Source organism: Ambystoma mexicanum, chromosome 1q, assembly GCF_040938575.1.
Source record: "Ambystoma mexicanum isolate Mex_15411 chromosome 1q, UKY_AmexF1_1, whole genome shotgun sequence".
In the NCBI taxonomy this organism is placed as follows: Eukaryota; Metazoa; Chordata; class Amphibia; order Caudata; family Ambystomatidae; genus Ambystoma; species Ambystoma mexicanum.
The window spans coordinates 155,850,486-156,138,843 of record NC_090922.1 but is presented as its reverse complement, the minus strand read 5'-3'; the positions used below and the strand labels follow the sequence as shown (position 1 = coordinate 156,138,843).

The window sequence follows — 288,358 nt, the reverse complement described above, 5'->3', positions numbered from 1 at the left end:
TACGCTAAGGCAGAGAAGTGTTCTTTTCATCAGAAAAGAATGGAGTTTCTGGGCTATGTGATCAGTGGCACAGGTATCTTCATGGATCCAGCCAAGGTACAAGCCATTCAGAACTGGACTCGACCTTCCGATCTGAAGTCCCTTCAACGATTCTTGGGATTCGCCAATTTTTATCGGCAATTTATACCCCATTTTTCACAACTCACGGTTCCTTTGACTCAACTAACCAGCAGTAAAGTGCCATTTCTTTGAAATTCACAGGCCACCAAGGCTTTTGACACCTTGAAACAAGCCTTTAGTACAGCTCCCATTTTGCGTCATCCTAATGATGAGATGACGTACATCGTGGAGGCAGACGCCTCTGATTTTTCTATTGGTGCTGTTCTCCTGCAGAAGGAATCCGAAACTGATTTGGAACACCCTGTGGCATATTTCTCTCGCAAGCTCACTCCTAGTGAACGGAATTACGCAGTGATTGAAAAGGAATTGTTGGCCATAAAGGCTGCATTTGAAGAATGGAGGCATCATCTCATTGGGGGACGGCATTCGGTGGAAGTACGTACCGATCACCGTAATTTACAGTATTTGAAGTCTCTTCAGTGCCGAACCTCTCGTCAAGCCCGATGGGCCTTCTTTTTCTCTCACTGCGACTTTCATATTACGTACATCCCCAGTGCTCAGAACTTAAAGGCCGACGCCTTATCTCGGTCATTGGAAGAAGACGTGTGAAGTCAGTGCAGGGATGTGCCAATAATATCTCCAAAGCATTTTCTGTTCACACTTTCACCTCATCTTCAGAAGATTCTACAAGACACTATATCTGATCCAGCTCGGGAAGGTCTCATGAGGCACTCTCAGATCACTGAAAATAATGGGTTGCTTTTCTATCGGAACAGGTTATATATCCTCACGACCTCTCTTCGAACTCTTGTGCTTCATGGGTTTCACGACTCCCGAGTGGGTGGTCATCGTGGAGTGAGAGCCATCCGAGAATTGATATCCAGACAGTTCTGGTGGCCAGGATGGGCCGAAGAAGTTGACCGTTATGTTAAGAGCTGCCCTGTGTGTGCCCAGGTTAAGACTCCTAGGAAGAGACCCCTGGGATTGCTTCATCCCACGGAGATACCTCCTTACCCGTGGCACACCATTGCGGTTGATTTCATCGTTGAACTCCCTCCATCGGAAGGATATACCTGTATTATGGTTGTTGTGGACTGTTTTTCTAAGGCGGCCCATTTTGTTCCATTTTTTAGGATACCCACTGCTTCTCAGATGGCTTTGGCTTTTCTTCAGGAGGTGTACAGGTTACACAGATTACCAGAAAAGATCATATCCGACCGAGGATCTCAGTTCTTGTCATCTTTCTGGCGTCAATTGTGTGGTCATCTCGGCATTCATCGGGCTCTTAGTTCTGGTTATCATCCTCACACTAACGGCCAGACTGAAAGGACTAACCAGACTCTGGAACAGTACCTTCTGTGTTTTGCCAATGCCACCCAATCCAACTGGAAGACACATCTGATTTTGGCTGAAGTCTCCTATAACAACATGGTTCATTCTGCTACTGGCCTGAGTCCGTTCTTCTGCTTGTCTGGTCTGCATCCTAGACTGGTGCCCTTTTGTCCCGTACTACCCAGTGCGGTTCCTTCTGCTGATCAGCTTGTCACTTCCATCCAGGATCAACACTCCTTGGCACGCAGTACCTTAGCGGAGGCACAGGAACGTATGAAGCAACAGGCTGATAAAGGGAGGACCCCGGAACCCGCTTTCCAGGTGGGGGATTTGGTTTGGTTGTCCTCCAAGAATCTACCAGTACGTAATTTACCCACCAAATTGGCTCCCCGCTATTTTGGCCCGTTCAGGATTACTAGGCGTTTGTCCTCTGTAGCGTTTCGTTTACAGTTGCCTCAGTCCTGGCGGGTACACCCTGTTTTCCATGTTTCCCTGTTGAAGCCATACGTGGTTGACACTTTTGGGCGGTCTTCCCTTCGTCCTGCATCAGTTGTTGTCCGGGAGTCCCCAGAATTTGAGGTGCAGGAGATTTGCGATTCACGCATACGGCGGGGGGTTCTCCAGTACTTGGTGGACTGGAAGGGCTACCACGCCTGTGATCGCACTTGGGAACCACGTAGTTCTGTGCATGCTCCCCGCCAGGTTCGTGAATTCTATCGCTGCTTTCCTTGGAAACCTGGGGCACCTGGCCTTCCTGGGAGGAGACATAGTGTTACCACATCACTTACCAGGGGTAGGGGGCGCTCCATTTCACTTACCTGGGGTAGGGGGCGCACCCATGGGTCCTGGCGTGCCTCATCCTGGCGCTTCTATCCCCGATACCGGCTGGGGGGACCGCGGTCTTTTGCGGCACTCGGCGCTTCCGGGTTTCCCGTGTCTCGGGATTCAAGCATGCGCAGAAGGCCGCGTTTAGTCCTTCGCGCATGCGCGGTCCACGAGATGCTTGGGAAGCCGCAAGCTTGCTTCCCAAGCCTCGTTCTGGGCACGGTAGCACCCGGGGACAGCACGGCTTGCGTTCCAATCCTACCGGGTGCTGCCGACCCTATTTAAGGGACTGAGTCTTGAATCTCACCGCGTCTCAACGCAGTTTGTTTCTGGATCACGTTCCTCGCTCCCGCAGCCTCCCGCTGCCTTCCCTTCTTCCTAGTTTGGTTCCTTGTTCCTTCCAGTAGTCCCTCCTGCTCCCTAGGGTCTTGGTCCTTTTCTTCCTTGGGTTCCCCTGGTCTCCCTTGGGTTTCCCCTTAGGCTGCCTTGGGTCCAGTCCTTCCCTCTCAGCCATTGCTTCTGGACCAGTCTTTTGCCTGCTGCCTTCTCCTGGAGCCCTTCAGTCCTCTGCTGTGAACAATCATCCTCAGACTAGTCTTTGCCTGCTGCCTCTTCCTGAAGCCTTGCAGCTCTCAGCTGTGGACAATCATCCTCAGACTAGTCTTTGCCTGCTGCCTTTTCCTGGAGCCTTGCAGCTACTGCTGTGGACTATCATCCCTGCTCTACCATTGGCCCACAGCCATTTCTTGGAACATTGCAGTCCTCAACTGTGTACAATAGCCTCTAATCTCAGCCTATTTCTGGAGTCATCTAAGAAGTATTTCATCTGCGGACAGTCTACAAGACCCGCCTTCCCTGACAGTGCTTGCACTGTCCTGACGTCACGAAAATCAGGGAAGTGCGCATTCGTGGCGTTGGGAGCTGGTTCACCCCTGGCCCTGTTGGTACCAGGGAGAGGGTTGCACCGGTTTCTCGCATTACACCTTCTGCATTCATCAGACGGACAGCCTGGCGACCCCACCACGATCAACTACTGGAAGTTCAGGTATTCAGCGCCCACGAGACGCTTTCCTTAACACTGAGCACTGTTCTTGACAGTGAATAAAAGGTGGTGTTACAAGTTCCATACCGGCGTATAAGGTTACATAAATGCGCAGGTCGTAAAGCTTACATGGTTATACATGTGACATAGGATACATTGGTTGTAAGGTTGCATAGGTACGCAGATCGTAAAGGTTACATGTTAACCCAGGTGACATAAAATACATTGGTTGTATGGTTACATGAGTTTACTAGATTACAGAGTTTCATGTGAAAGACGACAAATACAGTAGTACTTTAAGTACTTAGGTCAGATGGTGCTACGTAGATTGTGGCTTAGTTGGGAAGTAAATTTGTGAGGATATCGTCCAGATAGACGATCATGTGAATCCCCATCTCATGTATGGCTGCTGCCACTGATCTCATGACCTTTGTGAAGGCCCAAATCTGGCAATTCCATAGGAAACTGAGGTATCTGCTTTGTTCCCTGGCTATTGGGCTGGTTAGGTAGGCATCTTTCAAATCCAACTTGATCAGCCAGTCCCCTTTCCGAGGGAATGTCTCGGAGGAGGTGAACACCTTCCATCTTGAAGTGTCTGTAGAACAACCAGTTGTTCAGCTCCTTCCGGTTGATCACTGGTCTCACTTTCTCCCACTTGTGCACCAGGAACATATTGCTCATAAAAACCGTGGACGCCCTGATGCTTCACTCTAGGGCACCTTTGCTCGCTAGGTGTGTCAACTCTTTCTCTAGAAGCTCTCTTTCTTTGCTTGTCCGTGTGAATTGCCTCGGCCTGATGTACTGAGGTCTAGCTGAAAACCTGAGACTGTCTACAGCAGCCACGAGTTTCTTGAAAGCATTCACCAATTTCTTAAGAATCACAGCATTTTGCCCTCCACGGGCGGGGTTAGGTAGATGCTCTAACATGCTTGTGATCCAGGGTGCCTGTAAAAACATCATCCTCTGCGTCCTCTGTTGCCGTGCCCTCACTCCTGGAAGAAAGCATCTTGTTGCTGGTGCTCCCAATAATGGGATCTTGGGTTGTGAGGCCTCCTCTGTGACTGGGAACGACCGGCACAGAGCCTCTACTGCGACCGGTCTCGGCAAAAACTCTTGATGGGAAAATCTTTTTGATGGGTATTTGCACTTTTACAAGGGCTGTATATGTGCCCACAAAACACCCAATCTCCTTTCAGAATGCTTCACCAAGTAGAAGTCTTTGCGCAGCCTCGCCGGCTTCATAGGACGCTAGGTCTTCCATCTTAGAGTCTTTCTTTAGCAGTAACCCTCTTCTCCTCTCAGAAGAATGGGCACAATCCCTAGGAGGCACACAGCTCCTTGTGCCCAATTTGCTAAGGTGTCCTGGTCCACCGGCTCGGTGGTATCTTTCTCTCTGTCTGCTAGATCCATAATCTTGGCTATGGGCCTGGCCATGTCTAATAACTTCTCTTGGCAGCCCTTCCAGGTGCGGTCCATGCCTTTCCTAAGGTCTCTGTAGGCTTTTGATATGAAAGTGATCATCTTCAGATCTAATTCTGGCATTTCTGCCACTTTCCTGGGTAATTCCAGTCTGGGACATTCTGACTACATCCTTAATCTCACTTCTTTCTCATTGACCTGCGTAATTGCTACTCTTGGTCACGGTAGCCAGTCATTTTACCTTGGATGTACTTTCGGCTCTGGGTCAAACATATATGTACATTCTTCTCTGGGCTCTTCAAAAATGCTTTCTTTGCATTGCCTCTTCCCACGCTTGGATTTCTGGGAGGCTATAGAGTCAGAAATCATCGACTTTGCCGGGGAGTCGTCATCTCCTATATTTTGCACCCCTGGGGAAGAGAGTAGGAGACTCTGCACCGTTGACTGCAAATTAAGGCGTCTTTTAGCTTTTTAAATGTGTCAACCGCATCAGGAGGCTTTCTGGTTTCCTCCTTATCATGACCCAGGGGAGTAGTAAATTGTTTTCGCTTACAGGTCTGTTCTCTCCCCTTCTCAACTGGCTTAGTGCTAGGCTGTACTGAGGACTTGCTTTTGACCTTTTCTGTATTTTGTTTCTTCAGACCGTCCCCAATTAAAGATTCAAAGGCATCTAGCCTATCCTGGAGAGGGTGCACCGCTTGTGATACTGCATTAACCAGGGAATCCCTTACAACGCTCTTAAAACTGAGCGTAAGCTCTGAGTCGTCGTCTGAATACTCTTGTTCTTGACTCCCCACTCTCCCGTTATCTGATTCCATTTTGTGCTTTTGTTCTCTGGTGCCTGATTGCCGGGTTGACACAGGCTGAATGGCACATCCTCAGAGAGTTGGGGGGATGCCCAATGGGGGTATCTGCAAGAACTCAATGTGCTCAGCCTTCTTGCAGGCTTTGAACCTTATGGGAGCTCTAGATATGAGCAGTAATATATGATTCTGCTGCTGTTCGTGTTCTTGGATAATGGTGCTTACACACTCTTGTCTGCAGCTTATTTCTTAAGCAGCTGGCTGCTCAGGGCAGCCTTTTTTCCCAAAATGATCATCTGCGCCCGTGGCCCATTGCTGGTCGCCGCCAGCCATTTAACTTTAGGCACCACTTCATAAGAAAGTCATGCATATCAGCTGCTAACTGGACCTGCTCCTGGCACTAGCGTATGCTCGCAGCTGTCCCACACCATCAGGTCCAAGTACCACTCCTCCTTTGGCAACTGCTCCCCTCTTTCAACTACCCTACAGATCGTCCTTCTGGAAAGGGGTCCCCTCTTAATCAGTGATTTTTACCTCTCATGCACAAGCCCACCTTACCAGTGCTGCTCTTACCAACCCCTCTGAACTGTTGCCACACTTAATCCCTTTTCCATCGAAACAACCCCCTGGTTTCATGATCCTGCGACACAAAATGACGAAATTAGTAGTTTAGACAGTACATGTCCAACATAAATGCTGCCTTTCCATCCTGCACTGCTCCCTTGTCTCTGGACCCTATGGATCGACCTTCCATCTGCATGTATTAACATGAATGTGTTCGCCCTATATTCCCAACGACCCTTAGATTTTGTATTGATCTATACGAATGTTTATGCATAGATATTCCCAAACAAACTGAATGAAAATCAAATATGCATATTCCTGTCATCCGTCAGCGTCCTGGTAGCCATTCGTATGAAGCTGCTAACTCGCTCCCATCTCACCGCAATCTTGAAGCAAGCCCCTTGATGCTCAGGCGCCGCAAAGCCTCAGTAAATGCTGCTCCTTGTTATGTATCTCCCTTGAAAACCGTCATACTGCTGTGCCTAGCACATACTCACTTACAAGTACCCAAATCTAACTTCCACATAAGACGCCAATTGATCAAATCATTCCACATGCATTAGCCTTCAACTACTGTATAGATCTCTGCATGTCGTCAACTCTAATGTCCAACTTCCGACCCACATATAACGGTGCTGCCATTTGCTGCATCCCAACAGTACACAGGGATACCCCCTTTAGTCACTCCAATGTCAGTGCGTCTTCCTCACTGTTGGTCCTACAACCCCTCCAGTAACACTTGGAGCTAGAACTTAATGCTGTGCACATCCAGCTTACACATAAGATGGAAAACTTTCAATTTGTCCCCCACTTCTTACCATTCAACTTTAAATGTTGTATAGCTCTGTCCTCATGTCACGTTTGACCCCCAGCTGGTGTAGGGAGCCCAAAGTGGATCCTGGTCGCTGTTGGTATGAGTACAACCAGGCTCCGCCAGTCTGCCAGCAGGAGCTAACGGCTCCCCGTTGCCCTTCTTTCCGAAACCTGCTCGCTCATGTTTGCAGTTAATGTCGGGTTATAACTCATCATCTCATGGTTGCAACCTGGCTAAACCATGAAAGGGGTAGCTTTTAAACCGCAGTGCAATGTACACACTGGCCCTACCTCTTCCACACGTTCCCTGTAAAAATTGCTTTCCTTCTTCCTTTCAAGCCCTGTCCCGATTCTCCAGAGATTGCAATGCCTACCCCCTGCAGCAGCGTGCGAACACATAGTAAGCATTAAAAACATGGTATACTATTATGCACTTCAACTCGCTGTAGTTATAGAGCATCACCAAACTTAAAGAATAAGAACAATTAAACATTGTACGCCTCCATTGGTCAGCCCTTTTCAACCCTAGAGCTCAGAATACAGTGGAGAACAAATGACACATTCAGGCACGTTGAACACAACTTGATGTTAACCACACTTCCAACAGCCTTACGTGATGCCACCACCTCCTTGTTGCTGCAGTCTTGAAAACGTACCAGAGTATTGCATGCTGGGGTCCCATGACATCTACCGCCAAGACAAACCAGCTTTTACCTGTGGCCGCACATAGCAGAAATCAGTGTTATTGTAATCCAATAATATCTCCCAACCGTTCGTACCCGCTGCTCAGCAGTCTGTGCACAAAAAACGATTCATATAACTAAATCCTTTTTCCGCACCAGTTTTCCAAATCGATGCCACTTCATGCCATTTTTGGCATAATAAATGGGCCCATTTATATGATCTCACTTCACCCATGTTAATTGTTTATTCGTGCAAAATATACTCACCTTGCCCAATCTGTGTAATCTAAGGGAAATAGTGCAAAATCAACGAATTTCCCTTTTAAAACAAAACAAGCCCTTCCCACAACCTACTTTAATGCACGTCATGGAGCACAACCGAGATCCAGCAAGTTGCCCAAACTTTAATCCGCCACAACACCCATGTTTACGGTCAACCCATTAGCTCAATGTGTTGCATATATTGCGTCTTAGCATCATCACAAAACCTTGATATCGTTTTACAGACACCCGTCTGGAAGATACTTCACTTAATAATTAACCGCCATGTCAAACGCTGAGCCTGCAGTACCCTTTCTTAGAAAGGGTAGTGATGTGAAGCATACCCTGGTACTGCATCGCCTTATGCGTCTCTATTGTGCTTCCTGTGTCTTAAACCCACCCATCTATATATCCTAAAGCTACAGTTAAATGTACCTGACCGTTACAAGTACCCTATTGCAAAGCTCATCCCATGATTTGACCAACCTACCCCGAATGAAATGGCAAATGGGAATGTTTGTGCCATTTGCACAGAAGCGTGGTAAAAGCCGTACGCCACATCAGAGCTTCAACAAAAACATAACTTATCCCTTCCCACGGTAAATATGATATTACTACCAATAACTCCTGCCAAGGCCGTGCATCAGCAGTGTGAGCAACAATTGTTGAGGATTGGCCCCATGTTCCCGTGGTTACCCGTCTGACTCCCCTTTACAACACAAGGCGCTTCCGGGGCAGCCCATATGCCGATAAAACTTTAAATAAATTAAGTCGCTAATACAAGCGTCCTCCATCATTGCAAATCCCTTTCTGAAAACTCCATACCTGGTGGGCTATGCACACTTTCCTCGACCTAATACCTCGCTTCAGCAATATAAAATATCGACGCACCTGCCCTCACACCTTCGAACATTCGTCGTTGAACTTATTCACTAGACACTTTCATGCCCCATCTTTATGCTTCCAAAATTGCAAGGCATACCCACTTCTGCCGCTTTGTGTGGCCCTGTACGCCCGCTTAATAACATGGCACATTATGCTAAACTAGCATCAGTGTATCTTAGCTTTACACACACCGAGAGGAGACTATGCCCTTCTTCTCAAAGTAGTAAATGCATGCCACACTAACACATTAATGTCTAAAACCAGAAATGCAATACTGTCTGCCCTCCAAAGCAAATGTATCATCTCGTCCTTTGTTCTTCTTGCAGCTAAGCAAACTCCTTTAAGTGTTAGGGGTTAATTTGCAACATATAGCAATACTTTCTTAGGCTTGCTCTATTTCCGGGTATGGAAGTTCTATACTTCCCGAGGGGACCTTCCAAGGAAATAAGCTTTCCTTCTATTGCTTTCCCCCGGCTCAGCCCTGCAATGAACCCTATCCTCACACCTCTGAAACGGGTCCAGCTGCGTCTTGGAGGTCACCATCTCTACAGGTAAGGAGGTGTGGTGAGGAGGCCTGCCTGCATTCAGGCACCCGTGTTGGGCTCCCCCCACCCCTTGACAGGGCCACAACACTGGCTTTGTTAGACCAGGCAAAGGGCATAACAGGACATGCTTTGTAGATTATCCTGGAAAATCATTGAGAACCTATGCCTTGAAGGGGAGGCTGGGAACTACAACTCCCAGCATGTTATACCAGCAGCCAACTTGGGGAGGGTCTGGCCTTTATAAAGCTAGCCATGCCCTACACGTGCCGCTTGCAGTGTACCCAGACATCCAGTGAAGCTTATGAGTTATACTGTAGCAGTTGAACAACCCAGACATTGCAGTGCCCGTTTTTATGCAATATGGTGATATGGACTTCACAACTACTCCATGCCAATTGTTGTACCCACTTTAGAATGTGGGTGGTGATTTTTGGCATGGACCATGTCCGAGTTCCACGCCCCTTTGATCACTCCCTCTGAATCAGACCCTAAGAGCCTATGAATATTTCACACACCAAGTTTATTTGTTCATTAACATTGTCATGTACATTGTAGCAGTTAACTACCGAAATATAAGATTCAAAAATGTCTTTTTGAATATGCACTGTTAAAATTTCATATTGAATAATTTTTCTAGGACCCCGCACAACCACCCCTATCCCCATTTTCACCATATTACGGACCCCCAATTCAATCCTGTCTGTGCTTATCCTTCATCACTATAATACCCAGCTCATACTTCCCTTCTTGATATTCTGTCGGCTTGGACTAGTGAACATTTTGTATAACTAAGCAAGCTGTATGCTGGGAAAGTTCCTATATCCCACATCACTATTGAAATATCTGTCCTCCCGAAGAATGATGTGGCCATTTTGGTTACTTCCATGGCATGGCACAGAGGCTTTCTATTATGCATCTTATATTTCTTTGTTGACTCCGAATTGCAGCAAGAATTTAGAACAGAATAAAATGGCAAATCCCACCCCCTTCCTTGTCCTGTGATCAGGGACTTCATTTGGGGGTCGCCATTTTTTTTTAAATAAACTGTCTGCGGGTTGCCCTTGTGCCCTTCGGCCACATGATTACATGGTCACATGCTTCAAAAACATGAGCGTTAAGGAGAAGACTGATTTCCGGCCCAGTGCGAGCAGCTCACCTCTTGCTTTCTGGTGCACGGTGAACCAGTATGGCTCACACCCTCACTTTCCATTGGAATCAGACTCTATGGCCTGCCATCACCCCATGGCTTGTTCTGAAGTTTGGACAAAGTTAACTATTCACTTGTGTGTGCTCAAAGTGTCAGGAGGCAGGCTCTTGTATAATAGAGCAGGGTTCATCTAAGAGGAGCGTCTGCGTGCCGGGACCCTCCGAATGCAGTGCACACTGTATAATATGGCACAGTGGAGGCCATTCTATGCCCATGAACAGCACTATTCATACCATACGGGTTTCCTGAAGATTTAACAACACTACAACTGCATGCAGATCAAAGTTAAGTCACTTGACAGGGATTAAAGAGCAAGAATGCACTAGCGATAATGGCCCTTTTTATTTAAGGGTGTTGCCAAGGATTGGATGGCCATGCATAGGTGGAGACTGAGCCCCTTGCTCCTTCAAGTGGGGATCCAATTAAATGAAAATCCAAAGGAGGTGGTTAATGGGGAGATGAGATTTCTTGAAAGGGTGGCGCCTCGGATAGGCTAGTTAGGCTAGGATGCATCAGTCCAAGTTCTGCTGTGGTGCCTCATTGGGAACTTGCTTGTTTTAAAATGAAGGTAGCTGAAAAACGATTATGCTGCTGCTGCTCCTGCTGGACATGTACACAGTGGAGTAACTTTGTTGAAAATATGGTGGAAGACATGACATATAACAGAAAGAGTCCCCTTCCAAATTAGGTGTACAAAATGGTGTGTCCTGAAAGTTGGGCGGACAAACACCCTTGTCCCCCTGTGGGATATTTCAACCCATGCCAATGCGCCACATTGCATCCCTTTTCCAATGGGGAAAGAAAACGGCCAAAAATAGAGGAAATAACCCCATGTGCGCGAAATCTGCAAAAATTGTGCATGGTCCATAAACCACCAAAAGAGTTGCACACCTTGCCACACACATACAGGCAAAGTTGGTGTAAAAACAGGAACAACTGCTGTAACCTGTCATCTGTCACATCAATGAATGCCACAGAAGTGGGCTAAAATAATAAAATTCCCTTAAATACAGCTTCCTAATCAATGGTAATCTTCAAAGTGGTGTTTTGGCGCTAAATTCAGTTATTTTCCCCAGTGATTTTATTGAAAGGAAAGTGTGCTGAAATCATCATTCTCCAGGCAGTCAGAGGAATCCGGGCCTCACTGACTGACAGCTGCATCAGAAAATTAGCTGTCAAACCCAGTTTCCTGATTAAAATTGCAAAATCCACTATTTTAAAGCATGTTGGTGAAGGGCCAATTCTCTTAAAATGTCCAAATCCCTTATTAACTGTGCTTGTATTTTAGTAGCGCAACTTAACCATAACATCCCTTTAACAAAGTTTTTTTACTGAATTTCATATGTTTTTAGTAGCACAACTTAACCATAATATCCCTGACTTTATATACATGTAACATACAACATACAACATACTGAACCCCTAGCTAGTGATTTCGATGTCCGCGGACATATCGAAAATCTGAGCGTGGTGAATGTAAATTTAAATAGTGTGCCCCACTAAGAGCCGTTTTTTGGGGGTTGTTTTGCAGATGCTTGACAGACACCTGGTATTTTGTATTTTTTATTTTTTTATTTTTCTTACTTTCCTCCTAAAATCTTCACATAACCTTCTCCAAAGCAACCCTTACATTCCAAAACAGAATGGCATTTCCCATAAAAGATAAGGAAATGCCATCTTCTTTAAAATAAACAGCATTACTGGAATCAATATTCTCATTATTACAGAAGAACATACCAGCTCTAAGCATGAAGGCACACATGCCTCGGTTGATTACACACCTAGCATTGTTTTGCTGAGGAAAAAAAACTGAACTATTGTCCCATATTGCCCTAGGTACTAATCCAGAAAAAATTACTTTGGCATTTGGAAGGATGTTCATTACTGCTTGAACCAAGTGTTCCAAATCTGCCAACAAAGTAGGGGCACTGACATAGCCCAAATGGAAAGCACCATAGTGCAAAACTACCACATGGGGACTGTTGATCCTGCCCATATCTTCACAAACTTGTACAATTCCCTGTACATTGCAGTCAGGCACAGTGCTCCACACCACCTCCACTCCTTTAACATCAACATTCTTTGTAACATGCCTGCATTGAGCATACTGTTGTAAACCATGCACAAACATATCTCCAAGCACCAACACCCTGACTTTCTCCACTTCTGCCATCTTCACTACACACAGTCTCTTTGAACACAAATCCACAACCTCAACATCTGATTGGCTGATCCCTACAGTCTTCTTTCCATGCTGGATTTGCTGGAAAACCCCGGATGTAGCACGCCCTGTCCGCAGACCGCATAACTCTTAGACAGCCCTTCTACCATTTCCACTTCATTCTCTGTGCCATTCCCTCATTGGATACAGCTAAGCAGGCACACAATATGGAGAACGTCCTCAGAACACCCCCATTTTGTTTATTTTCAAACATTTCAGGACACCGCGAGTGTTCTTAGAACACATTCAATTTGCCAGCGAACAATACGGACAACGTCCTCAGAACACCCCCATTTTCTTTATGTACGAACATTTCAGGACACTGCGAGTGTTCTTAGAACACTTTCAGCTTGACAACGAACAATACAGACAACATCTTCAGGACACCCCCTGCGAACATTCCAGGACCCCACGAGTCTTCTTAGAACACTTTCAACTTGACACCGAATCCATTCTGTTTATTTATGAATATTTCAGAACAGCCGTGTTGTCCGCAGAAAAATCGAACACAACAAAAGTGTCTAGCACATAAAAAAACAGAACATTGAACCTATCTCATACTCCCCCACCCTCCCCAAACACTCTTAGACACCAACACACTCCACTAAATACAATTTTTAATCCAAGTTTCACTGCGCTGTCTGCGGTCGTCCGCAAATGCAAGATGGCGGGCACCACAGAAAATCTGACGCACTTCACGGACCACGACGCTTTCGGGACCAAGCCCCCGCTCCTGCCGCAAATTTGGTGTAAATCCGTCCAGCGGTTTGGGCTGTAGGCGTGCGCAAAGTTTTTTCCCATTATGTCTATGGGAAAAAACTAAAGTTTTGGGATCCCCCTATAACTTTGCCCCCCCTGGACCAAACCTCTCCAAACTTTGCAAAGTAATTCAGAGTGGGCCATATACCTCATTTGCAAAGTTTGGTGAGGATTTGTCCAGAGAGAGCGAAGTTATAAGCCACCCAAAAAATGCTCTTCCTATGGAAACACCAACTTAACCATAACTACATGGACGCTACTGCGTCCATGTAATATATATATATATATATTAAACTTACGTGTGATTGAATATTAAATAAATAAAATAAATACATCTTTACCCTTGAAAACTAGCCTGATTCCTGGTTCAGTGTGACCAGGGAGGTATTTTGAGATGGGTGTGATATGAGTGGTATATCATTCAGAATATTGAACTTATAGACAAAAATAAAACAAGGGTTTCATTTGCGCACTACATGCTAGGCGAGACTTGGGTGTGTACCTGATTGAAATACCTTACAGCTTGAGGGCTCGTCCAGTATTCTGAATTGAGATACCACCCATGACAGTCTAACACAGCATACTAGCCTGCAGGGTACAGGCACCTTGCTGGGTTGGCGTACTGTGCTACACTGTACAAGCACCCCTCAAAAGAAATACTCCCAAAAATTGGGCCTGTTTGCAAAAATAAATTAACCCTGAGATAAGTCAGAAGGAAATTAATATTTCTGAAATGGCGAACCCAGTAGAGAGTGATATTGCTAGGGAACACTTTCTGCACAAACTGTTTGTCAGGGGTGAGTGGCACGAACAGGATGAACAGGTATGGCTACAGGAAATAAAACAACAAGTCACTGCAATAGACCTAGATACATGGCAGGACACGGGTCCATTACATCAAGTGCTTAGCGAACTGCACATGGCCCCAATAATAAAAGAAGAGCATTGTAAAATTGCCAAAATAGCGACCTACCTGTACCTCCACATAGGAGTAATACAGGAAAAGCATGCAGGCAACATAGATCTGGCAAAGAAGCAAGGGGAAACACTGCAGAAAATCAAAACTAATATGGGCAATTCAGAGCAAAGGCTTCAGAAGAGCCAAGAATCAGAAACAGGGGTTAGGCAGTATGTCACCAAACTGAAAGAGATCTGGCTCTCTTACAGCAAAAGAATGTAGAGCAAGATACCAAATTACAGACACTGCAAGATGAGTATCAGGAAAGGGTTGACTCTTTAAAACAGAGTCAACAGAAACTGGCGCATCAATTAAATTATAATAGAGTCTGCGCAGAACAGATAGTCACATTACAGAACCACATAGAATCCTTAAAAGAGGAAAATAATAAATGAATTATTAAAGACCTCCACTCTCAAGAGGAATTTGATGAGGAGCGCCAGAAATCTAGTGCATTTAAAAAACAGAGAGATGACCTGGCTGAACAGAGGGGCACTTTAAGTTAGGAGAGGGACGCCTTATTCCAGGAAGTCAGACAATTAAAAACTAAGTTAGAGGAAAGAAAGCTGCCCCTTCAGGAGTTTAGTGAAGTTAAAACTGAATATGAGAAGCTACTAGAGCACACCAGGTGGGTGGAAGATACTCGGGAAAAGAACACTCAGACCAATAATGACAAAACTCAGGAGGTGAGTCTCCTGCAGCAAAAATTGGCCCAGTATTTCCAATCCAGGCAGGAAGCACAGAGAGATTATGAGGCTCTCTGTGAAAAGAATGGTATGCTCCACAAACAGATAGCCATGCAAGAGCAAATCATTGAGACCAGTAAGGTCTTAATAGAGGAGCAAAGGTGTCTGATTTTGGCATGTCACCAGGGAATAGGGGCTAAAAGAGATGAGGTAGGAAGGGACAGAGAAACCCCTGAACATAATATCAGGACCCCTGTTATCAGGGACTTTATCCCTTTCAGTACCATGGACTCTGCTGCCCTCGAGTCCACTGGCTCATATGAAACAAGAGCCACGGGGATGGTAGACTTCAGTAGAATTAGTAACATGGGACTGACAGATCAGCGCCTCCCAGAAATGGATGGGTGGGCATCTCTGTACAGATTCCCAAATGTTAGGGCTAGCCTCTCTGATCAGGAAGACTCCAGTGAGGGGAGAATCAGGGACCCTGATCCTCAAAGATACTGCATACCAAAGGATCATTCTGTAAAAATGTGGTGGGGAACTCCATGAAACTAGGCCCACAAAGAGTATCTTAAAGACCTCTTCTCAGCTAGGGCAGTTGGGGGGTACTCAGCCAATCCTGGGAGCAAGGGAGAGTCAGAAAACTCTTCTGAGCACCACAGGTCTCAAGAAACTAGGCCCCCACGTTCTGCAAGCCATTCCCAAGCTTGCAGAATCTGGGAGAGCCTAGAGGATCAGATAGCCACCTCCTATAGCAGTGCCTCTGAGTCAGAGGATGAGTGGACAAGGGTGACTAAGATTAAAAAGGTCAACACAATTAAGTGGGCCCTACTGAAAGATCCAGTGAAACAGATCAAGGCCATTAGGAGCGTCATTACTCCCTATCATAAAAATGCCAAGTATTCAGTTTGGGAGCACCTCGAGTTATACGAGCAAATGATGGATACTTTCCATTTGAAAGATAGCCAGAGTTGCATTCAATATGTCAAATGGACATTTTCCCCTGAATACTCCAGCTTCATTGCGGGGCTGGAGGATCAGAACCACTCAAGATGGTCCACCTATATGGTGGCCATCTTAAAACATTTTTCCATACATAGGAACCTACAACCTGCAATGTGGGGAAGACCAGGCCCCACAAGAAATTGTGCAAGAATTAACACGTGCCTTCGCGTAAACCACCAGGAGGGTGCACACAGACAGTAGGGAATTCATTAATACCTCCTTTTATGCACTTCCTAAATACATCATGATCCAGCGACTTTCACGAGAAGAGATCACTAGACTGGGTAATTGAACAGGCGACTCGTAATTATGAAGTTCAGAAACCGGTAGGAAATAAAACTACTAATAAAAACTCCAAACCAGCCAACACCCCTGCTGCTGCTAAGGTGGCAGATGTGAAGGTTGCCCCCATTTTAGATGTGGAGATGGGGGGCCTAAAAATATTCCTGTGCAAAATCTTCCCAATCAAAGACCCAGAAGGCCCTCGGGCCAATCCCAGACAGGTAGCCAGGGAGGTAATCCCACAAATGGGACCCCTAATTCGCTTGATTATATAAGCCCCCGTTACAAGGACAACAGACCCATCCTGGGCTATGTGTGGACTCCCCCAGCCCAAGGGGGGAATCCAACCAGGTAGCTGCCAACCCAGGAAACTTCCCTCCTAACTTTCCCCAGGAGGGCAGTAATCCCCCAAATGCTGGGTTGAGCTTGTTTCCACGGTACCCACCAAACATCAACCCCCAAAACAACCATTCTTTCTTTCCCCACTTTCCTCGGCCCAGACAGCCCAATCCGGGAGAGAGGAGGCCAAGGGTCGAGGGTTACCAGAACTATCCCAACCAAGGGTATTATGGGAGAAGGGACAGTTACCTTTCACGTGATCCACCTACGATGGACCAAAGACCCCTGTACCAGCCAGAGAGGGTGTCCCAGCTGAAGCACCAGGTCCAGAACTTGTCACAGGATCTGTGTTGCATGTTGAGGGCTCAGCAGAACCCTCAGATGAACATGGCGGCCCAGAACCCCTCAAATCAATGGTCTGGTACTCCAAAGCAATGACGGGGAGAGCATCTGACAATCCACTGGTTCCAAGGAAGGAGGCACAGGGGCAAGGGGGGTGTAAAGCCTTGGAGGAAGCTACCTTCCCCACTTGTGAAAAGCCCCTGGAAAGTCAGGAACTGGAACCAGAATCTCCTGTCCCCGAAAGACTGCAACCTAAGGGACAGAGGGCGGGTAGGAGAAATAAAGGGCCTAAAAAGACCCATTTTGTGGAAGAGGTTAGAGTCTTCCAATTTGAATAGGAGGGGTCCTCAGAGGACTCTGGGAAAAGGATCTTCTCCTTCAGGGATGGGGGAACTCCTCCCAAATAAAAATGGGTCCCGAGAGATCCGAATCAAGACTGGGTAAATGTGGGGACTGAGTTAAAACCGCCCATCATTGAACCCCAGAATGATTGCTTGGAAAATCACCTTGCCCAAACCAATTCTGGTGACTGTCTCCAAAAAGGGGGGGCGGCCCAGAATCAGAACCAGGGGAGCCCAAACCTCCCCCAATATCCAACTGTCACCTTTTTCTTACAGGTTCCCAAGCTCCCAAACAGAATCTTGCCCAAACCATCCCTCTTTCAGAATCAAGAGTAAAGAAATTAACCCACCAATTGGCCCAAAATGCACATTATCTTTGCTCCCTTGAGGAGAAGGAGGGAAGATTTTATGCCCCGATCCAAATACAGGGGCAAAGTACATTTTTGGCACTGGTGGACACTGGATCCCAAGCCACCCTTCTGTCAAAGAGGGCCTTTGATCAGCTGAATTCAGGAAGGTGGGAGAGATACCAGATCCCTCTCACCCCTCTTCCTGGACAACTTCAGAACTTCGATGGGAATGAAATTCCTGTTGAGGGGACTGCAGATTTAGACATTAAAATTGGGCAAAACAAGGTAAAACACCTGGTCATATTTGTGACTCCGGAGGGTACACCATGTAAACTATTGAATGACATCCTGCGTAGATTGTCTCCCCTAATAAATTGTGTAAACAAGGTCCTCTGGAGCCAGACTAACCGACCAATAAAATAAAAACATAGCATCAACCATGTTAGTCTAAATGGCACATGCCACATGGTTGAACAAAAACCTGACCAAATTGAATTCCACTTTCAAAACAACAGAAGCCCTGACATGACAGTAATTGCAGTAGGACAACAAACTGGTGATGGGAAGTCCTCTCTATTTGTGAAAATCAACCTTCCTTCCAGTCTCAAGTGGCATTCCACACTGAAAGGAAATACTCTGAAATTCTATACCAATTCACAATCTGAAAATCCCACTTCTATAGTCCAAAATGATGAGAAACCAGCTCAAAGCTTGACTGACGTTCAGAAAATTGGAGAACAGTTGTTCATCACTGTTCAGTTAAATGAGGGGAAGGACTCTGTTCTCGCCCGAGTGTGCGTTAATAACGGTAAGAGCTTCCTCAGCGAGGCAATGTTCCGAAAACTCCAAAAAGATCGAGCCATTCCCACATTTAAATTGATAGACAAATGGGAAATGGACCTGGAAACTCCTAATTCCAAACATCTCCTGCCTAGCAGTTGTATGCTCAAAATGTCCATAGGCAACAAGAGCATAGTTCATAATTGTTTAATTGTTGGGTCTTGTGAGATGTCCCTGCTGCATTTTATTTAGGCAGTGACATTCTCAATCGCTTTGCCATTAGTTTGGACCTAATAAACTTCAAAGCCTGGTCCCGATTAGCGAGTAATCCCATGGACTTTGATGATCCAGAGAAAGCATTTCAGTAAGCTCAACTGCTGCCATATGCAGTTGAAGTTCAGATTGGAGAGGAAGACACCATCCCAGAATGGACCCCACAATTCTCACTTAAAGTAAAAATTAAAAGAGGACAGAAAATGCAAAATCCTGACGCATATGTTCACCTTAATGCCCATTTCCAACAGCAACGGTTGGGGTTAAACCCAACACCACTAGTCAATACAGAACACAACACCATTGCAATAGTGGTGGATAACAGCGACCTTAGGAGTATCACTCTGTGCGCAGGCACCATTATTGGAATGGCGGTTGATGACCAACATTTTCCCATAGATTTAGGTAATGAACTGGTAGGACCAATCCCCAATGACTGTTTTGACAGTGATAGCGACAATGACACAAAAATAGACAGGATCTTATCCCGGCATGGGGGTATTTCCTGATATACTCTTCCTGCCCTTATGGTAAGGAAGAGGTGACCTGTGACTTCAGGAGGAATGAGGTGATCTTTCAAGTCCACCAGAACTGCCTTCCCCACCTGATGCCATCAGTACTTTAACCAGGGACTTCTCCACACAGCTGGAGGAGGCCGCTGAGAAGCCAAACCAGAAGTCGCTCCGGAATCAGGCAAATGGTTAAAGAGAGAGTCAACCTAGCTGATTCCTGTGAGACTCTGGAGCAAAAGAAAAAATTTAAACAAGTTTTCTTAGATTTTCAAGATCTCTTTGTGGTGGACTCATATGACTGTGGTTGCACCAAAATCCATACAACAACAATTCCCACGGACCCTGCATGACTCCAGTGTTTGTGAAGCAATACCGCTTGCCTCTCGCATCCACGGAGTCCCTCACAGAAATAATTAAAAACCTTGAGTCCCGTTGGATAATTCGTCCAGGCCACAGCACCTTCAATAATCCAGTGCTGAGGATTTTGAAACCAAACGGTCAGTGGAGACTCTGTGCTGACCTAGGATCTAAACAAATGGGTCCATACTTCCTGATCTCCTCTTCCCTACATTGACCAAGGGCTGGCCCAGATCCAGGGGTCAAAGGTATACACTGCCATTGACATGACCAATGGGCACTGGACTGTATCTGTCAGTAGGGAGGACCAATACAAGAGGGCCTTTACCTTTGGGGCGCAGCAATACACTTGGACCCGAACTCTCTTCGGATACATCAACTCTGGAAATTAATTTTATATCTTTTTGCATAAGGCCATGCCCGACTTGGGTGAAAGGGGTAACCTGCCCTATGTAGATAATGTTCTAATCAAAAGCTCAACCGTGGAGGAACACATAGCAGAGATCCGTTATGTTCTGACCCAGTTGAGGGCTGCCGGAGCAAAACTCTCTTTCCAAAAGGAACAGTGGTGCAGGACCCGTGTCAACTTCTTGGGGCGTGAGATAACTCCTGAGGGTCTCTGTCCCCAGGAAAAGAAAGTAGAAGCACTCCAGAAACTAAAAGACTCCACAACTCTGCGTGAGCTAAGGAACCTCCCTGGACTGACTAATTAAAGTAGAAAGTTCATTGAGGATTACGCAGAGATCAAAAGACCCCTGATCAATCTGTTGAAGGGGGGTCAAGTGGGAGTGGGGTCCAGAACAAGCCGAGGCAGTAAGACAACTCAAAAGAAGCCTCTCACAAGCGCCTTGCCTAGCTTACCCTGTCAAAAACAAGGAGTTCTTCTTGGAGACAGGGTTCTCAAATACATGCTTGACAGCAGTATTATACCAAAAGCATGACATGCTCAATAAAGTCATCTCCTATGCGAGTAAGACTTTATCATCGGTGGAGGAAAAATTCAACGATTGTGAGAAGGCACTCCTGGAAAGGGTGTGGGCATTGAAGAATTACCACCCGTTCATCCAGGGGGAACACATCATAGTGGAGGCTTCACACCAACCTCTGCAATATCTTCAAAGTGACAGAATCCGGGCCGGAAATGTAAGTAATTCCCAAATTACTTCCTGGATTCTATCAATGCATGGCTTTCCTGTGGAGGTCAGATATGGCCAAAACAAGAAGAGCCCCCTTGCGCAAGGTCTGCCTGACTTGCATGATTGTGCCAGAGAAAACTGTCTCGAGGATGAAAGTCTTAAAATCAAGGACAACATGGAGGCATACCTTAATTCCCCACACAAGGTCTATGAAGAAGACAAGTGTGAGGGAATGCCCACTGTCTACGTGGACGGGTGCTCCTACCTTGTTGACAACAACGGGGAAAAGGAACTTGTGGCTGGCGTGGGGAATGCATGGATGAATGATGCCCCGGATCCCTCCCTGGGTACAAAATCGGACCCTGCAGTAGTCAGGTGGCAGAGCTGATGGCTGTGCATCAAGCCATCCTCACTGCTGTCCAACACCAACTCTATGAACTGGTCATAATCATTGATTCAGATTATGTACGGAAAGGGTTCGTGGAGCACCTGGTTAATTGGAAAACCAGAGGCATGCTATGTGCTAACAATAAGCCACTAAAACATGGAAAACTAATACAGACTATTGATGAGCTGTCAAGGGTCATTCTAAAGTAGAGGGACCAGACAAAACTGGAAATGACTTAGCTGATCAGCTGGCCAAAACTGGAGCCATCCAAGGGGATCTACTTGAGATGAAGCCCCTGTTGGGGGAGATCCAGGTCACTGCCATCACTAGGTCCCAGACAAATGCTCACAATGAACTCTCAATTGCCCAGTGGAGTAAGGAGACCCCAGATGCTGATTTAATTACGGCTCAAAAAGGGGATCCAATAATTGGTAAGTTTTATCAACACATTGAGGACCCTGAGAACTTTCCCCTGATGGATACTGATTGCATTGGGAAAGAGGACCTCAGAGTATTGATGAAATGTCCAAAAATGTTCTAAATCGAAGATGGTATGTTGGTGAGGAGATCCATATCTGGCCATGAACAGTGGGTGGTCCCTGTCTCATTTTGTAGCCTGATGCTAAGTCACGCCCATGATGCGGCCACAGCCAGTCATCGGGGGTTTCATATGACATTAGAAATCTTGCGAGAGGTTGCATACTGGCCACACATTGGGCAGGACCTCGACCAATGCTTGAAGGGGTGTCTTGTGTGTGCACAATTGCAGCCAACATCACTCACACACTGTGCTCCCCTCCAAAAGAGGGGGATGACACTGCCTTGGTCAGATTTGCAAGTCGATTTTATTGGGCCCGTGATTCACTCCTCTAGGCCGAACAAGTACATGTTGACCGTAAAATGCTTGTTTACTAAATGGTTGGAATGTCTCCCAGCCCCAAATTGCAAGCCAGAAACAGCAGCTGCCCTGATGATCAATCACATCTTCTCGCGTTTTGGACTACCCCAAAGGATTGAGTCAGACCGAGGTAGTCACTTCACCAGTGAAGTGATGACAAAGATGTGGGAGATACTTGGGTTAAAAAGGAAACTACACATTACATACCGCAGTCCTCTAGTGGTGTAGTTGAGAGGTACAATAAAACTATTGTGAGCATATTAAAAAAGTTTGTGGCTGATTCTGGGCCAAGTTGGGAAATTCGATTACTCCTTGTCCTGATGGCCATCAGATCTACCCCTTCTTTTGAAACAAAAATGTCTCCATTTGAGCTGATGACTGGACGGAGGATGGAGCTACCCCAGAATCTGCTCTACAGAACCCAAGAGCAGACCTTGATAAATGCCTCCACAACTCATGAGTATGTTGAGAATCTGAGAAAATACCTTCAACATGCTTTTGCGTATGCTCAGCGGAATCTAGAAAGATCTGCAGACAGTATGAAGACCCACTATGACCTTAAGACAACTAAAAAGGTATATCAAGTAGGAGACCGGGTCTACTTGTACAATTTCCAAAGGAACCAACCCAAAGAGTGCAAATTCCTCCCAAGTTGGCAGGGTCCTTTTGAAATTGTGGACAGAATCTCACCAGGGCAGTTTGACAGAGGGGGAAGACATGTGGGTCCACATAAACCAGCTAAAGAGTTGCCATCCCAGGCATAGTTTGCGGCAAATAGAGGAGCCGACCGGAAACCCAGAAGGGGAAAATCCGGAGACATAAAAAGAATTATCAAACGTTCATCGTGTACGTGCGAGGAGAGTCTTAAGTCTGTTATTAAATATAGGCGGGGAACATCGTAAATTGTAGTCAATGCATGCATTTGCACCACTATGCCCCTCAGAGTAGTAGTGGGGAAATGTCCATAACCGTGCTATGTTCTGTTTTCTAGCACTGGAACTAAGAACCACCTAATCACTCAGGAGGACTCCACGGGGAAGGAAAAAAAAAGTAACTAAGAACCCGGAGTGTCGGTCCACACTTCCAACCAGAACCATCCAGGAGAGCGTGTTACATCAATTGCTGACTGGAGAAACAACTGGATTTATTCACATGGACCGAAGGAAAAATAATCCCACATGCCCAACTCCCCCACGACTGGATGTCACGACCGAGTCAGGGGGTGGGATATTTCAACCCATGCCAATGCGCCACATTGTATCCCTTTCCCAATGGGGAAAGAAAACCACCAAAAATGGAGGAAATAACCCTGTGCGCGCCAAATCTGCAAAAATTACACATGGTCCATAAACCACCAAAAGAGCTGCACGCTTTGCCACACACAGACAGGCAAAGATGGTGTAAAAACAGGAATCTCTGCTGTCATCTGTCACATGAATCAATGCTAAGATCTGAAAATGCCATTAAATACAGCTTCCTAATCAATGGCAATCTTCAACGTGCTGTTTTGGCGCTAAATTCAGTTATTTTCCCCAGTGAATTATTGAAAGGAAAGTGTGCTGAAATCATGGATTCTCCAGGCAGTCAGAGGAATCCAGGCCTCACTGACTGACAGCTGCATCAGAAAATTAGCTGTCAAAACCAGTTTAAAAGTGTTTCTGTTTGCTGATTAAAATTGCAAAATCCACTATTTTAAAGCATGTTGGTGAAGTGCTAATTCTCTTAAAATGTCCAAATCCCTTATAAACTGTGCTTGTATTTTATATGTGAAGTGAAAAGACTTTAATGTATAGGAACCCAGTCTGGAGTGAATCAACTATTTAATTCTGATCTGACAGCCCAGCTGGGAAGATTCACATCTCAGCTTGACACTCAGTTGCTACAGGAAGGCTTAAGTGATGCTAATGGTTCCCGCATAATGAAAACAAAGAAAGCCATAGACATTTGTCTGCTGGCCGACCCAAGGACAAAGGAGGGGCAGGGCGTGGATGAGGTTTCTCAATAAAATTCAAAGGACTGGCCATTTGCTCACTTTGGAAGTAAAAAAAAAAATACCTGGACTGGATTTTGAATGGACATTGCTTATTTTTGCCTCAGAACTTTATGACATTATCATGGCAGCCAAAATAAGTAGACAAGTGAAAATACAAACTTATAAATCTGAACTCATGCTAGACAGTTGAAGATGTGGTAGGAGTTATTACTACATAAGGAACCAAAGATACACTAAAACACTGATGGTGGCAAAACTATTAATGTTGCAAGGTTAAAATTGTATGTATATGATCCACTCATCAGCGCCCAGAGGTGTATCGAATTAGAAATGATTAATCCTAACTATTATGGTGACAATTGATGAAAATCCGTAGAATGAGAAAGACAGCTCACACAAAGATGGGGATTGCATGTGGATGTAGACAATCAAATATGAAATATACGTGTCCAATTTTATTAGGGAACATAATGTTAGAAATGTACAGGTGTGCAAGAGTTATGTTTTGGTAAAAATCAAGGTTGGAGTTCCTAAATCCTGTCATAAGATGACAACTCTGTTTAGACTGCCAACCAGGACAAAGCACATGCCAGTAGCCACTCACAGACATGGGGGTGTGTTTTAAAGTTCTGTCCACACCATAAACTGGGGGATGGCATTTGTAATGTATAAATATAGAAGTTTCACTACACAAAAGACACACTGCTTTCAGAACACACTGCTTCCAGAACCCATCCAGATGTCCGTGCAGCACCTTATTCCAGAACTCTTCATCTTGTAGCTGACTCCATAACTCTTTGAAGATCCAGATTTCCTTGCAGAATCCAGACGTTAGCATTGCAGAACTCTTGTTAACTTAGACCCAATTGCAAATCTCCAGAACTTAAAAGAATAATTCTGATTCAGCTTGGCTTGCTACCATTAAAGCTTGCCCGCTGAAACTTGCATCCTGCTATCTGCTGTGTCCAGTAACCAGAAGGGGCCCTTCCAAATCCAGTCTGAGGTGCAGTCCAAAATTGACCAGAACCACGCCGCTGATCCAAATCCCTCCAAAGGTGCCGTGCTGCCGGTAGACCTGATCCACTCAATGACCAGAGCTGATGGTCCAATTTAATTATAAAGGACTGTAAGTATGATAGGAAGAACAGTAACCCATAACATATATGTGTATTGTATTAACCCTATCTCAACCCATCCCATCTTTAATTCAGAACCATAGTGTTGTTAGAATCCTTCTTGCGCTGATTTGCCTCATCTGTGTTACAAAACCATAATTCCTTAGTGATTTTGAATAACTAAAGTAAATCCCAGAAGAAATTGAGGACCCATCACATGAATGGTTGCGCTGGCCATGTAGCCGTGAAGATTCATGTGTGGGCGCTTCTTTTTCATAGTCATTAATCTAGTATAAGAAAACCTATCTGTCATTTTTAAATCGAATTTCTGTTTTCAACTTTGCGCCTATTTTGCAAAAACGCCTCTCACTAAAACCCCTATAACTTCTTCAGTTTTAAAGATAGAAATGCATTTTCAACTCTCACCTAAGACGCTTAGCTACATCCACAACTAAAAACCACATTGTGGAACAGTGTATTTGACCCATTTGTCTTCAATGTTGCATAGTAAAAGTTTGCCGCGAATTTGCAAAATTCAAAAGTTTACACGTGTCATTCTCCCATTTCAAGTGCTTCTTCCATCCCGTTCTGATCTAAAGTGTGTACTGTTGTTGATATTATAGCTTATGTGTGTTAGGACTTGTTTAGAGTTGCTTTCATTAGAATTTTCTCCATTTAAGCATCTTTGACCATTTTGCAGTATTTTACAAAGCAATTATCATCTGTCAGTTTAAAAGTGTCATTTGCCCAAAACGGTTTTTCTCTCTTGTTTGGGAGGGTTGGGTAGGGAAGATTGCCTATAAACTCTAGAACTTGTCTTTCATTCCTGAATACCTGCTGGTTACTCACATTGGTGTAAGATTGCTCATTTGTATTTAAGCAAAACTTTGCAGGGCGAATATTAACTTAAACGCTATCTGTGCACAAACCAACACTGTTCTTTTTCATGTGTTTCTATGCTGCATCATTATAAGTGAATTCAATTGCTTGACTTATATTCTGAATTGTATTGTCACCCCTTGGTGATTGCTGTCCCATATATATATATAAATATATATGGGATATATATATAAATATATATGGGATATATATATAAATATATAAATATATATGGGATATATATATATATATATTACATGGCCACGGTAGTGGCCATGTAGTTATGGTTAAGTTGCTGTTTCCACAGGAAGAGCACTTTTTGGGTGGCTTATAACTTCGCTCTCCCTGGACGGATCCTCACCAAACTTTGCAAAAAAAGTATTTGGGTCACTCTGAATTTTGCAAAGTTTGGTGAGGATTCGTCCAGGGGGGGCAAAGTTATAGGGGGGGTCCCAAAACTTTTTTTTTCCCATAGACTGAATGGGAAAAATGTTTTGCTCGCGCCTACAGCCCAAACCGCTGGACGGATTTCCACCAAATTTGGACCAGGAGCAGCGGCTTGGTCCCGAAAGTGTGCTTTTGCAAATTTGGTGAAAATCCGTCCAGTAGTTTTTTTTTAAATGACCAAAAAGTAGGTAAAAAAAAATTAGTGATATCTGTGTTCGGTTCGCGGACACACTTCCCTGTTCGCTCCGCGGACAGTGTCCTGATTGGCCAATCGTCTTGCATGATGTTCGCGGACATGCAACGTGTTCGCTGATTGGACGGCGTGGAGCGTGAAGCGCGTCAGATTTTTCGGTAGCGCCCGCCATCTTGGATTCGTGGACGTCCGCGGACAGCACGGTGAAACTTTGTTCAAAATGTGTATTTTGTAGAGTGTGTTGGTGTGTAGGAGTATTTGGGGAGGGTGGGAGTGTATGAGATAGGATTAAAGTTGTGTTTTTTATGTGTTAGACGTTCTTTTTGTGTTCGATTTGTTTGCGGACATCACGGGTGTTCTGAAATGTTCTAAATAAACTGACTGGGTGGTGTTCTAAGGACTCAATATGTGTCCGTTTTGTTCGCAAGCAAAGTGAAACTATTCTAAGAACACTCACGGTGTCCGGGGAGTGTTCGTAGGGGGTGTCTTGAGGACGCTGTCCGTATTGTTCTCTGTCAAGTTGAATGTGTTCTAAGAACACCTGCGGTGTCCTGAAATGTTCGCAAATAAACAAAATGGGGGTGTTCTGAAGACGTTTTTGAGAACACTCCCGGTGTCCTGAAATGTTCATAGGGGGTGTCCTGAGGACGCTTTCCGTATTGTTCTCTGTCAAGTTGAATGTGTTCTAAGAACACCCGCGGTGTCCTGAAATGTTCGCAAATAAACAAAATGGGGGTGTTCTGAAGACGTTTTTGAGAACACTCCCGGTGTCCTGAAATGTTCATAGGGGGTGTCCTGAGGACGCTTTCCGTATTGTTCTCTGTCAAGTTGAATGTGTTCTAAGAACACCCGCGGTGTCCTGAAATGTTCGCAAATAAACAAAATGGGGGTGTTCTGAAGACGTTTTTGAGAACACTCCCGGTGTCCTGAAATGTTCGTAGGGGGTGTCCTGAGGACGCTGTCCGTATTGTTCTCTGTCAAGTTTAATGTGTTCTAAGAACACCCGCGGTGTCCTGAAATGTTCGCAAATAAACAAAATGGGGGTGTTCTGAAGACGTTTTTGAGAACACTCCCGGTGTCCTGAAATGTTCGTAGGGGGTGTCCTGAGGACGCTGTCCGTATTGTTCTCTGTCAAGTTTAATGTGTTCTAAGAACACCCGCGGTGTCCTGAAATGTTTGCAAATAAACAAAATGGGGGTGTTCTGAAGACGCTTCTAAGAACACTCACGGTGTCCGGGGAGTGTTCGTAGGGGGTGTCTTGAGGACGCTGTCCGTATTGTTCTCTGTCAAGTTGAATGTGTTCTAAGAACACCTGCGGTGTCCTGAAATGTTCGCAAATAAACAAAATGGGGGTGTTCTGAAGACGTTTTTGAGAACACTCCCGGTGTCCTGAAATGTTCATAGGGGGTGTCCTGAGGACGCTTTCCGTATTGTTCTCTGTCAAGTTGAATGTGTTCTAAGAACACCCGCGGTGTCCTGAAATGTTCGCAAATAAACAAAATGGGGGTGTTCTGAAGACGTTTTTGAGAACACTCCCGGTGTCCTGAAATGTTCGTAGGGGGTGTCCTGAGGACGCTGTCCGTATTGTTCTCTGTCAAGTTTAATGTGTTCTAAGAACACCCGCGGTGTCCTGAAATGTTCGCAAATAAACAAAATGGGGGTGTTCTGAAGACGCTTCTAAGAACACTCGCGGTGTCCTGGAATGTTCGTAGGGGGTGTCCTGAGGACGCTGTCCGTATTGTTCTCTGTCAAGTTGAATGTGTTCTAAGAACACCCGCGGTGTCCTGAAATGTTCGCAAATAAACAAAATGGGGGTGTTCTGAAGACGCTTCTAAGAACACTTGCAGTGTCCGGGGAGTGTTCGTAGGGGGTGTCCTGAGGATGCTGTCCGTATTGTTCTCTGTCAAGTTGAATGTGTCCTAAGAACACTCGCGGTGTCCTGATTTGTTCGCAAATAAACAAGATGGTGGTGTTCTGAAGATGCTTCTAAGAACACTCCCGGTGTCCTGGAATGTTCGTAGGGAGTGTCCTGAGGACGCTGTCCGTATTGTTCTCTGTCAAGTTGAATGTGTTCTAAGAACACCAGCAGTGTCCTGAAATGTTCGCAAATAAACAAAATGGGGGTGTTCTGAAGACGCTTCTAAGAACACTCGCGGTGTCCGGGGAGTGTTCGTAGGGGGTGTCCTGAGGACGCTGTCCGTATTGTTCTCTGTCAAGTTGAATGTGTCCTAAGAACACTCGCGGCGTCCTGAAATGTTCGCAAATAAACAAAATGGGGGTGTTCTGAAGACGCTTCTAAGAACACTTGCGGTGTCCGGGGAGTGTTCGTAGGGGGTGTCCTGAGGACGCTGTCCGTATTGTTCTCTGTCAAGTTGAATGTGTCCTAAGAACACTCGCGGTGTCCAGAAATGTTCGCAAATAAACAAGATGGTGGTGTTCTGAAGATGCTTCTAAGAACACTCGCGGTGTCCGGGGAGTGTTCGTAGGGGGTGTCCTGAGGACGCTGTCCGTATTGTTCTCTGTCAAGTTGAATGTGTTCTAAGAACACCCGCGGTGTCCTGAAATGTTCGCAAATAAACAAAATGGGGGTGTTCTGAAGACGTTTTTGAGAACACTCCCGGTGTCCTGAAATGTTCATAGGGGGTGTCCTGAGGACGCTTTCCGTATTGTTCTCTGTCAAGTTGAATGTGTTCTAAGAACACCCGCGGTGTCCTGAAATGTTCGCAAATAAACAAAATGGGGGTGTTCTGAAGACGTTTTTGAGAACACTCCCGGTGTCCTGAAATGTTCATAGGGGGTGTCCTGAGGACGCTTTCCGTATTGTTCTCTGTCAAGTTGAATGTGTTCTAAGAACACCCGCGGTGTCCTGAAATGTTCGCAAATAAACAAAATGGGGGTGTTCTGAAGACGTTTTTGAGAACACTCCCGGTGTCCTGAAATGTTCGTAGGGGGTGTCCTGAGGACGCTGTCCGTATTGTTCTCTGTCAAGTTTAATGTGTTCTAAGAACACCCGCGGTGTCCTGAAATGTTCGCAAATAAACAAAATGGGGGTGTTCTGAAGACGTTTTTGAGAACACTCCCGGTGTCCTGAAATGTTCGTAGGGGGTGTCCTGAGGACGCTGTCCGTATTGTTCTCTGTCAAGTTTAATGTGTTCTAAGAACACCCGCGGTGTCCTGAAATGTTCGCAAATAAACAAAATGGGGGTGTTCTGAAGACGCTTCTAAGAACACTCACGGTGTCCGGGGAGTGTTCGTAGGGGGTGTCTTGAGGACGCTGTCCGTATTGTTCTCTGTCAAGTTGAATGTGTTCTAAGAACACCTGCGGTGTCCTGAAATGTTCGCAAATAAACAAAATGGGGGTGTTCTGAAGACGTTTTTGAGAACACTCCCGGTGTCCTGAAATGTTCATAGGGGGTGTCCTGAGGACGCTTTCCGTATTGTTCTCTGTCAAGTTGAATGTGTTCTAAGAACACCCGCGGTGTCCTGAAATGTTCGCAAATAAACAAAATGGGGGTGTTCTGAAGACGTTTTTGAGAACACTCCCGGTGTCCTGAAATGTTCGTAGGGGGTGTCCTGAGGACGCTGTCCGTATTGTTCTCTGTCAAGTTTAATGTGTTCTAAGAACACCCGCGGTGTCCTGAAATGTTCGCAAATAAACAAAATGGGGGTGTTCTGAAGACGTTTTTGAGAACACTCCCGGTGTCCTGAAATGTTCGTAGGGGGTGTCCTGAGGACGCTGTCCGTATTGTTCTCTGTCAAGTTTAATGTGTTCTAAGAACACCCGCGGTGTCCTGAAATGTTCGCAAATAAACAAAATGGGGGTGTTCTGAAGACGCTTCTAAGAACACTCACGGTGTCCGGGGAGTGTTCGTAGGGGGTGTCTTGAGGACGCTGTCCGTATTGTTCTCTGTCAAGTTGAATGTGTTCTAAGAACACCTGCGGTGTCCTGAAATGTTCGCAAATAAACAAAATGGGGGTGTTCTGAAGACGTTTTTGAGAACACTCCCGGTGTCCTGAAATGTTCATAGGGGGTGTCCTGAGGACGCTTTCCGTATTGTTCTCTGTCAAGTTGAATGTGTTCTAAGAACACCCGCGGTGTCCTGAAATGTTCGCAAATAAACAAAATGGGGGTGTTCTGAAGACGTTTTTGAGAACACTCCCGGTGTCCTGAAATGTTCGTAGGGGGTGTCCTGAGGACGCTGTCCGTATTGTTCTCTGTCAAGTTTAATGTGTTCTAAGAACACCCGCGGTGTCCTGAAATGTTCGCAAATAAACAAAATGGGGGTGTTCTGAAGACGCTTCTAAGAACACTCGCGGTGTCCTGGAATGTTCGTAGGGGGTGTCCTGAGGACGCTGTCCGTATTGTTCTCTGTCAAGTTGAATGTGTTCTAAGAACACCCGCGGTGTCCTGAAATGTTCGCAAATAAACAAAATGGGGGTGTTCTGAAGACGCTTCTAAGAACACTTGCAGTGTCCGGGGAGTGTTCGTAGGGGGTGTCCTGAGGATGCTGTCCGTATTGTTCTCTGTCAAGTTGAATGTGTCCTAAGAACACTCGCGGTGTCCTGAAATGTTCGCAAATAAACAAGATGGTGGTGTTCTGAAGATGCTTCTAAGAACACTCCCGGTGTCCTGGAATGTTCGTAGGGGGTGTCCTGAGGACGCTGTCCGTATTGTTCTCTGTCAAGTTGAATGTGTTCTAAGAACACCAGCAGTGTCCTGAAATGTTCGCAAATAAACAAAATGGGGGTGTTCTGAAGACGCTTCTAAGAACACTCGCGGTGTCCGGGGAGTGTTCGTAGGGGGTGTCCTGAGGACGCTGTCCGTATTGTTCTCTGTCAAGTTGAATGTGTCCTAAGAACACTCGCGGCGTCCTGAAATGTTCGCAAATAAACAAAATGGGGGTGTTCTGAAGACGCTTCTAAGAACACTTGCGGTGTCCGGGGAGTGTTCGTAGGGGGTGTCCTGAGGACGCTGTCCGTATTGTTCTCTGTCAAGTTGAATGTGTCCTAAGAACACTCGCGGTGTCCAGAAATGTTCGCAAATAAACAAGATGGTGGTGTTCTGAAGATGCTTCTAAGAACACTCGCGGTGTCCGGGGAGTGTTCGTAGGGGGTGTCCTGAGGACGCTGTCCGTATTGTTCTCTGTCAAGTTGAATGTGTTCTAAGAACACCCGCGGTGTCCTGAAATGTTCGCAAATAAACAAAATGGGGGTGTTCTGAAGACGTTTTTGAGAACACTCCCGGTGTCCTGGGATGTTCGTAGGGGGTGTCCTTAGGACGCTGTCCATATTGTTCGTTGTTAAGTTGAAAGTGTTCTAAGAACTATCGCGTTGTTCTGAAATGTTCGTAGGGGGTGTCCTGAAAACGGTGTCCGTATTGTTCGCTGGCAAGTTCAAAGTGTTCTAAGAACACTCACATTGTTCGCGGATATTAAAAGTTTCCCATAGATCATAGTTGAAATGTTTGACTCTATGGATGTGATATGCTGCGGTGGTTGTTGCCAGGGCATAGAGTCTTGGGTGCATGGCCATGTGTGAATCCAGTCAGCTTGCAGTTGTTTTTGGTACCATCTGCATTGTAACGTAGAAGCATTAGTATTACGTATTTACTATGTGTTTGTATTACTAATGTGGAGCGATTATCTGAATTGCAGGTAGAGCATAATCTACCATGGTTTGCATTTTGTACAAGTTGCTGAAATGGAATGGATTCACAATTTGGTATTGATATGTATATGAAGCGTTCATTGGGAATTTCCTCTTGTGTCACATTGTTGCACAGAGTGCATGTATGTTTCCACATGTATGAAATCTGGAAGATTTCATTTATAGGTATGTTTTTGTTTTCCAGTACTAATAGTAAGTACATTAGAAATTCTTGTGGATCTTCCTGTGAGTTTATAGTGAATTTCACCATTCCAGCACAGTAGTCCAATTGTCGTCTTATTCCAAAAACACTATATGTGTTGTCAGGATTGTTTGCTGCATTTCTGTGAAGTACTAACATTTGCAAACACAAAGGGTCTGTACTGTGTAAGTAAATGTTGTCAACAATTGGTGGTAATTGAAATAGAATATTCATTGCTACATTTGCATAGCACCTTACACCAACTATATTTGAGAATTTAAATGGTCCAGGTAGTTCTGTATCTAACTGCTTTTTTTGGAGTTTGTCTTCCTTTTTTAAAGAAGTACCTGGTTTACTTTCTCTAATTGATTCTTTTTTGTTTGTGGTACTTGATGAAGTATTAGTTTCTTTTACTCTCTTTGGAGGATTTGCAGTGATGTCCTGTTGCATGTCTGTTTGATTTAGTTTTCTTTTACAACGTTTTAGTTTTTGTGGAACAGAATATGTGTTTAGATGGGGAGTGTATAGTGAGCGAAGTCTATTATATTCTAAAATGCAAGGAATATCAGCGTTTACTTTACTTGCATCAAAGTTGATTAGAAATAGACCGTCAAGTGTACGTAAGCGTGATAGTGCTACGTAGCTCATGCCTTCTTTAAAGACTGTGTTACCAATATCTATCATTGCTTTGTCTAGGGTAAGACCTTGTGATTTATGAATCGTGACTGCGTATCCAAGAGTTAGAGAAAATTGTTCTCTGCGTACATACATATCTTTGAAGAGAAGGAATCTAGCTGTTGAGCGTCCTATCCGTTTTACTTCTGAAAGTTTGTCAAAGAGTATATTGACAAACTGAATTTTGTTGTCACGTGGGTATGTTTGAAAGCCAACAACTGTACCCAGTGCTCCATTAACTAGTCCTTGGTCCACGTCAAGGTTACGTTTAAGCATTCCTCTGCAATTTAAGGATAATTTTAACATCTTTTCTAAGCCCGCTGTGTTTGAGATTGATTTTTCTAAATTATTTAGTCTTGTTGTGGCTTGGTCACACATGGGTCATACCATGTACATCTAGTTTGTCTGTGGCGCTAATTTCCATTATTGGTTGCATTTCTTTACTTAACATTATTTAATTGAATTTGAGACAGCTTGCAAGAGTTGGCATTAAGGCCATACAATTGACATTTTTGTGGGCTAATTGTTCCATAACATATGTAGCACATGCATTATCGCCATAAAGTGCATTAATGTGCCGGGTTTTCAATGTTGCTTCTGCTTCTTTAGAAAGTATACCAACTCTCAAACTTTTTAAAATGTTGGCATAAGTTAGATCTGCAGATTGGCGCATGTTTTCTGTTAATTCTCTGTATTGGAAATGTTGCCAAAGGTTGACATTTCCAATGCTGCCAACAGTTTTACGGCAGAGTTTGTACCCTAATGTTTTAAAAATAGGTTCACCTTTTACTGGTGTTAATTGAAGCAGATCTCCAAAAACAATAATGTGTTTTCCTGCAAAGAGCTCTTCATAGTCTGTTTTGAGTACTTCTTGTAATCTGAGTTGAATCAAAGCTAACATCAGGTTGGAGACCATGCTCACTTCATCTATTAGTAGCATTTTCATTTGTTTCAATACTCTGCGTAATTCCATTGCAGCTTCTGCAGAAAGTTTGTAATAGTCTAATTTGTTCTGGTGTTCTACTGGTAATAGTAGTAATCGGTGTAATGTAACACCACCTATGTTGTAGGCAGCTAAACCTGTGGGGGCAGTGACAACAGCTGACAGTTTGTTGTTTGTCAATTGTTGAAGGAACTTACTAATGATTTTGATTAGGAATGTTTTGCCAGAACCAGCTGCACCACTGACGTGCAGTAGTATAGGTTTATAATTATGGCAGGAACATTCTTTATTTTCATGTTTTACACCATGTGCAATTTGTTTTGTTACTTCTTGAAAAATGCTACTTTGCTCATTGTTTAGTTTTGATTGTAGTATAGTTAAGTCTTCCTTATCTTCATACTGACACATGGTGTTTTCTACTTCTATCATAGCTAATTCTGCCTCATTTGTTATTAGTGGTTCTCACAGTGGTTCTTGGCTTCCTGTTACAGAAGGTTGACTACTGTCAGGAGTATCCTTATCTAGTTGGGCTTGGAGTTCTTCTTCATGTTGCTGTTCATTGTGCAACATTGTTTTGTACTGTGTAAAGTTTACATCAGTTATAGTGCTTTCATTTGCTTTGAAAGCATCCTCATATGAGTCATAGTTATCTAGTAATTGTTCTTCTTTTCTCCATGGTTTGAAGAGTTGTAGCAGGGACATGTAATATACTTCTTTATGTTGAGGAGTCTTCAATGACAATTTGATATGATTAATTAAATTTGGTTTAGTGAGTTTAACTTTGGGCTATTTGGTATAGACACATGTTTTCCAAAGTATTACTTCTGTTTGGGTAGTATGTGTCCAATACATTTTTTTTAAATGTCTTGGCTGTTGGGATCATGTTTGGCTATTGTTTCTATATCTTCATATGATTTTAGAACTCTTTTTCTAGATTTAGCTGGACCAAGACTTAGCCATACTATATTTTCAGATTTACCATACAATGAAGTACCAGTTAAACGATCAGCTGCTTCATAAGATCCACATTCTCTATGGGTGAGCATTTTTATGCCCAAGCTGTATAATTTCTGAGATACTGTTTTATCTGATGACAGGTCATTCCAGAGGTCTTGGAGCTCTGTCTTTTCTGCTTTAGTTAAGTATGCTGTGACATATCGTGCAACTGCAGTAGAATTGTCTGCAATGTACTGCACATCTATGTTTGCATTCCATAAGTGGGCAATGATTGCATTATAATCATTGATATATTTTTCTTCTTCTTTTCTTTTTATGTAATATGTATTTTTAGGTGACTTACCTTTAACACTATGTCTAACTGAAGACATGAGGTTGTTTACTTGACCTGTATTTGTAACTGGTCTAGGGAAACCAAATCGGCATTTGGTGTAGTATTTGCCTTTGTTTTTGTATTTGCGACGACAATATTTTCCACATTTGTGTCTTTGAAATTGTAAAATTTGTGCATGAAGATCACTATTTGTGGCTTCTGATGGAATTTCACAAGTGACATATTTTTCAATAAACTGTAAAACAGTGGCATCACTGTCTTGACCAAATTTAGGAGCATCTTTAATCCATAAAAGCATGTGGATATGTGGTGCTCCTCTGGCTTGGTATTCTTTTCTCCAAAAGAAGTGTTGCACTTCTCCAAGGGGAGGAACAGTTTTATTACAAATAAAATGTAGCATAGCAATGAAGCAATGGTGAAAATATCTTGAAACATTAACAGGATCCAAAGAACAAAGTTCTCCAGGTGTTAGAATATCTATGTTTGTTTTGTTTTTATTTGATATGCGTAGGAAATCATGTAAATCTTCCCATGCATATTCTGCACAACTTAATGTAACAAACCAAGTGGGTGGGCTAAGGTTTCTGATCATACAACGTACATCTCCATGACGTCGAAACCAGTACTCTTTAGTACCACGCATATTTGCTAATAGATTTGTAATATTTGATTGTATAACCTAATCCTTTTGTTGCACTTTCTCTAATAATTGTGTAGCTGTCATATTTTGAAAGTGTGATCCTGATTTTAATATGTGTGCAACTCCGTAACATAAAGTTGCTAGTCCACTTTCGAGGAGTAGGTGGAATATGTATTCCACATTTTGTCTAAATCTGGGATCTTCAGAATACATCCGTAATGAGCGGTATTCTGAAGCTGATATTTGAATAGGTCTATCATCATACCTTCCTCCTTTGCCAGTAGAAAAGAGTAGAGGAAAAGCACGTGCTTCTATACTTTTTTCCCATATACTGATTGGCGATCCTTTTGTTTGACGCATTTGGTAAGTTTCCAGTACATCTTGTACGGTGTCATTACAGTGCAAAGGATGAATTATATAATGGTCTAAAGTATTTGATATTGTAGCAGGATCTAGTAGCTCAAATTGACCAGCTTCTTGTGTTTCTTGAATTATTTCAGTTGTATCTTTCAAGTTTTCTTCAATATTAATTTCTTTGTAATATTCATTATTCTCTTTAAGATATTGGAAGGCTTGTCTAACTTTATATAAATCTACCAGCTGTTGCCATATTTTTTTGTCTTTTGTAGGTACTCCATTTACTAATATAATTAAAGATTGCTGCATTGGACGTTGCACTCCTAGAGTATGCACATTTTCTTTTAGATTTAATGGTAAATAAACTACTTTTCCACGAATGCCTTTTACCAATTCAGAGGGAGGTAATTTTGCTGTTTTTGGTTGAAGGCGTATTATTGCTTGAAATGGGTGTACTGTTTGAATTATGATGCTCTCATATAAATTAAGTTGGTGTAGAGGTTTTGGTACTGGGTATAATTCCAAATTATTTGTGATAGAACGTGAAGGAGTTTGGTTGTTGTCAAGTTTTGTAGTGCAATAACTGCAAAGTATTAAGGGCTCAGTTATTTCATATTTGTTTTCTGCTACAAGGTAGAGAGCTAATTCAAACCATTTAGAATCTTCATTGTCTTCTATTTTGTATGATAGGTCCACAGTTTTTGTGTTACTTTTATAAAAAATTCTACTGCAACATACACATACATGGTTTGGTACTTCAGCTGATGTACTTTTAAATTTTAGTATTTCTTTTTTGTATGTGTTTAGCAATAGGTTGCCATGTGTAGAATTGTTGCTTAATTGGTTTAAAGCTATTTCATTCTGTAAATGGCTTTCACTTCCAAAATATTTTTTCTGGATATAGTGAATTTCTTCAAGTAGGTCTTTTGCTGTACCATGTAGAAGGATGTTATTTAACTTTGCTAGTGCTAAAGCAGGACTTTTAGCATAGTACAGTTTATAGACTAGATTTCTTATAGTTGAATGATATGTTAATATCCTTTTGATATCATGGAAAGTGGTTTTACAAGTAGGTCCTGTAATGCAGGCCAATGATTGTCCTTGTAGTCCTGTGTATTTGCGCACTGGACAGGTATCTATATTTAGCAGTAATTTAATTTTGATTTTGTCTTTGCTTTTTACATATTTATTGAGGAATTGGCGTAAAGATTTGAAACATTGTTTGGGAATGTTACACATTGACGTGCATGGCCATTTGTACACTAGACGTTCTGATTCAGTTGAATGGAGGGGTAATTCTAAGTTTTCAGGGCATATTTTTGTAAGGAGTACTTCTTGTTCCATTATGGTATTATTCACTTTTCCATAACCTCGACCACTGCTATTTATGGCAATTGTATTTGTTTGCTTTTGTTTGTACGCTTCTTCATTAAAATATGGTTCTGTGCTCGTAGTGTGATTCCATTCACCTCCGCAGATACTTAAGAAGTTCTTTCTGTTGACATTTCGCTTATTGAGAAGTCTTTTTTGTAATTTAGTTATTAGTTTTGTTAGTGATTTCATTTTGTTTAACAGTAAAATAAATACATTTATTTTGAGAAGAATTGCACTGTCCATCAATGCTTTTAAGATTAATTTCCTACGATAGGTTTTAAGCTTTGAACCTGATTTCTCTCCTGTTTTTATAAGATTTTGAAGGACTTTGTGATGGTGTATTTTGGCTAAAATACTTTTCTTGGTATGCTTACTTTGCACTATATTAAAATTTGAAGAAGTAGTTGTATCTGTACTGATAGCTGATTTTCTGTTAATTGTTTTTTGGTTTGTTTTACATTTTGATAGAGGAAGCGAAGTTGTTGTACTTGAAACTTCTTGTGTTTCACTAAATGATTGTATTAGCTGTTTTGTTTCAACTTTATTTACAAATTCTGCTAGATATGGATGCTTATGTTGGACACGTTTGTTTTCATTTGCTCTACTTTTGCGTTGCTTTCTACGGACTTGACTTTTGGTAGGCATTCTTTAGGGTCTGTTGAAAAAAATAAAGAAAATATGGGTTGGGGTGTTCTGGAATGTATGTGTGCTGTGTGCATGAGTAAGATGATAAAGATGTATGTAATGGTGTGTGATTGTGCATTGGGAACTAAAACTAGTAGGGATAGGTATTCTTGAATTTATGTGTTACTAAACTGGGGTTCAGATGACAAAAAAAAGTAAGCTAGTGGTGTGGAAAAGTACAAATAGTAAATCTAATGTATACAATTAAAACAGTTGTTTGTTCTATAATATGAAAATTGTAGTGGTTCAGTTGGGTAATTTGTGTGTCCAAAAATAGAAATTTGTGGGCCATTCTGGCTGTAAATCGCTGTTTAAGACATGGAAATTTTTGGACAAAATGGTACAAAATCTCTATTTTTAGAAACCAAAATAGCTTGTATTAATGTTATAGTATATTTGATTAATAATACAAATATTATGGTGATATTTTACTTACTTTTCTTTTAAATTAACAGGTAACTTCTTAGTTTTTCTTTCTTCTTCGAATTCGGCTGCTTCTTTTCAGGAAACTGGTCTTCACTGCAATTGTAAAAGCTTCAAATTAGTAACTTTGTTTGTATATAGCACTGTTTTTAATTTAGATATTGATTTTTTTAATTGAAATCATCAGTGCCTTCTGTAAAACCATTAAACTAATTTATTTACATAAGATACATTGCATCAGTTCAGTACATATGATATGTTCTTAATGAACAAATTGTATTGAATGACTAACTGTAGCAAAAAAGAAATATCTTTACTATGTCTTGTGAAATTTATAATATATTAGTGAATACCACTATTTCTGTAAGTAAACTGTTCTAGGTAATAGCGCCTCAATGTCATGTCTAATTTAAAGTAATTAAGTAAATTAATAAATAAAAACAAAAAATATGAAATTGCATAAGTATTTTTATAAAGGTTTAAACATAGATTGTGTTTGCATGCAATTTTGTTTGAATATATGTAGTCTATATATTTCATTTAAAAAATGGTAGTTTAACATGATTTGAGTGTGTGTGTATAAAGAAAGTAAATAGTATAAAGGTTTATAAGTGATAGTTGATTTTAGGAAATTGAAAAAAGTACAGTAAATTCATTTTACAGATTTTACAAGGTAAAAGTCTGTTTGAAAATGTGTTCATCTACTATACAGAAAATATACATACCTGAAGTTTGTGTTCATGCATATGGATATGCCTGGAGCTGCAAGTAGAAATCTTGAAGACTTGTACAGTATTTCTGGTAGATGGTGCTTGCCAATGATATGACACTTGTACTCAGAGAGATTCAGAGTACATTTGCAGTGCTGATCTATGATGATGCAGTTAGATGTAGAGGTCTTGAATGTGATTGGTGCATGGTCATGTGATTTTTGAGGTACATCCAATGAGGGAATGGCAGAGAGAGTGTAGTGGAAATGGTAGAAGGGCTGTTCATGTTACGATATGTCCGCGGACATGGCGGTAGTTCGCGGACATCGGGAGTTACATCCGGGGATTTTTGGGTTCAGAAGTCATGCAAATGAGAATAAGCACTGAAAGGGATTGGTCAGGAAAGTTTGGTGGGTGTGTTGTGCCAGGAGGGATTTTCTCAGATACTCTTTTTGCTGAGAGAACAAAAGATAGCTATGGCTGTGTGTTTCAGAAAACAGATTGTTTGGATTTTAGGAGATTCGTGGATACATTGGTTGAAGGTGCATGCAGAAAGCTGTGGAGTAGCTGTAGATCTTGGATTCCCACATGTGGAAGTACACTGGCATGGAGTACGTGGAATGAAGTGGTTGGACTTGCAACCTCTCTGTGCTACTTTGGAGACAGAGCAACATCCAGACATAATTGTAATTCATTGTGGAGGGAACAGTTTAGGACATGTGATTGGAATTTATTTGCAATTTGCTATGAAAGAAGGACTTAGGAAGGTTATCGACATGTTTCCTAATTCTCAAGTGATATTTTCACGGATTGCGCAGAGACAAATGTGGCTTTGTTCTTCTTCATTTGGTCCACAAATGGAAAAAGCAAGGCGCAATGTTAATAAGGCTGTTTGTGCCTTTCTAAGAGATTTTGGCATGTCTTCTTTTCACAATGAAAATATTATGTTTTGTAGTATATACATTTTTCGCACAGATGGAGTCCATCTTACTTATGCTGGCAATCAGATTTTTCTGAGAAATGTACAAAATGCATTGCGACCTTTTTTGGAATTACAACAACGATTTTGAAGTAGATGTTAAGCATTTACAATTTTTGACTTACAAACACCACCCAAAGGCTCTTTTCAGAGCCACCACTTCTTTACAGAGAAAATTACAATGTTTGTGATGGAGTAGCAACACAATTTTTTTAATGTTCGCGAACTGTCCGCGGACTTCTAAAAAATACCAAGAGCCCTGCTTCATTTATTTTCACTTCTATTTTCTGAAAAGAGCCTTATTTTTTTTTTATTTTTGTAATTTTGTATTTTTTTTGGTTTTTCAGACACGACACACTAGGAGAGGAGGGTAAAGGAGGGTAAAGGGGGGGACACCAACCACAGGGATAAGAAAGGGCGAGCTGAGAGAGGAAGATGTAGAGTGGGTTTTATTTGGGTAGTGAGCAGGTCTTCTCGTGCTCTGAGACGATAGTCTCAAAAGCACTCCGAAGTCGCTCCCCGCTGCAGAGTACTGTGTCACAGTACATACATACAACTGTGACCCTCGAAAGGTAAGGGTCATCAGCATTCTGTATGGCCTGTGAGGCAGCTTGAGGAAGACGCTGTCCCACAGAGGTGGTCCTTGTGGTGACAGGATCAGAAACAGAGGATGAAGTAGAGGAAATCAACCTGCTACGTTCTTCGCAAGGTACAACCCTGCGAATAGCCCCAGAGTGAAATGACCTCAGGTGTCGCTTCATAGTAGTGGTCCCAAAGCTGTACTTACCGTGCTTCCCGCGACTGAGTATCATTTTGCACTCATTGCAGGTAACACGGTTCGCACGAGCCTTAGGAACATTACCATGAATGGTAAATAACCGCCACACCCAAGACTCACGCCTAGTGCGGGTAGTAGGGTTTTCCTCTACCTCATTCTCATCATCCTCTTCTTCCTCCTCCGCATCCTCACTCCTGTTCCCCTCTTCAGGCCCTTGGGGAGGTGGTGGTGGTGGAGGGGGTGGGGGTGGTGCTGAAGCAGGTGCAGCACCAAGTGGCAGTTCAGCAGCCAAGGATGCCATCTCGATGATGGTGTAGTCTGCAGGTGGCAGCAAAAATCACTGTGTTCTGAAGAATAGCCAGAAACACAATGGGAATAAGCTCTTGGGCGTGGTCTTTTATAGGGGTGCTTGTGCGCGGTTCGCGGACATGCGCACTGTCCGCGGACAGATCAAACACAAAAAAAGGATCGGAAAGTTTCAAAAGGTATATAGAAACTCAAGATTGCTTTGTGGGACTTGTGCCATGGTGAGATTTTATTGAAAAATATTATGGATTAACTGAAAATGTACTTTTAAATTTTTCGGGGACACGAACAGTGTCCGCATTTCAGGACACGCGATGAGCTTGGCGCGGTCATATGATCCGTTAGCGAACTAGTCCGCGAAGGAAGCGCCTGTCTGCAGGACACCAAGTGCACGGAGATTGGTTAGCGCATGCGCATTGATGTCCTATGGACACTGTTCGGGTTCTGAAGTAATTAAAAGTGCGTCACACGTGAAACGAACATTTCAAGACACCGCGTGTGTTCTTAGAACAGTTTAAACTTAGTAGCGAACAGTAGGGACAGATATAGTGTTCTTCAGGACACGTGTAATTTAGTTTATGTACGAACATTTCAGGACACCAATTGTGTTCTTAGAACAGTTTCAATTGGGTAGCGAACACTACGAACAGGTATAGTGTTCTTCAGGACACCTCCATTTTCGTTTATGTACGAACATTTCAGAACACCAATAGCGTTCTTAGAACAGTTTGAACTTGCTAGCGAACAGTACCGGACAGGTATAGTGTTCTTTAGGACACTTTAATTTTTGTTTGTTTACGAACAATTCAGGACACCTCGTGTGTTCTTAGTACAGTTTCATTTTGCTAGCGAACACTACGAACAGTTGTACTGTTGTTCAGGACACATCATTTTCGTTTATTTACGAACATTTCAGGACACCAATTGTGTTCTTAGGACAGTTTTAAGTTGATAGCGAACATTACGGACAGATGTAGTGTTCTTTAGAACACTTTAATTTTTGTTTCTTTAGGAACATTTCACGACACCACGTGTGTTCTTAGAACAGTTTCAACGTGCTAGCGAACAGTAGGAACAGGTGTGGTGTTCTTCAGGACACCTCCATTTTCGTTTATGTACGAACATTTCAGAACACTCGCACTGTCCGCGGACACTTTTATTGTTTTAAAAAAAAAAACGGAAACTATTCACAATACAATATAAAAATTAAACTTTATTTAACATATATTAATAATTTATGACAGAGAAAGTGAGGCAGAAAGAGAAACAAAAACAGGAGAATTTGGGGTTTCAACATGATTGGTATTAGGTGAAGAAGGGATGGAAATCTCATCAAAACGTTTTGGATTATGGAGAGGATTTGGGGATAATTGACTGGGATATGGTGAGGAGGGACAAGAACATGTGGGGCAATGGTACGAGGTTTTTGGTTTGAAATGATTTTCTACAAAAGTTTTTAAATTATTAAAATTAGCCAACATTACATCCATTTTTTCTTCTATATTGTGAAGACTGTTATTCATAACAGGTTTTTCTGAAGTTTTTTTCTATTTTGCTATGCTCTGTACAAAAAAATAATATATATGTTGAATGTATATAAAAAAATAATAAATAAATGGCTTATATTATAAAGTGTTTACCATTAGTTTCACTATCTTGTGACATTTCTTCATGTGGGAAATTGTCCTGTAGCCATTCCAGAGTACTAGACATTTCTGTGAGAAAAAAAAAAAAGATAATATATTTTTTAATCTAATACAGAAAGTTTATAAATATATGAGTAAAATGAAGTACACTTACTATTTCTGGTAAGATAAGTCCTATGTATTCAGTGGGTCTGGTCTTGTTCTCAGTTCTGTTGTGTCTGTGAGGTAATTATGTTGGAAGCCAATTAATCTTCTTGTGGTATATTCCATTTCAGAACATATTGTATTTAAATGAATGGTTAGTGTGTTACATATATGGGTTACATTTCTTATGTATTACTATATATAATGTGTTTGTGTGCTGCTTTTTGAATTTGTTAAATGTTCCTATATTATGATATTACAATCAAACATACCCCCCCACCCCCCCCCCCACAGTTTTTAGGTAGTGGTACTGTTCTCCGAACATGTCCGCGAACATTAAATAAGTTCGCGGACATCAAGTTCATAAGAAGAGATCTAGTCAGTTCCATATGACATGTATATAAAGTCAAAGTCATTATTGTTAAGTTGTGCTACTAAAGAACTATGAAATTCAGTGAAAAAACTTTGTTAAAGGGACGTTATGGTTAAGTTGCGCTACTAAAAACCTATGAAATTCAGTGAAAAAAACTTTGTTAAAGGGACGTTATGGTTAAGTTGCGCTACTAAAAACCTATGAAATTCAGTGAAAAAACTTTGTTAAAGGGACGTTATGGTTCCAAGTAAAACCGAAAAACCCTTGAAATTCGCCAGTTATGGTAAGCTAAGCAACCATAACTCGCGCCACCACCGTGCACTGCTAAGACTAACACCCAGGACATCAAAGATGACATCACAAATGTCATTGATGACATCACTAGTGACATCACATGTGTATGTACTTCTCATGAAATATGTGTATAAGGGATTCTTATTATGTTGCAAAAAAAGTGTCAAGAATCATTGCAAGAAATATACCCTAATAAGTGCATTGAACGATACATTGATATAAAGAGCATCCTATTATGGGGTTCTATCTAGTATACTAAGCTACTCATACAGAAACATAACATTGTGTGCAGCGTACAAGATGAAGGTATAATATTCGTAATGTTAATATGTTGAATAATGAAATGATAATTGTTTTCTTAATAGATTTTTGTGTACTGTGAAATATGTAATAAGTAGCTAATAAAACCCATGTATTACATAATTGCATTACTATATACAAAACACAAAGACACAAGAACACATACCAATATGGGTATATACAGGGAAAGTGAAGTTAGCAAAAAAGCACAAGTAGTAGCAGAAACAATTCATGTTTATTTGTTTGTTTTGTTTGTTTATTCATTTGTATTGCGCACCAGACCCGAGGGTATGAGGGCGCATGAGCAGCAGGTTATTCAAAGCTTGGTTACAAGTTGCTTATAGTTTACATTACATAATTACGGTGTGGCAATGAGGAACATGTGTGCAGTTTGGCAGGAGATAATGCAATACATATAATTAAAGAATTACAAAAATTTACAAGTTTAAAATTACAAATTTACAGATTTACTTAAGGCATGCAATGCGGAGAGCAACCGAGTGCTGTTAGAGGTATTAATGGTTTGTGTTCTTTAACCAATGGATGTAGTTGCACCTAAAAAGTGAGTAAGATTGGGGAGTTCTGAGTGATGGTGGTAAGGAGTTCCAGTGTTGAGGTGCTTTCACCTGGAAGCTGTTGCCACCCATTTTGGTACGTTTAAACCTGGGGACAGTGAGCAGATTAGCATTGGAGGATCTGGTGGGTCTGCTGGGGGTGTGTTTGCATAATCTGTCTGCCAGATAGCGTGGGGCAGCGTTATTCAGGCATTTGTGGGTGAGTGATGCTACTTTAAGCAGGATTCTGTCTGTTGTGCTGAGCCAGTTATGGGATTTCCTGATATTGGAAATGTGTTCCCTCCTGGGAATGTTGAGCGCTGCTCTAAGAGCGTTGTTTTGTAGCGTCTGAATTTTGTTGGTGATTTGCTTGGTGGCTCCTATATAAAGGGCGTTACAATTGTCCAGTTTGGATAATACCAAAGCTCTGGCTAGTGTAGTACAACTCTGGGTGGAAAGGAAGGGTTTGGCAGCTCTTATAAGCTTACATGTGTAGGCCGTGGAGGATGCCATCGAGCTAACCTGTTTGTGGAAGGTTAGGGAGGAGTCGAGGTATATTCCTAGAGTTTTTACTTCCTTTGAAACCTTGATTGGGTTCCCGTCTATGATGAAGTTGGCGTAATTGTGGTCGAGTTTGGTTAGGTTGGAGGTGGAGCCAAGGATGATGAGTTCAGTTTTGTCATCATTCAGGCATAGACTGTGCGAAGCCATCCATGCCTGGATGATGAGATACACCTTGTTCACCAAGGCCAAATCCTGGTTGTAATCTCCCGTCAACGGGGTGAGGATCTGTGTATCATCGGCGTAGTTAGTGTAGGTGATACCCAGGCCATCTAGATCATCAAACAGGGGCTTTGTGAACACGTTGTACAGAGTGGGGGAGACGCACGAGCCCTGTGGGACTCCACACGTGATGGGGATGGGCTCGGCGGCGGCAGAGGAGGAGAAGACACGCATGGATCAGTTGTTGAGGAATGACTCAATCCAACTGATGGCTTCTTGTGAAAAGTGGGCAGCTGAGTTTAAATGATTACATAGGATTTTATGGTCGACTAGGTCAAACGCCGCGGAGAGGTCTAACAAGAGTAGTAATGCCGTTTTCCCGTTATCTCTAAGGACGTCTATTTGGGCTTTCAGATCTATCAGGGCAGTTTCAGTTCCATGTTGGGGTCTGAAGCCGGATTGTCTTATTCCTAGAAGGTGGTTTGTTTCAAGATATTTTTGGATTTGTTGGTATGCTGTCTTGTCTAGTATCTTGAGCAGGAATGGGACTGTGGTGATCGGTCTGTAGTTGGTCGGGATGGACGGGTCGAGGGAAGGTTTTTTGAGGAGAGGGAGGACCCAGGTTTCTTTAAGGTTAATGGGGACTGTTCCTGAGGAGAAAGAGGCATTGATGAGTCTGGTGATGAATGGCGAGAGGTCTCTTGCCGCATCTTTAACGATTTGTGGGGGGCAGAGGTCACCTTTGCAATTAGAGGGTTTAAGGCCAAGAATGATTTTTTCTACTTCGAGAGTAGAGACTTTGGAAAAGCTGAAGCGAGCAGTGATGGGTGTGTGGTGAGAGGGTAGAGGGCTCGAATAGGTGTTGATGGGGTTGGTGAGTTTGTTGAGGGAGTCTTTCTTATTTTGAATTTTTGTTTGAAGGCCAGTGACTTTGTTAATTAGTGCATTTTGGACACTGGTGCACCATAGTTTGTTTTTAATGCAGGTATCTGGGATTGTTACCGGGGTTTCCAATTCTTTCAGGATAGTAAATAATTCTCTGGTGCTGGACTTGGATTGTGAGATTCTCTGGTTATAGGATTCTTGTTTGGCCGCTATGATTTCTTTTTTATAGTTGGCCGTTATTTTGTTAAGCAGTAGTTTGTTATGGGCTGTCGGAGATTGTCTCCAGACTTGTTCCAGTTTGCGCTTTTCCAATCTAAGGGTTTTAAGATGGCTGGAGAACCATTGGTTGAGGTGCTTTTTTGGTTTGGATTTTCTGAGTTTCAGTGGTGCAATGGCGTCTAAAGCTATGCGCATGGTGTTGTTGTAGCCTTCTACGAGGTCATAGGGATTAGCGTCTTGGAGTTGGCTAATCGTCGGAAGAATGAGCGGGATCACTTTTTCCACTGTAATATTTCTTTTGCTTCTCGTGGGGATGGCTGCGGCTAGTGCCATGTTGGTTGTGGGGCTTGAGGCCTCAAGTGAGAAGGAGAGGAGATGGTGGTCAGTCCAGGATTGGGGAGTGTTGTTCGTGATCGATACGGCACAGTTGTAGTCTGCTATCCAATCAAGGGTTCTCCCTTTGTTATGGGTAGGGCTGGTTACTTTTTGTGTGAACCCTAGTTCAGACAAGGTGTTATTGATGAGAGTGGCTTGATTGTCTTTGGGGTCTTTGAAGCCTAAGTTGAAGTCTCCTAAGAGGAGGCATTGTGAGGAGTTTTTTAGGTTGTCGGTAAGGATGGCATTGAGGTCTTCCTCGAACGATCCCAGGGGTCCAGGCGGTCTGTATAGTAAGTAAATGGATATAGTTTGGGAGTTGGCAGTGGGTAACTTGACTGTAAGTGATTCGCATGAAGGGAAGTGTGTAGCGGAGTTGAGTCTAATGTTAAGGAGGTTCTTGGCAATGATGGCCAAGCCTCCGCCTTTAGCTTCGGTTCTGTCCGCTCGGATGATGGTGTAATCAGTGGGGATGGCTAACGAGAGGGCTGGACCTGCGGCTGCATGAAGCCAGGACTCTGTTATGGCTAAGAAGTCTAGATCTTCAGCTAGGATGAGATCGGCATAACTTAACTGATTAGTTTCATGCAAATAAATAATTGCTCTGTTTCAAAGCTGCTATTTACCCTATGTATATGTATCACTTGATGTGATTGGACCCTAAGGAAAGTAGCGTGAATACAATATATACACATATGACCATATACAGGGAAAGTACAGCCATAAAAAAAAAAAAACAGAACTATCAGAAAGTGCTCATAAGTCTAGAGATTATTTTTATGCACAAAAAGGATTGCTGTCTTTCAAGCTTGTGTTTTCCCATATGTATATGTTTCATATGATGTGACTGTACTCTAAGGGAATTACTGTAAGAACCTACTAGAAGGATATGTCTACAAATAAAATTAAATTCTTAGTTTATGACTGTTACTGAAGAAAACCATGTGGCCTAGATATGTCAGCAAAAGAAAAAATAGTGAGCCAGACATGTGATGTCATCAGTGATGTCATCAATGACATTTGTGATGTCATCTTTGATGTCCTGGGTGTTAGTCTTAGCAGTGCACTGTGGTGGCGCGAGTTATGGTTGCTTAGCTTACCATAACTGGCGAATTTCAAGGGTTTTTCGGTTTTACTTGGAACCATAACGTCCCTTTAACAAAGTTTTTTTCACTGAATATATATATATATATATATATATATATATATATATATATACACATATATATATATATATATATATATATATATATATATATATATATATATATATATATATATATTTTAAACTTATGTGTGATTGAATATTAAATAAATAAATACATCTTTACCCTTGCAAACTAGCCTGATTCCTGGTTCAGTGTGACCTGGGGGGTATTTTGAGACGGGTGTGATATGAGTGGTATATCATTCAGAATATTGCACTTATAGACAAAAATAAAATAAGGGTTTCATTTGCGCACTACATGCTAGACGAGACTTGGGCGTGTGCCTGATTGAAATCCCTTACACCCCCTAAAATGACACCCTTGCCTGTATAATTGAATGCATATGTGACAGGCCTCTATCATGAGATAATTTCCCTCCTGCCCCATCAAATGTCTTCACTTTTTTGCTCTGCACGTTGGACTCACATGATGGCCAATTGTCTCATTGTTGTGCCCCATATCATTTCATTGCGTGTGACATAGGGGAAAAGACAAGATAAAAAGGCAATGGTGTGTTTTTTATACGTGTTCATTTTAGGGCCCGATTGAGGTGTGATTGTGTAATGCTACTTGTGTGTTGGTGCTGATCGTGGGGAGTCTAAAATGGCCTGACTTTTAAGAAGGGGGCTTGAACTGAGGTGTGCAATGTTCTGTTGTGAGTCTTATCTGGTGATAGATGTGGTTGCATCATGCCACTGGTGATGTTTTGATGTCCACATGATCTTGTCCTACAGCCTGAGTTTATTGTCCCTCTATAGATGTTTTATCTTGGTTGTCTGATCTTCTCTTACTTGCAGAATTAGATGCATGCTTTTTCTGAGGAAAGAATTGCTTTGTCATACAGTTCATAAAAGATTTTTCTTACAGCATACACTGGTACTGTTTGGGCGGTGCAAGGTAGATTGCAACGTTGCTTTGGTGGGCGGTGCAAGTTGGCTGTGGATGGAGGTATGAAGCACCCATGGTGGGATGTGTGAAGTGGCTTTTTCCAGCGGTTTTGAGGCAGCCTTTTTCAAGTAAATGTGAGTTCTGTTCTGGGTTATTAGTGAGGCTTGTCTTATGGAATTTGGTAGGCTTGACCTGGGGTATTCGGGAAACTTTTCCTGGGATATTCGATAGGCTTCACTGGAGTGCATAACACAGGCTTCACTTGGGCGCTTTCAGAAGGCTGCACTTGGGTGTATTAGGTAGGCCTCACTTAGGTGAATTTGGTAAGTTTGTCCTGGGGTGGGCTTGCCCTTGGGAGCGAAATGAATTTGCCATGGAGTCAGCTTTTTTTGGCGTGCACGATGGCTTTGTCTTGTGGTGCAAGGTGGTCTTGTCTTGCAGTGCCCTTGTCTTGGGCTACCAGGTGAGCTTTGCCTGTGGTGCTCTTGATCTCAGTGTTTCTCACGATATTGGTTGTTCATACACTGTTTTCTGTTCCAGCAGCAACAGTTTGTCACCTACCGGTTGATAGTGCTTTATTGCATTATGGTTGTTGGTGCTATACACACTGATATCAATGCTATATATAGTGATCCATTTGTGTATGAAATGTATATCATATTACAGTGATATTGTAACAATGTTGTTCTTAATGGAACAATGCTCTGTGATGCCACTTCCGGTTTTGTGAAGGGGTGAAAGGTTGTGTGCCATCACTTCCCATGATGTCAGTTGGGATGAGGTCAAATGACATCACTTACTGTGATGCCATCGGAGGTCAAGGCTCATATGATGTCACTTCGGCTACCCCTGGCATTTTGGTGAAATGACGTCCCTGCGTGTGTGCCATCCGACCAGTCCCCATAAAGGCTCTCTTATAAAGGGTCCATACCCCCAAAGTCGGCCCTTTGTTCTTACTGCTCTCAACAGATGAGTATAACTTTTTTGGATGTGTACTTTGGATGATGATTTCAATATCTGCCAAAGGGTTTTAGACTTGACATTGCATGTACTGTTTAGCCATCTCCTAAGGGATCTTGCAAGAGTTGCTTTTTGGTTTTGCCATGGGCACAGCATTTGGCTAGGCTCCCCCTTGTCAGACTTGTGCTAAGGGTGCAATTTACAGGATTTGACATAGGAAAGGACCCCAGCAGTCGCCTGTGCATTGCCCCACTCTTCCATTCATCCTGATTTCTCAGGTTGTTTTTTTGTTTAGGAGACCCGGTAGGCTTCAGTGATTCATGCAGCATGCTGATTCTGCATATGGCCATTGATTGTGTTGGTTTCCCCTTTTCTGCTGGCCCAAGGGTTGTGTTTCCATTCATTATGGGGAGAACGAAGGGGGTATGGATGATCATTCCCAGTTCGTCTCCAAGGAGGAGGACCTGCCTGGAAAAATTACATTTGGCAGTGGCAAGTTGTTTTTTTGTGGACACCTCCCATTCCCAGGCTTTGGATAGAGCTTTAGATTCTAGATTATTGGCCCTGTTCCAGTCTATACAGTCTATGATATCTCAGGCTCCGGCCTTAAGGAATCCCAGTGATACCCACCCAGATAGTCAGGCATCACGGGCTAGTGATGGCAAAGTGGGGTCTAAACAGGCAACATTCTGTGGTGATTATCACAGCCCAAGGACCGCAGGTCTTGGATGACACTCAAACCATCCACAGTGGATCTGCTAACGGAACCCACCCGACCTTCAGGCCTGGAGGAGGACCAGAAACAGGCAGAGATAGCAAGATTTTCATGGCTCTGGGACCATTTCCAGTGGTGGTAGGTTTTGGTTCCACTCCCACTTCTGACTTGGACCAAGCTGGGGATATGGTACATCAGAGTTGAGCTTGGTTCCAGATGATTCGTAGGAGGGTACTTCAGGTGAATAACATTTTTTGGGCAAGCTCATGTTTTATTAAGATTTTATTTCTCACCTCAAACCTAGGAAATTGTGCCCTTCACAGACTGTGGGGGATTATGCTTTGGTGTTTATTCATAGTAAAATGACTTCAGCTACCAAAATCAAGATGAAGTTGAAGTGCCCCACATCTTTCCTTCTGAGGGTGTCTGCCTCTACTCCCTTGCTTGATACCAAAATAGTCACCTTCTTTTCTAAATATGTGAGGGATGTGTCTATGTGGGAAGGCAGTGCTTGGAAAATCTTGCCTGCATGGGCCCCTTAATAAAGCAATAGGGCCCAATGGGTGCTACACTTTTTTGGGGAGTGGCAATGCTTCAGGAGTGCAACAAAGAAGGAAGAGCATCCTGCTGAAGATAATATCTAAATAAGGGGCTTCATGTATGGTCCGGAAATGGCAGTGCCGGTCACTCCGTACCTGCACCTTTTTCTGGTCCGGCATACTCTGAGTTGTGATGAGTTCTCGTCGGCGTATCACCTGCAAGGTAATGGGATATGTGAGAAGCTCAACGGCTTGTTAAAGGAAAGGATAGCCAAGTTGAAGCTTACTCTAAGAAAGGGATGGTTACACTGCCTTCCTTTGGCACTGTATGCACTCAGAAACCAGCCTGGTTCTGACTACCATCATATGCCGCACGAAATAGCAACAGGAAGAAGAATGCGCACTGCCCTGACACCCTGAGACAGAGCTAGATGTGATGCCCAGCCGACAAAAGAAATCTTAGGATCTAAAATGCAAAATTACTTGAATTGCATGACATCTTGTTTTACTATAATTTCAGGCCAGCTGCAGCGACGACGAAAAGGGTGCAGGGCAGCACGGAACATGGAAGGAGATACTACTGCAGGCACAGCTCAAAGCCTATGTATTCCATCAATCTTCCCTGGAGACACCGTCCTGGTAAAGAACCACACGAGAAAAAAGTGGTATGAGCCAAGGTTTAACAGTCCCTTTACAGTGGAAGACTGCACTCCCTCTGCATTAAAGCTACAAGGAAGAAGAGCTTGGATCTTTTTTGGGTGACATCAAACCGTACATTGGAGAAGGCCCCAACGCGAAGGGACTTCAGACGACGGGGAAGAACCACAGCATGTGCAGATGTGGTCCATGACGAGGAAGAAGGACACATGACCAACAGCAAAGCAAAGACAAAGAACTTTTGTGCAAAGTTGTGGTTTCCCCTTGAATATTCCTTTGAGCAGAAAATATGATAAGGACATAAAAAATGGACACTCTGTGCATCCTAGTTGCAGGGTGAAGAAGAAAAGTGCACTTGTAAACCACAACATAGTCTATCGACTTTGAACTTTGGGCTGAGGCATGCTGAACCCTTCACTAGAAAAGAATATGCCAAATTTTGATCAAGGACACATAAATTGGAGGAAAATACAATACCCGGAATCGTTGAACACAGAGACCTTATTCGGAATTACTTATGGTGTCCCACAGTAGCGGCATCACAAAGGACGTAGTAATTTATTTCGAACTAGTACTGAGATCATACCCGTCATTGGTGAGGAGGCTCACCAGTATCCCTGACTTTCTTCAAGATGCTGAAAATGAAAAAACCATAAGGAGGCTGCTCACTGTAATTGCCGAGCAATTCCTCCTACTTCCGGAATACAGTGAGGAAAAACCAAATGTCCCAAGTGGAGGAAGATGCGAATAGGCTTATTGACGTACTGTTCTTTCACCTAATTGAAGACTGTCCAGATCTTGTCGGAAGAACCACAGACTTATTGACATTTCTTCGAGATCCAGCAAACACAGACCGTTTCAGTATAATTCTGAATGAAATTGTTATTCAAGTTGTGCTCCACGGACACCAAAATTGTAGAAACTGTTCACAGTGAGTGAGCTCCAAACAGGTCCAAACCTCAACAAGGGCAGGACATATGTCCCTGTCACCAGAAGATAGCATACTGGCAAGCAGCGTCTTTTTTCGCCTAATCGAAGATTTCCCAGAACGGGAGACCTGCCGGTGTTGACGTCCTCACATTCATCAGAGAAACAGCTAATTCTACGCATATGAGCATGCTCTTGCATGGTATCGTGATGTAAGTCGAACTTTCTAACCATCAGCAGAACTATCTGAGAAGATTTTAAACATTCCGCTGAGGGACAGATCGAGAGAGAAGTGCAAGAGACTTCACCTTTTGTTATACTGACAGGGACACAACATGTCTTCTGAAATGAAGCAGATCAGAGGCACCGACTGGGAACTCGTGTATTGAACATGCACAGTAAAGAGACTTATTGAATTATTACCCGATTTTGACATTTCCTCATACGTAGAAATAAAAACAGTGTCCAGAGACAATAGACACTCCATTATTAAGTTAAAGAGGGACAATTGTTTTAGTACCTGCAAACGCACAAGCAGAACTAACAGAATCCAGAAATAATATTGTCTAAAAAAAGTGTATTAAACGTTAGTATTTTTCAACAGATGATCGAGATGAGGATTCAAGGTAGCAACATTATCATCCCTCGGGAGGAGAGACACTCTTGTTGTTCCAGAACTAAGTGCTGCTGCCTAGCCTACATAGGCATAATGTATCTATGCATTGTATTCATCGTTGTTTTATTATCACTGACGATTCGAACTGCATTTTTATAGGTACACAGTGTGTTACGATTGCCGTACACCCACCCAAAAGCACCCAGTCCCTTTATAGTGATTCCAGTTCCTAGAAGATCGGAAAAAGGAGTGAGTGAACTTGAAATGGATGTTAAGAGTCACGTGAAGGAAGCTGAGCTCCTGAAGAGACAAGAGGAGTTGGAGAATAAACCAACAGAGAACATTGACAGGCACACGTGATCCAATGAAGGGGACAAGTACAAGTTCTACAATACAGCCATATACTGGACCAATGGCAGAGTGGATATGGGCATTTATAACTAAGAAAAAAAGGATGCAAGAGGAGAATGAAAGAATTGCCAGACTTTTGTCTACTCAAATGGTACAGATGAAGAGGCCAGCACCATGGACCAGGATACCTGAGAATCCTCCATCAAGAAGGAGCCATACGGATGCATTCAGGGATATAGTTATAACGAACTACATGAAAACCTTAAGAATCAAGAGAAGCATAGAAGGAGACGAAAGTGAACTAAACGATTACTTGGACTGCACAGCACATTTGGGAAACAACATCTGGTACCAACATATGAAAGATGTTGGAAGACGATATTCAGGATGGTACATGGAACTGCAGTAATTATGGATCATTACTGGGCATGTGGATCCAAAGCATACATCAGACTGCCAAAAAACTGGGGAGGCTATGCACATTAGTGAATGTCCACGTTCCAGCGTTGGTGATCCCGAAAAGTGACCTGAACATTGACAGTTTCCCGAAAGCAGATGCTCACCTGAGGAAGAAGAGATCTGTGGAACTGCTGAATCGAATGAAGAGAGAGAATTACTTTTATGCCAAATCAGAAGAAGCTTTTCATGCAATCTCATATGAACACAGGCTGTTCAGCCTCACTTCGTCAATGTTCACGATACTCTTCTTGCCAAGAATTCAGGTTGGAGCAAATACTAAATGATTGCAGATAACCAGATGGGAGTTACTGCAGACCATAAACACGACCATAAAATGATTCAACGCCATAAAGGAAGAGTTAAGGGCTATTCGATTTATGACTCTCCAGAACAGATATGTCCTTGACATGATCGCAGCTATGGATGGAGGTGTTTGTGCAAAAATTGGAGAATCATGTTGCACATTTAAACCAGCTCATGACGAAGAAAATGGAACCTTAACAGAAGCCATAGGTATGCTGACAAAACTACAGAATTAAATGATTGATGAAGCTGACGAAGTTGATGATGACAGCTGGTTTGGATCACTATTCTCATGGGTTCCACAATGGATGGCAGATGCATTCAAATTCCTAGGAGCCCTGTTAGTGATGATATTGCTAGGATTCTGTGTTATCAAGATAATAATCTCTCAGTGCCAGAAAACTGCGAAAAAGGCCATAGGGATAAAGATTATGATTGATGTCGAACCAGGATGGGAGCCCAAGGACCTAACTGATGAAGAGATAAGAGACTTTGTGAAGGCCAGCATTCATGCACCAGAAGGAACAAAGTTTCTATATCCCAGGAAGCATAGAAATTATGTGGGAAGATGGATTTATTGCAGCCCAAATGGATAATGTCAACTGATGATGTGGAACAAGGACGAACACGTAAGAACAGCAGGAAGTTTAAAAGGAGTCGTAAAAATATGGACCCCAAAGAGACATTTCTTCAGACCATCATGTACAGACCCAGAAGATGAAGAAAGAATGGGCCCAAGCAATGAAACAAAACGGAATATAGAGGAACCAAAGAAGATGGATCCAAAGAAAGAGGTGAAAGTGGTCAATGAATTGCTCAGAGGTGGGAGTGTAGATGACGTCCCAAGTATAGCCTGCACTCCAACCGTCCATTTTGAAGTACCAGGAATGTTCATGCCGACATATGTGATGTATGATGAGCAAATAAACCAGCAGAGAGCCGCAGTGGGGCTCTGTCCAGTACCTACCAGAAGAGCAGCACCTATTGAAATACCTATACCTAAGAAACCATGGACAGTAAGGTACCCATTGAGAAAACCATATCAACAAATGAAACGAAACAAAGATCGCCTGAGTACAATCCCTGAAGAAACAAAAACAGTCTTAGTGGAAGACGAATGGAGACGACACAAGAACCCCGACTGACTCGCATATAGAAGAAATGACGACCAGAGAATGACGTAAAGAGACAAAACGCCACGGACAAGGGACATCGCGGACCTAAAGTGAAAGGACGATGTCAAATGTAAGAAGCTTAAGCTGTAATCATGACGAAAATATTCAATCAGTTTACACACATACATATGCTCGGAACCGCAAGAAAGCTAAGAAAATCATGCCGCTTGCTATGCATAGTAGAAAGATAGAGAGCGGCAAGCTCCATCTATGCATATCTACCTCAAAAGAAGCATGTTATATAAGTATACTTCCACTTTGCGCAAGAAGCAGAATTAACCAAAGGTTACTAAAGGCCACAAAAGGAGAGCTTCATATTTAACAAAGAGAGAATAAAAGGAAGAACGAAACTCTGCAGAGGCAAATCATGCCAGAAAAACCAAGGACATATCAGCTAAAATAGATGAACAGTAGCTACAATTAATGAATCAAGGAACAGAATATCCTGCTCTGAAAGGTCGAGACAAGAAACCGAAGGCACATGGTGGGTAATGTGAAAATCAAATATACGAATTATACAAAGAAGAGGCAAATTCACGTTGTCTGAAGCACATGACCAGCCGAGCGAGAAGAAGTGAGACTTTCACACCTATGCATGGCAGTGGGCCAGGCGAAGATATCAGAACTTTTCCATACAGAGATGCAGTCTCGAGGCCAACCACAGTGAAATAATTGACAAATGGCCACTAAGGTGATGATTGATTATAGCAATAATTGGAGGAAGGCCGGGGAGCTGAGGGGCACCCTGCACCTGGACGACCGTTCTGCGTGCTGTTAGGCAAAGTGGAAAAGTATGAGTGGGGTTGATGCCAACCCAATCATAGTGGACCAAGTAATCGAGGGTCCTATAGTTAGTAGAACCAATGAGACATCATACTTTTAGTGACGTCCACAGTAGCCATTTTTAAGGTAGGGCTTGGATGTCCCACCTGACAGTGTTTACCCAATCCCCTTATATACCATATACAGATATAGTACCTATATTAAAGTTACCTTTCTAGAACCAATAGAATTGCATGCCAACTTTTAAGCATTAAACGACAGTGATGATGAGTTTTTAGTATAAATGATGTGTTTTTTATGAAGTTCGTTGGAGTTGTGAAGCGAGAGAGAAGATCACGCATCCGCTGATATTCATGAGAATACCCGTTTTTTGTACTTGTCATTAAACAGACTCCCTTTGCCAAACCGTTGAGTTGTCATTATTGATTTGGCGTTGGGGTATTAATCTGCACCCCCATCCATCTCACGGGTGCTGCTATCTTATATTAAAGTGCTATTGGGCAAATCCCAGCTTTATGGACTGGTTGGGGGTCCCAGTGTACACATGCCTGACTTCATGGACCCCATGGATGAGGGCAGTGACAGCTCTGCTGGAGCTGTCAGTGATAGCAGCCCCACTACCTTCTTCACTCTCATCTGAGGTAATGGCATCGAGCTGAGCCTCTTGGAAATCCATGATCCTTTGGATAATTTCACTGTTTGTACCTTGAACGGATAAGCCTCTCTTGGTACACAATATTCTCAGTTTCTCTGATTTAGAAGCATTCAGGTTTATGTTAGTTATTGCTTCCGTATTTTAAGATAGGTTGTTAGCCTTTACAGTTAAGTTTCTACTAAGGTCACTCTGTAAGTGTAATCTGGGTACCCTTTACAGTACGCAACACTGGGTACCTTTGATCCTATCCCACCGCTGTACACCAATTTGATAAGATGGATGTCTGACTTCTGACCTGGTGGGCAGAGGTTCAGAAGGCCAGACTAGTTTCTTGGAACAGGGTAACCTTCTGGACAAGCCAGACCAATCAAGGTAGCACTGGCAGGCAGCGGTCAAGACTAGGTCTCAGGAGGGGTGAGGGTGATCAAAAGCCCACAATGAGCACACACAGTAAAGTAAACAACACCATAAAATACTCTCAGTCGCGTGTACATATCAAAAATACATATACATTTATTAAAGGCCTTTTAACTCAATCACAAAGTAAAACAGAAAGGGGTCATACAGTGTGAAAATACTTTAGGCAGTCCTTCATCAATTCAAACCCTAACTAATAGGCATTCCAGTCCCTAAGAAGTGTGGAGCCTTGCGCCCAAAAGTACATTTAGTGCCTGAGCCCTTGATTGTGCAGTTAAGTTCAAAACGCGTCTCTTCAAGGGGCTGTAGTGACTCCGGGAGGTGGATGAGGTGATGAAGAATAAGGTCCCACTATTCAAAGAGGGTCTCCACAAAAGGACAAAGCGAATTCCAAGAATTATGAATAGCTTGGTAGCACAGGCTACCTTGACAAAGAAAAGTGGCTCTCAGGGGCCAATTGTGCAGTAAAGTCTATGGATGCAGCAGGGCCACAGCTCAGGGATACAAGTACTTACCGACCTCCGGGACACACTCCAGAACAAACTTTGCCAGTCAAGTCCAGTTTGTTTGCAGGTTCGAATCCTGCAGTTGCGCATTTCTGTGGCTTTCAGTGGCTGCGATCTCAGACCTCAGTTTGTGGCGGGACAGTGGCGATTTCTCTGCTTCTGATGAAGGGATCAGGCCAGTTCCACTGCAGCTCATCCTAGGGCACAGGGGGGCACAGCAGCAAGGTACCAATGAAGTTCGTCACCACACTCTGGGGACACAGTGACCGCTTATGTTCGAGTTCAGGAGGACTCTCTTAATTCCAGACCGAGGAATGCTAGGTCTATGTAACTCAGGGAGAGAGTGCCTTCTACCCAGAACTTACCTCTCCAAAGGCTCAAGTTGAAACTCTAGACAGTGGCGGTTCCAGGGCAAAGGTCCCGTACAGGCTGGTCAGTTCACTGGGCGGTCCAGGCACACTTCAGAGCAGGCTCGTTTGCAGGTTAAGCAGGAAGTGCCGAGACGTCCCACTACTCAAATGGGTCGAAGCTCTCTTGCACGCCTTCTGTGATCGATGAGAAACAGGGGCTCTGACTGGACAACAGTGGGGTCAGGGTGGCAAATCTTCCAGTGGGCCACCAGCGGTTCCACGGATCTGCTTCAGCGGTTCAGGATACTTGACTCCTTTACTGAGTCTGGTGTGAACTCAGAAGATAACCCTGGAAACGGTGTAAGGGGCCTTCTCTTATCCAAAATCTCCTTTGTGCCGAAATGAAGAAGAACCAATAAGAGATCTGCTCACATTCAGCCATCCCAGACGTGGACCAATCACGGACCACAGTGGTCCCAGTCATCCCAGCACACCAGACATCCTGGCACCCAGTGTGTTGGAACCAGACAGCTCCAGTCCACATCCTGGGCACACACACATAAGGCATGCAGAAGCCCGCAGAAGCTTTGCTATGTGCTGGGATCTGCATGACCAAATAAGGAATTTTCTGTGTCTGTGACAAAATTGCCAAAGGACAGAGCAAAGGACCTCGTGGCATGGCCATTTTAGGCAGTGGCCACAGTCCTGGGCCAAATGCGGTAAACACAGAGTGGACTATAGAAAAGGGTCAAACTTACTTTAAAAGTAACTGCTGACACCAGCTCTGTCCTGGAGACACTTGTACATTCACCGAAAAAGAGACCCCAGTGCACTGTACTGTAGGGTACATTGTGCACTGATAGAATGTTGCTAAGAAATTGCAACAAAGTGAAAGACTAATTAAACAACGTCTGCCAGTACTTACAGTCTGAAGGGCATGTCAGTTTCCCCATAACCAAATGAGCAAAAGCCCAGCAGAGTGCAGCAGAAGGCTGGGCTCCACTGGCAAAAGTCAGACGAGGATGGTCAGACAAAAGCAAAACATTGGGGGGTTCACAAATGGAGGGAAAATTACCAATAAATGTCAATCTTTTCCAACACGAACATTCAGCGGTGTCCCTTGCCATCAATGGCTTCACGCTTGGCTTAAATGGTGTTGAGTTTCGTTTCAATGGCAGTCTGACCAGATGCTGTGAGACACAATTCAGGGTCTTGAGAATAGTGTGAATCCTTTCGGGGTCTACTGTCCATGGCCTGGGAGATTCTGTTGCAGAATTCCCTTCTGGTTGCACAGCAAGTCTCATCTCAATGTGCTCTGGGAGTGGGTAGGAGGCAGAGCTCTGCTCTGCATTGGACTACTCCTTCTTCACCTCAGTGGTTGAGGACTTTGGAAAATGCAACTCTCACAAATGAGGTCCACTGAATCCTTCTCAGGTATTGTTCTAAAGTGAATCAAAGTGGGAGACCCCTTCTGTTAAATGAATAGTAGGTGGTTGGACTAAGATATTCCACCCCATTGGCCCAATCCCTGTTCTTGATAGAAGTGGAGTTTGCCCTTCTGACATTACACCCCCAAAAAAGCTTTGCTCTAGAGGAATTGGAGGGGACGAGATGGAGAGAGAGAGACATAGAGAAACAAGATGGTGGGAGTCTTCCTCTGCTGTACAGAGCCCACTTGTCTATTCTAACCCTGCCCCGTTCCCTTCTAACAAGGAATAAAGACCTTTAGACATGCGCAGCACCTTGCCCTGGTGTGAGGCTACTCCCTTTGAATGGGTGTGCTTCATTGATGCCTGGGCACTGGTCAGCTGCCTGTCATGCAGCTTTCTCTTTTAGAGGGTGTTACCTACCCTCACAAAGAGGTCAACGTAGAGGAATGGCCATTCAAGTTTCTGTGCTGTCATTAGGCAGGCTCATCCTGTCTGGCCAGAATACATATCACGTTCCACAGCTGAGTCAGCCTCACAGGAGCTGACCAGAGTTATATATCAAATTGGATGTGGTTGCAATGATCATAAGTAGTGCCATGCACTATGTCTTAACTTGAGAATAGTTCTACTTTAGAGTTCACCCTTCCACCATCATGGGCTGCTTATATCTGAAATGTTGCCCTTGTGCTGCAGAGACTTGGCTGCCACTGCAGTTGTAAAATGGGAAACCTTCACCTCTGAATCTGCTAAGTATCACTGGTGCTGCAAATCAGGATACTGATGCAGCAGGACACAGATACACACTATGTGTTTGGCATGATCAGCAGATTACCCTTTCAGAGGTGGAATTACATGCATCATTTGATTGATATAAATAAAAAAGCCAGGGCTGTCACAGGCTTGCCAAATGGAAAATCCTTACAAGCACCACAGAACAGAGTAGGGACTGCTGGCATGAAAGGCAATTGGAGTCCTTCTGCCAGGCCCCAAAGTGCCAGACAGCAGTGCACTTCAGGCCAGGGCCTCCATGAAACACCAGCAGCTCCATGTGATCCACAACTCCATGCAAGGCCTTCTCAGGACATCGCTGCACAAGGGCTCACCTCCATTGCAATTAACAACACAGAACCAGATTCCAGCAACCCAGTAATAATACTTTCAGCTCAGGGCGGTGGGTGAACTCTTCCTCTGTCTTCTGTCGTCCCTCACAATCTGGATTCTTCAGATGTGTTGCCAGATTTGTTGCAAATTAAGAAAGGTGAACATTCCATTGATTAGGCCACAGGTATCAGGTAAGACTGAAGTCAGCACACACTAACAGCACATCTCTCAGTTGTCACTTCTAGCATCACCAGCTCCAGTCAAAAAGGCTGATACATGATATTCTTAAGACATCATTCTCACTCTCGCTCAATCAAGACCTACACTCCCAGAAATGCCCAAAGTGCAGCAGTATCCTTGAAATATCACCAGTGCTAAATACCACCCTATTGCAGCTTGAAAAACTGTCTACAAATGAGCAGAAATATCTCCAAAAATGCTTCCATGCAAAGGTGGTGGTTAAAACAGGGCAGGCAAAAGGGATCCATCTGTCAATTGGGAGCAGGACCTGCACTAAGATGGACCACCTTTGAAATCAACTTAAATGTGTGCATTATTTGGGTAACACACCCTTGCATTACTGTACAACTGAGCACATCATGTAAACATCATTTCACATAATATGCATGTTAAAGCCAATGAAAGAGATGGCAGCTGTTGTCTTCCTATCTGCATTGGTAACAGCAGTTTTTGCCCAGTAGATTTAATCGAAGGAGCATTCATCCTGCTATATTGAAGTAGATGTCAGTCCTGCACTTCTGTGCAACAGGCTCATTTCATCACTTTGTATGTTGCATGGAATGTCGCAGCCTGCTTTCTCCATGGTACTGGCTTAGCTGCTATATCACTTCTGCAAAATGCACAGGAACACCTCTTCCTTCCAACCACACAGGCGATCATCAAAGCCAAGATGGATATTAGAAATGTACAGTGTTTCCTAATTATTTTGCTGCCCTGAACTGGACAGGATGCATGCCATTGTTCTTCCTGCCCCCCAAAGCAAGAAATCACATCTCCAGGAATCAGCAGCAGCATACCCCCAATATACATATGACATGTGATACCAACCCGACAATCACATACTGCTGCATCTGCTTCCCTGGTTCAATTGCTGATGCCATGTTGCAGTGAAATAGCACCCTTCCAAGGTTCATGTAGACACACACTGGCAGACAGATACAGCTCCTAGATAAATCACTCCCCATCACAGCATGAAGCCTGTATCCCTACTCATGTCGCTGTTACACATTTCTCCCTGTCTTTATTAATTTTCCTTTGCCCATTCATTTCCACTCTCTGGAACACCACTACCACCACCATGCATATGCCTCCCTGGCTGGATGATTATGAAAGAAGTGCCCTTGTACAGCAGTCGTTGCCACAGCTCACACCCTAAGCATTGCATGATCTGAGTACAGGGAGAGCAACACATGTGTGGCCACCCCTGACCATATTCCATCTTTCATATTCCATACAGGTGAGTGAGGGTATCCTCTGCTGCATATGCTATAGACATCATGTTGAAATGTCAGCAGAACAGGACATGCAGTCTGATGGTGAGGATGATATGGAAGATGGGTAGCAAGTGCCAGTGCAGCACGTTCACCACAGTGGATGTATTATCCACCCTGAGTTGATGGACAATTATGTTTCTAGGGGCAGCAATATGACTCTCCAACACATATCCCCATCCCAAATATGCACCCACATGATGCACATGTAAATATAATATTTTTTTCGTTCTTTTTTATTTTATGGTTAATCAAATAGCCTTTAACCCATTTTAAGATCATACAGAATTACAAAATAAATTAGAATACAATTTCAAAGTATTTCATCACAGTTAAGATCATATACAATTCATACAATTAAAAGAATCACAATTCATTACACGAGAATAACATTTCCCACTCTTCATAAAATCAAACAAATCATAAAATTCAAAGCAGCAATTATGAAGAACATAGAAAAAATACGAATCAAACTGTTCTAAAAAACCATCAAACCATTAGTCATAATGACATATCGCAGTTGAGAGTATTTACTAAACTTAACGATAGCCTTCTTTCCTGGGTACTATCTTCATCCAGATGCAAGTTTTTAACAAAACCCACAATTGCAATCACAAGTGAGGACTTTCTCCCCCCTAAAATGTCCTCTAGAACCTATCCTCCCAGTCCAGATATCAGTGATGCACATGTTTCCCAAAGTAATACTGCCATTTGGTGCAAGGGGCGGGACAGGTAGCTGGCAGATGATTCAGTGTTTCCATCAAGTCCCATGACTTACAGAATCTACACTGTATATTTTCACTCTGCATGTGACCATATCTCAATTTGATTTAGTGTGACACAAATTCCACCTGAATCTCAGGAACTGCCTTCTCGATGTTCTATTGGCAGAAAAGGAGCCACAATTCCCCATCTCTTATGATCGTACTTGAGGTGCTCCGGTGACTCATAACCATGGCATTTCTCCATGATTTGAATCCAATCCTCATTGTACAGAATTGTCTTGACCCTGAAGGGATTTTGAATAAGATCATCCTCCTGAAGCCCCAAGGAACTCAGCAAGGAGCTAAAGAAGGAAGCTAATTCTTTTAAGAATTTCACATTGGTTGACTGACTTACATTGTGCAGATCTTTATACAATGAGTTATCCAAAGGACTAATAATGTTACGATGGAATGATAAGACTCTCCACTTTGCTGTGGCAGAAAGAGAAGTAAGCCCCAATTCATATTGAATAGCTTCCAGGGGGAGGGAGATCTGAACCCCTATGACCTTTGCCACATTAGACCTTCCAATGTGGGAAGCAAGTCGATAGCCCACAGAGGGAGCAGATCAAATCCATAAAGAAGCTTTGTCACAGTTTTTCCTTCATAAAATCTCAGGGTTGGAAGCAAAGAGAATTTCCTGTATCATGTGTCCACACAGGACATTTGAGCTGACAAGGCAAGTGCACTGCTTCTCAGCCGCTCCCGGGCTGAAATCTATGCAGCTTGACTAAAATAGGAAATCCAAGGTACACAAAACTGTCAACCTTCTCCAAAGGCTCAGTATGCACTTACCATTTGAATCTAGTGGATTATTTTTTCGTAGCACAATGCAACACCTTGGACTTTGGTGGATTTAGCACCAGAGAACTATGATTAACACATTTCAAGAAGGCAGTAATGAGACATTGCAAACCAATTTCTCTACCATCAAAAATGAGGAAGTCATGGCCGTAGCTCAGCCACGTAATGGCAAGGTCATTCATTTTTGGTGGCACAAACCAGACTGGGTCCAGGTATTCTCCCAAATCCGAAATATACAGGTTGAAAAGACAGGGGGCTAAAATGCAGTATTTTTATGGCGAATTTAAGCCACACATCACCCTATCCACTGTATTGCAATTTGATAGATACCCTGTACCATAAACATTGTTTGCCACTTTCACAATCTGATTGATTCCTCAAATTATTGTTAAAATACTAAAATTTACATTTTCTAATCAGAACATTTCTAAATTGCAAAAGAAAAAAAAATGCAAAGCTCTGTAAGAATAACCAACTCTGAACTATTTGTGCTATGAATAGTCAATGTTTTCCTGAGAGAAGAGGTGAAAGGTCAGCAGGAATGCCAATCCATTCAGGAGGGTATGAAGCATTAAAATGGAAGAGATTGAGAAAATAGGTAGTAGGTATGGTATAATTGTCGAGGTAGATAACCTCTCCACCTGCCAGGATCCCAGCCCAAATCCCAAAGGAGCCAACTGTCATGATGGTGTGATTACAGTGACAGAGAAGAGAAAAGTCCTTTCCAGGAGATGACTCATTACTATCACCAGAGAAGTAGACATCACCTTTGGAGGTGTTTATATTCTCCTTGCACCACTGCATTCCATTGCTCGTCACCACAAAAACCGGCTCCTCGTATTTGTCTCGAAAATAACCCATAGCCTTTTCCAAGTAGACTTTATCAGCCAAAACACCTTTCCACCTATTGGGCAAAATATAGACAAAGTCTCCCCTTCGAACATGAACTCCAATGTAAGTCACATTCTTCCGTGAGCCCTTCAGCTTTTCCAGGTACTCATTTGCCTCCTCTATGAGAAAGTCATGAAAGGTGAATTCCCTGCGGATTTCATCACGAATGTTGTAGAAGAATGTCCATGAGAAGGGAGTACCAGTGAAATAGACATACTTCTCGGTGATGTGGTTATACTCCTCACACATCCAGTTGTTCAAAAAATATTTCTTCCATTTTATCCTCTTGATCACACTGTCATGCAGCTGTGGCAATCTGATCTTGAATATAGGAGATAGAAAGTTGAACATTTCCGGTATTATGTAAGCCGGACGTCCGTTGATCCTGGCCAAAGCATACAATGCCGCATACTCGCCAAGCTGATTGCCCAGCCGGCTTTGGGAATTAATAGTCCAGGCCCCATCAACTAGGCTATTGGTCATTAGATGTACATTCTTGGGTTTATCGTTAACGTTGGTCAATGGTTGAACACTGTGATCTGTTGTAAATTGATGGTTAAGATGGTAATAATAGGACATGGATACAATCCCAAGGAAGCTGAAGAAAGCAAGAATGATGGTCCTCCTCGGGCTACACCAAGTCATCCGCAGAGACATCTCTCCCTCACAACAGGTTGACCTGAAAAAAGGGGTAGAAAATGAAATAAGATATATTTCCTACTGATAAGTTAAATCTACTTTTTTTACTACCTTAACGATAGCAACTTTCAACAAGATCACTTAAAACACTTATAATGTTGGGGACATTTAATGTGTCAATGGGCATGTTGTTGCTTCAGCACTGGGCAAGGAAAAAATATCCCTCAAAGGAGAGGCCAAGATGCTATGACCTGAAAAAAACAACGTTAACACAACAGACCTTGAGCATATGTGCGTAGTACAATCTTTGTGATATAGGGGAATAGCAATGCTTTTACCAAGACAAAACATACAATTATCTATTTAACAAATTGTTTCCTAAACTCAATTTATGCACATCTTCAATATTGCCTGACATCTTACTCGAAGGTTCAGAGTAAGTAAAAAGTGCAACACATAACATTCAGCAAATAAAGTGACATGTGCTCCTCACAATATGCAAACATTCGATAAATTATTACAATCTTTCATCAAACAATTAATACATCCAATTCCTTAAACAACAATACATAGTAAGGGTTATTATTTAAGCAATAGAACCCGAGCGTCGGGGGCATTACCGTCTCAGGTAATGCCCCGGGGCCCACAGGTAAGGACCCGAGCGAAGCGAGGGCCTTACCGAAGGCCCCGGGGCATTACCTGAGACGGTAATGCCCCCGACGCGAGGGTTCTATTGCTATTAGTACCCCGGCCCGCAAAAATTGCGTGACCGGGGCACTAAAAGCTTTTTTTTTTGTCCTGAAACGCTGCAGCATTTCGGCGCTGCAGCGTTTCAGGAGAAAAAAAAAACGACCAAGAAAATGGCCTGCGCCATGGTAAGGGAAAACGGAGTCCGTTTTCCCTTTCCATGGCGGGCATCGGGAGCGGACGCGCTGGGAACACAATTGTTCCCAGCGCGTCCGCTCCCGAAAAAGGATAAAAAATAAGGTAAGTGGGGTTTGGAGGGCGGGAGTGGGATGGGGGACAAAAAAAGAAAAAAAAAGCGTACCTGTGTCCCCGGCGGGGGACGAGGGAAGCCTCCAGCCGTGTGGAGGTGCGGAGCGGGGATGGCCCCGCTCTGAGTCTCCACACGGTTGTAGGCTTTCCTCGTCCACTGCCGGGGACGCAGGAACAAGAAGGTAAGTGGTGGGGGGGAGGGGAGGGGAGGGAATTTAGAAAAAATAAAATGCCTTACCCGGGTCCCCCGCGGGGGGTGAAGGCAGCCTCTCAGCCGCAGGGAGGCTCGGAGCGGGGATGGCCCCGCTTCGAGCCTCCTCATTGGCTGAGGGGCTGCCACGCCCCCTGCCGGGAATAAAGGCAGTGGAATCCCGATGAAGGGATTCCCGGCCGGGTAGGGACCTGGCGAGAGCCAATCAGAATGGCTCTTGCCTTCTGATTGTCTCTCGCCGGGTTACTAATAAACAATATGCCCTGAGAAGGGGGACATTACCACTTCAGGTAATGCCCCGGGGCCCATAGTTACAGGCCCGAGCGACCACACACAAACGTTACTGCATCATGGTCAGCCTTTGGCTACTGAGGCAAAAGTATCCCGGCATGAATTAAACATCTTGACCTCCAGTGGTGTAGACAGTACCAGGCATTATTTACATCGGCTAATATGTGATTTCAACTGAACATTCAACAACTCTGTGGTATTACAGAATGATTGGAGGCATAGGTGCTCAGTACAGGAGGGCACTTGCCCTCACTCTGCTTAAACAACAGGGGCATGAGTGTCATTTTGCCCCCTTGTAGATTGTATAACCAACTGGAAAAGAAACTGGATTCAGTGTCCTGCTCTTCTGAGCCACCAGTGGCTGGCAGGGCTTCTGGCTCCTCTCTTGTTGGGCTCAGGCTTTGTGAGGTTTTAGCATGCATTATGGAAAATTACAATTACTGCTCAACTCAAAGTTGGAAGTCCGCCTCATTGTCACCTCAGCTTTGATTGGGGTGGGGGACGGGTTGGGAGGGCAGGGCAACGCTCTTGTTGGACATGGCAGAAGAAGGGAATCCTAATATAGAATGCTGCAAGGCTGCTCAGCAGGTTAGGCAACTGTTGCTGAGATGTTAGATGGTGAGACCCGCCTGTAAATGCTTTGGCTTTTTTCCAATTCCTGTTGCTAAAAGTGCTGTAAAATGTGTAGTTTGGCCCTTGGTATGGATACAACTCACTCGATTCTTGGTGTGGGAATTTACGCCCTGTCGCAAAAATCCAAATTTGGTCTGTCCCTATAGCGAAACTGAACAGTTGCTACCCATGACCAGAAGATATGATCTTTAATGAAGATTGCCAACAGGAGGACACTTAAGGCCTTGCCTTCTCTTTTCCTCTCAGATCTTTAACCAGTCATAATCATAGTGCCAATGTTTAATTCGCCAATTTATATTTTACCCTTGGGTCACTGCAGAAGTTGTTCCTGCCTGGAACTAAACGATTGAGTTTTGCATGAGTGGCTATCAGAAGCCCGGCCATGCATTGAATAGCATGTGATGTTATGCAGAAGGGCAGCATTTCTTGAAAGGAAACGACTTTGCAGGGTTGGACGTGGTTTATACTGAAAACTCCAGGAGACATTCATCTACTGAGGAGTGTTCAAACAGAAAATTTATTTTAAAGAAAACAAAGGTGTTGCCGTTGAACATTGGTCTAAACTGAAAAAGCAGAATCTAAAACAGCACTAAAGTCAACCTGGGATGTGCACTTTAATAAAACAAGGGTCATAATCCGTTTCAACCCCATCAATAGTGGGGCTCTACCAAGAGCTTTCACTGGTGATGGACACTCACACAAGCATATATACCGGCACACAGGGGTGCATCTAAGCTAAAGTTTAGGGGGCTGAGGATGTTAACCCTTCAAATGTTAGGAGAAAGGCTAACTTCAGCGATTGTGAGGGAGAGGTGAAATTATTTATTTTTGTGTGGAGTCATCTAACTTCTTTACACATTCTAACAAGACTATTCTGGTGCTGCTTCAATGTTGCACGCAGTTAACTCTCCCCTTCAGGTTGAAACCACACACTTAAGAACTGCTATGAGAATGAGATGTCTCTTGTCCCTCCTCACTCCCCCACACCCTTGAAATCACTCCGCTGGCATACAAGTATTAACCCCACATCACGATTTTAATGACCTAAAAACGTATGCACAGAATGCAGCGGTGAACAATGAACTGCTTTACATGAGTAATTGCTGGGCCTTTGTTAACAGCACAGGCACTGTGTATTGTCTGTGTCCGCCACACCTCCCCAGGTCAGCCAGGTCAAGTCAACATAACCCAAAATGGAGGTCCCGAGGGGGCGGCTAAAGCCCTATCACTCCAAGGGTCATGGAACCATTGTTTGCACACCCACAAACGCACACCAACATACAATACAAGCCTTGTAACACACTGAAGAACATTCAAACATAAACATACGCATATACGCAGGACACTCGCACAAACATATATACAGGCTGGCCAATCAATCTCAGGAGCCGGCCTGCCTCATTCCCGGCCTGGCGACTCTGTGATCTAATCTGCTCACTGCGCAGATTCCATTACCCAGCCCTAGTTTCATAGAGGGAGCACACGTGAAGCTGGGGCCTCACTGAAATATGCCAACAAGGATTCTGGTATTTGTAGTCTCTCAGTCATGATGGGGGGAATGTCACAATTGTACACGTTTTGCCTACTAAATGTCTTAAGTTTAAAAAAGATTGGCTTGAAAAGTACACAAACCATGGTAAGGTATGCACACAAATATATAAATCCTTAAATATATTTGTGTGCGTGCCTCATTCTGGTGTTTGTACTTTTCAGGGCATCTCATAAAGCAGAGCATTGTTGAAAGTTGAAAGCCAAATAGCGGGGTGAGGAGGGGAGATGAGAGTGCAAGGGAGTCGTGAATATATGCCCAGGATCTCATGTGGCAAGAGAGTTTACAATCCTGGAGACTGGAGCAGTTATTTGCCCTCATTGTGGCCCCATGCTGATTTCAGGGCACAAGAAAAGGAAACATGTGGGTGGACAGTGTCGCTTTTTTCAGGGGGCAGACACAACACCCTGTGCGTGTTTTTGAGGCTAGTGATCTTGCTTCAAGTTTTTGGCTACCAGGATTTCACTCAGGTTGCACATTACCAGTGTTGATGCTTACCCAAAAGACCACACAAAATTGTCACCAGAGTACATGTCTCATATTTGGATATTGTGTTTTCCAGGGAATGTTGCACTATGGATTGCTGGGTTTTAAAGGTGAGCACCTTGTATTTGTGCCCAGCATAGTTATTGGAAAGAATCAGTATGAAAGAAATGACACAATTTTTAAACTATTGTTTTGAACATTTAACTTCCAGCTCCCTCCCTCTGAACTCTGCCTCCTCGGAACCTCCTCGGCCCTTATGTGAACCCACTTTAAATTTGTTCCATTTCCACCACTGCATATGTACACGGACACACACTGCAAGCCTTTGAACACACCGAAAACACGTTCAAATATACACGCACACATATGCACACACTTTTTTTTGTTTTAATTTACCTCAGTTCCCTTGGTGCTGCTTCGATAAACTCATGGTCCGGGCACGCGACTTCAGCTGCATGTTCTCTGCTTTCTGTTTCTCCAGAACTAGTTGGGTCCGTGCACAGAGCGAGGTCTTGGTTGCCTAGCAGCCATTCTAAATTGTTGGCAAGCACTATGCTGACTCGGAGGTCAGAATGTTCAAAGAAACACAGTACTTAGGCAGGAAGGTGCCGAGGAGTTTGGTCTTTTTAAAAAAAATATTTAGGCCCCCCTCCCGCAATGCCAATGGTGCCACCCCGCCATTACTGACAGATGTGGAATCAGAGAAAAAAGATGTTTTGAATCGAGAAGGGTACATATTGTATTTTTTAAGGTTAGGAGTAGAATGAGAGCAGCAGTAACAGAGGAATACCATGAGATGGGGAACAGCCTTGTATTTGGAGAAATACAGGGTCTGATTTATAGAAGAATTTCAAATTCTAAGTACTTGGCTTATAAAAAAATGTGCGCCTACTTGCACGAACATTTTTTTTGCACGTTCCACATATTCATATATTCTAACTGCAAAGTAACCAGAGGTGCAAAGAAATTCGAGTTGTGCCAGAAGGCCAAAACACGCCCTCATGCAAACCGAGGTTTGTGGGTGAATTTTCCTGACATGAAATTGCGTGTTGGAATGGGGAATATGCATGTTCCGCATTCCAACACGCATTCCAAGATGCTCAGACTTTTGCACTTATATTGAACTTGTTTGAAATACCCCTATGAGAATGACAGATCACACCAATGAGGGTTGTTGGCTGCTTTGCATAAAACCAAAGAGCATTTTAGGAACATAAAAATAGCCACATATCCTTCATTTATCTAGTATGTATGAGATGAAATGGTTATAGGCTTGAATCATTGAGCACATAATGCTCACCTGGCTTGGTGTTATTTCGTTTTTTCACAACCATCTCAATAACAATGAAGTGCTTGTAGCAATCAACCAGACACGGATTTGAGTAGCTGTAAAATTTGCATGCAAGGATAATTTGACTGCAATATTTGTCATTGGCAGTAGTTTTGTCGCCTCTCATGCTTGTAGAGAGATACCCAGGATTTTGCAACAGGGTACAAGAGAGTGCGGGGCAGTCAAGGCAGCCTGGGGAACTGGGTGCTGGGGATGCCCTGTACTGGAAACAAGTTGGTGCTTTCTTGCCCAGCTTGACATCTGTGAGTCGACATGACTAACAAGTGGTACGCTGGTGAGATTTGTTTTTACTGTTTTGTGATATAACGTATGTACCATTTCAGGAGCAACGGTTGTGAGCTAATAGAAATGGTTAGACACATATTACCACTCTCAGAGGTGGATTTGCTTTGTGTTTTGACTAGATGCCACAGGACTACTGCTGGGGAGGAATTGACATCACACATATCCATGATAAACCAACAGCATGATTCTATAGTTGATGTTTCCCCCATCACTTCCTCTGTCCTGAAAAGACCAGGCCTGTACTTCACCCTTACTTCTACCAATATAAAGAAGAGCATTACAGATTATTTTATTGGGGGGAGAAGTGCTAGTGAGGGGGATAACACCACTGCTAACGATTAGAGTGTGATTGTATTTGAGGAGAGACTGACGGTAACTACGGAGGAAGAGGATAAGCCCTGAATGGTTTGAATGCCCGAAAGAGATTTGAAGATCTGCCGGAGCAGGAATATTTATCAGCTTCTCCAGACCTCTTTTTTATTTCAACAAACGGAGGTGAAAGTGCAGTAGAGCCAGAGACAATAGTTGCAAGAGAGTGTCGGGCAGAGGAGGCGGAAGCACAGGTATCCAATCAAATTAATCATTAGACACTTGTGGCTCTGAACTTTGTCATGAACTCATTAGTAAAGGTCTTTGAGTTACTCAGACGGGGAGAGACGGGATAAGCACTCACACTGATGGAACTCCAAAGAAGCAATCTATCACTTATAGCAGGTAAATCAATCGAGCGCGATATCACAAAAAAACAGGACCAATTTAAGGAAGATGTAAAAAAAGCAGGCGGCTATGTTGGTTGATTTCCAGGGGAAATGACTATGCCTGGAGAAGAACAACAATCAGGAGAATATTAAAAGTCTATTGAACTCGCAAAGATATGAATTCATTGTCCATTTTAGTCACGTAACTGTGTTAAGAGAACCCTCAACCAAAGTTCAGGAAATTAGCCCAGGTGTGGGGGCAGTGTCACCGCCGTCCATGGGGGCAATCAACAAAAGCTACCCCAGCAAGAAGCAGAATCTTTTTAAATGGAGGTGAGTGTCTTCAATGACAATCCTCAGTTGCTGTCCTTTATGGGCACATTTTCCAGATTAGGTTTGATTATAAATGCAGAGCCGGAGGATATTTTTGCATGTGAAGTTGCACAGGGATTTAATAGACAGGCCCTGGGCTTGCAGGGAATGGATATCCCGAGGGAGGTCCATCCCATAGGTTTTGCAGGGGGGGTGACCTTCTCCAACAAAGGGGGAAGAAAGAACATAAAAGTGAATCCACCACTGCAATGACAAAAGTAAACGAAAATTAAAAAAGTGAAAAAGAAGCATCAAGGTTCGCTGAATAGAATTGTTAATAATGTTGAAATGGGAAGCAGAGAGGGAGGTGCTGTAAAAAGGACTGACACACAAGAAAGCAAGATCAAAACTGTGGCTCCACTATTCCTAAAAACAAAAAAATGGAAAAAGGAATGACCCGAGAACTTACAGAAAAAAATGATAATGAAAGTTTGGTGGAGGTGACATTGACAAATTAGGACGGCAGATTCAGCTCTTTTGAGATCAGCGGTGGCAGTAGGGAGGTGCAGCCAATCATATGGCCACCCAATATGTGGAGAGTACTAATAGAGTAGACCAGGAAGGAACAGCACAGAGGGTGGGAATACACCCCCCAAACTTTATGATGGTGAAAGTCACGCAGGTCCATCAAGCAGATCTAGGCCAGGATAGAGGAACAATACAAACAGAAATGGGTGATAAGAATTTTGAGGGCAGATGGCATGAACGCCAAACAAAGGGGCTGGTAGGTAAGGCTGTTCTACTGGTCGGTGACATACCTCCTCAGCAAAGTAATCGACAAAAGAATACATACAGCCAGATTGTATGAACTCTGGGTGCCTCACAGAAACTAGAGGAGAGGGAAAACCTTCAGGGAAATGAGCAGACTTGTTATGTTTTAGAATTAATGTTTCCAATTGAGGACAAAATCTGTCTAAACCAAAGGATGATACTAGTGATTTTTCAAGACATATGCAAGTTGGGCTAATTGAACTCAAGCAATATTGCATGTGTGGATTTTATCTATGAGAATAACCTAGTTTTGCTATAATAAACATGCACTTTGTTTAGGGAGCTGCTGTTGTCCTCAATTGATGAACCGAGACTAGGTGGTTTTGACTTTTACGCTAAGCATTCTTTGAAGAATGACCACGATATTTCCTTTAACGTTCCTGTCTCCTGCACTGTGGAATCCGACAATCATAGAATTGCAGGAGACTGGTAAAACATGCAAAAGGACACAGAGGATTGGTCGTGGCTAGTTGGCCATCTGACCGCTTTCGAGATGAGTAGGGGATGTAAGCAGACTGGCTTTTAGCATCTGCAGTTGGAACATGCAAGGGTTCAACCATATTTTAGAGGACAAAACGATTGGATTTGTACTAAGTAAACATGATTTGATATGCCCGCAGGATACCTTTCTTTGTTAGGAGGTGGTCTTGGATGGTTTGCACACCTTTGAACAAAATGCGGTAAAGGGTATGAGTGGTAGGCCAAATGGGGGGCTTTGGACTATGGTGCGCACTTCCAAATTCGTGCAGGCTTTGGTGTAGGATAGCACGTTGGTGGGAATGCTGGTAGTGGAAGTTGTGTTTGGTTGGGAGGGAAAGGGAAAAAAAGTGCTATTGGTAAACATCTACTGTAATTATTTAGACAATAATGTAGAGATACTGCTGGCTCATACTGAGGTTTTTTTGTACATCTGGTATGTGGAGAAATCAGGGGAAATCGTACTGCTTGGGAATTTTAACGTGGATTGTAGATCCTGGACAGACCACGAAGGCCCTTATGGTGAGGAGCTCCCGCAGTATAGAAAGGGGCAATCCATGCAGGGTTTGAAATGGGCTCCATTATTTGAAGAATAGAGTTTGTCTGTCTTGTATAACAAAGACTTAAAACATGAGAAGAACTGGGCCACATGGCATAATGTGGCAAAGTACTCCTACATCGACTACTTTATTTTCATAGAAGCTGTGGCACTTAGTTTGGAAAATGTTGAGAATGAGGATGGGCACCATCAATGGTTATGCACTTCCTTTGAGGGTGATGTCGATATAAAGAATAGGTGCACCATGGGAACCTTGTCTGTAAATAGGGGGAAAAATACCTTGAAATGGCTGCCAAAACAAATGAGAGAATTTAATGGGCATCTAAGCAATCCGGTAGCAGCCTAGACTAACGCAAGTTTCGGCACGCATTGCAATCCATGGGTTTTCCCACTCTTTATTAGGGAACATGTTAATCTTGTGGCCAGTGGTAAAAAAAGGACTCCTTTGAGGAAGAGGGTCTTTAGTAGAGAGATTCAGGACTCTATAAGGCACATGAGGCAAAGCCTCAGATGGGCAAAGAAAAACATTAACGATAGTAGGTAGCAGTTGGAGGTGATACAAATGGTGAAACATAGCCACAAGAATAGAATAAAGATGTTACGCTTGGTGCAATACCAAGTGGCTGGAGAAAATATGTTGACCTGTATAAGTAAAAAAAGTTCATAATTACTGGAAGTTAGTTTACAACTGAGACAATTCCAGTCTCTGGTGCAGGAAAATCCAATTGAAGAGTCAATTTGGATAAATCATTATTCGCAGTTGTATGGAAGCAAGCTCAAGGATAGGAACTCAGCAGTTGTAGGGTGTTATTCTAAATGGGAACTGCTCTTTTCTAGAGGCAGCATTGAGGAAAGTATAAGGAAGAGCAATAACTCAAGAGCACCGGTTCTGAATAAACTCTGCAATTTGGTCTTGAAAGAAGACCCTAAATTGTGGTGAGGTGTATTGTTCAAGCTCTTTCAAGAAATTGTACAGCTCGAACAGAGACCATCAAGTAGGAAGCAATCGAACATAGTGATGATTTTTAAAAAAGGCAGCACAGTAGATCCGCTAAATTAGCGCCTGATAGCCCTGCTGGATGTGGACTCAAAGATCTTTGCCAACCACATATGGAAGGAACTTAATATGTGGGCAGAGAACAATGAGATATTGAGTCCCATGCCAGATGGGTTTTCGGGCCGGGTTGGCATAATTTCTGCTTGCTATCTTAACAATAAGGTCCAGAAGTTAGCCTGGAAGCAAAAAGATGATAATATCCATGCGGCCATGATCGATTTGTCACTGGTGTTTGATCTTGTCATCAGAGGACTGCTATGGACAAAGTTGAGGGATAGGTGCTTGCCCACTGGACTTCTGGCAATTCTAATACACCTACGTAGAGACACCACAATGAGAGTTTGTATGAAAATGAAGGGTGACTGTATGACTAACATGTCTACTAGTTGCGGTCTACGTCAAATCTGTATATTAGCCCCCACTCTATTTAACATCTATTTAGAGGACTTCGGGGGGGAAATTAAAGATCATTTTGTATCGCCCCTATTATAAATGGGCTCAAGACCTCATGGATCTCATAAGCAGACAACATTGTCCTTTTGGATCGCACAAGAATAGGGCTGCTGAGATTACTAAATGCCTTCCAGGCATTTTGCAAGTGGAATGATCTGAGAATTAATACAATAAAGACTAAAGTTGTCTCCTTTGCAAAGGGCCAAAGGATTTAGGTTGTTGCTGAATTTAGATACGTGGGTCTCTTTATAACTGCACAACCCAGTAAGAGCAGTCTAGTGAATCATTTGAATGAGAAAGCCAAAAATCGAGCGATTCAAATGAAGCATTTCCACAGCAAATTCAGGAAATGTTCACTTCTCCCGGCTCAGAAATGTTATGAGGCAAAGGTGGTACCATCTCTGATTCATGGGTTGGAGGTTTACCACTTGCTGGAAAGTTTTGACTTTATGGTGATAGAAGGTTTGATTTTATTTTCATTTTATTTTTTTATTTATAATTAATGTGGTTTACTTAAAAACTTTACACATATATTTCCTAAAATCTTACAATTACAAAATTCATCAATTCATAATCAAGGTGTCTCAAACATCAGATTCAGATACAAACTTACTCAAAAGTACAATTAATAAGGAAGGTTTGATTTGGAAATCTGTTCTTGGCTTACCAATGGCAGTCCCTATGGCCACAGTGAGATTTGTGTTAGGCCTTGTATCAATAAATGCCCGAATTTTGGTTCCATGTAATAATGTCCCCTCAAAAATAACGCTTGCAAAATAATTGCTGTTTTTTGAAAGAACATTGTTACATGGAACATGTGGGGGACACCCCTGCAACCCACCAAACCTTTTTTTTTCTTCAAGGGGAGCAGGGGACACCCTCGCAGCCCCCGCTCCCCCTGTCTCTATAAATATGGTCACCTATATAATGTTGCCACATCTTTTCCCGGTGACATTATATATGGCGACCATATATATATACATAGGGATATTATTACCTGATACACGTATTTTGTGGAAAAAATACTGCTATGCAATAAATTAAAAGTTCCTCCTCATTGCTATTTATATGTATTGCTAAAAATTGAGGGATTTGACAGCATAGATTGGCATATGACAAACTGTAGATTATGGCTCGATAGGTATAGTTTGAAATATGAAGAGATGTTGTACAATCAACATGCATATGAGAAACGAGTACCGTAGTTTATTTGGGGGTTGGTTCTGAGTACAACTTCTTATGCCGGTGACCTCAATGTACCACATTTTTGTGTGGTGTTGCATTGGTCTGGTAGTTCTAGGAGGGACCAGTTCTCCCCCTCCTTGGTTTCTTGCAAAGTCTATGAACCACACCGTGACTGCGCCACCGAAATCTATTTGACTCCAGAAAAGATTTCCCTTTGTCACTGTGATTGTAGTCAAAAGAAATTTATGAATTCATTGCCCCATTGGTTTACACGTGTTTCGGCCTCTCAAGGGCCTTTGTCTAAACAGAAAGTTTTCTGGGAAAGTTAACTCATAACAATACTTTGAAGCGAGGAAACATGCCTGTATCCAAGAACAGGTAAGAGGGGGCCAGGGGACGTTTATATATGTCCGCAACTGGTTTTTAAGAACGTGCACTTGAAACAATGCTAAGAGGCGTGCAGAGGCTTGCGCGGGTCTACCTTGACTCTCGTTTTTATATATCTGCGTCTCCGTAACAGATTAAGCATCTGTACGGACAAGCTTGACTCAATCAGTAAATCCAAACTTAAATACAACAGTCGTCAGTGCCAACAAGTAATTTTACATTACCTGAACGGACGTTTATGTTTTAGACTGGCTGGATTTAGCATTCTCTATAACCATACAATAATTAAATCTGTAAGCACTTTAGACTACAGATTTTTTAGTACTATGTTTTCACTTTACAGGAATTAACCCGTGACTTAACAGAACTCAAATTAGGAAGCAGTTTTTATTATTCATAACATCGGGAAACATAAGAGGATTTTGCATAATTAAACTGTACCAGATGTAGCGTGTTAAGGGGCCATTTGTCCTAAATAGTGTGAACATTAACATAATTGTGTTGAAACTTGAGGTACAACCTATTTTACCTCACTACACAGGATTTAGGTTTTGGTACATAAAGGAGTACATCTGATTAGAATAATGGACAATTAAATTCTCCTTTTCACACATTTCTATCTCATTGTGAATATAATTTATACGTTAATTTCATGTGTATTACTATCTTTAAAGTATTATTATGATTTAACTTGCCCAGAAAACTTTCTGTTTTGACCAAGGCCCTTGAGAGGCCGAAACACGTGTAAACCAATGGGGTAATGAATGAATACATTTCTTTTTACTACAATCACAGTGACAAAGGGAAATCTTTTCTGGAATCAAACAGATTTTGGTGGCGCAGTCAAGGTGTGTTTCATAGACTTTGCATATAAGAAACGGCTTTGGAGGGCAGACTGATGTGCCACATATGATAGCCTCCCTAAGTACAAGAAAACTATGGATTTTGGAATGGTATATAAAAAGTGAAATACCTGTGCTCCATTCTTATGTAAATTGCTTTCAACAAATGACTGCAATGTCTTGCTTCTATTTAGACTGAATCTCTTATTAACACAAGAAAATCCTTTTCAATGGAAAAAAGAATCAGTGATTGATGAAATGTGTATATATTGTGGAGGGGAAGATGAATCACCATAACATTTGGTGGTGGCTTGTCCAAGTCTGAGAGAAAGAAGGAATTTGTGTTTTAGAACGTGTTGGTTAAAATGTGGCACTTTATCAGAGGAAGATATGTGGCTATATGTCCAAAGTCTGTCCACCTGAGACTGGCGAAAAAGTGTATACCCATTTTTATTAGGTCTAGAATTAACTACTCATTAAGAGTAATCATTTTAAGGGATAATTGCTGATATGGTTTAATTATGAATTGTGTACATTGATGATTTTTAGAAAACCTTTGGTGGAGTGTAGTTTTATGTGTAAAGTGATGGATTTTAAGCAAATCTTAGTGATGTACTGTTAAGTTGTGTAATTTGTGTGTGTATTTAAACGAAATTTGACAGTGTTTAATAAATACAATAAATACTGTTTGATGAGACACAATGACAATCACATTTCAAGAGCCAGTGAATATTGTTTCAGAATTTCTGTGCCAGAAAAAAATATTATTCTGTTTGTTGACATTCTATGCCCAGGCTCATCCATCATATGTCAAGGTGATGATCATAAATTAATGGTTTGCCAGTACTATCTATGTTTAACTAAATCATGTTCCACTATGCCCCTAGTGGGGACTCATCTCTATGCTGCTTCGATGATGTGACTCAATTATGCCACAGTTGCTCCTTATTCGTGATTCTGGTGTTGCGCCTTCGTGCACTTTTGGTGCTTAAATACCAGTTGCATTGTCCAAACTCTGCTCGGTACAAGACACCAGTTACAACCTCCTGATATGGACACACTACTCCATGTGTGACATCCTCAATAATCGCAGTGAGACCTGTAGAATCAGATGAATTATGCCAGGGTGATTTACATGAGTAGGGCACAATGCACAAGGCAGGGGACACAAGCACTGAAGAAAATATTGCAAACCTAGCCTCCAGAACATGAAACAATACTGCACATGTTCCCGCCAGAACAGAACAAAATGCCTCAGATGTGCCCCACCCTACAGATCTAAAACAATATCTGGAACTGGACCGAAATTACTTTTTAATTAATTATTCTACTGATCATTCCTTCTGATAAGCGTTGTAATGTAATCTTTGGTATTCAATTGATTGCTACACAAATGAAGTCTAATGATGCATTCTGCACTGTCCCTTTCAAGTCCATTCAGAGGGATCGGCCAAACACGGTAAATGGCTCTGAGGTTGAACAAAGTGAGGGAGGGGAGCCATCCTCAGCAGGATGGAGAGGGACATTAAAGCACGGCATGGGCAGATGTTCTGCATACCAACAATCATAATCACAACCCCTCACATTGTTTTCTTGTCGATTGACATGATTTATTCAGACTCTCAGGGATGGCAAAGAGCATGTTCCACGTGCCATGAGAAGGATATCTGCTTATCCTTAGTAACTTGCAAACTAACTCGTACCTTCTGGGGTTAAAAGGAGGAGCAGGCTCCCTGGAGGAAGGTGCACCAATCACCAATCTTTTGCTTTTGCAAAGCTACTGAAGAAGCAATTTCCAGGCATTACCATCACATGTCCAGATACACACACCTGATGGCACGCCATCTCTGAGACTGGGAAATTGGGGTTGATAAGGACTCTAAGGATTAAGGAAGGTCGCCTTCTCTACAAGGTCAACGCCAGGAGTGGCACATCAAAGACCCCCTAGGATTACACACTTGAGAGGGGCTTAGATGGGAACTGTCTCCCCACATGAATCTGGTTAATGATTTCTGCCCAGGTCATGAATTCAGTCCAGAAAAGAGCGAGAGCTCCAGCTAACCCCATATGGGCAAGTACAGGGAAAGCTGCCAGAGACAGAAACACTTGTAGACAGAGGCTCGGGAGGAAACTTTACCTCACATACAGAGTGGAGAGAGCCATGGCAGAATCAAATGATTTCCATTACAGGACCTCCCGATTCCAAGATGGCAGATCACTCTCTATTTGTATTTATTTTTATTTGTATGAATTTTATTTATAAGGTGCTTTCTCCAAAGCGGCAGACATACACCTTTAAAATGATGCAAAACCAGATGCTTCATAAGGTACAACCAAAATAAGGCAGATTACGACTTAGCGGATAGAAGTTTTTGAGAGAAGTGTGAAATAGAGAGGAATAGAACAAATATGAAGTTGTTGAGCATTCCAAAACGTTGAGGCAGGAAGATTGAAAGAACGAAAACGAGATTGGGTGCAAGGGGTACCTAGGACCAGATAGAAGGAACTGGGAGTCCAGGAGCAAAGGTAGCCAGGTACAAACCCTTGCACACAATAATGCTACAAAGAAAGTGGAACTGGAGGTGAGCTTCAAATGATAACCAACGATTGGTAGTCAAAGAGCATGTGAGAAGATAGCAGAGGTGGGCGAACAACAGAGTTTAAGATGGAACACAGAGGGGCCAGGTGTGAAGTATGAAGAGCAACGAGACGATGAGAACAATAGTCAAGATGGGAAGGGTGGGCATAGAGCATGTGGGTGCATGTGCAATGTGTTAGTGAATATGCAGGTTGCTTTTGGGCGTGTACAGGGTTTGTTTATATGTTCAGCCTATGGCAATGTGTGCAGCATATGGGCATATGTTTAGTATGTGGGCATATGGAAAGTGTGTGGACATATGGGCACTTCTGGAGCTATGTACAGTGTGTGGAAATATATGCAATCTGTGAGCATATGCACAGAGTGTGGGGATCTGCATACTATGTGGGGTTTTGCACAGTGCGAGCACATGTGTGTGTCTGTGTATGTGTGTGCATATAACTAGATGAGGGTGGGTGAACACAGGTGAACACAGACCTCACATGGGACATCTTGATATGTCTTCTGAAGAGTATTTTGTGTGGTAAGGACAGGCATTCAAATGCGGGTTTGCAGGGAGGGCAAGTATGAGAACAACACATTGCAGGCAGATAGGAGGAGAACTGTGAATAAAACATAAAAGCTCTTGTCTAAGAAGAGTAGAGGAAAGGGCAGGTGATAAGGAAGAGCAAGCAGATGGCAACATCCAATAATACGTATAGGTGTTGAAAGCAATCGAGTAATAAAGCAGAGAAAGGGAAGGTTGCAAGTTCTGATCGGGTGTCAGTAGTGCCCAATACTCCCTGAACTAAAGGGTTTCTCAATAAGGGCTGTTTGCTCTCCCCCTTTCTGCCTTATATTTGTGAAAACAAGTATATATTCTTGAAATCTGACGATAATGTTAGCTTTTTAACACTACAGAACATATGTGACTGTGGCCAAATTAGCAAAGATTTTGCGGGGCACAATGGAAGGTGTAATATTGCTGTAGCTCTGCGCCATCACACTTGGTGTGCGTTGCATTTTATTTATTGGGTATTTATAATGATCCTATACAGCACAAGGTGTTTCAAGGTGCATCAAGACAAAGGAGGGGGAGGAGGGGAGAAAAAAACAAAAAGATAACGATCCTACTTAGTCTTGAGGCAATTCAGATCGTTCAAGTGCAGTAATAAGAACGCAGAGGAGCGGGGGAAGCAGCGGGTGAAGGTTGGAGGGGCACAGGGAAGTAGACACCAAAAGCGTTCCTACTAGTTCGTGAGACCATTCGGATCGTGCAAGTGCGGTAGCAGAAATGAAGGGAGAGTTGGGAGGAGGCGAGGTGAAGGTTGGGGGGGCACAGCAAAGACAAAGAACATCGTTCCTACTGGGGTGTGAGACAATTTGGAGCGTGTAAGCGCAGTAACAGAAAAGAGGGTAGAGGGGAAGGAGAAGGAGTGAAGGTAGGGATAAACAGGGAAGAAGACAAACTAAAGCATTCCTACTAGGTCATGAGACAATTTGGAGTGTGCAAGTGCAGTAACAGAAATAATGGGAGAGGGGGAAAGAGGAGGAGTGCAGGTTGTGGAGGAAGGGGACAGATAGGAGAGAGGGAGGAGAAGGGTGCAAAAGTGCAGGAGAACAGGTTCACTTACACTTTGAAGAAAGGGTGCACAAGGCCGTGCTTGAGGACCAGCAGGAGGGAGCCGGTGACAAAGAAAGACTGCAGAATAACCCAGATTCGACTTCCTCGAGAGGGGGAAAAAAGACTCATTTTCAAACACAAGACAGGCGGAAAACACCCAGAGTTGACTTTCCTAGAGAGATGGAGAAAAGCCTAACTTTCAAACCCACCACAAATGAAAAACACCCAGATCGTCTTTCCAAGAGTGAGGGGAAAAAAGACTCATTTTCAAATGCACCACAAATGCAAAACACCCAAATTTGTTATGGCACTGGAAGTGTGTGTGTGTAAGCTAGAGTGATGCACATAGTACTCATGCCATGAAGTCAGTTACTGTAATGCTGGGATTCCTTACGTTGCTTGCCACTGCTGAGCTTTCCATTACTGTAAATAACCAGCCTCTCCATAGGAGCACATGAAATCGCCAGATGTATCAGGGCTGGAAGCAGGGACATCAACTCTCCACAATGCCTGAGGTAGAGGAAGTGACATCACACACCCAATGACAACACATGAAGTGATGTCATATCACCTGTGGCTCTGGTGACATCACATGAGGTGACATTTAATCCCAATGTCATTGCCTGAAGTGAATGACGGGTGTAAAAAAATGAAAAGGCTTACATTTAATAAAATACCAAACCGGCACAAAAGCAGACATAACACTTTTTTTTAAGATACAAAGCTCATGCTCACTAGGCTGCTACTTTGACATGCATGTAGCAGGTCATGTTATGACAGAAGTAGATCAAGTAGAACCAATATAGGCCTGGGGCACTGCCATACACATGCCAATATAGCTTCATATGGCCATTTACTGACAAATTATGCCAATTATTGCTAGAGGTGTCAGGTCTAGAAATATTATGCCAAGTACAGCCCCACATTCACAGTTACTGTCATAATACAGTGTGGCTAATGTAGCCTCAGGGATACAGTCATCTCATGTCTTTGTCTTTTTACAGTCAAAATATGTAAGTTACAGCTTTGTATATCGAGTTGCTTCTTTCATATGCCAAGTCATTCCTCAAATGTCCATTATTTGCCACCCAATGTGAGTTAATGCCCCTTTCCTGGTATGGGATAAAGTCAGAGGAAAAACCAACTGAGAAAAAAAAAAAACACTGTAATAAGCAACAAATAACCCTTTATTTCTTCTTTTTACCACAGAAGACTTTCATCATATTGTCATGTCTATAGAGGCAATTTCTATCAATCAAATTATAATCCAAAAATTCATATCAAACTGAAAGGGAATCCATAACAACCCAATGTGTTTTGATCCATACATGGTTCATTTTCGGGAGGAGGAAGAGGCTGACCCCACAGCATTGTACTCTTATATAGTGCTGAACATGAATGCTGTTGACCATTAATTCCTGAGAAATATGATGAGTGGCATATACACTTGAGTAGACCTTGCCACGATTCACAGCTCTGGCGTGCAGAACACACATACATACCAGGACTGAGCACTTAACCCACTGAGCTATCTTAACAGCTATTTCTTGTGGAGTACATTTAAGGCCCATAACAAAAATTCCTTTCACCTCAACACCGCATTTCAAAGTTTCACCTACAAATGGCTGTGTTGTGTCTACTTTGCACATGGGTGACAAGCTTTAAACACTGCCACCCAAAGAATGGCTGCATTTGCTTTACTTCATTAAAAACATAAGAAAATAGACCTGCATTCAGAACAGATCTACATGGCTGTTCTGTCATATGAAGAACCCAAGTTGCACACTGCATTCCAGACAGCATTGCATTTGGTTCTCTCTTTCGTTTTAAACATTACAAAGTGTGCATTCCATTGAAATACACCACTGTGTGCTTTAATTCATCAGATTGCCAAGACGTAAGGCAATCCATCTCAAGAACGGCATTGTTTTGCTGATCAGATACTTGAAGGGCAAATAATTCTGCTTTCACTCCACACGGCTTGTGTTTCCTTTCGAAATAAACAATCACACTCAAATGACAGTCAAGGAAAGAAATAGCGCTCCTCTCTCTCTTTCCCCATGCCAATATCAAAGACATTCTTGGTAGTACCCTTTTGTGTCCATGAACTCACAGTCTGTGTAAAAGCCCTACCAAAGATTAATTGAAGCCTAATCCCAAAGGTATCAGAACTGCATTTGTGCGAAAAGGAAAAAGCCTGCACACATGTGATTCTGTGCTTTAAACCAAGAAAAATGACATTTCAAAGTCAAATGTTAAATAACAGCTTTTGCTCTCAAAGAAAGATTATTGAATACGTGGGTGGGGGTTTGCAGTGACATGGCTACCTAAATGTACATTATATTTGTTCCCATAATACTAGGAAAGGACTCAGAAACCAGTAAGAATCACAACCACACAAAAAGAAACTTGAAAATCATCAAAGCAAGCAACCTATTTGAACAACTGGAGATTACCAAACCCTCAACCACAGAACTAGAGCTGGCTGACCTTGACGGGAAAATGGAGCTACTGCACAAATGGATTGCTGATACAATTGAAACCAGCACCCCAGAAAAAACATTTACCCCCTCAAAGAAAAGGGCAATGGCAAAATGCCTCACCGCACTACTAAGCAACATGAAAAAGGACAACAAGAAGATGGATGTTTTGCTGGCCCAGGCACTGAATTCAATGACAAAGCCCTGCCTCCAACACTAGGAAAAGTTGCATCCAGTAATGAATCGGCCACACGGATACATGAAAGGGCCAAAAGTGTAAGACTGGATGGTGGCCCTGCAGGAATGAACAAAGGAGGCCAGTAGGGCTGGTGCATGACCGAGAGGTGTGATTTCCTCCAGCATACTGGCTGGAGGGGGAACTCTCAAAATGTCAAAGGGCACCATAAAAGTTTGTTTGTTTGTTTGTTTGTTTTATTATTTGTAATGCGCACCTAACCCAGAGGTAGCAGGGTGCAAGAGCAACAAGAGGATTGTATAACTTAGGTTACATAAGGCATTGCAGATAGAGTACAGCTATGATTACAGTGCTGGACACTTCATCAACATTACACAAAATGCAATAATTCATATTTACATAATATAGTCAGGATTTACAAGTTTCTTACTAAGGTCGAATGTATACATGGAAGCATGGGAGATCGGTGATATATAGATTAGTTGTCATGTTCCTTAATCCAAAGAATGAGATTAGATCTAAATTGCAAGTAGGGAAGGTCTTCCCTTAGTGAGGGCGGGAGGGAGTTCCAGTGTTGTGCTGCTTTGACAGGAAAGCTGCTCCCCCAGTCATAGTGTGTTTAAATCTTGGCACTAGTAGAAGGTTGGAGTTGGCCTTTCTAGATGGGCGGCAAGATACTTGTCTGGTGAATCTCGCCGTGAGGTATTGAGGGGAAGATTGGTGGAGACATTTGTGAGTCAGGGAGACAGATTTGAGGAAGATCTTGTCTTTCGTAGCAAGCCAGTTAACAGATCTTCTGGTATCAGAGATGTGGGCTTTATTCAGGAGATTTAAGGCTACTCTTAAGGCATTATTTTGCAAGATTTGAATCTTGTTCATAATGTATTTATTGCTACCTAGGTAGAGAGCATTACAATAGTCCAGCTTGGACAGGATCAGTGCTCTAGCTAAAGTAATACAGTTGTTGGGTGATAGGAAAGGTTGGCTGCTCTGATTAGTTTGCAGGTGTAGGAGGTAGTGGAGGCCATAGCATTCACTTGTTTTTTGAAAGTTAGTGTGGATTCTAGATAAAAGCCAAGGGTTTTAACCTCCTTGACCACAGCAATGATGATATTATTGATTACGAACAATGAATAACTCTGGCCTGGTTTGTTGAGATTGGATGTAGTCCCTAGAAAGAGGAGTTCCGTTTTGTCATCATTCAGGCATAGACCGTGTGAGGCCATCCATGCCTGGATGATGAGGTACACTCTATTTACAAAGGCCAAATCCTTGTCATAATCCCCCGGCAGCAGGATGAGGATCTGAGTATCATCAGCGTAGTTCGTGTAGGTGATACCCAGACCATCAAGATCATCGAAAAGGGCTTTGTGAAAATGTTGTACAGTGTGGGATAAACACAGGAGCCCTGGGGCACACCAAAAGTAATGGGCATAGGGTCAGCATCTGCTAGAGGGGAAAAGACTTGCATTGTTCTGTTATTGAGAAAGGACTGAATCCAGTCAATTGCCTCTTGTGAGAAGTGGGCTGCAGACTCTAAGTGGTTGCAAAGGATCTTATGGTCAACCAGATCGAATGCTGCTGAGAGATCAAGGAGCAAAAGTATTGCAGTCTTACCCTCGTCTCTCATCTCATCTATTTGTGCCTTAAGGTCTGTGAGCGTAGTCTCAGTTCCATGTTGGGGGCTGAAGCCTGACTGTCAGACTCCTAGAAGGTGGTTATATTCGAGGTGGTGTTGGATTTGTAAGTATGCTATTTTGTCAAGGATTTTAAGTAGGAATGGAACTGTGGTGATGGGGCGGTAATTGGTTGGGATGGAAGGATCTACATTTTGTTTTTTGAGGAGTGGGAGGACCCAGGATTGTTTCAGGTTGTTGGGTATTATGCCTGATCTAAAGGATGCATTTATTAGTTTGGTGATAAAAGGGGAGAGTTCACAAGCTGCATCTTTCATGAGTTGTGCTGGGCATAAGTCACCATTGCAGTTTGAAGGTATGAAAGTGAGGATTACTTTTTCAACCTCTTTGGTAGATACTTTGTGAAAGTTAAAGTGGGGAATAGGTGTGTGGGGTGGAGTCAAGATAGCTTACGGCACTGGCGCATTGGTGTTGCTAGGTTTGGAAGTAGTGAGGAGAGAGTCTTTTTTGTTATTGATCTTAGTCTGCAAGGTTGTAATTTTATTGGCCAGAGCATTTTGTATGCCCGTACACCAGCTTTTGTCCTTGAGGCAGGAGTCTGGGATTTGGATGGGGGATTCTACCTCTTTCAGAATTGCGAAAAGCTCTTTGGCGTTTGACTTGGCTTGAGAAATTCAGAGGTTGTAGGAGGTTTGATTGGCTAGGATGATTTCCTTTTTGTGGAGGGAGGCTAATTTACTCAAGTTATTCTTGTTAGTCTCTGATGGATCTAGCCTCCAGATGTTTTCACATCAGCGTTTCTCTTGTCTAATAGCTTTCAGGTGAGGAGAGAACCAGGTATTCGCATGTTTGCGGGGTTTGCACTTTATAGTTTTCAATGGTGCTATGGAGTCAAGGGATGATAACATCACTTTGTTGTACAAATCTACCATAGTGAAAGGATCTATGTGGTCCGATATAGAGTTTAGAGTAGGTAGAATCAGAGGGATGAGGTTTTCAGGAGTAATGTTTCTTTTGTTTCTGGTGGGGACAGCTGGTGATATATTGTCGATATGCAGGTGAGGTGAAGCCTCTAGGGAAAGCGTAATCAAATGGAAGTCAGACCAGGACTGGGGCATTATGGAGGTGACCGTAGTTTGGCAGTTATGCTCGGCAATACAATCAAGGGTTCTGCCTTTGATGTGGGTAGGACCTGTGATCATTTGGGTGAATCCTAATTCCTCTAAGGAGTTGTTAATTGTTGCCAGCCTTGCCTGACAGAGACAGTTTTATGTGGGGGCTGTAGCGCCGCCCACCCATGTGACAAATCCAACCCATTGACATTAAAGAACATTGATATTTTAAGACATTTTTCCCAGCACCCTGAATAAGTAGTAATTTTATATTTATGCCAGTTTGCCATGGGATTTTTAGGAGAAGGAAAAGAGAATAAGTTCATGTTCCTAGCACTTGATGAACTGAAACCGCCATGAAAGAAGCTTTTCGGGGGGATTATAAATGGCACAAATCTGTAATTAAGTGGGAAGATGTAAGATGTTATTGGGAATATGTGTAGCCATTTGCAGAATTTTAAATATTATGTACTTCATAACAAGGGTGAAATTGTGCCAAAGGTCGATTGACCAATTCCCTGTAACATATGGAATCCGCATATCTGATTCTTATGGCGGTGGCTGGTACAGATATGAAGTTTTGCTTTATAATTCATTTTTGGCAAAAAGTAGCTTTGGGAGACAAAGAAAGGGGCTAAATGCAGACACATAAATGATTTAATTTCCCCGGAACCAATCAGCCCAGGGAAAGTAGGGGACCCTGGGAGACTGCCCTATCCCAGCAGAGGGGTAAGTCCAGAGTACTCCTCCCCCAGTTTGTAAATCCAATGATGTAATTTTGGCCATAGAAGGGGGAGACAGGGAGCACAAGAGACAATCCACTGAAACCCCGACTTCAAGATCCAGGGAAGCAGGGATACATCCATCTATCCAGATCCAGGCACATACACCAGAATCCAGGGAGAAAGGAGGGAAGGCAGATGATCCCATGCAGTAGAGCCCAGTGACCAGATCCCCTGCCTAGCTGCCAAGCCTCGCACCCAGCTGTCCACTGCGACCATACCTTGCCTAGCTGTCCAGCATCCCATCCAGGAGAGCCCAGTGACCAGATCCATTGGCACAGCTGTACCAGTGACCATACCCCTTGGACAGTCACCCAGAGTGATCATATCCCTTTAGCTAACTGTCGAGAGGCTTTGCTGGCTGTCCTGAACCCAAAACTCACGATTACCTTGTAAGTATCACATCACCCAGTCCCCAAATTGCATATCCCGCTCTTTTGACCCTTGAATTCCATTGAAATCCCATTCAAAATCCCAAATTGCCAGTATAATCTGTTCATCCTGTCCATACATAATTCTGCATTAGCTTGTGTAGGTTAGTGCATGTCTTTGAATAATCCTTCCATAGCCTGTTAAATCCTTAGTATTATTTTGCAATCAAATCAATTAATTCCCCTTTATAGAGATTCACAGTGAACTGGTTCCCATTCGAAATCAACCACCTTATGTCAAGTGCCTTTCTTTAATACGTATAGCCATTAAAATATTGTCTGAACAGAAATAGTCTTTGTGTAACCAAAACCGAATTTTCTGTGTTCTGTGTGCCTTACCCTTGAACTCCAATTAAATCTGTCCCATAGAAAACCCCAAACTGTAATACTATTAAGAGTAACCCCTCCCTCAAGAATCTTACCTGCATATGCCTCTGTTCCTTGTCCTTTAAAACCGATTTTCAATTTTGACAGCTAAGTCCTTTACTTGGCTGCTGTCAGCACCAATCCAGTGTGAAACAAAATTCCCATTTGCGCGTGTGTGTTTTCTTTTGCATTTCTTTTTCCCCAAACGCGATTTTCTTACCTGTGTTGCCCTGGTGCCCCGCTAGTAGTTTGTAAGCTTCCTTACCACTCGAGTGTAGCAACATGAATCTCTGTCCCAAGCTATCCCATTGCAGTTGTAAACTGCTGTGCAAGTAACAAGTTGAATTCGATTGTGCTGTTTTGCTCCTAAAACAAGTTTTCATTATCTTCTTTGGCTTCATATCTTGGGGTGGTGGGATAAATTCAAAATTTTATTTTTCTCTCTTCATTCGAACCCCTTGCCACTGCCTTCCATCCACGAAGAGATGGGTTAGTTAAAGTTTGGGGGAGTTTTGCTGGGGGGGTGCATATCGTGAGTGCTATCGGTTATTTAAAAAAAATATTTTACTTATGTTTGCTATTAAAGATTTATGTACATTTGGTTAGGAGTTTGAATTAACTGCACTGTGAAAATGTGTGGATTTGTATTGTCACACCATTGATGACTGCTGCCCAATTGATTGATTATGCTTGATTGCCCATTGAACCATAAAAATTAATAACTATCATATTGTTACACAACGGCCTAGTTCCTAGCCCATTGTGATGCAGGGTGTTTGTTAAGGTGTGTGTGAGACGGGTTGGGGACCTACTCAAACAAAGAACCCAGGGTTGAAATCAAAATAGAGTGTTTTTGTTGTGCGCCACATTCATTGTCAGTGGAAGAAGTCCCTGTCTGAATTGTGCCGTGTCATAAAACCGTTACACAGTGGGAGCTCGTCCAGGTTTGAGCTTAGAGTTTCCACCGTGATAGTCTAAAACAGCAGGCTAACCCTTGGAAAGTAGTGATACTTTTAGTGGTTAGAAAACTGTGTTATACTGTAAAAGTGCCATCCCAAAACGTATACCCTAGGTATTAGGCCTGTGTTTAAAAATAAAGTAAACTAAACCCTAAACCAGGCAGGAGCAGGGTACAGTTTTGTACTTGCATAGACAAATAAACAAAGGAAGAACACTCTTCATAATGAACACCATAGACATTAACATAGCTAGGCAGCACCTTCTGTCCAAACTATTTATTAGAGGGGAATGGGCAGAGCAGGGGCAGGAGGCCTGGCTAGCCAGAATGATGCAATAGGTCACCTCCATAAGTATGGATGTCTGGCAGGACAGTGGCCTTTTACATCAAGCATTGACTGACTTTTATATGACTCAGAACATCAAAGAGGAGCAGATTAAAATGGTCCAACTCACTGCGTACATCTACTTTCGCATGTTAATGTTAATGTTAAAGATATTTGTACCACACACTATCACCACCGGAGTGGTCCCCTGGCACTCTGGCAGCTCTGAAAAAAAGGGAAGGGGTGGGGGATGAGTTAGTGAGAATTGGCTGGAAAAGTGTGAGAGAGCAGTGATGTGCTGTTGGCGGCATCATCCCGGTAACTCCGTTGGCTGGGCTTGGGGTGTTTTCCGGTCGGCAGTCATCGTGTGCTGTTGTGCAAGTCTATGTGTGGTTTGTTTTGTTGTTGCAGTGAAGTGAAGTTTGTGCAGATTGTTGTGTTATAGGCTTGCGGTTGTGTTTGGTTAGAGCTTGAGAGGTGTATGCAGAGGGGTGAAATTGTTAGTGGATTGGTTACTTGGGATTGCTGTCTGGAAGCGAGGCGCTAAACTTCTGTATTCTCTCCAGGGGGGATGGGCAAGCATCTCTGTGTCCTTGTCCAGATCTGGGGCCATCCGACACTCACAGTCCCTTCCACATATGGCTTCAACTCACATTCATAAGCTAATCCAAACTCGGCCCCGGCCACTTACGTGAAAACTGTCTTTATGTGGGACAAGAAGGAGTGTGTGTGTGTGTCCCTTCTAATCCTGCCCACAGAGCATTCCCAATCCAGTCAGTGCGCAACATCGGTCAGCCAAGTCTACTCCATCCATATGTGGTGGAGGACGGCATTCATCTTCTTATTCAGTTGCACATGCAGGCTACCGCTCCCACGCCCTTTGAAGCGTGGCACATGCCAATACTTGCAATTACGTCCAGGGGCGGCACCAGCGAACATTCACAATTCCATCCGGTCTAGACACATGCCAATGTCCACAACTTAAGTCAATTGTGGCAAGTGCTAACATTCACACAACTCTATTCAAGTATGATACCTGGTAGCAATTATGGAGCGGGTGAGGTTGTTGGCTGGAGTTGGCCAGTGATGATGATTTCTGTCCTCATGGGTGTAGCTGGTGTCCTATTTGACAGAGCATTGTCTCTCTTGTCATAATAGGAGTTTCCTTTAGTCGTTTCTAGATGTTGTCAGTGTCATCCTAAATTCTGTCATCCTGTTTTGTGTTTCTCGTTTGATTGATTAGCTTTTTCAATTTGAATCTGTGAAGTTGAAGAGCCAGGTTCTTAGTAGTTTTCTGAATTGTAGGTGGTCGCTGGTGTTTCTTATTTCTTTTGTGATGTTGTTCCAGTTTTTTGCAGCTAGATAGAAGGAGGAGCCCCCAAGTTTTTTTCTTGAGGTATGGTTTTTGTTCCAGGCGGATTTTGTTGACTGATCTGAGGAGTCTCGTTGGCTTGTAGATTGTTATTTTCTTTTGTAGGAATTCAGCCCCCTGTCCACTGATTGCCCTGTGTGTTATGCACATTGATTTGAAGGTGATGCGATGTTTAACTGGGAGCCAATGCAGTGTCTTTAGTGCTGGAGTGATGTGGTCTCTTCTGGATAGTTTGAGGAGGAGTCTGGCTGCTGTATTTTGGATGCATTGTAGTTTCATCAGGAGGTATTCTGGCATCTCGAGATAGAGGCTGTTTGCATAGTTGATTCTTGGCATGATGAGGGCGACAATTGTGAGTGTTTTGTGGGTGAAGTAGAGAAAAGGTAAGATTCTTCTTGTCGTGTGAAGGAGGTAGAAGGATTTCTTGATTATTGCATTTATTTGTGATTCTAAGGTTAGGGTGTTAACCATCAGGACTCCGAGGTTTTTTACTACCTTAGATGGTGTTGGTGCTGTTCCCATTTCCATTGGCCATGGAATGTAGGTGTTGTTCTCTTCGTGTTTGGATATAATCATGATTTCTGTCTTTCCTGGGTTGATTTTCAAGTTGTTGGTGTTCATCAGTTGAAGACTTCTTTTAGACACTCGATTAGGGTTGAGTGATAGGCTTGAGTGTCTTCGATTTTGTATATGATGTGAATGTCATCTGCATAGTTGTAGCATGTCATTTTGTATTTTTTGAAGATTCTGATTACTGGAGTCTGGTAGATGTTGAAGTACAGTGGTGATAGTGAGGACCCTTGTGGTACTCCACAGTCGTTAACTCGTGGGGTGGATTTGAAAGGTTTTATCATACGGTTTCTGTTCTGTCTGCTAGGAATGATTTAATCCATAGTAGTGCCATGTCCGTTATGCCTTTGTCTTCTAATCTTTTGGTTAGGGTGTCATAGCTAACTGTGTCGAAGGCTGCAGAGAGGTCGGACAGAATCAGGGCTGAGGTTGTGTTTGAGTCTGCATTTGTTTTTAGGGCATACCAGGTAGACAGTAGTGCTGTTCCAGTTCCTCTTGCGGGTCTGAAACCGACTTGTGCTTGGTCTAGCAGGTGGTGTTTTTCTACATGTTCTTGGGTTCATTTGTATACATAAGTTTCAAGGAGTTTTGCTGGGTAGGGAATGTTTGAAATCGGTCTGTAGTTGGAGAGGTCTTCTACGTCGCCACTTGTGTTATTTAAAAGTGGTTTCATAAATGCTGAATTAAAGGATCTTGGTACAGTTCATGTTGCTAGTGAGAGATTTCAGAGGTTGATTTGTAGATGTCAGAGGGGCAGGGATCCATGGGTGATCCTCCTTTCTTGCTGTGTTTTACCAGCAAGGCGAATGCCTCTGATGATATCTCCGGAAGGTTTTGGAGTTTGTGCTGTGGCTCTGTGTTAGGTCCTGTTGGTTAAATGTTGTGGTTGGTTGGTCTGTTCTGTATGATTTGTTGGATGTCATTCATTTTGTTCTTGATGTGGTCTGCCAAGTCATTGCAAAGTTTCTCGAGGGGGTTGGAGTGTTGTCACAGCCGGGTGGGTTTCTCATTTCTTTAATGATGTTCAACATTTCTTTTTGTGTTTTGGTTGCATTGGTGATTCTGTCATCGTAATACCTTCTCTTCGCCTTTTGTATTTCCTTCTTGTATGCACAGATTTGTTTCTGGAACAGTATTTTTGTCTAGGTTGGATTCATTTCTCCATTCCAGTTCCATCTTCTTGTTGTCCTTTTTCATGTTTCTTAGTAGTGGGGTGAACCATTTTGCCATTGCCCTTTTTTTGAGGGGGTAAATGTTTTTTCTGGGGCGATGGTTCCATTTGTATCAGCAATCCATGTGTGCAGTAGCTCTGTTTTCCCGTCAAGGTCAGCCAGCTCTAGTTCTGTGGTTGAGGGTTTGGTAATCTCCAGTTCGAATAGGTTGCTTTCTTTGATGATTTTCAAGTTTCTTTTTGTGGTGGTTGTGAGTTTGCGGGGGTTGGATGCAGACTTGACTTGGTAGTCTGATCATGAATGGGATGATGAGATGGTCGCTACACAGTATTTGCATTGGTGCTGCCGTGGCGATAAGTTTATTCTTGCTGAAGATTGCGTCGAGGGTGTGTCCTGCCGAGTGTGTTACCTCTTTGACCAGCTGTTGTAGTTTCATGGTTGTAAGTTGTCCAATCAGTGAATTTTGGGTGTTGGCGTGTCTTTCTTCAAACCAGATGTTGTTGTCCCCGAAGATAATTACATTTTCGTGCTGATTGGCTATGTTGGTGATTGCTTCTGTGAAGTTACCGACGAAGGTTGCATCGTATGTCTGTGGTCTGTTCACTAGGTTGAATGTAATGTTGGTTTTTGGATTCACTGATAGGTGTATGACCATGGTTTCGCAGTTGATGTTGAGAGGTTTGTCTGTTTTTATTTTCAGGTGTCCTTTGAATGCTATTGCGAGGCCGCCTCCTTTTTTATTTTTTCTGTTTTACTTGAAGACATTTGAAGTTGGTTGGGAGGCAGCTTTGAAGTGTGATTTTATAGCTGTCATCCAGCCATGTTTCTGTGATAAAAAGGATGTCAATGCCATTGTCATAGAAAAGGTCAAATATCTCTGTTGAGTGTTTTGACATGGATCTTGTGTTTATTAGGTTCTAGTGGAGTTTAAAGGTGTAGTTTGGTTTGGGCTTTATTGTTGGGTTCGTCTTCTTCTCTGTGTTACGATTTCCTTTCACATTGATCTCTAGTTGAAATGTTGGTGCATTCTGTGTCGTCGAGAAGTTATTCTAGGTTCAGTCTTGGGTTTTTGTTTTCATCAGGTTCTTCTTCAGAAAATTGTGTGTGTCTAGTGGAAGTTCCTCTGGTTTTGGTTATGTACGGTGTTAGTGCGTTGTTTATGTTTTTGTTCTTTCTAGCATTGTCCGTTCTTCTTCTGCGTGGTTGTGTTTGGTTGTCTGCTGTTGATTCATGCGTTGGGTTGGTTCGTTCTGGTGACCGGTTATTTGCGACGTATGGAGTTATGTAGAAATATTTCTCTCTTCTCTCAGCATTGGTTCAGTTGTCGTTACTGTCTGTGTGAGTGTGTTTTGTAGTTGTGAGTCTTCGGTGGTGTTCAAGTGTGTTTGTTCTTTCTGCTCTTTTTCTTTCCCTCAGGCCGGGTCGTTTGCGTGGCATTTCGATCTTAGAATTAATATTTTTTATTTTTTTTTACTTTGTTTTCTTTGTTGATGCCGAGCTGATTTGTCTTTGGTTCGGCTGTCTTGTGGTGTAGTAGTGGGTATAGGGAATTGTCCGCTACACGTTTGGGCTCTGTCTGTAGGAGGTCTTGTAAGCTGAGATTGCTGGCTTGTTCAGTCGCTGTCTTGAGTAGGGTAGGGGAGGTTGGTTAGGGTTATATCGTTGGGTGTTTTCAGGGGCTGTCCTTAATATGCGTCTTCTTGTATGAGGTTCATTGCAGTGAGCCAACTATGTGGTGTTGGGAGGGGTATAGCTAGTAACTACAGAATTTTCTTAATGGGCATAACTGACAATCACTGTGTCATCTCATGAGCCGTGAGCCCCCAATCACAGTATCATTCCACAATAATCAGGCAGTGATCTCTGTCTCCCTCCACAGTGATGCTCTCTGGATGTGAATTGGTCAGTCACATATGAGCATCCTGTATATTGGGAGAGAGGCCCACAATCAACATTGCAAGTTGAATGCCAGGCAATGCAATTGGAGATAGGGTACAGCTAAACATGAGTGGCCCGCGCAGTGGGAGAGAGGTCCTCAAGCAACAGTGCAACTTGAAACAGGGCACAGCCGGATCTGAGTGTCCCGTATAGTGTGAGAGAAACTCACAATCAACAGTGCAATTTTAAATAGGGCACAGCTAGATTTGAGCATCCCATATATTGGGAGAGAGACCTATGCCCGACAGATCAAGTTGGTGCAGTGCCACACTGCTAGGTTTGAGACACAGGTGACCAAATTATTACATTAATAGACACAGCTAGATCTGAGAGTCTTGCACAGTGGGAGAGAGGCCCATGCCTAACAGTTCAAACGGGCACTGTATCAAACACAGCCAGTTCCGGGACACAGGTGACCAAACAACCACAATACGAAACACAGCTAGGTCTGAGATACAAGTGGACCAGTGATTACAATACTAAACACAGCGAGAGAGTCCTGTATAGTGAGAGAGAGGCCCACGCCTAACAGATGAAATGGGTGTTGTACAAAACACAGTTAGGTTTGAGACCCAAGTGAAACAGTGATTAAATACTAAACATAGCTAGATTTGAGGCACAAGTGAACCAGTGATTGCAATACGCAACACAGCTAGATTTGAGAGTCCTGTATAGTAGGAGAGAGGCCCATGCCTAACATATCAAATGGGTGTTGTACTAGACACAATTAGGTTTGAGACAGAAGTGAACCAGTGATTAAATACTAAGCATAGGTAGATTTGAGGCATGAGTGAACCAGTGATTACAATATGAAACACAGCTAGATTTGAGAGTCCTGTACAGTGGGAGAGAGGCCCATGCCCAACAGATCAAATGGGTGTTGTCCTAGGTGAACCAGTGATTACAATACTAAACACAGCTAGATTTGAGGCACAAGTGATTCAGTGATTACAATATGAAACACAGCTAGATTTGAGAGGCCTGCACAGTGGAAGAGAGGGCCATGCCCAACAGATCAAATGGGTGTTGTACTAGACACAGTTAGGTTTGAGACATTACTTTGATAGGCATGATCGTCATGGGATAAAAATACCAAGAACGTGTAACCTCTGGGCAAAATCAGTCTGACCTTTTAAATCAAACCCGGGGTGAATTAAAGCAGGTAGATGAAAAAATTTGAGCGAGCCACAATTCTGAGGTAGAATTAGGAAACCTCATCAAACAGTTAAATGAAGAGTTGGTAGTACAGCAACATACCAACTCTGAACAGGAGGCCCAATTAGCTGCATTAAAAGAGGACTTCCAAGAAAGGGCTGACTCTCTGGAAGAGAGTCGACTAAAATTAAACCACCAAGTGACATACTATAGAGTCTGCTCAGGACAGATAACCACCTTACGAAATCAGATCCAGGAATTGGAAGAGGAGAATAATAAGTTAATCATTAAGGAACTCCATTCCCAAACAGATGTTGACCAAGAGCGCCAGAAGCTAAGAGTTATAAAGCAACAGAGGGATGACATATCTGACCAAATGGGCACCCTGTATCAGGAAAAAGATGCCCTATGTAAGGAAGTACACACCTGGAGAGGAGTGAGTCAGGTCTCCAGGAACTGACTGAACTTTTGGAGTTCTTGCCCTAATGTGCAAGGTAAGGGAGCTCATAAGTGATAGAGACTGACCTTTGAACAAACAGCAAGAAAACACTCTGTTGCTTCTTGTATGGTGAAGTAGGAGCACCGCTGTACAAATTGGCTGCGTCCAGATGGAATTTTCCTGCGTAGGGGGTAGCTGGGCTTGGAGCTCCAATCTATAATGAATTGCCACAATGTCAGGTAACCATTCCCAAAATGGAAAAGCAAGCCAAAAATAGCCAACAGGAGGGCCACAATTATTCTTAACCAAGCGGTCCGGATGTTAGGGAGGTGCAAGATGGAATATTCACACTCCTCTAAACAGGTCTTGTCTGTGTCCGTAATTCAAATATGTCACGTCTCTAAACAGAAAGAAGAGACTGATGAACAATTATGTCCCGTCTCAAGGCAAAAAAGAGAAAATACCAATTATGGTATTAGGCAAGATCTCACGTGGACATGATTCTATGCCATAGAATTAGACAATCTAATCAGCATAACTGAAACGCACTACGGCCACAGCATCCAGTTACAGATGCCGCAACAAGTATTTCAAAGTAATTACGCCGGTTTTGTCACTACCCCAGAGTCAGTATAACACAGCAAAAGGCAGCTTACCTGGAGCCGACGGCCACAAGAAGTTGACAAGGAGCCTCCGGGCAGGATGTATGAAACGAACCTGCTCGTAGGACGATTACAGCACACCAGCACAACATCGCTGTGAGTGCGAGTATATATCGCACCCAGAGCCCTCCACATGATCAAACTGGGGACCCACGTGACCTCGCAGGTGGCATATGTTGAACGTGAGGCACGTTGAAAGCGTTGGGGGCGTACTGTCATGGCAACAGCAATTGTCAAGCATACGCCCCAGAGTGGGAAAAGCCCAGATGATTAGGGCAGACCGCTCGCGGTGCTGGATGCAGCTATGCGAAAAATAGAATAAATGCGCAGTGCATCCTAGCCAATCCTAGCTAATCATGGTCCAAAGATCTACTTACTGGAAATCCAATCGTAAATCAAGGAAAAAGCGTGCTGTGTAGACCAGTTCATATGTACAAAATAAGAGTTGTTGACGCATACCAAAGTTCTGCAGATTATGGGTCAAAGTGAGGCTTGCCGAATTAGACTGTTTATGTACTTGGATGCCAAGGCTCCAAAGTATTCAAGCCCTGTGTAAGCATCTTTAAGTTAAAGATCCATAGTTCTTCTTTACAGGCCAGATATTTTAAAGTTGTGTTTGATTATAGCCGGAAACTTTTTCCACACAGAACCATTCCATTTGTTATGCCTTATGCCCCATTTCTACATAATGGATGACCATGGGGGCATTTAAGTTACGGATTTTTATCTTTGGGCGATGCTCATTAATACAAGTGCTGACTTCCCTTGTGGTTTTACCATATACATCTTCTTACAGGGGCAACGGATGGCATAAATGATATTTTTACTCTTACAGGTCGTAAATGTACGAAGGTCCCAGTTTTTATTTTGCATGGAGAAAGAGGTCATTTTCTTTGAAAACTTACAAGCCACACAGGAAGTGCACGGATAATGCCCAATGATTGGCTTCTGATTGATATCTCGCACTGAAGGAGGTTTTAAATAGGTTCTGCTGGCACAAGTCATTTTTTGTTTCAAGTTCTTACTCTTTTTGAACGCAAAAACAGGTTTGGGCAAGGATGTTCCTGATGCATTAAGAATGCGCCAATTTTTCAATATGATTCATTTGATGGCTTCACTGTGCTGCCAAAATGTTGAGACACAAACTAGTTCTTCTTTTTTCTCTGTCTTGGATTTGGGTAGCAATATTGCCTCCCGATTTGTATTGTGGGCTCTTTTCCTAGACTGCTTTATAAGCTTTCTTGGGTACCCACGTTCCAAGAGTCTTTGTTCCAAAATAATGGCATGTTCTGTGAAAATATTAATGTCTGTACAGTTGCGGCAGAGCCGCAAAAACATGCCATATGGTAGATTTCGGAGGAGGCTGGCCAGATGTTGACTTTCAAATTTAAGTGTAGTATTTCTTTCAGTTGCTTTTCTATGTAGTTCAGTGTGGAGGCAACCTTCTTCGTGAAAGATCGATAGATCCAAAAAGGCAATTCTGGAGATTGAATGCTCAAACGTAAAATGAATATCTAAATCTACTTTATTCAGCCATTCCACAAATAGCCGAAATGTTTCCAAAGCGTTCCCTCCCAAATCATAAATATATCTTCGATGTATCGACGATATACCTTGATTTTTTCTCTGAACGGATTGGAACAAGAATCTTTTCTTCCTCAAGTAAGGCCATAAATATTATGGCCAAGATTGGTGCGAGGGTACATCCCATGGCCGTACCTTTGAATTGTAGGAAAAAATCTTCCTTAAATTTGAAAAAACTGTTGGTAAGTACCAATTGAGCTGCTTTGCAAAGAAATTCCGTAGGGAGAGCATGTGATAGTTGTCGCCTATCTAGCATTGATTGTAGGCTAAGAATTGCTCTGTCTTGAGGTATGTTAGCATATAAAGCCTCAATATCAAGGGAAACTAATATTTGTGTGGTCGGAATCAAATGTTCTAAATTCGACAAGGTTAATTACATCACGTGAATCAAGAAGAAAAGAAGGGTTTGCCGTGGCCAAAGGTTTTATAAAAAAATCAATGTACTTGGATATTAGCTCAAGTAGGGAACCACAACCTGAAACTATTGGGCGACCAGGGGAGTTCTCCATATTTTTTATGTATTTTGGGCATGATGTAGAATAGAGGCGTCCACTCCTCTGAAGAGTTGATAAATTCAATTTATTTTGTGGAAAGAAACCCTGCATGGCTTGCTTCCTCCGTGAGTTCCAAAATCTTACATTTAATCAATTTTGATGGGTCATTGGTAACTTTGGTATAGTGGCCAGGGACGCACAAAAGTCTGGATACTTCTTGATCTTATTTGGCAGCATCCCAAACAACTATCCCCCACCCTTATCTGCGGCTTTAATCACTGTGGAGGGGTCCACAGCCAATGTCTGAATGGCATGGAATTCCAATAGCTTCAAGTTAGGTCCTGATTGTTTGCTCGAGTAACGAATCAATGGTTCTATTTCTTTCAAGACCAATTTTTCAAAGATTATCACCTATGGTGGAAGGTCATTGGAATTGGGAGTAAATGTAGACGGCCTTGACAGGCCTGAGATATTAGGCTCCTTAGGTATCGCATTGTTAAGAAAATAGAAACCCAGTCTCAATTTTCTTAAAAAGCCCCTAATTTCACTTATTAAGGACATGGCACTAGGGTTCTGGGTCGGAACAAAAGACAGGCCTCGCTTCAAAATGGATGTTTCTGCTGGTGTCAGGATGCGTTTAGAGACGTGACATATTTGAATTACGGACACGGACAAGACCTGTTTAGAGGAGTGTGAATATTCCACCTTGCACCTCCCTAACATCAGACCGCTTGGGTAAGAATAATTGTGGCCCTCTTGTTGGCTATTTTTGGCTTGCTTTTCCATTTTGGGAATGGTTACCTGACATTGTGGCGATTCATAATAGATCGGAGCTCCAAGCCCAGTTGCCCCCTATGCAGGAAAATTCTATCTGGACGCGGCCAATTTGTACGGTGGCGCTCCCAGTTCACCATACAAGAAGCAACAGAGTGTTTTCTTGCTTTTTGTTCAAAGGTCAGTCTCTATCACTTATGAGCTTGCATATTAGGGCAAAAACTCCAAAGGTAAACGACAACCGCCCAATTCCTCAGCACCTTTGGTAATTCTGTGGGCCATGATCCATCTCCACTATGCCCTGGGTCACCAATTTTGTATGGTAGCGCTCCCCGCCTGATGCCCATGGTCCACTCCAAAATCACAGTTTGGAGTGAGAGCAGGATATTGTTTGGTTTTTACGAAGTTTTTATTGTTGTGGAGTTATGTAATTGTACCCCTCCCCTTTTTTTCAGAATTACCCATATCACCCTCATAGGGAACTTATGGTTATGTTTTCCATTTTCTTTAGAAAGTTATTTGTAATCTCCTGATGAAGACGTCACACAAACAACGTTAATACGTCGAAACCGGTAGAGAAAGTTGGGAAGACCTTTGGGGCCATCCCTACTGTTGAGCACTTATAGGACTTTCTGTGGTTATGCACTTTGTATTGCACATTTTTGTATAATAATTGAATCATTGGTGAACTGTTTGCTATGATATATATTTGTTATAGGTTTTTATCTTGTACCTATTGATGTTTGGTATGAGTGGATTGATGGATGATGAATGTATGTGGATGAATGCTTGAATGATTTAACAGTATGAATTTTATGGGACTAATGTGATTTTAAAATCTTTTCCTGCTATGTAAAAATATTGCCTGAGTGCAGATTTTATCGTGATTTAACTCACATAAAGAAAAAAATGCATCAGGCATAACAAAACCCTTGATACTGTACTTTCAAATTGTACCCTCTGGATTTTCTTTCCGAGATGAACTCTTATGCTAATACCCTAATCTAGAGTGTGGGGTTCCCTGTGCCTTTCAGAATCACACAGGTTCACATGAACCAGAAACCATGAGGCAGCTAGACTCATATAGGCCTAGCATGATTGAGCCGGCAGGTCAGTGTCCATCAGAGATTTTTGGACGGGTGTCCCTGTTCAGGTTCAAACATATTATGGCTGATGGATCTGATCAGGAAGATTCCTATGATGAGAAAATCAGGGAGCTGGAATTTCAGAAACATCAGCTACAAAGGGACCACTTGGTTCTCTTTGCAGAGAAAAAGGAGTCTGAGTTGAGGCCCCAAAAGAGTATTCTGAAAAACTCCACCCAAGCAGGGAGGTGGGGGAAGTTCCTCACCAACCCCAGAAGCAGGGAGGAGTCAGATGACTACTCCCCTGTGCGAAAGAAGGAGTCCAAGGGAAGTGACCCAAAGAGCCCACAGTACAACAGGGGAGTAGAGACTAGGCCCCATCATTCTGGGAGAGACTCCCAAGCTCAAAGAGTCAGGGAGCACCCGGAAGAAAGGGGTGGGACCTCAAATAGCAGCAGCTCTGAGTCTGAGGGCGAATGGACTCAGGTGCAGCAGAAAAAGAAGGCTGAAAAGCAAAATAAAACTCTGGTGAAGGACCCCATTAGACAGATTAAAGCTAGTAGAATTTCTTGACCTTGTACCATAAAAATGCCAAATATTCTGTCTTGGAGCATCTGGAGCTATATGACCAGATGATGACGTCATTTGCATTAAGAATGATCAAAATTCTATAGAATTTGCCAAATGGACATCCTCCCCAGAGTACTCCAGCTTCTTTGCTTCGTTGGAGGATCAGAAACATTCAATGTGGTCCACCTACAAGGCCGCCATCTTGAAGCACTTCTCCACGCACAGGAACCCCCAGGAGGCTCGCAAGGTGGCCTACAACCTGCAGTGTGGAGAGGATCAGGCCCCAAGAGAATTTGTGATGGATTTAAAATGGGCATTTGCATAAACCACTAGGCGGGTGCACACAAATAGTAGGTAATTTATAAATACCTATTTTCATGCACTCCCGAAATACTTCATGACACAATTGGTAAGGGATTTCCATGATGAGAGGACCATGGACTGGGTAACAGAGTAAGCAACCCGGATCTACAAGGTCCAAAAACACATAGAGAACAAGAATCCCCCTGAAAACCCCAAACAGACCAAAACCCCCGCTGCTGCCAAGGTGGTGGAGATGAAGGTTACCCCCATTTTGGACCTAGAAATGGGGGGCCTAAAATACACCTTCCCGGAACCAACCCAACCAGAGGCAGAGAGGACCCTCTGACCAATCACAAACAGGTGGTACATCAGCCTTAGGTATAAGGTCAACAGACCCATCTTGATTTATGTGTGGACTCCCCTGGCACAGAGGGGATCCAATCAGGTCAGTACAGCCACAGGAAACTTCCTTTCAAACTTCCCTCAAGAGAGCAGTAATCTTCCAAATCCTAGTTTAACTTTCTTGCCCAGGTATGCTCAAAACCCCAACATGCAGAACAACCCTCCTTACTCTCCCCAGTTTCAAGAGTCTAGACTACCAAATCAAGGAGAAGAGAGGCCCAGGGTGGAGGGCTATCAGGGAAACTCTCAGTACCCAGGTTACTCCGGGAGAAGGGACAGTTGCCCTTTCCGAGAACAACATAGATTTGACACAAGACCCCCGTACCAGCCAGAGTGGATGTCACCAACGGTGCACCAGGTCTACAACCTAACTCAAGGTCTGAGTTGCATGTTGAGGGCTCAGCAAAACCCTCAGATTAACATGGCTGCTCAGAACAGTTCATAACCAGGGTATGGTTACGGAACAATGACGGGTTGAGAGCCCTGACAATCCACCAGTTCCATAGGAGAAGGTACAGGAGGAAGGTGGATAAAAAGCCCTACAGGAAGCTTCCTTCCCCACCGGTGAAAAGCCCCTAGACACCCCAGAACCAGAATTTACATCTTCTGCCCCCGAAATAGTACAGCCCATGGAACAGAGGGTGGGTAGAAGAAACAAAGAGCCCAAGAAGACCCATTTTGTGGAGGAAGTCAGTGTCCTCCAGTTTGAAGGGGAAGAATCTTCTCTTTCAAGGATGGGGGAGTTAATCCCAAAGAAAAATGGGTCCCAAAAGACCATAACTCACACTGGGTACGTATGGAGACTGACTCAGAATTGCCAATCCCAGAACCCCAGAAATGAGGTTGTCTAAGGGATACTCCCCACAAACCAATTCAAGTGACTGTCTCCTGGAAGAGGACAGCACAGAACCAAGGGAAAAAGGGGATTCCCAAATCCCACCAATTTCAGGATGCCAAATTTTCTCTATAGATTCCCGAACTGCGACACAGAAAACGGCCCAAGATCCCACAGTGTCAGAGTCCACACTAAAGAAACTAATGGCCCAGCTTGCCCAAAATGCCCATTTACTTTGCCCTTTGGAGGAGAAAGAAGGTAGGGTTTATGCCGCCATCCGGGAGCAAGGGCAATGTGCAGTTTTGGCGCTGGTGGACACTGGATCACGAACCACTCTTTTCTCCAAAAGGGCCTTTGAGCAGCTTAATTCACGAAGGGGGGAGAGTCACCAAATTCCTCTCATCCCTCTTCCGGGACAACTCCAGAACTTTGACAGGAATTAAATTCCCGTCGAGGGTACTGCGGGTCTGGAGATTAAAATTGGGCGACACAAGGTGAAGTACCCGGTTATAGTCGTGACTCCAGAGGGAACACCCTGTCTATTAGGGAATGACCTCCTTTGGAGGTTGTCTCCCCTGATAGACTGTGTGAACAAGGCCCTCTGGACTCAGGCTAACCAGCCAATAAAATTAAAACAGAGCACCAACCATGTCACTCTAAATGGCAAATGCCACATGGTTGAACAGCGATCTGACCAAGTTGAGCTCCATTTTCCGAACAACCAAGTGCCTGACATTACTGTAATAACTGTTGGACAACAAACTTTTGATGGGAACTCCTCTCCATTCCTGAAAATCAACCTTCCTTCCAGTTTCAAGTGGCATTCCACGGTGTCCTGTCATTTTAATGAATGAAATACTTTCAAATTTATTTTGTCGAAATGCCATTCTTTCGAATGACAATTTCTTTGAAAAAAATTGGAAAGTGCTGTCGACATGGGTTAGTGTTAGGGTTGGGGCTTGGGTAAGGGTTGGGGGGTGGGAGGGTGGCGTGTGGGTTGGCGGGCTGGGGAGGAACACCCCCCAATATACACTAAAACCTTGAAATGTTACATGGAGCTGTCCAGCGCTGAAATTACAGCACTGGACAGCTCCATCTAACGTTGCAAAGTTACAAAAAAAAAGCATTGAAATGCTACTTTTAACATGTAAAAGTGCATTTCAACTGAAACCAGTCCATGACTATTGTCGACGGATTGGTTTAGAAAAAAAAGCACTTTGCATGTTAAATATAGGCTGTCACAGCTTGTTTTTCGAAACTTTGTTTTCAAAACTTTTGTTTGTCGAAACTTTTTTTTCCAAATTATCACTATGAACCGCATTCCACATTGGAAGGAAATACCTTGAAATTGTATACCGATCCATAATTTGGAAATTCAAGTCTCATGAAAAGTGATGAAATACCAGCTCACAGCTTGTCTGATATTCAGAAACCCCCAATTCCAAACATCTCACGCCTAGCATGTGTATGCTAAAAATGTCCATAGGTGATAAAAGTACAGAGCATAATTGTTGGTCGTGCAAGATGTCCCCTCTGCATCCTACTTAGGCAGTAACATTCTCAACAGATTCGCAATTAATTTGGATCTCATTAATTGCCAAGCCCAGTCCCAGCTGGAGGGTCGAAAAAGCCTCCCGGTCAGCCCCATTGCTACCGTAGGCAGTTGAAGTTCAAAAATGGAGAATAGATCACCATCCAGGCCTGACCCGACACTGCACCATCTTCATAAACCTTAAGAGAGCAGGACTTGTGGCTGATTAGATAACAGGGAGTATTTTTATTTGGTGTGATTGTAAAAATCAGAAATGTTGTGATAAAAGTTGAGGTTTTGTCCTGGTTCTGTTGAGTAATTTACATGGTGTGATTGTAAGAAATAAGAGAGATTCACATCTTGACAATTGTAAACGGTAATCATGGTTCCACTGTTGTAAATCTTCTGGGAAAAATGTCAGTAAAATATACTAAAACCTGTTTTTATCTATCTTCTGCTAGTTAATTAACCTCATTACCTCCTAGCCTGGTGAGGATCACCCCAGAGACCTGGAATTGAAGGGAGGAAAGAGGGTGCCACCCCATACCCTCCAACCGAAAGATGGAAGGGAATCCTGGAGTGCTGCTCCGTGATAAAGGAGAATTCTTCCAAATGAACCCCACTCTGCCCTACTCTCCCTCAACAAAAAGTCACAGAAGAGCAGGGGGAATCTGCGGGGTACATTTAAGGCCCATAACAGAAATCCTCTTCACCTCAAAACCGCATTTCAACATTTCACCCAAAAATGGCTGTGTTGTGTCTACTTTGCACATGTGTGGTGAGCTTTAAACACTCGCACCCAAAGCATGGCTGCATTTGTGTTACTTCATTAAAATCATAAGAAAATAGACCTGCATTCAGAACAGCTCTACATGGCTGGTCTGTCATCTGAAGAACCCAAGTTGCACACTGCATTCCAACCGGCATTGCATTTTGTTCTCTCTGTCATTTTAAACATTACAAAGTCTGCGCTCCACTGAAATACCCCCCTGCCTGCTTTAATTCATCAGATTACCAAGAAGTAAGGCAATCCATCTCAAGAACGGCATTGTTTTACTGATAAGATACTTGAAGGACAAATAATTCTGTTTTCACTCCACACGGCTATTGTTTCCTTTTGAAATAAACCATCTCACTTAAATGACAGCCAAGAAAAGAAATTGCGTGGCTCTCTCTCTGTTCCCATGTCAACATCAAAGACATTCTTGGCAGTATCCCTTCGTAGCCATGAACCCACAGTGTATGCAAAAGCCCAACCAAAGATTAGTGGAAACATAATCCCGCAAGCTTCAGAACCGCATATGCTTGAAAGGAAAAAGCCTGCACACGTGTGATTCTGTGCTTTAAACCAAGAAAAATGTCATTTCAAAGTCCAATGTTAAAAGACAGCTTTTGCTCTCACAGAAAGATTATTGAATATGTGGGTGGGGGTTTGCAGTGATATGGCTACTTAAATGTACATTACATTTTGTTTCCCATAAGACCGGTAATTAAAAAGGACTCAGAAACCAGTAAGACTGATTTGGTTGCCCGGGCACTGAATTCAATGACAAAGCCCTGTCTCCAACAGTAGGAAATGTTGCATCCAGAAGTGAACCTGCCACAAGGATACATGAAAAGGCCAAAAGTGTGAGGCTTCACAGCCCTGCAAGACTGGCTGGCAGCTGGGCAGGAATTAACAAAGGAGGCCGGTGGGGCTGGTACATGACTGAGAGATGCATTTTCCTCCAGCATCCAGGATGGAGGGCGAACGGTCAAAACTTCAAAGGGCACCATAAACATTCTTTGTTGCAAGCCTTGTGTTGTGTAGTGTCTTTGTGTGTGTGTGTGGATTTGTATAAGGGAAGGAGATGTGCTGTGATGTGTTTGCTCTGGTATGATGGATGTCTGTGATGTCATGTTGAAAGGGGCCCCTACGGGTCCCCAACGTCTATGGAAACAAGACGAATCATCACACACGATAGATACGCCAGACACGAGGTTGTATTCCCAAAGCTAGGGTTTATTGCAAAGCAAAAGTCTCAGTTGGCCAACTCGGTCTAACGCCCCGCGACGTGTATCTCTAGACGTCAAGGGACGCAAGAGAGCAAATTACGTACATCAGTTACATATATACAAAATGCAAATCAAACAATCAGCTATGACATGTTTAACACCCCCCTTTATTGGGTTTCTTTGAACTTGGTGTGATGATTGACATCTTCGACAACTATGACACCTTCAAACATCTATTCTAGTAACAATTTGCAATTTGTGAGTGCGGAGGCATCTTTCAGTTGTTGAACAGAACACAGCGCTTCTGTTCTTGGAAGCGAGCTACATACGGGGGGGAGAGTTGCATTCCAGACCTTGCTATCTATGAGGTGCTATTCGTGTACTGGGTGCCGACATGCTCTAACGGGGCTCAGCAAAGGGGGGCCGTAAGAAGAGCATAATTCAAGCCTTTAGCTGCTTTATTCTAACATATTCTACCATATAACGAGACTGGCTGGCAGCTGCGAAATGATTAAATGCCCTGCAGCTCTGCTTCAAGGCCACATTCGGGAGGGAGCCGGGCATTCTTCCTGGCGCTGCCTATGTTGTGTTTCAGTGAACTCTTGTTATCCTCGCGGCCCTGCGGCCTTGTCCTTTTACATGCAGACAACAATGTTTTACAGTCGAGCAGTGCAAGCAGAAAATGTACTACGAAGCAATAAGAACAGAAAGCAATGAGCAATGGTTAGAAAAACAAAATGGCGATTCTTGTTACATCAAAATGCCGTTCATTGGCAAACTCGAAAACCTATATTCTGTCATGTCGTGCATGAGAATGTTGGCCCACGGCCACCAAAATTCGTTGTTGTGGTCACACAGTAGAGGTATTCATTTTTCTAGACTGACAATGTGGATGTTGTCTTGTGATTGATGGAATGTTTGGGTGGGGGTTAGAACATTTTATTAGTTTGGGAGTGTTATACCTACTAGTATGTGTACGAGTGAGTTATGCATGTGGTTAGAGATAACCATATTTGAGAATTTGCAGCAGTTAAATTGCTACAACGCAACATGGACTTTTAGACTTAGTGCAATCTTTGCAGCAATACACTGGCCATGGAATTTTAGCAAGAACAGTTATGAAGCATATTAAAATATGTATGGTCAATGTTAGAGAGGACTATGGATAGCTAATATGTGACAGGTTGAAGATTTAGGTTAGTTTAAAAGAAGTCTGGAAAATGTTTAAAGTTTCTCTTACTGTGATATATTTGCAATAGTAGGTATATTCAATGTTATGGTCAGTGTGAGTGATGTTTGGGTGAGGACAAGTGAGGTGAGTGTGCGACAATGGTCTGGGTGGTAGTTGGTATTGGGTGGGACTGTGGTGTGTAAGTCACGCATGATTACTGGTTTGGCTAAGGCAGCAATTGATGTATGAGTGGTAGCGCCCCCAGTTGTGGTATTGGGTGTGACTGTGGAGCGTAAATCATGCATGGTTATTGGTTTTGATAAGGCAGCCATTGATGTTTGGGTGGTAGCACCCCCAGTTTTGGTATTAGGTGTGACTGTAGTGTGTAAGTCACGCATGGTTAATGATTTGGATAAGGCAGCCATTGATGACAGCGTGGTAGCGCCCCCAGTTTTGGTATTTGGGTGTGACTGTGGTGTGTAGGTCACGCAGTGCAATAGTATAGTTTGCTTGAGTAGTGTGAGATTCACACCTAGTTTTTTTTTGTACACCCTGATGTTGTAGGTACTGTGTTATTTGCTTACGACTCCAATCCATCTAAAATTTGGGTGCAGGGTGGTGAGCAATTTTTGTGTGAGATGGTTTCGGTGTGCCTGGCCAGCATGTTGAGTTTGTGGGTGAGTGGAAGTGCACGATTGTTAGGAAGAATTATATGCAGTAACCTTTGGGAACACCACACACAATTAAGACTACAAGTGACAGTACAAATTCACCTTTGGTACAAGCCTGTACTACACAGTAAAGTGGTAGCGATGGCTGAGCAGCCAGACGTATATCAAGAGCAAGTGAGCAGTATCAATAGTTACATAAAGGACAGCAATTACTATGATTCAACCAAACACTGACTCAAGGTTTCTGAGTAAAAGAATATACATTTATTTACACATCAGTTGTAAAACATTTCACTATAGTAAAGCAGTTGAAAAATCACACTCTTAATACACCACACCACTCCCAATAGATTCTGGACAAGTTAAACTCAAAATGAAGTATGCGCAAAATGGCACTCCAGTAATTTACAAAGGGGGGGGAAGACAAAGTTAGGTAAAAATTGCGCAGCACCAACAGGTAAGTAAGCAGGGCAATCTAGAAAGAGGAACTACAGTGATGGAATCAAATCAAAAAGGCTTAGGGCCCAAGTCAATAGGACAAAAGTCTTTTTCTCAAGATCACACAGTTCAGGGTAGTTCGCGGTTAAGTCTTTGCCAAGAGTTCCGGACGAAGTTAGTCAGCAGAAAAGTTAATTTAAAGAGTAGAGAAATACAAGCCCTCGGATTGGTGAAAGGTTTCACACACCTTCAACGTGGCTGGACGAAGCATACAACGGGATTTGTACAGTACCTTTAACTGGAGAAGAAGCTGTGGCTGAGGCAGACGTTCCTGGTAGTTCCTGCAGACTCACGGTTCCTGAAGCGACTGTCAGATTTACAAGAAGTAGGAACACTGCAGGGTCCTGCACGGCCCAGGGAAGAAACCAGCAGCAGAGCAAAGCAACAAATAAAAGGTGTGCTCCGTAAATCCCAAGCAGGGTCCAACCTTCTTGGCTATCTGGTTCACTGTAGCTATGTACAGAAAATTCGACCAAAGCAGGAAGTCCTGGCTTGCAGTTTGGGTGAACTGGTTGGTCACACCAGCTCAGGGGAAGAAGATTCCTGGTAGATCTCTTCTGTTGTTGGAGTCTGAAGATTCGGACCTGCAGCAGGGCTTCACCGGGTGGTTCAGTCATTTTAAGGGTCCTCTTCTGTCAGCTCCTCATCGGTTCTTTCGTTCCAGTGGCGACTCTGCCTTTCCAGACCCAGAGACCTGCTTTTTATGCAGTTTTCCCACCATTCACACAGCCTGGCTCTCAATCACAGAGAAGGGTGGCTGTCCTGGCGGAACAATCACCTACCCAATCAAACAGGAGTGCGACTTGGGTTACCAAGGAAACCCATTGCCGGGGTCTTGAAACCCCTCCCTCACATCCTGCCTAGCCAGATTTTCAGGCGCCTAAGGAGGGCAGTGAACAAAGAAACCAAACCAAGTTTGGCACGCAGAGTAAAACACGAGAAAGATGTTTTCAAAAGGAAATGGGGAAAAAACCCAGCCGTAACTGTATAAAAACGTATATGGTCTAGCGGGTTTAAGTTTGAGGCAACCAAGATAGCCTAAAACACTACCAAGGTTATTTAAGATAACCGTGATAGGAAAAATAGGGTAGTTACCACTGCCAGCAGCTAAGTCTTGAAGAAAAGGGAGCAAAACAATGCTCTAAGAGAGACAGACAAAAAGGGATAAGTATTAACCCTTTCCAGTACTCTATGTAAAATAGTTTGTACTGGGACTGTGGATTTAAAAAGACTAATAAAGTCAATGGCAACTTTAAATGTTCTGGGAGACAGTAGTCAGTCCCAGAAAATGGAGTCTGAGTTGGGAATTCTAAAAGACAACCTTGTGTCACTGCACTGAAGGTGCTGTGTAACACACAGTAAAAAGATGATGCCTATGGAGTAGGTGAGGCTCCACAGTCTATGAACACAAGAAAATGTTAAACACACACAGCAAAACATATGTAAGAGTGGGGAAAAAGGCTCACACTCTTACCAGGTGAAAAAATAAATCCTAGAAATCCAGCAAAGCTGCTGAAGAACTCAGTAGGTAAGGGAAATTAGCCACGCTGGAGAATTCTCCCTAACAACGATGTGTCGCGTATGTGCCCTTTTCGACCGAGTCGGTGTATGAGTGTGTTGGCGTATGTGAGAGGGGAGATGTGTTGTGAAGTGCCTTTTGCGTATGGGTCTGGTGTGGGCATAAGGGAAGGAGATGTGTTGTGTAGTGTCTTTGTGTGTTTGGGTGGAGTTAGTGTACAAGGAGATGTGTTGTGATGTGCTTGCTCTGGCATGATGGGTTTCTGTGATGTCATGTGGAATGTTGTCTTGTGACTGATGGAATGTTTGGGTGAGGATTCCTAGCCCAAGCAGTTAGGAAGTCCCTTGCCTGAGTGATGGGTGCCAGTGTTTGCTTGTCCTACTTATCTTGCTATCCTTACTGGTAATTTAACTTAAGAACCTATTAATAAAGACTCAAGTAACCATAAGAAGCCTGGAGGTCACTATTTAATGCCTTGCTTGGCAGAGACAGTTTTCTGTGGGGGTTGTAGCGCCGCCCACCCATGTGACAAATCCAGCCCATTGAAATTAAAGATCATTGATATTTTAAGACATTTTTCCCAGCACCCTGAATAAGCAGGAATTGTATATTTATGCTAGTTTGCCATTGGATTTTTTGGCGAAGGAAAAGAGACTAAGTTCATGTTCCTAGCACTTGGTGAACTGAAATGGCTATGAAAGATGCTTTTTTGGGGTGAATTATAAATGGCACAAATGTGAAATTAAGTGGGAAGATGCGAGATGTTATTGAGAATATGTGTTGCCGTTGGCAGACTTTTAAATACTATGCTGTGCATACAAATGGTGAAAATGTGGCAAAGGGTGATGCGACATCACACAGTTAGTAATTAGATTGCCCAATTCCCTAAAGAGTTTTAAATACTATGCTGTGCATACAAATGGTGAAAATGTGGCAAAGGGTGATGCGACATCACACAGTTAGTGATTAGATTGCCCAATTCCCTATGACACATGGAATCTGCATATCTGATTATTATGGTGGCGGCTGGTACATATTTGAAGTTTTGCTCTATAATTCATTTTGGTAAAAAGTAGCTTTGTGAGACAAAGAAACATCATAAATGCAGACACATAAATTATGTCATTTACCCTGAACCAATCAGCCCAGGGAAAGGAGGGGACACTGAGAGACTGCCCTATCCCAGCAGAGGGGTAATTCCAGAGTACTCCTCCCCTAGGTTGTAAATCCGATTATGTCATTTTGGCCATATAAGGTGGAGACAGGGAGCAGACAATCCACTGAAACCCCAACAGGAAGGCAGAGATACATCCATCTATCCAGATCCAGGCACATACACCAGAATCCAGGGAGAAAGGAGGGAAGGCAGCTGATCCCATCCAGGATAGCCCAGTGACCATATCCCCTGCCTAGCTGTCCAGCCTCCCATCCAGCTGTCCCAGTGAGCAGACCCCTTGGCCAAGCCGTCCAGAGTGACCAGATCTTTTGGCCTAGCTGTCCAGAGACCTCCCGGGCTGTCTAGGAACCCCAAACTCATGCTTACATTGTAAGTATCACAACACCCAGTTTCCAATTTGCATATCTCGCTCTTTTGACCCTTGCACCCCATTGAAATCCCATTCAAAATCCTAAATTGCCAGTATAACATGATCATCCTGTCCATAGATATATCTGTATTAGCCTGTGTATGTTAGTGTATTCTTTTGATAAGTCCTTCCATAGCCTGGTAAATCCTTAGTATTATTTTGCAATTAAATCAATTAATTCCCCAATAAAACCAGCTACCATACTTGGATAGAGTTGTGTGAATGTTGGCGGCTGCCATACTTGAACAGAGTTGTGGACGTTGGCATGGGCCGGGCCCGGACAGATGTGTGAATGATGGCAGGTGTGCACCTGGACGTAGCTGCGAGTGTTGGCATGTGCCATGCTTCGAGGGGGCTATGAGAGGTAGCCTGCATGAGCAGCTGGATAAGACTGTGAGTGCCGACCCCTGCCACATCTGGATGGAGTAGCATTGGCTGACCAAAGCCACGTATGCACTGGATTGAGAATGCTATCAGGACCAGTTTTGGATGGAATCATGAACGCTTGCTTGCCATGCATACAGACAGGTTTGACGGAGGTGGCCGGGGGCCGAACTTGGACACAGTTATGAATGCGGGTGGGTGTCATATGTGGAAGGGTTTGTGGGTGTCAACCGGTGCCGTATCTGGTGGCAGGTGCATAGATGTTGGCGCGCCACACCTGGAGGGAATGTGGAAGCTCAGCACTTCGCTTCCAGACAGCAATCCCAATTAACTAATCCACTAACAATGTCACCCCTCTGCATACGCCTCTCAAACTCTAACCAAACACAACCTCAACCCTATAACACAACAATCCGCACAAATTTCACTGAACTGCAACAACAAAACAAACCACACATAGGGCCTCATTACACGGTAGGCAGAGGACCAAGGTGATATTAGCACCTTGGTCCATGCCGGTAAAATACCGGCACCGCCTTCGTGGAAAGGGAATTACCGCCCTATTCCAAGGTTGGCGGGGCGGTAATTCCCCTTTCCCCCATTGCCCTTCCCCATTCCCATTTTTGCCCCATAGGGCTCTATGGGAATGGGGAAGGCGCTAATTACGGTGCCGCAAATTGCAGTACCGTAATTAGCACCCTGATCCCTTTGCGGGTTGGTTTTTAACGCCTGCAAAAAGCAGGCGTTAAAGTCTCCAACCCGCAAAGGGACCTCGTAGTAAGGCGGTAAGGGTTAACGGTCACCGGTACCATTAACAGTGACCGTTAACCCTTACCGCCGTCCGTGTAATGAGGCCCATAGACTGAAACAACAGCATACGATGGCTACCGACCGGAAAACACCCCAAACCCAGCGAACGGTGTTAACCGGGTTTAGCCTGACAACGGCACATCACTGCTCTCTTGCACTTTTCCCACTTATTCCCACTAACTCACCACCCCTCCCTTTTCAGAGCCGCCAGAGCGCCAGGGGACAACTCCGGAGGTGATAGTGCACGGTACGAATATCCTTTAACATTAACATTAAGATATAAAGAGATTCACGCTGAACTGGTTTCCATTCAAAATCAACCACCTCATGTCACCACCTCATGTCAAGTACCTTTCTTTAATAATTATAGCCATTAAAACATAGTCTCAATAGAAATAGTCTTGGTGTAACAAAAAACGGATTTGACTGTGTTCTGTGTACCTTACCCTTGAATTCAAATTACATCTGTCCAATAGAAAAACCATAACCACAATCCCATTAAGAGTAACTCCTTCCTTAAGAATCTTACCTGCATATGCCTCTGTTCCTTGTCCTGAAAAGCGATTTTCAATTTTGACAGCTAATCCCTTTACTTGGCTGCTGGCAGCACCAATCCCGTGTGAAACTAAATTCCCATTTGCCCTTGTGTGTTTTCTTTTGCATTTCTGTCTTTTTCCCAAAATCGACTTTCTTGCCTGTGTTCACCCTGCCTTGGTTTCCTGCTAGTAGTCTATAAGCTTCCTTATCACTCGAGTGTAGCAACACAAATCTCTGCCCTAGCTATTTCATCGCAGTTGTAAACGGCTGTGCAAGTAACAAGCAAAATCTGATTATGCTGTTTTGCTCCCAAAATGAGTTTTCATTTTATTCATTGGTCTCCTATCTTGGGTTGGTGGGCTAAATTCAAAATCTGATTTTCCCCTCTTCATTCAGACTCCTTGCCACTGCTTTCCATCCACAAAGAGTTTAATTAGCTGAAGCTTGGTGGCGGGGTGGGGGTCTGCAGGCAGAGTGCATAACGTGAGTGCTATCTGTTATTTAAATATTTAACAAAAGCACGTAAAATCCACATGTAGAACAGTGCAATTAGTTTGTATTTTTCTTTAGAATTTAGATAGACTTGTTATGTGCTCAAAAAGTCACCAAAAGGGAAAAGGAACAAAAATGTGTCTACAGGTTGTCAATATTTATTGATAAGACAAACACATCATATCCAATGTGTATACAAATAAACAAGTGAGTGATTGAAAGAAAGGGTATTTACAAAGAAGACGTTTTTGTATTGGTAAATGCAACAAACACTGAGTCGATAGTAAATGGAAGTATAAACAGATACCAGGAAAATGTTCTTTTGGGATTTGGTAAAACAAACAACAAAAATTCAAGTGATTGAGCATAAACATTCAAGGTAGTGTTAACGAACATAGAAACACATTGATTAGAGTCAAATCATTGTGTGTCTACCCAAGTAGTAGACCTATTCTTACTGTAGAGAGGTGTCAGAGTCCTAATTTTAGAAGTCCTGATTTGGTGGTTATTAGAATGTAATGGTCTCATTTGGTTTCATGATCAGAACCTGATCATGTCTGGATAAATTGCTAATCTGCCAACGTGTGTGCCACTATGTCTAAATACTTATATAAACAGTGCTTCATAAATTATTTGAAAACAGGTTATTCATGAAAAGAAAAGGGGCCTCATTACGATTTTGGAGGCAGCCATGCTCTTAATAAGGGCATGGCTGCCTCCAAGATCGGGTCCGGGTCCGTGGTCCCTGAATGGGGAAATACCAGGCCATTCCGACTTTGGAGGGCCCGGTATTTCCCCATTCAGGGAACCCAGTCACGGACAATCCCCATTCCCATTGAGCCCTCATAGGGCTCAATGGGAATGGGGAGCATACTAACAACGGGCCTGTTAATGACAGGCCCGTTGTTAGCATGCTGGTCCCCTCGCGGACCCGCAAAGGACATCTGGTCTGACCAGACGTCCAGAGCGGGTCCCGCGAGGGAACCTTGTAATAGGGTGGAATGGGTTTAACGGCACCGGCAGCTCTACAGGCGCCGTTAAACCCATTCCACCTGGGTCGTAATGAGGCCCAAAGTCTTTAAAATGAGCACTGTAACACGTTTCGGCATCAATGTTCAGCCTTCCTCGGGGCGGAAGAACCCAAAGGTCCTAAAGCAAAAGTGAGGCAGAAAAGAGGATACATGTATGTATCATTGATACGTTTAAGGCACAAAAGAAATTCCTTTTCCTAAAAGAACAGTCTAAAAACTGCTACAGAATTGTTACGCTCACCTGGCTCCCACAGAGGCGTCGATCGGAACTGGACTGCTGTGGTCTCCACCAATGTGATGCGTAGGGCCGAGATGATGGACTGGACTGGCCCACCTAGCATCGTTTGCTTGGCCAGTAGGACTAATCTTCTGCAAATGGAGAAAGGGAATTAACCACCCGTGGAGTTGAGTGTAAATCCCCCCCCACCCCGCAGTTCTCCCCACAGATCACCTTTGATGTCCCCTCTTATAGTCTCACCTGATGGTTTGAAAAGATGAGCTCTCCATCCTGCATTGAGTGCAGGGGCGCGTTGATAACCAGTTGCTTCACTGGCTCGAAGGAATTGTTGAGTTCCAGAACAATATTGACTCCGAGATTCCCGGCAAGACGCCGTAAGTATAAAGTTCGTAAGAGTTCAAATGCCTGACTTTCACTCTTGTCCGATTCCTTGCAGGTTGCAGCTTGACCCTAATAAAGAGTTCCTCGTGGCAACCGGTAGTATTCTGGTAAGGATTTGTATTTTCCAACACAGTTCGATAAAATAATGTCAATATGTAACCTGTTGCTTTCTCCCTTATTCAGGCGCTGAGAGAAAGTATGAAGTCTTAGGGAATAATACCTCCAGAGGTAAAATCAGGTAAGTCTATTGTGCTGAGGAGGGTTCCCCTTGTTAGTCCCTTTGTTTCACCTTGCTGTCCTTTTGTTTCCCCTTAGGGGCCGGGGTTCGGCGAAGATGCAGTGGAAGCTGCGCCGACCTGTGAAGAGAAATAGTACCCCCGGTGGTAAAATCAGGTAAGTCTATGGGGGGGTAACAAATATTCCTCTGTGTATTCCCTTGGCTCACCTTGCTGTTCTTGTCTTCTCCTTAGGTGCCGGAGTGCGGCGGGAACATACAGGAGGATGCGCTGGAATGTGAAGATGCTGCGAAAGGCCGGTGAGTTCAGCGTAGCGCTGCAGCAGGCGAGGCGACACGCATAAAATAACTTCTTTCTTCCAGCTCGAAGGCGCGATGGATCGGGAATTCAGGTAAGGATTAAAGTTATTGCTCTTGTTCTAACCTTTTCTCCTTCTTTCTCCCTTTTTCTAGGAGCTCCAAACTCGAGGCGGGCGTGGCAGAAGGCTGGATTCAGACTTGCAGGCACGGTGAGCGTTACGCTGCTGGATGCAGAATAACGCGAAGTGTGTGCTGCTTTTAAGGCGTGGTTTAAATAGCCTCCAAAGTAGTCCCAGGTAAGTATTCCTCCCCAGCCCCGCCCGAGTAAAAAATAGTCCCTAAATAAAGTAGTCCCTTCCAAGCCTCTTTTGGCTTGGAGCTCTTGCAGCATGGTCTGCATCAGGTAAGTTTGCAGCATGGTCTGCATCAGGTAAGTTTTAAACTATAAGCCTGGCGCCTATGGCGCCAGGACTGACTCTCCATATGAGCCTGGAGCCATAGGCGCCAGGACTGGACCCAAATAGCCCCTAGCAGGGGTTGTTGGGCTTGCTTAGGATAACTTGATGCCTGCTTCCGGGGTTGCTGGACATAGGCTGGATCCCCGGGGGTAGGCATCATGACAGCACTCCCCCCAAGGCCCCTCCTAAAGTCGTTCTTCCCTGTGGTTTCGGTTTGTCTGGGAAATTTCGGTGGAATTTTTTCACCAATCGGGGTGCATGAACATGGTCACTAGGTTCCCATGACCTTTCCTTTGGTTCGTAACCTTTCCAATCGATTAAATAAAAGAGTTTTGACTTTATCAGCTTGGAGTCGAGGATGTTCTTAACTTCAAATTCGGGTTCTCCGTCTATAAGGATAGGGTCTGGTTGCTTGGTTAGTTTTGTCCCTGGTTGCACTGGCTTCAAAAGTGACACATGAAAGACGGGAGAATTTGCATATTAGCAGGTAAGTACAACTTGACAGCCACCGGGTTGATAATGGCCAAATATCTGGGGTTAAAGGTCTGTGTTCCCTTTAGAGGTATATGTTTTGTGGCTAACCATACTTGGTCCCCTATCTGGTATTGTGGAGTATCACTTCTATGCCGATCAGCATCTTTCTTGTATTTTTCTTTCGCCTGTTTTAAATGTGTAGTTGCTTCCTTAAAGGCTTGTGTAATCGTAGCACGCAGATGGTCCACTGCGGGCATTTCTAAGTGTTGGGGTGAGTCAAGGTCTGAGGTTCGAGGATGGTGCCCATATAAGGTATAAAAGGGGCTTTGTCCAGTTCCAGAGTGTACTGAATTATTGTATGCATATTCGGCGATCCAAAGAATGTCTTTCCAATTACTCTCAGTCTGATGTAACATACAACGCAGGTATTGTTCGAGAGTCTGGTTGGTCCTCTCCGTTTGACCATCGGTCTGGGGGTGGTGACTGGTCGATAACCTCACACTGATTTGCGCCAATTGACAGCATTTTTTCCAAAAATGTGAAATGAATTGACTGCCCCGGTCAGGGACCAATATGGACGGAAATCCGGGTATGCGAACAATGTTTTCGAGGAACTCCTTGGCCAGGATTGAAGCTGAAGGTAATCCCTTTAAAGGAATAATGTGGGCCATCTTGGAAAAAAGATCCACAATAACTAGAATGGTGTTAAATCCATTGCATGGGGGTATATCAGTAATAATGTCTAACGATAAGGTGTGCCATGGTGTAGGCGGAATGTCTAAAAGTTGTAAGAGTCCAGCTGTTTTTTTCTTTTGACTTTTGTTTTGGGCGCAAATGCCACAAGACATCACAAATGATTTAATATCCTTTCGCCAGGTGGGCCACCAGAATTGTCTTTTAATTTTAGCTTCAGTTTTTGCAATACCTGGGTGCTCCTCCATTAGGGTATCATGAGAACGGGAAATGACTAGCTCCTGTAGTTCCTTGTGTGGCAGAAATAGCCGCCCTTGGTAATAAAGAAGATCATTGGTGACAGAGTAGTCCGGGCCTTTTTTTACCCAGTCCTGCCAGGCAGTAGGATCAAAGAGTTGCTGGATCTTTACCTGAATGTCCTCTAGTGTCTGTAGAGTAGTCATGCCAAGAATTCTTTGTTCGGAAATTATAGGTACTGGTTCTGGGTTCACTTCTGCCTCTCCCGTCCCTATTCGGGATAAGGCGTCTGCTTTACCATTGTTACAACCAGGTCGATAGGTTGTTACGAAATCAAACTCGACAAAGAACAATGCCCATCGGAGTTGAAGTGACGATTGGGCCTTAGCTGTCTTTAAATACTGTAAGTTCCGGGGATCGGTGATCACAGTAATGGTATGTCTGGCACAGAAAAGATAGTGCCGCCACCCCTTGAAGGCAGATTTAATGGCTAATAACTCCTTGTCGGTAACCGCATAGTTTAACTCAGGTGCTGAGAACTTTCTGGACCAAAATGCTACTGGATGAAGCTGGCCAGTTTCAGGGTCCTTTTGAGACAGGACAGCTCCCATGGCTAGACTGGATGCATCGGTTTCCACTATATATGGAAGTTCAGGGTGCGGGTGCTTTAATACAGGTGCAGACGTGAATTTCGCTTTCAGCTCTTGGAAGGCATTTTCAGCTTCTTCAGTCCACATAAAGCGTTTATATTTTCGCAAGAGTGCTGTGATGGGATGTACACCATGTGAAAAATCTGGGATGAATCTGCGGTAGAAATTGGCAAAGCCGAGCATGCTTTGTACTCCTTTAACTGAACTTGGTGATGGCCACTTAAGGATTGCGTCCACCTTTCGTGAGTCCATTCGGACTCCCTTTGGGGTCAGGATAAACCCAAGGAATTCAACTTCTTTGGCATGAAAAATGCATTTTTCCAGTTTTGCATATAGTTTGTGCTGACGCAATTTCTCAAGGACTGCTCGGACGTGCTTCACATGGTCAGATTCTGAAGAGGAGTATACTAGAATATCATCGATATATACGACAACACAAACGTCATTGAGTTCACGAAGGACATCGTTCATGAAGTATTAGAAGACTGCTGGTGCATTGCACAACCCGAAAGGCATCATCTGGTATTCGAATAACCCATACTTAGTGCGGAAAGCAGTCTTCCATTCGTCGCCTTCTTTTACACGTACCACATGGTATGCCCCCCCGGAGATCTAATTTAGTGTATATACAAGCGTCCTTCACTTGGTCTAGTAGTTCAGGGATCAGAGGCAATGGGTATCGGTTCTTAACAGTTATCTGGTTCAATGCGCGGTAGTCTATGCACGTTCTGAGGTCACCTTCCTTTTTAGGCACGAAGAACAAAGCTGAAGATGCAGGGGACTTGGATGGGCGAATAAAGCCATTGGCAAGGTACTGGTCTAATTATCGTTGTAGGTGAAGGTTCTCAGGTTCCGTAAGGGCATAGATCCTGCTACAAGGGGGTTGTGCACTGGGTATGAGATTGATTTGACAATCGTACGATCTGTGAGGAGGTAAGGTATTTGCCTGTTCTTTTTGGAAGACATCCTGGAATTCTTGGTATTCTGGAGGTAGTTGTATGACTGCTGTGGTTACTGTGGCCAGGCCTGCGTTCTGACTTTTCTTTGGGTAACAGGTTTGTGCACAATCCGGGAAGGTTATTCTCTTCTCTCGCCAATCAATACAAGGATTATGTGTTTCCAACCAAGGTATCCCCAGTATTATTTGGAACTGTGGGGCTTTGATTATATCAAACACAATAGTCTCTCGATGCCCATCCTGACCCAATAGTGTCATCTCTGCGGTGGAATGAGTTACAAACCCAGAGGCAATTTCAGTTCCATCGACTGTGGTGATGACATCTGAGGTGGTTTTTCGGCAGAGAGGTTGATTCATCCTGGAAGCCAATTCATAGTCCACACAGCTTCCTATGGCCCCGCTATCAATGTATGCCCTTACTGCATGCATACGCGATGGCTACCCTGGATCTACGAGGACCATTGGTATGATGAAATGCGATGTCTGAGTATCCTTCTTCAAGCTCGGCAAGCGGACCGCTACGCTTGTCGGGCGTGGTCGTTTCCATATGGCTTTTATCAGCAGCTCCTACCACCTTCTTGGGTGGTTTTACAGGGCAATCCCGTAGAAAATGCCCGGAGGTTCCACAATATAGACACAATTGCATTTGCTGTCTCCCTTCTCTTTCCTTCTTGGTTAAGGATCCTTTAACCACTCCGTTTTGCATGGGTTCTGAAGCATCTGCTCCTTTGGGGTTAGCGTGGGTTTTGACCAACACCCGATTCTCAAACTTGGCTCGATCAGCCTTTCTGTTCTGAAGTCTGTGATCTAACTGGACCACTAAGTCTATATATTCAGCGCAGTCTTGAGGTGGGTTCACAACTTGAGCCAAGACATCCTTGAGTTCTCCTCGAAGCCCTCGATGAAATAACATGATTTGTTTTACCTCAGGCCATCCAGTTTCCACTGTCAACCTATTAAAGGTTGCAATGTAGGATAGAAGGTCCTGGTTACCCTGTCGTAGGGACAAAAGTTCGTTATCCAGGGCCTGTCCTTGGGAGTGCCGGGCAAATAGTCTTTCCATGCTTGTTTGAAAGCCCTGAAAATCCTGAAGAATTGGGTCATCCTGAGTAACTAGTGGAATTGACCAATCAGCTGCACTGCCGCTGAGATATGACAATACAAAGGCTACCTTGGCTTGATCGTTTGGGAAGACTCCAGGTCTGCATAAAAAGTGCAAGCGGCATTGGTTCATAAATACGGCGAACCTTTTGGGATCTCCGGCAAAGCGTTCGGGTGGAGCTAATGGAATATTTCCTGGTAGGTTAATTTGCACTGGGTTACTCAATGAGTTCTCCTCGAAGCCCTCGATGAAATAACGTGATTTGTTTTACCTCAGGCCATCCAGTTTCCACTGTCAACCTATTAAAGGTTGCAATATAGGATAGAAGGTCCTGGTTACCCTGTCGTAGGGACAAAAGTTCGTTATCCAGGGCCTGTCCTTGGGAGTGCCGGCCAAATAGTCTTTCCATGCTTGTTTGAAAGCCCTGAAAATCCTGAAGAATTGGGTCATCCTGAGTAACTAGTGGAATTGACCAATCAGCTGCACAGCCGCTGAGATATGACAATACAAAGGCTACCTTGGCTTGATCGTTTGGGAAGACTCCAGGTCTGCATAAAAAGTGCAAGCGGCATTGGTTCATAAACACGGCGAACCTTTTGGGATCTCCGGCAAAGCGTTCGGGTGGAGCTAATGGAATATTTCCTGGTAGGTTAATTTGCACTGGGTTACTCGATAACACAGGAGCTGGATTTCCCCCAGAACCAGGTAGGGGTGCTTGTCCAGCCTGGCTTTGCAATAGTTGCCTAGCAAGGTCATCTGTTCGCTCCTTTAACAAAATCAGTTCGATCCTAAGAGCATTGGTTTCTTGACGGGCGGAATGCACTTCAGCCCTCAGTTCCCCTAGTAATTGGGCCAATTGGTCAGTCTCTGAGGTATCCATAACGCCCGGGTGGTAATTTGTGTGTAGGCTTCGCGTTCTGTTACGCTCACCTGGCTCCCACAGAGGCGTCGATCGGAACTGGACAGATGCGGTCTCCACCAATGTGACGCGTAGGACCGAGATGACGGACTGGACTGGCCCACCTAGCTTCGTTTGCTTGGCCCGTAGGAATATTCTTCTGCAAATGGAGAAAGGGAATTAACCACCCGTGGAGTTGAGCGTAAATCCCCCCACCCCCGCTGTTCTCCCCACAGATCGCCTTTGATGTCCCCTCTTATAGTCTCACCTGATGGTTTGAAAAGATGAGTTCTCCATCCTGCATTGAGCGCAGGGGCGCGTTGATAACCAGTTGCTTCACTGGCTCGAAGGAATTGGTGAGTTCCAGAACAATATTGACTCCGAGATTCCCGACAAGATGCCGTAAGTATAGAGTTCGTAAGAGTTCAAGTGCCTGACTTTCACTCTTGTCCGATTCCTTGCAGTTTGCAGCTTGACCCTAATGAAGAGCTCCTAGTGGCAACCGGTAGTATTCTGGTAAGGATTTGTATTTTCCAATACAGTTCGATAAAATAATGTCAATATGTAACCTGTTGCTTTCTCCCTTATTCAGGCGCTGAGAGAAAGTATGAAGTCTTGGGGAATAATACCTCTGGCAGTAAAATCAGGTAAGTCTATTGTGGTGAGGAGGGTTCCCCTTGTTAGTCCCTTTGTTTCACCTTGCTGTCCTTTTGTTTCCCCTTAGGGGCCGAGGTTCGGCGAAGATGCAGTGAAAGCTGCGCCAACCCGTGAAGAGGAATAGTACCCCCAGTGGTAAAATCAGGTAAGTCTATGGGGGGTAACTAATATTCCTCTGTGTATTCCCTTGGCTCACCTTGCTGTTCTTGTCTTCTCCTTAAGTGCCGGAGTGTGGCGGGAACATACAGGAGGATGCGGTGGAATGTGAAGATGCTGCGAAGGCCGGTGAGTTCAGCGCGGCGCTGCAGCAGGCGAGGCGACGTGCATAAAATAACTTCTTTCTTCCAGCTCGAAGGCGAGATGGATCGGGAATAAGGATTAAAGGTATTGCTCTTGTTCTAACCTTTTCTCCTTCTTTCTCCCTTTTTCTAGGAGCTCCAAACTCGAGGCGGGTGTAGCAGAAGGCTGGATGCAGACTTGCAGGCACGGTGAGCGTTACGCTGCTGGATGCAGAATAACGCGAAGCGTGTGCTGCTTTTTGGGCGTGGTTTAAATAGCCCCCAAAGTAGTCCCAGGTAAGTATTCCTCCCCAGCCCCGCCCGAGTAAAAAATAGTCCCTAAGTAAAGTAGTCCCTTCCAAGCCTCTTTTGGCTTGGAGGTCTTGCAGCATGGTCTGCATCAGGTAAGTTTGCAGCATGGTCTGCATCAGGTAAGTTTTAATCTATGAGCCTGGCGCCTATGGCGCCAGGACTGACTCTCCATATGAGCCTGGCGCCTATGGCGCCAGGACTGGACCCAAATAGCCCCTAGCAGGGGTTGTTGGGCTTGCTTAGGATAACTTGATGCCTGCTTCCGGGGTTGCTGGACGTAGTCTGGATCCCCGGGGGTAGGCATCATGACAAGAATATTTTGAAAAAGGCCACTCAATACTCACCCTGTAGCTCAGACAGGGGTTCGAGAGGCGTGTAACCTTGTTTCCGAAGACACAGAGTTCATATGGACTGGTTGGGCTGACCCATAATGGTGCCTGTTGTTAGCTCCTGGGGAGTCAAGTCCCTGGAGTAATAGAAGTGTAATTAGTATTGAGCCATGGCTTTGTATTGTGTTGACGACATGAGGACAATGCCTCCACCTTTGTCTACCGGTTTGATAACTGTTGTTAAATCTAAGTTGGCTAAGTTGAAGATAGGGAACGTTTTTGCTTATGTTTGCTATGGAAGATTTTCCATACATTTGGTTTGGTGTTTGAATTAACTGCACTGTGAGAATCCTTCCATGTGTATTGTCACCCCATTGGTGACTGCTGCCCCATTATTTGATTTGCTCTGATTTTTCATTCTTTGTATTTGTATTGCCACCCCTTTGGTGGTTGCTGACCAATTATTTGATTTTGTTCGGATTTTTCCTTGAACCATAAAATTACTAAATATTATATTGTTACACAGCGGCCTGGTTTCTAGCCCATTGCGACACAGGATGTTTGTTATGGTGGGGGTTGGGGGCCTACTAAAACAAAGAACCCAGGGTTGAAAGAAAAATAAAAACGTTTTTGCTGTGCGCCACATTCATTGTCATTCATTGTCAGTGGAAGAAGTCCCTGGCTGGAGTGTGCCGTGTTATAAAACTGTTACATTCTTCTTCAATGTGAATACGACAGCATTTTGTTATGCATTGACTCTGGGGGTAATGTGTCTTATTAACATAACACTTATATTCCCACTGCTTCTAGGTATGTAATGATGTCATGGCCCACTAATAAAACTGGTATAGTAGTGCTATATTTTCTTTTTAAAAGTGCAGGAGGGGACAAGAGAAGGTGATGCGAGATACCCTGACAAATGTTTTTAACTGCACAATTAAACTGAATTGAATTAAACAGCATTATGTGTCACGATTGCATAGCTCAGTGAGTTAAAAGATCATTTCTGACAAGTCCCAGCCTGCACTTTCCATGTTCATATTTCAGTAGGGCTGGCTCAGTCCTCTATCCTTCTAAGGTTAATACATCAAGTACTATTACATTTGATACTAATAACACCTATTTTTACAGCACTTAAAAGCAGGAGGTTTCAGGAGTCAGACATGAAGTGCTTTACATAAAAATAAGATATAATACAAACTATTTTGTTTGGCTAGGGGAACATCTAGGCCACAGTTACTTCAAAACATGGAGTATTTTGTACAAAATGATAGGCCTCAGAATAATAAAACAATAATAAGTCAACGTTCCCAGCTTGATTTCCAAAAATAATGCGGTTTCTAAGAATCCACTTTATGCTTGTTTTAACATTGCCAGGGGTGACTGGTGAATTTTTAAATTGGTGGGGTGTAAATATTTGCCACAAATTTGCAAGAGCGATCTGGCAGCACAAGAGAACCTAAACTAAAGAAGAATGATCGAGGGGGGGGACAAGTAGGGGGATAACATGTTTTAATAGGTTAAACAGTGCATTATACAGAACAAAGAAACACAATTTCTTTCTGTGCCATGACATTTTTACTGGCCATCTATGATACTTTATCATCGATGGCCAGTACAAAACATCATGCTACATTAAGAAATGCCTAGATTAATTGCATCACAATACCAGGTAATAACATTCATCATGCTTGCTTATCATACTTTCACAGTATCATAGATGCCCAGCAAAAAGTCTCTCCCCCTCCCCGGTACCCTGACCAAAGGAGCCTCCCATGCTGGCACAAACCAAACACAAGCTCAAACACATTAATTCACTTATTCAAACACAATTTCATGCAGCATTCACACAGCATTTACATGTTCATTCAAACACAAGTTCACACATTCAAACAGCATTCACACAGCATTTATTTGCTCATTCAAACACATATTTGCGCATTCAGTGTTTACATAGCCCATACCCACTCCCTCAAACCCACATTTCCACATTCAAATAGCATTTGCTCACTTATTCAAACACATGTTCACGCATTCAAAACAACATTTACACAGCACATACTCACGTATTCAATCACATGTTCACACATTCAATCATCATTTACACAGCAGAAACTCATTCACAAATGCATACATACAACATATACATTAAAAATTACATTTTCCATTCACTTACCTCCGAGTCAGCGCTGGGCGGATGCAGTGTCCAAGGTCCTCTCGACTCAATAACAGAGACCAGGAAACACAGAGAGCTTCCTGCTTTATGTATTTGCATGCAGGAGCCCTGCCTCTGCACTCCTTCAGCAGTGAAGTGGGAGAATGGAACAAAAGGCTCCCACCAATTCCCTCACACCACTGGCCCAGAGGATCACGGCCTAGGCACCCGCCACGAGAGGAGTTTGCCCATCTACCAGACGACCAAATACCCTGGTACAGGAACATACGGATGTGCCCACCCGCCTGCCCTGCCCATGCCGACACCTGCGGCATGGATGGACTCGACTGAACCATCCAACACTAAATCAACACATCGTTAGAGATGCCATGACGACCCAGCCTACAGTCAGCACACCTGTGCAAACATGCACACTGGACACTCCCACACCAATCCACACGAAGAACATATTCAGTGCTATGACGTAGGTGACGGACACACCCACCGACGCGCATCTTTATTATTTTTCACATAGGCTTTTCAAAATGCAGAAACGCAAGACGCACAATGAACTCATCCAAAACGCTTGCTCACGCTTCTCCTAAACCCATGTATTACAATGAGAAATATAACGATGACCTGATATTGGGGATAAAGCAATATGATACCATAACCTACAGAGCTGTGTATCAAATGGTTCCACCCTTGCACCAGGCCCAAGTAGGCCGCAAGCAAGAACTTCCATGAACATTGAATGAGCAAGAGTACAGTTGCTGACCCTGCAGAATGAGCCCGGCGAGAGCAGACAGTCAAGGGCACAATGTTGCAAACTTGCATGCCGCGAGCCGACGCCAAGGTCACACCTACAAATTAAGCCAGGCCCAGGAGAAGGGAGGCGCCTGGATCCCCCGTTTCAAGACACAGGCAGATACAATTAAGCGACTCAATGGACATCTGCGGCGGTGGGAGTAGTCGGCCTTCCAGCATATGAATAAATCTTCACATTGTCTGCACATACCCATAGTGAAACATTGTTGCAAATGACAGGTGCACCGCGAGCTGGGAACAGCGATGGTCCCAGACTGGGGGGCTCGCAAATGGACCAATCAGAACACGGGGCTCTTATCACTGACACCATTAACATTAGCCAATCCTCAGGGGTCTTCACGTAACAATTTTCATGTATCGAATTGAAGGGACAACCCAAGTATACCACCTGACTAACCCTCAACCACTAATATCGCTCTCTATACGTATTCTTTACTAACCCTACCACTTGAGGAACCAGTCCAGAGTGGCGATAGGTTTTTTGCTAACTTTCCAAGGTGACGCAAGTAGCGCGTCATACTAAGGTAAAAAGGGCCTGCGAGCCCCAAAATGAGAGAGAGTGTCAGGACGGACGCGTACAATCCTTGACCCATCCCTGCCATTTTGTTTAATAAACAGCAGAATCACCTTGCTTCTTGCGTGTGTCTCATACTCATTTTTTTGGGATATACGGGAGGGGTTGGGGCCTCCCTTCCCGGAGGTCCGCGGACGGCCCAGCCGACCCCGGGAGAATTTCCCCCCGACAGCAGGGTTTGTAGAAGCAGTGGCATGGGTTGTAGGGGAGTCGCCAGGGTTCCTTCTGCTATGTCGACACTGAGGTACACCTAACAGGTGGAATATGTGTAAGGATTAAAAAATATGTTGCAATTGCTGTGCAGGCACAAAGTTAGCTCATCTGTTGAGTTTAATTGTATTGTGCCAGTGTTATAATGGCATACTAAAAGTATAATTACATTCTTTCTGTACACTTTTGTAAGAGCTTATCCACCCACCACCATTAGATGCCTGATGTTATATGTATGGAAATAACGGATAGGTCAGGCTTTTGAGCATAGCGTTTCAAATGGAGGCACTTTTGGCCTTTCTTTCCATAAGGAAATGCAGGCCGGATGATTCATGTAAGCTACGTATTTCGTACAGGGCACTCCTCTAAAGTTGCGCAAGCAGGATGTTTTCATTTCATCTTTTTTTTTAAATATCTTGGCAAAAGGAGGCTTCAGTGACCTTGGAAAATGTGTTACGAAGGTGTGATAGTGCTCTGGTTACTTGCTGGTAATCTTCATTATTCGTAGTCACACTCTTCTTCTTGACAGTTCATACACATGAAGGTTAATCGGTCTTGTGCCAGAACCCTGTCCAAAAAATAATCCTTTTGATATCTTTTGTATCCCCACCACCACACATATGGGGTACAAAGCACCTGACCTGTCCCAGAAGCTTGTACCTGACCTGTCCCTGTCTCAGAAGCTTATACCTGACCTGTCCCAGAAAAGTCTTCTCTATACCAAATCAACTGGGATGATCTCACCCCTGGGGGAGGTAGTGGCAGGCACCCATAATATAACAAGGAAGTGTAGGACAAGGAGTAATTCACTTTACCACTAAGTAATCAGAGCATTACCTCAATGTCCCTCTTCCTTATCACTGTACTTGCACATGGCACATACCAAATTCCAAGATTAATCTAGAACAGCTGACAGTACTGCAAGTTGTACTTCCTTCTATCCGTTCTGCATTTGCCTTTGTATGAACAATAAAGTGCTCTTTTCAAGGACCATTGCACTGTTACATCACATGCTCTGAATATTTTTTCCACGCCCACCTGCTTAATTATGCTATTATTTTTTAAAGCTGCATGCTCATGTCCCTGCTGCTGAGCAGGCACTTTTGTGGCCTGGGAATCTAACCCCCTTCATCCCCTCAAACGAAATGTCAGTGTCAATGTACTAAACTACACAAAGAATTCGCTCATAACCTCTCCTACAAGGTGACCGGCACCATATGCAGTGCCCCCAATCAAACTGCATCTGGCACATCTCCTTCCCACCAGCAGGATAGACAGGCAAGTTACCCATCCCTTTGGCTTGATAACTACAGAGTCAGTGAGAACCACCTGAGTTTCCATGCTGGCCTCGGATGCCCCTGGGGGCTCTACCCACAACGAACCCAAAGGCACACTTATACTTACCATGCCCTGGATCTCCCAGGTCCTTCAATGTCCAAGCCCAGCAGGGGCTAACGAAAATGCTCACAATGTTATTGCCATATAGCCCCTCCACCACGAGACAGAAAGTGCAAGAGCATGGAAGCATGACCTAGGCTGGTCATCCTTCCATCATGCAAGAGTTATTTTTAGTTCAAACAACATTCTTATCCATCAATATATTCTTAGTGCGACTGCAGACCTCACCTAGAAAGTGTCAGCTCCTCCGAAATCCATGACAATGTCTCTGAGTCTTAATATCTCAGTGCATGCAAAATCTTCCCAGCCCTCGCAGACCTCCACTGATGCTCAGTTGCCACACACCAGCAAGGAGCAGGCTTGGGAAGAGCCATCCCTGGGCAACACCAGGCCTGGGCACCACTGACACTATACCATGCAAGAATGCATGCTCTCTCCTTCCACACAGTCTGTGTGAAAGTTATTTGACCCCTGGAACCACATAGGTGTTACACTTTACTAAAAATAGAGGCAGGAATGGGATTGCCCATTGAGCCCAAATATGCAGAACAAACCTGCAGGCAGCACCAGAGCGTGGCAACTGTCAGAGGTATTTTGGTGGTAACTTTTGGTGAGCCTGTTGCAGTATTTTGTAGTATTTCGGTGAACCCTAAATACAGGGAACTGCCTGATAACTGTTCTTATATCAAAGTCATTACCTGTAAGCCAAGACTGGAATTACTACACTCTAGATCATAATGACATGCTCCTGCCGTATTTTATTTACAATTCCACATTAGGCCCTTTTGGCAGCATCTCAGAAAACACTTACCAAAATCACCTGAACAAAGTCATTTATGTAACCAGCCCCTGAAAAGAACCCAATTCAAATAATCAACTTTGTACTGTACTTTACCATAAGCAGCAATATAAAGTTAACACCTGCAGTAAATTGCAACTACCACTTGTTATTCACAATTATCTGTGTTACCACAAGAGACCAGAAGACATAATAAGTACTCTGGGGCTGATTAAACTTTCTCTTTGGTTTTTTTCATAGAAAATTAGAGTTATGCCAAATATTGACAAGACATGCAATGCATAGTGCTCTTCAGATAACTTTTCTATGATTCAAAAATGGAAATGAGATATTTACAAATACAACTACAAATACAACTCATCTGCATTCCCATTCCCTGTGATACATGTCTTTTTCCACAATGGACTTTTTAAGCACCCTTTTTGGTGTTGCAGTTCAGAAACATGGTTATGAATGGACCTTGAAAAATAGGATCTGCTCTATGCAGCTCACTGCCTTCCGATTATATTTACAGCTTGTTGGTTGGGCAGTAAAGAATAAATACACAAAATAAAAATGGCATTTACTTAAAAGAACATTTGGCTTTTGATTGATTTATATGTGAAATCTGTGTTTTGGACAGGGCAGAGAACACATATAAGTAGCTATCTGCATTTGTAAAACTACAAGATTATCTAGCCAGCGCACACCTCAATTTGAACCTTTATGTTCACCTATGTGATGCCTTGTTCAGCAGTGCCAGAACACCCTCTCAGCTCAGCTGTTGAAATCATCTCCCAAAATAGGTGGCCTGGCCAGAAGAATTTTTTTTCTGGTTTTCCTCCCATTCGTCAAATAAAGAGCTCAACCCTGTTTTCTGTCTTCTGAGCTGTCCTGCCTGCCAGTGAATGCCACATTCCCACGGACAATGTGCGAGCTTGAGATCCCAGAGCAAGAGACAGTGCAACAGCCAAAGAGATAATCTAGAATCCAGAGACAGCCCTATTTAAAACTCTCTGTCTGAGACCTCCCATGGATATATGTTATCTTACATAAAATGTAAAAATGCCTGCCTCTAAAAGTGATGTCACACCATCATTCAGGCATGGCCTCTACCTGAAGGATGATAAGACTGAGATACTACTAGTCAGCTCACCCAACAACCTGCTGAAACTTCGTCCCAACTACAGTATGTGCTCCGGAACCCCCAACCGGACCATAGAGTCAGGGTATCCCCAGAAACACTTTAAGACAAGATAGTGGCACCCGTGAAATGGATGGGGGTTCAGATTCAATACTCCATCACCAAATCAAATGACAACTCGACGGTTTGGCAAAGTAAGTCCGTTTAATGACAAGTACAAAAAACGGGGAATCTCATGAACATCAGCGGATGTGTGATCTTCGTTCTCGCTTCACAACTCCAACAAAGTTAATAAAAATCATGACATTTATACTGAAAACGCATCATCGTTGACGCGTAATGCTTTAAAGTTGGCATACAATTCTATTGGTTCAGGAAAGGTGACTTTACTGTAGGTGCTATATCTGTATATGGTAACAGAGTAAGGGGATTGGGTAAAAATCGTCAGGTGGGTCATCTAAGCCCTACCTTCAAACTAGCTACTGTAGACGTCACTAAAAGTACAACGTCTCATTGGTTCTACTAACTATAGGACCCTAGATTACTTGGTCCCTTGTGACTGGGTTGGCACCAAGCCCACCCGTACTTTTTCTACTTCTCTTAGCAGCATGCAGAATAATGAGGCCAGGAGCAGGGAGTAAGCCTGTACCCCAGCCTTCCTTCAATTTATGTTATAGCCATTCTTCACCTTGGTGGCCGTGTGTCAATTACTGCCTTGTAGTTTGGCCTTGTGTCTGCCTCTTGGTCTGAGAAAGTTTAGGGAGGATGCGTAAAATGAGGCTCCCTGGGTAGGTGTGAAAGGCTTACTTCTGCTCGCTCAGCTGGTCACGTGGTTTAGACACAGTGAATTTGCCTCTTTGTGAAATTTGTGTGTTTGACTTTCATTTCACCCATCTCCTGCCTCTGGTTTCTGATCTTGGCCCTTCAGAGCAGTGTATTCTGCTCTTTGCTTCGATTAATTGTGGCCACTGTTCGTCCATCTTGACAGATACAACCTTGATTCTCCAGTCACGGTGTGCTTCTGCTGAATTTCGATTCTGCCACTATAGTCTCGATTCACCAAACATGAAACTCTTCTTGTGTGGCCTTTTAGTAACCTTTTGGTTAATTCTGCTTCTTGTGCAAAATGGAAGTATACTTATATAACATACTTCTTGGAGGTAGATTATGTATAGTGGCGCTTGCTGCTTTATCTTTCTACTAAGCATAGCAAGCTGCACGATTTTCTTAGCTTTCTTGTGGTTCCGTGCACATGTACACGTGTAACCTTGGTTGAATATCTTCATTTTGCTCGAGGCTTAAGCTTCTTTACATTTGACATTGTCCTTTTACTTTGGGTTTACAATATCCTTGTCTCTTGGCTTTTCATCTCTTTACGTCATTCTCTGGTCGTCATTTCCTATATATGTGGGTCAGTCCGGGTTCTTGTGATGTCACCATTTGGGTTTTATGAAGACCTTTTTGGTATCTTCCGGGACTGTACTCAGACGATCTTCATTTCGTTTTATCGGTTGATGTGGCTTCCTCAATGGATACCCTACTATCCATGGTTCTTGGTACTGGTACTTCAATAGGTGCTGTTCTTCTGATAGGTACTGGACAGAGTGCCAATGCGGCTCTCAGATGGTTTATTTTCTCATCATATGTCACATATCTCGGTGTGAATGTTCCTGGTACTTCAAAATGGACAGTTGGACTGCAGGCTGTATTTGGGACCTCCTCTACACTCCCCCCTCTGGCCGATTCATCGACCACTTTCCCTTCTTTCTTCAGTTCTTCCAATTTCTCTTGTGCTTCATTGGTTGAATCCATTCTTTCATCATCTTCTGGGTCTATACATGATGGTCTGAATAAATGTTTCTTTGGGGTCCATATCTCTATGACTCCTTTTAAACTTCCTGCTGTTCTCATGTGTTTGTCTTGGTTACACGTCATTAGTTGACGCTGTCCATTTGGGCTGCAGTAAACCCATCTTCCCACATCATTTCTATGCTTTTTAGGATAATGAAACTTTGTTCCTACTAGTGCGTGAATTTTGGCCTTCACAAAGTCTCTTATTTCTTCGTCAGTCAGGTCTTTGGGCTTCCAACCTGGCTTGACATCAATCATGATCTTTATTCCAATGGCTTTTTTCACAGTTTTCTGGCACAGAGAGATTATTATCTTGATGACACAGACTCCTAGCAATATCATCACTAACAGGGCTCCTAGAAACTTGAATGCATCTGCCATCCATCGTGGAACCCATGAGAATAGTGATCCAAACCAGCTGTCATCATCAACTTCGTCAGTTTCATCGATCATTTGGTTCTGTAGTTTTGTCAGCATACCTATGGCCTCTGTTAGAGTTCCATTTTCTTCATCGTGAGATGGTATAAATGTGCAACATGATTCTCCAATTTTTGCACAAACTCCTCCATCCATAGCTGTGATCATGTCAAGGACATATCTGTTCTGGAGAGTCATCCATCAAACTGCCCTTAACTCTTCCTTTATGGCGTTGAATCCTTTTATGGTCGTGTTGATGGTCTGCAGTAACACCCATCTGGTTATCTGCAACCATTTAGTATTTGCTTCAACTTGAAATCTTGGCATGAACATTGTCATGAACACTGTTGAGGTGAGGCTAAACAGCCTGTGTTCATATGGGATTGCATGGAAGGCTTCTTTTGATTTGGCAAAAAAGTAATTCTCTCTCTTCATTCTATTCAGCAGCTCCACAGATCTCTTTTTCCTCAGGTGAGCATCTGCTTTCGGAAAACTGTCAATATTCAGGTCACTCTTTGGAATCACCAAAGCTGGAATGTGGACATTCACTAGGGTGCATATACCTCCCCAGTGTTTCGGAGCCTAATGTATGCATTTGATCCACATGCCCAATAATGATCCATTAGTACTGCAGTTCCATGCAACATCCCTGGAGCACCAAAAATTCATCCACAGTTCTGATTCTCTCCTATCTTCCTTGTGCCATTATTCCTGAAGCATAGTTTCGGATTCTCCAATGGCACTATCTGCAAGGGACCCATCTGTCTTCGGCCCAAGTCAATAGTTTTTCAAGCTTTGGCCATAATGGCTTGCATATCCTTTGTGAATTTTCAATTGCTTCCTTGCAGGCTCCAAGAACCATCCATGCCCTGTAAATCACTACCCCTTTTTTCCATCCATCTGGTGAAAGCACTGTTCCCCAAACTTGCATTTGGCTTCTGTTCTTCCATCCACAAGCTTCTTCTTGAGTTTTCCCTTGGACATTTAGCTTCTTGTTCACTTTCCATCTGATTTCAGCTCCTTTCACTCCAGGTTTCTCGTACCTGACCACATGATTCTTAGTGTGAGCCCTGTTTCTTGTCTTTATGTCCTGGACGTAATCATCTTCATCAGGATCTGTTGCTTTGGTTGCCCATTTCAATGAAGCATCACTTCCCATGAACTGGCCTCTGATCTTACACATTGCTATTTGCGAGAGACATTTTGCCTTCTAGACATCAACCTCCACAGGTACTAAGATCTTGGACCTTCCCATGCTATACGGTAGGAGTGCACAAACAAAGCATTCCCCTCCTGAACTCTGTCTTCCCACTTCTGTCATGTGCTGGTACCAGATGTTGTTTCCCAAATGTGCTGTGCTGCCAAGTAATCGTTTAGTTCACTGTCATCTCCGTGTATGCTTCTCTTGATCCTGAGGATTTTCATGTAGTTTGCTATAACTACATCCGTGAATGCATCTAAATGGCTCCTTCTTTCTGGAGGATTCTCGGGTATCCTGGTCCATGGTGCAGGTCTCCTTATCTTTACCATTTAAATAATAATAATAATTTGGCATTTATATAGCGCTACGAACCCTCAGGTATCAGAGCGCTGCTTATTATTACCCACAGTGTGTAGTGCTCATTTATTGACCTCGGAAGGATGAAAGGCTGAGTTTGGCCCCGCCGGGATTCGAACCTGCCTTAACAGGCTCTGCACGAATGTCAAAGCAAGCGCTCTACTCGCTGTGCCACTTGACCGGCCACTTTGAGTAGACAAAAGTCTGGCAGTTCTTTCCTTCTCATCCTTTATCTTTTGTCTTCTGGTTAGAAATGCCCATATCCACTCTGGCATTGGTCCATTATACTGCTGCATTGTAGGACTTCTGCTCATCCCCCTCATTGGTACATATATGCTTGTTGATGTGGTCTATGTGGGTTTATTCTCTGACTCCTCTCGTCATTCTGGAGTTCAGTCTTTTCCATTTGTCTTTTCACTTCACTTGTGGTGGAACTTCTCATAGTAGGCAGTCTAGTCTTTTCCTGTGCCTTGGATTGTGGTTCTGCAGTTATTGACATTAGGCCTGGTGTGTGTTCATTCACTGTTTGCATGCGTGTGGTTGTCAAGAACCTTTTTTCATTCACACTCTGCCGACCCTGTCTCCGGCTTTTCAATTTGTCTTTTATCACAAGTGTATGTGTGTCATTGCTAATCGCATCCATCTCAAGTTCACTCACTCATTTATCAGATATTCTAGGGACTGGAATGATTATGTAAGGTCTGGGTGCCTTCGTAGGTTTCATGTATGCAACATTAGGTGGATGTACTGGGATTGGAATGCTTTGTACACCAATAAAAAATACAGTTCTGATTGTCAGCGACAGCAAAATAATGATAAATATGATACTTAGATACATTATCCCCTGGTAAGACCATCGGCAGCATTTACTTCCAGAAAGGGATGGACGTCTCTCCAACTGGGGGAGGACGAGATTGCTGCTCTGAATCCCCATCTCGATCATCTGTTGAGAAATACTAATTTTATAATATATACCTTCTAAGCAATATTATCTCTGGATTCTGTTTGTGGGCTGTAGGTCCCACACAATTGTTTCTCTTTGTTTGAACACTGGATTGTCTATTATTTCTGGACACAGTTTCTTGTTGGGCTATATGTAGAATGTCAAAACCGGGTGATAATTCAGTAAGTCTTTTTACTGTGCATGTTCAAAATATATTAGTTCCCAGTCTACGCCTCTGATCTGCTTCATTCCCAAAGACATGCTGTGACATTGCCAAAAAATAAAATTAACTTTCTGGTCTTACTCTCTCGATCTGGCCCTCGGCGGAAAGCTTCACTGTCTCTCTGGAGACTCTGATGGAGATTGGTGAGTTTAATTTGCGCTACACTACCATGCAGGAGCATGCTTAGCTGGGTATATTTTGCTGGATCTTTGATGAACGTGAGGACGTCAACATCGACAGGTCTCCCCACAAGCTCTGGAAAGTCCTCAGTAAAGTGAAAGAAAATGTTCGTCAATCTGCTATCTTCTGGTGACAGGGACATTTGTCCTGCCCTTGCTGAGGTTTGGAACAGTTCAGTAATCACTGTGAGTGGCTTCTACGACCCATGTTGATGTGGAGAGTCACCTGGATTATTATGCCATTCAAAATTATGCTCAAGTGTTCTGTGTTTGCCGGATCTCGAAGAAATGATAATACATCACTGTGTCTTCCGACGAAGGTTGGGTGCTCTTCAATTAGACGAAATAATATCATTGATGAGTGTATTTGCTTCTTTTTCCACTTGGGACATTTGCTTTACCTCGCTGTATTCCGGAAGTATGAGGAACTGCTCGGCAATTACAGTAAGCAGCCTCCTTATAATCTTTTCATTTTCATGATCTTGAAGAAAGTCAGTGACACTGGTGAGCCTCCCCACCACTGATGGGTATGATCTCAGTACTAGCTCGAAATATCTCAAAATGTCCTTAGTGATGTCACTACTGTGGGACACCATGAGTGAGTCCAAACAAGGTCTCTGTGTGGAAGGAATCTGGATAATGTATTTTTGTCCAATTTATGTGTCCTCGATCAAAATTTGGCATATCCTTTTCTAATCAAAGTTCAGTGTGCCTCCATCCAAAGTTCAAAGTCAACAGAGTAGGTTGTGGCTTAATGATTGCAATTTTCTTCTTCACCTTGCAACTAGGATGCACAGAGTGTCAATTTTCTATGTCCTTATCCCCTTTTTTGCTCAGAGGAATCTCTAAAATGAAGCCACAACTGTTGCACAAAGTTCTTTGTCCTTGCTTTGTTGCTGCTCATGCGTCCTTCTTCCTCGTCATGGATCTCGTCTGCACATGCTGTGGTTCTTCCCCATCGTCTGTAGTCTCTTCGCGCTGGGTACAGGCAGGGGGCCTTCTCTGATGTATGGCTTGATGTCTCTCAAGAAGATCCAAGCTCTTCTTCCTTGTAGCTTTACTGCAGAGGGAGTGCAGTCTTCCACTGTAAAGGGACCGTTAAACCTTGGCTCATCCCACTTTTTCCTCATGTGGTTCTTTACTAGGACGGTATCTCCAGCGAAGATGGATAGTACTCATAATCCTTGAGCTGCGTCTGCAGTAAGATCTCCTTCTGTGTTCCATGCTGCCCTGCACCCTTTTCGTCGTCACTGCAGCTGGCCTGAAATTACAGTAAGGCAAGATGTCATGCAATTCAAGTAATTCTGCATTTATTTCATAAACTAAGATTTCTCCTGTTGACTGGGCATCACATCTAGCTCTGTCTCGGGTGTTAGTGGAGTGCGCATTCTTCCTACTGTGGCTATTTCGTGCGCCGGAAGATGATGGTCGGAACTGGGTTAGTTCCGGAGTGCATACAGTGCCAAACAAAGGCACTGCAACCATCCCTTTCTTAGAGTAAGCTTCAACCTGGCTATCCTTTCCTTTAATAAGCCGTTCAGCTTCTCACATAATCCGTTACCCTGTGGATAATGATACGCAGATGAGAACTTGTGCTTTATACCAAGCAACAAGGTAATCTGCTCAAAAATTTCATTTACCAAGTGAGTACCGTTATCTGATCTCATGAATTTGCATACCCCCCCATCTGGGGAATGCCATTCTCACTAGGAATTTGGCCGCACAGGTAGAGTCTGGGTGTGTACATGGACTTGCTTCTATCCATCTAGGGAATGGACACACCACAATTAAATACCTGTACCCGTTACATACTTGAATCATATCGACGTAATCGGCATGCAAGTGCTGAAAAGGCCCATTGGGCCTTGGGATAACTCCTCTTATTACTTTAAGTGTGTGCCCAGCTGTGAACTTTTGGCAAATTATACAGTTCACCATAAAAAATGCAACGTGCTCTGCTAAATTTGGTATGAACCAGTCTTCTGAGAGTGTTGCCGCTAGATTCTCTTTTGTCATGTGTGCTGGATAGTGTAACTGTTACAGCCCTATTTTTAACAGGGCTATAGGCATTACTGGTTTACAAGTGCTGTCTTGTTGCCACAAGCTTTCAGAGGGGTTTAAAGAACACCCTTGCCGTTTCCATAAGTTCTTCTCCTCCTGTGGTGCCTCCCCTTAGAGCTCTATTAACTGTGTTTTTCCCATATTATTATAGCTTTCGGGTTCACTTCTTGCGACAATCATTTTCTCATTTGTGTTAACGACTTCCACATCCATGATTGTCTCATTCTTGGATGCCATTTTGGCTTCTCTGTCTGCTGCTTGATTTCCTTGTGAGATAAAATCTGTCCCCTTCGTGTGTGCAGTGCATTTCATGATCGCTATGCCGACTAGGAGCTGTAGCGCTTCAATCAGTCTATCCAATGGGCTGCGTGCTGTACTGGCGCGCCATCCGCTCGGAGGTAGCCCCTCATTTTCCAGCGCGCTAAGCCTGCGTGCACTGTTCATGTCACATAGGTGGAGTCACTGTACACTGTTACTTCCTGGTCTTTGTGATTCTCAATCGTGAGTATCAATGCTAATAGTTCTACAGCTTGCATCATATAATGAGATGGTATTCGTGCACTAAGAGGTACTTGCAATTCTCCATTTGCTATGTGCTTCATCACAGCGATGCCTGTATATCTTTGCCCATCATGTTGATCGATTCTGGAAGAACCATCAATGAAGATAATTTCTCCTGCTGCCAATGCATTTCTTTCACTCTGGGAATCTCATCATAGAATTCTTCATAATTCGCACAGTAATGTATTGGCTCTCCTTCAGTGACTGGCTCGGCTATGAACATAGTTGGGTTCACTATTTTGCATGGGACTATTTTAATTGATGGATTTTATATGATCACTTTATAGGCAGAAGCTCCCTGAGATGTCACTGTGCCCTTCAGTTTTTCTAGTATAACAAATAGCGAGTGCTCGAAGTACAACGTCATTGAGCATCCCATTACAATGGTGGTAGCTTTCTCAATGGCGAACACTGCTGCAGCTAAACTTTGTTCACACAGGAAATGGCCTCTCATCACTGGGTCCAAAATTCCACTATAATATGCTAGGGGCTTGTACCCTGTTCTCTGTCTGAGTACTGCCGTCATAACGCTGCCATTCGTGTGTGAGAACAGGTAGAATTCCTCTGCATAATTGGGAATCCCTAAAACCGTTGCCGTGCAGATAGCCCTTTTTAGTTCAGCAAATCCTTCCTCCATGGTTTCATACCATTCAATCTTTTCCTTCGTCACTTGTGCCTTCTTTAGGGCCTGAAGCAAGGTCTTGGTGTACAAGCTGTAGTCAAAGACCCATGCCCTGACATAATTGCAAAGGCCTAAGAAACTCTGCATCTGCTTTACCGTGTATGGCTTGGCTGTGTTAAGTATGCCTTCAGCCCTTTCCGGGGTAACTCTTTTCCCCTCCTGAGAGATCAGCTGACCTATGTATAGCACTCCTTGTTGACAATATTGTAACTTCTCTTTGTCAATCTTATATTCTTTTTCAGTTAATATAGTTAGTAGCTGAACAGAATCGTGTCTGCATTTCTCCTCTGTCATGCTGCAAATTAAGTTGTCATCCACATATTGCAAGACAACACTTTCTAATACAATATTGCTTAGGTCCATCTGCAGGTCTCTGTTAAAGATAGAAGGACATTCACAGTACCCCAGGGGTAGCCTTGTGCTTTTCAGACGCATCTGTCAGAACGTAAATGATGTCAGATCTTGCGAGTCTTTGTGAAATGGGATTGAGAAAAATGCATTTTTCAAATCAATCACTGTGAAATATTTTGCCTCAACAGGTATATTACATAGGATTGTAGCTGGGTTTGGGACGAAAGGGAACTCGGCCTCAACAATATAATTTATCGGCCTCAGATCTTGAATAGCCTCCAAGACACTCCCTTTAATTTCTTGACAGGGTAAACTGCAGTATTGCATGACAACTTTGACCTCACTAAGATGCCCTGCTCCATCATAGCCGAAATAGTTTTAAAAATTCCTTCATTTGCCTCCCTGGACATGGGATATTGTTGTGCTTTTGGTAAAATTGCTCCTGGCTTCAATATGATTTTCACTTCTCCGACTCCTTTCAATAATCCTACATCATAGGGGCCTGTGATCCACACTTAGAGAGGCACTTGGGCCATGTCGTCCTCAAAATATTCAATACGGTTCTGCGTTAACATCATTCTCTGAGGCACCTCTCTTTTGATCATTTTCACCCAAAAGGCGAGGCTCACCTCAACTGCTGTTTCTCCCCTGTCTGCTTGCTCATCAAGCTGTCACGACCCTCACCCAAAACCCCCTCTGGCAAACCCATTGGCCAGGTGGAGTCAGGACTCGGGCCTCTAGAGCCTGGCATCCTCTTGGCACCAGGCTCATGCACCATGAAAAACAATGTGCTTGGGAACTACTTTATTGTATTGTCAGCCAACATGGAGGCATCCACATAGCTTGGTTCCTAAGAACCAAGCTATGCGGTCTAGTGTTTTGGGTGTGGTAGCCTAGGGACTACTTTACCTGGACTGTTTTGTTGGGGCTATTTAAACCACACCCGAGCAAGACAACACGCTTTGCGTTACTTTGCAGCTTGCAACGTGATGCTCACCGTGTCCAGCTATTCCCTCGAACCTCGGAGAAGCAGAACCTGCAAAGAGACAAAAGGAACATCATTAGCAGCAGCATCTTACCTGCAGTCTTCATCTTTAAACACTTGCAGCTACTGAGAACAGCTTCCTCGAATATGCACGCCTCCTTACAGAACGACCTGAAAGAGGAAGATAGAGGCAACATTAAAGAAAGCAGCAGAGACATTTACAAATTACTAACTGCTCAAAAGGCTTACCTGGCTGGTTTCCTCTCGGCTGGCACCACTCCGGACATTCCACTTGCGCTGAAGAACACCACGACCTACAAAGAAGGAAAACACAGGTTAGCAAAGGCACGAACAGCACTGTGCATAGCGCTTACTTACCGCATCATAGCGCTCTTAATGCACCATCATTTACCAGCTGGGCTCAACCAAGCCAGTTCTCCGCGCTGAAGCTCTGCATACCTAAGGGAGAAAAAAGAGACATTGTAAACAAAGAAAGGAATGCAGGATAGCAACAAAACTAAAGAACAGCAATAATACCTACCTGAACAATATCAAACGGGCCGATGTCAGTGAAGTAACTGGACCGCACTTGCCCATGAAATACAACACGCCCCTGCAAAGAAGGCAGGATGGAGAGCATGCCTAATTCTACCACAAGGCAGAACCTTCCCTGCAGACCACATCAGGGCAAAGCTGAGAAGCATACCAGCGAGTAACCCGGCTCGGTGGCGCCCGTGTGGATACCAGGTGAGGGTAACAGAACGCGAAGCCTACCATAACAAATCCACCTGGGCGCCATGGAGACATCAGAAATGGACCAATTGGCCCAATTCCTAGGAGAGCTTCGTGCTGAGGTTCATTCTGCCCGACAAGAGACTAATGCCCTCTGGGGAGACCTAATAGTGACTAAAGAACGCAGGGAAGAGATTGGCAGGCAATATTTGCAATCACAGGCAGGACAGACGCCTCTACCTGGAAGCAATCCAATGATGCAAAACCCTAACATACCACCCACTCTGGTACAGATCACGTTACCTGGAACAGTGCTCCTGGCATCACCAGAAAGGTGGTCAGACGACCCACGGAAGTATGTGGCATTCATCAATCAGTGCCGCCTTCATTTTCTTTGTAGGCCTGGAGCATTTCCAAACAACCAAGCTCGGGGAGCTTTTGTCTTATCATACCTGAGTGGTAGTGCAGCAGATTGGTCGGTGCCATTGGTAACCCATGATGATCCTCTATAACATGACTTTGGGGGGTTCAGAGAGAAATGGAAACACGTTTTACTTGCCATACCCAGGAACAAGCAGTAGACAATGAACCCTTGTCCCTTCCGACAGGGGAATCAGGACTTGTTAACATACATTGCTACCGTCAACAGACTGGTTGCCAAAGCTAGATGGCCAGAAAACAAAAGAACCACATTATTCCATCGAGGCTTACGAGGCAAATTAAAGGACGTCTTAGCCCAGGTGGTTGATGCACCCAGAGACTGTGCAGAATTCATAAATCTGGTCGTGCAGCTAGACCACCGGTTGCAGGACCGAAAGGCAGACCGTTCTAAGACGGACCCTCGGACTGTGTATGTTCGACCAAGGGAAAACACACCCTGTATACCTGAAAATGCTGTAGAACTCATGCAGATTGGAGGGATACAGCCTCCATTAACAAAACAAGAGCGGGACAAAAGAAGACAACAACAGCTTTGTTTGTATTGCGGGAAACCAGGACATTTCCTGAAGGACGTTCCAGTAAAACCCCCAAGAAGAACAATCGGGGCCACAGAGAAGGATGAAGCTAAGGAATCGGAAAACTACCAAGCTCGACAAACGTAGAGGTCAGTTTGTCGAGTGAGAAGAAAGAGTTGCTGACCTCGCACTTTACAATACCAGTGATCTTAATTAACCACCAACAGTCGTCAAGAATGCATGCCGATGAAGCATACATCGATAGCGGAGAAGTTGGAAATTATATTGCTCAAGAACTGGCAGCAGAGATGGGGCTTCCTTTGTGTTCTAAGCCAACTATGGACAAGGTAACCACCGTGGATGGGATAGAAATTGTTTCCGGACCAGTAACCCAGTGCACAGCCAGCGTAACCTTGCTGTGCCAGGACGGACATCGGGAGTCTATTTAATTTGATCTCATCAAGGCACCTCAGTTCAGGCTAATACTAGGGATGCCATGGTTGGTTGCTCACAACTCTTTGATAGACTGGCGGGCACGAAAATTAACGTTCCCCGGTGACTTCTCCCCTGTCTGCATTACCAAGAGGAGAAACCCAACGTCTGTATCCCCATGACTCCTGGAGCGACAGTATCAACCCTGGGAGCAACTAATACCTTGCAAAGTGGATACCATGATTTACAGGATGTTTTCGAAAGGACCAAGCCAATACATTGCCACCGCACAGGCCCTATGACTTTTAGATCGACCTTGTTCCTGGTGCACAAATCCCTTGTGGCAGGATCTACGCTCTCACAGAACCAGAAAACCTTCATTTGAAATCCTATTTAGACCAGTACCTTGCAAACGGATTTATCCGTCCTTCGAAGTCCCCCACAGCCAGTCCTTTGTTCTTCGTACTGCAAAAGGAAGGAGACTTGAGAACCTGTATTGACTAGCACGCATTGAACCATATCACCGTGAAGAACCGCTACCCCTTGCCACATATCCCTGAGATGCCAGACCAAGTTAAAGATGCCCAGATTTATACCAAATTGGACCTTCGAGGAGCGTACCACCTGGGCCGAGTCAGAAAAGGAGATGAATGGAAAACCGCCTTCCGTACTAAGTACGGCTTGTTTGAATATCAAGTCATGCCCTTCGGGTTATGCAACGCTCCTGCGGCATTCCAGTATTTCATGAATGACGTCTTAAGGGAGTTAATTGATGTGTGCGCCTTAGTGTACATAGACGACATCTTAGCATACTCAGCCTCGGAACAAGATCATGTCAGGCACATTCGTTCGGTCCTCACCAAGCTCCGTCAACGTCGCTTGTTTGCAAAGCTTGAAAAATGCTTTTTTCACGTCACTGAAGTAGAATTTCTTGGTTTTATCCTTACTCCAGGAGGCATCAGAATGGACGTGCACAAGGTAGATGCCATTCTGAAATGGCCTTCACCGACGTCTCTGGGTACAATGCATGCTGGGCTTTGCGAACTGCTACTGCCGGTTCATCCGAGACTTCTCTCAGGTTGTGCACCCAATCACAGTACTATTACGAAAAAACAATAAAAAGTTTGCTTGGACCGAAGAAGCAGAAGAAGCCTTTCAGGAACTTAAACAAAGGTTTACCTCCGCTCTAACCCTGCGACATCCTCGTCCAGACCTCCCTTATGTCATTGAAACTGATGCGTCCAGTCTCGCAATGGGGGCTGTCCTTTCACAGAGAGACCCGGAAACCGGCCAGCTACATCCTGTGGCCCTCTGGTCGAAAAAGTTCTCTCCTCCAAAGATTAATTATGACATCACGGACAAGGAACTCCTGGCTATCAATTTTGCCTTTAAAGCCTGTAGGCACTACCTTCTGGGGGCCAGACACACCATTACAGTCATCACAGGCCACCGAAACCTGCAATATCTCAAAGCAGCCAAGGCCCAGTCCTTGCGCCAATTACGGTGGGCCCTTTTCTTCGCTGAATATGATTATTTAATCACATTTCGACCATGGAGTCAGAAACGGAAAGGCGGATGCCTTATCTCGCAGTGGGCATAGATGAAATAATATATACAACTCCAGACCCAATACTTATTATACCTGAAGACAAACTCTTGGGTATCACAACAGCCTTAACACAAGCGGAACTACGAAAAGAAATCCAACGGACAATGAATCCTGATGCCTACCTCGCATGGCAAACTCAAGGAGAAAAATATACCATCAAGGACCAGCTACCCTTTTTTAGGGATAGCCTATATGTACCCAAGAAGGAATTACAACAGCATATTATTTCAAACTATCACAATTCACTGATCGAAGGGCATCCTGGGATCGCCAAACCCCTAGCTAAGGTGAAAGAGAACATGTGGTGGACTACCTGGCGTAAGGACATCATTCAGTATATTCAGTCCTGCGGTGTCTGTGCACAAAATAAATCACAGAAACAAAAACCATCTGGTCTCCTACAACCATTGGACATTCCTCCAGTTCCATGGCACATTCTTTCCCTTGACTTCATCATTGAACTACCTCCAAGCCAAGGGTTCAACACCATCCTTGCAGGTGTGGACTTATTCTCGAAGATGGCCCATTTTATTCCTCTCAAAGGCCTCCCAGACGCAGCCACTTTAGCAAAAGTGTTCCTGGAGGGCGTGGTTAAGCTACATGGCTTCCCTTCGGTTCTGGTCTCTGATCGAGGCAGCCAGTTTGTTTCCAACTTCTGGAAGAAATGTTGTGCAATGGCGCAGATCGACGTTCGGCTATCTACCAGTCACCATCCCCAAACGGACGGCCAAACCAATAGAACCAATCAGACACTCGAGCAATATTTACGGTGCATCCTGCACCACGAACAAAGGAATTGGAAAGACCTACTATGGATAGCCGAATATGCATATAACAATTCTTTGCATTCAATCACGGGACAAACGCCCGTCTATACCCTTTATGGCAGACATCCATGTACCTCTGAACTAGACCTTCCAGCCAGCTTGGAAATGCCAGCGGTAAAGACTCTACACACAACCATTACTCAGGCTTTCAAAAGGGCAAAGGAACACTTTATTCATGCCAAAGAAAAACAAAAGAGATTCGCCAACCAACACCGGAAAAAGGCCCCTGATTATCAAGTAGGAGACAAAGTTTGGTTAGCTGCTAAATTTGTACCCATCAAGGGAACCCGGACCTTTCATCCCAGATTCTTCGGACCCTATACCATTAAGGCAATTATCAACCCAGCAGCCGTGAAACTGGATTTACCACCTAATCTACACATACACCTGGTATTCCATGTGTCCCTCCTGAAAGCAATGTAACCCGGCACACGGATTGGGACACCACCTAAGCCCATACTTGTTGATGGAGAACCAGAATTCAAAGTCAAACATATCTTGGACTCTAAATACTCTAGGACGAAACTACATTATCTCATCGATTGGAAAGGATTTGGACCACGAGATCCTGGGAGCCCAGTGAGAATATCCACGCACCACGTCTAATCAGGAGATTCCATCGGAACTTCCCAACCAAACCTGGGCCAGACAGAAGAAACATCATGGGAGTGGCCTTAGGGGGGAGTGCTGTTATGACCCTCGCCCAAAACCCCCTCTGGCAAACCCATTGGCCAGGTGGAGTCAGGACTCGGGCCTCTAGAGCCTGGCATCCTCTTCAAAAGCCCTCATGGGGCCAGTCCTGGTTCCTAAGAACCAAGCTATGCGGTCTAGTGTTTTGGGTGTGGTAGCCTAGGGACTACCTTACCTGGACTATTTTGTTGGGGCTATTTAAACCACACCCGAGCAAGACAACACGCTTCACTTTACTTTGCAGCTTGCAACGTGACGCTCACCGTGTCCAGCTATTCCCTCGAACCTCGGAGAAGCAGAACCTGCAAGGAGACAAAAGGAACATGATTAGCAGCAGCATTTTACCTGCAGTCTTCATCTTTAAACACTCACAGCTACTGAGAACAGTTTCCTCGAATCTGCACGCCTCCCGGACAGAACGACCTGAAAGAGGAAGATAGAGGCAACATTAAAGAAAGCAGCAGAGACATTTACAAATTACAAACTGCTCAAAAGGCTTACCTGGCTGGTCGCCTCTCAGCTGGCACCACTCCGGACATTCCACTTGCGCTGAAGAACACCGCGACCTACAAGGAAGGAAAACATAGGTTAGCAAAGGCAAGACTTTGCAGCGCTGTGCATAGCGTTTACTTACCGCATCAAAGCGCTCTTAATGCGCCATCATATACCACCGGGGCTCAACCAAGCCAGTTCGCCGCGCTGAAGCTCCGCATACCTAAAGGAGAAAAAAGAGACATTGTAAACAAAGAAAGGCATGCAGGATAGCAACAAAACTAAAAAACAGCAATAAGACCTACCTGAACAATATCAAACGGGACGACGTCAGTGAAGTAACTGGACCGCACTCGCCCATGAAAGACAACGCGCCCCTGCAAAGAAGGCAGGAGGGAGAGCACGCCTAATTCTACAAGGCACAACCTTCCCCGCAGACCACATCAGGGCAAATCTGAGAAGCACATCAGCGAGTAACACGGGTGGGTGGCGCCCCTGTGGATACCAGGTGAGCGTAACACAAACAGATCTACATCATTAATGTCAGTCAATCGATACCCTTCTTCAATGGCGATTACTGTGCACCATTGTCGGCCTTCATCATCACAACCATCGATCAGAGCCATTTTCCCTCGTATCGTGGATGTGTGTATCATTAAGGGAAATACTTGTCCCTTTTCTTCGTGCATAGGTATTCTTGGCCTGAACAGAAATTCATCTGGGGTCATCTGGGGTCCTCATAGTTCTCTCAGCAAGGCCTGGCAGCCCTGCCTTAGTACACATATTCTGTATACGAATATTTTGGGCTCTAATGGTACAGCCATCATGGCTGTGTGTCCTGCATATGCTCTAATCATTTCCCATACGTTTAAATGGTGCATTCCTGGAGTCGAACATACTATGCCCTCCTCCGTGAATGAGATTGTCATGTTTAATTTTGTCATTAGATCTCGACCCAAGATGTTTACTGGGGTTTGTCGTGAATATAACAAGGGTACATTCATATCACATCCTCCTATAGAGACTGGCAGTGCGTTAGTAAAAGTAACACAACTCGTAGCTCCTGTGAAACTCTGAGTATTTATTGCATCGCCGGAAAAGGAAAATTTACCTTCACGTATACATGAATGTGTTGCACCCGTGTCAACTAGGAAGGAACATTCTTTATCCCCTACAACGACATCCACCCTTGGCTCCTGGTGATGGTCTGGTGTCACTGATAGGATAGAACACATCAGGGTTCCCAGTGAGCTGTCCTAGTCCATATATAATTTTGTCCCACCCTGTGTGAATGGACTTCCCCCATCACAAGTGTTATTCCTCATTCCAGGGTTCATGGCCCGCCCTGTACTTACTGTCTGTGACAGTTGCATCAGTGACTGTTGAGACTGTCTTCTTTGTGGAAAGCTCATCGAATTCTGAGGTTGCAAGCCTTGCTGTGCTCTTGGCGCTTGTTGTTGCACCGTGTGATTCTGTGCAACTCCATTTCACCCCGACTGTAAACATACAGGTGGATTCACCATACCTGCTCCTGTTCATTGGCCATTTTGCATCATGCCTTGATTTCTGCATGTGTGCGCTAAAATGCCCTGTCTTCCCACACAACCAACATACTGGCGGTGGCCTGACCATTTGCCATTTGACATATCTTGCTTGCCATTTTGCATGTTTTGAAAACCTGCCTGATTACTTTGAAAACCTCCCCGATTACTCTGCCATCCTCGTCCTCTAAATCCTCTTTCCCAGGGGTAGAACCCAGTGTTGCCCTGATTGTTCTGCTGTGGATTATTAACTTGTTGAGTGTTCGATCCATCCGTGCTAGATATCATTGCTCCTTCAAGGGTGGATTTTGACACATTTTTTTGTACTAATTTTGCCTCTTCACCCTTTCGTGCAGCTTCTTGTTTGCAATTCTTTTCTTGCAGTAGCCTTCAATAGTGTGCGATGGTCAGCTGTATTTTGGACCATGGTTTGGCCTTGATTCCTACCAATTTCTTGAGCTGTTTCTATACCGGTTCTAGCAGCCCATGGCACAATATATAGTAGAACAGCGGTATGGATTTCCCCCAAGATTCCTGAGTCTCAAGTACCTACGTGTCTTAGAAATCCTGAATGTAAATCGATGGATCTTCCGACTCTTTCATTTTACGTGTCATTATAGCTCCCATGTCGGAAGTATCCAGATAAAATAATAATAACACTATCCATACCGCAACTCTGCAATTGTTAAATGGAGCTCCGTCATGCGCTGTATTGACTGTGGTCAAACCAGGGTAACCTGCCCATGTCCACACATCGTCTGCTCTATCAACAAGTATGGCAATTAAGAGACCTTTGATATCCCCTAGAGCTAGCGTGCTCCATTTTTTCTAACTCGTGTATCCATTTTCCGTCTCCCGATGTCAGCATTGGAAGCTTATTTTTCAGGTTTTCCCGATCCATGTGTGGCCATAGAATATACTGTGGTCTTGCTCCACCTTTCTCGAGCAATGGAAATTGGGATGCATAGCTCTTTCTCTCTTCTCTCATTGTTCTCCTATCTGTTGCAGGAGTAATATTCCGGCATCGCCGCCTACCAGCCAATGTCCTTAGCCTGCTCACATAGGGTGGTGGAGACACCCCCCTCTGACTTTGAGATACTTCTTCATGTCGGTCTGACTGTGTGGCTGTTTCTAATGCCCTTAATGCAGATCCCCTAGAGTCTGACCAACTTATCCCTTTCCCTCCTGGGACTCATTTTCCATACCTTCTTTCTCTCTCCTTTTCTTCTTGCTCCTCTCTTTCAGCATCAGACATTGTCTGAGCCCAACTTATGCAAATTCTTGCATCATCTTTGTTCCTACTTATTTCCAATCTATCTAGGGACAGTTCCCTGTTTGCACTACTTCGGGAGATGTTCTCAGTGTCTTAAAGCTGAGTGCTCTCCAGGCGCTCGTCTTCTTCCCCTTGGGGTACTTGTTCTAGCCCCATTTCATCACATATTCTATCAATCATCTCTCTGATGCTTCTGGTGTCGAAGTCATCCTCGATATTTGCCCTAGATGTGCCTGGTACTGAATCGTACAAAGGAAATAATTCTTCTATATCTTCCCAATCTACTACTGGATCAGGTTTTTTGACCTCCCTTTCCAGATATTCAAGATCGCGTGCTCTCTGTCTTCGCTTACGTTCTACATCGTCATCGAACTCTCTGATCTTCCTCGCTTCTTACCTGACCTTATCTTCTTCCTCTTTCTTTACGTCTCTACATTTGTTTGCCTGTCGGATTACCTCATCCCTTTGTCTCTTTATTCTTTTCTCGCTTATCTTCTGTTCTTCCTCTATCATTCGCATTTCCTGTCTGTTTTACTCATTGGCTTCTCTCTGTTTACGATCGTGTTGCCTTTCTTGCTCTTCGCGATATAACTGTTTTCGTCTCTGTCTATCTTTCTTCCTTACTCTTTCGTCTCTCAATTATTTTTCTTTCTCCTTCTCCCCTCGCTGTACATCACCTAGCTTCTCCTTTTGTTTTGTGTCATCATTGCCTTTACCATCGAGTTTCAATAAAATCTGACCTCCTATCCATTTGTTCTGTGTGAGTGCTAGCTCATCAGTTCTATCCTCATTCCCTTTCCATCTTTTGCCTTCTCTCTCTGTATCAAGAGATGTATTTGCTTGTGTCTGGTCCTTTCTCTCATTCTCGCGTCTCTCCTTGTCTCTCGGGACACTGGAGGTGATATCTCTATCTCTATCTTTATCTGGATTTTCGTCACTACTTTGCGTAGGTGATTCATATGCTGGGTTGCCATACCCTGTGGCTGCTTTAAGCTCTCTTAATGGCTATAACCCTTCGTCCTTACTGTCTTCAGTTTTTGTTTCAGACGGGGCGGGTGGCACTGAGGGTATCGCACCCCCCTCTGTACATACCCAGCACTTTGCGCTTCCTGGAATCCAAAAACAAAGCCCACTGCACCTAGATTCGAAAATGCAAAAACACAAGGTTTTTGCCACTTAAAGATGGCCACCGCCGCTTTAGCATACTTATTTTGCACTGTTATAAAGCCCCAGAAGCCAGCTGCCCCGTGATTGGTTGCCTGTACCTTCTTAGCCAACTGGGGTGCACAGGCAGGCGAAAGCCAGCCCCCGACGAAAGCAACCGAAAAAGGCTCCTTCCTGACTGAGCCTGACTGAGCTTTGACCGTGCTCAGCATGCTCCAGTGTTCGAGTAACCTAGGTGAGACCCCAGTGACCCCTCCCAGTCACTTGCCAATTTGCTAACTCTCCCCCTCTCCTGTAAGCCACTACACAGTGTGCACTGTTTGCGGTCCTCCCGCCACCCCCATCAGCGAAGTGTCGCCTGCGCTCGATTACGTTGACCAGCCACGCGACTCCTGCTTATTGTAAACATTCACTATTCAGCAGCACGCAAGCCTGCTACAACACGATTCCGGCTTGTAGTCCCTGCTACGGTGCATCATCCAAGCACAAACATTCTTACCCACTTGTCCAAATGGAGCATGAAACTCTTTCTTTATCAACGTTATCCACAGCTGCTCTGGCAAACAAATGTATCCTCATGCCAACTTGCACTGCATCTAACGGCATCCCGTTCATTGCATGTGCTAGCTTGTTCAATGTATGCCGCGCAAGTATCTTATGACTGTATTGTATGCTTCTCAACTATGCACACTTAGCTTGTGCTTATATAGCCGTGACTGCCTGCAATTATCTATGTTATGCCTATGTTTTAGTGCTCAGGTAGTATGCGCCTAATGCCTGTGTCATATTGGCTGACTCCCTTACTGCCGGACTCCCTCTAACTTAGTCGCTAACTTGCCTGCACTGCACTACCAGTGCGAGGCTAGCTCCGCCTGTATTTAAACTGCTTGATGTTCATCTGACACTACTGCATATGAATATGCGGCTAACGTCCCCTATGCCGTCCCTCCATGAGCTTTAATTAATTGATGACATGAGCCTTCACTGTTCGCTATTGTGTCATGCTGGTATAACATTGCTAACGTGTGGCTAGGGCCTCCATATGTCTGCCCGACCTATCCTTATTGCTTGTGTATGAGGTCCATGCAGTTAGGGTATTGGGATTGCACACTTATTCCTTTGCATATGTGAATGAGGCAAGTGCCTCCCCTTGCTTGACTGACTTGTTCCGCTACGCTGTCTGCCTTGCTATTGCCTGGATCTAATTTGTTTGCTGCTTAATTGCCTGATTCTCAACTGCCAGCACTGTACACTACTATGCAGCCTGTGCCCCTCTTTGCCTCACCTCACCTCCAAGGATCTGCCTTGACCCAGTTTGCCTTGGGAGAGCCCAATCCTGTATCAGCCTAGTCCCTGATTACCTATCCTAAGTGATAGGCTAACCATCTAGACATCTAAGACGCACCTGCCACAACTACTTAGTATGTTCCCCTTAGCCACTAGCCAGCTCGCCTGCCGCTTGCTCTTCATGAGCAGCATCTAGCTATTCAGCATGTCACCACACTCACCTACCACCATGCACTCATCTATACCCCACAACAAGTCATTTAGTAGATCACTTCTAGATATAAATGACTAACAACCGATGCCACCTACCTGTAACCCTTTCCCTACTCTAGACAGGAATTTAAGACACAGAGCTAGATTAGCTAAAGTCCATGAGCCTCCCGCCCGCTCTATGCCTACTATACATAGACTAAGAACCATGTCAGCCTGGCCTCGCCAAACTACCCTAAAATCTAACCCACCTCAGAATTCTGACCCCAGACTTCCACATAGTCCCCCTAATCAGAGCAAACCTGAATTAACACAAGCCCACCACCCCATTACAACCACCGCAAGTCCCCAGATCAAGGAATCCCTAATCAACGCCAGATCATTAGTAGCTCACGCAACAGAAATTGCAGACTTGATCCTTAAAGAAGACCTCAACCTCCTTGCCATCACTGAGACTTGGCTACATCCGGCAGCAGGCCCTATGTTCATGCTAGCGGTTCCAGATAATTACTCCATCTTGAGACAAGACAGACCTAATTCCAGAGGAGGGAGTGTTGCTATTACCCACAAATGTAGTCTCACCATGAGATTAGCTACCCTTATTAATGTCCTCTCATGCGAATTACTCTCTGTTAAAGTTCCACTTACTAATGCCCAAACCCTCAACATCCACTTAATCTACCGTCCTTCAGGCCCAATAGGCACATTTGATGAGGACATTAACATCATCTTGTCCAGTAACCTCAAAAGCTCCACACAAGTACTTACTCTTGGGGACTTTAATATGGGCTTCAATGACCCGTCAGACCAGCTCACCAGTACCACGCTCGATACCCTCTCTGAATTAGGATTTACCAAAAGAAGTACCGAACCCACACATGCCAAAGGGAGAATACTCGATTGGGTGGCCGACCACAATTGTCTAGCTAATATCACCACCATTTAACCTCTAGCTTGGACTGACCACCATCTGGTATCGTTCATGCTTTCCACTATCCGACCCCCACCCCTGCCAGTCACCAGGGCTCTGCCCACACTTACAAGAAATAAAAAGAGTATCACTGTGTAGAGACTTATCCCGAACTTACTCTCCACACTCAACACACTCCCTGACAACTCTGATCCTGAGACTTTAGTCGAAGAATACAATAAAATCATGTCCACCTCGCTGGATCTAATCGCCCCCCTCAAACTCAGATCAAATAAGCCCCAAACTCACCTGAATAAATGGTTTACACCATTCCTTAAAAACCTAAGACAGCAAAAAAGAAACTGTGAGGCCACCTGGAAAAAACTCCCTTCACCAGCCAATGAACTCAAATTTACTAAACTCTCAGCCCTCTTCAAAAAAGAAATTTGCCCGCATATCCCAAGCTAAATAAAACATGAAGGAATTATTCTCCATCCTCAAAGAAATAGACACCCCTTTAGCACCACCTGATACGTGTACTAAAGATAAAAATTGGTGTTCAGAGATCCATAATGCTCTAGCAAACAAGATTGCTACCCTACAAAACAAAGTTTCCTGTAAAAGAGCCTCCTTGAATGACCCCCTCCCATCCAAACCTACTGAGAACCCCACTATTATTAAATCCACCCGCTTTAACTTCTTCAAAGTCACCATACTTGAAGTTGAAAGAATCATTTTGTCACTGAAACCCTCCAACTGCCAGGGTGATCTGTGCCCTGCACAGCTCATTAAGGATGCTGCCCGAGACCTCTCCCCTTTCATCACAAAGTTAATCAATGCTTCCTTCTCTTCTGGCTCTATCCCTACAAATCTAAAACAATCCTGGGTACTTCCACTACTAAAAAATCCCACACTTGACCCAGCCATGCCCACTAATTATAGACCTATCACAACTGTACCATTTCTCCTACAGATCTTGGACAAGGTTGCCTACGTACAAATACAGAAGTACTTGGAAGTACACCACCTACTAGGAGCGAGACAATCAGGCTTCCGTCCCCAACATGGGACCGAGACTGCTCTCATTGACCTTAAGACACATGTTGATGAGCTTAGAGACAATGGCAAAGCCGCCTTATTCCTACTCCTAGACCTATCTGCGGCATTCAACCTGGTCGACCATTCTGTCCTATGTACCCACCTCAACACATCGGATCACTTCTCCACTGAGGCCATCACTTGGATTAGATCATTCCTAAACAGCAGAACTATGAGGGTCTTCTCACCTACTGCAGCCCTCTGCCTCTGGTTTCTTATCTTGGCCCTTCAGAGCAGTGTATTCTTTTCTTTGCTTCGATGAATTGTGGCCACGGGTTGTTCGTCCATCTTGACAGATACAACCTTGATTCTCCAGGCACGGTGTGCCTCTGCTGAGTTTCATTTCTGCCACTGCAGTCTCGATTTCACCAAAAATGAAACTCTTCTCGTGTGGCCCTTTAGTAGCCTTTTGGTTGATTCTGCTTCTTGTGCAAAGTGGAAGTATACTTATATAACGTACTTCTTTGAGGTATATTATGTATAGTGTCGCTTGCCCAACTATCTTTCTACTAAGCATAGCAAGCTGCACGATTTTCTTAGAATTCTTGCGGTTCCAAGCATATGTACACGTGTAACCTTGGTTGAATATCTTCATTTTGCTTGTGGTTTAAGCTTCTTTACATTTGACATCGTCCTTTCACTTTAGGTTCACGTTATCCTTGTCTTATGGTGTTTCGTCTCTTTACGTCATTCTCTGGTCGTCATTTCTTATATATGTGGGTCAGTCCGGGTTCTCATGACATCAACATTTGTCTTTTATTAAGACCTTTTTGGTTTCTTCCGGGACTCTACTCAGACGATCTTCATTTCGTTTTATCGGTTAATGTGGCTTCCTCAATGGATACATTACTATCCATGGTTTCCTTGGTACTGGTACTTCAATAGGTTTTGTTCTTCTGATAGGTATTGGAAAGAGCCCCACTGCGTCTCTCTGCTGGTTTATTTGCTCATCATATGTCACATATCTCAGTTTTAACGTTCCTGGTACTTCAAAATGGATGGTTGGAGTGTGGGCTATATTTGGGACCTCCTCTACAAGTAGCATCCTCATTTATGGGAACAACATACCTATTGCCAAAAATGTAAAAACACTGCCAATACCAAGCTAACCAAACAAATAAATATGACTGCCTCAACCACTGCCTAATTGGCAAGCTGATCAGGGCTTGCAGACCCCTACTGTCTTCCAACAGATGCCTTATATTGGCCAGAGCATTTATACAGTCCAAACTGGACTACTGCAATGGTATATACTTAGGCGCCAACAAATCCATAATTAACAAACTGCAGGTTCTGCAAAATAATGCACTCAGAACTGCATTAAACGTACCTAGAAGAGAGTACATTTCTGCAACCAGAAAATTGTACAAATGGCTCTCCATACAAGAAAAAATTGACTTAAAAACCATCTGCCTTACCTACAAAGCTTTGAACCACCAAGCCCCACTGTATCTAACGGATAAAATTACTTACTCAGCCAGAATTACTAGATCTACTAACGCATCTTGTCTGGTGGTGCCCAGGTATAGCCTAAAAAGAGCTGGCGGAACTAGTTTCCCAGTCCTAGCCTCACAATTATGGAACACACTTCCACAGGACATCAAAACTATTCCCACCTTTCAAATATTCAGAAGTCATGTCATCAAATGGTTACTGAATAAAAACTAACACAAATTACCTTACACCTGCACCCTGTACTCCCATTCCCTTAACTGTATATATCATTATCCATGCCTTCCTATGCTATTTGAACGTATTTTTTGTATTCTGTCTGTATAAACTGTATAAACTGTATAAACTGCATAAAATGTATAAACTACATCTTGTACCCATTACCTTCACCTCAAAGTCCCCAGATACCCCTGGGTCAGGCGCGCTATATAAATAAAATAAACAAACAAGCAAACAAGCACGTCCATCAGAACCACCTCCCTTTGGCAAGCTAAATCACTTGATTAGCCTGGCTGCTTAGAGTGGCAGCAAATGGATGAAAGTGTTACATTGCCCTGCTCGCTTTCCTTCTATTCTGCATTTGAACAATGGAGCCAGTTTAAACCAATCAACTCACATCTAAATCTTGTCACATATTTACCGCAAAAGAAATCTAATTCTTCTTGCATTTTCTTGCACTTCCAGTTAACCTTGCACAGCCAAAAATGCCGTCACATTCAGTTTAACAATCTGCACCAAAGCTTGTACACAAAAGTCATGAACTGATCCACCCTGAATGTTAATAGGGGATATGTTAGAGTTTAGGGGATATTAGTATAACTTAGTACATGCTAGTCTTATGTTTTTATTGCACTCAGTCCATCACTAGCGTGGTGTGGTGCAAAATTATAAAGGGGGTCATTACGAGTTTGGAGGTAGCCATGGCTCTACTAGCGCCATGGCAGCCTCCAAACCCGGGTCCGGTCTGACTGAATGGGGACTTACCGGGTCATTCCGACCTTGGAGGACCCGGTAAATCCCCATTCAGTTAACCATTCCCCATTCCCATTTGAGCCCCCATAGGGCTCATTGGGAATGGGGAAGGCGCTAATAACGGACCTGCAAATTGAGGGCCCGTTATTAGCTCCAAGGTCTCTTAACGGGACCCGCAGAGAACGGCTGGTCAGATCCGCTGAGGGACCTCGGAATAGGGCGGTAAGGGTTTACCGGCACCGGCATCCTTAACGGTGCCGGGAAACCCTTACCGCCCAACTTGTAATGACCCCAAAAGTCATGTTGTGGAGTATCAAATTCAAATTCAACTTTTAGCTTGTATGTGTTTTGCACACTCATAATACTGACATAGGCCCTCATTCCAATGTGGACGGTAAGGGATACCGGGCATCGGTAAGGAGACCGGTGCCGGTAATCCCTTACCGCCCTACTACAAGGTCCCTTAGCAGGTCCCACCATTAACGGCTGGTCTGACCAGCCGTTGTGGATGGGACCCGTTAAGGGACCAGGGCGCAAATAATGGGCTTTCAAGTCGCGAGCCCGTTATTAGCACCCTCCCCATTCCCATTGAGCTCAAATGGGAATGGGGAATGGTATTTTCAATGGGGACTTACCGGTCCCGCAAAGGTCGGACTACACCAGTAAGTCCCCATTGAATCATGCCGGTACCGGGCCCGTTATTGGTGGCAGTCATGGCGCAAATTGCGCCATGACTACCACCAACCTCGGAATGAGGGCCATATACTAGATTCAGCACAGTGGGCCTCATTACGAGTTTGCCAGTCCGGATACAACGGTACCGGTAAGCTTACCGGTACTTTTGTATCCAGACCGGCAAACTGCGAGTTGTGCTTGCGGGTGCCTTTCATTCCGCCAGGGGCGGAATGAAAGTCACCCGCGAACACAGCATGCCGGTAGTACAGGCACCGTTATGGACAGTGCCAGTGCTGCAGGCATCCCCATTCCCAATGGGAATGGGGATCACCCGATTACGGCACCCGCGAAAGGGTGGTCCGGCAGGGACGGAATACATCAGTAATTGCCCATTCACGGGTGCCGGAACTTCTTGAAAGTTTGGAGGTAGCCTTGCCAGTTTTACCGGCAAGGCTACCTCCAACCTTGTAATGAGGCCCAGTGTCTCACATCTTAGTCTAACACCCTTGCACACTAATGGAATTCATTTTCATTCCTGCTAAAATGTGGAGCCATAGCTAAACTTTGGAACCCCCTCTCACTACAGGGTGTGGCAGACCACCAGGTCTTACACCAAAGACAAAGGCATAATACAAGAGATCTAACAATAATACAAGGCCAGATGTATGTTTGTCAAATGCTGTCATTTGCAGTAGAGACTGCCTGAACACACAGAATGCTCTGCCAGAGGGAGCTCTGCCTTAGGATAGGCAGTGGTCCAATTTGCATAGCTTCTCCTGTTTTCAACGCTAGAGGGAGCTTTAGACATAGGATATATAGTGGTCCTACTGTGTTAATGAAAACTTGCACTTTGGCCCAGGTACAAGGGTCTTTACACAGGTCTCTAACATAATAATGGCCAAGAAATGCTGTCCCACCTACTTACTGCATCTACAATGTTTGCCAGAGGAAAACCACCTCCCTCCAAAAGCCATGGTTCCATTTTGAGACCGATCAGTTCCTTCTCTGCTGACCTCCCATGTTGATCAAACCCTGCGCCTCATCAGATGCAGGCCCAAGAAGAGCCATCTTCTCTTGCTCGTGGTGGGCCTTAGGCATCCGTGGCTTTCAGCCCACCAGAAACTCCTAAGGCGCCATCATACTTACCAGACCTCCCTCACCCTCCAACGTATAAGCCATGCAGGGACCGTGGAGGGTAAAACTGGACAGCAACAAAACCTACAAAGGTCCTGCAGCTGGGTAGAAATCAAGGAAATAAGGAGACCAGTCCAGTAGGGCTCCAGGTTTCCCTACAAAACAGGAGTTTTCTGGCACAGGTCAGGAACTTTACACCCCAGTGGGAGGGTGGCCTCAAAAGGAAAGAAGTGGCAGATTTTTGTGGAAGGTTACCTTCAGAAGGTGGATCACCTTCATATGTAAGTAGTGTGGTGAGGAAGAAGAACATGGAGGCAATGCCCTCAATTGATTTGTTTTTGATGTGTTTGCATATTTGTTTGTGTTGGAGTAATGGTTTACTTTTTCCATATGCCACCTTCTTGTCAGATTTGCTTGTTGCATGAAACTGTTCTAGACAGCAATGTGATGTGACTCAATTTGTTGAATTTAGGAGAATGATGGGCTAAGTCCAGAATTCCCACCTGAAAATATAAGTTCATGCACAGTGCAGCAATGTGCAGACTCACTGAGTGAATAGCCCAGACATGTATTTTTATCTTTCAATAAACTCATTATCTTAGTGACTGGCATGAATTGAAGATGAATTGCATTTGACAACTGAATATGATACACTGCCAAAATGTGACGCGAATGCGCAGTGACACTTTGGTGGCTGTCAGCGGACCTTACTTCATTTATATCTGCACTGCAATTCCACATGTATGCATTTATTTAAACATTCTAATAGAGAGATTTCTCACAGAGATGCCCCATAGCAGAGACCCTCGTAGAGGACAGAACATATACACACTTATATAGGTAACTGGGCAGAAATTAGCTCAGTCTCAAGACGTGGGTAAAGTCCAGAGATGAAGTGGAAAGAGTTAAGAAGAACTGTCCAGGAGACAGCAGTGAGACAGAGGGCCTCATTACACAGTAGGCGGTAGCCATGGCTCTATTAGCACCATGGCTACCCCCTTACTGCATTCCGGGTCCGTGTTCCCGGAATGGGGACTTACCAGGTCATTCCGACCCTGGCGGGACCGGTAAGTCCCCATTCCGGGAACCATTCCCCATTCCCATTTGAGCCCCCATAGGGCTCAATGGGAATGGGGAAGGAGCTAATAACGGGCCCGCTGTTAGCGGGCCCGTTATTAGCTCTGAAGTCCATCAACGGGTCCCTTCCTTAACGCCTGGAAAAACCAGGCGTTAAGGAAGGGACTCGCTAAGGGACCTCGTAGTAGGGCGGTAAGGGATTACAGGCACTGGTGCCCTTACCGGTGCCGGTAATCCCTTACCGCATACCGTGTAATGAGGCCCAGAGTGTCAGCTATGTAAACAAAAGGCCTTAGTGGGGGACATCTGTTCCATTGAAGAGAATGTGAACCTAGAAAAGTTAGTACTGCTACTGACCAGGTGTGTCCCCAAATGTTGTCAATAAATGCAACAAATATATCATAATGATGGGAATCCTGGTATTGGTGGTACTCTTGGGAAACCTCTAAATTACTACTCCATGGGGATGTCCAGAAAGAAAGTAAGGATTAAGCAAAGAAGATCACATACAACCATGATGGTGAATAAACGTGGTTTGTATTAAAATTAAACACATTCAATTAAAATAAAAAAACATTCAGACATGAACAGGAGAACATTTCTAAATAATTTGTGTGTGGAAAACTTAAATAATCAAACCATAAATGGATAAAGAAATCACAGTTTAGCTTTCATACAAAGATCAGTGCTAAGTCATTGATCATGTAGCACACTTGTGAAGTCATAAAGGCTATGCTTCAGTGCAAAAGGTGGGTGTAGGGTGCTACCCGTACACCGTATTCAACACAACATTTGAATTTTTCGATGCTGTTGCTTGCAGGTGCCGTATTGAACACAATATCTAAATTTTTCGATGATATTACAGGTGCCAACGTGGCAGGGGGACCGTAGTCTTGGTTTCAAATATAGGTCTGGTAATAAATAGTCCATAGACCCAAAAACATCCTTATTGATACGAATAACCCCCTTGCGTATGGTACACGTTTCGGCGGCGGAAATGTCCAGCTCCAATTGCATCAGCCGGAACAGTATTACTTTGAATGAACCGCCTTCATCAGGGCAAATAAGAGGCCCCTGTGGTAAAAAATCAAAACACAAGAAAACAGTAATAAATAGGGTGTTCCTGTGTGTGAGCTCCTTAGTTCTTTCTGGACATCACTGGGATTGGTAGTATCCATAATTGAATAAAGTAAAAGTGGGAACCGTGTGGGTGGTTCTATTGGAAACATTAAATGCAATAATAAAGGGCATAGAAAATGCAGTAGCAAGGAAATCAACACGTGGTGATAGAGTTGGTAAGTGGTGGTGGGAAAGAAAGAACCTTACTCACCACTAAGACCTTGTCATGAATCTTGCTTGTGAGGCAGGCTTCCAGGCCAGGTCGAACCGGTTAATCAGCACTGCTGTTACACTGGATGTGGGAGAGCCGAAGTCAGTCTCCGGACTAGCGTAGCCAGAAGGGCGGCTTTCTCTGAAATTGGAGGCAAACAAGGGGGAGTCAAAGTTGGGTGCCCTCACACAGTGTGTGAGAAAAGTCACAGTTTGAATGAAAACTGACTTAAAAAAGGGGGGGCCATAAGCAAAGTAGAGGCCCCCGTTCGTATTGAAGCTTGAGTATGGTGCTATATCTACCGGCCTGCTAATTGCCGGAAAAGAGAGAAAAAGAAATGACTCAGGACACTAGGGTCCCATGAATGTACCTGTGCTGTTAGGTGGGTGGCTCTTGGGTGGCGGGTATCGGTCGTGGAGTACGTCAGAATGGAGCCAATTAGTACAGAAGACCGGAGCGTGGTTCTGGCGGCTGGGCGAGGGAATCCCGTTCCTCCTAATGTGTGAAACAAAAGGACGATGTGAATGTTACAAATCAATTCCCAGTTACTGCGGCTCTGGTGGATGAGCGGGTGCGCATTGTGGGGTTTAGGCAAGCGAAAAACCGCATTGCCTGAGATTAATTGCAGGAGGCACTGTCCTAGTGGTGCTGCCGGAGCGATAGAGTGTGTCAGTGCAGAACACGTCCGCTGGACTGCAGCGGGTGTCTAGCCGGCAGCGACGGCTGTGGCCGCGAACAGTCTCACTGTGGAGGGTGTGTAGAACGGCTGGCCAATGAGCGCGGGCTAGGTGGCGGGGCCGGGTTGACTGAAACTCCGGCAAGCATCATTCTGGAGGGTGTGTGGGCAGGCTAGCCAATCAAGGCGTGCTGCGTGGCAAAACCGGGTTGGTCACAGCCCGCGGAATGCGGAACCAAAATGTTAAGTTGCAACGCATGGATGGGGGCGGAGTCCTCCAAATGTGCAGAGCTCTGCATGATGTATGTTGAAAGAGCCGAAATTACGGCAGAGGGTGAACTTGAACTGTGGGTGGTTCTGGTCCATTATACAGGTGTGGCCAGCACAAGCCGGGCCGTGAACCCAATGCCATCGCATCGGGGTTCCATCTCTGGAGTGGAACTCCTGTGGGTAAGTACGGATGACCCATAGTTAGGTGTGCAGGCTGACTGGCGGTGGCATCGCGCAGAGTTTCCAGCAGAAAAATCGGAGCTGGAGGGTGTGCGGCTTCGAACCCATCGTGGGTGACTGTGCCTCTAAATAGAGGAATGGTCTGCACGGAACTCGGGGTGAGCGAAGCCACAACCCGGTGTCATGGCACGAGATACTTTGCTGGATTGCCTAGAATGCACATAGTCATGTGTGGTACTGGAAATGGGGGAAGAAACTCCCCACCGGCAACAAAGTAAAAAATCCAAAGGCGAGAGTCACCGCAAAATGGACAGAGCCAACCTGATTGGTCTGTGGCGGTGTCTAACGTCTTCACAAATAGATGAAAAGCGTCTTGTGGTGATCGTATTCCAAAAAGTGCCTGGCTCTTACTCAGATGGAAAAATCTGTTGTTCATTGAGGCCCTGTTGCACCGAATCCAGTCTATGGATCCATCTACATTCAAGATTCAGTAGGCGTCCTTGAACATTAGGACCATCCCGAACTCTTTCAAGAACCCACCAGCTGATATCTTGTGTGGTGTGTTTTTTGTCCAGATAGTGTTGTACAAGGGGGGATGTGAGGTTTTTGCACCTGATCCTTGACCGATGTTCTGAGATTCTTGTGCCTACACTCCGCATAGTTTGCCCGACATACCTGAGCTTACAGGGGCATTCTATGCAGTACACCACTTGTTTGGTCTTGCAGTTAGAGATGTCATTGAGACACCATGTTTTTTGTCCAATTTGAAATTTTTGAATTTTGAGCGTGAACTGGCAGACCGAACATGACCCGCAGGAATGGTGCCATTTAAGTGGTTTAAGATTCCACAGGCTGCTTTGTTGTGTTTTCTTGGTATACATAGAGTGCACCAGGTGCTCTTTGATGTTCCGTGCCCTTTTGTATGCGAATCTTGGTTTGCGTTGGTCGGGAAGACATAGGCCTGCAATTGACCAGTATTTGTGAATGATTTTCTTAATTTGGAAAGCATGTTGAACGTGTGTCACAACACAAGTGATTTGGTCCTGAGGTTCTTCTCGAGCTTTGGGAGTGAGGAGTGAGTCCCGATTTGTGAAGCGCGCCCTCTTCAAAGAACGGGACACCAACTTCCGGGGATACCCTCTTTCTTGTAATCTCCTGCTGAGTATATCAGCATCCAGATAGAAGTCCTCTAGGGACGTGCAGTTTCTGCGTAGGCGCAGAAATTGGCCGTAGGGTAAATTCTCCTTAATGTGCTTAGGATGATTACTCTGAAAATGAAGTAGGGTATTGCGATCCGTCGGTTTGCGGAATGTTTTACAAGTTAATTTGCCCTGGGTGTTTTCAATAGATAAGTCCAAAAAATGGATCATGGTGTTGCTATGTTCCATAGTGAACTGGATGTCCGTGCTGCATGTGTTCAGCCAGACAAAGAAGTTCTGTAATGTATCCTCTGTGCCTTCCCATAAACAAATGACGTCATCAATATAACGCCGCCATTGTTTGATGTTGTCTTGCCACAAATTGGCTGGGTTGAAAATGAAGTTTTTTTCAAATATGGCCATAAATAAGATGGCCAAACATGGGGCAAAAGTTGCCCCCATTGCGGTCCCCTTAGTTTGCAGATAGAATTGTTTATCAAATTCAAAGAAATTTTTACAGAGGGCAAGGGTCATTACTTCAATAATGAATTCTGGAGGGGCTTTTGTTTCTCTGTTGGTTACAATGAGATATTCATATATGCAATCAATAGCTGCTTGCTGCGGAATGCTCGTGTAGAGTGACTTAATATCTAAAGTAACTAGGATGTGTTTTTGAGGGTCAAAGTCCAGATTTTCAAAAATTTGAATTGTATGCATTGTGTCTCTGATATAGGATTCTGTTGTGATGCTGATAGGTTTGAGAAAAAAGTCTACAAATTTACATAATGGTTCCAGAATCGAATCACAGCCCGACACAATAGGTCTTCCAGGTGGGTTGGTGGGATTCTTGTGGATCTTGGGCAGTGCGTACAGGCAAGGAGTTCTGCCACCTGTGCTCACGAGAAAGTCGGATTCTTTTTCTGAGATCCAGTCTTTTTCGAGAGCGAAAGACACCATGGAGGCTATTTCATTTGTAAATTCCTTATTGGGATATTTCTTTTGAAGCTTATAGCTTTGCTTATCACTAAGCAAGTCCATTACCATATGATGGTACTGGGCGGAGTTCATTATAACAATCCCCCCGCCCTTGTCGGCAGGTTTGATCACTATCTCCGAGTTACTTGCCAGTTCAGTTAAGGCTTCTCTTTCTGCCCGAGAGATATTCTGTTCTCTGTTAATATACTTATTTTTACTCAAAATTCTGAGATCTAGGAGGACGCATTTTTCAAAAGTTAGAAAGTGAGCAGATATTTGGTTTTCAGAGGGAGTAAAGGAGGATTTAGGATGTAGTCCTGTATCATTTAGATCTTCTCTGTCTTCATGAGCATTAAAGAAGGCGAGCAGTCTGATAGTTCGTAAAAATCTGCGTACCTCCATTTCGGTAGTGTACCAATCCGTATTTTCAGATGGCACAAAGGATTAACCTTTGGATAGGATCGAGATTTGTGGCGTAGTGAGTTGGACGTTAGCTAAATTAAAGATTGGGAGAGCCTGGTTGTCCACTACATCTATCTCCTCCGTCGCCTGGGGCGTCTGTATTGCCCTTGGAACCCTGGGTTCCAGGGTGGTGGGCCCCATCCTCCTCCTCCTCGTCCTAAAAAATGTTGCTGGAACGGTGGTGGGGGATAATTATGCGGAAATGGTTGGCCAAATTGATTGGATGGGTATGGATGGTCATTTGGGTTGGAATTTCCGCTGGATGAGCTACTACTTGATCCAGAGAAAGATACTCCTCTTCTTTTGGCTTTCTGACTCCCCGATTGTGTGCCCCCTGACTGGTTGGATTCTTTACAATAATCTTCTGTTGTGTAGGGGTAGATTAGCTCAGTCTTGAATTCCTGAATGTCCTTCTGTAGTTTATTGGTTTTTTTTCGTCAGAGTGTTAGTTTTCAGAGTGTTAGTTTTAAAAGTGGCAAATTGTTTGTTAATCGCCTCTATTTGGTTTTTGGCGTCAGTTATAAGTGAGTTGTTAGTAAACTTCCTCTCTTCGTCTTCTAATAGCTTTTGTAAGTCTAAGCTGATTCTCTGTGCTGTAGTGATGGTGAGGACCATCAGGTCCCTACTGCACTTTGTAGCAATGTAGCTAAAATTCGTTGTGTATTCCTTGTCTTCAAGGAACAAACAGGGTTCGTTTCTAACGACTAGCCCTGTGGGGATGATGCTTGCTCGTAAGTATCCCTTCAAGAAATGCCCATTGAAGAGAATGAACATGGCAGATGTGTGTGAGCAGCCAGCACCTACCAAAGCTAATGGAGACATCATGTGAAGCTTCTGTGGTCGTGCACTCCACACAATACTAAAGAAAGAGTTCACACACACACACTGGGGGTCATTACCACCTTGGAGGTAACCATGCTGCAATTTACGGCATGGTTACCCCCTTACCGGGTACCGGGTCCGGGTTCCTTGAATGAGGAATTACTGGGCCATTCCAACCTTGGAGGACCAGGTAATTCCTCATTCGAGGAATCCGGACACGGTATATCCCCATTCCCATTCAAGCCCCCATAGGGATCAATGGGAATGGGAAGGGAGCTAACAACGTTGTTAGCTCCCTGGTCTGCTAGCGGGACCCGCAAAGGGCGCCTGGTTTTACCAGGCGCCCTTTGCGGGTCCCGCGAGCAGACTCGTAATGGGGTGATAAGGGGTTTACGGCTCCAGCACCATTACCGACGCCGTTAACCCTTTACCGCCAAGGTCGTAATGACTCCCACTGACTTCAGATGCCATCAACGAACAAGCCGGCCACCGTAGAAGGTTGCTACTTGCAATTTTCTGGTAGGAAACAAGATAAAAACACAACGTCTAACAGTTGATCCGAGCACAAAGAGATAGTTTGTTTTCAGGGTTTACTGAATTATTTTTTAGTTAATATATTCATATTTGTCAACCTAAGGAATAGATTTATAAATGCGCAAAACCATGACAGTATCGTTCATAGATCAAATACATACATATTTCAGGGAAACGTAGTGCTGCTTTAACGAAAAACAGTATTTGTAACTAGTTTTTACGTCAGCCTGGATGTAGACTGTGGCAGGGGGAAGCAGGAAATGCAGTTAAAGTAAAGTAGACTTGTGAAGGGTTGTGAGGGATGCACATTGACCTTAGCATAGCCATGGGTGTGGAATTGATTATTGTCATACATCCAAAAAACTCCTAGAGGTTCTCTGCTTGAACTGAAATGTTATCTCGTCTTTAGTTACATCCCTGTGCCAATAGTTTTGTTTTATAATTGACATTGAAGTGACAGATTACAGAGGCCCATTTCTGGCTAGTCAAATGCGTACGTTACTCAATGTGAACAACTGAGAACAATAGCGTCTGAAGTGTTATCTATCACAGTTTCCTACTAACGGCAAGTGTCTGCAGTCTTTCACTTTACATATCACCCAACTTAACCAGTTGTTTGATCAGTTTTATGATTTTGTATCCCAAGTTGTATTGACCATCAAGCATTCATGATACCTCTACTTTCTCTATAAAGTTAGTACATTATAATAATTTGTATCTACTTTTGACTTGGTTATAGTATATCCACTTCCCTACCCATCTCAATAATACTATTTTAGTTTTCATCTTTTTCACTACATCTTTAGTTTTCCCTGAATCATCTTTTCCCATGGATTATTCAGATAATGGGCCTCATTACAAGGTAGGCGGTAGCCATGGTGCTATAAGCACCATGGCACCCCCTTACCGCATTCCGGGTCCGGGTTGGCGAAATAGGGATTTACCGGGTCATTCCAACCTTGGAGGACCCGGTAAGTCCCCATTCCGAGAACCATTCCCCATTCCCATTCGAGCCCCCGAATGGGAATGGGGATGGAGCTAATAACGGGCCCGCTAATTGCAGGCCCGTTAGTAGCTCCCTGTTCCCTTAGCGGCTCCCGCTAAGGGTGCCTTCTAAAACCAGGCGCCCATAGCGGGACCCGCTAAGGGACCTCGGAATAGGGCGGTAAGGGTTTACCGGCACCGGTCTCCTTACCGGTGCCCGTTAACCCTTACCGCCCACCTCGTAATGAGGCCCAATGTTTTAATGCCATTCAAGCTAAAGGAAGCAACTGCTTTTCAAAATGTTCAACCTAATGTAGAGAACATTTCTAAGCTGGCCTTTTTCGCAACTTTCCACCTCTTTGATACAAAAAATATTTGTTCTGCCTCTTTGTCGATGCCTAATGAAGATAATGTTAATGTTGTCTTTAATCCCTGTCAGAATACTGCTTATTCACCAGTGGCACCTCTTACTTAGAAGAGGTGGCACCTCTTACTTAGATGCCAGGGGGATGGCATCAGCCTCTCCGACTAATGCCATCCCCCTGGCGCTGCTGAAGGAAAATTTGAGTGCTATTATTTCGCATATTAGTACAGCCGTAAATGCTTCCTTCACAGAGGGCGTAATTCCCTCTACACTTAAATATTCCGTTGTGATTCTGCTATTAAAGAAACCTTTGCTAGATCCGGAGGTGTTGGCTAAATACCACCCCATTTCTATACTACCGTTTCTCATGCAATTATTGGAAACCCTGGTTTCTCCTTTGCTTTCTACTTTTCTCGAATCTTCCTCTTATTTTGGTTCTTTTCAATCTGGTTTTCGACCTGGAAGAGGAACTGAATCAGTCTTCAACTCAGTGCTGGGCGACCTGGCTCGCCTGGTGGATCAGGGGGGTGTCGGCGCAGTTGTTTTATTAGATCTGTTGGCTGCATTCAACACAGTTGACCATCTCACCCTGGTCTCCCGGCTGTCTACTGCCAGGCTGTCCGGCAAGGTATTTGACTCCTTTCATGCCGAATATTCACAATCTGTTTCTCTTCCTCCTTTTCACTGTAGTTTGGTTTGTGCAGGGATCTGCACTCTCCCGATTCTGTTTAATCTTTATATTAGGTACCTTCTGCTCTCATTCAGTCCCATGGTTTTCGCTATAAATCCTACGCTAACGACACACAAATTTTGGTCCACCTTGATTAAAATCAAGCTGATACGGCCAGTCGGTTTAGGATGAGTCTTCAGGAGGTAGGGGAATGGATGACATCTAACTTGCTGAAACTAAATGGCAGTAAGACTGAGGTGTTGGTGGTTGGTACTACCACGCCTCTTCTTTTCTGGACCAATGACTGTTGGCCTGCTTCCCTTGGCCCACTCCCAATTCAAGTTTCATCAGTGAAGAATTTGGGGGTTATTATTTTGTCTTCCCATGCTATGGATGCTCAGGCTACTTAGGAAAGTCCTCCCTTTTGTGCCTGAAAAATGTCAGGCTCCGGTAGTAGCCACGCTTGTTCTGAGCAGCCTAGATTATTGTAACTCGTTGTATCTAGCCCAGCCACATTATGTGGTCAATGGCCTTCAGCTGTTGCAGAACGCTGCTGCTAGAGCTATTTGTCAGCCCCCTGTTGGTACCCACATGACTCCGCTATTAAGGCAGCTTCACTGGCTCCTGGTGGAAAAGCACATTTTGATTAAGTCGCTACGTATGGTGAACCGAACTGTTAATGGTCTGGGACCCAAATATATCCAGGATACATTATCCCATTATGTTCCAACCCGGTGCCTCTGCTCTCAATCCACATCTTTTGTTGTGGTCCCTCGCTTCAGACTGACTCGCACTGGCGGTCGTGCCTTTTCAGTTGCTGCCGCAAAGCCATGGAATGCCCTCCCTCGGGAGTTGCATATGACAGTAGACCACCTGGCCTTCCGTCGTCTGCTAAAACATTTCTGTTCTAACTCTGGTTGTTAGGCTGCTCTGTTCAAATTTTAGCACCAGGGGGCCTTCAGGCATGTGTGAGCTCTACAAATGTGTATAACATAACATAACATAAAGAATACTAGTTCTGTGCATGGTATTCCCACTGTCTAAAGCAGAACATCATGGAGTGGGTAAACGTGAGAAAATGTGGTGAAATCCTCCAACTAAATCAGCTCTTTCAGAGTTTTGCTTTCTCATGCTCAACTTAGGCATTAGTCGTAGAAGCCAAATCCACATACTATGCATCCAAAATGACCTCTTCTTCTGATCAATCTAAAACAAATACTGTGGAGAAATGTATATCTGTTCATTTTGTCTCTAGAGAAAAAACGTCTGCAAATTAAAAAAGAACATTTTCCTTAAATCTCAACCCATTCACCCCTTCTTTTTTGCTCATGAAAATCTCTGTTTGGGAAGACTGTACCGCTATCTCAATATTTGCATCTGTACCGATTCTATCTACCCTCCCTGAAACCATCATTTTCAGATGAAGAATTCCCTCGCTATTTTTAAAAACTCTCTCACCTAACGTTGAAGATTTATTATTGCAGGTTTTTATTGATCACTTGTAATATTTATTTGGACTGTCTAGATATGTGCCTTATTTCACTTTTAAGAAATGTTCCTAGATCTTGCTATTTTAAGTAACAACTGCTCAATTGTGAGTTTGCCTATCCTCTGGAAAACTCTGGAAAAGGCTGTCTCATTACAGTTGCTACAGATGATAGATAAGCTTCATATCCTTTGCTTTTGTTAGTCTAGATTCAGGGCTCAATGCGGTACTGAAAGAGCAAGGCTCTGGGTTGTCAATGACATCATGAGAGCTACTGATGATTGTGGTTCCTGCTTACTCTTGCTTCTTGACATCTAAGAGGGTCGCTTTTGATAAGGTGAACCATGAGCTGCTCCTGACTTTTCTAGCTGCCTGCCTGGGTTTGTTTAGTTGTTTCCTCTCTGGAGATCAATCTGTCTTTATGGGATCATGTTGCTCTTCCTTGTGCTTTGTGGAGTGCCTCAGCAGACCGTACTGTACCCATTTTGTTCAAACCTTATTTGGAGCCCCTGCGAGGACTGGTTGCTGAGTGTGGGGTCATCATTCATCAGTTTGATGATGATGTCCAAACTCATCTCATGGTGTCATCTAAAGAGGTTGTTTTATACATGCAATATTATTTGACTGGGTTGAGGCCAGGATTCTCGCAGAAAAGATAAGATGTAATGCTGCCAAGACTACATTTCTCCTGCTTTCGCCGGCCCAATTAGGTGATGAAATTGATTAGCAATTTTGAGCAAGGATGGTATGTCTCCATCGTTACATTCTTCATTCCGGTCTCTAGGCTTTTGGATAGGCAACAAGTTGTCAATTAATCTTTTGATTATGCTTATTCATTCATTAGTATTTGTTTTTAGCGTAAAACTTTCTTTTTTTGTATTCTGTATTGTACTGTTGCATATTGCATATTGTAATTGTTTTCTTTCCTGCCCCCCCACCTCCCCGGCACCAACACTATCTGAAATGTCACCAGGCCTAGTACGATAGTAGCTTCTTTTGTTCCTCTGCCTCCTTTCTGCTCTCCATCTCCCCTCCCGCTTGTCAATCTCCGGCTCTACGAGAAATGTCATCAGGCCTAGTACGGTAGTCACCTGTCTGTTCCCATTTCCTTCCCATTCACCCATCCCTCCCTGATTTGTGTCTTAGCTCTTGCATTATCTGAAATGTCACCAGGCTGAGTACGATAGTTCATTTTTCACATTCTTATTGTTCATGGCCTCTACGATTGTCATTGTATTTTCCCTTGTTTTCTCCCTTGCCTTTAAGCACTTTCAAACACATTGTGTATGGGTGCTATATGAATAAACTATCATATCATATTGTATCATACACGTCCCAGTGAAAGGCCAAGTGAACAGAGGATTAAGACTGGTATTGAGGAAAAGATTGTTGATAATCCGCAAGTCATAAGTTTGAAGCCACAAAAAGAAAGACTTTTAACTACACCTGAGAAGGAGAGAGTGAAAGAACCTCAATGTAGCGGAAATTCTATATGGAAGGACCTGAAAAACCAAGGGCAAGGGAACCTGGTGACGTATAAAAAGTCCAGTAAACAAGCTGAATGAACTGATGCGAAAGATAGTCAAGAACTGCCCGAAGATTCTATATCAGTAAAGAAAGCACCCCAGGAGCAGGGAGTCATTCTCCTGGACTTTAGTTGTTTAATACTAGTGGTTGGGTTAGTGCAGCTTACTTTAGGACAGACAACAGCCTTTTACTTTGTACTTTACAACTGATGACGAGCACCCTAGTTAGGTGAGTTAGGTAGGGTAACACTTAGTGTAGGCAAAGTGAGGAATTTTATTTTTATTTTGAATAAAAGCATCTCAAAATTGCAACTTCTAGTCTGTCTCCTCCTTCAGACCCTACACAGAAGACAATTTCTAGTATGGTGATTGTGTGGTACACAGATTAGTCCACACATGGTTATGTGATGGACTTGAGGTGTGTGCAGTTTTTTTCACTATAATACATTATTCTGTGTCCCTGCCCATAAACAGGGAAGATGATCTAGGGGTGCCAATCTGACTGACAGAGACAAGAGGTGGCAGTGCAAAGGTGAATGCAGGAAACACAATGTGATTAGGAGGTGGTGTTAATCTTGAACCTTCAAGAGCCATACCTGCTAAGCCATCTGCTTCATACAGAATGGGAATGCGTGAACAATGTCAGGTGAAGTAACTAAGGTGTGGTGCATTTGCTGGGAGAACGCTGCCAAATCTTAGTGATATGCACCCTTCTATAACAGGAAAATAAACCATTAACTCCCACTCCTCAGGTGGAAGTTGCCTGTATTATGCCATGCAGATGAAAAGTGCATGTGCACAGCTACATTTAGCAAATGTAAACATACATGATCAATTCAATTTTATTTCATGATGCAATCATTGAAAGTGGCAGGGGCCCAGCATCATGGACGCACAGTATAGTTGTTCCAATATTCAAAAAGGGCTAATTATATGACCCCCATTTCTATAGGCCAATTTTATTAAACGGGTTCCCAGTGATGACTCTGACATCTTCTGATATTCTAGTTGCTTCTTTATTGAAGTTCCAGTACATTATATTGGTTTATTATGTCATGTTCGTCAGAGCCTAAGACAACATGCACCGGCATCCTCTCAGGTAGGCTACATCTCTCCAACTGACTCACTCAGAACACTCAGCCATACAGCAACATTCTCACAGGCTACGTTCTAAGTCACACACCCAACATTCCATTCCTTACTGCAAAGGTAAACAGGGAAACCAGGTCACTACACATCTTCCCTCTTTACAGAACAACCAAATGACACAACCAGAAAAAGTACACACTCACAACATACACACCACACGCACACCATATCCTGCGCGTGCATAACTACCAAACTCCAACCACCACATCTGCACACCCTGAAAACGTCACCAGCATAAATGGTACCAAAACACATGCCAACAGTGCCTTCCCCTTTTCTACCCAGTGGAGAAAGGACACCAACCACTGAAAATTGCACCACTACGAATCCTCACAACCTCAAGCACCTCAACTTATCACAACTTCTGCACACTATTTGCATTACACATTCACTACTCTCCTCAGATACACATCAAACAAACAACTCAGAGCTGTGCACCCACCCATTCGAAAGAACCAGGCTGGGCATTCCAAACACCTGAGTGAAACAACACCAAAGAACATGAACACCTAAAGTGTAGTGCCACCACCCCCATCCATCACCTGTGTCCTCATGGACCACCATACAGGCCAACCACTGCTATGAGGAAGCATTATCACAAGACACATCAAATCACTATATGCTTCTTGCACACTAACATCATCAATCGCACACAACGTCCACACACTGCAATAAAATGTCACTACCGTAAAAATATTTAACATTTCTACTAAAACTCTAACTAAGCTTCATAGTTCTCAACAAAAAAAATGTTGTCCCAACTGCAAAGTAAAACATTAGTGTGGCAAAAAATCAAATACATTACTGACTCCATTTAGTGCAACATTCACAGTCCCCATTACTCATTGCTTTACATAGTCCATCTGTGGGAAAGAAATCATTAATCAATACCATTAGCCAAGTTAGCTAAACTGTACTAAACTGCACACCCCTCCAAAAATTTCAAAAGTCCATTTGTGGAAAAAACATGTGTTAAACATAACCGTTCCATAGAAACATTGTTAAAACCATGTGCTTTCTAAACAAAGGCCACGACTTCACGCATTCCCATTCAGAGCTCACCATCCAAGAACATACAAACCACAATGCCCCATTACAACAGGCCTCACATGACATCCCTACCCATACAACTTAATACCATAACCTTAACACAACTTATGCTACTTGAATTACAGTTTCTTGTGCCAAACCTCCAAACTATTGAGAACACGGCCACATATGTCCTCATGTAATGCTCCTCTTGCTGGCACCACTTTCAAATAATACCTTTTTGAGGACACAGCCCCACAGCGACAGCCCAAACCTCACTCACAGCAGTCCTCTTTAATTCCCCGGAATGCTGTATCTGCTTGACGGAATGCGTTTTCCCCACCAGAGATGCTACAGCTTTGCGCTGCCTCCTCTGCTTTGCTGGTAGCCTTAACCCCTCTTCAATATCTGCCAGCATGCCCTTCATTGCCACAGCTTCCTCACACAATCACGGCAACACGTACAGCTTACGGCCGCCGCCCGCCTCCTTTCATGCCGCACCTTCCTGGTAGATAAAAACAATACGGTATAGCAACGTTGAGCATGTCGCAGGGTTCTCTTCTCTCGCCACCAGTTCCATCGAAACGACACTTCCTACGCTGAAGAACGTACACTACGTTCGATGGGACTAGTGAATCGCTGACTCCCCCAGCACTCCATGTGACATCACCATTCCTGGTGAGATGCCTGAAGGTGCTGAACTCTGCAGACTAATGGTCGCCCCATCAGCAGGACCCTGCCTCTCCTGCCATGCGCCTCCACATCTTCTCCTGTACAGTCACTGCACCACCAACGCAACAGAGCCCTCTCCTCAGCATTGGCCGCTGACTCCAATGGCGACAGGAAAAACAGTCATGCTCCTTCTGCACCCGGCCCTCCTGACAGCCGTTCCATGCCTCTAGCATCTCCTCAGGCAAATCCTGTGCCTCCCGATTTGCTTGATCACGGCCTGCACTTCAATTGGCACCCCACTGATCCACTCAGCAATGGATCCTCCTCCTACAAATGGATTGTCACTCTTTGCACACAGGCCATTCCCGACCTATTTGCAATGGCTACACTGTGCAAAAGGTAAGCCTTCCTCACTTTGTTTGGTCACAAAACCTCCTGATGGGCTCTCAGCCTGTCTGCTGCACATTCACAGCTCCAAGCCACACCAGATGCTGCTCCCGGGCTCCAAGCCCCCTCTAAAAGGCAGCTACGGCTTCAAGCCCCTTCAGAACGCTGCAATGACTCCAACCAGCTCCTTGCCCCTTCACTATTTCTGCAGGCTCCAAGCCCCTTTTAATTTACAGTGGACAGCATGGCTTCAAAGTTCCTCCTAGGCGCAGCTACAGGCTCCTCATCACCACAGCTCATCACCACAGCTCTCAACCTGCTCTCGGAGGGCATGCCTCCTGGCTCCAGGCCCTGGCGCTGCTGACTAAATCCTGCGCATGTGCCTTTTGCGCTGGGCCCTTCTGCGCCTAGTGACATAAAGCGCTCGCCCTACCTGAGAGGATCTTCTTTGGTTGGGGGGCGGTGCATGTGCCCTTAGTGCTGTCCCCTCAGCAAAGCCAGCATCCCCGTCGTCATTGTAAAGCTCTGGGTTCGCAGTGATGACTCTGACATCTTCTGATGTTCTAGTTGCTTCTTTATTGAAGTTCCAGTACATTATATTGGTTTATTATGTCAAGTTCATCAGAGGCTAAAACAACATGCACCAGCATCCTCTCAGGTAAGATATATCTCTCCAATTGACTCACTCAGAACACTCAGCCATACAGCAACATTCTCACAGGCTACGTTCCAAATCACTCACCCAACATTCCATTCCTTACTCCAAAGGTAAATAGGGAAACCAGGTCACTACACACATCTCAGGTAAAATCTTCTCAAAATGTCTTTTAGTCAGACTTGATCAATTGATTGTATGGAGCAATATTCGGCAACCAGGCAGGCAGGTTTTAGATCAGTTTTCTGCATGGTTGACCATGCTTCACCGTCAGCACAATTATTGACACATAGTGTAGAACCGGGTGTGTAGGGGTGAAGGGAGGGAGCCAGGTATCTTATATGCAGCAAGTAAAGGCATTTGATTCTATCGACAGGAATACTTCGTGTAGCAAATAAGATTCCACTGGGATGCCATCGGGGCTGCTAAAGGTAGTCCAAATTTGTCATGCAGACACGATGGCAGCAGTAAGGTACGGTAGTGTGGGCTCGAATACCCATTATTCTTCTGCCAAAAAGGGGATTAAGGAGGGCTGTCCACTGACCCCACTGTTATTTATTTTATTTAGGTTGGATTTTGATTTAAGCAAGTCAAGAAAGAAGGTATTTCCTTTAACGTTGAGGAATGTCGACTATAGTGCCCTCCTGTATGAAGGTGACACAGTAATTCTAGAGTTAACAGGAGGCAGACTTGAAACAACATTGGAAAAGCATAAATTAAAGCTAAACAAAAATAAAACAAGAATAATGGTCTTTGGCAAAAAGGCCAAAGCATACAGGTGGAAGGTGGAACGTAAAATGGGAAAGAATCAAAGTGGTCAATACTTAGCTGTATTTGAGACTTCTGTTTTCCAGGAACGGTCAATGGACCACGCATATAAAGTTCCAGAAAAGAGGGCTGCCCACAGGCTGAAAGGGCACCTGGGGTTTTCCTTTTTTGCATGTGGCACTTAGAGTCAATACATGCTTGGAAGTATTCAAGCTAAAAGTGTCTTCTATGATCTTATATTGTTGCAAAATCTGGAGTCATAGTGAGAGTAAGCCTGTGGAGTTAGTCCAGAATACATGTTTAGGACAATTGCTGTGCCTGCTGCCTGGATCACTAGGCAGTGCCTTAAGGATTGATCTAGGATTGCAGAGTATAGAATCCTTAGCCCGGATTAGACATGTCATTTATTGTACAAGGATAACATTGGGCCTTTCAGATAAACCTGACACAACAGCAGGGTTCCTAGAGATGCAGGCTTCGGTGAGTAGGACTGAATATTACTGGTACATGGGATGGTCCAGACTTTGGCATGATTTTGTGGGCTCCTTTATGGATCATACTAGCCTACTTGTGAAGATGAAGAAGAAGAAGAAGAAGAAGAAGAAGAAGAAGAGGAAGGAGAAGAAGAAGAAGGAGAAGAAGAAGAAGAAGAAGAAGAAGAAGAAGAAGAAGAAGAAGAAGAAGAAGAAGAAGAAGAAGAAGAAGAAGAAGAAGAAGAAGAAGAAGAAGAAGAAAACAAATGCAATTTTACAATACTCAAACTGCTAGAATGGCACAATGGGATAGCTGGTATGTGCCTTACAAGAGCAGTACATTCTCTAAATGTTGGTAGCTATTGCACATGTAATTTCTGTTGTACTCAGTGTTACATAGGAATACCAATGTGCAGAAGGAGCTCACAAAATAATGAGGAAATGTGGCATGAAGAAGATACTCTTAGAAATTGCACAATCTAAGAGATGGTGTGAAAATATTTGAACCCTGAAACCTTGTAAGTGTTAAGTGAGCTTTATGGTTATCCCATAATTAATAGGCATTAAACATACAAATTGAGGAATGGTACATTTAATGTATGCAAGTGTGCCTCAGCCTCAGTTCCGGCAATGCGTACTGAGAGTTGACTGAATCCTCCACAACACAATATCAAAATGAAGAATGAAAACAGACCCTGAATTCCCCAATCAGGCCATGGCCAGTGAGAAGAAACTGCAGCCATGGACTGCGAAAGAACAAGCCACATTTCAAGGAGTAAACACAAGTGCCTCTTGTGCTGAGGGCGCACTAGGTACATTTAAGATTGAGCAGTAATACTATATACTTATTTAGTATTGTATTGTTTATTTATTTATAGAGCACACCGGGCCCTCAGTTATCATTAAACTATTTTCCTTTGCAGGGTCTATGGCCATTGAGTGGTGACCTGGGTGGAAAAACCTGTCCAATAGGTAAGGGCAGGTTCTTTACAGGTATGATGGAAGCAGGCTGCAGCTGTCAAAGCAAATGATCTAATATTGGCCCAAGCTAAGTGTGGTCTCCTTCCAATCATAGGCTATTGAGCCTCTAAATTAGTTTCAGAAACTGCCCGGGAGTTGTCTGTCGAGCTCCTAGTGGAAGGCTCCACATTGGTTCTGTCAAATGAGAGAGAATTGCACTTAGGAATTCTAGCAGAAAGAGTCAAGGGAATTTAGATAAGAAAGGGGTATCTCACTCCAAAATGTGTGCCAGAGTTGCGTTTTGCCTCCTTCTCTGTTGTTTAGATGAGATCATGGAGAAACCAGGAGAAAAGGGCAATGTTTTATCTTTGCCTTTATGACGAGGAAAGAGGTGGTGGGAGTCAGTATCAAATCTCTGCGTGAGGGCCCAAAACATAGAAAGGGCATTTCTAAAGCTGACCCCCATCACTTTATCAAGGTTGGTCTGGAAGGGTATGAGAAGGATTTTCTGGTAAATGGGATAGGACGGGATTTGGTATTTGAACTGGTTAAGAAGTCATTGTCATTTTACTATTTTTGATTGAAGTTGATGTATATTCTTTAGCTAATTCGTTATCAAGTAGGAGATGGGAGTGAAGGGAATTCTAGAGTTTAAAGCTCCCACTTCTAATATTTGGTGTAGTAATGTAAGAAGTTAATTCAGTGGCCGGAGGTTGCCAGATGGGTCCAGGATATAACAAATGCCAGATAGTAACCAGATGAGAAGAAGGGGCTATCCTAAGTAATTGTAGATATGTCTGGGATTGTAGGGTGATAGTTGTGGCCTGGGTAATAGGAAATTTGAGGAACGGTGGATGTGTTTGTAGGGACATGGGACTTTAGAAGGGGGGTAGTGATGTGACCAAGCGAACAGCAGCTGGCTTTTAGGCAATCGGTGAAGGTAAAGAGAGAGTTGAGATCCGACCTGCAGAGGGGAGGGAACTAGTTTGAGTTTAATTTGAGGGGTGGACCCCTGCTGTGTAGTGTGAGACAGTGAATCAGTAGACAATCCTAAGGGGTGGTGAGAGGTAGGGATTGCGCTAATGCTAGACTGCCCTGCAGAGATCTGTTGGTGCTGTGTGTGGAATTTTACCTCATAGAAGCATATGCTTTTGGGTGAGATGAGAGGCTGGAGGGGCGGAAAAAGAAAGAAGAGGTTGGGGCAAAGGGGGACACTGAGCATATGGATGCCCTGGAAGTTATATGCTAGACAACGTCCCAGAGGAGGTAGAAATTAAATATGGATTAAATGATTTGGCTGTGGAAGGGCTTGAAAGAGGCAATCTATTGGGGCGTGATCCATCTCACAGGGTAATGAATAAGATTGCAGGATAATTAGTGCAGCATGAAGGATCGGGCAGGGCGTGTGGGTTATTGAGGTAGGCTGCTGGTTTGAGTTTTTGCTTAAAGGGAGGACAGGTGCTTGGGTTGGTCCAGAGTGAGGTTGGATGAGTAAAAGAAGGTTAGGCCAGTGGGCGGAGGTCTTGCTTGGGGGGAAGGTCTATATCAGGTCAAACATCAGCCATTTCTCAAATAATGGCTGATCCCAAGGGTATTGTCCATCTTCAAATGTGTTACATTACGTATCACCTTCTACTAAGTGTCACTTATCTTCTGCTTTGCTTGACAGTCTCTTTGAAAACTCGTCCGACTGTTAAAGTGGGCATTGTAATACAATTGAGTGTTCCCCTACGGTGTAACCAAAGCCACTCACTTGATAGTTTTGCAATAAGAAAATACAAAGGAGCAAATGTTACTGCTTCCATTTATTCAGTGGTTTCTGGCCTGGTCTTGACAGGTTGGTCTCTTGGCTATTTATAAAATGCACACACCAGTGCTGTACTTATTTGCGCGTTAGTGATGCTTGACTGTAGTCGCCTGTTCTGTGACTGCTCTCTGGAAAAAAGGAAAGCGCATTGTCGAAGTTCTTTGAAGAACATTTGAACTGCCTGCATATACTTTGTTTGAGGAGAAAGCAAACCTGCATCTAAACATTCAATACTCACTCTATGTTTGTCAAAAAGTGGTGTATAACTCACACCCATTCTCTGCCTGCTGTGCTTTTAAGGGATTCTTGCTGTGTGGCTGCTCATGCCGTGCCTGTTCTGTTTGTGAAGGTTGCTTGAAGGATAGATGCCCATTCTGTGTGTACACAATGAAAATGTCAACGCAGCTGCCCAGACTGTGCCTTTCAGTATGTGACCAAGGACTGTAGGGGGATTGTGTGAGTGTATCTGCTGCTGTGAGATGCACCAACTTTGACCAGGGCCTCTTAGCATGCTCTTTTCCTGATCCATGGCAAGAAAAACACCTCTTCTGTTTATTCTCTTATTGTCCTCTGACACCCTGCGTGTTTGGGTCATCAATTTCCTAACTAGGATTTCCTCAGTCCTTAGGCACTGTGAAAGAAATCCCTGCCACACTCCCCCACATCTTCCCTTCTCTTGCCTTCCGTCGTGTTTGCTGAACTATGCCACCGCCCCCTTTGTAGGTTCCTTTACCCCATGCCTTATTGGCAGTTTGCACTCTCCGCTTTTGAGCTGGAAACACGGTCGCCCCGGGCCATAACATTGTGTCGGGCACCAATGAAAAAGTGGCTCACAGTTGCAAGTGGCTATTCATTCCTTTTGTGATACTGTTTGAATAGTACCCATGGGGATTTTTTTGATAAATTGTGTTGCAAATTGTGCATTTTAAAGAATATTTATTCAGCAACGCTGGTCAAAACGATTAGCGGCATAGCGAAGTAACTCATGAAACTGACCCACATTGGCCAAAAAAGTGGCCCATTTTAACCAAACCAACTGGACCACACCAGCATTTTGCGTTTTGGGTTCACTCATTGTCATGATCTCTGCTTCCAAAAGGTCAGGGTTTTCCCAACTCCCTTGGAAGCAGATCCATAACCCAGGTTCCGAGTGCCAACCAGTCCCAATTGGGACCTTTTGGACCCAGTCCTGGCGCCAGTGGCACCAGGCTCATAAATATGCCCAGTCCCAGCGCTGGAAGCGCCGGGCTCATAATGCTTGGGTGGACTTACCTTCAGCAGACAATGCTGCTTACTTGCCTGCCAGTTGAGCCTCTGATCCTCTTCTGTTTGGAACTACTTTTCCTGTTGGGTGGGGCTGGAGCCACTCCCTAGATTCAGAACACTGGAACTCTTCTGGAAGGCAGGAACTCTTTTCTTACCAGGAACTCTTTTCTTACTTAGGCGTGGCTGTGGAAGGAGACACCTAAGCACTACAGGAGGCTATTTAAACCACACCCGGTGGATGAATCTTGCTTTGCGTTATTCTGCAACCTCTGCAGCAGAACGCTCATTGTGTCTTCTGCATCCGGTCCTGGGCCTAAGGAAAAAGGCTTACCATCCTGAATCCAGTCTTCAGCAACACCTATAAAGACAAGAAAGAACAGGTTAGCATTCCGGCATCTGAAAGGCAAAGGCTTACCATCCTGAATCCAGTCTTCAGCAACACCTATAAAGACAAGAAAGAACAGGTTAGCATTCCGGCATCTGAAAGGCAAAGGCTTACCTACTCTTCGTACGCTCCGGAGGCCTTCGGCGCTGCATCCCGCATCTGAAAGACAAAACAAGGTGCGTTTAAAGACATTGGGGAACTTTAATACTCACGTGCCATTACTCCTTTCCACATCTAATCCAGTGGGTATTCCGGCACCCTGCAGCCGCTCCGAACTCGTACCTGCAAAATAAAAAGACAGTTAGAGCGCATAGTGAAGCAGGCAACAAGCGCTTACTTACGTGCTTCCAGGCGCTTCTATTCATCACACGGGCTCCATCTTCAACTCACTTCAGCCCGTCATCCGCCATCGCCGGAACCCTGCAAAACAAGAGACATCATTACTAAAGACTTTAAAGACATTTGAATGACTCGAAACTTACCGTTCGTGCAGTAAACGACGGACAGCAGTCCTCTGAAGTCAAGAGGCCTGCGCTACCTATCCAGTGAAGAAACTGGTTACAGCACCCTGCCCCGAGGCAGATGGAGAGCTTGGCATTCACTTACCTAAGGTGAGAGCGTTAACCTTTGGGGGTCTACAGGAGAGGAGAAGAGGAAAGAGATAGGGACACCCCAATAACCCCAGTTCATTAACCCCATATTTTCTATCTGCAGACATCTTACTCTACACATCAGGCATACAGTGCACAGAGGTCCAGCCCAAAGAGCCAACCGGGTGCTACACATCACCTTTGAAGATACGGTAGTCGCCCAGTCAAGACCGGCGCCTCTGCGAGAATCAGGTGAGCGTTACAGAACGCAAAGCCTACCGCAAAACTCTCGCCCAGGCGCTATGGAAACCTCGGATACTGACCCCCTAGCCCGGTTACTTGGGGAACTAAGGGCAGAAGTGCATGCAGCTCGTCAGGAAACGAATGCGCTAAGAAGGGAACTGATTATTTCCAAGGAGAGAACAGACAATCTTGCTAGACAAGTGCTACAGTCACAAGCCGGACAGACCCCGTTACCCGCATCAGGGGCAAATCTTCCTTCAACATCCTCTATGAATCCAGTGCAGATCAACCTACCTGGGAATGTACCTCTGGCTCCGCCCGAACGATTTTCTGGTGACCCAAAGAGGTTTGCAGTATTTATCAATCAGTGCCGGTTGCACTTCTTATGCCGGCCAGCAGCCTTTCCAACTGATCAAGCAAAAGTAGCTTTTGTACTTTCGTACCTTAGTGGCAATGCGGCAGACTGGTCGATCCCTCTAGTTAATCAAGATGATCCGGTTCTCCATGATTTTCAAGCCTTTCAACTTAGTATGGAAAAACTGTTCGCAAGACATTCACAGGGGCAGGCCTTGGACAATGAGCTTCTTTCGTTGCGACAGGGTAATCAAGACCTTTTGGCTTATATTGCATCTTTCAATAGACTAATAGTGGAAACTCAATGGCCTGAGGACAAAAGGATTACGCTGTTTTATAGAGGTCTACGTGGAGAGCTCAAAGACGTTTTAGCCCAAGTAGTGAATCCCCCACAAGACTGTTCGGATTATATAGACTTGGTCGTTCAAATAGATCACAGGCTGCAGAACAGGAAGGCCGATCGTTCCAAGTTTGATGCTCGAGTATTTTCCAAACCGCCAACTCCTTCCAAAGGAGTAGACTCCGGGGAACCCATGCAAATAGGGGGTCTGAAAGGTCCTCTAACACAAAGGGAGCGGGAAAGGAGGAAACAGTTGCAATTATGCCTATATTGCGGAAACTCAGGGCACTTTCTTCGAGACTGTCCGGTGAAACCTGCCAAGAAGGCAGTAGGAGCTGCAGTTACCAAAGTTACAAACTCTGAGCAGGGAAACGACCTCGCCCGACAAGAATAGAGGTCCTCTTGCCGAGCGTGAAAACCAGTTCCGTGACCTCGCATTTCGTGATACCTATGGTCCTCATTAGCCCTGATAATCCGGATCGATTACATGCAATTGAAGCTTACGTCGACAGCAGTGCCATCGGCAATTATGTGGATCATGAAATGGTTTTGAGGATGAATCTAACTCTTTGTCCCAAGGCTGTAAAGGACGTCATTACTACGGTGGATGGTACGGAGATAGCCTCCGGGCCAGTAACGCATACCACTCAAGAGGTGACGCTAGTAAGTCAAGATGGACACCATGAGAAGATCGTGTTCGATGTGATCAAGGCCCCTCAGTTTCAGATTATTCTAGGAATACCTTGGTTAGAGAAACACAATCCTCTGATCGATTGGCGAGCAAGAACGGTCCAGTTTCCAGAATGTGTCTCTACTTGTCACCCTCCACCTGGTGTTGCACTGGCCGCAATTTCTTCAGAGACTCCCCAGTTACCTCCCGAATACCTAGAATACCAAGATGTTTTCCGGAAGGATCAGGCTAACTCTCTACCTCCTCATAGGTCTTATGACTGCCAGATAGACCTGATGCCTGGATCTACTCCTCCTTGTAGTAGAATTTATGCCCTCACCGAGCCTGAGAACCTTCACCTTCGAGAATACCTGGATCAATACCTGGCAAATGGGTTTATTCGTCCTTCCAAGTCCCCTGCTTCTTCAGCTTTGTACTTCGTTCCAAAAAAGGAAGGAGACCTTAGAACTTGTATCGATTATCGCTCCCTGAACCAGATCACCGTTAAGAATAGATATCCGTTACCTTTGATCCCTGAACTCCTGGACCAAGTCAGAAAAGCATGCATATATACAAAGCTGGATCTTAGAGGAGCTTACCACTTGGTACGAGTAAAAGAGGGCGATGAATGGAAGACGGCCTTCCGCACCAAGTATGGGCTATTTGAATATCAGGTCATGCCCTTCGGACTTTGCAATGCCCCGGCCGCCTTCCAATATTTTATGAACGATGTCCTCAGAGAGCTCATAGATGTATGTGTTGTTGTTTACATTGACGACATCCTCGTTTATTCTTCATCGGAATCTGAACATCGGAAACACGTGAAAATGGTCCTCGAAAGATTGCGTCAACACAAACTTTTCGCTAAATTGGAAAAATGTGTTTTCAACGTGACTGAAGTTGAATTCTTGGGATTCATATTATCACCTGGCGGAGTGCGTATGGATTCAAAGAAGGTCGATGCAGTTCTCAAATGGCCATCACCATCCTCCGTAAAAGGTGTGCAAAGCATGTTAGGCTTCGCTAACTTTTACCGCAGGTTTATCCCCGAATTCTCTCGAATAGTCCAGCCCATCACTGCCTTGTTAAAGAAAAACAAACGTTTTGAATGGTCTACCGAGGCGGAACAAGCTTTCCAGGATTTGAAGACTAAATTTATCTCTGCACCAATCTTAAAACACCCTCGCCCCGAACTCCCCTACATCGTGGAAACTGATGCTTCAAGCCTTGCCATGGGGGCAGTTCTATCACAAAAGGACCCGGTAACCAATCAGTTGCATCCCGTGGCATTTTGGTCCCACAAATTCTCGCCTCCTGAAATCAATTACACGATTACTGACAAGGAACTTCTGGCTATCAAGTCTGCCTTTAAGGCTTGGCGACATTATCTGCTGGGGGCCCGACACACCGTTACTGTGATTGCGGATCACCGAAACCTGCAATATTTGAAGACCGCAAAAGCCCAATCCTCTAGACAACTCCGTTGGGCATTATTCTTTGCCGAGTTTGACTTCATAATTACCTATCGACCTGGTACAAAGAACGGTAAAGCCGATGCCCTTTCTCGGATGGGAGTGGAAGAACACTTGGTCAACCCTAAACCTGTACCAATCATTCCCGAACAAAGAATTCTGGGTGTAATCGCCACAGAATCCATAGAGGAAGTTAAGGATAAAGCCAGGCAACTTGTAACTCCAGCAGACATACAGAATTGGCATCTGCAGGGAAAGGACTTTGCAGTAAAGGACAACTTATTGTATTTCCAAGAACGATTATACCTACCCAGCACAGATTTACAGAAAAAAGTAATCTCTTGTTATCACGACTCTTTAATGGAAGGTCATCCCGGTATAGCCAAGACCTCAGAAAAGATCAAGCGCTACTTCTGGTGGCCGTCTTGGAAAAAAGATATCAGAGACTTTATAATGTCCTGTGGAGTATGCGCCCAAAACAAGAGTCAAAAGGAAAGACCAGCAGGCCTCTTACGCCCTATTGACATCCCACCTCGCCCTTGGCATACGCTTTCTATGGACTTCATCACCGATCTACCTCCGTGCTCCGGATACAATACGATTCTAGTAATCGTGGACTTATTCTCCAAGATGGCGCATTTCATTCCGCTCAAAGGCTTGCCAACAGCAGCAACTCTGGCCCGAGAATTTCTCGAAAACATCGTCCGACTGCACGGTTTTCCTTCGGTTCTAATTTCGGATCGAGGTAGTCAATTTATTTCTCATTTTTGGCGAAGTTGCTGTCGGTCGGCTCAAATTGATGTGAGACTATCGACCAGTCACCACCCTCAGACCGACGGACAAACCGAGAGGACCAATCAAACTCTGGAACAGTATTTACGCTGCATGCTGCAACAAACTGAAAAAACTTGGAAAGATATCCTTTGGATAGCCGAGTATGCCTACAATAACTCTGTCCATTCGGGAACTGGGAAAACCCCGTTTTTTCTTTTGTACGGCAGTCACCCTCGAACCTCGGAGTTGGATCCCCTCCAAGATCTTGAAACACCAGCAGTAGACTACCTGCATTCTACAATCACCCAAGCCTTTAAGGAAGCTGTTTCTCACCTTCAAAGGGCTAAAGAACAATACAAGAAAGGAGCAGATCAACATCGGAAGGAAGCCCCTCACTATCAAGTAGGGGATCAAGTCTGGTTATCCACCAAATATCTATCTCTAAAAGGGCCACGCACATTCAACCCAAGATACCTTGGTCCCTATTCCATCACTACCATAGTAAACCCAGTAGCGGTCAAGTTGGACTTGCCCCCGCACATGAAGATACATCCGGTCTTCCACGTCTCTCTATTAAAACCCGTGCAACCTCAAACACGACTAACCAAATCTCCAAAACCTATCCTAGTGGATGGAGAACTCGAGTTTGAAGTCAAAAGCATTCTGGACTCCAAGATCTCCAAATCTAAACTATTCTACCTAATTGACTGGAAAGGCTACGGCCCCCAAGAGAGATCCTGGGAACCTGCTGAATATGTCCACGCTCCTCGCCTAATCAAAAGATTTCACCGAACATTTCCTGACAAGCCAAAACCCCCGGAGAAGCCCGGTTTGGGAGGGGCCTTGAGGGGGGGTACTGTCATGATCTCTGCTTCCAAAAGGTCAGGGTTTTCCCAACTCCCTTGGAAGCAGATCCATAACCCAGGTTCCGAGTGCGAACCAGTCCCAATTGGGACCTTTTGGACCCAGTCCTGGCGCCAGTGGCACCAGGCTCATAAATATGCCCAGTCCCAGCGCTGGAAGCGCCGGGCTCATAATGCTTGGGTGGACTTACCTTCAGCAGACCATGCTGCTTACTTGCCTGCCAGTTGAGCCTCTGATCCTCTTATGTTTGGAACTACTTTTCCTGTTGGGTGGGGCTGGAGCCACTCCCTAGATTCAGAACACTGGAACTCTTCTGGAAGGCAGGAACTCTTTTCTTACCAGGAACTCTTTTCTTACTTAGGCGTGGCTGTGGAAGGAGACACCTAAGCACTACAGGAGGCTATTTAAACCACACCCGGTGGATGAATCTTGCTTTGCGTTATTCTGCAACCTCTGCAGCAGAACGCTCATCGTGTCTTCTGCATCCGGTCCTGGGCCTAAGGAAAAAGGCTTACCATCCTGAATCCAGTCTTCAGCAACACCTATAAAGACAAGAAAGAACAGGTTAGCATTCCGGCATCTGAAAGGCAAAGGCTTACCATCCTGAATCCAGTCTTCAGCAACACCTATAAAGACAAGAAAGAACAGGTTAGCATTCCGGCATCTGAAAGGCAAAGGCTTACCTACTCTTCGTACGCTCCGGAGGCCTTCGGCGCTGCATCCCGCATCTGAAAGACAAAACAAGGTGCGTTTAAAGACATTGGGGAACTTTAATACTCACGTGCCATTACTCCTTTCCACATCTAATCCAGTGGGTATTCCGGCACCCTGCAGCCGCTCCGAACTCGTACCTGCAAAATAAAAAGACAGTTAGAGCGCATAGTGAAGCAGGCAACAAGCGCTTACTTACGTGCTTCCAGGCGCTTCTATTCATCACACGGGCTCCATCTTCAACTCACTTCAGCCCGTCATCCGCCATCGCCGGAACCCTGCAAAACAAGAGACATCATTACTAAAGACTTTAAAGACATTTGAATGACTCGAAACTTACCGTTCGTGCAGTAAACGACGGACAGCAGTCCTCTGAAGTCAAGAGGCCTGCGCTACCTATCCAGTGAAGAAACTGGTTACAGCACCCTGCCCCGAGGCAGATGGAGAGCTTGGCATTCACTTACCTAAGGTGAGAGCGTTAACCTTTGGGGGTCTACAGGAGAGGAGAAGAGGAAAGAGATAGGGACACCCCAATAACCCCAGTTCATTAACCCCATATTTTCTATCTGCAGACATCTTACTCTACACGTCAGGCATACAGTGCACAGAGGTCCAGCCCAAAGAGCCAACCGGGTGCTACACATCACCTTTGAAGATACGGTAGTCGCCCAGTCAAGACCGGCGCCTCTGCGAGAATCAGGTGAGCGTTACACTCATGGGCCCATGGCCATATAGGCCGGTCCCAGCCTGGCTGGAAAGGTATTTTAAGCTGATTTTTCCTGTTCCTCTTCCCATTGTCTGTATTTTTAGTTTCAGATTGTTAAGATGTCACCACCCGTTTCTTTTTTTCCAATAAACTCCCACTTTCTCCTCTTCCTGTTCCTAGTATGATTTGCCCTTTTTATTTACTCTTACTCACTTCCTTACCCCGTTAACATGAGATCACCATTGCTCTGCACTCTCCCTGACTCCTTTTCCTGCTAAAATGTATTTTTCTTTAGATCTCTTTATATTAAGTTTTAAATGAGGATGTGCATAAAAAAGGGGGAAGAAAGGAGAGCCCCAACCGTGAAATATGCCATGAAGACCACACATTAGGAAGCACAGTCAAGCACAATTTTGATTATTCCTAGCTTAAGACAGAGAGCCTGGATTCTGTTGATGGAACATATTTCATCTCACTTTCATTTTTGGCTTCAAGCAGCAGTAAGAATTTAGAACAGAATAAAACTGCATATCCCATAAACCCCTTCCCAGTCACCATATGCTATCTGACCTGTCCTCATACATGTGATCCTACAACGGGTACATTCTCCCAAATCCGTCATCTTTTCTTACACAAGACCATCAATACTCTTCAATGTCACCATGTGGATAGAACATGAGAGCCCCAGACACACCGAAAATACACTCAACCACAACAAGACTCTGGATTCTAACCCCGGCAGAACAGCTGGTCTGTGCAGAAGCCATCTTCCAGCGAACACAACTGAAGAACCATTAAAGAGTGAGAGGGAAGGAGGGATAATACTTGCCTTTGTGTCATTAATCAAATCCGTACTCTCCATCCCAAGCTCGTAATAATCGACAATCTATGGCCTGACCATTGAGGCTTCCTATGATGCATGCTTGAAGCCTGTCCAGAACAGACCAGGTGGCAGACCTCAGAATATCCTGAAGCCTGGCCCCAGAACAAAAGACTTTGGACGCCATGGCACTCCTGGCCGAATATGCTCCAAAGAGGAAAATATTCACACAGCCTGCTCCATAACCCAACACACCCACCTAGCCAAAGTGCGAGAAGAAACCGGAAGGAAAGGACTGTGAAAAAAAAGGAATATGACAATTTTACCGACAAAAAATGGTCGCAGTGACCAAAAGTTACCATCAAAGGTTTGAACACCAAAAAATCGAACCTTTGGTGGTAGCATTGTAAAAAAAAACAGGGTCTGAGGGGGTGTCCTCCGCATCGCCCTGCTCACTATACTTCATGGAATAGTGAGAGGCTGTTGCGGGGGACACCCCGGCAGACTTCTGTTTAAAAACAACAACAAAAAAAGCGGGGGCTGCCAGGGTGTCCCCCGCAGCCTTCCATTAGAAAAAAAAAAAGAAAAGAAAAAGGACCCTGCTGCACCGGTTCCCGATCACGGAAGTGAAAGGGAACTGGTGCTGCAGGAACCCAGCGTGAAGATGAAGGTAAGTGGGGTTTGTTTATGTTGGGGGTGTGGGTGGGGTTGTGCTGAGGGTGTGGGTAGGGGGTGCTATAGGTGTGTTGTGTGTGTGGGAGTGAGTATGTATGTGTGTTCGCATGAGAAATGTGCAAACTTTTGGTAGTTCGCACCTTTCTCGTGCGAACCCTTCGCCCGTGGTTGTTTCAGCCGCAGACAAATCTCTTAGAGTAAAAAAAAATGAACAATTGCTCTGGCGACTCCTGCATGTCAGCCATCCTGGCTTCATAAGCACATAAACACTGGATCACACAGAGTTGGGGAAAGTCTGCAAAGTAAAGAAAATAATGACAGAGCAACCCGTCTTGGTCCTGCGATGGACATGAAAACTGCCCCCCTCTAGTGAAAAGTCCCTCCCGGTCAGTTCCAGATCTCCAGCGTCCAATACTCTCCTAAAGGAAACTAGGCACATGAACATAACCAGATTTGCTGACAGGACTTGAAGTGACAAATCTGAATGAACTGGCACGTTTCTGAACATGGGCAGAACCCTGTTCACATCCCACAGACAAGGGTACTGAGATGAACAAGGAAGATGAGAACGCCTGATGCCTTTCAAGAACCTACAAGCAAGTCGGTGTTCACCCAAAGGAAAACCTTTCAATGTCTGCAATAGCAGAATGGTATTGTTGGATGGAGGCACTAGTCACTCCCGTCCAGGTTGATGGACCCTGGAAGGTAATCCACCTGAAACTTGATGTTAAACTGAATGCAAATATCCCATAAAATTCACTTCCAGGTCTGATAGGGAGCGATAGAGCTCCTCCCTAGCTTGTTGACATAGCGCACCTCCGCGCTGTTGTCTATAAGAAGTCGGACCATGCAATGGCAGAACCTGCCTGCAAAGCAACTGAGTACCATCATCCTTAAGTCAATGTCGTACGACACCTGATGCACTATCCCCTCTACGTTGTATCAGATTCGAATAGACGATTGGAGAAATTGGCAAAAATTGCTCTTCTGTTCCAAGCTTGCACATGTGCCACCCACCAAAGCAACTGTTCTCTTGCCTCTACATAAAGTGGGACTCTCTTTGAGTAAACTAGACTGTGATGCAGTGCCTATATTCTTTTCCCTTGAAGAGCCCTGCATTGAAGGCATGCTGGAAGGATTTCCTGTATGAAAGATGTTAATCTGGCCAGAAGTATGACAGAGACAACGAAGAGCTGCAAGGGCTGCAGTAGTTCTTCCTGAAAACCAAAAATTAGGTCTGCTGCAAGCTGAGGGTTGCCGACCGGTAGTCTCTCACAATGGGCAGAAAGTGAAAAGGATGAGATGGAGTCAGCTCTGATTTCTGAAAGTTTATAATAAACCCCAGGGTCTGAAGCAAGAGCAAAGCCATCCAAGCATGACAGTACACAACATGAATGTATTCGCTCAAAGTATGGATCCCATGCAAATAAATGGCCACCTGATCCCCCTGGCCATGAGGGACACTGGCACAGCAACTATAGAAAGACCGAAGGAAGCCCAGAAAACTGGTTACATTTCTATTCCCACAGAAACTGACAGAAGCCTCTGTGGGCCAGAAAATTAGAACTTGGAGACATGCATCCTAAAGGTTCAACCTCACAAGCCAATCTCCTTGCCTCAGTACATCTTTCAATGTGGCTCTCGTCTCCATCTTGACATGCAGATAAACCATGAAGACATGTAACTCCCTTAGGTTAATGACAAGATGAAATCCCTTCACCTGCTTTTGTATTACAAAAACATTGATCACAACGCTGCTGGGTGTCAGGCATCCCTTTCCACTGCCTTCTTCAGTGTGGTCTCTTATACCTCCTGAGCGATTGACCAGTGATTCTCCTTGGAAAAAAGCCAACCTCCTGGGGAGCGTCTGATGAAGAAGGGCCAAGAACACCAACCTGTACACCTATGTAGTTTGAAGAACCCAAGAGTCTTGAGAAAAAAGAAACAATTTTCGAGTACAGGACATTAAGTGTGCCCCCCCACTGGATACTCCAGAGGAGGGGGATTTGATAACCTACCCTCGCTGAAGGTTTCTCTGCCTTGGCCACCACTGAATCCATGGGACCTTCACCCTTGAGATGTCTGAGGAAAGAATAATTGTCTGAGCCTCTGCAGGGTGGGCTGCCACTTCAACATGCCTCTGCGAGTCAGGTCTGCGACCCAAGGAACAGGAACGATGGTCAGCCGAGCATGCCCCATTACAGCTGGCACTATTGGAGATCTTTTTCAAAGTCGGCTCAGCCTTTTCCAGTGAGTAGAAAGTGTTAGCATGCTTGCCAAGCTCTTTAATGAACTCATCACCAAACAAATGTCTTCTACATGTTGTACTTCCATGAAGCCCCGTGAAGCCCCGTTATTTAGATATTATATTGAGCAGGACACTCTTCCTACGCTGTTGCATACCTGAGGTATTGCCATCCACAAAAAAGATAAGCACCCATTGGGCCCTATTGATAATATCCACTGGATCTAGAGTATCCCTCCAGACTTGGCTTTTTCTGCTAAATAGATTTTCACCAAAGGGCCCAATATATTAATGAGCCCACCCAGGCAAGATTTTCCAAGGCCTGACTACCCAGATAGACACATCCCACCCATATTTAGAAAAGAATGGGCCTATTTTGGTATCAACTAAGGGAGTAGAGGCAGATCCCCTCGGAAGGGAAGGTATGGGGCACTTCAACCTCATCTTGATTTAGGTTGCTGAAGTCATTTTACTATGAATAAACACCACAGCATGCACCATTTCCTAGGATTTAGGCGATAAATCAAATCTTAGTAAAACATGAGCTTGCTCAAAAAATCTTCTTTACCTGAAGTATCCTCCTCCAAGTCATCTGGATCCAAGTTCACATCTGATGTACCATATCCCCAGCTTGATCCAAGTCAAAAGAGGGAGTGGTACCACAACCTAGTGCCACTGGCAACGGTTCCAAGGCCATGAAAATCTTGCTATCTTGGCCTGTTTCTGGTTTCCCTCCATGCCTGAATGTCTGCTGTGTAACTTAAGTAGCTTCACCATGGATGGCTTCAGTGCCATTCCAGATCTGGGGTCCTCTGGTTGTGAAAATCACCACAGGAGGTTTCATGTTTAGACCCCACGCTGCCATCATTGGCCCCTGAAGCCTGACTATCTGGGTGGTTATCTCTGGGATTCCTTAAGGCCAGAGCCTGAGATTTCCTATTCTGTATAGACTGGAACAGGGCTGATATTCTAGACTCTAAAGCTCCTCATAGCCTGGTAATGGGAGGTGTCCACAAAAAAACAACTTGCCACCGCCAAATGTAATCTTTCCTGGCAGGTCCCTATCCTCCTCGGAAATGAACTGATAAAGATCATCCATACCCCACTCTAACTCCACCATAATGAATGGAACCACAAACCTTGGACCAGCAGAAAAGGGGAAACCAAAACAATCAATGTCCATCTGCAGAATTAGCATGCTGCATGAATCCCTGAAGCCTATGTGGCCTCCTAAACAAAGAAACAACTTGAGAAATCAGGGTAAATGGAAGAGTACGGGCATGCACGCGCAACTTACCTCGTACCCCGCAACTTTGACATTGAATTTGATAACTTACATGTAGAAAAAAGAGAACACAATCATTGGTGCATTGCAAAAAAAATACAACAAAATTCCACATTTTTGGGAATGTACAAAGTGCCTAAATAGACACAGGACAATGGGTGAAAAGCAATGAAGTGACAAAGAATGTTTCAAATAAATGAACAGTCCTCAAAATCACAATAAAATGGATCTGTTTCCAAACAATAAAGAGAAACACTGTTAGAATGCATACCAATAAATATTAATATTCGTATACAGATCTGCAGAATGTTTTGTCACTTCATTGCTTTTCACCCATTGTCCTGTGTCTATTTAGGCACTTGAACATTCCAAATAATGTGGAATGTTGTTGTTTTTATGTTTGCAATGCACCAATGATTGTGTTATCTTTTTTCTACATGTAAGTTATCAAATTAAATGTGATACAGAATTAATGAAATATAGAATTAATTCCCACACTAGCATTGGTGTTTCTTTTCCACCTCTTCTTTGATCGAGCTCAGTGTTTCCAAAGGGTCATTAAATAAGGATATCTTTTGATACCAGATTTGAATTAAAATTATTCAGGATTCAGGTTGGAATATAATTCTATACAGCTTTTTGGATTTCATGTTTTACTATATTAGTCCCCCACCAATAGGTGTTCCACTTTTTGGGGCAACCCACATTTTTTTGCTTCAGATGCTGTGCCCATGGCAAAAACAAAAAGTAACTCTCCCCAGATCCCTTAGGAGATGGCAAAACAGTGCATGCAATGGCAAGTCTAAAAACCTGCAGATATCGAAATCAACACCCAATTTATACACCCCAAAACGTCATATTCATCTTTTTAGAGCAGTAAGAAAAATGGGCAGGCTTTGGGGACATGGGCCTGTTGTAGGAGCATGTGTATGGGGACTGGTCCAATGGCATCACACGCAGGGATGCGATTTCACCAAAATGGCAGGTGTAGCGGAAGTGACATCACATGACCCTTGACTTCTGAGGACATCACAGGAAGTGACCCCAGCCCATGTGACATCACGGGAAGTGAGGGCACCACACAACCCTTCACCCCTTTACAAAACAGGAAGTGGCATCACATAGCATTGTTCCACTTAACTAAGAAAAACATGTTTATATCACATTAATATGATTTACAATTTATACAAGAATGGATCACCATATGTAGCATTAATATCAGTGTGTATAGCGCTAACAAGCGTAAGTAATAAAGCACTGTCAACCAGCCAGTGACAAACAGTTGCTGCTGGAACAGAAAACAGTGAATGAACAACCAATATAGTGAGAAACACTGAGATCAATTGCACCGCAGGAAAGGCCCACATTGAACCCCAGGAAAAGCCCACCTTTCACCCCAAGATAAGGCCACCTCGCACCCCAAGACAAAGCCACCTCGCAGGAAAAAAAAGCCCACTCCATGGCAAACTCATCTCGCACCCCAGGGCAGGCCCACCTCACACTCGAGGCCAAACCTACCAAATTCATCAAAGTGAAGACTAACTAACACACTCAAGTGAAGCATTCCTAATGCACCCAAGTGAAGCCTACCCAATGCACCCAAGAGAAGACTACCTTATGCATCCCAGTGAAGCCTACCTTATGCATCCCAGTGAAGCTTACCTTATGCACCCCAGTGTAGCCTACACAATACCCCAGGACAAGCATACCAAATACCCCAGGACAAGCTTACCGAATACCCCAGCTCAAGCCTACCGAATACCCTAGGATAAGCTTCCCTAATAACCCAGGACAGAACTCACATTTCCATGAAAGGTTTGCCTCACAGCCGCTGGGAAAAAGAAACTTTGCACTTCCCACCACGGCTACCTCAACATTCACAGCCAACTCGCACCACCCACGACAGCGACCTCACACTCCAAGGAAAATCCATCCTGCACCCCAAAACCAGTACCAATGTATGCTGTAAGAAAAGTCCTTCATGAAATGTATGACAAAGCAATTATTTCCTCTGAAAAAGCATGCATCTAATACTTCAAGTAAGAGAAGATCAGACATCCAACAAAAGGCATCTATAGAGTGACAATAAACTCAGGCTGCAGGACAAGATCATGTGGACGTCAAAACATCACCAGTGGCATGATGCAACCACATCTATCACCAGATAAGACTCACAACAGAACATTGCACACCTCAGTTCAAGCCCCCTTCTTAAAGGTCAGGCCATTTTAGCCTCCCCAAGATCAGCATTCAACTCACAAGTAGCATTACACAATCACACCTCAATCAGCTGTAAAAGGAACACGTACAAAAAACACACAATTGCCTTTTTATCTTGTCTTTTCCCCTCTGTCACATGCAATGAAATGTTAAGGGGCACAACGATGAGACATTCGGCCATCACGAGTCCAAAGTGCAGAGCAAAAAGCGAAGATCTCTAACGGGGCAGGAGGGAAATTATCTCATGATAGTGCCCTGTCAAATATGCATTCAATTATACATACATGGCTGTCATTTTAGGGGGGTCAAGGGTGTTTTTCCACCCCATCTTTCATGGCACACGATGTTGCCTCCCTCATTTGGCAGAGGCCCCTTTCCATTAGATGGCATGCCCCTCCCCCCCCAATATTTTCAACAAACTTACTCCACTGTGTACATATCCAGCAGGAGGAGCAGCAGCATCATCCCACAGCTACCTTCATTTTAAAACAAGCCCGGTCCTAATGAGGCACCACAGCTGACTTTAGATGCATGCATCCCAGCGCAACCGGCCTATCTGAGGCACCACCCTTACAAGAAATCCCAGGTACCCATTAACCACCTCCTTTGGATTTTCATTTTATTGGATCCCCTCTTGAAGGAGCAAAGAGCTCAGCCTCCACCCATGCCCATCCAATCCTCTCCGCCACCCTTGATTAAAAAAGGCCTTTATCGCTGGTGAACTCTTGCTCTTCAAACCTCGTTAAATGACTTACCTTGCACCTGCATATGTTTATCGTGTTGTTAAATCTTCAGGAAACATTTATGGCAACAGCTGAATAGGGCTGTTTACAGGCGTAAAATCCTGCTCTGTGCTGTATTATACTGTGTGCACTGCAATAGGAGGGGCCGGCACAGAGCCGCTCCCTTTCAATGAACCCTGCTCTTTTATACAAGAGCCTGCCTCCTGACACTTTCAGCACACACAACTGAACAGCCGAGTTTATCCAAACACCAGACAAGACATGGGGTGATGGAAGGTCATAGAGCCCTGAGTCCAAGGGAAAGCGAGGGTGTGAGCCATACTGGTTCACAGTGCACCACTGCACCAGAAATCAAGAGGTGAGCTGCTCCACAATGGTCCCGGACATCAGTCTTCTCCTTAACGCCTCCCTTTCCGAATCACATGACCATGTAATCATGTTTCCTGAACGGCATCGTACCAACCCGCAAACAGTTTTTTAAAAAAACAACCTACCAACCCCCAAATGACGTCACTTTTCTAAATTCTTGTTGCAATTCGGAGCCAATAAAGAAATGTAAGATGCAAAATAGAAAGCCTCTGTGCTGTGGGGTGAAATAGCCGCGGATGCCATAAGTAAAAGGCCAGAGTCAGTGGGGGCGATGCCCCTAAATAAAAAGGCCTGCCCAGAAATAATGTGGAAATGAAAAGACATGTGGCAAGGTTTGCCAAGTTATTGGAGAGCTGAACTAACATTCTCAGAAGCAGCAGTGCCCAGAATATTACATTAAAATGTTGAGATTGTGGGGGCGATTAATGGAACAATTGTGTGCCGAAATCGGTGGCGCAAGCGAGAAAAACCCAGCGCACGCGTGCAAATCGCACTCAAGCGATTCATGGAAGTCTGTGCACGTGTTTTTCCTGGGAGCTGTGGTTAATCCGCACCTACCTTAGACGTCACTGCGACATCCCAAAAGCTGTGCGCGATGCGCACAGGGAAAGCACACAATGTGTAGCGCACACACCAAAAAGGGGGCAGAACACGCGGAATGGGGAACAACACGTGAAAATGAGGGCGTAACTGGGGAAGTACTGCTGGGAAATACATAGAATGCCCACACGCTCGCGAACAACACGTATTCATGGAATCGAATAGGGAAAACCCGTGCACACCAAAAGACATGCACAGGCGTAAACACGTCCGCCACAGGTAAGCAGGCAGAAGCGCCCCCGCGCACTATAAAAGTGCGCGCAATCAACAAACATGCATATACAGCTATAATGAATGTTCCATTTCTCGCAGCAGTGATCGTGGGACATCGCAAGAGGAGGAGAATAGCCAGGCCCCGCATGTTTTTGCCCAGGACCAGCCTTTTTGGGATGCCTTATGACCAGGTCTAGGGCAGGTATAGGTTTCCACCTCATATCATCCTAGACCTGGTCACTTAGTGGGAGGAGGACCTCACATCACCCACCTTGTGCTCCCAAGCACGGAGTCCCTTGGAAAAGGTGTTCATGTACTGCATTTTTCAGCCACTGGGTCATTTCAGCGGACAACTGCCATAGTTGGGGGTCGTCTCACAGGCCACGCAGTCACGCTGCAATCATGACTGCACGCCCCTCAGCCCGCAGGCACATATTCATGCCCAGATCACCCGCAGAAAGGCAGGCCGTGGTCCAGGACTTTTACAGGGTGGCACACTTCCCAAAAGTGCTTGGTGCCATAGATTGCACAAATGTGGCCCTATGTCCACCTAGGGCCACTGAGAACATCTATCACAACTGCAAGCACTGGCATTCCATCAACGTACAGGTTGCATACGATGCCCAGGTAATAATCACCTCCATCTATGCAAACTATACTGGGTCTACCCATGACAGTTTCATATACAGAATGTCCGCTCTGAGCCATCCCTGGAAGCTGGGAGGCATGGCAACACATGGCTCATCGGTGAGTGGAAATGTCCGTGCACATGCATGCATGTCACACACAGACAAATACACAAACCCAACTAATAACAAACAACCATCATTACCTCCCCAGGGGACAGTCCCTACCCTCTGAGCACCCAAATGATGATGCCAACACGGAACCCCACCATACCGCCCCAGGTAAGATATAACGCACCCCATATTGCAACCAGGGCCATAGTGGAGCGCACATTCGGAGTGCTCAAGTCATGTTTCCACTCCCTTGACTGCTCTGGCGGGAAGCTACTATATGCACCCCCTGAGTGTGCAGGATCATTGTGGCAGCATGTGTCCTGCACAATGTTGCAACACGGCGGGGTTACCGGTGGACATGGTGGTGCCCCCATATCCCCAACCACATGCACAGGCACTGCGCATGGGAGGGGAAAGGGCACATGGCGAGGCAGCCCAGACCCAGCTTGTGGCCACATTTTTCACCTAAATTCCCTCCCCTGTGGAGTGCACACAGGCCTGGCACATACTAGGTGACAATCGATGATGACAAAGGGACAGTCCACTGTCACAACCTTACCACCCTGAAAATGTTTCCACGGAAGTGCAACATTGTGTGCATCCCTAGCTACTTAAACCTAACCAATCCTGTGTGACCAAAAGGAACACATGCAAGGTGCATATCCCACCACCCCCCTGCAAAACATGCCATGAAAAGCACTGCAATGTCACCCAAACCCTCCCAAACCCCATGACCCTCGTCGGCCACACCATGACATGGCATGCAACAGCTAAAGAGCAAACCAAATGCACAACACATGATAAAATTGCCACGGAGTGCCACGTGATAAACGGAACCAGGCCTGAGACAATTACACCTGACATGGAACCAGATGAAATGACTGACTGACAACCTCCCACAGTAACAAAGTCATACACAAATGCTACCCAAATGCATGCAACCAGCGGTACCATCAACAAAAGACAGAATGCCTGTTGGCATGCACATTGTGCAATCTAAATCCGCTAATCCTAAAAATGTGTGCTGTGTGTGTCCCCTGCAACACATCGCTCAGCACACAGCACAGTGAGTGGCCTTTGCATTGGGGATACACCTTGAGCATCATATAAAAAAGGACAAACAACAAAATTACCCTGTGACGCATGTACACAATCCGGAATTGTAAGTGATCATGCGCTGCAGAGACACAGCATGGCAGAGAAGGCAGTCTGTGTGCACGTGTGGGCATTGATGGGTGGTTATATGTGTGGTGTGGTGGTGCGTTGTGTAAGTCTGCGTGTCAGTAGGGACATGCACTCAATACATGCATCTGAAATGAAGTGACCCTCAGTGTCCTGTACACATCACATGTGAACATTGCCCTTGTGGACCCCCCAGTGAGTTAAACCACACCAATCCCCTGACACCTGAAAAGTAAACCGAACATAGGATCATCCATAGACCAGCAGAACATGCATATGCATCATGTACATAGTACCCCACATTGACAATGTCAGACAGTAAACAATCACTGGAGCCCAAGTGTTTCAACTTGACACTGTCACCACACGGCCCCCTCCCATCATCAGTGTGGCTCTGACAGCTAAAGGGTACAGGCTAATGCCTACAGCATGAAGTGCATCAACCACCATTGTGCATTATTTATGATTTGAACTTTCGTGACTTTTTTTCATCTTTTCATTTCATTATGTCATTACATATTTATTTTAATACATTTCACAAATGTTAATTATTGGTGTGGTCTACTCTCATTGCTTTTGTGCATGTGTCAGTCAGCATTGGGTCAGTCATGTGTCACTGCTGTGTGTCTCTGTTGGACATGTCTTTGGGTGCATGTGTGTGCTTTTCTGAATGTCATGGCATGGGGCATTTACTGAGGAGTGGGTACAATGGATGGTGGTGTGTCTGAACTGTGGTGGTGCAGCCTGGGGTGTGATTTGGGTTTTTCATTTGTAACGTGGACCTGTGTTGTGACAATGGGCCTCATTACGACCCAGGCGGTAAGTTACCGCCTGGGCCGTGACTTTACCACCATGGCGTAAACTACGTTTATGCCATGGTGGTTGGCGGACTTACTGCCCCATTCCGACCTTGGGGGGGCGGTAAGTCCCCAATCCCCATTTACCCTTCCCCATTCCCATTTTTGCCCCATAGGGCATAATGGGATTGGGGAAGGCGTTAATTACGCCACCGTAAATTACGGTGGCGTAATTAACATCAAGGTCCCTTAGCGCCATGGATTTTAACACCTGCTAAAAGCAGGTGTTAAGTCCTCCATGGCGCTAAGGGACCTCGGAATCAGGCGGTAAGGGTCGGCGCTGTTTACGCCGCCGTAAACCCCTTACCGCCTGGGTCCTAATGAGGCCCAATGTGTTTGTTGGGGGGACATGAGTCAGGGCCTGCTGGCAGGTTGCCGTCACTGGGGCTGGGGTGGGGAGGACATGAGTCTGGGCCTGCTGGCAGGTTGCCGTCACTGAGGCTGGGGAGGGGGGGACATGAGTCGGGCTTGCTGGCAGTTTGCCATCACTGGGGCTGGGGTGGGGGGGACATGAGTTGGGGCCTGCTGGCAGGTTGCCGTCACTGGGGCTGTGGTGGGACATGAGTCGGGGCTTGCTGGCAGGTTGCTGTCACTGGGGCTGGGGTGGGGGTACATGAGTCGGGGCCTGCTGGCAGATTGCCGTCACTGGCAGTGAACATGATTGGAGACATGCCTACTGGCATGAGCATGGGTGATGGGGGGCTCCGTTGTTGTGTGGGCTGCCTGCTGGCATGCCCACGGGTGATGGGGGGCTCTGTTGTTGTGTGGGCTGCCTGCTGGTATGCTCACGGGTGATGGGGGGCTCCATTGTGGCGTGGGCTGCTTGCGAGATATGTTCACGGATGATCCGAGCATGCGCGTCCTTTTTCACGCGATTGGGCTGGCGGGAGCGAGGAACGCATACCCCGCTTGCACCAGCCCAATCGTGTGTAATACTTCTCATGTACCCCAGGAATACGCGTACCACGCTCGCACCAGCCCAATCGCGTGTAAAAATCCTTGCGTACCCCCGGTATACACCTACCGCGTTCGCGGCAGCCCAATCGCGTGTAATAATTCTCACGCACCCCTGGAATATGAATACCCCACTCACGCCAGCCCTATCGCGTGCAAAACTCCTCACGTACCCCCGGTATACACGTACCCTGCTCGCGCCAGCCCAATCGCATGTGAAACTCCTTGCGCACCCCCGGAATATGCGTTCCCCGCTTGTGCCAGCCCAATCGCGTGTAATACTTCTCACGCACCCCCAGAATATGCGTACCCCGCTCACACCAGACCAATCACATGTAAAACTCCTCTCGTCTCCCTGGTATATGCGTACCCCGTTCTCACCAGCCCAATCGCGTGTAATACTTCTTGCGAACCCTGCTTGCGCCAGCCCAATCGCGTGTAAAACTCCTCGCATACCCCCGGTATACGCGTACCCTGCTCGCGCCAGCCCAATCGCATGTGAAACTCCTCCCGCACCCCCGGAATACACATACCCCACTCCCGCCAGCCCAATCGCATGTGAAACTCCTCACGCACCCCCGGAATGCACGTACCCCGCTCGCGCCAGCCCAATCGCGTGTATTTCTTCTCGCGCACCCCAGAATACAAGTACCCCGCTTGCGCCAGCCCAATCGCATGTAATACTTCTCGCGCACCCCCAGAATATGCGTATCACGCTCGCACAACCCAATCACATGTAATACTTCTCGTGCACCCCCGGAATATGCATAACCCACTCGCGCCAGCCCAATCATGTGTAATACTCCTCACGTACCCCTGGTATATGCATACCCCACTCGCGCTAGCCCAATCTTGTGTAATACTTCTTGCGCACCCCCGAAATATGCGTACCCCACTAGCGCAAGCCCAATCGTATTTAAAACTCCTTGCGCACCCCCAGAATAGGTGTACCACGCTCGCACCAGCGGAATCACGTGAAAAGCATGCTCGCGTACCACCATGTTTGCACACCCATGTGGGTAGGAGACACATGCACCCCCTGCAGGCAGCCCACACCACAGGGGACCCCCCTACTACCCTGACCATGACCGCAGGCAGCCCACACCACAGGGGACCCCCTACAACCCTGGCCAAGCCCCGCAGGCAGCCCATTACCCCTGGCCATGCCCCATAGATAGCCCATCACCCCTGGCTATGCCCCCGCAGACAGCCCATCACCCCTGGCCATGCCCCTCAGGCAGCCCATCACCCCTGACCATGTCCCGCATGCAGCCCATCACCCCTGACCATGCCCAGCAGGCAGCCCATCACCCATGGCCATGCCCCGCAGGCAACCCATCACCCCTAGCCATGCCCCACAGGCAGCCCATCACCCCTGGCCATGCCCCGCAGACAACCCATCACCCCTGACCATGCCCTGCAGGCAGCCCACATCACAGGGGGGACTTTTTCCATGCGATTTGCCTGGCGCAGGCGGGGTATGAGTATTCCGAGCGGTGCGCGAGGAGTTTTACACGTGATTGGGGTGGCACGAGCGGGGTAAGCATATTCCGAGGGGTGTGTGAGGAGTTTTACATGCGATTGAAATGAAATTAAAATATATTTTATTTATATCGCGCTCGTACACAAGTGTTTCAGAGCGCGACCAGGCAAAAAGGGAGGGGAACAAGGGAGAGAAAAAACAGAAAAAACAGCGATCTTACTAGGCCAAGTGACATTTAAGATAGTGCCAGTGCATGGGAAAGGAAAATGGGGGAAAAGTGCAAGGAAGGGGGGGAGTGGAAAGTGCGAAGCAGAGGAGAGAAAACATAAATAAATATTAAGTAGAATAAATAATAAATAAGGGCTTTAAACCACGGTATTGCAGCCAGCAAGTGGCAAGTGAAAGTTAGTCAGAAAGGTATATCTGATAAGTGCAGAAGACATGTGGGATCGGGACTGTATGGGTAGAGATACAGAACCCTAGTGCAGATGGTGGCCTGGAGGCAGAAGAAACAGACCAACAAGGGAGAAGGGGGGCAAAGTGCGGGGTATGTGTATTCCGAGGAGTGCGCAAGGAGTTTAACAAGTGATTGGGCTGGTGTGAGTGGGGTACTCATATTCCGAGTGGTGCGCGAGGAGTTTTACACTCGATTGAGCTGGCGAGAGCAGGGTACGTGTATTCGAGGGGTGCGCAAGGAGTTTTACACGCAATTGGACTGGCGCGAGCAAGGTACCCGTATTCCGAGGGGTGCGTGAGGAGTTTTACATGCGATTGGGTTGTTGCGTGAGGAGTGAGTGCCGTTTTTAGTACAATTTCATTATTGGGGGGCTCTATGCTGGTCCACTGGCCTTTGCACCATGTATGGGATTTGTGCGGCTGTTTTTGGCGCAAGGGGCAGGGTTGGGGGCGTAACTGGCGCTGCTGCAGGGTTTTGGCGCACGCGGCTGGCGCAAGTTGGCGCACACACCCTCTGTACGCCAGCCACGTGCGCCACTTCTGTGTTTGATTCCATGAATTACCCCCTGTGTTTCAAGCCTTTGCAGCAGAATGAAGCATTTTACTGTGAAAGAAACAAATGCATGAATATTCGTTTTTCCCTTTTAACTAAAGTAATGTTCATCAAAATGTGTGCCAGACTTTCAAATATGAACTAGGTTTTTGTCTATCATGAGCCCATCACATATGAAACAACCATGCACAGAATCTATATTGGGAGGCTGAACTGGTTTTAAGCAGCTGCAGTAAAATGGAATTTCTTTCAATGGTGAAATGAATCAAATGTCCTTTCGTGTTTCTTCCCAAGTGACAATGTTCACCAAAGCCACTAAAAGCACATAGGTTGCAATAAAAACTTGCATTAGCTGCCCATTAGCCTTTGGAATGTGCAAGCTAATTTGAACACAGATCCCTTCTTGATGTCACAGCCAGGAACAGGCAAATTGCAAGGGCGGGGGCCAGTGGCCAAGGAGTGGTTGACTGTCCATGGTGCAAAATGGGAGAAATGGTTTTCATCATGTAAAATTAATAATATTTATCCCACAATATTCGTTGTAGGAGTTCTAAAAAGGTGTCAATAAAAACATCCCAAAACATTTTTTGTAAGATAAACACAACTGAAGTTAATCAGGAAAAGGTGATAGGGGCTTTATTGTCATTACCAGTGTCCTGATTCCTGCCCCTCATGTCCCCAGCCCTCCAAGATGTCAGGCTGGAGCCAGGCCACGATCACCTACATTGCCCTCAAGGGCCTCTCCATCCCTCCAAAGACCCACTTGGAGTCAGACTTGGCGCTTGTGGCACCAGACTCACTCACTCCCATAGGATAACTTTGAGGATTGGACTTGTAGTGCATTGATGGGGACAAGATGGATGCCCCCACATATTTTGGTTCCCAGAACTGCATGTGCAGTGTAGTCTTTTGGGTGTGGTACAGCCCAAAGACACCTGGGATACCCAGAGACTATTTAAGCCATGCCCAGGCTGAGAAACATGCTTTGTGTTTTCTGCACCTGCAGCGTGACACTTACCGTGTTCGGATCGGTCTCCAGTAGGCCTACATCTTTCTTCTGCGCTCAGCTCCTGCAAGAACAAGAACACCGTTAGGAACAGGCTTACCTTGCGGCGCTTCTGCCCATCATTCATCGCTCCTTCTGTTCTGCGGGCATCTTCGGTGGTGTCATTCCCATCCCTGCACGCCGCTTCCTAAGGAAAATGGAAAAGAACAGAAAAAAGGCATTAGTAAGCATTCAGCAAATCTTCGCTTATTTTTAAAGACTGTACGAGCTTCATACGCTTACCTGAATCCCAGCGCCGCTCTGGGGGAACTCTGTCTCCGGAACTTCACATCCATCTGCAAGAGGGAAAAGACACTCCAGGTTAGCGTGGAAACATCTAGAGGCGCCGCATACCGTGCTTACTCACCGCATTTCTTCTTCATAACCGGCATCTATGCTGAAAACGTCGCGGCACCTAAAAGACACAGAAAAGGAACTCAGTTCAATACAAATACGAAAGGGTCGCATCGCACATCGCGCTCTCACTCACCTTCAGCACAATTCATCTCAGCAGCACGTTGCCATCCCCGGACGCCGGCCATCATCTAAGGAAGAAAAGGAACAACGTTAGAGAACTGTTCAAAAGACTCATTATACTTACCTGTCGGATTCTTGCCAGTGAAGTAACAGCAGCAATGAGCCTGCATCAATCAACGCACCCCTGTGCTGAAAGCAGGACGGAGAGCACACTTTTCAAGAAAACAAGGTGAGCTATGGATCAAAGTGAAGGGTTGGACCCCGAGGAAGAAGGAGTTCAAGCACACAAAGACAATAGGGAGTTAATCTCTACCAATCCTGTGTTTCAGGCCCAGTCTCCAGTCGAGTAGACTCCAGGGAAGGGTTCGAGGATGTAAGGGATCAGAACAGGCTGAGTGACGTCCCAGTGGATACCAGTTGAGCGTTACAACCAGGGATGCAAAAATGTGATAAACATGTAAAATATGATTCATATGCCGCCCATAAAGAAAACTGTATCTTTGCACCAGCATGACCCACAGACATCTGACAAGGCTTAGATGATTCACTGAAAAATGTAGTGTTAAAAAATGGCTTCATATTTGTCAAAATATGGAGATTAAGGGCACTTGTCATGCAGTGAGATTTCTATGTCCCAACACCAGACCAAGCCCCCCTGTCGAAACAAGATGATGGAGGGGTCTCCTCTCCTGGTATCCTAAAGCACTCCCACATTTTCTAGACCTATCAGCACACAGATGTGAGTGGACTATTGAACATTAACCAATCCCTTCAGCGGGAACTATGACACATTAGTGATGTCATTTGCCCTATAACTAAGTAACCCCGCCTCATATCAGGACTCTTTCCACTAACCCCAGAGCTGATCTACATGCCGAAATCTGGAAAAAACATATCAGCAGTGAGAATCCTAGCTTGCAGAGGAGCCATGAGATTAGAAGCTGATTGGGACCCCTTGGAGCAAAGAGGGAATCCTTGACTGACCCCATTGGCTCTCCCTGCAGAGTTGCTCTAACACTACCTGATGTCCAGTCCAGCCCTCTACTGTAAGTAGAAATACCCCAAGCCATGGATTGCATAAGCCCTATATAATTTGAGCATTGCCTTAGAGAGTTACCCATTGAAAATCCTCTCCCCATTTGCCTATGTATTTCAGTCACTGCCCCTTTGAAGAATCCCCATTTGCCTGTGTAAATCCTTAGTGTATTTTTCTAAGTAAATCAATTAATTTCCCAATTTATTTAACAGGATTTGTATTGTTGGAATTCGAAACCAACCATATTTTCCCAGTGTATTGTGAACTGGTGTAGTTATAAAGTGTTGCCCCAAAAGAATGAATCCCATTGTGATCTGAGAAACAAATTTGTCCATGTGTTTCAAGTGTGCCCTGCTAAACGAATTTCCATCTGCAACTGTGTTTTCCCATTGCATCTGTCATTCTAACCCAAAACCGATTTACCTCTTGTGAGCAACCCACTTTCCCAGAGCTTGCCTGTCATTTTAATCATCAGTAAAACAAATTCCTATTTGCATTCTCTTTCCCATTGAAATTGTGCTCAACATCCCCTAAGTCGATTTTCCCATTTGGTTCCTCTTTCCCCATTGTAAGGTAAAAACAAATTCTGATTGGTATTTTCTTTTCCATTGAAATTGTGCTCGACATCCCAAAAAATGATTTTCCTCTTTTGTTCCTCTTTCCACATTGCGAGGTAAAAACACATTTCTATTAGCCTTTTCTTTCCCATTGCCCATGTGTTGAAAATCCTAAAACCAAATTTTCCCTTGTGTGCTGACTAGTCTTCTCTAAAAGCCCTACCTGTCTTTCCAAGTGTAGCTAAACGAATTCCCTCCTTTCTATTCTTTCATCTACCAGTCATGATAAACAATTACAAACCCCATTCTTCCATCGTGCTCTAAAAATGAATTTCCTCCTCTCCTTTCTGTCTCCCATACTGTTTTTGTGAGCACAACTCAAAAAACGATTTCCCTCTTGCATTCCTGCTCCCTGTCACTGCCTTCCATTCTAAGGAATCAAGCCCAATTGATGTTTAGGGGTGAGGGTCGCAGGGGGGAGTGATTAACTACCATTAATTAATTAACTAGTGATTACTGAAATTGCGGATCTCATTCAAATAGGAGACTATGACATCTTCGCCATAACAGAAACTTGGCTGCACAAAGCTGCAGGACCTGCCCTAATGCTTGCCTTACCCCATAATTACACCATACTTAGAGAAGACAGAGTCAACTCTCGAGGAGGTGGCCTAGCTATTATTGCTAAAAATAATCTCACCCTAAAAATTTACTCAAGTTCAACAACTAACTCCTGCGAATCATTAACTGCTAAACTCCTCGCATCTCCCTCTCAAACTATTACTATTCACCTTATCTATAGACCACCTGGCCCTATTGGCACGTTCGAGGAGGACATTTCCACAATCCTCTCAAACAACCTAAAAACTTCATCCCACGCTATCCTTCTGGGAGACCTAAACCTAGGCTACAATGACCCTAAAGACCTGCAAGCAACTAATATCACTAATGTCATCTCAGAACTAGGCTTCTCCCAAAAAATCCTACAACCCACACACGAAAAAGGCCGTATACTTGACTGGGTTGCTGACTATAACTGCAATACAACGATTGTCGATATCACCCCACAAATCTGGACTGATCATGCACGGATAACTTTCCTCCTAAATGTTAACTTGGCCCTACCTATTGAAAATGTTCTGGCTCCCCCCTTGCCAACCAGAAACAAAAAACTTATAACTACAGAAAAACTGCTACCACTCATCCTCCCTAGATTAAACTCTCAACCTGACTCATTGGACACCTCATCACTAGTAAATGAATTCAACTCTTCTATGGCTACTGCTCTAGATACTATTGCCCCACTGAAACTGAGAAAGAGCAAGCCCAGAGCTCACCTAAACACCTGGTTTACTCCTCACCTTAAATCTCTAAGACTTGAAAAACGTAAATGCGAATCTGCTTGGCGACTAACCCCAACAGAGACAAACAAAATTACACTCATCAATGCCTCCAAGATCTACAAAAATGAAATAAAGAAAGCAAAAAGAGAAAACTTCAACAACAGAATACTGCAGGCCAAATCTGGAACGAAAGAACTATTCCTTATACTAAAGGAATTAGAAAACCCCATTCCTGTCCAAGATAATTGCGACAAAAATAAAATATGGTGCTCGAACATCCAAAAAGCGCTAAATGACAAAATTGCCACACTCCAAACAAAAATTGAGATAAAGAAACAGAATATCCCACCCTCAACTAACCCAAGAGGCAAACCACCAACCAGCACTAAACTAGACTATAAATTTTTTTTTTAAAACTTTATTTAACAATCGTGGTGGTACACTTACTACACAACATAACATACCATAGCATTTCACATTACGTTTCTCCAATATCGGAACTTGGTTACAGTGGAACGATTTTACACACTTGGCACAGTAACAGTTCCCCCGGGGCTGTTTCCAGCCGACCCCAATTCACACAAGTATACCCTGAATGGGCCCCATATGTCCTTGGGTTTGCATGTACCTGGCAAGGACATTATGTAATGTTCTTCACATTCGTTGACATAGGCCAGCTCTTTAAGGAAGTGGTTTGCACTCGGGGCGTTCGTGCTTTTCCATTGTTGCAATATACATTTTTTGGCCACTGCGCACGCAACGTTGAATAATCGCCGGGCCACTACTGAGATCTTACCAATGTCACCAAATATATATTTCTGAGGAGCTAGGTCCGCTGGAATCTGTGTAATATCTTCTAGGATGGATGCCACTTCACCCCAGAACTTGTATATGAGTGGGCACCTCCAATACATGTGGAATGAGTCGGCCTGTTCGTCTCCACATTTCAGGCACCTGCTCGATCCATCTCGTATAAATTTCGCTACCTTCTGAGGGGTATAATGTAACTTATTTAACACCTTAAATTGGATTTGGCGGAGACCCGCGTTGATGGAGACTCCTTTTGTCAGAGCACAATATTTCTCCCATTTCTCGTTCGGGATCGTGATCCCCAGGTCAGATTCCCATGTCAGTCTGATCCTGTTTGTTGTGGGTGTGTTTGCCTGCATAACTGCATATAGCCCCGAGACACTAACTCCCCCTTGGGCAGTCAACACATCCAGGCATGGATGGGTAGGTGGTTCCTCCGGGAACAGAGGCCATCTAGCTTTAAAAGATAGTCGCATGCGATGGTATTGCAATATTTTCAGCGGATCTCTTCCCATCCCTACTTTAAATTCCTCTAAAGTTATGAACTTGCCATTAGGGTATATGTCCCGGAGTTTAAACTCACCATCTGGGTCCCAGTTTGTGCGGATACCCGGATCGTAGGACGGTGCTATACCGGGAAAGTTCCAGAAGGGTGCTTCCGGGCAGTAAGGGGCTACTATTCCAAGCCTGCCGAAGAGTCTAGACCACGCGTGTACTGTAACGCTAACCGGGTGGAATGGGCAGTCATCCTTATGTTTCTTATTAAAGATTATGGACCTTATATCGGTAGGGAGAGCGGCGTGCTTTTCGATAACAACATGTGGGGAGGTGTCCAGGTCGTCGTACCAGTATTTGATAAATTGGGCCTGTGCTACAAGGTAATATAATTCGAAATCCGGGGCAGCTATTCCCCCCTTGTCATAAGGTTCCACCATCTTTTCCCATTTCATCCTGGCCGTGTTCCCTCCCCAGACAAATTCCACCGCCAGTGATCGGAGGGTTGCAAAAAACTGTGCCCCCGGCCACAGCGGAATGTTGGTGAATATGTATAGCAATTTCGGGAGTATTACCATTTTTAGTATGGCCACTCGACCAACGAGAGAAATGGGGAGCCGTGTCCACAACTTAAGTTTAGCAGATATGTTGTCTAATAGCTGATCATGGTTGTCAGCATAAAGAGAGGCTGCTCCAGTGGACACCACTATTCCCAGATATCTCAGCTTGGCGGGGGACCATTGCAAACCATATGTGTTGGTTGGGCATCTCGTGGCGGGGGTTAAGGGGAATATCTCGGATTTAGACCTGTTGGTTCTGTAGCCCGAGTACTCGGCAAACTCATGTATTGTCTCTATCGCAGGGCCTAAATGTACATCTGGTTCTCTAATATATAACAGTGTGTCGTCTGCATATAAGGATATGGATTGAGTCAGACCTGCCATTTTTATGCCACTCTGCCCCTGATGCTCCCTGATTGCTGCTGCAACCGGTTCCATCGTGAGGGCGAACAATATAGGGGAAAATGGACATCCCTGTCGCGTGCCCCTGCCCAGCTTAAACCAGTCAGACAGCACGCGGTTGGTTAGCACTCTGGCGCCCGGGTCCGAGTATAACAGCCCAACACATCTTAGAAAGTAGGGACCTATACCAAATTTATTTAGCACCCTGAACAGGTAAAGCCATGACACCGTGTCAAACGCCTTTTCAGCGTCTAGTGAGACTGCCACTGCCTGGGCCTCCGGTTTTATCTGGGCCATTATACCGAACAGCCTCCTAAGGTTGAGGGCCGTCGATCTGGTAGGGATGAAGCCGCACTGATCAGGGTGTATCAACGTGGGCATGTGTGGGAGAAGTCTAGTGGCCAGGATTTTAGCAAAAATTTTTGCATCACAATTAAGTAAAGAAAGGGGGCGGTAAGAGGACATCTCACTGGATGGTCGCCTGGGTTTCAGCAATACTGTGATTATGGCTTCTCTCATTGATGGCGGGAGAGTACCCACCTCCACAGCCTCCTCCCACACCGACAGCAACACCGGGGTTAGTTCCTCACTAAGCTCCTTGTAGAATTCTGCACCAAGCCCGTCCGAGCCCGGCGCCTTCCCGTTGGCCAAAGATTTTATCGCATCGGCGATTTCCTCAGTGGTCAAGGGTTGGTCCATTGCCAGCTTGTATTCGGAGGGTAGCGACGGGAGGGTGATGCCACGGAGGTATGCCTCCACCTCCTCGGGCGTTTTCGAGTCATGATTAGAGTATAGATTAGAGTAGAACCGGGTGAATTCCCTATTTATCCCCTCCTCACTGGTGACCACTGAACCGTCCTCCAACAGTATGCTGGAAATCGGTGTGTGTTGCCTCTCAGCTTTCAACAAGTTGGCTAGAGTGCGTCCCGCTCTGTTGCCCTCACCATATCTGCGTGCTCTGCTGGGGGTTGACATGTACAATAATTCTCTGTTAGCCAGTTTGTTGAATTCTAGCAGATTACGATTGATGTCCGAAAGGGTTTCTCTATCGTGTTTTTTAGTGTATCTAGCCTCCAGGTTCGTCAGGCGTTTCTCCACTTCCTCGAGCTCTATCCGAACCGCCTTCAACATACCCGAGGACTTAGAAAGCAGTATACCTCTCACCCAAGCCTTAAAGGCCTCCCATAGAGTGTGGCAGCTATTCACTGAACCCCTGTTGGTGTCGAGGAAATGCCCCACCTCTATATGTAAAGACTCCACTACCTCTGGGTCGCTGAGGATATTTGGTGGCATCCTCCATCTTCTGGCGGGGGGTGTTATGTTTTCTAGCGTGATTGTCATCATAACAGGGGAGTGGTCTGAAAAAGTACGGGGAAGTATTTCGCAGCTGTCTAACTGGTGTATGAGGCTTAGAGAAACCAGCCAATAATCTATCCTGGACTCTGAATCATGTACCGACGAATAAAATGTGTATTGTCTCCTACATGGATGCAGTGTTCTCCAGGAGTCAACCAGTGCCATTTGTGACAAGATCTGCGACAGCATCTCTGCCGCTCTGGAGGGTGTCCGGCGTTTTGTGCTGGAGCGATCCAGCGTGGTGTCAAGGATGGTGTTGAAGTCTCCCCCCCACAAAATGTGTTCATTACCCGTGCATCCTATTTCAAGTGCCACAGTTACATAGAAGTCGGGATCGTCCAGATTTGGCCCATACGTGTTCACCAGCACCACCTCCCTTCCCGCTATACTCCCCCATACTATGACAAAACGACCCAACATGTCCACTTTACTTTTCCCACATCGAAACCCAACCGAGGGATGTATGAGGGTTAGGACCCCTCTCGCCTGTGTGGAGTATTCCGTATAGTATCGGTTATGACCCCAGTTCTTCAAGAAGGCCGTGTTAACTTTGCGAAGTGCATGAGTTTCTTGCAGCATGATCACTTGTGGGCAGTGTCTAGTAATATAGGCTCCCAACTTTCTTGATTTAGCTAGATTGTTCAGGCCCCTAACGTTCCAAGTAAGTAGCCTCAACTTCAATCTCTTATCTTTTACTCCGTTACATGCCATCTCTGTGTGTTAGACTCATCATATTCATTCCGATCGTCCCAGAACGGATGTCCTGTGTAGCGTTGTGTCCACCACTTTTAACTTGAAACACCCTCCCAACTGAGCTCCCCCAACTCCCCAAGCTCCTTACATGAGTCCCGTATATCCCAACATAAATGGTTTTATCCCACCCTGTTGGATCCCTCCCCACATCATCCACCCCAACTTGACGATGTTGCCCAATAACATTCGGGACTTCCCCGATGGGCATACCCCTGAAATAACCTTGGAACTTTCCTGAGGGTAGCTGCCGTCGCTGTCCGACCACCCTGTTGGGGGCTCACGGCCCGGTCCTACCTTAAGTTTATGTCCAGGCCATTCTTTGTGTTGAGACATGTTTCCCGGCGGCATAGTACGACAGTGCAGGCCTTTCAGTCTGCCGCTTCCAGTCCCTCTGCCCCTGGCTGGTTTCCGGCGTTTTTATCGTGTGTTCTGTCCCTGGGAGGGAGAGGGATAGAGGCCTCCACGTATGCCATGGCTTCTTTGGGGTTTTCGAAGAAATGGGCCCTACCTCCATGTTGAATTCTGATCTTCGCGGGAAAAATCAGGGCATAGGGCACATTCCGCATCCGGAGTTGTCTTTTTACCGGCTCATAGGATCTGCGTTGAGCCTGCACTCCAGCGGAGAAGTCAGGGTAAATGTGGATCCTGTCATGCTCGAAGTGCAACGTGCCTTTCTCCCTGGAGAGCCGGAGGATTGCGTCTCTGTCTCGATAGTTGAGGATGCGTGCTATAATGGTACGCGGTGGTGCTCCGGGCTTCGGCGGTGGCGCCAGGATGCGGTGGGCCCTTTCGACCAGAAAATGTTCCGAGAGAGAGTCAGAACCAAGGATAGTTTTCAAAAGGTGTTCCACCTGCCGCTCCATGTCCCCTTTGCCGAAGGTCTCCGCTACTCCGACGATTCGTATGTTGTTCCTGCGGGATCTGGATTCCAAATCGTCGCACTTACTCTGGGTTCTCCGCAGTTCAGATTGGAGTAGGGCTATATCTCGGCCATGTTGGGATATCGTATCTTCGCTTGCACTGATTCTGTTTTCTGTATCCGTTATTCGCGCACTCTCCTTCTCTACTCTGGCCTTCAAGGATCCAATCGTTGCCACTATGTCATCCAGCTTGACATTGACGGCCATGAACCCGTTCTGGACCATTGTCGCCAGGCGTTCCAAGGGGTCCTCTTCCTGCCTGTCCGGGGGGTGCTGCGACCCACCAGACACCCCGCATGCTTGAGAATTAGCGAAGGAGTCCATTGGGCCCACCTTTTTGCCTCCTGCCCCCTTCCTTTCAGTGCGGCCCATATAGGATGGTGAGCGACCCTAAAGTGGGTTATGTCCTCCCCTGGAGGCCAGTTGCACTACGAGTTGTTTTCTGCGACGCGTGGCTACTTCCGTGTATTTTGGGCCACGTAATGTGCCTGTAGAGGATGAGGGAGGCGATGGGGGCCCGTACTCACTTACGTCGCCGGAACGGCGGTATTGTCGGCCGCGCTCCTCACGACTCCGGAAGAGGCCGCTAGGCAGAAGGTCCGGGTCTCGTGCCGCTGTGCTCACCAGCACTCCAACGGCGTGCCCCCAGTCGTGCCCCCCTCCTCCCTTGAGCACCGATCAGCAAAACCGGGCCGTCGTTGGTTCTTCCAGGAGGTTCCACGCCTCTCTTCCCTCTCCGCCGTGCCCCTCCCCCACTGCGGCCTGTCCCTCCTGCGGCCTCTAGTGGTTCTGCCGCGGAGCCGTCGGCCGGCGACGCCGCCTCTTCCCAGCCGGTGCTTCTTTCGATTCAGGATTTCTCGGCCGAACAGCTGCGATTTTGTCCAATTTTTGGAGGGTGTCTGCAGGAGATCTCTCGCCACTGGAAACTTCAACTTCTTCGTGTGTAGAACGGTTCAGGAAGGATATTTATTCAAAGGATTTTCTGGCCGAGCCGGAGCTCTCCCTTCAGGCGGCCATTTGCTTTGCGCGCAAGCCACGCCCCCCAACTAGACTATAAATTTAACTTCTCGAAAGTAACTATACTCGAGACTGAAAAGATAATACTTTCACTCAAGCCATCCAATTGCCGAGGCGACATATGCCCAGCCCAACTAATAAAGGAAGCGGCCAGAGACCTCTCCCCATTCATTTCTAAGCTTATTAATGCCTCCTTTGCTTCAGGCACAATACCAGATAACCTCAAGCAATCCTGGGTCCTCCCCCTCCTAAAAAAACAAACACTGGACCCATCCATCCCGACTAACTACAGGCCTATCACAACGGTACCCTTCCTATTAAAAATCCTAGACAGGGTAGCCTACCTACAGATCCAAAAACATCTGGAGCTGCACCACCTTTTAGGCACAAGACAATCAGGCTTCAGACCCCAGCACGGAACTGAAACCGCGCTCATCGATCTTAAAACTCAGGTTGATGAGCTGAGAGACTCTGGAAAGATGGCCCTACTCCTCTTACTGGACCTCTCTGCAGCCTTCGACCTGGTGGATCATGATGTGCTCTGCACCCACCTAGAAACAGCTGCCCATTTCTCCACACATGCCATCGCATGGATCAAATCATTCCTAACCGGTAGAACTATGAGAGTCTTCTCTACTTCTGCTGCTGCTGACCCTGTATCCATCACATGTGGAGTCCCACAAGGTTCTTGTGTCTCCCCCACTATGTACAACATCTTCACGAAGCCATTGTTCGATGATCTAGATGATCTGGGTGTTACCTACACTAACTATGCGGATGACACTCAGATTCTCATACCACTTTCAGGGGATTATGAACAAGATTTGGCCTTGGTGAACAAGATTTATCTCATCATTCAGGCATGGATGGCCACCCACGGGCTATGCCTGAATGATGACAAAACGGAACTTATCATACTGGGGAACAAACAAAACATCAATAGACTAAAAGAAGAATACTCCTCCTTCATCATAGACGGCAATATTATCAAGGTGGCAAAAGAAGTAAAAACATTAGGGTTTTACCTTGATTCCCACCTCTCCCTAACCAAACAGGTGAACGCAATGGCATCCAGCACCGCATATACCTGCAAGCTGATTAGAGCCGCAAAACCATACATATCCACTGCCAACTGCCTAACCCTTGCTCGAGCATTAGTGCTGTCGAAATTGGACTATTGCAACGCACTATACTTAGGAGCCAATAAACATACGTTGCAAAAAATTCAAACACTACAGAACAATGCTCTTAGAGCAGCCTTAGGAATTCCAAGAAGGGAGCATATTTCAGAAGCTAGAAGACAATCCAACTGGCTCTCCACAGTGGACAAAATCAAACTCAAGACAGCTTCTCTAACTTTCAAAAGTATCAACCATCTAGCACCCAAATACCTAGCCGCTAGATTCAACAGAAAAATCTCCACTAGACCCACTAGAGAAGCATACTCTAACCAGTTAGTGATCCCCCCATTCAAACTAAGTACGGCCGGAGGAAATAGCTTCCCGGTCAAAGCTGCCCAGCTTTGGAACTCCCTCCCGCCCGGCCTGAGATCTACCCAATCCTACGCCCTCTTCAGATCTAACTGTATCAACTGGATCAAAGAAAATGACCGATAGTCCCGCCCTACACTAATATAACTACTGTCCTACATTCGTACTATGTACATAACTAAATACTCTCTATCTTCCTACTGCATATTTCCTGTATATATTATGTTATATGTTTATATTATGCACAATGTATACTCTCCCTATTGTCCTGCATTATGTAATTTCTACTATGTTTAACCACCATTTGTAAGCATGCGTAACCTGTAAAGTTTAAAGTATCCTTGAACAACGCGCCCGGTTACCCTCGGGTTTGGTGCGCGCTATAAATAATAAACAAACAAACAAACTATTGTGCTATCATTGTGTGTTGAATTGTCTTCTTCTGTTTTGTGTGTTGAATTGTCTTCTTCTGTTTTGTGATTAAAAAGGAAGGATTTGTGACAGTATATTTTAACCTGGTCGCTTTACAGAGGTCATTGCATTTTTCTGTTGCCACAACAATGGTGGCTACTGTAATTTGTTGATTCTAATTTGACATTAATAATAAATTAAAACATATCTTATCAATACACACTGGCCTGGTTCCTAGTCCATTGTGACGCAGGATGTTTCTGGAGGTTGGGTGCGAGACGGGTTGGAGGCCTCTTAAGAAAGGATCCGTATTGTAGGAATAAAAAGCGTTTTTATTGTGTGCCACATTCTAGTAGGGGAAGGAGGTCCCTGACTTGCGTGTGCCGTGTAATAAATCGTGACAGTGCCATGCCATGGAACTAACCATAATGGTCACATCGTTCTTGGGGAGGAAAAATAATGCGGCAGTGATGTGGGATACAGGAACTTTACAAACATACAACATGCTCATTTAACCAAAATGTTCACTAGTCCAAGACACTATATCAGGAAGGGAAGTATGAGATGGGTATTATAGTGTTGAAAGATAAGTACAGAGGGGAATGAATTGAGGGGGTCCGTAAGATGGTGAAAATGTGTGTGTGTGTGTGTACGTAGTCCTAGAAAAATGGTACAGTCTGAAATTCTAACAGTGCATATTCAATAATACATTTTTTAATCTGTAATGTTTCGGTATTTAACTGCAGCAATGTACATGACAATGTTAATGAATAAATAAACTTGGGGTGTGAAACATTCATAGGCTCTTAGTGACTGATTCAGAGGGAGTGATCAAAGTGCCATGGAATTTGGACATTATACACGCCAAAAATCACCAACCAAATCCTAAAGTGGGTACAACAATTGCTGTAGAGCAAAACGGGCACTGCAGTGTCTGCAGGCATTCCCCTGCTGCATCAATGGTTCTAACTCGTAAGCTTTCACACACCTTCATATGCCTACACATAATACCTCCATGTTCACAGGCTATTCCGAGCAGGAGTGCTCCGTTACGTGGTTGTTCATGCCCTCCCCACAAAGCCCCATGAGTCGCTGTTAGGCAGAATCCTGTGCAGTTCCCTTAGGGAGCACTACAGAAGATGAAGACTACAGGTATGAGCAATACATCCCCTTTGGTATCAGTCTGTACCACTAAGATTTAGTTGGTAGCTGTGGCTTAGCCGTCAGACTTATCTCAAGAGGGAGATGAGCAGTATTCAGGGTTTACACAAGAGGGCTACAGTACTATGACACAATGAAACACTGACCAAAGCTTTGTATTAAAAAGAATATATATATATTTATTTTACACACTTCTAGTTCAACACATAAATCACAGTTATTAAAGCAAGTTAAAATCAGTCAAGAAAAGCATACACAAATCCCTGGTTAAATTGTAGACAAGTTTGAGCAAGAGTGAAAACTGAGCAAAACAGCACAGTGAAAACCAAACACAAATGGCACTCTAGCAATTTCTCGCAAGAAAGGGAAAGAACAAGTTATACAGGAATGTACTCTTAAACTCCCTAGCAACACTTCTCAATAAGTTTGTGAACAAGTTTAGGCAAGGCAGTACTTTAGCATGTATAATACTTAAATGAAAACCAAGCAAAATGACACTTCACAAGTTTTAAAAGTGGGAAGGAAAAGGTGGTTATAAGAGTTAGGTGCATCAACACATTTCTAGATGAGAAGCAATCTACAGAAGGCAGTTATAACAGATTTAACAAGAGTCAATAGGCCTGTGCCAAAGTCAGTGGTACACGGCGAAAGGGCCCAGGAGCAAAATGTTCTTGTAGCTTCAGTCTAGTCTTTGTTAAACGATTTGAAAAGGTGGATGCAGAAGGTGAAAGACAATGTTAGATGATAGGGGTGGCCAACCCAACAAGTAGGTAAAGGATTTAAAACACGTTTAGCACTACCAAACGAAAAGGGAGGCCTGGCGGAACAAAGTACCTTAAAATGTAGAAGAGGCTCCTGCGGTGGCGGTTGTTCCTGGCAGTTCCTGCAGTTCAGGAGATCCAGCAGAGGAAGAGAGACTCGTGTTGTGGAGGAAGATTCGAGTTACTGCACTGCCCAGGGATGAAACCAGCCTCGGTGCTGCCAAACGAATAAAAGGTAGGCTCCTTTAAATCGCGGTCCGGGTGGACGGGTGCCTGGCTATCCGGTCTCCTAGTGCAGGGCACTGGCAATTCGACAAAGGCAGGTCCTGGAAGGCGATTGGCAAACAGGTTGGCCCCACCAGCTCAAGGTAAGAAGGCTCTTGCAGATGAAGATCTTCTCTCGTCGGGTGGACAAAAGTGGTGAGATGCTGCAGCAGGGCTTCACCGGTGGTTCAGTTGGTGCAGATGTCTTTGGCTTCTCTCCTCTTCGACTTCTTAGTTCCAGTGGCAACGTCTTGCTCTTCCAGTCCTCAGGACCCTGCTTTTATGCAAAAAGACCCCCATTCATACAGCCTAGCTGTCACTCACACAGTGGAGTGGTCCTCCTGGCGGGAGACTCTCCAGCCTATCAGGGCAGAGTGTGACATGGGTTGCTGAGGCAACCCTGTCCAGGGGTCCTACTCCCCCTCCCACACAGTGGCTCCACCCCAGACTCAGTGGCACTGAAAGGAGGGCTTCTTGGCAGAAGCCTGCCAAAAGGACGAACAAAAGATCCCCGACCTGGGTCAGGAGTTTAGGGAAAGACACAAGAAAGAATTGATATGCAAGTTCTGGCAATAAAAGCCTACCGGAGTAAAGTTAATATAAAAATAACCTGGCGGTATGTTAGAGGCTGTCAGTAAATGTGGTAGCCTCGAACAATGGGAACATCCCATAGGGAAATATTTGTGGTTGAATATTTTTGGTAGTAACCACTGCCACCAGCAAGAAACTTTTGAGAGAGGGACTGTACGGTACCCTCTAGAAAATGAACATAAGGGAATAACTATTAACCCTTGCCAGTACCTCCATAGTAAGATGGGTTGTACTGGTTTTGTTCATAACAATTGACTAGTAAAGTCAATGGGAACTTTACATGCCCTGGGAGACAATAGCCCGTCCCAGGGTATGGAGTCTATGTTTGGGGGGTAGCTACGAGACCCCTGTGTCACTGCACGGAGGGTGCTATGTAACACATATGGATAAAGATGGTTTCTATGAGGGTCAGATAAACCCCATAGACATTAAACACACAAAATAGCCTAGAACACACATAGCAAATATGCCTAAGAGTGGGGAAAAAGAGTCACACTCTTAGCAGGAGAAAAAAAAACTTCAAATCCAGCAAAGCTGCTGGGGGACTCTATAAGGTAAGGGAAATTAGCCATAGAATGTGAATTTTCCCTAACACTTGCCCCCCCAGACGAAGGGACATGAGGATCTAATCCACTCCTGGATGAGTCTCATACCTCTAGTCGGTTATAAACCTCTTAGAGAGACGATTAGCATTTTGGTGGTAACATCCTGACCTGTGCTCAATGGTAAAATCAAACCCTTGGAGGCAGATTGACCATCTTAGCAGTTTTGGGTTTTCTACTTTCATTTGCATCAACCATCTCAAGGGCAGGTGGTCTGTTTGAATACTGAAAGTAGATCCACACAAGTATGGTCTAAACTTCTTCAAAGACCACACAATGGCAAAACATTCTCTGTCAATAGTTGCCCTCCTTGTCTCAGGTTCCTTCAGTTTCCTACTGATGAAGCAAATGGGGTGCTCCCTACCTTTCTCATCCAATTGACTGAGGACTGCACCTATACTTATATTGGAAGCATCTGTTTGCACAATGAAGGGTTGGTGGTAGTCAGGAGCTCTAAGAACTGGAGCTTGATAAAGGGCTTTCTTCAGACTTTCAAAGGCCTGATTGCACTCTTCTTTCCATTTGACCTTTTTAGGGAATTTTGGAGAGGAGATTACATTCAGGGGAGAAGCTATAGATCCATAGTTCTCAATGAAATTACTGTAATACCCGGTGAGGCCTAGGAAGGCTCTCACTTGGGTTTGAGTAAAAGGGGTTGTCCAATTTTGCACAGCTTCAATGTTGCTGAGCAAAGGCCTTATTTCACCTCCTCCTACCTCTTACCCATGTAGACCACTTTACTCTGACCAATTCGACATTTACTTGCCTTTATGGTCAGATGGGCCTGTTCAACAGCCTGCAAAACATATCCTAGGTGGTCAACATGTTCTTTCCAAGTTGGGCTGAACACTGCAATTTCATCCAAGTATACCATGCAGAAGTCCTCCATCCCGTTCAGAACCTGATTAACCATCCTTTGGAATGTAGCAGGTGCATTCTTTAGTTCAAAAGGCATAACCTTAAACTGGTATAAGCAAACTGCGATGGAGAATGCAGTTTTCTCCTTGGCATGGTCAGTCAGGGCTATTTGCCAATAGCCTGACGTAAGATCAAATGTGCTGAGGAACTTGGCTGAACCAAGTCTATCCACCAGCTCATCTGTCCTTGGCAAAGGATGGGCATCAGTCTTAGTGACTGCATTTTGGGCTCTATAGTCCACACAGAATCTCAACTCCTTGGATCCTGCCTTTGGTACTAACACAACTGGGCTAGACCATGGACTAGTAGAGGGCTCTATTACACCGAGATCAAGCATCTTGTTGACCTCTCCTTTGATATGGGTTCTTACATTTTCTGACATTCTGTAACCCCTGCTTTTGACAGGTAAACAGTCACCAGTATTGATATCATGCTGGCCCCAAGGGATCAAGCCTGGTGCTAGAGAAAACAGTGGGGCAAATTGATTTAACAAAACGTTGCACTCATCCTGTTGTTCAGGTGTCAGATTAGAAGAGAGATTAACTCCTTCTATTTTCTCATCTAAAGGTTTGCCTCTAAGGAGGTCAGGTAGATGTTCACTCTCCTCCTCCTCTTGAGCTGAAGCTAGAAGAAAAGCTCCCAGTTCTGGTCTCGAGACATAAGCTTTTAGACGGTTGTGTGAAAAACTCTAGGAGCCTCCTTTGGATTGCCTAAATCCACCAGATAGTTCACCTCTCAAAGTTTTCCCACAATATTGAAGGGTTGCATCCATTTGTCCTGCAAAGCCCTCTGCCTTGTTGGTACCATAACAAGAACTAGCTGGTCTTGAGCAAACTCAACAATGGTGGCCTTCTGGTCATGCCAATGCTTCACCAGAGCCTGACCTGCTTTCAAGTTATCACTTGCTTCAGCCATCAACTGTGACATTCTCCTCCGGAGTCCTATCACATAGTCAGTGACTCTGACTGGTGTGGGGGAAGGAGCACTCTCCGACCCCTCCTTGATCAGGGCCAATGGACCTCTGACCGGATGGCCATAGAGAAGTTCGAAGGCGATGTAACCCACTCCCTCCTGAGGGACTTCTCTATATGCAAAGAGAAGGCATGGCAGTAGGAGATCCCACTTTTTCTTAAGGGGGTCCTCTAAAGCTCCTATCATGCTCTTCATGGTTCTGTTAAACCTTTCTACCAATCCATTTGTCTGAGGGTGGTATGCTGTTGAGAACTTGTAGGTAACTCCACAGTTTTTCCACATGGCCTTTATGTAGTGGGACATAAAATGTGTCCCCCTGTTGGATATTACCTCCTTAGGAAACCCAACCCTGGTAAAAATACAGAGGATGGCCTTAGACACAGCCTGAGCTGTAACAGTCCTCATAGGAATTGCTTCAGGGTACCTAGTAGCATGGTCTACTACAACAAGTATAAACCTGTTGCCTGAAGATGTTGGAGGGTCAAGAGGACCAACAATGTCGATCCCTACCCTTTGAAATTGTACTCCCACCACAAGGAGAGGCACTAAAGGTGCCACGTTCTTGGAGCCTCTTTTACCAGAGGTTTGGCAAGTGTGGCAACTCTTGCAATACTTATCTACCTCAGCCCCCATTTTAGTCCAATAAAAGTATAGAGAGAGCCTTTCCTTGGTCTTCTTGAATCTCAAATGACCATCCAAAGGTATCTCATGGGCTAGTTGTAAGAATTTGAGTCTGCTCTCTTGGGGCACTACAAGTCTTTTGTAGTCTCCAGGGATTGACTCTGTCGGTTCACTATAGAAGAGGCCATCTTCCCAGTGCGTAACCTATACTTCCCAGGCTCTTGCCCTTCAAGCTGAGAAGCTGCCCGGCGGTGAAGACCTTCCAGAGTTGGACATTCTCCTTGTCCCCTATTGAAGTCTGCCCTGTTGGTGCCACCTTCTGCCAGTAAAGACTGCAGCTCAGGATGGTCCACAGGGTCAAGATCTCCAATGGGTTCCTGGCCTTCTACTAGATCTTAGTCTTCAGGCTCTAGTTCAACCACACAGGGTTGTACCTCACTCTCAGCCTCAGCTGGAGGAGGAATCACAGGTGTGATTTTGGACAACCTAAGAAATGTCCTGGTTAGGAGCACTGGATTGCTTTCTGCGGGTTTCTTCTTAGAAGTCTTGGGTTTCCCCTTTGCTTCTGGTGTTTTTGAAATAGCAGTAAGTAACTCCAGTGGAGTAGGAGTGATCTCTTTGTCCATCATCTCCTCAGGAGAGCCCCTCAAGGTCCTCTCCCTTGCAGGTCTGGTGAGCTTCTGCAATCTTTTGCTGGGAGGTCTGGGAGTACTTGACACCACTCCCAGCTCATTAAGGTCATTCCCTAAAAGAACCCTTCAAGGCACTTCAGATTGCACACTAACAGGTATCCTCACAGTCATTTCATTGCACTGGATGAGAGCTGGTAATTGGGGAAGCATCTGCACAGGCCCTCCAGCTAACTTGGTGAGGCGTTTGGGTGCCCTGGCAACATCGATTCATCCACCACAGTTATGCTGGCCCCATTGTCTCTAATGGCAGGGGTTTCCTGACCATTTACTAGGACACTGTCTTTATAATACTCTTTAGTAATAGGAGGGATAGCATTATACACATCTAAAATCTGTTGTTCCCACAACCCTAGGGATACTAAAGATACACTAGCTGAGACTATGATGGGGTCTTCAGCTAGTAGTTGAAAGTTCCCACTGGCCATATGTACCTCCTCCTCTGGAGCGAAGGCTAAGGAGACAGTGTGGACCCCCGAGTGTTTACCCTTACATCTGGGATTCCCTTTCACATGGTCAGTAGAGCCACAAACATAACACTTTCCAAATGTCTTTATGAATGGTGGCTTGTTCTGACCTCCTTCTGGTCTGGTATTAGAAGGTACACTAGCCTGATTAGGTTTCCCTTGGGGCTTACCCTTAGAATTTTGTTTGGGGGCCTCTGTGGAATTGGAATTATTTGAATTATCTTTGTTGTCTTTCTTAGGCTGCTTTCCCGCATCCTTTTTCTGAGTGACCCCTGAGTCCTTGTGAGTAGTCCTGTTGGCAACCCACACGTCAGCAGACTTAGCTAGTTTTTTAGAATCTAGTTCTTCTTAATCAGCAAAGTGCTGTCTGAGCTCAGCAGAGCAGACATCATAGATAGACTCCAACATTACAAGATTTCTCATTCCTTCATGAGTATTAACTTTGTAACCCTTAATCCATCCCTCTAAGTTCTTCAAACACTCATTCACCCAAGTAGCCCAAGTGGTACTATCATGCTTTTTGAGGGTCCTAAACCTCTTAAGGTACCGGGAAGGAGTATTCCCAAATCTAGCTATTAAAGCTAGCTTCACACATTCATAATCCATCGTATCCACTTCCCCCAACTCCATTACCACATCAGATGCAACAGGGGGAGCCTAGAGAATAACCAGGGGATCAACTGATTCCCTGTGATATCCTGGAGCCCATGATTGTATTCAAACATAGCTAACCAATTTAATACATCCGACAAAGGTTCATACATATCCACAATCTCTTTAGGCTTGCAGGGTCTTTTTGGACTAGAAGATCTAGAGGATTCGGGGAGAGAAGCATTTTCCAAAGACAATTTCTTCATCTCAAGCTCATGATTGAGCTCCAATTCTTTGAGCCTTAGTTCTTGATATCTCTGTTCAGTTTGGGCACTGATTCTTTTGAATTCTAGCTCAAGTCTCATTTTTTTCTAGGGTGATAAATTTAGGACTTAATGTGGGACCTGACAATGGTCCAGTAGCCACAGGTTGAGGCCTTTGAGCAGGCAGAGGGCCAGAGGTGGTGACATTGTTATCCTCCTCTTCCTCATCTGCTTCAACAATAACATCATCAACATTATCATACTCAATGTTTGCTACATTTGCTGGAGGAGTAGGCCCTACAGCCCCACTATCCAGACTTTATTTTTCTAACAGTCTATCAATCATTTCTGATTTCTTGCATTTGACAGGAAGATCTTTCTGTCTACACAGATCCCTTAGATAATCAGCAGTATTAGTAAGGAGGGTCTCCTGGCTGTAACTTTCCATACTTTGCCTGTGTTTAAAATAAACATTTTGTGATTGTTAGCCTTGTGGTTAATTGAATCAAGGTACTAGCCCACACTAAAATGTAAATCCAATACTTGTATCCCACAGCTGCCACCAGTGTTAGGCAGAATCCTGTGCAGTTCCCTTAGGGAGCACTACAGAAGATTAAGACTACAGGTATGAGCAATACAACCCCTTTGGTATGAGTCTGTACCACAAAGATTTAGTTGGTAGCTGTGGCTAAGCAGTCAGACTTATCTCAAGAGGGAGATGAGCAGTGTTCAGGGTTTACACAATAGGGCTACAGTACTATGGCACAAGGAAACACTGACCAAAGCTTTATATTAAAAAGAATATATATATTTATTTTGCACACTTCTAGTTCAACACATAAATCACAGTTATTAAAGCAATTTAAAATCAGTCACGAAAAGCATAGGCAACTCCCTGGTTAAATTGTAGACAAGTTTGAGCAAGAGTGAAAACTGAGCAAAACGGCACAGTGAAAACCAAACACAAATGGCACTCTAGCAATTTCTCACAAGGGAGGGAAAGAACAAGTTATACAGGAATATACTCTTAAACACCCTAGCAACACTTCCCAATAGGTTTGTGAACAAGTTTAGGCAAGGCAGTACTTTAGCATGTATAATACTTAAATGAAAACCGAGCAAAATGGCACTTCACAAGTTTTAAAAGTGGGAAGGAAAGGGTGGTCATAAGAGTTAGGTGCATCAACACATTTCTAGGTGAGAAGCAATCTGGAGGAGGCAGTTATAACAGATTTAGTCAGAATCAATAGGCCTGTGCCAAAGTCAGTGGTACAGGGCAAAAGGGCCCAGGAGCAAAATGTTCTTGTAGCTGCAGTCAAGTCTTTGTTAAACGATTGGAAAAGGTGGATGCAGAAGGAGAAAGACAATGTTAGAGGATAGGGGTGGCCAACCCAGCAGGTAGGTAAAAGATTTAAAACACCTTTAGCACTACCAAACGAAAAGGGAGGCCTGGCGGAACAAAGTACCTTAAAATGTAGAAGAGGCTCCTGCGGTGGCGGTTGTTCCTGGCAGTTCCTGCAGTTCGGGAGATCCAGCAGAGGAAGAGAGACTCTCGTCATGGAGAAAGGTTCAAGTTACTGCTCTGCCCAGGGATGAAACCAGCCGCGGTGCTGCCAAATGAATAAAAGGTGCGCTCCTTTAAATCGCGGTCCGGATGGACGGGTGCCTGGCTATCCGGTCTACGAGTGTAAGGCACTGGCGATTTGACCAAGGCAGGTCCTGGAAGGCGATGGGCAAACTGGTTGGCCCCACCAGCTCAAGGGAAGAAGGCTCTTGCAGATGAAGGTCTTCTCTCGTCGTGTGGAGAAAAGTGGTGAGACGCTGCAGCAGGGCTTCCCTGGTGGTTCAGTTGGTGCAGATGTCTTTGGCTTCTCTACTCTTTGGCTTCTTAGTTCCAGTGGAGACGTCTTGCTCTTCTAGTCCTCAGGACCCTGCTTTTATGCAAAAAGATCCCCATTCATACAGCCTAGCTGTCACTCACACAGTGGAGTGGTCATCCTGGCGGGAAACACTCCAGCCTGTCAGGGCAGAGCGACATTGGATTGCTGAGGCAACCCTGTCCAGGGGTCCTACTCCCCCTCCCACACAGTGGTTCCACCCCAGACTCAGTGGCGCTGAAAGGAGGGCTTCTTGGCAGAAGCCCACCAAAAGGACGAACAAAGGATCCCCGACCTGGGTTAGGAGTTTAGAGAAAGACACAAGCAAGATTCTATATAAAAGTTCTGGCAATAAAAACCTACCGGAGTAAAGTTAATATAAAAATAACCCGGCAGTATATTAGAGGCTGTCAGTAAATGTGGTAGCCTCGAACAATGGGAAAATCCCATAGGGAAATATTTGCGGTCGAATATTTTTGGTAGTAACCACTGCCACCAGCAAGAAACTTTTGAGAGAGGGACTGTACAGTACCCTCTCGAAAATGAACATAAGGGAAAAACTATTAACCCTTGCCAGTACCTCCATAGTAAGATGGGTTGTACTGGTTTTGTTCATAACGAGTAACTAGTAGAGTCAATGGGGACTTTACATGCCCTGGGAGACAGTAGTCAGTCCCAGGGTATGGAGTCTATGTTTGGGGGTCGCTACGACACCCCTGTGTCACTGCACGGAGGGTGCTGTGTAACACATGTGGATAAAGATGGTTTCTATGAGGGTGATATAAACCCCAAAGACATTAAACAAAAAAATAGCCTAGAACACACATAGCAAATATGCCTAAGAGTGGGAAAAAAGAGTCACACTCTTAGCAGGAGAAAAAAAAAAACTTCAAATCCAGCAAAGCTGCTGGGGGACTCTATAGGTAAGGTCTCCCTAACAGTCCCTCCTCCACAAAGCCCCATTCCCAGGTGATCCGAACACAGAGCCGACCGTAGCCCAACTGTATGTGAAAAGTAGCACAAATGCAGCCCAATTACAATCTGGCAGACAATGTCCACGTTGCGAGTGAATGCGATGAATAACCCAGATTCTTTTCTTTGAGTTTTACTTGTATATTTTGAATAATAACTATGGTAGGCTCATAACGATTTGCAATGTGGGGCTTGTAGGCTTCAATTGAATATGGGGTGAGAGAAGCTAAAATAATATATTTCATTAGACTTCAAAAAAATATAATTGAAAGCCAATTATAAAAACTGAAGAAGACATGTGGACAACTAAATTTTAATACAACGGGCCTGATTCTGAGCTCCATGTAGAATGAGAAATCTGTCATTCTATCCTGGAATGACACGTTCCTTATTTTACATGAAGCTCAAGATGCTTTTCTGTTCACGAAGGACACCTCCCAGAGTACAGTTAATAAACGCTTCTTTAGGTTAGTGCAGAAAGGGTGTTCTGGCTTTAGAATAGAGTCCTTGCAAGACACTAACACTGTCCGGTGCCGAAGAATGATGCTAGACATGGAGTTGGGAGGCACAGGTATTAAGATGGGGTAGCAGGGCAAACATTTGACAGAAGGGGAGAATGCCGGCAACTGTCAGGTGCCTACACAGCATCGTGGACTGACATGAAACTAAGCAACTAAGCAAAGTGCGAATGCACATTGTGGTATCGAAGTAGGAGATGGAGTTACTGACTAAAGGTTCCATTAGGATGCAGGATAATACCAAATCCCTACATATCTCCCTTCCTTAGGGACATAAAACACAAGAAGATAACTTAACCATAACAGCTAAAAACAACACGCACACAAACAACCCAACGTCCAATAAACTTGCATCATCACTCCTAACTGAGAACATTCTGCTAGTCTCATTCTATATTCCAAAATCGTCCTCACGGCCGTGGGACACAATTATAATCAATGCCCCTTCCTCTTTCTACCATGTGAAGAAAAGGCACCCAACTGCTCAAACATCCTTACTAATACTTTTACACATAGAGGCACCCATACCTCTCTTCCTAAACTTGACTTCATCATCCCACAAAAGAACACACACAAATCTCCCTCACACCCAACAATGCAAACCGGTATGTGCCTAAACACACACCACCTCCAACTAGACTGAGTATCCCAGATACCCGGGTAACTACTTCACTACTAGTGACACCATTACCCCTAAATTGCCCATGTTGAAAGTATTCCTCAATACAATACAGCTCCTATTAGGGAAAACCACACTTCATTCACACCAGCATCATACAAACCTCAATAACTCTACTAAAGTCTTTACTGTATCATCATGAAACACTACATGCTTTCTAAACAAAACAACCAAACAAAACATTTTCTTTAACACTCAGCACTCTAAACTTTAGCATTAAATAAGCTCTCAATACATCTGCATTACAAAAGTCCCACCTGTGGAATAAAACATTAGTGCACATAACTCTGCTTCAGTTTCTACATACCAAACTCCAGCAATGCTGAATGTGCAATTTATACAGCAATTTAAAAGTCCATCTGTGGAAGGAAAAGTGTGTTAGTCGAACATCCACCATATTTCACTACTAAACATTTATTTTTTAACAGAGGCCACGACCTTAACATTCCACCCGTGCACACCTATAGTTCATAATTCATGCACCACCACTTGCGAAAAACCTCTAAAAAAAAATGTTCCTACCACATGAATACTGAGAAACATTTTAGAATATTTCTAAATCACCATGTTACTATCTCTCACATCAAGTATGTCACCTTAAAATCTCCCTTATGCTCCTTAGCGTACAACCACTTAAAATCGGGGCACTCCAATATCATGTCACCACGTTCAACAAGAGACCAAATCCGCCATCTTCAGATTTACACTCACACTCATTCATGCTTTTACATGTCAATAGCAGGCTTTAATCGACAATAAATATTTGTAAACACTTAAACATAACCGTTAAACTAATCCATAAAAACAACAACTAATTTGCTGCATTCATTTCTCTGCGTGGCAGCGTTATCCTTTAAACTCAAAAAGTACTTCTGACATAACCATTACAGCAAAATACTTTCTTGTTTGCCGCCGGCCTCCTCACAAATTGTATTCCCACAATTCTGCCGTTTGTCACTGTCAGACGCCTGCTTCAAAAAATTGAAATTATATTGCTGCCTACTGCCACTGTCAGCATCCCAAAATTGTTTCCCACGCTGCTGCCATTGCCGCAAGATGCTTCTAGAAATTGAATTCCACTTACTCGCCGCACTGTCCATTTCGCAGAATGTTTCCCAATACATTTATCTTCTCACATATAATCAGGAAGTGTTCCTTTACCGTGACGTCGGGCCACGTTGCAAGGTCCTTTTCTTTAATGACTCCGAACTTCCAAAGGAGCAACAACCATTCTCGTAACACGAACGTGCTACTCCAAACGTTCCACCCAATCGCCAATTCCCTCGGTCAGCCGCGTGACGTCATCATAATAGGGAAACAGCCGACCAGGACAGAGCTCCCAACTTCTTCGGTCGCTGCCACGGTAAGAACTTTGACCTCCTCAGAGCCTTCAAAACAGGCCCCGTCTCACCCTTGACAACAATGCTGCCACCTCAACTAATAAACAGCAACACGGGCACAGCTGAAAGCTGCTCCCACAGCCTGCTCCAAGCAAATCCGCAGCACCCAGGACATGGACCTTGCAACTTTACAAGCTAAGTCTCTGCACACTGCAACATGCTCCTTCAAACACCTGTGCCTGTTCGCTGTGACCTGTTGTTGGCCCCTAGCTCCTCCAGGTACTGCACAATGATGCTGCAAATGGGCTCCAAGCCCCTACATAAATATATATATGAGTTCCAACTCTTTCAACAGTGTTATCGGCTCCAAGCGTTTTCACTGGCTCTGTGTCTTTTATGTGCGGGTATGCGTTCCGAACCCCCTTTAACGCTGGAATGGCCCCCAGGACCCTCCTCTGCTCCATGCGTTATGCACTCTAGCCATAAGCTCTTCTATCTTACATCCTTGTCACATCTGGGTGCAGCATAGGTTCCTAACCTCTTCTATTGCTACTGCCCCAACTTCAGGCCTCCAGCTGCACAACATCACTCCTCATTGTTTAATTTCCAGGCGCAGCTTAGGGTCCAAGCCTCTCCTGTTGCTACTGCCTTGGGCTTATAGCCCTCAGCTGCACCCCCTTGAGTTTAAATGATAACACTGTTGAAAGAGTTGGAACATTTCATTCAACCTTGATTCTAATCTCCCCTCTGTCCTCATCCTTATTGATCTCTCCTCTGCTTTTAAATGGGCTAACATGCAATCCTGCTCACCCGGCTCTGTGATAACCTGGGTATCACTGATCAGGCTCTGGCCTGGCTGACCTCTTTCCTCTCTGACTGACCCTCTCAGGTCCAACTTGGGTACTTCCTCTCCTCTATCTCCCTCTCCACCTGTGGTGTTCAACAGGGGTCTAACCTTTCACCCCGGTTGTGTTACATTCGTCCATCCTGCTCCCCCGATACTAGTGCTCATCTAGCTCCCTCACACCATCTCAGGCATTCCAGGCACTCAGCACTCGGCACTTGGACACAAATAATACACAAAGCCAGAGGTTTGAGTGTTAAAGCTGTAATGTTAACACTCACACCAGGCTCTGGAGAGCTGCATCGGCTCTGACCCTTCCCAGGCCTGGCTCATCATTAAGTACAAATTACAAGAACAGAGAGAGAGAGACATATTTCGTAACATCAGATTGTCTTTGTAAGGCAGGCTCTTATCGACCTTGGAACTTCAGCCAGCAGATTCAGCTTTAGCGCGGGTACTTCTCGAAGAGGGGGCTAGGGATGCCCGGCTCTGAGGCCTGGATCGTATTCCACAGCTCAGCTGGTTGTGCTCTCGTTGCGCTCGGTGACATCTGCTTTCATGGCTGCTAGATGTTTAGGCCAGTCTTTATGCCAAATCATTAGGCCAGTCTTCCTGCTTCAGATGTGATGCATCTCAAACCAAAACAAAGTGCAGAATCAGAAATGTGCCAGGTAACATGTGCCCACTTATTTTTCATCTCTTCTTATTTTTTCTATGAATCGCTAACCAAAAGCCTTGAACTACTTGTACATGAGCACATTGCAATAAAAACTAGTCTTACTCAACACGGAAGCAAGAAAAAATAAAAAACACTACCAAACTAAGACAGCTTATTTATGTCTTTACTCATTTAAAGCCATTCACTGTACTGTATTGCATAAAGAACCACACCTATTAGCATCAGCCAGAATCTAGGGTGCATCTAAAACACCAAAAACAGGCATAACTACATGTCCCGCCCTTCCTAGCTCTGAGCATCCCTGTCACTCTCACATTCAGCAACATCCCATTCATGTGTCTGTCATTTTTGTTTGCACTGTCCAAGTCAAAGTAAATCTCTTCTTTACTTTCCACTATATATGTTACGCTCACCTGGCTCCCACAGAGGCGTCGATCTGAACTGGACAGCTGCGGTCTCCACCAATGTGACACGTAGGGCCGAGATGACAGACTGGACTGGCCCACCTAGCTTTGTTTGCTTGGCCCGTAGGAATATTCTTCTGCAAATGGAGAAAGGGAAATAACCACCCGTGGAGTTGAGCGTAAATCCCCCCACCCATGCAGTTCTCCCCACTGATCACCTTTGATGTCCCCTCTTATAGTCTCACCTGATGGTTTGAAAAGATGAGCTCTCCATCCTGCATTGAGCACAGGGGCGCGTAGATAACCAGTTGCTTCACTGGCTCGAAGGAATTGGTGAGTTCCAGAACAATATTGACTCCAATATTCCCGGCAAGATGCCGTAAGTATGTAGTTCGTAAGAGTTCAAATGCCTGACTTTCACTCTTGTCTGATTCCTTGCAGGTTGTAGCTTAACCCTACTGAAGAGTTCCTCGTGGCAACCGGTAATATTCTGGTAAGGATGTGTATTATCCAATGCAGTTCGATAAAATAATACCAATATGTAATCTGTTGCTTGCTCCCTTATTCAGGCGCTGAGAGAAAGTATGAAGTCTCGGGGAATAATGCCTCCGGCGGTAAAATTAGGTAAGTCTATCGTGGTGAGGAGGGTTCCCCTTGTTAGTCCCTTTGTTTCACCTTGCTGTCCTTTTGTTTCCCCTTAGGGGCCGGGGTTCGGCTAAGATGCAGTGGAAGCTGCGCCGACCCGTGAAGAGGAATAGTACCCTCGGTGGTAAAAACAGGTAAGTCTGTGGGGGGTATTCCTCTGTGTATTCCCTTGGCTCACCTTGCTGTTCTTGTCTTCTCCTTAGGTGCCGGAGTGCGGCGGGAACATGCAGGAGGATGCAGTGGAATGTGAAGATGCTGCGAAGGCCGGTGAGTTCAGCGCGGCGCTGCAGCAGGCGAGGCGACGCGCATAAAATAACTTCTTTCTTCCAGCTCGAAGGCGCGATGGATCGGGAATTCAGGTAAGGATCAAAGGTATTGCTCTTGTTCTAACCTTTTCTCCTTCTTCCTCTCTTTACTAGGAGCTCCAAACTCGAGGCGGGCGTGGCAGAAGACTGGATGCAGACTTGCAGGCACGGTGAGCGTTACGCTGCTGGATGCAGAATAACGCGAAGCGTGTGCTGCTCTTCGGGCGTGGTTTAAATCGCCTCCAAAGTAGTCCCAGGTAAGTATTCCTCCCCAGCCCCACCCGAGTAAAAAATAGTTTCTAGGTAAAATAGTCCCTTCCAAGCCTCTTTTGGCTTGGAGGTCTTGCAGCATGGTCTGCATCAGGTAAATTTGCAGCATGGTCTGCATCAGGTAAGTTTTAATCTATTAGCCTGGCGCCTATGGCGACAGGACTGACTCTCCATATGAGCCTGGCGCCATAGGCGCCAGGACTGCTCCCAAATAGCCCCTAGCAGGGGTTGTTGGGCTTCCTTGGGGTAACTTGATGCCTGCTTCCGGGGTTGCTGGACTTGGTCTGGGTCCCCGGGGGTAGGCATCATGACAATTTAGTAATCCTCCAGTACCTCCCAGTCCCTAGGTGCAACCACAGTCAGTGTCAGCAGCAACTCGTCAGTGCTTGTCATATTTTTTCCCCAGTAGCATGTTGCATGGAGAATACCTGGTTGCTTAAAACTCTCTCAGCAGTCCATGGAGCACAAATGACAGCCACTCTTCCCTCTGTGTGTCTTTCACATCCATCTGTTTGAACTGCTCCTTCTTTGGCACCTCTTTCTGTTTTTTCTTCCACTGACCCACACAAATGTGCATGTGCTACTGCCAGCCTTCCTTTGCCATGGGCCGCCAGACCATCTCTGTCGGGCACTGAAATGCATTGTCTTGCCCTTTCTCTGCATTGAGAGGCTGAATCATTAGTTCATCCTCCACTTTCCAAATGGCCAGGAGGTGCTCAAATTTCCTTTGATGCTGCTTCTTGCTCTTCTGTAGGATAATCTCCAGGCTGTGGCCCCTCCATCGCATGACACGCCTTATCTTCTATGTATGCCCTTAGCTGTGGCTGTGGGTCATTGTCAGGTGCCACGGGCCACTCTCGCTCAGATGCAGTTATCATCTTTCTTCCCAGAGCCAGCACCACTAATTGTGCTTCACCATGCTTTGCTCTTCCCCCCAAACACTATTAAGTCATGTTGACACTGACCACCAACTTCATATGTGGGCCTGTCAATGTCCTTCTCTGGTGCACATGCCCTGAAAGTGTCCTGTTGTGATTTGACATTGTCTGACATGTATTCGCTTGACACTACACCTTTCACTAGCATCTTGTTCACTTCCTCGACTAAGCTGCACACTCCACAGGCACGTATCTGGAAGTGCCTGCGAAGTGTGGCTGTTGGGCTGTCTACGCTGCTCGGCTCTCCGTTGCCCTGCTGGAATTGTTGCCTTCGGTGCTGTCGCCGTCGGCAAGAGGAAGCATTTGCTTCAAGTTTTGCGCGCAACGCGCTTGCTATTGGACTTCATTGGACTTGCACAGAGGCCACGCCCCCCCGAACCCGCCTCCCTGTCCGCCCACAAGCCACTTCCTTATTAGCACTCGGACCCGCGCATCCGGCGCGCGCATCCGGAAGTGCTTGCGAAGTGTGGCTGTTGGGCTGTCTACGCTGCTCTGCTCTCCGTTGCCCTGCTGGAATTGTTGCCTTCGGTGCTGTCGCCGTCGGCAAGAGGAAGCATTTGCTTCAAGTTTCGTGCGCAACGCGCTTGCTATTGGACTTCATTGGACTTGCACAGAGGGTATTTACTCTTGAACTCTCTGCCCTATTACTGAAGTGACCGCGGGTTTCCCCGCGGGTTTCTGTGCTTCGTGCCACTTACTGATGTTGCTTTCTTCTCTTCTCCCTTCTAGCCACGCCCCCCGAACCCGCCTCCCTGTCCGCCCACAAGCCACTTCCTTATAAGCACTCGACCCACGCATCCGGCGCGCGCATCCGGAAGTGCTTGCGAAGTGTGGCTGTTGGGCTGTTAGGCGGTAAGGTGGCTTGGTGGCAGGGAGACTTATTATGCCTTTGCATTACAGTGTGACAAATCTTGTTTGAAGAGTGACTTAGGAGCTACTCTAGTTTGTTTGCACTGCCTTTTGCCCCATAGGTTTCCTATTGCATCTAGATTTGCTTCGATCATGGCAGAGGGGCTCCGTAGTGTAAAAAAGAAAGAAACCCTAATAAATCATAAAAAAATAGAGGTGGATTCTATTGAGGCTAAACCATCTTTTGAAAAGCCCTTAACTCGGTCTGATCAAGAGAAGAACATAGAATCTAAACTCCCTCTTGACTCCACTCATAGCAGCTCCTCGCTCTCTGAAAATATTAAAGTGGCTCTAAGTTTAGAGAGCAATGTCGAAAATAAAGTTATTCTCGCACCCGCTTCTTTTGAGTATAACAAAAAACAGGAATCGAAAAATTTACAGGGACCTAAGAAATCAGCCTCTCTGTTTTTAAAATTGACGGCAGAGGACGCTCATTGTGATGATTTACAGAAATCTAATGAAGATGTCCCTGCCGTTACAACCCTCGAGGACTCTGAAGAACAAATCTTGTATAAAAAAGGGTCGGTGCACACTGATTGCGAGCCCCCTCTAACCAACCCGGTAGGAAAAATTATAGCTTCCAAAACTGCTTCAGTATTTTTGTCAGTAAAAGAAGTCAATAAAATCTCCTCAAAGGATTGGGAAAATGTCGACTTTGACTCAGATCAGAGTCTAGACAGAGAAGAAATAAAAAAAATAATGGGAATTGAGCAATTTGATCCCCGTACTGCCGATTTCTCCATACTTGCCCCGGCAATTGAGACAGAACTAGGTAAACGGATTTGTCTATCTAATGAACCCTCAACCCCAGTGAACAAAAGCAAGTACGGGATCGAAAATGTGTTTTTATTTAACAATCCCCAACCGTATACATATTATGTACCTTCATATTTTAGTGCACAGAAAGAAGCCCGTACTTTAGTGGGGGCCAATACTCAGAGAACTAATAATACAGGAGGACCCTCTTTGATGACAAATAGTTCCCCCATACTGGAAAAACCACTGATCTATACTCGTCAACTTCCTTCTAGTTGTGAAGGAAATAAAGCACCTAGCTATGATCCTAACGAGTCTATCCATTGTGAAACTCATCCACAGCCAAACTGCCCTCCCACTGAACAAGAAAAATGGAATGTCGAAATGCAACACTCTTTCGAATCCTTTCCGGTCATGACCCGAATTCTTAATTTACTTGACAAAGGTCATGAGCAGACTCATGAGGAAATAAAAATTTTACAGCTGCAAATGTCTGCCCTCATGAGTACTCTTAGCAAAATGGAGGGCATGTTATTTGCCTGTCACATGTTTTCTTCCATCATAAATAAAAAAGATTCAACGCCTCATGCTCAAAACATATGTACTCAAACTAAATTGTTTTCCGAGGTAGTGTCAGAAGGACCATTTCCCAAACCAGAACTCAGAAAGGCTGTGAACCCAGAAGCAGTGAACTTGGAAAACTTCAATGAGTCCAACCTCGCTGTTCTGACAAATCTTGTAATGGAAATGGCAGATAATCTTGCCACACTCTCCAATTCAGTCAACAAAGAATCTCTGTCGACTCCTTGTGTAAAGGAAAGGGCTCCCCCTGATAGTCCTTCAGTCCTAACTGATCTTATTGACTTAACCGGAGTGGACCTTATTCCTCAGGAAATAAAAGAAATATTTGATACCGAAGAGTTGCCTAATAAAGCTCCTCCAATTGCCCTTACTAAAAAACAAAGAAGGGCCTTGGCTCGTGCCCAAAAGAGAAATCTATTAATTAAACTTCAAAAAGGGAAACAGGAAAAAAAAACTAAGAATCAACTATGCGATAAAAATGATAATCACAATTTACATATTAAAGATATTTGTAATCTCTCAGGGGGAGACAACATCATTGATCTGAATCAGTTGAGTGAGGAATCTAAGGCCTTGTTGAATCTTTCGGAGTCTAACTCGACTGCCTCAATCCTCAAAGTACCTCATAACCCTTCATCAAAAAACAAAAAAACTAATGAAAAAGAGGATTTGCTAACAGAACCATCCAGTCAAGGATCTAAAAAATCACGATCTAAGGTAAAAAAAGGTAATGGACAAAGAGGAAGGGGGTACAATTGATCTTGAGATGGTACCCAACTTAATTGTAGAGGCTCCACACCAAGTCCAATCTGCCCTCTCCAATTACTATGCAATGTTGAAAATTAAAAAAACTGCGAAAGTGATTTTGGGCAAAGCCAATGGACAAAGGGAAAACAAATCAACCATCTGTCCTAATTATCTAATTGAAACTCAACCTAAAAACCTGGAGGGAATGTGCTCAAGCGAGTCTGAAGAAAAAACTTTAGATAAAGTTGATGAAATCAGCGATCAATTAACTATTTGTGAAACAACGAACTCAGAGTGAAAAAAAACTAGCCCTAAACTACCAACTCTGAGTCCACAACGCTCACAAGCCAACGAGTGTCCTAATATGACTAATCTTAAATCCACAATGGATAATCATGAATCACTAACCAATCATAATTACAATGATCTAAAATCTGCTATAATTATGGGTTGGGAAAGTGATGAAGCTCGCTTTGGTAAGGCTCGCTTGAATTGCACCTTCATGATGACTGTTTTTCAGGACATTCCCGCCTTGCGAATTGCTAGATCTGACGACATAGACTGGGTGAAATTGGCTGCTAATAATAACAACAGAATGATTTGTAAATTCATGTCTCCTTTTATTATGAAGATGCTATGGGATCACTCTGATGACTTAGCATCATCTATTGGCTTAACTGTATCATTCTTTTCATCATTTGAGGAGGAAAAAAGCTACCTAGAAACTACTCCTCTGATAGCTGAAAGCGTTACAGATAGTGCGAACCAGAGTACCTCTGCAAGCATTGATGCCAACACAATGAAACAGCTTATGTCATTCATGTCTGCTTTAAAGGAGATGTCATGGAGGGATCCAATTAATGTTTCGCAACCAAACCAACAAAAGGCGATGAAAGACTCTTAGCCTATTCCGACTCCACATTATCTCGTGGAACTCTTGTGGTATAAACAACTTTAAAAAATGGTATCGCCTAAATCAGTTTAATCGACCTGACTTGATCTTTATTGAAGAAACCATGAATCAATCCTCCTTTTCGATAGACGGATACTCAGCATATATTCAGGTTGCAAGGCGAGGTACCGAGGGTCGCCCTTCAGGCGGCTTGGCCATACTTGTCAACTCTGCCTTTCAGTGTTCTATTGAGAGGATTAGAAGCTCTGACTCCATACTTGCTATTATTATAAAAGATTTGGCTCCATCATTGAGGAAATGAACGATGTACTAGAAAAGGGCATGATCTTACACACTTCGGCAAGAATTATCGTAGGAGGTGACTTTAATTGCTATTGCTATGAAACAGGTGTTCACAATAATGCAATTAGGGATAAGCGCTCAATAACTTCCAAAATGTTTGGGACTATATGGAATTCCTTCTTCCTCGAATGGGATATACAAACCCCCTGCTTTGCTTTGGACGACCTCACATATACATGGACAAGAGCAAACTACAAATCCTTTATTGATTACTTTTTCATTTCCTCGAGTTTATACTCGACTATTGATGCTCTCAAAATCATAAATCCATCCTTAGGAGATCATATGATTATCTCCATGCAGATGAATATCCCTTTGGCTCAATTCAATGATAACTTTCTCTTTCCTTGGTAGAATTTGATCGGCATCGCCTTACAGTGAGATGGACTCCTAAAGTGTGTGCAACTTTTATCCAGAATTTGGAATGTGATTCTAATATTCTCTTGTCTTTATTACCATCTAGCGCTTCTCTTATCCTTCTGGACAATCTTAACTCCATTAGAATCCAATTCCATCTGGATGCTATGCTCCAATCAAGGGATAAGCATGACAAAGCTACACATGTTCATGCGCACAAATATAATAATCAAGTTGCTTTCTTAAAAACACAAAAAAATCAAGAAATTCGTCAAATTAATAAAACTTTACTTTCCTACCCGAATCGTGAAAAATTGATCAAAGCAGTGCGTCAAAGATATCGCAATAAACTTAAATGGTTAAAAAGAAATCTTCTGAATGCAGATAATCAAAAATTATTTTACCATCTACTCAAGCATGATTCTAGGAAAATCTGGAATACTCTTCGTTCGATTACTTCTGAACCTATAACTATTACTGATGCTGTGATTCCTGCTGAAAATTGGGTATCTTACGTAAAACTCAAATACACACTGCCCGAGCGTTTCCACTCTCTAAAGGGTAGTGAGCCACGTTTGGACCTAGATTTTCCATCACTTTGGTCCATAGAAGACATCATTGATGCCATCAGCAGATTAAAGCCCTCGAAAGCGCCTGGCCCCGATGGTATTCCATCATGTGTGTACAAATCGAATCCAGAATTCTGGGCCCATATTCTTAAAATCAAATTTGATTTGATTTTACAAACGGGCAAAACTCCTTTGTCGTGGTCCTCTGCGCTAGTTATTCCGATTTATATAAAGGGCTCTCCGGACTGTCCCTCTAACTATCGCCCTATTGCTCTTACAGATTCTTCATCCAAAATATTTTCCATTCTTCTTCTTCACCAACTACAGACTCAGATGAACAACAAAGATATGCTGTCTATCTATCAGGTAGGATTTAGAAAATTCATTGGTTGTCAGTTAAATGCTACTATCCTCTCTCATCTCCAAGCCCACTCTTCAGTCAGTCACTCAGGCCAATTTATATGGCTGGCTTGGATCTGGCCGCAGCCTTTGATTGCGTTATTCGTGAAATCTTATGGAAAAAAATTATCCATCTTGGCATTCCAACCAAATTGGTTGACTTGATTGCCTTACTCCATAAAAATACAAACTATCGTATGAGACTTAATAAGGAAGGAGCCCTGACTGATCCCATTCTGACCGAAACCGGGGTGAAACAGGGCTGCAACATGGCAGCAGTGCTGTTTAACTTATACTTGTTAGGATTGGATGATAACTGTATTGCTGGGGAATGTTATTCAGTGAAGTTTGGCTCACTAATGTTAGACTGGTTAGGATTTGCTGATGATTTGTTATTTTTTGATAGAACCCCTTTTGGTCTTCAACAAAAGCTGGATTTATTTTCTCAATTCGATTTTAATCATAATCTCACTCCCAATCCTACGAAAACTTTTATTTTGATTTATTCTTATCGAAAATTAGATTGTCATCGATACTCATGGTATATGAATGATATTAAAATCGAATACTCCCCTATGCTTTGTTATTTGGGCTACCCACTGACTGATCATTATTCAATTACTATGTGGAAAAACTACCTTAATCAACAAAAGATCAGGGGGTTGACATCTCAAATGAAAATTATCCATCAGAAATACTGTATGTTTTCTCTATTACCCTTAATTCAATTTTATTTGCTGAAGGTGGAACCCATTATCCTATATTGCCTGGACATCTGTACATATGATTTAGATGCCTATCTAAATATCTTACAGGGGAAATTATGGAAAACGGTTCTGGGGTTAGCACTTTCGATTCCCAACGTTATGATTTGCCACGAATTAAACCTACTACAACTGTCAGTAAAACATACATGGCGAAGTATTACTAATCTAATTAAGATTCATAATCCACCGAAAAACACGCTTTATGTGAAACTGAAACAATTATTGAGTGAATCACATATTAAATCGCTCAATACCTACTCACTCAAATTAACCAAAATTCTATTGCTTATTAATGAAACTCCTTCATCTATGAGCATGTGGTTACCAAGCCAAAAACTTAAATTTCAAAGATTTTTCTGGTGTATAATGTTGGACGAAATGGGCAAATATTCCTCCTTTAAAGAATATAATGGAGTTCGCGGCAGATGGGGATTTCGACTAAAATATCTTTTACAGTTCCCTTCTGCTTGCTCAAGGAAAACCTATATGCGATTTCGTCTCAATCAATTTCACACTCGTGAACGATCTAAATACTGGACTGGTTATCCAACCAGTATTATCGATATCAGTTGCCGCTTCTGTAAAAATTGCTCAGTGCCAGAAACCTTGAAACATCTAGTGATTCATTGCCCATTCTTTGAAGGCCTTCGAATCTAACTCTTTGAGCATCTTTACTCGAACTCTGTGACCACAAAAGAACTTTTATGGAAGCGCTGCATGGAAGGCTTTAGTCAGAATCTTACACTTCGTCTGACTAACCTACTGACAATTATAGAGTCTAAATTGGCAGAAGATCTGTTGGCCGAATAAAATTAAGCAAATCCCCACTTTTAGATCTTGTGCTTGGGCGGGAATGAGTATTCGATGTAATACATATTAATTGCTACACTATGAGTCCATGATATGTATACTATGTATCGATCTCTAAACTCGTACTGTGAATGTCATATGGATGACGTCTTTTGATATCTTTTGACTGTGTTTATATTTTTGTTTATTTCAAACGTACTTATTTTTTTTTTTTGTACAAGTTTTAGTGACTAAATGGAAATTTGATATTCTCATCATTGTTAACTCAATATGTAGTTTAATGTTTCCTTTACTACTTAGTTTTCTCTAGGAAACAAATTTTTCCTTTTAAATGTTGTTGTAAATGTTATTGCATAATTATTGTCCTTTTGCAAATCTTTTAACGTTCAATTGCACTGTTTTGTAAAGGTTTTTACTTTAATAAACCAAATACAAAACAAAAAAAAACACTCCACGTCCTTCTAAAATCCAGTTTATTTATTGCTACTTTGTTCGGACATGCCTCCGCCCATTCTGTCTGGATCCGGTTTGCCAAATCAGTCATTGCATCTCTTTTTTCCATAATGTCCCCCCTCCCCTCTGTTGCACACAGTTGCCACCTCCGATGTCTTCCCCCATAGCGTTGTGCGTCATCCACCCCAACCCCCACAGGCACTCGTGCTGGCACTTCACATTCCTGCCCCTCTGTGTGGCCTCTCTCCTCCCCCTCCTTCACTGACACTGCTTTTTTCATTGTCAGCCATGTGCCATCAGCTGCATTCAGAATGTCTGCCCACCCCTGGGCGGATCTTAACCTTTCCTCTATATTCCCTTCCACCACCCAGCCTCCTTATCTCGTCTGGCAACAGCCGCCATATTGTGCTGCTCTTGAACATTTGTGTAAGCATTACTTCAAAATCTGAGCGTCTCTGATCACTCTGTACCTCCATCCCCTTTGTGATATATTTGTGCTTCGCTTGTGATTCAGCACTATCTCCCTTGTCCCTTCCCTGCGGTACCCTTTGTAACTGATGTTCCTGGGCAGCCCCCACCTCCATCTTCTTTTGTGCAGACTGGAGGATCACATCCCAATTGTGCAACATGCTCTTCAGCATCTCCAGAACAGCCCTTTCCCCCCACTTATATGACAGATCTCCACCTGCCTCTTGCCTTGTCGGTGGACCGGCCTCTGCCATATTGCCACTCAAACTGTATTCTGTAATCTGTATTCTTTAATCTCTTTTATTCCACTTTAACTCAACCTTCAGACAGACCTCCCACTCCCACTCTGTGACCTCTACAGCATCGACCCTACACCCACTCTCCACGACCCGGTGCTCTGACTGTAATACAGGTGCCTAAGAATGCTCTGCCCTATCTTTGTATTCTTTCTAGAGTCCCTGAAGACTCCAAATTCCACAAAGTCCACTATTGAAATATGCATCTAGCTCCCTCACACCGTCTCAGGCATTCCAGGCACTCGGCACTTGGACACAAATAATACGCAAAGCCAGAGGTTTGCGTGTAAAAGCTGTAATGTTAACACACACACCAGGTTCTGGAGGGCTGCATCGACTCTGACCCCTCCCAGGCTTGGCTCATCATTAAGTACAAATCGCAAGAACAGAGAGAGAGACGTATTTCGTAACATCCGATTGTCTTTGTAAGGCAGGCTCTTATCGACCTTGGGATTTCAGCCAGCAGTTTAATCTTCAGCGCGGTGTACTTCTCGAAGAGGGGTGCTATGGATGCCACAGCTCTGAGGCCTGGATCGCATTCCACAGCTCAGCTGGTTGTGCTCTTGTTGCGCTCTGCGACATTTGCTTTCATGGCTGTTAGATGTTTAGGCCAGTCAATTTGCCAGTCATTAGGCCAGTCTTCCTGCTTCAGATGTGATGTATCTCAAACCAAAAGAAAGTGCAGAATCAGAAATGTGCCAGATAACAGGTTGTTTTACAAATACTTGGCACCTCTCGCCCACCGCATTGCTGCACTCTGCTCCAACTTCCAATGCTATGCAGGCGACACCCAGCTTTTTTTGGTACAACGTCCTTTAATCGCGGGATGTTTTTTAGCAGGGTTTTTTACTGTGAATTTGTTAACGAAAAAAAAACCATCACATTTTTTTGGGGGTTACAAAATTATATATATGGGATGTGGGTGTTTGGGAATAGGTAAAAAAATGTAAGGGAATAGGGGAATGACATTTTTCTATGAAATTACATAGGTCCCTTGTTTTCAGGCTCCCCTCTGCCGCCTCCTCCCTTTCTCCCATCCCTGTTTGTCTGTCTGCAATCCAAGAATGGTGCACCGCCAATGATCTCTGCCTGAATGCCAGCAAGATGGAGATCCTCCTTATCTGTCACCTACAGCTCTCTTTCCCTGCACTCTCTGACTATCCTCCCTTGGCCCTCTTCCTGCTCCCAACTGTGAGGCTAAGAACCTCGGGTTTATCTTGGACTCCACTGTGTCCTTCTCTCCTCACATCTCTGACGTCTCTAAGAAGTTAAACTACTAACTTCACCTCCTCCGAGGTATTCTTCCCTTCCTCTGCTTCCCCCAGAAGCTCACTGTCTGTAGAGCTCTGGCCCTCTCTAGGCTTCACTACTGTAACAGCCTCTTTTAAAATCTGCCTGCCTCTACTCTCCGTCCTCTTCAACTCATTCAGAACAGGGCTGTGAGACTTGTCCTTGGCCTCAAGCCCAGGGATCGTATCTCTCCAGCACTGGAATCTCTCCATTGGCTCTCAGTGGCTGCAAGGATCAAATTCAAGACCCTTTGCATTGTCCACAAGGCCTTTTGGGGCCTGGGGCCAAATATCTCCAGCTTTCTCTTCTGAAGTATCTCTCTACTTGAGCTTTTCACTCTTCCACCTCCAACTCCTTGAGGGTCAATCTCTTTTCTAAGAAGAGAGCTGGAGGCAGATCTCTCTCTTCGGCTGGTGCACCATCTAGAACAAACTCCCTGCTTTTCTGAAAGCTGAGCAGAACCATCTCAGGTTCCAGAAGCTACTCAAGACTCTGCTCTTTGCTTCTGCCTTCTCTCTTCCTCTTCCCTGCTGATCTCATGTCTGACACTGCACTGGTTACCTGGCTACCCTCTGAACCTTTGGCCCTGGCCCCCGCCCCACCCCAGTTGCACGCCTGCACTGCTGTCTGGAAAACCCTGCACTTTGGGGATGTATCTGTTATACCCCCAACCTGCACTTCCCAATTACCTGCTGCCTGCACTTAACCTTTGCACTGCCACATGCTGGCTGCACTTCCTTTTTCTTGTTTTGCTTGTGTTTTGTTGATCATATGTCCTGCACTTCTCCCCCCTCCCCTTCCCCTGGCACTTTGCCCCCCTTCCCCTCTCCTCCCTGCACTTGTGCAAACTCAATGTCCCTGTTACCCAGTAAGATCGTTGTCATGTTCCCCCTTATTCCCTTCCCATGCCTCGTTTTGCCTTGTGTCTAGGTGCGCTATAAATACAATATCATATAATATCATTGTGCAGTAAGAAACCAAAGCAGGATAAGCAAATGTTGAAAAAGATTGACTGCATTTTTTTTTAACATTTAATAAACATAATTGAACGCATTGTTAATAAGTTAGGGAAAATAAATAAGGAGAAGAAGGAGGAAACCACTGATACAGAGGACACAGACAGCACTGGAGATGAGGAGAGAGATCATTTGAAATCATGGTTTATGAATAAATGTAGAATACAGGGAAAAGAACAGGATAATAGAAGTGGAGATTATGACAAAATATGGGACGCACACACCAGGTAGAATGCCACAGAGGAGATTTAGAAGGACATTGGCATGGCATGTCATAAAGGAAATTAAAAAAGAGATTTGGAGAAAACAAATTATTTAGATGTTCTCAATATTAGAATATCAGAAGCGGGGCTTTGATATCTCCAAGCAAGACAAAAAAGTGGATGAAAAGAACGCAATAAAGAAAGTTTCAGTGGAAATACATTCCAAAACTGGTTAGCAGCATTTCCTATTCTGGCAACCATAATTCTCGAACAATTCCCAGAGTAAGGGTTATGTTATGTTATGTTTGTTATAGTTTTTTCACACCCAGGGGGGTATAGCGCAATCAACTCCAAAAGGCAAACTGGCACTATAGCTGACAAAAAAACATCATGAGAAAGAGAAGAATTAAAACAGTAAAGTTTTAAGAGCCTTCCTAAATTGAAGATGGCCAGATACCACACGCAGGGTGGCGGGAAGAGCATTCCAGAGAACAGCAGCTTTGACCGAAAATGAGCGACCTCCCGTCCTAGCATGACGATCCCTAGGGACAGCCAAAAGAAAGCGGCACCCAGATCGTAGTGTGCGGGCAGGCAAATAAGGTTGATATTTTTGCTGCAAGTACTCCGGGCCGACACCATAAAACACCCTATGCACCAGGCATAGGGACTCAAAATGAACACGTCTGGCCACAGGCAGCCAATGAAGGGATCTCAGAACTGGGGAAATATGTTCCCGATAAGGAGTGCCGTGACGAGGCGGGCAGCCGAGTTCTTGAGAACCTGCAGACGCTGTATCAAATAATCTGGTTGAGCCAGATAAAGAGAGTTGCAGTAGCCAATCTGCTAAGGACTAATGCAGAGACCACTGGAGCTCGCAGGTGAGCAGGGATGAATTGGAGGACCTTCCTAAGAATGTTCAATTGAAAATGGCCAGATTGGCAGACCACACCAAACTGAGGGGCCATGGACAGAGAGTCAGATAGTTAAACGCCTACATTCTTGACTACTGGGGCAGCAGCAGGGAAGGGACCAAAAGAGGAAGCCCAAAAAGCAGGAGTCCAGAAAGAAGGAGCAGATGAAGAGCCCACAACCATAACCTCAGTCTTGTCTCCATTTAGTTTAAGCCAGTTTCCGCTCATCCTACAGCCCACGGCTGATAAGCAATCTCACAGCTGAGTGGCGTGGTCTGGATGAAGGAGATCCAGCCTAACCAAGATCTGTGTAATATCAGCGAATGAGTTGCATTTAAAGCTGTGGGCAGCATTAAGGACTTATCAGAACACATAAAGCCTATAAAACATTTAGTGGGGATGCTTGACTAAACTATGATAGGGAATTCAGGATGTTCATGGATAGTTACCCAGAGGTAGGATGGGATGAGGAAGAAGCAGACCGTTACATTTTTAATGTTTTAAAGAGGAAAGCATCAAATGCACAAGTATACTTACCAGGGCAAAAAACGGGTAAATCTCAATATCCTAACAAATACAGATGAAATGACAACTACTATCAACAAAACAAGCAAGGTTGTCAGTCCTTTCATAAGAGGCATCCCTGGGGATCAAAAACATTGAAACGCTACACACCACAATCATCGCGCACAGCACAAGGTTGCAGACAAAGTGAGAATGCAACAGTATGTTGGAATTACAAAAAAAGGATTTTGCAAATGGGGAAAGGAAGGTAGATACAGGCATCAGTGCGGAAAATGTGGAGGATAGCACAATAGCACCAAACGCACAAGGATTGTACTTAAAGCAATTGAAGCAAAGCACCCCTGAATCCACAAAAAACACTGGGCAAGTCGCCAATTAAATTGTAGGCAATGTCAAAATGGTTGTGAGAACACAGACCAACAAGTTTCTCACACAAGGTTTTATTCATGGGTTTTTCATACCTTTCAGTGGCAGAGGACTTCAAAACATCCCCAATAACCTTGAGTCAGTAATACACAACCCTGACACAGGGAGGGAAGAACTATGGAAGGAAATACTTCTGTGCAGGTTGAGTGGACCATGATGAATTACCATTCACGGAGCACATGTGTTCTCCACTGTGCTTGTGCTTGGTTCCCAAAAAAGGGAAAGGGGAATACAGGTTGATTCCCCATTTCTCCTACCCCACAGGGATGTCTATACGTTATGGCATCCCTGATGTTGAAGCAGCAGTATCATACACCAGTTTTCAGGAAGCAATTGAATTGTCCAGGAAGGCATGGAAAGGGTTCACTTCTAGCCAAAGTTGATATACAATCTGCATTCAGCCTTCTGCCATTGCCGGAAGCGTTCAACCTTAGATGTGTTTTCAATTTGAAAACACGTTTTATTTTGACAAATGCCTGCCATTGGGCTGTGTCATCTCATGTGCCTTTTTTGAGAAACTCAGATGTTTTCTTCAATGGTCATTTCAGAAATCCATGCCAGAAATATGGGTTGTCCATCACTAAAGCAAAGAAATAACTGAGAATTGGGGCATCCCATTTACGCATGAAAATACAGTGGGCACATTACATATAATATCATACCTAGGTATAGAAATTGACTGTAAAAAAGGTTAATGCTCCATCACTAAAGAAAAGCTTTCAGCCATAAACGGCTGCATTGTGACCCAATAGAAAGTTATTGTTATTCTGGAACCCCATTTTTTTCTTGACAGAACCCACAGGAAACTCCACATCCTCCACTACTCCATCCTGATGAAAGCCCGTTAAAGATTGGCTATCAATGAAGCAGTTCATGGCTGAAACACAGTCGTGTTGACTTTTTTTTATCTCAGTGTTTGAATCCATCCACTGTTTCATTGGCGTGCTTGGTAGCACTATGTACCGTTTCTTGTATTACCCATATGTTCCTTCTATGGTGTCAGGGTATGTACTTGTTTGTCTAAATATTTATCCGAAGGATTGACCTTGCTTGAGCACTACTTGCACCATTTGATGATCTTTCTTTTTTTGTAAATCAAGTTTCCCTGTTATTATCTCTTATCTGAAAATGTACACCATGCAGTGATGGTAAATAAAATGGTCTCTTCAGTAATGACCATTGCTAAAATCGTGTGTATTCATTACAGGACTGGGTGTGTCTTTCAGTTCCTTGACCCTGTTCATTTGTTTGCTTGAATATTTATCAATGGTGTAATTAAAAAGTCCTTGATGGGAGATAAAATCATGATCCTTCTTTTTGTTGATGAGCCAGTGTTTAATGTCACTCTCACCAAATGGTCGAAAGTTGCAATTATCCAGCTTTGTAGAAATGTGTGTGGCCAATGGCTTGTCAATCAACAGAAGCAAAACAAAGACCCTGATATTTATTCATTAATTTATTTATTGGACATTTATAAGGCGCTTGTACAACAAGACAGTGTTTTAGAGGCGAATGGCTTGTTAATCAACATAAGCAAAATAAAGGCTCTGGTATTTAGGGGCAATAGGGCTAAGAATAAAGCAAGAATAAAGCTGTATATAGACGGGGAATCCATCGAGCCGGTTCTACCCTATGGCTACCTTGAACTATGGGTAAAGGATGACTGCAGATGGATGGTCCAATTTCTGTCGGGCATGAATTTATCAAGATATAGCAGAGCAATTGCCAGATTTAGCAAGGAGCATAAGAATGGGCCAGTTAAAGCCACCATAAAGGCCTACAAGCTCCAGGCCAGACAGGCAGCAATTTACAGGGCAGAGCTGTGGGGGCATGTGAATAATCCCTCACTGTCCATGTATGTATGTATGTGTTTATTTATTACGAGCCATAGCCGACAGGCATCAGGGCAGGGTATGAGAGACAGACAGATGGTCCAAGAAATAGGAGTAAAGCCAAAAAAGAACAATCTCGAACTGAACAATAAGGTCTTTAATTGTTTCCTGAATGTACGCGTATTCTCTTCAAGGTGCAGTTTTACTGGCAATTTATTTCAGGTTAAAGCAGCCTTCACTTGATAGGATCGATCTTTCCTCTTAGTCCGTTTACTACGTGGGCATACTAATCGCATGGAATCTTTTGATCTAGTGACTCTTTCTGAGTTCTAGATAGAGAGGCAATCCTGTAGATATCTAGGTGCCTTTCTGAATAGGCATTTATGGGTCATAGTATTCATTTTAAAGTTTATTCTAGCTTCAATTGGTAGCTCTTTCCGATATCCTGAGGTATGATCACACCGTGGAAAGTTTTTTATGATTCTGATGGAATCGTTTTGCAATGTCTGAAGTTTCTTAATGCAAGCTCTACTTGCACCACCCAACAGAGGATTGCAATTATCCAGTCTTGGCAAAATAAGCGCTCTGACTAACATGACGCAGTTTGTGTTAGATACAAAAGGCTTCAGTAAACGCAGGAGCCTCAGGTAGTATTGATTTTTTATGCCAATACTTGCCACTTGGGCGTCTGCATTGAGTGACGCCACAAGAGTGACATCTACTGTCTTTACCTTTGCAACCTTTTTTATGGTGTTGGTGGATACAAAAACGTACATAGTCAGTCCCTAGTTTTTCTCACGCTTATGCGGACCGAAACACCATCAGTTCAGTCTTATCTCTGGTTTATATTCATAAAGTCGAATGAAATAATATCGAAAGTCCTAATGTCTAAAACAAAAAGTCGAGAAACAAAATGTGGAATGTTTTTTTTACCCCTTTTTTACCCCCGGAAATTGTGCCTGATGTAACGAGTATCATCGTTACATCAGGCACAATTGGAAATTGTGGAGCAACAATCTTATTGCAAATCGATAATGAAACGGAAAGGAATCACATTATCCCCTTTCTTATACATGGTAAAATTGGGCTATTGCACAAACCTCCTGTAATTTCTTCAATTACTCCACGATGTACAAAGTCGGAAACTATGCTTTTCAAAGCTTGTTCACCATCAACTGAGATCTTGTAATGTGGAATTTATGGCAACTTAACTCCTGGTTTCAAAACAATTTTAACAGGCTCAATTTGCAAAATACCAACATCATTGTCATCAACCACCCATAAACACGCCGGAACCTCACTAAATTCTGGCGACAAAGGTCTAGTCAAAAACTGTGAGGCAGAATATTGCTGGTGTGAAATCGTCAAACGCACTCCATCGGAAGAACAATGAATTACTGTATTTAATTCCATCAACAGATTCACCCCAACAAATTCTCTCCACAGTTCGTTGTCAGAAGAAACAGACAGTAATCGGTAATGGAACAATTCTGTGCTCCTGTATCTATCAAAAATAGATGCTTCCTATTCCCCACCGTCATCTCAACGTAGGGATCTTTCTGATTAATGGGAATGGGACCCTGCTTCGGGCTGTCCTACTGAAACAATATATCATCAAAGGTAAGATTTACAGAAAGATAGGCAGTTGAAGGATTATCGAAAATATTTCTGCTATCTGCCCTAGGTTGCTGTTTGTCTTGCGAGAATGACTGTGAATTTTGAGCAAACTGGCATCTACCAGGACCCCCTACCTCAGGGCATCCTCTTGATCATCTACCCATGACACCATATGTGTTATTCGACCTTTGCTGAAGGATCGGGCATTGGGCTCGCCAATGTCCCTCTTGTCTGCAATAAGCACATTGGTTCGTGTGTACAGGACCCAATGGCGCATTATTTTGTGGAACAAATTAACCTCAAAACTGTGTACTCCCACCTCTAGGCCCTCTGACCATCTGTTGTAATAATACTTTGGTTTTTAAATCCCCCATTTTCTTTTCAATCCTTTCTTTTTCATTATTGACTCAATTTTCGTAATACTGAGCCATATCCAATACTTCGGACTGTGATTTAGCTTGTCAAGCACTCTTGGAAGTCATAATTTGTGACTGGATATCAGGCAACAATTTACGCACAAACATATCCACAAACAATTTTTTCCCTGACTCAGTGCTTTAATCCTCTCTGCTAAAATCTGAGAATACCTGTTCAAACCGATTAAAGAATTCGGTAGCACCTTCAGATGTTCCTTGGGTACAAGCAGTGAGTTTGTCCCAAACAATCTGAAAGGGGCCCCTAGGGGACCCTGACGTCTATGGAAACAAGGCGAGTCACCACACACGATAGATACACCAGACACAAGGTTATATTCCCAAAAGCTAGGGTTTATTGCAAAGCAAAAGTCTCAGTTGGCCAACTCGGTCTCACGCCCCGCGACGTGTATCTCTAGAACTCGAGGGACGCAAGAGAGTGAATTACGTACATCAGTTACATATATACAAAATGCATATCAAACAATCAGCTATGACATGTTTAACACCCCCCTTTTATTGGGTTCCTTTGAACTTGGTGTGATGATGGACATCTCCGACAACTATGACACCTTCAAACATCTATTCTAGTAACAATTTGCAATTTGCGAGTGCGAAGGCATCTTTCAGTTGTTGAATAGAACACAGCGCTTCTGTTCTTGGAAGCGAGCTGCATACGGGGGGGGGGGGAAGAGTTGCATTCCGGACCTTGCTATCTATTAGGTGCTATTTGTGTCCTGGGAGCCGACACGCTCTAGCGGGCTCAGCAAAGGGGGGCCGTAAGAAAAGCATAATTCAAGCCTTTAGCAGTATTATTCTAACATATTCTACCATATAACGAGACTGGCTGGCAGCTACGAAATGATTAAATGCCCTGCAGCTCTGCTTCAAGGCTACATTCGGGAGGGAGCCGGGCATTCTTCCTGGCGCTGCCTACGTTTGTGTTTCAACAAACTCTTGTTATCCTCTCGGCCCTGTAGCCTTGTCCTTTTCACATACAGACAACAATGTTCTACAGTCGAGCAGTGTAAGCGGAAAATATACTGCGAAGCAATAGGAACAGAAAGCAATGAGCAATGGTTAGAAAACAAAATGGCGATTCTTGTTACATCAAAATGGCCGTTCATTGGCAAACTCGAAAACCTATATTCTGTCATATCGTGCATGAGACGGTTGGCCCACGGCCACCAAAATACGTTTGCGGTCACAAAGTAGAGGTATCCATTTTTCTAGACTGACAAACCCTCCTTTGGCCGTATGCCAAACGTCTCATCTATTTATTGAAACCTCCTCTAGTGATGATGAGTCTGAAGTACTTATGTCTGAATTTTTCATGCTATCGTAAACATCATCGTCTTCATCAATATCTATTGCCATCAATTCTTTTACTGCTCTCATCTCATTTGGGTCTGGGTCAGTTCGACCATGAGGTTGTTTTTTGTTTGTCATCATATGCATACATCATTCCGTACATCCCTCAGTTACCTCAGCGCAAACTATGGTTAGACAATGTATACAACACAAGAGCACGTTAGGAATATTCCAAACACCACTACTAATATTGAGATCAACTTCCATCCCCAGGAATGTAGTATTCCCCAAAACCACGATCTATTCCCCAGCTCCCTTCTCCAGTAGGGAGTTCAGAGCTTAGGACGTGCATTTTCTTTATTGCTTCAAAGATCGTGGGGGAATAGTCATCGACATAAACGCAACACGCTGATCCCACTATTTTGCAAATTCCCCCACGATCAACCAGCATCACATCGAGAGCCATTCTATTTTGCAGCATCATTAACCTGATTCCTCTTTCTTCCAACGTCATGTTAAATAGTATATCTGTTGTTGTGTTTATTGTACTTTTTAGGATTCTGGACAGTTGCCATATATTATAGGAGTTCACTATCTGCCCTAAGAATGGAATTCATGATTTTGCTACATCAGTTGCTATCAAAACACCCTTGCCAAGTCCTTTTGACTCTAGTTCTGGATAATCTGGCCATGGCTGCTGTTTCTAAGAGGAATACTCCTGGGAACAGTAGTCCTAGGTAACATGTACCTCCCCAGTTTCTGGCCAACCAAGGATATGCTTTCTCTCTACATATAAAATAAACTGGATCACCTACATATACTGGTTCTATTTCCCATTTTAATACCACTGTATTCATGCAACCAGTATTTGTTCCGACTGAAAAGAGCCTTTCTTTTTTAGACAAAAAGGGACAGTTCTTGGGCTATAATTTACTGTGTAAGATGGGGGGTTGCATCATTGTCCCCTTATGTTCTTACACGAAACGTCATTACAGATGTTTTTCTGGTGGGGACAATCTATCTCGTCTATTTTGTCGTGTTATCTTTCGTGCACTTTTCCTCGTGGGCTCTGGGGCTATTACTTGTGCTTTATGGAAAATGGAACAACACACAGGCTTCATTATTATCTCATCAAATTCATTCATGTTGGTTCTGTCTAATTGACCCGTATTACTCTCATTCCATTTCCCATAGAAAATTGCACCTAAAGATGCACTACATGCAGAACTTAATGGTAGTGGCTGCACATACCACCCTATTCCTTTTCCATCATGCTGTGGTAAATGGGCACATACCCAGCAATTTGTTTTCTTCAGAATTGCATGTGTCATGTTCATGATTAATAGCAAAGTATTATTTCCAAAACCTTCCCTATGTCTTTCTTCCATTGGGGGCAGGGTATAAGCGATCACCTGAACCGGGCTTTCAATAGTGGATATATTAATTATTGGTAAAAACATTTCTAATGGGTGTATTGTTTCCACCCACCATGATATTAGGGCTGTCGATATTGGTGCTACCACGCTCATAAAGCACATTATTATTGTCAGTGCCAGCATACAATTCGTTTTACCATGCGTTTTTCTTAAGCTTACAGACTTTATAATTGACTCATTCTCAGCGGTGGTGGTGCAGGAGGAGGCTGGAACCGGTCCCGGCATGTTTCTCGTCGTCCTTCTTCTTTCTTATCACAGTTCGTTGTGGATATCTCTCTTTGTCGCGCTTGCTCTGATGTCAATAAGTTCAACGGAATTGTCACAGTTCAGTTCTGCCTGTCCTTTTTTTTTTAGCCTGGATTCGATTATTCGTTTTTAGGCGAGATCCATTTTCCTTTCTTATATTGCTCAGATGACCTTTTATCAGTTATCTTATCGCCTTAGTATCATGTTCGCCCAGCTTGTCCGCTCTGGTTCCTGACACATGTACTTTTAATCAGTTATCACATTTGCCATAGTACCATGTGCACCCAGGTGGTCCGCTCTGGTTCCTGACACATGTACTTTTTATGATCGCACCGAGGAGCCGCGAGTCTTGAATTGTCCGACTTGCACAATTCTCACAGTTCTCTCCTCTACAACTCTAGTTACTTCTCCGTCCATGAGCTGAACCAGAGGTTGACATAAACACCAAAAAGAACTGCGGATCACTTTGTCTTTTGAGGCCGCAAGTTGTATCGCCTCATTCGTGGTATTGTGTGATCCGTGAACAGTGCCGGTGCACTTCCAGATTCAGGCTCAAAGTCAGCCTGTGGTGCTACTGCAGGTGCTGGTGTGGCCGTGCCAATGATGCAGATCCGTTATTTGACGTGCTGGCAAGTGCTGGTGGACGCCAAAGGGGAACACGATTTGTTTCTGTTGGTATTTGCAAGGCAGATTTCGTGTCGGCCAGCATTGATGTCGATTCTGCTGGGCACGTTGGGGCACTCTTTGCCCTTCCCCCTCTTTGGCAATCGTCTCAGGCTTTGTTTCGAGTTTCACTTCTCGTTTTGGAAGAATAGGTGGCTGCTTACTGGCAACAGTTTCTTTCGTTTCTGGGACCGCTGTCTCTTTCCGGTCATCTCTGTCAGGCAAGTCTTTCAGTGCAGTTGGAATCTTCTTGGCATGGGTGGCATGGATCCACGACTTCCTTCTATCCACCCGTATTGCTGTCTGCGTCGCCAAGAGTACTTGATAGGGCCCGCGCCTCCTGTGTGCTAATGATGACTTTCTCTCAAAATTCTTTAGCAGCACCCAGTCTCCTGGCTCCAGCGCGTGCCAAGGACTGGCGTATCTCACTGGTAATGCCTCCTGCTGATGAATCAAACGCAATTTCTGCATTAAAAGGCCACAATAAGTACTAAGCACAGGATGTTCTATCTCACTAAGTCGTTTTGGCTGTGGTGCGCACCATACATTTGCCGGCCTCCCCATCACGATCTTGTACGGGGAGAGCCCAGTTTTAGACTGTACAGACGTACGCATGCATAATAGTGCTATTGGTAATGCATCCACCCAACTCAACTTGCTCCCCGAACAAATCTTGCTAATCTTTGATTTAAGAATCCCGTTGTGCCTCTCCACAAGACCGGCAGAACTCGGATGCCTTGAACTATGGAATCTCTTATCAATCTGAAGACCAGCACATATCTGTAATACCACAGCACCCACAAAATGTGGTCCATTATCAGACCATAGGACACGGGGCAAGCCAAATCTGGAAAAGTACTCCTTCAACATTACTTTTGCCGTGCTCATTGCTGTGCAGTCCTTCAAGGGACATGCCTCCACCCACTTACTGAATGCACATATCACCACCAAGATGTATTTTAAATTTTGGCACCTCTCCATCTCTATGAAATCAAAATGGATCACCTCAAATGGCATAGAGGGCGGGCAAAACTGCCTGTTGGAGACACTGTTCCCTTCCCTACATTGTGTTGCAAACACGTGATACAGTTCTGCACCAACCTCTCTGCATTCTTTTTTATGTTTACATTCTGCCAAACTGTAGAAAGTTGCTGTATTATTTTTTTCGCACAGATGTGCGTAGGGCTGTGGGCCATTGTGACCATTGCAGTCACGTACAAATTTGGCAACATCCATTTTCTAGTTCCCTTGTCCACCCAACAACCCTCCAGATCCAACTCAGCAGAGCCCTCTGCCCACCCCTGTATTTCATTGGCCGTAGCTTCGGCCTGCATTTCTTTGACAGTGGCAACTACATTTTCTATCATACAGGGTACTTCCTCAGTCTGAACCGTCATCATTTTCGTATTCAAATCAGTGGCAGTTTGTTTCGCAATTCTGTCTGCAAACGCGTTACCCTCTCCTACTTTGCATGTTACTTTTTTATGTGCCTCGCATTTCACTATTGCTAGGCACTTTGGAAACGTGAGTGCAGACAGCAATCGTACAATCAAAGGGCCATGTTGAATTCTGGCACCATGTGATCTCAAAAATCCTCTCTGAGCCCAAAGTCGACCAAAGTTATGAACCACTCCAAAAGCATACTGACTATCAGTAGATATATTTACATTCAAATTTTCAGAAATCTCGCAGGCTCTGGTTAATGCTATTATTTCTGCGGCTTGTGCTGAATTATAGGGAATTCTTTTGCTTTCTACAACACTCTCTAGGGTAGTGATAGCATATGCGGCAGTTGTCGTGCCATCTGGTAATTTAAAACATGAGCCGTCACAAAATAACTCTCCATCTGGCTCTTTCTGTGGGATATCACTTAAATCAACTCTCCCCTTGGCTTCTTCCACAGTGACCATTAAGCAAGTGTTGGTGGGGGGGGGTGATTCATTCTTCCCAATTTCTTTTATGGTTGGTGGCATTAATTCTGCAGGATTCAAAGCGCTACACCTCATAATTTCGATATGGGGCGCGAACAAGATAATCTCATATTTTGTCAATCTAGCAGAGGTGAGGTGTTGCGTCTGTGTCCTATTTAATAGAACGTCTATGGCATGTGACACCATCAAACTTAAAGTGTGCCCCAATACCATCCCTTCCGTTTGTTTCACTGACGCAGCAGCCGCCGCGACAGATCGCAAACATCGTGGTAGTGCGCGCTACAGGGTCCCGCGCAGAAGAAAAATAGCCGCACGGCCTATTTCTTCCTCCTCGTTCCTGTGCCAAAACCGCCAATGCACATCCTTCACTTTCACACAAAAATAGTCTAAAAATGTTCTCATAGTTCGGCGTACCCAAAACTGGAGCCGAGCATAATGCAGTTTTCAATCCATCAAATGCTTTCTGACATTCCTCATCCCAATGCAAAGGCATAACTGCATCCTTTCTAGTTAAATTCGCCAACGGCTTCACAATTAACGCAAAATTACCAATTCATTGTCTGCAATATGAAGCCATGCCCATCATGGCTCTGACTCCTTTTTCTGTCTTTGGAATAGGCATACAAGAAATACTTTCTATGCCTTCTGGCTTTAGTCTTCTCCCTCCTTTCGAAAGTAGGTAGCCCAAATAGGCCACCTCCTTTCGATTATATTGACATTTCTTCAAACTAGCTTTATGGCCATGTGCCGCTAGGTGTGACAGTAGTAATACAGTGCTTTCTTTACAAATCTCCTCTGTGTCTGCAGCTAGCAGTAGATTGTCTATGTATTGCAGGAGTACACAACCCACGGGTAGTTCCAGCATGTCTAGCTACTCTTTTAATGCTCTACTGTAAATACTTGGACTTTCCGTGTAACCTTGCGGAATCCGCGTAAATGTAAATGATCATCCTCCTAATGTGAACGCGAACAAATATCTGCTGTCCTTGTCCACTGGAATACTGAAGAACGGGTTTTTCAAATCCACTACACTAAAATATTCTGCAGAAACAGGTATCATTGTCAATATTGTAGTGACATCTGGCACTAGAGGAAATTGTGGATCTACTACCTTACTCAATGTGCGCAAATCAATTATGAAACGGTATGGTACCTCATTGCCTCCTTTTTTACAAACTGGAAGAATCGGGCTGTTGCATGTACTGCCTGTAATTTCCTCGATTACCCTAATTTCACCAAATCTGTAACAATACTCTTCAATCCTTTCTCACCTTCAGCCGAAATTCTGTATTGGGGTATTCGCGGTAGGGTAACACCTTCTTTTAAGATGATCTTTCCTGGCTCTATGTTTAAACATCCTACATCATTGTCATGCATTGCCCACATACAGGTTGGTACTTTACTTAGTTCCCCTGGTAACGCTTCAGACATGAATTCTGACACAGGGGCATCATCTGGCCAAATCGTTAGAAACACTCCGTCCGCCGTGCAATGTATAACGGAACCTAGTTTTTTCAACAAATTTAATCCCAACAAATTCTCCCCAAAATGTTCTGTTAAAAGGAACGGACAATATTCAGTGAATGGTCCTATAGTAACTGGGACTGGTTTGGACACTGGGTTTATGACGGGTGTACCTGCGAACCCTACGGAAACATTCTTTTGCCCTGATAGTGGTATATCCGGAACCAAGTGGTGGTCTATTGAACACTTCTGTGCTCCTGTATCTACAAGAATGCGGTGCTTCTCATTCCCGACTCTCATTTCTACGTAGGGTCCTCTCTGATTCACGGGAATAGACACTGGTTCCGACCCCTGTCCTGGGCTGTCCTATTGGGGAAATAACACATCGTCTGATGTGTAATCATTGCTGTTACTGTAATACGTGTTTGGCTGCGTATCGAAAACGTTCCCACTCTTCCTTCTATTTCCCCCACTTTGGTTTCCATACTGTTGGTTTTGCTGTCCCTGACTCTGGTTTGGGGCATTTTGATTTTGGCTTTGTTTTGATTACCTCTGTTATTGTGATGCTGCTGCATACTATTCATATTTGGTCCATTCGCTCCTGGGTGTCCTCTATGCTGTATCCTCTGACCAGACGCATTTCTATTCTGTAGATGCGGACATTGCGCTCGCCAATGTCCTTCCTCCTTACAATACGCACACTGATTCGGTCCCACTATTCCCCCATGCATATTCAAATTACTCCTTCCTTGTGCGTTCCCTCACCCTACATTATGTCCTGTTACTTGCTGCAATAGTACCTGGGTTCTCAATAGGCATTCTTTCAAGTCCACCCCCACCTGTTTTAGCAACGATAATTCGTTCACCATCTCCTTCTGCCCCGGTGATGGTAACTGCTGCCGCTTATTATGCGACACCTTTTCCCCCTTCCCAGGTCTCCCAATATCCCTACTCCTGTACGCAGGTGTAGTAAACATTTTGACAGGTGTAGTAAACATTTAGACATACTCATTATCTAATTCATCTCTAAGCTCAAAAAGTCTATATACATGTTCTCTCACTTCTTCATCCCTCTCCCTACAGCGTGCTAATGCATTCAAATCTAACAATTGCTGCGGTGGTAATTTCCCAATTAACTGTTTCCATTTCTCCACCAAATATTCACCCATGCATTCCAACACTACCTGTCTTTTGTTGCTTCTTCGGAAGTCACACATCAAGGCCAATGCTGCCGTCCCATCATTCCCGTCTATATACATTTCTGCCTGTTGCTGCAATTCCACCTTCTTTTCTTTGCTGATTGCGCTGCGAGTTACCCTTGTGCATCCCCGTTGGTCAGTCCCGCCTCTTGCCCCTGTGGTTTCAACTTCAACCCTAGAGGAACGGACGGTACCGACTCTGTGTCTGAGGCGGGAGGTGCGGATGGGACAATGGGAACAGGGAGTGTCTGTTGTGGACCTTTGTTGGCTAATAGGAAGTGTTACGCTCGCGGTCTGTGGCTGTGGGAGGGCTTGAGCTACCAGAGCGGGAGCTTGGGCTACGGGCGGGGTCTGGGCAATAGCTACTGACATGTCTGGTCTTACTTCTGATCTTGGGCCTTGTTTTGTATGGATCAATATATTTTCTATTAATTCATCTGCTATATGTAATTCCCGTTGTGGATATATCTTTTCTATATTCAACTGGTCTAGCCTGCCTGCCCTTCTTAGACTCTCAGTCCACTCCTCCTCTTCTTTCTCGTCCGCTACTTCACCTTTCGATTTATGCCTGCGCGCATGCTTCGCTCTGCTTTTAAATCGGAGCATTGCTTCCTTTCTCCAGTCTTTAATAGTCTCAAATGCTGCAGGACGCGATTTCTTTGTTATCAACACCCTTTCCAGGTTATCTATCCTCGCTATCTCAAAACTACCATTAATCGGCCACTGATGGTCTTGTTGCTTTCTGGTTTGCCTATGCCAAGTCTCACAGAATATTATTGCACCCACTCCATACTTCACATACATCTCATACGTCAGCGTTCCCCCAGGTGGTACAATTTGGCCATCTTCCAAAGACTGTCTACCACAGCAGAAAAACCCCGCTAAGGTGGACAATACCCCAGGCATGTTTCAACCTTCACCCTGGTTAATCAACTAAACCAAGTCGTCTGTATACTGACGCACCAAAGGACGTCATGTCTGCGTTTCTTGGCTTCCGCCTCGTTTCGGGACTCTCGCCTCCTTGTTCTCTAGCCAGGCACGTCAATCAGGGATCAGATGTGTGCAGATCTGCAAAGGAGTCTCTCATCACTTTTACAGTGCGCCCCGAACACCTCTTGATCCCGGCTCGATCGTCCCGTCCTCGCCGTTCTCCGCCTTACTCAATTACAACGTTATGTGATGGAACAAGTGGGGGAGGGTCCCTATTCGGGCACCATCTTGAAAGGGGCCCTTAGGGGACCCTGACGTCTATGGAAACAAGGCGAGTCACCACACACGATAGATACGCCATACACGAGGTTGTATTCCCAAAGCTAGGGTTTATTGCAAAGCAAAAGTCTCAGTTGGCCAACTCGGTCTCACGCCCCGCAACATATATCTCTAGACCTCGAGGGACGCAAGAGAGTGAATTACGTACATCAGTTACATATATACAAAATGCATATCAAACAATCAGCTATGAAATGTTTAGCACCCCCCTTTTATTGGGTTCCTTTGAACTTGGTGTGATGATGGACATCTCCGACAACTATGACACCTTAAAACATCTATTCTAGTAACAATTTGCAATTTGTGAGTGCGAAGGCATCTTTCAGTTGTTGAATAGAACACAGCGCTTCTGTTCTTGGAAGCAAGCTCCATACGGGGGGAAGAGTTGCATTCCGGACCTTGCTATCTATTCGGTGCTATTCGAGTCCTGGGAGCCGACACGCACTAGCGGGCTCAGCAAAGGGGGGCCGTAAGAGAAGCATAATTCAAGCCTTTAGCGGTATTATTCTAACATATTCTCCCATATAACGAGACTGGCTGGCAGCTGCGAAATGATTAAATGCCCTGCAGCTCTGCTTCAAGGCTACATTCGGGAGGGAGCCGGGCATTCTTCCTGGTGCTGCCTGCGTTTGTGTTTCAACAAACTCTTGTTATCCTCTTTGCCCTGCGGCCTTGTCCTTTTCACATACAGACAACAATGTTCTACAGTCGAGCAGTGTAGGCGGAAAATATACTGCGAAGCAATAGGAACAGAAAGCAATGACCAATGGTTAGAAAACAAAATGGCGATTCTTGTTTCATCAAAATGGCCGTTCATTGGCAAACTCGAAAACCTATATTCTGTCATATCGTGCATGAGACGGTTGGCCCAAGGCCACCAAAATACGTTTGCGGTCACAAAGTAGAGGTATCCATTTTTCTAGACTGACAAATCCTTCTCTCAGGAACCAAAGTTTTCAAATTCGTTACTATTCTATCTGGCAAAGTCAGTATCACTTGCGGTGGTCTCTCACCAGATTTCCTTTCTCTATCTATCCTCACCAAGTTAACCCATGTGTCACGTAACCCTGCTGGATCATCTACAGTCCTAATCTGTTTCCATAAATCTGCAGGTAGGATCACAGGAAACATCAAATCTATATCACCTAAAGTAAGACTGACGAATGCAGGACAGATTCTATTTCTTTGTAAAACCCTCTTGGATTTTTCCTAAGGTCTGGAATCGACTGTCTAATAGTATTCACTTCCTGTCTGGAGAACGGTATGTGAACAAATTGCGATACATAGTGAGCTTCAATATCGATGGCTGCTGCACCTGTTGCAACATTAGCTGGAATCTCAACTTTAGGAACAAATGTCAGAGGAAACTCTCTCACAGGCAACTAAGAAGTAGGCAACTTCGAATGTTTACTAAGCAATAGAGCCAAATTTAGCGCTAAAGTGGTGGAAGCAGTATCAAATGCAAACGCTCTCTTATAAATATTCAATAGTTCTGCGGAACAACAAATATTTTTCTTTATGCACTCATCCTGCAGGTATTCTACCATTACCTGTAACACTTTCCTCTGCATTTCTGGAGTATACTGACTATACGTATCATATACTTCTATGGGAGATATCGACATATCTGAAATCCATCTAAGAGCATCCTTCATGCAAATTTGCGTCTCTTCACTCGTTGACTTACAAGGAAGAAGGAACTGCTTCTGCACGTAAAAAGCGTCCAAACTATCACCATATATTTCATCATTCTGTAACCGTTCTAACTCCCTCCTAAACCCAAAAACCCTCTCTACATGCTCATATACTTTCTCTGCAGTATCCCTTGAATAGGCTAAAACATTCATATCCCTCAACCCTTGTGGGACATTCGTGTCCATCAAATTATTCCACATTACAGCCAAGTATATCCCCATCCCCTCGATAAAGACATTCTGATCGGGAATACTTTCTAGATTAAGGAGATAGCTAGGAGAGAAGATTGTTCACCTTTCTCTATACATTGCTTAGCCCATGCGTTCAAATCTCTCCTCTTATCTTTAGAAACTGTGCTCCGAGTCAAAACTTTTGATTCAGCACTCGCCCCTTCATCAGCTACAAGCGGAGCAGAACCGCTTTGGAAAGAGAGTGTAGACAAAACCTGTACAATAGGTAGTGGAGACACTACTTCTGGCAACAAAGTTGGATTAACTGGAACAGTAACTGTTGGTAAAGGTGGAGGTACATGTGGAGGAACAACAGGAAGAGGAGCAATAACTGGCAGCGGAGGAGCAACAGGAAGAACAGGAATTGCTACAGGAAGAGGAGTGACAGTGGGAAGAGGTAAGACAGCAGGAATAGGTACATAAGGAGGTGGTGCGGTGGCACCAGACCTATGTTCATTTAAAAGTTTATCAATTAGCTCATCTGAGAAATGAAAATCTTTAGACAGATATATTTTCTGTATACCAAGTTGAAAAGCCCTATCCATGTTTCTAACAGACTCTGGGCCTCATTACGACCCTGGCGGTACAGGGTAAACAGCGCCGTAAAAGGTGCCGGCGCCGTTTACCCCTTACCACCTCATTATGAGGTCCCCTCGCGGGACCCAGGAAGCAACGCCTGGTCAAACCAGGCGTGCTTACAGGGTCCCGCGAGGGTAAGAGGGAGCAAACAACGGGCCAACTCGTAATGGCCCTTTGTTTGCTCCCTCTCCCATTCCCATTCAGCCCTATGGGGGCTGAATGGGAATGGGGAAGGACCGGGTCCTGGTCCTTGGAGGGAGGAATTACCGGGCCTTCTGAACTCGGAATGGCCCGGTTATTCCTCATTCTGAGGACCCAGACGCAATTTCGACAGCAGCCATGCCGCCAATAGCGGCATGGCTACCGCTGAACTCGTAATGAGGGCGTCTGACTGTTTTTGTTTATCATACAATAAAGCCTTTTCTGAATTTGACATATGGCGATGTGCATGCTTCTCTGTACTCTTAAATTGCTGCATAGCTTCTTTTTTCCAATTTTGAATTACATCAAATGCTGCAGGTCTAGCTTTTCTCTTTAACAGTATGGATTCTAAATACTCTATTCGGGCAATCTCAAAACTCCCTTTGACTGGCCACTGAAATTCGGAAGCATGTCTAGTTTGTCTGTGCCAAATATCGTTGAATACTATACTACCAATGCTGTACTTACCGTACATAGTACATGCCGGCGACCCCTCCTCTGGCGCCGGGTGGCCAAATTCTAAAGATTGCCTGTCTCTGGGGAATAATCTCCTGAAACAGGCAGACAATTTCCCAGGCATGTCCGATTACCCGGTGTTACCTGGCGTCGTTTTTGCTCATGAGTACAAATTTACAACCAGATATCAGGATACTTAGAAATCAAGGCATGACTCACCTGATTCAAAGGACCAAGGAGGTCCGATTGGATTACAAAGGACCCTCGTAATTGGTGATTTCAGCAAAACAGTCCCCCTCGATATATGGACCTTCGTCAAGATGCCGTCTCCGACCGCGTGTTCAACGTCCAGGGATTGGATGGTGCAGTACTGTTGAGGTGTCGCATCTCATCCAAAAGGGGCCCCCTTTTTCTCACTGTTCGATCCTGTGCCGATAGCCATGTCTACTCTTAAACGAGGTGGCATCAATCTTGAGGGTCCCTATTCGGGCGCCATCTGAAAGAACAAAGAAATATCGAGGCTGAGTACCACAAATGAAATACACCAATCACGAGCTGAAAAGATACAAGTATCTTTTATTACTGTACCATTTACAAAGCAAAACAGGTAGATATCTGGCTCCCAACACCTCTCAGTGTGTACCAGCCGACACAGAGAGGAGAGAGAGTGCCTGGCATCTAAACACTAGCATTTTTATACATTTCCTACAATATTGTCCAGCCTCTCTTCACGTTAATAACTTGTGGTCCAGAGTTCATACCTAGTTCACATACAGATTTTACAATATTATGCAAAGGATTACACAAGTTTGTATTTCCATGAAGACACAATAGTGATGTATGTTCTCAGATCCCGCGGTAAGCTTTATTTTAAGAGTCTTTACAATATAGTTCAGCTAAAGCTTGAGGTTTGTTCTTCATTGTCACAATGTTTATACAAGGATGCGGAGTGTGAGTGTAGACAACACTTGAATAGCAGTTCATATGAAGCACAAGGTCTCTTTGCTCAGTTTAAACAGTCGGCTCTCGGACACCCCAAACATTAACAGAACTCAAAGGTCGGAAGGCTTGGCTGCAAGTCGAAAACATAGTCCACCATTTTAGAACGTAGAACACAAGTGAAAATCAAAATGGCGGATGAATCTTAAAATGGGGGAAAACTTAACCCAAAATCGGAACTTTGCAACGTGGTTTTCCGTGTAGCGTGAATGGGCTTGTGCCCATATAAATAATAAGGAAGCACTATCTAATTATGATTTAACACCAGAAGGAAAGAACTACTTTCACTCAGGCCAGCCTTAAAGCAGCTAAATGCAAGATATGTCATTATACATCCAGCCATTCTCAAAGTCACCCTGAATGGTGATACCTATGCTTTTCAAAACCCAATAGACTTCAGACATTTCATTCAAAACCATAAAAGAGAAGATATGGACACCTTAAGACCTCCTGTCTGATTTCATCATATAATGCTGTAAAGAGTTACAATGGATTAGTATTGTGATGTCCTCCACAAGGGCTGGGTGCGCTTTCTTTTTTGCTCAATATGGATCGATGTGGCTGGACCCTGTTAGCCACAATTATTTTTGGTGCCTCTTTTCATGGCTGTATATTATCCATCTTGATTTTGTTTGTCTCCCCATTTCGCTCTTGTGTCTCTCATTTCTGTTATCACCATGTGCATTGACAAATCAAACCCTATATACAAGAAGATTATTTGATAGCTTGTTAGATGTTACAGTTACAGGCTCTCTTGCAATTAAAACTACATTTATAAGGTTAAATACCATGATATATGTGCTATTACATTGTAAGCAATGACATTTAATGTAACCTATTGGAATGTTAACGGATTGCATAACCCTGTGAAAAGACAGAAAATTCTCTCACACCTAAATAGAGCTAACCCATTGATTGCCTGTATTCATGAAACTCACTTCTCATAAGCAGAAGCTGCCAAACTCAAACGTTACTGGGTGGGTCATATTTTCTCTAGCGCAGCAAATGGGAAGAAAAATGTAGTTATTACTCTTATCAATAAGAGATTCAAGTGTAAAGTATAAGATCGGCAGATGGGTATCAGTTAAAATACTAGTCAATTCCATTGAATATACTATTCTGAACATCAATGGCCTAACAGCACCTGATCCCTTCTTTTGGGTGCAACTTAAAAATCACATCTTCCTTTCCAATCCTAAGAACCTTATTATGTGTAGTGATTGTAATGAGATTATCAATCCGTTTTTAGATAGGAAATCCAGCGTAAAAATACCAAATCTCATATGCAATTGACAAACTGCGTTTCAGAACCGGGCCTCGATGACACCTGCCGTATTACTCATCCCTCTGATTTAGAATAGACTTTCTTTTTTAACCCTCACAAGACTCTATCAAGATTAGATTATATATTCATCTCTATATCCTTAGCTAGTTTTCTCTTGGATGTCAAAATGGAATATATTGCATTGTCTGACAACGCTCCAGTTCACATTCAATTTGCCTCCCCTCAAAATACATGCAAGTCCAAAAGATGGAGATTCAGCTCAGCCCTCTTAAAAGATGGGTCATTTACATCCCTCATTACCCAACAACATTACAATTTCTTTTCAGAGAACAAAACCCTAAATACATCAATAATTGGGACTACTACAAAGAGGTTTTCATGTGTTGAATTATATCATTTGCTGCAAATAAGAAAAGGAAACTTCAACAGGAATCGGACGATATTCTTAAACAGCTTTAAATCCTGGAATCTCAATGTACACATACTAACTCTGAAACAATTCTAAATAACTTTATCAGACTCAGAGTGCTATACAATAAGATTATCACACAATACTCCTGTGCTAATCTTTTAAAATATAAAGCAAAAATGTATACATGTTCTAACAGATTAAGCAAGTCACTTGCCTCACACTTGAAACTCATAAAGGAAGAAAAAACAGAATTGCAGTCATCAAAGACCAAATGGGTAATAGGACATTTTCAGATAAGGAAATTATTAAAGCTTTCTCTAGCTTCCACCAGAAATTATACACGTCTGAAGCCCCTACTAATAACTTACACATCGAGAAATATCTTCAAAATATAACTCACACAACTTATCCATTGGTTGATTTACAAATTCGCAATACCCCTATTTCTTCTAGAGAAATATACAAAGCCGTAAAAAATATTTAAAAAGGAAAGGACTCTGGCACTGACGGTTTTCCACTGATGTCTTTGCCCATTTTAATAACCTTTTAGAACCTAAACTTAATGAGCTTTTTTCTCAATTTTACCCAACTTAATTAAACATGACCAAGTAGGGTAGATTAAAGGTAGACTATCCTCCTCCAACATAAGACTATTTTTGAACATTTTAGATAACATCCATGGCTCTGAAGATCCTTATGCTGCAGTAGCCTTAGACTCAAAAAAGCTTTTGATCGGGTTGAAGGGAACAATATGTTTGAAATTGAGGGGCCGATTCATGGAACAAACGTGCGCCGAAAATCTATGCGCAAGCAGGCGCAAGCAGGCGCAAGCACGAAAAAACAGGCGCACGCGCACACGTGCGATTCATGGAAGACCCTGCGCGTGTTTTCCTCGGGATGTGCGCCAAACCCGTGCATGGCGCACACGTCACTGAAACATCCCGAACGGCGTGCGCGACGCGCACAGTCAAAGCGCACAACCTCGGCGCACACACCAAAAAGGGGGCGGAACACGGGGCGTAACGCGCGGAATGGGGAACAACGCGCGAAAATAAGGGCCCAACTGGCATGTACTGCTGGGAAGCAGATGGAACGCCCACACGCACGCGAACCACACGTATTCATGGAATCGAATAGGGCAAAGCCACCCACGGCCAAAGACACGCACAGGCCTAAACACGTCCGCCACACGAAGGCAGGCGGTAGCGTCCCTGGGCATCACAAAAGCGCCAATATACAGCAATGATGAATGTCCCATACTGCTATTGTGCCTGGGGTTCGCGTGAATTTTTTCACGCGATCAGGCCTGGGGGAGCTGGCTACGTGTATTACGGGGTTCGCATGCCTGGGGGAGCGGGCAGTTTTTCACATAATCGGGCCTGGGGGAGCGGGCTACGTGTATCACGGGGGTTCGCGTGAAGTTTTTCACGCGATCGGGCCTGGGGGAGCGGCTACGTGTATCACGGGGGTTCGCGTGAAGTTTTTCACGCGATCGGGACTGGGGGAGCGGGCTACGTGTATCACGGGGGTTCGCGTGAAGTTTTTCACGCGATCGGGCCTGGGGGAGCGGGATACGTGTATTACAGGGGTTCGGGCCTGGGGGAGCAGGCTACCACTCACCATCTGCCTTGCGTGTAGAAAAACGCATAGCCAACACCCGCTGTGAAGTAATAGCGTGTGAACCCCAACTGCTGCAAAACACACGCACCGCACCCCACGAAAAGCACTTGGGATCTACAAGCCCTGCCAGGGAAACGCCCGTGCGCAAAACGTCACAGACGCGCTTACGCACTAAGGGCCTTTGATCCAATGAAATCGCGTATGCGTGCTGACGCGCTTACGCGCTAAGGGCCTTTGGTCCAATGAAATCGTGTATGCGTGCTGACGCGCTTACGCGCTAAGGGCCTTTGGTCCAATGAAATCGCGTATGCGTGCTGACGCGCTTACGCGCTAAGGGCCTTTCCTCGATTTACACGCAGACGTGCAAGATTTTCACGTGCCAAATCACTCCGTATCAAGCTGGCCACGCATAAGCACACGGAAGACCACGCTCCTGCCCAAAAGGCTGAATTACTCCCCCCCAGAGCCCCGAGCAGCCTCCCACGAGCCATCTGCTGCTGCCTTCCTGCCTGCCTGCCTGCTGCCACTGTGCCCTGCCATTTGGTGCCTGCACATCAGCCATCGGCAGGGGTCCATTTGCTGTGTACACCCCTGCTGCAACAGAAGACTCCTGACTGGGATACCATCGCTCCACAGCCCAGCCCAGCCCCAGGACCCAGTTGCCCACCCACTCCTGCCTCTGGGGTTGCCATGTCGGGCACTGAAACATCTGGCACCACTGGCAACCCCCGGCCAGAGAGGCAGAGGGGCACCAGCTTCACTGCCCCCGAAGTTGGTGTCCTGGTGGAGCAAGTCCTGGGGCAGTATGATGCCCTCTTCGGAAGTAAGCACGCCAACAAGGAATTATGGACTCGGATCTGGACGGACATCGTGACTGCCATCAACGCGGAGGGGGTGGCAGTCCGCGACTACCAACATGTCAAGAAGCGCTGGGATGACTGCAGGTCCAGGACCCTCTTGAAGGCCCTGCGCCTCGTGGCGGGGGGCCGGGGCCGCATGAGTACCATCCAGATGAGGGTCCTCGAATGCGTAGGCCCAGTGCTCCACGCCCGGATCCTTGAGAGGCAGACCCGTCTGGAGTTGGGCGGTAAGTGGCCAAGCATTGCTGTGTTAGACAGGGCATGTCGCAGTGTGCTGGTTGTCTGATACTTGCCTGTATGTGTGACATAGGCCATGTATGCATGTGTGTGTGCAGGGACATCATGCATGTGAGACCAGTAATGTGTGAACCACACGGTTGGTGCATGTCAAATGCAACATGGGTTGCCCTATGCGGAATGGCCACTTGAAAGCATGCCTGTCTCTGTTCCTGGACATGGGTGGGGGTGAGGGATGGGTGCTGATGCCATGTACATGTATGCTGTCCATGTCTGTGTGTCTGACCTGTGTGTCTGTGACTTGTGAATGCCAGGGATGCATGACACATGTCTGTCGCAATGTTCAGGTTCACTGATGCAGCCTAGTCATCCTTGTATCAACTGTGTCTGAGGTGTACGAGGCCAGATGGATGAAACTAGGGTGAAGTGTGTGCATGTGATAGGCATGGCCCATGATGCATGTGAGTTCCAAAACAACATTGTATGTTTCAAGAATCCCTTGGACATGTATGCTAATGTCCATAGCATGCACCATGCCTGTTACCGCATGTGTTTTACCTGCACTGAGCCATGTGTTGTGGAGGGACATGATGGAAGTGATCTTTGACAGTGCCACTCATCTGCTATTGCTTCCTGTCTAGGGGACCATTGTACAGTACCCTAATGCTTGTGTTCTATGTCTCGCTCTACACAGCGCCACGTTAAGAAGAGGGCGGAGACGGCTCTGTGGAGCAAAGCGGCGGGGATGCCCCCACGGCTGCAGTGGAAGGGGTGGGTGAGCCCCCACAGGGGCTTGCAACGGCGGAAGACGGGGTGGAGCCATCCAGGTTGATGGTTTCCACAGAGGAGGAGGAGGCCGCTACTGAGGCGCACATAGGGCCTGGTGGGGGCATCCCTGCTCGTGCAAGTGTTGCAGTACAGGGGCAGGGGCAGGCTGCAGCACAGGTCGCCGTTTAGGGGCCTGTGCATGTCACTGTCCCTGACACTGTGACTGCACCACCATGCACCAGCAGGGATGCCCCATCCCAGGCCCGTCCGCAGGAAGGGGGGATGTCCATGTCATCTGACTCCCCTCCACCTGGGGACGAGGGGACCCCTGGCCGTATGGAGAAGGTCCTGATTGGTGTCGCGTTGCACACAGGTGCAATTCGTGATGAGGTGCGTGCTTCCCGGGAGGAGCATGCACGTCATCACGGAGAGCACCGTGCCGACGTGGCCCAGTTGGGATCGGCCATGGTCGGGGGTTTCCTACATGTGTCGGCCAATCTGGCAACCCTCTCCTCCTCTGTGGAGACTATGCACCAGTCGTTCTCCATGCCGTCTTTCGGCCCAGATGCCACCAGGGCCCCCTGTGGACCTGCCCGACCAATGCAGCCGGCTCGGTGGGGATCCCATCCCTGCCACAGTCGGGAGTCGGAGGTCCAGCAGGGGTGGACACACCAGCAACTGGACCCCAGCAGATGGAGGATGTGACGGCATCATCGGGCAGGGCACGTGCACGACGGCGTCGGTGGATTCCATCAGCCTGGATGCTGTCGTGCTGGCACAGGGAGTTGCGTCGGAGGCAGCGGCAGGCTCGACGTGGGAGGCATCATGGCTTGGGGCCATCAACATCAGGGGTGCAGGCATCGGCCGGAGGGCAGGAGAACCCTGGAATGGGAGTCGCTTCCGTGTGGGAGCGGTTGGGCCAGCAGATAGGTGCGGAGCGGCAGCGGGCAGAGGAGGAACGGCTCACAATGGTCAGGGCGGAGAATTCCATGCGGAGGGCGCTGAGGCGGGCTGAGTGCCTCAAGGGTCTTCGCAGGGAGTTGAAGCTGGACACTGCCTTCTCCCTGCGAGACCTCGGGGCCAGGGAACATGCCCGCCTCCAAGCCATTGAACAGGAGTTCGATGATGCCCTGGCCCATGACAACATCCAGTGAGCCGTTGGACTAGCCCGCTGCCCATGTAAATAGTTATGTATTTAGTGTTAGGTTTCCTTTGTTTTTGCATTTTCTTTGGACCTTTTGGACAATGGGCCACATTTTTGTATATAGTTATTTTTTTATTAGGTAGTGTTGTTAGATAGGTTTCATTTCTTTTGTTGGGATCATGGACCCTGGCTTGTTCACCTGTACATAGTTCACTGTTGGATTTTCTTTTCTTTTTAAAATTTACCCATGGAGCAATGGCTTTCAATTATAATTTCCCATTGGATTTTCTTTTGTGGACTGTGACTTTGGACACCATTCCTTTGGATTCTGATTTTTGGTTTTGCATTTTTTCACGGACATGCTTCTTTTTACTTTTTTTACATTCCCATTTCTGTTAGTTTATTTTCGATTCAATTCATGTTTCCTTTAATACATATTTTTTGATCAAACTTCAATGTGTGGTATCATCTCATTGGTTTCATGCATATCATGATATGGGTTTTGAGATTCACTGACACCCATTGGGTGTATGTGAGGGACATGTGTTCGTTTCCAAACTTGCAATTGGTGTTCTATCATGTTATTGCCATTTCTAAGTGGGTGGATGCAATACTCGGGTGGGTGTTTTGCATTTGGAGGCTGACCATAGGGACCAGGGATCTAGATTGTGATGACATGTTGGCTGGGGAACATGAGTTGGACATGAGTGGGGGCCTGCTGGCAGGTGCCCCACAGTGCTGGGGGGGGTGCAGGGGAACATGAGTTGGACATGAGTTGGGGCTTGCTGGCAGGTGCCCCACGGTGCTGGGGGGGGGTGCAGGGAAACATGAGTTGGACATGAGTGGGGGCCTGCTGGCAGGTGCCCCACAGTGCTGGGGGGGGTGCAGGGGAACATGAGTTGGTCATGAGTGGGGGCCTGCTGGCAGGTGCCCCACAGTGCTGGGGGGGGGGTGCAGGGGAACATGAGTTGGACATGAGTGGGGGCCTGCTGGCAGGTGCCCCACAGTGCTGGAGGGTGCAGGGGAACATGAATTGGACAGGAGTGGGGGCCTGGTGGAGGGTGCCCCTGACTGCTGGGGGGTGGGGGTGCAGGGAGACAGGAGTGGGGGCCTGGTGGAGGGTGCCCCTGACTGCTGGGGGGTGGGGGTGCAGGGAGACAGGAGTGGTGGCCTGGTGGAGGGTGCCCCTGACTGCTGGGGGGTGGGGGTGCAGGGAGACAGGAGTGGGGGCCTGGTGGAGGGTGCCCCTGACTGCTGGGGGGTGTGGGTGCAGGGAGACAGGAGTGGGGGACTGGTGGAGGGTGACCCTGACTGCTAGGGGGTGGGGGTGCAGGGAGACAGGAGTGGGGGCCTGGTGGAGGGTGCCCCTGACTGCTGGGGGGTGGGGGTGCAGGGAGACAGGAGTGGGGGCCTGGTGGAGGGTGCCCCTGACTGCTGGGGGGTGAGGGTGCAGGGAGACAGGAGTGGGGGCCTGGTGGAGGGTGCCCCTGACTGCTGGGGGGTGGGGGTGCAGGGAGACAGGAGTGGGGGCCTGGTGGAGGGTGCCCCTGACTGCTGGGGGTTGGGGGTGCAGGGAGACAGGGGTGGGGGCCTGGTGGAGGGTGCCCCTGACTGCTGGGGGGTGGGGGTGCAGGGAGACAGGAGTGGGGGCCTAGTAGAGGGTGCCCCTGACTGCTGGGGGGTGGGGGTGCAGGGAGACAGGAGTGGGGGCCTGGTGGAGGGTGCCCCTGACTGCTGGGGGGTGGGGGGGCTGGGAGTCATGCATTGTTGATCAGTAGTGCAAGGTGACATGTGGCTGGGCTGGGGGGCATGCCCATGGTGGATGGGCTGCCTGCGGGACATGAGCAGGGGTGCAGGGTAGTCCCCCGTGGTGTGGGCTGCCTGCAGGGGCCGTGGAGGTTGTAGAGCGAACACCTGGGAGGACCCACACGGCCAATTCACATGTAGTACTCCCCAGGACCCCTGAAATACACGTACCCTGCTGAAATCGCGTGTGGAACTTCCCGCGCATCCCAGTGATACACGTAGCCTGCTTGCCGTGCTGGTATACGGTTAGTGCAGCCCTTTGCGCTGGATTGGGGATTTTGATGGCTTTTCCCTGCGCGAGAGGCATTCTTGGGGGCGTAATTGGCGCTGCTGCAGGGTTGCTGCGCCACTGTGCGCCACGGCTGGTTTTGGTAGCTGGAATCCATGAATACGCTGTGCGCGGAAATGGATTTTAGCGCACGCGGCTGGTGCAGGGATTCGCACGCGCACACTGTGCGCCAGCCGCGTGCGCCACTTGTGCGCTGAATTCTATGAATTACCGCGTAAATCTTTTGGCATCGGACCTCCGCACAGCCTGTGAGCGTCCCAGGTCCTGCAGTTGCAGACCGCCACCACACGCGTCCAAAACCACACCAACCTGAACAAATTGTTCCCTGGTACAAAATTGCTGTATAGGGCGCCGCCTACCTGCCATGACCATGACGAAGCAAGTGGCACTACAGGCTAGAGGTCCATGAGGCAGCCAGGCTTCTTTATGATCATCAAGTTTCTGGTGATAGTTTATTCCATGTTTTCCTCCTACTATTCGAGAGAGGTTTCCACATGAGTATTTACCCGGGCAAAGAATAGCTCACGAGACCCACTGGACACAGTTACACCATCTACTCCACATCCTGATGCAGGCCAACTGTACACAATCTCCATTAAGCAGCTTTTATTTGGCTGAAACACAACAGTGTCGACGACTTCTTCATAAGCTCAGTGTCCACTTTTTACACTGATTTCTGTTCACCAGAAAATATTCTGCTCTTTGTTCTACAAGTTATTTGTGTAGCCAATTGTGTCGATCAACAAAAACAAAACATGTTGTTTGTCCATCAAAATACATTCTAATTGCCTGCGTTGTACTTACCTGTATTGTACACAAAACTGTAAATAGCCAAGTGTCCCTGGGTTTGTTTTCTCATTTGTATAAAATATTTGTATATTACAAAATTCCGGGTAAAAATTTCCATTGGCCTTGATAAAATTTAGAAGAAAAAATCTTTGTTGTTTCTGTGTAGGAGTACACCGATGAATGTTTGTGTGATCTCTCACTCTGATTATTGTGATCATTTAAAAATATATGCCCACCTGGGTTTATCAGGGCCTAGCCAGGTGCACTTTAAGTTAATCAAATTAAATCAGCGGCATATGCAGATGATGTCTTATTATTCCTCAAAAGCCCAGATATTTCTTTACCACATCTCCTTGATATTATTTCCCAATTCTCTTTAGCTTCTGGATATAAACTGAATACGGACAAATCAGAAATTCTACCTCTTAATGTACATTGTACCAAATACCACTTCGAAACCTCAGGGATGAGATGGTGTCCCTATGGCATTAAATATCTTGGCACATTTGTCAGCCTCTATCAGAGATATTATCAAACATAACTCTGGACTTTTACTATCTAGAATAAATGAGGTTACTAACTCTTGGTCCCCCCTTCATTTGTCCTGGTGGGGTAGATTAGAATCTATTAAAATGATGATTTCTCCAATTATGATGTATTCCCCTTATATGTTGAAAATCCCTCTTTCCTCCTCTCTCTCTGTAAATCGATAGATGCCTGCTTGATAAAATTCCTTACCACAGGAGAGATATTGCTAAAACAATGTGTAAAGGCAGTGATGGCACAGCATGCCTTCAATCTCAATTTTTATTTGAATTTATAAAACGCACAAACGGCCCTGGGGCATCGTGGCGCTGTTACAGAATGACTTGCTTAGGAAACAAGGTACAGTGATAAGATACAGTATGGCATTAGTACAGTCAAGCAGTAGTAATAACAATTACATGGTACTGAGTTTGTACAGTCAGGCGGTAGCACAGTCAGACAATGGTAATACAGTTACAGGACATATCTCACAGGTCTAAGGTTCAACAGTTACTAAAGAGCGTGAATGTGCTTACGGCAGGGCTAGTTAAAGAGCTTGGCGGAACACTGTGAGGGAGGTCTCTTTCCTAAGAGAGGGCGATAACACATTTCAATTTTTAGTAGCTAGGAAGGGAAAACTAGTACCTCCTGCTTTGGATCTTTTAAAATTTGGGACAGCAAACTGATTGCAGTGCTGTGCCTGCTTGAGTCTGTTTGATGTGGCACAGTGAATTGTTTCAGAAAAGTGGGGAGGAGCTGTGTGTGAGAGGCATGTGTGTTTTTAATGGAGAGGGTTTTAAGTAGAATACGCCCTTTACCTGGGAGCCAGTGGGCGGCCCGTCGAGCCGTCCAATCTGGTTTCAGAGATAGTAATGACCCCCAGCCCAAACACATCCCTTTCTGGTGTGGGTTTATGGATAGGCACAAGGCACAGGCAAAGCTTTGTTAGGGATGGATAGGAGAGACACAGTGAAGCGTTTTAAACAATTACTTATTAAAGTGTGCTGCTTTGATTTGACTAAAGTTCACTCTGTGAGGGCATCCCTTGAACCTTTAGACTGAAGACAATGGGCAGGGCTCCCCTTGAGACATATCATGCTGATGTAAATGCATATGGATTTGTATGCCATAGAGGATGGTGTAAAGGCATGCGTAAAGATCTTATGCATGCATTTTACGCAAACATTTTAATGTTGTGCTGCCATAACTAACATTACTCCATTGCCTCCATTTTCATAAATTAAGCTACTTAATCTCTCCTGGCCAGGCTCGTACTGGTCTAGAGGGCAACAGGGCAAGGCCCGAAGTGTGGGCTCAACATGTTGGTGCGGGCCAGATTTCTTTAGTCAAAGTGGGACTGTCTGATCATTTACTTATGCTCTTGATTTGCAGTGGGCACCCAGTCTTTACAAACCTTGTTTGACGGGACCAAAGACTATGGGTGGTATTACAAAAATGTTGCATTGTTAAAAGTTTCTTTAGAACTGGGCCAAAGATTGCCTTCAGCAAAACACAGAGGGGCCGATTCATGGAACAAATGTGCGCCGAAAATCCCAGCGCAAGCTGGCGCAAGCGTGAGAAAGCAAGCGCACGTGTGCAATTCAAGGAAGGCACTGTGCGTGTTTTCCACTGGTTGTGCACCAAATCCGTGCATGGCGCACGTGGGCGCACACATCATCAAACGGCGTGTGCTACGCGCACAGGGAAAGCGCACATAGCGCGGCGCACACAACAAAAGTGGGCGGAACAGTGGGCGGAACATGCGGAATGGGGAATAACGCATGAAAAAGAAGGCGTAACTGGGGAAGTACTGCAGGGAACTACACGGAACGCCCACATGCATGCGAACAACCCGTATTCATGGATTCGAATATGGGAAACCCACGCACGTCAAAAGACGTGCACAGGCGTCAACGCGTCTGCCACACGAAGGCAGGTCGAAGCGTCTCGCGCACAGTATAAAAGTGCGCGCAAACAACAAACACATATATACAGCTACGATGAATGCCCCATTGGTCGCATCACTGATGGTGGGACACCGCAGGAGGAGGATAATAGCCAGGGCCCGCATTTTTTCACCCCGGACAAGCCTTTTTGGGATGGCTGACGACCAGGTCTACGGCAGGTATAGGTTTCCACCTCATATCATCCTAGACCTGGTCAGGGAGTGGGAAGATGACCTTACAATCCCACCCTCTGCTCCCAAGCATTGAGCCCCTTGGAGAAGGTGCTCAATGTCCTGCATTTTTTAGCCACTGGGTAATTTCAGCAGACTACTGCCATAGTGGGGGGAGGTCTCACAGGCCACGCAGTCACGATACCTACACCAGGTGTTGGCAATCATCACTGCACGCCCCTCGGTCCGCACGCACATATACATGCCCAGAACACCCGCAGAAAGGCAGGCCGTTGTCCAGGTCTTTTACAGGGTGGCACACTTCCCCAAAGTGGTCGGTGCCATAGATTGCACCCATGTGGCCCTACGTCCACCTTGTGCCACTGAGCACATCTACCAAAACCGCAAGCACTGGCATTCCATCAACGTGCACGTGGTATGCGATGCAAAGGGAGTCATCACCTCTGTCTATGCAAACTACCCTGGCTCCACCCAGGACAGTTTCATATACAGAATGTCCGCCCTGCGTCGGGCCCTGGAAGCTGGGCAGCATGGCGACACATGGCTCCTAGGTGAGTACAAATGCCCGTACACATGCATGCATGTCACACACACACAAATACACAAACCCCAATAATCAAAACCATCATCACCTCTCCAGGGGACAGTGCCTACCCTTTGAGCAACCACATGATGACGCCAATCCGGAACCCCACCACACCACCCCAGGTAAGATACAACGCGGCCCATATTGCAACCAGGCCCATAGTGGAGCGCACATTCGGAGTGCTCAAGTCACGCTACTCTATTCACCCCCAGTAGTGTGCAGGATCATTGTGGCAGCATGTGTCCTGCACAATGTTGCAACACAGCAGGGCGTACCGGTGGACATGGTGGTGCCCCCACATGCCCAACCACATGCACAGGCGCTGCCCTTGGGAGGGGACAGGGCACGTGGCAAGGAAGCCCAGACCCAGCTTGTGGCCACATTTTTCACCTAAACTCCCACCCCTGCGGAGTGCACACAGGCCTGGCACATACCAGGTGACAATCGATGATGACAAAGAGACAGTCAACTGTCACAACCTTACCACCCTAAGAATGTTGCCATGGAAGTGCCACATTGTGTGCATCCCTAGCTACTTAAACATAAGCAATCCTGTGTGACCACAAGGCACACATGCAAGTTGTGAATCACACAGACCTGCAAAACATGCCATGACTATCACTGTTATGTCACCCAAACCACAACAGGACATGGCAAGCAATCGCTATACACCAACACAGTACCAATAAGGTACACATTGACATGTGAAAAATGTAAAGTGGCATCAGACAATGATGCCTGACAAGGAATCAGATGAAATGATGGACCAACAACCTCCCACACAAAAGAAGTCATACCCAAATGCATTCCAACAGTTGTAGTTTTAACATAACAATGAATGCCTACCTACATGCACACTGTGCATAGCAAAATCAACACTGCACCTTCTGTGTACTGTGTCCACCTCATGCAACACACTGCTCAGCGCACAGCATAGTGAACAGCCATTGGGCCTCATTACGACTCAGGCGGTAAGGGGTTTACGGCGGCGTAAACAGCGCCGACCCTTACCGCCTGATTCCGAGGTCCCTTAGCGCCATGGAGGTTTTAACACCTGCTTTTAGCAGGTGTTAAAATCCATGGCGCTAAGGGACCTTGATGTTAATTACGCCACCGTAATTTACGGTGGCGTAATTAACACCTTCCCCACTCCCATTATGCCCTATGGGGCAAAAATGGGAATGGGGAAGGGTAAATGGGGATTGGGGACTTACTGCCCCGCCAACCTCGGAATGGGGCGGTAAATCCGCCAACCACCATGGCATAAACGTAGTTTACGCCATGGTGGTAAAGGTACGACCCAGGCGGTAACTTACCGCCTGGATCGTAATGAGGCCCATTGTGTGTGACGCACACCCTAAGCATCACATCTAAGTGACAAACTACATCAAAAAGCAAAATACGCATGTACAGGATCCACAATTGGTCATAGATCATGTGCTGCAGGGACACAGTGGGCACCAGAAGGCAAACAGAGTGCACATGTGGACATGGAAGGGTGGTTGTACATGTAGTGGATCATAGTGCGAGTGTGGGGTCAGTAGGGACATGCACTCAATATATGCATGTGCAATCAAGTGATTATCAGTGTCCTCTACACATCACATGTGAACATTCACCATGTGTACACCCCAGCATGTCAAGCCACAACTATTCCCTCACACCTGAAAGCTAAACACAACACATGAACAGGCATTGATCAGCAGAATACATCATGTACATAGGATACCGCAATTACAATGTCAGGGTGCGCATCACACTGTAGGGCAAGGCAACTGTCAACAACAAACCCCCCCCCACTCACAAATCACCATGACCCACTGAACAACAGCACCTGGGTTATGTAGCCTTCATCCTTGAAGTTCACCTGGCCACAGGATCACCCTTCCCCTTTGTCAACATCTCCCACCTTGTGTGCAAAAAGTGTCCAGCACCCTCAGAGGCCACCTTGACTTGCAAAAACACCAAATCAAAGAGAACTGAAAGCAGGCCAAACAGAAGCCAAGCAAAAAGCCTGCAGACAGCTAAACAAACCAGAAGAGCCTCCAGTAGATGACTTGAAGTAGCAGGACATCACAAAGCCCAAGTACTACCACAATGACGTAACAACCAAGGTAGCACAGTAAAACAATGTCACAACAGGATGTGTACCATGTGTGATGCATAACACAGAATAATGCACCACAAACTGATGTGTACTGTCACAGCTCCCATGTAAAGGTGCAGGAGTGGCACGAACCAACCACCCCACCGTGGTCGGGGTGCCTGCAAGATCAAACTCACACAGGCCTCTGAGACCCTGGTGGGGAAGGAGGGTCAGGGATATGCAGTCGGGACAGGCATTGCTATACTGGATAACCGGAATGAGGGGCAGGAGAGGGGAGTAGGATTCACAAGGGAAAGTAGGAAATGCACAAAAATGTACTCCTCACATTTCCACATACACAAGTACACCAAACCTGATCATCATGCACATAGTAACAAATTACTCAAATGGAAGACAAAGAGAAACTTATCTCTGGGGTGAGTGCTGGCCTCCTGCCTGCGCACTCTCAAGTCCGGTAACAGGAGAAATGTAATGCTGCAAAGAGAGCCACAGTTACTAATCTGTGCGTGCCCATAACACACAAACACACCACCATATATGCCCCAAAGTAACAAAATACTCTACAAACAAACAATCTGGTGTGGATGCTTCGTACCCATACGTAACATTACCCCTGTGATGGTTCATACACAGTCAATGCAGTAAGTCATGTGCCGCCGGGTGCGTTGCAAATGGAAGACCAATGTGTCACGAATCACACAGCATGCAATGTTCCCTGGGTAAGCAGCCAGACGCAAATAGCAAGGTATGACTTCAGAACAAGTCGTGTTCCACCATGACCCAAATAAAGTAGGTAGTGCATGTGTCAAATTCTACATGGTAATGAAATGCACTGCACACAAGTCTGTCCCTTGCTGTCTGTCCCTGTGAGCTGCCTCTTTCCATGTCTTGCAGTGCTACATGGCTAATACAAGTGCCTCAATGGACCATGGTGGACCGGAAGGTATATGCCACTGGCCCTGCAGGAGCCCCAGACAACTTTCCCGTCAACTAGCCATTAGTCTACCAACGCATCTCAGCTGTATTGTGCGCTTCAACACCAATATTTGTCCAAGACCACCGTCAGTAATGCTACTAAGCATACATGTGCAACTGGCCAGGTGGAAGGTCTGCTGCGTTGTGGCCCCCCTGTGAAGCTCACCTTGCCTGGAGTCCCTTGAAACACGTCAGCTGTTTTCAGATGCATGAGCGCAATCCCTGTGCCTCTGCTTGCGCACACATGCGCATGTCGGCACCACCAAATGTGTCCAGCTTCCAGACGTCAAATGGCCCATGTCTGCTGGCAAAGGTGGTATGGAGGCTCATCCCCCTGCAGAAAGTGCATGAAACACATGATTAATGCTTTAAAATCATCTGTGTGTGTCTCTTCAGGCATTACATAACTGGACCATGTCAGAGACGTACATCACAAATCACACCATCAGTCCGTCTTTCACAGGCAAACTGTTGAACACACCATCTATGCCATGAATTGCAACAAGCACATGTACAGTATAGATAATAAACATACTAAACAATGAATAGCAATGAATGTACACATCAATCATGAAACCCCCATCTAGCGAATGAAGAACAGTGGTCAATGACACCCCTATCATCCCCACTAGGGGTGTTAACACAAGTTTCACAGCAGCAGACATGCCACAGATATGACAGTCCAGAGCCCTTGTGTAATAGGCTGTTACACCGAACCATCCTTGCGAGCATATGGATAAGGGAAGCAGGAGTGGCATATGTGAGTCAAGGACCCCAAGCTGCAAACACATACACAAGACAAGCTTGAAGGTCCCAGCTGGAACAGACAGTGGATGCTCTCAAAAGCCACAAAGCACCACACCGTCACATGAAAGCACAATAGACAAACAATTTTAAACTATATTAACTAATTACACTAACTATGAAAAACCTACATTACCTATTTAAGCTAACTATCAAATTGAAACTAAACTAACTAAACTAAAAGAAAAATCAAAAATGGCCACATACGACCCGGGGGGAGGGCACCCAGGAGGGGGCAGGTACAGGGTACTGTTCAATACCCACATGCGATGATGTTGAGGAAAAAAAAAACCTCCATGGGCTCAACGCCTGCACAGCCCGACCTATGTGGGAGATAGACTGTCGTCCGAGTCTGGCACTTCCTGGAAAGGAGGACGTGGCACAGGAGCCTGACCACGCCTAGCCGCAGCTTGCCCCTCGTCGGCAGCAAGTCTGCCGGATGGGTGAGCCTGGTTCTGTGCGCGATCACATGTAGGTCTGCATGCAGAACCCCCGTGATACACGTGCTTCCTCTTGCAAGGTAGCACGTGTAACACGGAGTTCCTCATGCAAGCCCTCGCTGGACAACTGCTGCACCTCCCGGCTAGCATGTAGCTCAGCCGAGATGGTACGCTCAAGCTGCACAAACCTCTCCTCTGCCCGCTCCCTCTGGGACATCATAAGGACACCAAGAGTGGATCTGAGGGAAGCATACTCTTGCCTCAGGGCCTCCATGTGTGCCTCTGCGTGAGCAGCAATTGCTTTACGCAGAGACGACATTTCAGCTTGGCGTTCCCTGTCTGAGGCCGCCATGCCCAGCCTGAGCAAGCTAGCCGTGGGCCGTGCCACCTGCTGCTGGAGAAGCACCTGCGTAGCAGTGGGGAGCACGGATTGGGCCACACGCTCCAAGCTCTCAGCGATGTTCTCCATTGCTGCCCCCTGCCGTTCAGAATTGGCAGTCATGTCTTGCTCCCACTCAGTATACTGCAGTTGCGCACGGCGACCGCGTTGCTGGGCTTGACCACTGCGGGACCCAAGGACTGGGTGTCCTCATTGTGTTGGCACCGCCCGCGGCTGCACGACTACATGCCCCCATCGACGTGATGGCCCAGGCACATCAGTGACTGGTGTGGAGGGTGACCCTGTATCCCAATCCACCACAGGCGGAGGTTCCAAGACTGTCTGACCCCTCAGTGCAGGTGTCGCAGACAGAGGAGTGTCCACATCAGAATCACTCACCCCTGACATATGGACCTGATGCTCGTCCAACTCGACATGGACGTCAGAGTGGTCATCAGGGCTAGACTCATTGCCAGCCAGAGACAAGATGGACTGTAGCACATGTGAGTTTTCGTGGCCTACCACCCCACTATCCCCACTTGTGCCTGGTTGCTGTAGTGATAACAACCCTGTGCCTGGCATGACAACACCATCCTCTGGCTCCATTGCGTCATCATCAGAAAAGTAGAGAGAAATAAGGTCACTACACATCTTAGAAGCACACAACACACACACACAGACACCAAACACATCAAGCAGACATGTCACACATAAAATAGAACCTGCCATGCATGCTGGGTCAACTTGAAATTGCTTCTGTGATTAGGCATGTCAAAAGGTGTCAGTTTGCACTGAAGTGGGTCAATGCAGTGCAGCAAATATGTACGTTACTCACATCAAGAACTTCATGATGTGTGTCATAAAATGTGAAGGCAGTGCAAGGTCAACTTCAGGCATCATGTGCAATGTGCATTCAATGGGTAGCATGTCTACAAGCAAACCACCCCTCCCCCAGGTGCAAATGCAGGGATGCCTAGCATGGTATCAAAAGGCCGAACATAGAACTGTGTATTGACAGACAGTGTTGACTAGCATCAACAGCATCATGTGAATCAAGTGACAACACAGCAAATGATGATGGGACAGTAGGCAGGGCACATGATGAAACCTCTGGAGTACACCCACGTGTGAAGAAGACACTACACCAGTTGGACAGAGTCATTGGCCATTAAACAGGCTGAGGCCTGTGACACACACAGACTGTCAGGCCCTAAACATGTGTGCAACGCAGTACTGAGCCACAGTGGACATGGGAAGGCTGATGAAATGCCATGCAATGTATGTCACCCAGGACTTGTATTACAGTGATCATCTAGTCAAGGACACATAGGGGCATGCGCGGAATGCACATGGAGCATGAATGGGCACTCATGTCCCTGTGGGGCATCTGACGTCTGGACAGTACAAGTGAGATACCCAGCATCAAGTACTAAGGATGTACCACACAGCATATGTCTGGCAGATTGGCTGCTGGAAGTTAGCATGTACACAGGACGCATGAACAGGAAAGTACCCAATTGCAATATTGAAGCAGACCAGTGCAAAGGTGGAATTGGGGTGCAGAGCGGGGGGTGGAGCGGCAAGGGAGCATGCCTACATAGAGTACCCGCATGCAGGCCGAGGACACATGCACGTCACTCATGCTATGACATTGTCCCTGGAAGGTCACCCCACGCTACATGCAGAAGGGCCAGTGAGCTGGAACTTGGACCGGAGGGGCATACTGGTAACCAGCATGTGAGTAGGGTGCAATAGTGGTGATGCGGACAGTCCCCGTCTGCTCCACATGTCCACCATCCAGCAGAGCAGACATGCATCAGTGAAGCATTGCATTTCTTGCACATCAGAACCATGTACAGGTGCCATGTAGTGGCAGTCATGCACAACACATCACACAAGTAAAACACACACGTCCTCAACAAACATGCATCAACACTCACTGGACTGGGCATCAAAGTCCGGCATCTCTCCCACTCCTTCGATTCAGATGGTATGAACTCCGCAACGAGTGACTCATGCAGAGTGAGGTCTTCCTCCTCTGGTGCAGGCCCACTGCCAGTCACCAGAGTCAAGTTGTAATTTGAGGCATGCTTAGCCTTAGCGCTGCGTTTGAGGTAATTCCAACGCTTTTTGCACTCTTGCGCCGTGCACACCTCATGGCCGAATGCACTCACATGTTCTGCAACTTGCTTCCAGTGGGTATCATGGTGGGCAGCCGTAGTCTGACAATTAGCACCCTACTAGCTTGTCACGGCTGTGGTCCCGCACGTAGTCCACGAGGAAGTCCAGTTCCTGTTTGCAGAAAGACTTCTTCCTCGACGTGCAGGAGGTCGTGGCTGTGTGTGGGGTCCCAGCCTGTGCTTCAGGTGCATCCTTCCTCCTCTTCGGTTGTGGTGCAGAACCCTGGCTGGCTAATGCCGCCCTGATCAGTATGGCCAGTGGGTTCGGTGGATTGAGCCAAGGGAGTGGCAGGTGCAGGGTTGACCAAAGGTCTGACTTGTGTCAGTGGCAGCTGGGTGCCCTCTAATGGATGCTGCGCAGCAAAATCCGCTGTGGCAGGGTCATTGACCGCAACTGTCCTGTTTGGCAGACTCACAACCTGGGTGTTGTTGGGTGCATCTGCCCCTGCACTTGCCAACACCCGGCTGTTCGGGGCAGAAGATGACATAACTGCCCCAGGGACACGTGTCTTGGTCAGGGCAGCCCTGCGTGCCCCTACGGTTTCCCTCCTGGCCTGTTGGAAATCTTCCAAGGGCTCTTCAAGTGCCAACACAGCCTGCGCTGGCAGACCCTGAGCCTGGGTGGTGGCATGCACAGCTGCACCTGCAGCTACCACTACCCTTCGGCCCATGGCAGTCGATGAAACGGACTGCCGGGTCACACGGGCGCCAGTGCCAGATGCAGAATCTGCATCTCCCGGAACCACAGGGGCTGGTGGCATGACTGCACTGACACATGGCACAACATCGTGCTCAAGTGGCGCACCCCTGCCTCTTCCCCCTCTGAGGCCACCCTGGACACCCTGGAGTCCCCCTACTCCCTGGTCACCCCGGCCACGTCCCCAACCACGCCCGTCACAAGGAGGACGCCCAGCTGAGGCGCAGATGGAGTAGTGCCAATGGGAGGTGTACAGCACAATTGACATGGGCAATTGGGATGAAGGGGGTGGGATGCAAGATGTTAACAGCCCCCCTGCACCTGCAAGGCTGTATGTGACCCCGGTGATGTAGTTACGGGTCACGCAATGCTCACGCACCCCAAAACTGCAGTAAACCCGTGCATGCAACCCTGCAGCCTACGTGTGTGGAATCAACCTCCCGCAGTATGCGGTGGCACCCAGTAACACGCTACTATGACCTCGTAAACAGGGGTGCGATACACAGGGGCACCCACAGTGGGAAAAATAGCATGCGTGACACACCGTCTGACTAGTGTGATCCAGAAAAACAAACGTAGCCAATACCCCCGCCAAAAGAAGAGATACGTCCTTGATAGCTGTGAAGTTGTGATGGCGTGCGAAACAACACGAAGCAGCAACACACGTCGGTCTCCATGAAAGGCACGTACAGCGAACTGCTGGCCCCGCTCACCTTTAACCCGTGTTGAGGGAAACGCCTGCGTGCGTGACGTCACTTACGCGCATAGGCCCTTTCCTCGGATTACACACATTCACACGCGGATGTGCAGTTTTTTCACGTGCGCTGAACCACTATGCCCACATCACGAGGAAAACGCCCGTGTGCGTAACGTCACAGACGCGCTTACGCGCTAAGGGCCTTTCCTCGAATTACACGCTGACGTGCAATTTTTCACGTGCCAAATCACTCCATATCAAGCTGGCCACGCGAAAACACACAGAAGACCACGCTCCTGCCCAGAAGGCAGAATTACTGCCCCCCAGACCCCTGAGCACGCTCCCACCTGCCATCTGCTGTTGCCTGACTGCCTGCTGCCCACGTGCCCTGCTATTTGCTGCCTGCACGTCAGCCAGGGGTGCAGTTGCTGTGACCACCCCTGCCGGAACCGAAGACTCCCGACTGGGATACCATCGCTCCATATCCCACCCCCAGGACCCAGTTGCCCACCCACTCCTGCCTCTGGGGTTGCCATGTCGGGCACAACACCATCTGGCACCACTGGCAACCCACAGCCAGAGAGGCAGAGGGCCACCAGCTTCAGTGCCAGGGAAGTTGGTGTCCTGGTGGAGCAAGTACATGGGCAGTATGATGCCCTCTTTGGAAGTTCACACGCTGACTATGAAGGACGAACCAGGATCTGGATGGACATCGTGACTGCCATCAACGCGGAGGGGGTGGCAGTCCGCGATTTACAACATGTCAAGAAGTGCTGGGAGGACTTCAGGTCCAGGACCCTCAACAAGGCGAGGCACCTCTCAAAGGCAGTGGATGCCAAGGGGCTCCGGGGCTACCTCTCCGACCACCAAATGAGGGTCCTGGAACGCATATGCCCAGCGCTCCACGTCCAGGTCCTTGAGAGGCAGACCCGTCTGGAGTCGAGCGGTAAGTGTACATGCATACTGATTGGACGCTGTGCGTGTCGTGGTGTGCCAGTAGTGTGCAGGTTGCACATGTATTTTTGTAGGGCCATGTAGGGATGTGTATGAACATGGGCGTGAGGCTGCCACATGTGAGTCCTCTCAGGTGTGAGACACATCGATGGTGTATGTGTTGGTTAGCATGCTGGGCAAATGCAGGTGTGGGAGCACACATGTTTGAATTTCTGTGTATGTACGTTGGCATGGTTGTGGTGTCACACATGGATGGTGGTTCCTGCTGCATGAATCTGCACTGTGTACATGTGCATGTGTGTGTATTTGACAAGTGTGCAACTGTGATGCAACTTGGATGCATGTGACACTGACATGTAGAAGGCTGAATGCCAGATGTGGCATGAATGGCGATCTCATCACTGTGACAGTTGGTGGACATGTACACATGCATGTAAGTGTGGTGGCGTGTGTGCAAGTGTTGTGCACTCCCCGTGTTTCATGTGACGTCAGGCTCACCTTCGGATGCTCATGCTGTTGTATGTGTATGGATGGTGCTGGCTGGTGCAATGTTGCTGTGGAATTGCTCATGTGTGTGAGTACAAATGAGGTGTGTTGGGGAGTGTGATGCCATGTCTGAAGTATGACACTGCCACTCATGTACAACTGTCATGTGTGTATCAGTCCATTGTACAGTGCTCTGATGCCTGTGTTTTATCTCTCCCTGTCTGCAGCATCAACTGATGAAGAGGGTGCTGTGGAGCACAGCGGCAGGGATCGCACCACCAGCCGGAGACGCAAGGCCTGGCTCCCCTCCCAGATTGCCATCTCGTCAGGGAGTGAGGAGTCTGGTGCCACGTCCCAGGCCACAGCTGCCGAGGGTAGGTCCAAGAGGCGGAGGTCAGAGGTGAACTCCTCGGCAGCAGAAGGGGCAGCTGAGACCCCACAGGGTCCGACAGAGGAAGATGGCACAGAGTCATCCAGGTTGGTGGGGGGTTTGGTGGAGGAGGAGGCCGCGGAAGGGACACACACGGGGTCTGGAGGTCGGGACTCCACTGGTGCTAGTGGTGCAGTGCAGGTGCACAGACAGGAGGCAGCACAGGCAGCCGCGGAGGTGCCTGTGTAATCCTGTCCCTGATCCTGTCACTGCATCATCTGGCACCAGCAGGGATGCCTACGTCCAGACCCGTTTTCAGGGAGGGGATGAGCTCACAACAACTGGCCTTCCTCTCGCTGCAGACGTGGCTATCCGGGACCGTGTTGAGCCTGTCCAGGCTGGGAAGGCGTTGAATCAACGGGGCATGCGTGGTGACCTGCAGTCTTCTCGTGGAGAGACTGCACATCATCTCGCATGCCTCTTTGACCACGTTGACCCACTGGGACGGGTCACCAGTGCTGGATTCCTCCGTGTGCTGGACCTTCTTGCGACCCCCTCCTCACCTGAACCCCCTACGTGCCAGTCGTCCTCCATGCCATCTTCCCACCCATGTATCACCTGGGTACCCTGTAGAGCTGCCTCTGACCCAGCGGCCAGGCTGGTGGAGGACACATCCCTGCCACAGTTGGGAGTCGGATGTCCAGCAGGGGTGGCCACCACGACAACTGCACTCCAGCCGGAGGAGGACGTGCAGGCAGCAAGAGCCAGGGCGCAGGCACAGGCACAGCAGCAGCAACATGGTGGGAGCAATGATGGCTCGGGGCCTTCAACATCGGAGGGACAGGCATCGGCCATAGGGCAGGAGGACCCAGGATTTCAAGTGTCTTCCGTGTGGCAGCGGTTGGGCCATGCCATAGATGCGGAGTGGCAGCGGGCGGAATAAGCACGGCTCACAATGGTCAGGGCGGAGAACTCCATGCGGAGGGCCCTGAGGCGGGCCGAGTGCCTCGACGAACATGTCGTCGTCCCTGCGAACCCTCGGGGCCATGGCAGAGGACCGCCTCCAGGACATTGAGCGGGAGTTCGATGATGCCCTGGCCCGGGACATCCAAAAGTGAGCCGTTGGACTAGCCCGCTGCCATTGTAAATAGTTTTTAGAGTTAGGTTTCCTTTTCCTTTTCCTCTGATTTGTGGTGAATGGACTATGCCACACACATTTGTATATAGTTTTTTTCTTAGGTAGTTTCTTAGGTAGGTTTAATTTCTTTCATTGGGCTCATGGACCCTTGACAATGGATTGTACATAGTTGGACAATGGATTATTTTGAACTTTTTCTTTTGATTTCACCACGGATCAATGGATTTTTCTTTTTACGTTTCCTTTGGATTTGCGTTGGTGGAGGGAGAGTTTTGATTATTTTTCTTTAGGATTACTTTGGATTGGTTATACTTTTCATTTACTCATCTTTTGCACATGGTTTTCATTTCATGTTTGCTATTTTGTTATGCTTTCATTTCATTGCTTTATTTTTGTGCATAATACATTTTCATATTTTAGTTCCATGTGTGGGATTCGCTCATTGGGTTAATGCATGTGAAAATGTGGGTTTACACAATCAATGACAACAAGTGTGTGTGTGTGACGGACATGTGTTGATGTACATAGTTGACTTTTTGTTTGTGTCTTGAGATAGGCATGTCAGTGTGGGGTGGATTGGGAAATCATTGCGTCTCAAGAATGGGGTGGCGTGCTGTGGTATTTTGGTGTAGAAGTGGGCCATGATTGTGCATCTTTACTTCATGTAGTGGGGGAACATGAGTGGGGGTCGGCCTGCTGGCAGGTGCCCCTCACTGCTGGGGGGTGGGGGTACTGGGGGACATGAGTGGGGGCCTGCTGGCAGGTGCCCCTCACTGCTTGGGGGTGGGGGTGCTGGGACATATGAGTGGGACATAAGTGGGGGCCTGCTGGCAGGTGCCCCTCACTGCTGGGGGGTGGGGGTGCTGGGGGACATGAGTGGGGGCCTGCTGGCAGGTGCCCCTCACTGCTGGGGGGTGGGGGTGCTGGGGGACATGAGTGGGACATGAGTGGGGGCCTGCTGGCAGGTGCCCATCACTGCTGGGGGGTGGGGGTGCCGGGGAACATGAGTGGGGGCCTGCTGGCAGGTGCCCCTCA

General features: G+C 45.0%; 1 protein-coding gene across 1 annotated transcript; it reads right to left on the bottom strand.

Annotated features, from left to right (window-relative positions):
• Positions 1–63,065: 63,065 nt before the first annotated feature.
• Positions 63,066–195,705, bottom strand: LOC138525993 (galactoside alpha-(1,2)-fucosyltransferase 2-like). The gene is made up of 2 exons (XM_069636285.1): positions 195,590–195,705; positions 63,066–65,966 (listed from the first exon to the last, which is right to left on the bottom strand). Exons 1-2 carry the CDS (start codon positions 195,628–195,630, stop codon positions 64,898–64,900), a joined length of 1,110 nt encoding a protein of 369 aa, XP_069492386.1. The 5' UTR covers positions 195,631–195,705; the 3' UTR covers positions 63,066–64,897.
• Positions 195,706–288,358: the final 92,653 nt, after the last annotated feature.

Excerpts from the sequence above, each read along its gene's own strand:
- LOC138525993 (XM_069636285.1), bottom strand. The coding sequence starts at position 195,630 with ATGATGCTGCTGCTCCTCCTGCTGGATATGTACACAGTGGA. Across the intron at positions 65,967-195,589 it reads CTGGATATGTACACAGTGGA|GTCAACCTGTTGTGAGGGAG; the intron begins GTAAGTTTGTTG and ends CCCTTTTTTCAG.